The sequence below is a fragment of the Neodiprion pinetum genome, chromosome 7 (assembly GCF_021155775.2).
Source record: "Neodiprion pinetum isolate iyNeoPine1 chromosome 7, iyNeoPine1.2, whole genome shotgun sequence".
Classification (NCBI taxonomy): Eukaryota; Metazoa; Arthropoda; class Insecta; order Hymenoptera; family Diprionidae; genus Neodiprion; species Neodiprion pinetum.
In genome coordinates this window covers 5,972,795-6,261,152 of record NC_060238.1, presented here as the reverse complement: position 1 = coordinate 6,261,152, position 288,358 = coordinate 5,972,795, and the positions used below count along the sequence as shown (strand labels likewise).

Sequence of the window (288,358 nt, the reverse complement as noted above, 5' to 3'; positions counted from 1 at the left end):
CTAATGAAATAGTATCTTAAAAGAAGAATTATTATTGTTTACAGTGAGGTACAATTGCGCGCCATTGAACTAGAAGAATATCAAGCCAAATTGCCGAACATTTGTTAAAAAAATGACGACTTTAAAATTCGTTAAATTTATACGCCAGTTTATGGAGATGACATGCTGGTAATATTTTTCCATATAATAATTTATATACTGCATGATTCTAGATGTCTGATACGAGGTACGTAAAACAATTTAAAAAATCCGTATCGACGATAAAAACAGAGGGTCACAGAATGTTTAAGAAAATAATAACGATAAAACTTGGAAAAATGTCACGAGCATAAGAATTTTCGTGACCACGACTTTTTAGGGATTAAGGTTTGGCAGTACAAATCGTGAGTTGATTCTAGCTACTCATACTCATATCGCACTAGGTGCGACAATTAATAATAACTAATTTTCGGTTCACGTTAGATTGCGAAAATTGTACGTTGAATATATTGTATTAATAATTGTGAATAACAATCGAACTCACTCTGAATTTGATACACAATAATGTGACTAAGTATAAGCTTAACGTTACAAAGTCTCTAGTGACTGACCGCATATAAATTCGGGATGAATAAGGGTGAAATTTGGCTATTCAGAAGAAAAGTACTTCCAATTTCAAGCCGGCGTCAACATTTCTGATAAATAACTTGACGACTATTTTTTTCCACTTTTCTCTATAAGTACCCATGAGTATTCACATCTGTATGATAACACCCGGTGAATTGGTAAATTTTCGGTATTGTCGTCTTAAAACGTTATCAACCACTCAAACGAGAAAGCTGCCGCTAATACAACTTCCCTATTGTCGAGTGAAATACTTTGGAAGTGAGTATAAGTTCGCTGCGAGGTTCAAATATAAGAGGACGTTAAGGAGGACACAAAGTTCGATCAGGGAGGTGGAGCGGTAAGGAATTAAGATGACAAAGAAGAAGGTGGGCGGGTTCGCAAGAAAATTATTGTCACAAGTTAAACAAAATTTAGTCTCGCGAGGAATAAAGTAAATTTGGTTTCGATGTGGCATTTAACCTCGAGCAAGCAGTTCGTCCCAAGGTACACAAGGCGACGAGTTCCAAGATCGTGGGTACGGAGCACCTAGGAAGGTACGCGATGTAAATAACCACATTTCTATTCTCCCTTCCAAATTTTCGTCTAATAACCAGCGGAACTTTACGTTTTACTCGGTGCCCTGGTAACGACTGAATAAAGTATGAGAATAACGCGCTTTCTCTCCCATTTTGTTTCTGGAACAAAGAACATGTTAACGCGAAATATATTGAACGGTGAAGGCTGGGTGGAAATAATGTTGTAGGATAAAATAATGACAGTAAAACGTGTGAGCATCGGGTATAAATATAAATATATGGGAGAAACATTCTATCTGGCTGAAATTTTTGGAGGAAATCAGCTCGCATTTTTGAATCCTGGCTTTGTCTTCAAATTTTCAACATTTTCGTGGGAAAATAAATATAACGTATAACGTGTGTTTTGTGTGAAAAGAAAGTCTGATGTTTCTGAAACCAAAAAACACAATTTTTTCGATATTTGCAGTCCTGTGTGTGGACAGATACGAAAAATGAACTGATTTCATTTTTTTTATTTTGTGAATGAACTGTAGACACTTTGATTAAAAAATATATATTGTTTTCATTTTTTGGTTGCAGTGTGAAAAAAGAACATTTTGAAGTTTATCCAGAATCTTTTATAGTGAAATGGAAATGTGATCGTAATTGAATGGGGATAAATATTATAGGGTTATGAAATACATGTATTCATGCAAAATATTAATATCTCTAGAATATTTATACCAATTTAATTGTGATTCCATTTTCCCCCAGACTCTGAAAATTTCAAAATACACTCTAAAATGCCCACTTCTTCACACACAAAATAAAATCAAATTTACTTTCATTCCCTTTCCACATGTAAGACTGAAAATATCAGAAAAAAAATTGTTTTTATTTTGTAGATCTTGAAAATCTGTCACAAGGTGAAATCCATTCTCGAAAAGATCAAATTCTTCACATGAAAAACAAATTAGGTCATATTTTTCACCTGACGACAGGAAGTGCTAGAATTTGAGGACAAATGTTCAGCTGATCGATAGGGAGATGAACATTGTTCGAAGTGTTTCTTGTAAACGGTTAAACTTAAGAGCCTAAGAATTTTATGGATTTTAAATTTTAAGCCTGTAAAAAGCTGTCCAAATGTTGGTGCAGATCAGCTCGTATGATATCCTTGCAGAGAGATCTCCTTTCCCAGCATCCTTCGAGCCTGTAAAGGGGAGGGGATGGATGTGAAAAAAGACATTGGAATAAGACGCCAAGGTTTTCAGAAGAGAATGGAAGGGAAGGTAAGAGAGAGAGAAAACTTGGTAAAACGAAGTTCCTCGCGTCAACTGCAAACGAAATGAAATATTCCCTATCTTTGTTACATCGGAGAGCGAAATTATTCTTCGCTGTTTGGGAACTCCATTAGTTGAGTCAACATGGCGCTTTCGTGAACTTCGCAGCATCCCAGCTCAGCCCAGCTCTTCTGAACCTATACCGAATAGGTGTATGTCCCGTACCCAAGGACCTTTCAAACCTCGTTAAAACAATGGACGGTTTCTTTCCAGAGCCATAAGTCAGCCGTGAGAGATCAGAGGTCAGACTTTACCCTTAATTTTGTACGGGATCAATTCTGTTCGCTTTGTCTGGATTATCCAAGTTTTCCGATTTCCACCAGCACAGTTGTGAAAATGATGCACAAAAATGATGACCAGGAAATATGAAACGTGAATATCGTTGGCTTTCAATAATAAGGCTGGTTTTGAATACAGATTTCTGTACCGACGTGGGGAGTGTCGATAAGATATCGGTAAAAGAATCTATATCCAGAACTGACTTTGTATTTCTACTGCTTTCCATGATAACATACACGATCGATTCTTCCAGCATCGTCTGATAAATTATTCAAGTATTCCGATTTCCACCAGCACAATTGTGAAAATGATGCACAAAAATGATGACCAGGAAATATGAAACGTGAATATCGCTGGCTTTCAATAATAAGGCCGGTTTTGAATACAGATTCCTGTACCTACTAGGGAGTGTCGGTAGGATGTCGGTAAAGGAATCTGTATTCAGACCCAGCTTTGTACTGTGACTGCTTTCCACAACAGCATGCGCAGGATCTCTTATTTCTTATTTATTTATTTCGTGTACACAAATCGCGAAATTCTTTTCAAATACCGAATTTTTGTCACGCAAAAAGAGAATTTCCAAAGAATACAGTAAAATAATACCAGAGGTAAAAAACCGAGTAAGCCAAACCCGGTAAGGGAAAAATTGTGTCTCCAACTTGACGTTGGTCTTGGCAACGAAAACTCGTTTCTGATTATATAGTCCACAAAATCGAGTGGCACACAATCAATAAATTATATCAATACCAATCAGCGAAAGGTTTTAATTCAAATTCCTGGCTTACAGAATTGAAATGAGCTTGATAAATTCATTCTAATGGAATTGCAAATTTCCAGTGGGAGAAAATATTTTCAAACTCAATTTTCACAAAATGATATCAAAATTGTTATACTGTTAAGATTCCCCTTCGCTATACCGAGGATGTTTTTTTAACACGAAGATAACTTGAAATCGTCAAGAATCCAGCTAATCGCGACAAAAACACGAAAGCACAAAAAATGGACCTGTCTTTTGCAGAACTTCCATGCACAAATTCTGCCGCTAGTGAAAATATTTCATTTCGTTAAATTGTTCTTGAAACGAAAACGATGATACATACGCTACGGAAGATGAAAACAACGTATTCATTAAAATTATTAAAAGCTGCTGTCAAGTCTCGTGAATCATTCAAAGAAAAATAATCACAAAATCGTAATCAAATTTTCTCGCCACTGTTACGTCCTTCAAAGCTTGGATTCTTTTCCCGCACTCTTACAGCGGCCTTGTAGCTTGAATCCTCTTATTATCATCACACTTATAATCACACATTCAACTCCTCAATACAAGTTCCTCTCATTTCCTGTCATCCTTCGTACGCTAATTGCATAATCGACGGATTACAAACCCGAAATAAGCTGTAATAACATCACAGCTGGTTGTGGATACGGTCATCGATAGCCGCTCGTCAAGATCGCCAATGACGTAACGCCAAAGCAGTGAAAATTGTGTATGACAAAATATGTTCTCTTGTTATTTAAAAAAATAAAAAATATTTTTATTATTACCACATTTCCGCGAACAATTTCAATGCTCGGATTGCAATCGAACGATCTTAATATACCATATATAAATTTGAAGAGGAAAAGAAAACAAGGGCAGAATAAAAAAAAAAAAAAAATACAGTCCAAAATTAATTGAGTACCGAAAAAAACCAAGTTTGTTTTCCAACGATGTAACGAGTAAACAGCTGGCTGTCAGCGTGCAGCCTTTGATTTTATTCCAGGGATAGGGGCGAATTCAATCTAGACCATTTTTTCATCGAGCACATAATCGTTTTTAACGTAAACAAGGGCGATGTTTACGGCCAGAGATTATTGGAAAATAATCAAATTGCGTCGAAACTCTGGAACGGGAAAATCAGAAAACTCAATTTGACGCCGTGGCGCATGCATATGTATAATGCATACGTTGTTAGTGGATTTATCTCGACGCCTGCACGACTCAAAATTACGAAATGCTTACAGATATGTAACAAACAGTAAAAGCACGGCTGAACTGTTGTTGATATTATTGACGCTAACTTTCTGAACTTGAAAAATACTAACAATAATAATAACAATCTAGAATCCGGCCACTATGAATTATTGTTTGAAAATTTTTACAAGTAGCATCGGATTTTAATATATTCGTTTTTGAAAAATGCAAATAATTGAATAGTTTTAAAAAATTTTGAAAATATTCTTAAAAACTCCGGTGTTACATCTGAAAACATATGAGTAACTGCCCGTAATAAACTGACTCTTCCTTTGAATTTCTTTAGCATTTTTGATACGTCACAATCTCTCAGAATTGTTTCTGATTGTTAATTAAATCGCATCGATCGATACGTCGATTTTAAAAAATCCTAGATAATTCCTGTCGATTCGAAAAATTTGAAGAAAAGATATTTCAAAAAAAAAAAAAATAGGCGAACACTGCTTGTTATAGGTGACAAATTCGCTTATACGTGTACGTATTATATACGTGCTGTCTCAACTAAATTTCACCCCAAGTCGCAAACTAATTAAATAAGCGATAGCTTTGCCTAGACACCGACTGACATTACGAGCCCAACACCTTCTACACGCCTCGAACCTACAACGAACCCTTCCTTCGCCTGCCTAGTCGCTCCTCCATCCGTTGATAGCGGCTGAAGTTGTTGCTGGGTTATTAAAACGCGCTCTTGCCACGCTGAGCTTGTTATCTCATAGCTCTTCCTTTCGGCTTGTCATGCATTACGCGTAAGCTGCTTTCACCTTCTTGCTTTGTCCCCAAAAACAGGTTGTTAACTTACATACACTCACTCACTCACTCACTCACTCTCTCTCTCTCTGTCTCTCTGTCACGCATTTTGATTCATCTTTATCTGCAACGTTGTGCAGAAATAATTGACGTGGAAAAATTCCTTCGATGAAAGAAATTTTTAGTTCCGGTTACCGCTCAGTCCTTAACTATTTTCATTTTTTACCACAATCGAAAAATATAGTTCTAGGTAGAAAATGATTAGTTCTGTAGCTGTTACCGGAAAATCTAGTATCCGTTACTATTCTTTCTCATAACGATCACTGTTATTATATTTTCTTGCAACTGTTGCGAAAATTTAATGCTTGTGCAAGAATAAATTGACGTTAAAGCCTTATTCAACTAAAAAAGTAGAGTAAACCGAACAAACTGATTTTGCATTGCAATTATCAAAAAAGGATCGACAATAGCGCAAAATGGTAACGCGTACCTCGTTTTTCGTAATTCCAACAATAGTCAAACAGTTTTTTTTTAACGACACCTGTTTTACTGAATTTTTCTAGTTACCGTAATAAATAACAACAATTTTTTCTCAGTGTTACTTGAATCGTTTTCAAATATGTTTTCAACATTCCTGACAGCTAAAGCTCCATTTTTTGACATTTCATACACTGTGAGAAAATTTCGGAGAAAAAAGAATAATAATGTATTTTTTTTTTCACGTACAAACTATTATGAGATTATTTTTTTGTTATGAATTATGCGTAAACGATACATGCGGATTGTATGAAAAACATTGCTCAAAACTAAATAACAAGATAGTCAATGATAGTTATAGTTATGAATCGAAGTTTATTCTAAAAAAAATTATTAGTGTAACGACTGCAGATATAATCAAGGCTTAAAATATTCACTCGATATTAAAACTTCGAGCAAACTTTTCTAATTGATTGTTGTTGTTTCAACTTGCGAACTTTCAGTATCCACATCATTTATCACTTCGGATGTCCGTCTGGGGTTAATTTTCCCCGGGAGTCGATAAAATTCACTGTACCTCCTTCGGCGGATTTTCGGTTCGCTGGTTACCGGGATTGTAAAAAATGAGAACCTCACTTATGATTGAATTAATGCCAGACGGAACGTGAACAAGATCGACAGAAGTTCAGATGCCTACTCGTCAAAGCATTCTGTAGGCACAAAGAGCGGCATTCGTTTTCCATGGATTTCCAAATTACTTGCCTTTAGCAATTTCTTGCCGGCTAATTGGCTCAGTTAAAGGCTTGGACTTCTGAACTGGCACGTCAATAAATCTGAAGTCCATGCTGTACCTTTGAGAAATGAAAAAAACGCCAATTCTGAGTGGATATTATTCGCAACTGCCCTGGGAATAATCGGCCCCTGTTTGCATGATAGCAAACTACGGAAAGAAACCGCAGAAAATATTCCCTGATAATCTGTGAACCAATGTTTTGTTTAAACAATGAATTGATAACTTTTGCGCATGACAATTGTTCAAATTTAATTTTCATATCGTCTTTATTGTGGTTGATTTTTTTCCGATTTTTATCTTGTCATAAAATATTCAATATTGTCGACGAGACTCACTTTTGGTTCAGAATGTACAGCCAATACATCCTTAAATAAAAATGTAACGTTAATTGAACAGGTGAAGTAAAAGGAGCATAGAGAGTGGATTCCTAACGAGTAAAAATTGTGTCGTCTGCTAGACATTCATTGCGCATGCGCTATGAATCGAGATCGGCTGCTTGTCAGGGTGACCAACCACCGGAAATTTGAAATTTATCCGTGACAGTTTACCGCGTGGTATTTAACCTCAAAAATTTAGACAATTCGACTTTAACTGCCTTTGGGCTGATTGTCGTGTATCGATGTCAAATTTTCGATGGTTGGTCAGCCTGACAAACGATTTCCGTTTACAGCGCAGGCGCGATGAACTCTAGCAGACGACGGTGTGTTTACTCGTTCGGAATACACTCTGTACGTGATGCGTAACGAAATTGACGAGTGTTGTGTATATAAAGTGGAATTTTCTGACTAATTGGAAACAATCCGCACAGAATATGCGGATGGGAACCAATATGTGTGCAAAAATTACTCATTGTTCCCATAGGATACGAACATCGATTTTTATATCGATTAGGTACTGGAGATTCATTAGCATGAAGTTAGTAACGGTACCGTAACAATGGATGTTTAGGAGTAAATCATTGCTTCGCACTGAGAAACATTTCACTTGTTACAGTAACTAGAAAAATTGAGTAAAGAAGGTATCGTTAACAAAATTGTATGAATATTGTTGGAATTACGAAAAACGAGGTTCGCGTAAACATTTTGCGATATTGTCGATCCTTTTTTGGTTATTGCAACACAAAATTAGTTTCTTCGGCTTACTCTATTTTTTCCAGTTAAACAAGACTGTAACGTCAATTTATTCCTGCATAAGCATTAAATTTTCGCAACAGTTGCAGGAAAATATAGCAACAGTGATCGTAATGAGAAATAATAGTAACGGATACTAGACTTTCCGGTAACAGCTAGAAAACTAATTTTCATTGTCTACCTAGAACTGTATTTTTCGATTATGTTAAAAAATGAAAATAGTTGAGGACTGAGCAATAACCGTAACTAAAATATTCTCTCAGTGCATGATAAACAAAAAATGCTCATATTTTTAAAAACCAACTCCCCGAAAGTCATTCAGATATTTCGCAGTAATTATTTTTGCCCTGGCGTTTCGTTACGTTGACGTTACTAACTTCAGCCCGGTAGAGATTTCTGACTGTGAGAACGAAGAGAAAAAAAAATAAATAAATAAATAAAGTCACGTTACTCCGCTCATGACTAAGAGCATAAAATGAAAATCTCTGTGACCGGAACCGCGAAAGAATTTCGCGCGCTTTCGATAGAAGATAAGGAGTAAAATAAAGGTTTGATCTCCATCAACCTACTTGGCTAGCGTCTTATTCTTAAAACAGACAATGGGGGATCCGGGCAGTGTGGCCAACGCGATAAACCTGACTCCAAATATGTCCGCGACAGTTGAGGTCTGCTGCCAGAAAAGCTGGGAACAACGGGTGAATGCATCTTTTGTTAGAAGCTAGCTCACTGGATTTTCCAGACAAAAGGGATCCACGAATCACGATATGCTATTCCGAGTAACCGTGTTCACCGCCGATTTCGAGGAGTATCGAAGAATTGAGGATAAACGGCCGGACCAGTGGAATTAAAAGTTGAGAGAAGAGAGAAAACTGTTTGAAAAACATCCAGTAACGTTACTTGTGCTAATAGTCAACACGATAGTGAAACAATAAAACGCGTGCTATACGTAAAATGTAAAAGTATTTGAAAAAATTCAAACAACACGAGATAAGATGTCAGTAATTTGAGATACGATTGTGTAATTCGAACTTGCGAAATAATTGAATTTCAGTGTTTATAATCCGATGCTGTAACGTTTAGAATAAACGGTAAGTAAATCAGAATCTGATCCAAAATACTAGAGTCTGATAATTTTTTACAAGATAATAACAAGGTAAATTAGAATTATCCAGATTGAGATAAGATTGTTTAAGCGCAAGTCCATCCATTTAAGATGAAAGACAGTATCTCGTGCAGTTATCTCTATAAACGATAAGATTGTTCTCACTTCTATCTAGATAATCGAAAGAACGACGATTGAAAAGATAAATTCGTGATACTTTGAAAAAAAAAAAAACAATTTTGAATGAAGAATTGTATTTTTTTTTAATATACTGTACACAGACGCAGATAATTTATGTGGAATATATCGCAAATATTTTTCAGAAATTTTTTAGGATCCGATAAACCAGCAAACCGAGTCCAAAAAATCAGAATAGTATAAAAAACGCGAGAGCTTAAGCATGTTGAATTTTTGAATAACGAAACGATTTCTCAAACTAAATTGTTATCGAAATTTGTGTTGTTCGAATGAGCACAGATTCATTTTCATTGCACGTAAGGATTCATTCTCAAGGCGTTTTTCTATTTTCGTATTTACGAAAATCATGATAATTTTCATTGAAGACTTCAAATCGATTTAGAATTTTTTTTAAAATGATCGTGCTATCGTCAGGAATTGTGCTCCGACCAGCTAAGACTAAATAAATATCACAAGGAGTTTTGTTTCATTTATTTCGGTGCGAGACGAGTTTTGAGGTTATATTTTGCATATCGTTCAACCATCAATTCATGTGACAAGTCATCATTCGAATCATGAATTCTGCAACAAAAGAGCGATGCACCGTCAAAATTTGAACCCTTATCGTTCGTTTGTTTATCTAATATAGAAGAAAAGTGAGTTTCCTCGGTCGGTAAGGACAGGACTACTGCATGACCTTAAAACCGAGTAACCTCCAACAGTCCCGCAGTGGCTTTTCCTCTCCTGAGTTTCTCGGGAAGTTTCACGTCCGACATGCATTGTCCTCGTCGCTCGCAGATTCCGCGTCCTTCCGTCATCGCGCAATTAGGCAAAGTGTCCAGATCGGCGAGGCAACGTTCTACTTCACTCCGCATAGCACAGAGATACCAGCTGTACATACGTTGACGGAATTGCTGACGTCCTTCGAGTCAGCTTCGACGTCCGTGAAAGGGTTCCATTATGCGGAAGTTACCGCCGTGCCATTTCCGGTTCTCATCCCAAAGCTCCCAATTCCCTGCCTCTCTGTCCGCAAGCTCGCCTGAGAATTGCAAGACCATTCCTGCAGTTTACCGATATTCGAATTTTCTAGACGAAGGAGTGAATTTTATTTGCGATACCCGAATTTGGATCCGTATGATTTTTCTCTAATCGCGTTTCGAATTTTCTGACAGACTCGCTGTTGGGAAATATTTTGTTACCCCTGCCGTTTTATCGAAACGGAAGCGTAGAGATTCGTATAATTTTGTTCTTGGATTTCATTGGTTTGTCTTAAAAAATTAGCCAAAAAACTTTTTTTAAAAACAGCCCTCACACTAGGCGACCTCCTCAACGACCAATTCTCTGCAACGTGTGTAACAAAAAAATATTTTAAATAGAAATATGGAAAGTTGATGTAACAAGAATCCGCAGCTGCATCTTTCGGTAAATCATAACCCTTTGGCTGCCGGAAATATTTAGCATAATCTGGATTTTAGGTGTCTACATAATTTTCAAAAAAACCAACGTTCCGATGTCTGTATTACAATATCACCTTTTAATTCAGGTACTATTCTACATTTTAGGGAAGTGATCTTACATCTTTTCAAAATGGCGACAAACCAGCGGAAGTTGAATTTCAACGAACATTTTCATGCGAATGATATACTCAATGCTGTACGAATTTCTTTTGGCAATTTAAAAGAACACCACATTTGCCTTCAATCATAACCTGAAGAGATTTTCACAGTCACTTTAATACAGCCGCGTAAAATAAGATCAAGAGATTTTGAAATCCAGTATTCATTACATAGTCAGATGAAGCTTGTATGATGTATAAAAAAAAAACTGTACCATACGGCGAATTCAAGTCATGCAAATGGTCATTCGGAGGACTTCGAACTCGCATGAATGGGATCTTTGAGTTTTCAAAGTCGTTTCAACGTTCTGAAGTGACATGAATAGTCAATCCGCGGGTTGTCGAACCCATCCAATACCTATAGTGCATTCCCATAGTGAAATGGCCCTTACAGTTGTCATAAGGCAGCCCAAATTTTTAAAAAATCACGACGTACATTCGATTATACGTGGTAAAAAACTGAAAATTCAAAAACTATATTTATGTGTACCAAGCTTTGAACCGAGTTCCGAAATAATCATTTAACGACTCTTCAAGATTTATAACGTTAGAATTCTACTTTTTTCGATCAGGAAAAATTTCCACTTACTGTCAACTTTTTTACCGCAAGAGAAAAATACGTATCCTTTTTGGGAACAAGGTGAAAATAATTTTTTTTTTTTTTTTAAGTGTAACCAGAATTTATAATGCAAACATTTTCTTCCATTATTTTTTTTTTTTTTTTGTAATTGAACATATGTACCTTATTCTTCAATTACAAGTATTGCAGACTGATAAAATTGTTACTTGCATTACATTTATATTCTTGTGTAATTTTAACATTATTTCAAACTGTTACCATTGATTTGATCGCAATAACAAAAAAAGGCAGATATCGAGGGCGTGCAATTTGTCACGATTGCATGTGAATTTTTTTTTTTCAGATTGTAGCACCAACTACCAATAAAACCTCGCAGTTGCAGATTTTTTCGAGCATTTTTCCTCTCACAATAAAATACATACTGAAAACACAGAAGAGCGGCAATTTTAAATTCTCAAAAACCTGAAGATTTGTTTTATCCAATTTTTCAAATGTTGAAGTACGTTTTAAGATCTATAGAAGTCTCGGTACAGAAACCTCCAAATACATAAAGATAAAATACACAGAAATCTAAGTTTACTATTATATTCATCTCCATTTCGAAGAATCTACCGCTTGACCTTTCAGAGCATTTCGAAATTCCGTTTGACACCGATTTTTACATTTTTGAAACTCCGGAATTATGGCCGTTCCATTTTATGTTCATTATAAATTTTTAATTTCCACCCTGTTTATACCTCGTTCCCGTTGACTGAAAAAAAGACAGACGAAAAAAAAAAAAAAAAAAAAATGCTGCATGCTCGGAAACGTTCGTTCAAATTCCAGTCACAATTGCTATTTGTCAACGTCTCTCCACGTGCCTACTCAGAGAGTTCCACCTCCCGGCCTCTCGCCCCTGCAATATCAGGGTGAAACCAGCAGGCAGCCAGCAACTGTCAGTCGAGGCTACCGGCAAACTCGGCCGTTACCTTGGTATTAGGTACACAAATCCAACCCGTTGTACAAAGCTGCGCGCTTTCCCTAGCGGATCAATTTTCCGAAAGCCACAACCCTCCACTTTTCCCTCCCTCCCTCCGCCTTCATCGGCCCAAGGCACTTTCGCCGCGTCTCGCTTTTGACAAATAGCTATTTTGTACAACCATGGTTGTTGTACCTACACCCCCATTGTGCGATTTACGCGATGTACACGCCAGGGTGATTTGAAAATATCGACATTTCCTTCTTTTTTTTTTCACATTTACGCATTCAATTGTTTCGTAAGATGCCTGCTCAAATACAACACTGAGAAACATTGAGTAAAACAGGTATCGTTAAAAAACTTGTTTGAATATTGTTGGAATAACGAAAAACGAGGTACGCCTAACCATTTTGCGCTGTTTGATGGTGTGATGGTTTTATTATTATCTTTCCCGTAGCAACATTGGGAAACATCGATACAAAAGTATACAAATTCAAGCTATATACAGAGTCTCAAATCCGAAAACTTAGCCTGGTTCTATATTTAGTGTAAAGAGGAGCACAGAATAATGACAGAGAACTACAACGACATAGACAAGAGTAGAAATATAGAGATAGAAGGATACAAAAATTGGAAGAGTGAAAGGACGGCAAAGAAAATGTCAGAAAAAATAGAAGAAAGTGGAAACATAGAAACGTGGGAAGCAGGAAGTAGAAAAACCTAGATGAAAAATCACCATCAAGAGCGAGTCTCTTCTGTCCGGAAGAGATGCTGATGGAGTGCACGTTTAAAACAGCAAGCGTCGAGATAGACCTGAGTTCGGTAGGTAAGGTAGTCTCGTAGCATGGTAGCAATTGTTTGTTGATTGTCGATCCTTGTTTGGTTATTGCAACGCAAAATAAGTTTGTGAGGTTTAATCTACTTTTTTAGTTAAACGGGGCTTTAACGTCAATTTATTCTTGCACAAGCGTTAAACTTTCGCAACAGTTGCAAGAAAATATAGCAACAGCGATCGTAATGAGAAAGAATAGTTAACGGATAGTAGACTTTCCGGTAACAGTTAGAAAAACTAATTTTCATTTTCTACCTAGAACTATATTTTTCGATTGTGGTAAAAAAAAAATGAAAATAGTTAAGGACCGAGCGGTAACCGAAATTAAAAATTTCTCTCAATGTGCGGTAACGATTTTTTACCCAAGCCATATCACACCATAGATGTTCGAGGTTTATTCTACGTCAGTTTCTCGGTCGAAACGCGCAGCTTGTCCGAAGTTGTTGGATAAGAGCGAGACTGAATCTCGTGAGATTTTCCTAGGCAACGTGGGTACTCAGCCCCATGATTAATATTATTTCACGCCCATTTGGTCTAGGCTCGTGACGCAATCAAAATCGACTTTGGGCGATGTGGTGGATACCGGCTATGGATGCATGGATACGGAATACGGATACGTTGCGTTTACTTAGTACCAGCTTACGCACTCGACGCGCATGCGCAAACAGACGTGTGCCCTACACCACGGCTAATATACGTACACCACGTGTTGTATAAACACTCGAGGCTTCGAATCGAGAGCTTCTAATGAGCCCGGTATATAACAATGCTGTTGCAGTCGGACGGAACAAGTGTTGCTTTAACCTCGCACGAATTCATCATAGTCACGAGGTGACAAATTGATCTCGTTTCGTGGTTCCTCACACTTGTGAGAGTCGAATAATACCGTGACGACTCCTTTTAATTATTCTCGGACGATTTTATAAAGTGCCTGTCGATTTAAACGATACATTCTAAACTAGACAAGGTTTTGTTTTAATCGAAAATTAGTCAAAAGATGAGAAGTCTGTGGAGTTTATTAGTAACGAAAAGAGAAAGGCCGCCTGCGGAAATAAAACTGCGGAATCGACTCGGGAACCGATTTCGATAGCGATAAACAAAATTAAAAATTTAAGTAACACAGGACGAACAACGAATAAACGGCGGTTTGATAGAAAAAGACTAGTTATAGACGCATTGGGATGAAAAAAAAATAACGTTACGATGAGTATTAGATGCACAAATGGCGTATTTCAATCTTGCGAAGAATGGGCGAACGGCTGAATGATTTTAAACGATTATCAATATTTACAATTTTATTTCTACAATTATACACCCCTGATTTATTTATTTGTTGTACCTGTTGTTTTACCAAGACCCTTTGTACTAACTAACCAACTAAGTGAAAATATTACACCAAACTTGTGATTACACTCGATTCGTTTACTTTTTCCCTTCCTTATTTTTATCACCGTATTTTAGCACTTCCTGTTTCAATGCGTGACAGATATATAAATTTACTTCAGATAGATATAATAAAATGATTTCAGCAAATTAAATCTCACTGAAAGATTACGAATTTTTTAAACGCAATTGCAAAATCCATCGCATATATTATATCGTAATGTGTGTTTATAAAATTATTCCAATTCGATTTTTCGAAAAAATAAAAAAAAATGCAGAATTAAACCGTGTTTACGATTCTAAAATGAAATATTGAATATATTCATGTGATACGATTTTTTATAGAGCTAGATTCACGGATAAAAATATTTATCGAAGTAATTTCTTAGCATTTTGTGCGTTAAATTCGCGTCAAACGCACCGAGACACTGTAGGTATAACGCATTCGAAAAAGTCGATCGTATTCATGCGGCGATTTAATTCAAAGCCGGTAAATAACGCGTTTAAAAATTGAATGGAAAATCTCTAGGGCGCATAAATAGCTAAAAAAAAGCCTCTAACTTACCGCGGAATTGAGCTTGCAGGTATCGTTCAATAATCACCCCGAGTCCATACACTGACAAAAAATGGATCGAGTCCAACACGATAGTCGCTTTAATATTCGTGGCTTCGATTATTAATTGTATCGATGAATGAAAAACATTCAAAATTTTTTGAATCCACATCTCTTTGTGCTTCAAGTTATTACAGTAAATATTCGTTTCGACCGAACATTCTATAGTTCCCATTGTCGGTGCGTTTGTTAAAAAATTGGTTTTTTGCCCTGAAACAGAAAATAATACGATCGGTTGAACGAGTGTTTCTGTATATTTCAGATATATTTCATAAATACTTACGCCAAGATTCTTCACCATCATTACACACTCCGCGATTTTTATCCCCGTGAATTACCCGCCAGCTTGGAAACGCGACGCTTTCTCTCAGAACCAAAAACTATCAAGTCGACGCGCAACGAGCGCGGTCAAATTGAAGCTTGAAAACTTAGTTGTTGGTAAAAATAAAAATTGATCGAAGAGCTGCAGACTTAATACATCGAAAGTTCTTTACTTTTTCATATACCGTTTACGAAATCGCTAGGCAAAAAGCGCGATCGTTCGATTCGCATTATCAGGGTGGCGACAATTTTACTAAAGTATAATTGCTCGACTTTTCCTTCACTTTTCCGGTAAAAAAATTCCGAATTCCTTGACATTTTTCTTCGAAACTTGAATATTATTGAGCAGCTTTTACGACCTCACAGCTCCAGAGGTTGTGCACCTTGAATATATTAACTTGGATCTAAAAAACACGTGTAAGCATTGCTTCGTTTGAGACGAATAATTAGAAATTGAACGATTCCATTTCCGATGGTCGGTTTAACTGAATTTATGAAGCATAGTTCAAGATTGATAACGATTTTTATGAAAAAAAAAGTACGTTTCTCCATTTGGTCGATCATATCTCCCTGACTTTTCCCGGTTTTAAAGGTCTCTCACCACGCTGCTCGATCACTAGATCACTCGATCACTCGATTCAACTGGCTCACTCGAATCGAAACTCAGATCACTCGGGTCACCGGATCATCCATTTTTGGGCCACTGGATCACTCGATCACTCGATTAGTCCCGGAGGCAACGTCAAAAATTTGCGGGTCATTTCCGCAAGCTTCATCTTTTTTAAGTTATATGTGTAACATATAATATTAATACGAACGTCTGTCAAATCACCCTCACGGCGGGAGGTTGCGACAGGGTTACAATTATAGCAAAATAGATTTAAAAAAATAAACGTATTGCCGAATACGCGAAATTTATCGTAGGCATTAATTGAAACATAAGAAGTTTAGAGAATATCGACGGTTGCGTAGAATAACCGGCTATCTCGAGTTAAGTTAAGAAACCGGCTATTTCGCGTTTGAAATTTTTTGGCGGTAAATTAAGTTGATAGCACTGTCAGGCTGAATACGAAATTCGCCAGCACCTCACAAAATTCATACAAGCTCCGTTTTGTGAATGCAGGTATTTACACATTTAATGTCACTATCAATTTAACGTCATTATGCCGAAACGATAATCTTTAATTTCATCTCAACATACGCCTGATGCTTTATACTTTCATCTCTGCTTTATAATTCTGTGGATAAACACATAATACCTACATTCACAAAACGGAGCTTGTATGAATTTTGTGAGGCGCTGACGAATTTTGTATTCAGCCCGACAGTGCTACCAATTTAATTTGCGGCCAAAAAATTTCAAACGCGAAATAGCCGGTTTTTGAACTTAACTCGAGATAGCCGGTTATTCTACGCAACCGTCGATATTCTCTAAGCTTTTTACGTTTCAATTAATGCCTACGATAAGTTTCGCGTATTCCGCCATGCATTTTTTTCCTCATTTTCTGCAGTAAGCGTCGTGTACCACCCCTCGTCGTGGGGGCGCGTTGGAAGACGTTCGTGCTACTCTGTTGTATGTAACACGGATAACTCGGACAAAAAAAATTAAGCTCGCTAAAATTGGCAAACGAAATCTGTCGTTACCTCCCGGACTTGATCACTCGATCACTCGATCACTGGGATCACCTTGGACACCTTAACCACTGGATGGAGTCGATTACCGGATCCCACCGATCCCTCGATCACTGGATCATTGGATCATTTGCAGGATGGCGCCGATTGTGCTCAAATAAAATTCCCTGACTTTTCCCGTAAAAAAATTCAGAACTCCCTGACGTTTTCCCACGAAACTTGAATATTGTTGAACAGCTTTTACGATCTTACAGCTCCGGAAGTTGTACAATGTACATCTTGAATATATTAATTTGGATCTAAAAAACGTAAATAATATTACTTCGTCTCACACGAACAATTAGAAATTGTACCATTCTATTTCCGGCAGTTAGCTTGGCTGAATTTACAAAACACGGCTGAAGTTTGAAAACAATTTATAGAAAAGTGCGTTCTTTCCCATGGTTCCTCATAATTCCTCGACTTTTCCCGATGGACAAAATTCTCCGACTACTCCCGGTTTTCCCGGTTTGTCGCCACCCTGATTATTAATAATCGCGCAAAAGGCGCGTCCGATTCCCGTGATTAATTCACACGCGCAAAAGGGCGCGACCGATTTACCTGTAAAAATACCTTAAATATCTAGGACTTGTCGCAAAATTCTGCAGAAAGCCAATCCGCATCCGCGTCTTTTCGAATCCGACGCGTCGCGATGCGGATTGTTCTTCCGAGATGCGGGTCAAGTCCGGGAGGGAGGTTGGAGGGCATGCATTATTGTGTGGCGTGACGGTCGGCGTTCCTCTTCGACGCGAAGTCTTCGAGCTCAGCATCTCGCCATCCAGCGTACCACGGAACGCGATGGATGGTCCAGAGATGCGTTTTGCCCATTCGGACGATCACAGAAATCAATCGAATGGAATAACGATCGGTGATGACTGAATAATTGAATTAAACAACAATGGAAAAATGGTCGCGGAGTGACAAGCAATGGAAAATTCTATCTCGTTGATATTCAAACGCTTACAAACGGTCGAGAGACTCGAATACCGATTCTTTTGGGAAAAAAATTTCCGTGATCGTTCGACGCTGTGGATTAGAAAAGTTAGCAACATCGCGGTACGTCGCGACCTTCCTACCCTTGCCTGTTTCCCAACGAAACCACCCAACGGAAAAGAGAGACGCACACACACACAAGCACAAACCTCGCGACGGATCCCAAAACGTTCGCCTACCTACCCGGTTACCTATATTCGATCTAAACGATTCTCCATTTTTTCCAACACACGTCGTTCTTCGTCATTCGCGCCGTGGTCACTGACTTACATTTTCGTTGTTTACCTGTCGGGAGCAAAATGTTTTTGTATCGTAGTCTGCCTACTCAGAATACAGTATCGCGGTTGTTTTCCGCCAACCCTAATATCATATCTATCATTTTAGCAAATGTTGGCAGACTATCGGTACATCAACCTTTTGTAAAAGTGATTAAAAACATCCTGTATGCCAATTAGCATTTTTCTAATCGAGCTAAAAAAAAAAGCATTTGATCGATACTTGTTGAATGTAAGAATATTGAAAATGACGTATAATATAAGATTTGCAATTTAATTACGTTACGTTATGTCAGACTTTGGAATTTTATCGATACAACAATAATGTGAATATTTGAATACGTTAAAGCCTCAGGTGAAACCACCGCTTAAACGACATCGTCGGTAAATTGAAACGTAGATTATTACATCAGTTGCGAAACACAATTCGATCTCGCGAGTGCCGAGTAAGCGATGGTTACCTGTCGCGATGCTCATTCCACTTTCAGCAACGTGTAAAATTTCTAACTTCAAGTAAGCTACGGTTAATTAAATTGCGAAACGAAAATTATTCGACCAAAAGTCAAGCACGTTGCGATCGCGAACGAGCCTATCCATGCAGCTAAGAAATCCAAGATTTGTGTAACAATTGTTACCGCCACGCCACGTGACAGGGGAATCCCAGGGAAATACCCGTAACCTAAATACGTGCAAACTCACCGACGTTGCCGAGTAATGGAGAAGTTGCTCGGATGTCTCTGCTTAAATCTGAAAAAGCAAAAAGGAGGCCCGAATTAATTTATGTATAAAGCTGCATTGTCAGTTCTCGAATTAACTATCATCGTTGTTTACAGATTACGCAAGGGCTAAAATTATGCTATTAAAATGAGTATTCTTACCTCCTTTAGGTTGCTCCACACTTGAAATGTAGTAATTCGTGTAGCATCTCGCAATCAGGTTGAATGGTGAAGCGTCGCACTTTTTACACTGCGATAAGAATATAACAGAATATTACTCATTGAACATACTTGGATCAGATTTCATGTCCCTGCAAACTGTGTGTGACAAAGTAATAATAATTTTTTTTTCACAACAATAGAAAGTTAATTAAATAGACACAAGTATCGAATATATATGCGTAAGGCCTGTGAACAGCTACCACTATTTACGACCAAAAGCGACAATGTAATCAAGAATCATATTTATTACGTACCTTCCAGTTTTATTCACTGTAGGGTATGGTCTAGTTTTCACCTTATCTCCAGATATCAATCGATCGAGCCGACTCTTTCGGATCGTTGCTAAATTTGGTCAATCACACTGAAATGTAGTCGTCCCTGTAGTCAGTTAAGAGATAAAGTTTTATTAGTATTCCATATTCCAAACAAATACACGCGCTATTGAAAATTAGCGATCATTTTTACAAAACATTATCAAAGATCGAACACCGATAAAGTTTAACCGAAAGACAAACCTCCGAAGTGACGAACATGTAACTACACAGCTACACATGCGTGAATAATAACACTTCGGTATTCGGCTAACGAACCGATAATTTATTTTTATACAAAAAGAATGACGCCTAAGTGAACCACTCACTGATAATCACGTCACAATTGCATTACGAACTCATTGTCAAACGAAGCTCACCTTCCGCAAGGCCCGTTTTTTTCAGAATATCAGAAAGAAAACCGCAACGGAATATTATCGGAGTATTTTCTTATCACACAACGCTTCCGACGAGTCAAGTCTGCCCGAGAGAAATTTCAATATGTTGTTAGCCTGTTCGGCAAGCTTCGGAAAGCTAAAATCTAAAAATCTGCAGCGTGATAATTAAACTTGATTCCACTTTTCGCGTCGTAGCTGCTTGCCTAAAAGGACTGATTGTGAGTTGAAGTTGCCAACGATGCAGCTACGCATTCACCGAAGGTCGGCCGGACAAACAATAACAAACGACACGCGACGCCGAGAGTCGAGAATTGAATTCGCCACGACCTGAAGTTGCACGTTGGAACGAAAAAGGAGGCCCGGATTAATTTAGCATATTGGCTTTTCAGTTATCAAATCAATTGTTACCGTTGTCTAGTTTAATATTCACGCATTGCACGCTGCAACAAAAGTTCGGCTTCAAATGTACGACATCGAATTATCAATCAATAATAATTAAAGTGAGTATCGTTACCTGGAATCTGGGCTGCTCCACACTTTTACATGTAGTAGTTCTCGAAGAATCTCAGGTTTACAGGAAGTTGCACAAAACAATTAACACTCGGGACACGAAATTCACCTTAAATTACGTAATACAACGTAACAGAAATCGTTGAGCTTATACACTTGGCCCGTTTTTGTACACGTCACGTAGTACGAGAATAATTTTCGGTACCTACATGCGTTCGAAGCCAGTTTCGGTCGAACACTGAATTTCGAATAAGAAGCACCGATTGTCAATCGACATTTCGAGCGTGTTTACATCGCTGCGTCCTTCGAGACTCGCGTCAATGTTACGATCGGCTTCAATGGATCGTAAACTTTCGCACGTACGCACAAATTTGTTTTCTTTTCAAACAGTGAGGTGGTTGCGAGTTGTATTAAACGATTTAAAGTAACCTGCATGCCTAGAAATTGAATCTTTTCTTCTTCTTTTTATTCGATAATTCGGTCACCGCCGACTCGGCAACCACTCGACCTCTTCGTTTGTTTCTCGCAGGCTGGCCAACCCGGTCATTAGTTTTAACCTGTGAAAGACCGTAAAATGATTGCATCGACAAAGACGACGATTATATTTTGACAATGAATGCCCCGTAAATAAAATTGAAACATAATCGTCGTTGTTGTCGTCGATGCAATAATTTTACGATCTTTCACAGTTCGAAATTAAAAATGGGTCGGCCAAACTGCGAGAAACAAATGAAGAACTTGAGTGATGCCGAGTCGGTGATGACCGACTGCAAACTTTCAAGATATTCTCTCGGTATATAAACTAATAATTCGATCCGTTTAGCGGAATAAAAATTACTTTACACCAAACTCGAAGGATGTATAAAACTTTTAAATACTGCAAATGTGTGAGGAATTGTGTGTTTCGTCGATTGTCTAAACGCAGTGACGTTGAAGGAAAGATGGTGAAAAAATTTTCTACGCTACAATAATAAAAAGAAAAGAAAGATTCCTTTCGCAATGTGGTAATAATTCGATTGAATACTGTATTCGGTTTATTCCTGCCACATGAAATTTCAACTGCAGATTAATATCGTTCGTTCACTGCAAAGTTAGTTTACAATCAACAATCGGCAGGGTGAAAAAATAAAAATTTTGAAATCTGCCTCGATATAGTTTTCTTCGTTGAATCGAAAATTATTATTTCAATTCTGTGTAAAATTAATTATCTTATGAACTGTCTGAACGAGTTTAATAAAAATTTTAGTGCATTTAAATTTGGTTCAGTGATTAATTTTGTGTGTTCAGAGAAATCACAGTGAAATCAATCAGCGATGAGAGATGGAGAATGTCAGCTGATGGCAGAGTGATCTTCAAGGTATGTACATATATATTTTTTTTTTTTATTTAACAAATAGGTGTTCAAATTCAGAATTATAATTCATCAATAAATGTATAAAGTTTTGCGGAAAAATGAACAATCAAATAAAAAGAGTTGTGAGTGAAATTTGTGGCAAAAAAAATGTGTTCTCTAGCAAGTACACTGAGAGAAATTTTTAGTTGGCAAGAGTCCGATTTCCTGGGCGACGTGATTTGACGATTGATTCTGATGTATTTCGACGATAAAAATCGAAAACAAAGAATAAAAATTTTCATTGTTCATTTATCGATAATTTTTGGGCATTATTATTATTCAGATTTTAGTTTCTCATCTTCTTTATTGTGGTTGATATTTTTCCGATCCTTATCTCATTACGAAGTGTTCTCAATACTGTCGACGAGACTCACTTTTAATTCAGGACGCATAACCGGTACATCCTTAACCCAATTCCGGCCTTACACCGATTGTAGAAAAAAGAGTCTTGTTACAGTGAACAAGATTCATTTACCGTCAACAGATCATACACTTGAATACGGCGAAATGAATATTTAGTTGTAGATAAGAAATCGCGCATTTTTATACACATCATTGCACGAAATGAAGATTTGTTATATAATAAATCTTCATTTGGGATAACGTGGTGTGAAATTTCTTACAATTGGTGCTGATTTTTTGGTAAGTGACGAAGAAAATTTTTTAACGATTCTCGCTTTATCTGCAACGATTTTTTAGTATGTTTTCAATAACAACAATTACGAAAAAAGGATCGACGATAGCGCACAATGTTTACGCGTACCTCGTTTTTCGTAATTCCAACAATAGTCAAAAAAGTTTTCTTCTAACGATACCTGTTTTACTGATTTCTTCTAGTTACTGTAACAAATGAAATATTTCTCAGTGTGAACGAATCGGAAACCTTCGCATTTCACTCGCGGTATAAAAGTTGAAAAAGTGTCGTCGGTCAGCCGGGGCGTCTGGGCGCTGATTAAAAGTTATTGCATTAAAAAGATAAGTCAGCTCTCGGCTTCAGGGTGTTAGAAAACTGAGCTTTAGCATGGCTTTATTTAATGAGAACTTCCGCACGGATGACGGTGGAACGTTTAGCGGAGCGACCGATTAAGGATTGATAAGATTATACGTACCCACCATTCTCTCTCTCTCTATCTCTTTCCCTCTCTCTCTCTCTCTCGCATTATTCCTACTCCATTATTTCACCTCCGCTTATCTTTTCCTCACCCTTGAAAACCCGAAGCTGGACTTATTGTTAGAATCCGTGCTTCGTAGTAATTCATAATACTACACTCTCTCCTTCTCTCTATCTCTCTCTCTTTCTCTCCCCCCCCCCCCCCCCCCCCCTCCCTCGCTCCTCTCACCTGATATAATTCGCAGCAGCTGCCGCACGAGTGGAATCTTTTTAATTTTCCCGAGTGGAGTTTTCCTCGAGACTAATTTTGAATAAGCATTTTTTCCTTCTTTTCCTTATTCTCCTTCTTTTTCTTCTTGTTCTTCTTCTTCTTCCTCTTATTATTGTTATTATTAATATTGCTATTATTTTCGAAATGCTGATATTGTACCTCAGTTAAGATTCAGGTATGATTAATTGTCAGATCGGTTGTATCGGTCGAAACATAAATTTTATCTACATATTTAATAATGAAATTACTAGGATCTTCGATGGTTTTGAAAGAATTGATCCGTGGATCGATCTGAAATCAGTTCACCGAGAATCAATTCGCTCAAAAATCAACTTTCATCGCAACTTAATCTAAAATATCGTTGAAATTCAAAATTTCTAAATGTTTTTGACAATGTTTCGGTACATCTATGTTCCACATTCAAATGTTTTAATCAATGAGGAAATAAATCACAATTCTCAAACCAATTATTATATTTTTCACAAAGTTTTGCAAGTATGTGAAACATTCGGAGTTTTTTATTGAATTTTAATGATTCTGCTTTGAAAATAAAATACGATCAGAATATCGATTCTCGGTATTCCGCGTAGTACGAAATATAAAAATACCACAATCTTTCGTATCAAAATATGAGATTTCGACAATGTAGACTACTTTTATTGTACACGTATTCACTCATTTGCAAAAATTTTTCAGAAGTTTCAGTCTTAGCGTTAAAACTCGTTAAGAATTATACACACGGAATCAAATATACCCGATCTCAAGTAAAAAATCGACGTTTCATTGACCTTCGTGTGGATCTTTATCTTTTGTTTGGGCGAATTGAAAAACGCACGCGGTATCTTTACATACAAAGTCTGAATTGCTAAACTGAAAAAAATGGTTCGGGATGTACAATAATACCGTTATTATTAGCCAGTTATAGGTATAATCGTAAAAACACATTTCCACGCAGGAAATGCAATGGCTCTTTTGGAAAACTCCGATTGCTGCAAAGTTCATACAAATATGACTAGCGAAGTAATTCTAATCCAACAATCATTTAGTTGGTTAAGGCGGAACAGTTTTGTCCATGTGAGACTACTGAGATTTTACGAACCACACTCAATCGTTTGGCAAGCTTAGCCATTCTAAATAACTGGAAATGTATCGTTTCGGTGAGACAGCCGTACCAACATAGCTTGCGAGACTACACTGTTATTGTTAAAACAGCTGATTCTTACGGGTCTAGAAATTTTTGACTTTGGGTTCGTGACGGTTGGTCAGCCTGGCAAACAACTGCTCTCGGATTGTAGCGCATGCGCATTAAAATGCAGCAATTCGCACTGGATAAAACTCGTCATCTCTCCGTCTGTTCGTTTGTATAAAAGCTCATAGCTGCAGAACTATCGAACGGATTTTATTTCTCGTTTTTTCTGTGAACAGCCACAACGTCTGTACATATTTCAGACCTTATTTCTTTCCAACCAGATTAATAATTTTGGAGATCACACGATTAATACGCAAAAAATGCTGGAACAAACTGAAAATTTAGACATTTACCAGTTCATGTTACAATCCCATTCTCTTAGTTTAAACGTTCAGTGACGAGTGAAGTGGGCCCCAGTCGCAGGTCGGATCGTCGTTGATATTCACCCTCTGCGATCCGAAATTGATAATCTTTTAGGATGGGTAAAATGCGATAAATCAGTCTGAACTCGTCGGCCGAACGACGGCCTTGCCGGAAGTAAATAAACTCTCCGTTTGTTCCGGCGGCGCGATCCTTTCCTTTTCGATCCCATCCGATCGTCAGCCGCGTTTCTACGCTGGGTAAACACATTCGGAAATAAGTGAGACCATCATCACCGTCAATAGCATCGTAATCGCCGGCCAAGTATCGTTTGAACTCGAATTATTACGCAGTTTAACTTTGTGACGTTTGAGTAATTACTATGGCATAAAATAGACCGTGGAACAAAAATTCGCAGTATATAATAGTCGAAGATAGTGTGCAGAAAAACAGATTATTCATTTATTTATAGCTATCGACAATCTATGCAATAACATTTATTATAGAATAGAAAATTGATTACTCTACGCAACGTAGGCCAACAAACTTGACTTAATAGTTCAATATTGAATAGGAATATACAGTACACAGTGCATGCAATGAATATAAGATTCGAGTCAAAATTGTCATGAAGAAAACTAAGAGAGAATAAAATGAGGATATTGGACAGTATTATTAAAAGGTATATGAAAATGTCAAGCGGTTCGGAGAAGATATAAATTGGAGTGGTCCTTGCGTGGGGTAAAAAAAAAAAAAAAAAAATTCATGACGGATCCTGTCAAATCGGTTCCAAATGGTGAAAAAAAAATCCATAATTTTTTCATCGTTCAAAAATATGCTCATTGTGAAAACGGAAATTTCCAAATAATAAGAAAGTTCCTGAAAAGTTCACGTGTATTCCGAAAAATCAACGAATTCATTTCGCATGGCAAAAACGAAATTACTAGCATTTTGTTTTTTATTTTGTGTACCTCTCTGTCAACGAGATATTTAGCAAAATCCACAGTTAAAATTTTTAACTGACTATATCTTGAAAAGTATGAAGTACAGAAAAAAAGCTCCATAAAAAAGTGATAGGAAATTAAATTTCCTAGAAGAACAGCTTCTGTCATTTTCATCGTCCGACGCACCGTTTACGAGATGTTGATACGGAACTAAAAATTTCTCTCAGTGTAATATTCTTCGTTTGTTAATCATCAAATACCTTTAATCATTATCGCGATTCGCTCAGTCCTGTCCTCCGTCACTAATTCGTCACAATTAAAAATGAAACACTTTTAAATTCAAGCAACTATCTCGAAAAAAAAATATTTCCAATCTGTCAATCACCTTCGGAATTATGAAATACAATCCATCGCAGCGAATGGATTGCAACGAGGATATTCTACGCTTTGGCTCTCGCTTCTCCTCTTATCTTATTTATGCTTACCGAGATCTATATAATTAATGCGGGGATAGTGCAAAGTGTCACGCGACAGCTGCACGCTAATGCTTCAATTAAGTGCGGAGCTGTGAATTTCAACGCGCTCTTCCCTAGCTGCTAATACTTTTATCACGTATTTCATGAATATGCATATCGGCTGGGTGCTGCCAATTTTTCCAAATTACTCTCAAGGTGGTGCCTTTCCTCGCATTTCAAACAGAAGCAGTTTCGTAGACGGTTTTATATAAAAACAAAGAAGTAATAATAAAAAAAAAAAAAAAAAGTGGCAGACAAAAACGTCACGTCCGAGACTATTTGAGAGATTTGAAATTCTAAGAATGAAGTAATAATCTCAATATTGTTTCACAAATTTGACTGAATAAAGTGAAAATAATATGAAGACGTGTAAACCAGAAAAAACTGATCTGGAATGTTCCTTTTATTCCCAATTAACGGAACCTGATTTCCTAGTGATAATGAATGTAAACTTAGAATCATCATATCTATAGATATATAATAATTCTGAGTTTTGTAGTTCGGAATTCTTTATTTTATTCGGATACTTTGGTTGAAAAATGCTTTTCTCAAAACAAGGTATAATAAATCGAAGGTATTTGTTGCTGAGAGTTGAGAGTTGCTGAAAAATTAGTAAATTACCTATAGCATTGAAATTGAACATTGTCTGCAGAGGAAAGATTTAGCAAAACAGCAGAATTTACTACGCGATTCGACAATTATCGATCAAATTTATGCGATGGAAATTTGTGAAGGATTTCTCCCTCTGGAATCCCTAACTGCTATGCCGTAGTGCAGGAGTGAAGTGGTATGTTCGAGCTTAATGAAACCTAGACGTTCCTCGACAGCTGCAATACCCCCCAATCCAATTAATTCCACAACTGAAATCAAGTTAACGGAGCCCGCATCACGAGTCATTTTTTTTTTTTTTTTTTTTTTGCAATTAGGCTGTGTCTTATTAAAAAAGAGAAGATTCGAACCGAAGCAGCATTTGAAACTTCTGTGCGATTTATTATATTTTGACTATTACACCAATGCAAAATGGAATTGTGTCAGCAATTTTTTCGTCATTTAAATTGAGAAGAACTTATAATTTTTGTAATTATACAGTCCTTAACTATGATCATTTTTTTAACAAAATAGAGAAATATATTCAAACTGGGTGAGAAGAAAATATAAAAAAACTTGGTTCTTTAGCTGTATTGAGAAAATCTAGTTCGTGTCGATATTTTTTCTTATCACAATTTCATGTTGCTGCGATAATCCACTGAGAAAAATTTCTTTTGTTGTAATAAATAGAAAAATTCAGCAAAACAGGTGTCCTTAAAAGTACCAATATGACATCGGATTTTAAAAATTCAAGATGCCGGACCCAATATGGCGGACAAAAATTTTAAATTCGATCGAATCCACGAAAAAAACTCTGTCCAGAAGTTTTTGGGGTCACTGATTATGAATCTGAAATCAGATTTCGAAAATTCAGTACGACGAATCCAATCAGCGACCCCGAAAATCCCTACATACAGTTTTTTGACCGGATTCGATGAAATTTGAATTTTTCATCCGCCATGTTGGATGCGCGATCTTGACTGATGGAAATTTCCTTTCAGTTTCGTAATAAGTGACCCCAAAAATCATAAAATGGCTTCTTGTCACAAAAGTTGACTCGGTACAATAACGTGTGACTCGAATGGTTAACCTCTGCAATATAAAATCACACATTTCGTATTGCAGCGTTAATTTGTGCAGCATCACGAGAATGAGAAATCGGCAATCAACCTGTGAAATGTCGTTGTCGTTCGTTCGAGTGTCCTAACGAACTCATCAATTACGCGATTCAGCTCAACCAAAGAAACTCCGGATTATATGGATGTGATTTTTTTCCCTCCCGAATTCCAATTTTTTTTATTTATTTCTTAATTTTTTTTTTTTGTAATTCCTTTCTCTCTCTCTCTCTCTCTCTCTCTCTTCTCTCTCGATTCGTCAATATTGACCGAACCCGTGATTTCGACGACTTTTTGAAGACTGAAAGTGCTCAGGATGAAACACTGTTTACGGATTCTCGACGAACTGTACGAGAGGGCGAGTCAATACATGCTTGACTACTAATTAAAGCTGATCGAGTGAAATTTATTTCACGTCAAATAGAGAAAATATTTCAGGATCAAGATGTGGACTTTTTTTTTAATATTGTACCATCGACGAGAAGTGAGATTCCTTTTTTTTTTAGAAATACAATTTTCCGGATACGTGTTTTAGTTGGAAAATTTTTTTTCCATCTTTATAAATAATTGATTGTAAGTCAAATTGGCGATGACCTTTCTCTAAATGACAACGACATGTATTCTTCAATAAAATGAACGAAGGGCTTTTGAATTGATCTAGTTTAAGATTTCCGCATCTCAAAAGAACGGACTTTGGTTACGTCAGCCTTTTTTTTTTTATTCTCGTTCGATTAACGAGCTGCATTATTTTCCTATTTATTTTTCTAAGCCCGATGCAGAGGCCGTTTGTTTTCTCTCTCTCTTTCTCTTCATTATTGCCAAAGGAACCAATTGTTTTGGAACTAATCATCACTGATTCACGGAATGTTGGTGCACCTGAATTTAGATCTTCCTAAAATTTTTTTCAAGACTTTACATCGACCTAAAAAGAACATTAAAAAGAAAATACCGCTATTGTAAAATATTCCAATGAAAGGGTAAGAAATTCTGTATGATTTTCTTCTTAAAATAATGCTTCCAAACGTACAACTTGCAGAAATATGTTTTTTCAGTTTTGCAAAAATCGCAATTTTCTACCTAGAACTATATTTTGCGATTGTCGTAAAAAATGAAAACAGTTAAAGACTGAGCTATAATCGGAACTAAAAATTTCTCTCACAATCAGTGCACCATTAAAAAAAATATTCAAAGATGTTTAGTATAAACGCATTTATTGTTTATATGAATCTCATTTCCGTTTACATAAGACTTAGAAAAAACTATCCGGAATTTTGAAGCGGCAATATCAAACAATCGCATAAATCTGTTTTATATGATATAATTTAAAAAAAAAAAAAAAAACAGCTGATTTCGCTCCAACTTCCCTTGGGTGTAATAGTTATTAAAAACGGCCAACAAACTATTGTTTACGCGATGGCAGGTGAATAGGGAAAAGAAACAGCGAAATGAAGTAATCGCAGCCTTTCCGATCGCGCCCAACGCGGCCTGCCAGACTTACTTCGTCGAATTCAATGCGAAGGAACTCTCGGGAGGCTCGTTTTCCATGGAAAAGAAAATAACAAGACAGGGGGCCGGAAATCGTCCTGGTTAGGCAGCATCCTTCCGTTCATTTCCATCATCCCTTCCGCGTTCTTCCCGTTTCTTCCACCGCGGTATTCGCCTTGCCTCGTCTCCATCCTGCGATCCTTCATCGTCATTTTATCATCTCGTCTTGCCTTGGTTCGTTCAAAGTACCCAATTAGCCTTTCTACTCATTCCTTTCTTGTTTCCGGCATTATTACGCCTTGACAACCGTAAATTTATCTTACAACTTATAACGCCGGTGTCTGACGGTATAACCGATAAGCAGCGACGGTCCGTGCGCCAATTTTAATCACCGAAGAGACTTCAATTACCTCTCCTATACATCCACCCCTTGTTCACCGGTCAAAAATTATCTTACCTTATCCTACAGGACTGCAAAACGATTCTTGGCTCTTTGCCAACTTTTCGTGAATTCTCTCCTACGGGGCAATGGAATTATACGATGTATAATTGCTGACGGATAAATTATCGAATTAGTTGCTGACGAGTACGACTTACGTTGCAAGATCTTTTAATTGAGAAAGACGAGGCGAGTAGCACGTTCTTCAAATATCCTATTTCGATGTGCAAAGAAACGTTGCATTCGCAACTCAGCATTTACTGTATAAAAATTGGTGACACTTAATTGTTGCAAATCGAATTTTCGCGCGTTTTTAAGATTGGTTGAATAGGAGTAGAACGCTGGAATCGGGTAGGAATGTGGATCAGGAGCGGTACGATAAAATTAGATAGGAATGTGGAACGGAAATAGAAGGATCGAATTCGGTAAGAATGTGAAACAGAAGTGAATCGATGGAATTGGGTGAGGATATGGAAGAGAAGTGAAACAACGGAATTAAATCGGAATGCGGATCAGGAGCGGAATGATGAAATTAGATAGGAATGTGGAACAGAAGTAGAAGGATCGAATTCTGTAGGAATGTGAATCAAAAGTGAAACAACGGAATTGAATCGGAATACGGAACAGGAGAGGAACGATGGAATCGGGTAAAAATGTGGAACAGAAGCGGAACAACGGAATTAAATCGGAATGCTGAATAGGAACGGGAGAATGAAATTAGATAGGAATGTGTAACAGAAGAAGAATGATCGAATTGTGTAGGAATGTGAAGCAGAAGTGGAACGATGGAATTGGTTATGGACGTGAAGAATAAGTGAAACACCGGAATTGAATCGAAATGCGGAATGGAATAGGAACGATGAAATTAGGTCATAAAATTGCGAGGTGTGTTATAACAAGTTTACATCAATTTGATGTCGACTCAGTCATTACCCTCAATATTATTAGTCCTCGACAGTTAATTCGCCATTATCGTGTAAAAAGTAAAACAAACTTGATTAACAACAAAATTACCGGTCTGTGAATAGAATATAGCAGTGTTAGGTATTTCGTCCAAAGAGCCTGTCATTATATAACTCGAATGCAATTCGAATTCGATGCAGTGTAATTTTCCAAATGCAACAGACTATAATAGGTAATTACAGTCATTGCATCAAATGATAGTGCAGCATCGGTGTTTCGCAAGCTAACGTACTCAATAATCCTTGATGGTATTTCAGAGACCAATCGAACGTTAACATTAACGTATAATTGTAGTTCATGACCGGATCTTATTACCGTATTAAAAACGGCAGGTTAAAGATGAATAAATCAAAATGACGAATAATCCTGTCCGACCTAAACGAGTGATTCCAATTCGTCGTTTTTACTTGGATGACGCGAAGATGGAGCAACGAAGCACATGAATCTAGGCACACTTGTGGACAAAGAATCTCAGACGGCTAATTTTTTCCACTAGACAGTTATGTTGGCAACAGTTCTAAACCTGCAGCGCCACAGTCGGCCGAGCGTGAAATAATCTCAATCACAATAAACGTAACATAACCCATGACTGTCGAATCTAACCTTAGAATACCGCGGAGATAATGACTTGTTGGATTGACACGTCAATTCTAAGGTTAGATTCGACGGTCATGGGTCATGTTACGTTTATTGAGATTGAGTTTGTTTCGCGCTCGGCCGACTGTGGCGCTGTAGGTTTCTCAGTGTTGCCAACACAACTGTCCAGTGTAAAATATTAACCGTCTGAGATTCGTTATCCCCAAGTATACAGTCGGCCGGCACAATCAATTTATCACTGCAGTCTCGAATGTGACTCCCCTGAATATTTCCGTCGTAGGAATAAACATGAGGGTAAATTGAATGTTTGCCGATGGGCGAGATCCACCGACCAAGATTACAGCTACCTATATACTTTAAATGCCGCCCATGCTCGAGGATAAATATTTTACTCGAAGGGCAAATATCAATCTGACATGCGAACGAGATGTCATGAGATTAGCTGATGAGCGATGTTCGCGGGGTCGTTCGTCGATGGCAAGTGAGGTTCGGGATGAGGATGGGTGGGATCGGCTCTGCCTGAGGGATTCGCCAAGGGCTTCGGGATGGGAGAAGGAAAATAAGGGAGAGACGGATGGCGCCACCCTGCGGCGAAGGGTGAGTCGTAGGGAATAAAAAGAGAGAGAGAGAGAGAGAGAGAGAGAGAGAGAGAGCATGCGAGTTAATGCGGGCAACGCGAGTGACGCGGCGGAGTCGCGGATAGCAATCAATGCGCGTTGTTTGCTGGGCGGCCATATTTGCCCCCTTCAATCATCCGTGCACGGTATGCCTCTAACGAAGTGTTTAAACAAATAATTCACTCAATAATTCCCCGGCTGTAAACCTCCGGTCGCCCGGTCATCGATGTGGTCTATGTGCACATGTCCGTTCGATATTTAGTTGACATGCAGGCATTGAAGAGAGGAAAGAAAAAAGAAAAGAAAAAAAAAAAACCGGAAATCGCAACGTCGGCAATAAAGGAGGTTTTTCTTATCCATTCTCATCCGAAAGCGATAAAAAGGATCTGTTTATTACAAAACAGACTTTGAAAGGTGGGCAGGTAAATTTGTTTTGTGTAATTTTCAAACTCTATCATTTTTGTACAACAAACTTCGATTTACTAGCGACGAATGAAAAAAAAAAAAAAAATCAATAACGAATGAAATTCTTTTTATCGATTCTCCTCTGAAAGCGATAAAAACGACCTCTTTATCGCAAAACAGATTTTGAAAAGCGTGCAGGATAATTTGTTCCATGTAATTTTCAACCTCCATTATTTTTGTATGATAAACTTCGAGTTACTCGAAACGACAAAAAAAAGGGGGGGGGGGGGGGGGGGGGATTGGAAATTGCAAAACAGGTAACAAACGAAGTTTTTTTTTTTTGTATCGATTGTTTACAAAAAGGGCAGTTTTATTTATACCTTCTATCTTGAATAATCGTAATATATCCCTTGACACTTTGAAACCACGTAAAAATTGTTTATTACTTCGCAAGCGTCATGCTTTTTATTTCTATAACTGTTTAATGAGATTTGAAAAAAAAAAAAAAAATAAAAAACAACTCCGTAAGGGTGCTCACTTTATTATTTATTTACTATTTTAAAATTCACGGGGTAATTACAGATTTGCAATTCAGTGCCAGTAGAAGTAATAAGTTTCACAGAAGTATTAAAGAACGCAGTCGATGTAAACGTTGCATGTATCGGTAAATTCGAGTACACTCGTACAACGATGTTGCTGTAATGAAAGAGGATCATTAACTGCGTCAGGAAAACGGTGTAAATTTAATTACCGACGATTGCGGTTACATAATTTGCAATTAGTGTCACTGCAACATTTTATTATCATTATCGTACGTTGGTTTAAAAAAAATTTTCACGCGTGCACTGACAGATATGTATAAGTTTACTAGAAATTTGCTAATGCGAAGCCGCGTTATGTTCGCAGCAATTTAAGAGGTAACAACATTCTAACGGCCGAAAAAACGCCCAACTTTGACGATTTATTTTGAGAGTATAAGAAAAGGAAGAGGATTTATTTTCAGAGGGTTTGTTTAATATATATTGAAGTTTGAAAAAAAATTTTTATATACAATTTCATGCAAAATGGTGGCGACAGATCCGATTTTTAAAATCGCCTTTTTTTAAAACTCTTTCATTAGATGACGGATTTTTCGTAAAGTATAAGACTTAGAACTGAAAACCAAAAAATTTGATAAACCGCATACTATTGCGTATAGAATCATACAAGAGTTTTCTTTTCAATCAAATTTTTTATAAATGTTACACTTTTGAAAAAACGAATCGATTTCGAACCTTTTGAAAAAATATGTTCACTATAGGATCAACTGGATATTGTTTTTATGGCCATAAAATATTGTTTAGGCCAAAAAAAAAACCGAATTTTCCAAAATCCTATCTCTCAAAGTCTCGAAAATTATTTGGACGTGCCAATGTATATTTAATTATATGTGCCAATATTCATTTTAACCGTTATTTCGTTTCTTTCCAATAAGTTTGAAAAAATAGATAAATTTGTAAACGTGGAGCTTATCATTTTATTTTGTTGAAAATAATGACCGACATGTTGGCCTTGTTGTGCTCTTTGGAATTCGTATAATCAACAAATCATATAATTGGAATAGTGGGGTAAAATTGGCAATCGTGAAATCAGATTTCAGAAATCGATCTCCAAATTTTGTAGCTCACATACCAATAAACAAACCCAAATGACTCAGACATATTTTTATAGGAAATTGAACACTCTACAAAAAATGTCTTTTATCATTATTTGATAAATTGATTCGTTCCAAAGTTATTCAAGCTCAAAGTTCAATTTATAGTAAAGTCAACTCTTTTTTTTTTCTAGTTTACGGCAAAATGATAAAACTTGTTGATAATATCATTTCATAATACCTTTTCAAACATTGTAGTTTAAAATTTTCCATATCATATATCAAAACGAAAATTTTTAAATGGCATTAAAATTGGTTTGTGAGTTACAAAATTCTAGAAAAACCAAAAAAAAAAAATAAATAAAAAATCATTTCCTGTGCTACTCAAATGGAAAATAGAAATCCACGACGAGCGACCTCTAAATAATAATATTAAGAGCTCCCATTTTGACATGCATCTTTTTTCTTCACCCCATCGAAAGTGTTTCAGAGGGGAATTTGAAAGAAAAAATAGTCTGTTTTTTTTAATCAGTCTAATGTATATATACAACAAATGAAATTTGTCCGCTTCAATTTACATACTAGCGAATCATCGTCGTTTGTACACGTCACTAAAATCGGCGCTCACGTGACGCTGATCTCGACGTAAACTTCCGGCGGAAATATATTGCACAAGAATTAATCGGATTAGGTATGAACAATTTTGCGTGATTAACAATCGTCAAGATGGACTCGTAAATCTCGCGCCCGTTCTAAACGTTTGACAGTCGCTGTACAGTTACAGTTAGCGCGAATCAAAATGCCATGCAATAACGCTTGTTTTCGCAACCAGTCCGCGAGATTTGCACCGGCTGAAAGTTCCGGGCACGAGTATATTCTGATTAATTGCTAAGCGATGCGCGTATAGCGGCGTCCTCTAACTGTGTTACATGGCATTTAATTGCGAGCGCTGATTACAACTTCAAATTTACACGCCAAATTTGTCTTACAAATTATCGTAAACCGCTTGACGCATTCCGAATATTATCAGTCACGTTTCGAGGTAACTAATATATGAAAAAACAATTTTTTTCAGACAAGGTTTGCTTTTGTGGAAATGGTTATGAAGAAAAATCACCTATTTATAATTAATGAAACTTCAGTTTCACATTTCATTCACAAGTAATATTTAATAATCGACCACAAATGTAAAATAATTGATAAACAAAGTTTAAAAATGAATATTTTTCTTACGGATTTTTTCGTATCAAAACCCGAACATAATCTCCCATCATGTTCTCATTAAACTGCACCTGATAACGTTAACAAAGATAAAGTCGATCACATCTTGGTAAAAACGTTTTTCTTTTTTTTTTTCTAAATAGGCACCCATATCAGTCATGAAACAAAAACTTCGAGCCTCATTCATCAACATAAAAAAGAACAAAAACGAATCGTATAAGTTCAAAATAAAGGTTTTGGTTATCACTCGATGTATAAAATCGAAATTTATTTGTCCTGGTAGAAACTCGTAAGCAAAAAAACATTCCGTCTCTGTACGATTAAAAAACTCGAGGCATTCATTGACCGCCTGATTCTCGCAGCAAAACATCAGGATCAAGTATTTACAGTGATAAATTTTCGATCGTTAGTAAATAACTGCTTCGATATTTCAGTTCAAATCCGTATAGTTCGAAGTTCGAATCGGCGGAAAGCTCGGCACAACTTCGTCACAGCGTGTGTGTGTTTCTATGTGTGTAGTTACGTGGGTACGCAGTCATTTTGGATTAGCAACGCAGCGTGAGGTGAGCCAAGGCGTAAGCTCTCCGCAAGCTGACAGAGCGCACGGCTGAACCTGTTACGGATAGGTTAGAAATGCCCGCAGAGAGTCACGCGAAGAGCGAGCGTGTATCTTCGCCGAGTTTTCGAAGCACGGAGATCATCGTCAGGTGAGGCAGCCTCGGGTCCTTAGTTATCCTCATTACTCGTGTAAACGCACACAGTGTACGCAGAGCGTCGAGCTTTCTGCAAGCACACTGGCTCACTCGTTTTTCGATAACCAGTCACGTCGTTAATCTTCCTACTCCGAGTAGCAAGGTGTCCTTAAATCCAATGAAATTCCTCATTTCGAAAACAATTTTTGTATCGCTTTTCAACGCAATACAACGAATTCTTAATTTCTTTAGAAATTTCTTTGGTATTTCAGTTGATTTTTTTTCTAATGCGGCAAAATTTTTTAAAAAATTTCAAAGATTTTAGGAATGCTTCTTACGTCTTTCAGAGTAGATTTGTCTTATTAGATCCTTGTTCGAATGTATCGGGGCGATGCACAGAGTGTAATTTTAACAGAGTGTAAAAGGGTAGAAAATTCATTCCGCGAAAGATTTCTCATTCAATATTTTTAGCATAGCATACGTATTTTTTCTGCAATTATCTACTTGCAAATGATCAAAGATTGTTATAAGATTTTTTCAATACATTCATTTTGAAAATAAAAAAAAAAATAGATCACTTTTTAGAACTATGACAAAAACCGATCCGTTGTTTTCCAAATCAAATTTATGATATCTAACTCCCAGATGAGAATTTGGGCAAAATACATTTAAAAAAAAAAGCAATCTGTAAAAATTTCAGGTGAATCGGTCAGAAACTCTAGGAGAAAATCTTGCGCGCAAATTTGCAGAATCAAAACTGAAGAAAAATGCATTTAGATGGTGAAATTCTCAAATTCCACCCCGACAAAATTTTTTATGCCCAAAATCAGTAAGGGTCCATTCAGAGGAGGGATGAAACTGTACAAAAATGCAAGAAATCGATTTTTTGACCGCAAATTTCCCCATAATTTGAACTTGTTTATCCTTATATTTTGGAAACGAATAAATCGCTTCTTAGTTTCAACAATACTTCACAAATTTCAGCAAAGTGTTTAATTTGTTTCGGAGCACAATGTGAAAAATATTTATCAAAGTCAATTAAATTTCTTCAAACGAACACTGAGAAAAATTTCATTCGTTACAGTGACTAGAAAAATTGAGTAAAACAGGTATCGTTAAAAAAAACTGTTTGAATATTGTTGGAATTACGAAAAACGAGGTACGCGTAACCATTTTGCGCTATCGTCGATCCTTTTTTGGTAATTGCAACGCAGAATCAGTTTGTTCGGTTTACTCCACTTTTTTAGTCAAACAAGGCTTTAACGTCAATTTATTCTTGCACGAGCATTAAATTTTCGCAACAGTTGCAAGAAAATCTAGCAACATTGATCGTAATGAGAAAGAATAGCAACGAATACTAGACTTTCCGGTAACAGCTAGAAAACTAATTTTCATTTTCTACCTAGAACTATATTTTTCGATTGTGGTAAAAAATGAAAATATTTGATGACTGAGCGGTAATCGGAACTAAATATTTCTCTCAGCGAAGAAGATTTTCTTCTAGTTGCGTTTAGTGCGGTTATCTGATTTCACTTTGTTTCCGTTTTTCACCTGCATTCTTCTCGGTGGATCTGCCATAGAAACGAAAATCAGCGTGCATAACGGAAGAAAATCTGGATCGGTTGACTTCGCGTTGTGCATAAAAGGGAGGGGGGCACTTCCGGTAGAACGATGCCGCGGTTTTGCTAAGAGAACCGACTCTGATTACACGCAAAATTAGAGAGGCAGCCGTTGCGAGCATCGAACCAAGCCTAGAGCTCAGAAGACTGCGGCTTCCACCACTCGGCTATAAACTGACGAGAACGATGACTGAGCCACCTGCTCAACTAGGCACGCCAAATTGCGAGGGCGGATCAGCCTACAGATGCAAGTCGACGTGCAGAACGATCCGTTCGGAAAGCGGTAGGCAATCACTGGATCAGCGATTCATTTGGAAACGGGAAACATCGACGAACGCGATCTTCTTTTCCTCGATTGTCTGATCAAGGATTTTGAGAAACTCGATTCGGCCGATCGAAATTCCAATTGCCTCGGAATTGGCCGTGCTCTTAACGCTACTCTGCGTTGCTTACGTGCGATAAGGGGATGCATCGTTCATTCAACGATAATCGTTAACACGGCTCGGATAAATGTGTATTCAAAATTAAAAAATATGTACGTATAATATAGACCTGAAAAACTGATGTGTGGAAAAAAGAAACTTCATTTTTTGATTCCAAACGTCGTTAGGAATGAAAATGATTTGAGTAAAGAATGCGTGTTTATACACTGAGAAAAAATTCATTTGTTACAGTAACTAGAAAAATTCAGTAAAACAGGTATCGTTAAAAAATCTGTTTGAATATTGTTGGAATTACGAAAAACGAGGCACGCGTAAACATTTTGCGCTATTGTCGATCCTTTTTTGGTAATTGCAACGCAAAAATCAGTTTGTGAGGTTAACTCTACTTTTTTAGTTAAACAAGTAACTTTAACGTCAATTTATTCTTGCACAAGCATTAAAATATAGCAACAGTCATCGTAATGAGAAACAATAGTAACGGATACTGTAGTTTCCGGTAACAGCTAGAAAACTAATTTTCATTTTCTACCTAGAACTATATTTTTCGATTGTGGTAAAAAATGAAAATAGTTGAGGACTGAGCGGTAGCCGGAAATTAAAATTTCTCTCATTGTACATATTAATCCGGGACTTATGATTCGTTAAAAACAATCGGAAAGGTAAACGATTTTTTATAAACAAGTAATTACTAATTTACGAAAAATATTTGTTTCCTATATTTTGACCAAGAAACATCTTCAAACTATGAATGTGATATGCATATCCAGAAATTGCGAGAAACTATGGGATGTTTGTTTTTTTTTTCTGTTTTTTTAACGCGAAAAGTCTCTCCATTTTAGGTGACAGTGAGCGAGGTGTGAAACATATTAGCTACAAAGCATTGTGCGTGGAATGTCCGTCGCTGAATAGCAAAATAGCACCCTTCGGAATCCTTCGGGATCCTTGAACAGCTGTTCCGAATGGAAGGAAGTAGGGAATTAAATTATTCAGAACGAGACGCGCGTGACAGTAGCGAAAATCTAATGGGACTCTATTGGAAAAGTGAGTTGTTCGAGGAAGGGAATTTTTCACGTCTGGCACTTGACTACGTTCCGCTCTTCGATCCCTTTGTGAGAAAAAAAAAAAACGTAAATAAATAAACAATAATAAGAATCGATTGAAAGAATATATTATATATATATATTATTTATAAGCATTTGCAACATTCACAGCTGTGAGTTTATTTTCCGTATCAATTATAATTTCTCGATGGCTGAAGCGTTGGGGATAAAAATTCTATCGAAGTAACGCAAGGGAACAAAAGTACGAGCAAGAATTCAAGTGTAAAATTATGCGAAACGTCTGCCGTTTGCAGAAATCGGTGTAATTTGTGCGTTCGCCTTCGACGATGGGACAATTTGTCACGTTGATCGATTCCTCGTTCGCATTACCGAAAGAATATTGTAACGACGATTAATGCTGAGCGCAAAAACAATACAACAATATTCTCAAACTTTCACAAGGTTCGGTTTTTCGAAACTTTTTTTTTCACCCCGGTTTTAACGCTTCGAAAAAGATAAATCCGCTCTCTGGAGCTTTTTATATGAAACCCACTCGTCTCGATAATACCCTTAGAATGCGGAACCGAGGCGGCTGAATTATACTGGATGTGTATTAAAACATACTTCGAAAAATTTTTACCGCAGAAATTAAAAGCTCGTGAATAAATCCCTGCCGCATCACTCGCCGTATTCTGTCACCCTTGATACGGAGATAAAAATTGTTCGTCAGTAAAAACAGTTTTTTCAAATCCCTCCATTCCACCTGAAGCAAAAATGTGTTTATAGTAAAGAAATTGTTGTTCGATTTCACGGGATTAAATTCAAAAAAAGCTTATATTGAAAGAATTTCTTTGACTTGAGAACAAAACGTTGTCAGATTCAACAAAGTAGATTGTCGTTTTGCTGAAACAAAAATTCCACTTTTTTAAGTTGATTAAAGAAGGGAAAGAAAAAAGTATTTCCAATTAATTTTGAATTTCCAACGAGTATATAAAGTGTCAAAAATTTCTTTAGTTGAAACAAATTTTGCGCGAATTGATTGAATTTTTCTCCGAGAGTAGATTTTCCCGCGTCATTCAATCCCTCGCGTTTTATATATTGTTTAAAAACCGAGCCAGAGAGCTGCATTCGAAAATCAGGGTTTAGAAATTTTTAAAACGTTTTCACTAGTTTATATCGTACCGATATTTCGAGTGAATCGTTTCGACGCTGATTCAATTTTATGTTTCGTTCAAAGGATTTAATTTGTTTTATATATCCTAGCTTTGACAACGAGGCGCGTTGATTTACGTTTCTAATTTTTTCAAAGTTATGCAGCTTGTTCGAGAGGAATACAATATATACGTACATCGAACAATGAATCGCCATGTACCCTGGGCAATTCCGGGGCGCTAGAATGTCTGGAAATGCTAACAAGCGACCCCGATAACCAGACTAATCTAATTATACCGTATAACACCGGAACAATGCAGCGGGGTTTCGCGCTTTAAGCGTCGCGACGCTTTGCGCCGTACAACCAGACGCTGCTTAACCCAGCTTGAATCGTTCGTGTTCGGGTTTTATTCGACGTCAACTCTGAGGTTGGGAGAATTTCGAGTCTTCGTCGCGTTTGAAACACGATCGAACAATTGGAAAAAGCCTTCGTTTTCGTATCTTTTGAAATAGCTTAAAATTTCTCACTCAGAACTGATGTGCAGGAAAGATTATGCGCTGAGAAAAAATTTCATTTCTTACAGTAACTAGAAAAATTTAGTAAAACAGGTACCGTTAAAAAAACTGTTTGAATATTGTTGGAATTACGAAAAACGAAGTACGCGTAACCATTTTGCGCTATTGTCGATCCTTTTTTGGTTATTGCAACGCAAAATCAGTGTGTGAGGTTTAATCTACTTTTTTAGCTAAACAAGGCTTTAACGTCAATTTATTCTTGCACTAGCATTAAATTTTCGCAAGTAATTTCAATTCACTGATTTTCTCACACGTCTGAGCATCTGTTGTTTTCGATCACTCGTATTTAAGCTATAATTTTAGAGAAATATTTTTCCACTTTTTTTGTAGAACAATTCTCCTGTAGAATTCATGCAAAATTATTTCTGATGTGAACCTCGAATCCCATTCTACAGACAAATATTCTTCGGAACAATTCTCCTGTAGAATAATCCATGCAGAATTATTTCTGATATGAATCTGGAATTCGATCCAGTAGTGAAATATTCTATAGAACGATTCTCCAGTAGAATAATTCATGCAGAATTATTTCTGACGTAAATCTCAAGTTTCATTCCATAGATAAAATATTCTGTAGAAAAATACCCCTGCAGAATAATTCATGCTGGATTATTTTTTATGCGAATCTCGAATTCTCTTCTGTATGAAAATATTTCTGCAGGAAGGAATTTTGTAGAACACATTCTGTAGAATATTTGTGCTGTAGAACGGATTTCTGTAGAATCGATCCTCCTCAGAATCTCGAATTCTTTTCCGTGGAAAAATATTCTGTAGAAACGAGCCTGTACAAACATAGTCCGTTCTGCAGAAGATTTTCTCTGTAGAATTTATTTCTGTAGAACCGAACATCATTCGCTAGAAAGTGCAGCGAACCTTTCCCTTAAGTATCATTGCATCAACGGCAATTCTCACGCGATTTCAGACCACTGAGAGACAGAGAGACAGAGAGAGAGATAGAGAGAGAGAGAGAGAGAGAGAGAGAGAGAAGACCATCGGCGACTGGTCACGTGTCGTGGAATGACTGATCGATGCATCGACGATTTCCAATCAAGGAACGATCCTGGAGTCCCGTGGATCCAGACCAGATGAGGTGACTCATCGCCCGAGGGTCCTGCTGCGATTTGGGATCAACGTGGAGAGCCAACGACGCGTATCCGTGGAAAAAGGATCCCGGCATGCATTGTTCGTCACGCGTGCCGCGCCCCCGAGAACCGAACAAAGCGAATCGACTCGGGGAGGATTTCAAGGGCTGCAGGGACCTGAAACACCGAGTGACTCAACTTTCCACGCAATTTATGAGCTCCACCCTCGGCTGATGCGATTAATGCGAAAATGCAACGAGGCCAAGAGTTGGGCGCACTTTCATGGCTGCTTTTCACCCTCGAAAAACTCCCTTAAATTAGAAGATCCGGAGGGTTGAAGGGAAGGGACGAATCGTTGGGAATCGAACTTGGTGAGTCGGATTTTATACTCTACGAATATTGAGAAATTTGTTTCTCATTTCGATCTAAAAAGATGCTGAAGACATTTTTTGAACACGAAGGTATTTTTTCGTGGTCAAAAACGGGTCTCAAGACAGACATTTATTCAGCATCGTTTTGACGACTTCCAGTTTTTTGCTCTCGGTGAATTTGTCATTAATCTCTGGTTATCGCAGCATCGAATCAGACCGTTTATTTGACTACATTTGTTTTCAGTCAAATAAGTTTATAACATCAATTTATTCTTGTGGCATAACATTGAATGACTGTTACAATAGTAAGAAAAAAAAGAAGAAAAAAATACATATATCAAACACGTGCTAGATTTTCTGATCACAGCTGCGAAACTAATTTTTATTTATTACCAACAACTGTATTTTTCGGTGATGGTAAAAAATTAGAGGGCTTAAGAAATCCATACAGCAACAGCAGCTGTTCAAGATCTAAAGATCCAGTTAACGAAAAATATTTGCGAGAAGGGTTTTGCGAACTGCTATCTATGATCGCACGTTGCGTACAAACGTTTAGATGTCAGACGTTTTTTCGATAGGATTTCGAACCTGTGTGAAGAAAATGCGGAATTCGAATACATCTCGCAACTTATCCATTCCTGGTATCGCATATCTTAAAGAGAAATTGAATTTGGAGCTTTTGGAAGTGAAAATTGTAAGCGAAAAAAACGTTAATTTCCAAGGCTGTTCAGATGTTATCGAATTAACGAAATGAGCTGATTAAAACGGCTTCTCAGGCATATCTTCCAAAGCTCAGATTTTCACAGAGGCTTGATCTTTCAACAGAGAAATATAATCAGAATCAAATCGACCCAATCACCGCCAAATGTGAAATTTGGCACCTGAAATCGAACATCGGTTGACATATCTGAAAAATTTTTTGTCAGTAATCATTTGTCAATGATTATTATTAATCATCTGATATGTATAATTGCAGTTATTAAATTTAGAGTCGTCTAATCTCCAGCGGTTCGTTGCAAACTTCGAACAAAGTTTTTATACTAGGTAAATTAGGTCGTGATTAAAATTCTGTTCACGGGATGAAATCATCAGGTTAATTCAGACGACGGAGAGGAAATCAATTTTCGGAATATTTCCACGAGATTGTTTCGCATTTTCCTTGGAAATGTTTTGACTTCGTTTCGACACTCCGTTTGGGCGAATTCACTCTGGACTTGGCTCAATTAACCGGCTGACAGGTGTCACTGAAAAGCGACAAGTGTCAGTTAGTTCGAAGGTGTACCGACGCTTTGCGTATACGTTACAAGTTTACAGGTCTAACTTTCGTTTTACGGCGTACTTGCCCCCCAGACCTCCAAATTGCAAGAGCAAACCTCTACGGATAAGCTTCACTCAACTGTGTGTAAATAATTCACGGTCAACTTACGGAACCGAGAGAAATTCAGACACAAACTTGCTTGTTCCTGGATTTTGCGACCCGCCTATTTTATATACATTTTTTGGTATATTTCGAGAAATTGTCATCATATTTTTCTGGCGGTTTTTTGCTATTTCTGATAGGTTTTCAAGACTCGAGAGTAATTATTGCGATATGATGTAAATTATTATTGTTGGAAACAAATTGATTGAATAAAATCGTGAAAATTGAAGGAATAAGTCATTTTTAAGAAACTTGTCCCTCCGTACATGTACATGTCAAGCATAAATTATTACAAGTTTTTTGGCATTGCTGATTACGAGTCTGAAATCAGATTTTGAAAACTCAAGATGGTGGATCAAGTATGGCGGCTAAAAATTTCAAATTCAATCGAAACTAAAAAAAAAAAAACTCTGTTCAAGGGTTTTTGGGGTATCTGATTACAAATCTGGATCAGATTTTGAAAATTCAGTATGGCAGTTCCAATCATCGACCCCAAAAACCCTTGTATATAGTTTTTTAACCGTATTCGATGAAATCTGAAATTTTTGTCCACCATATTGGATCCACTACCTTGAATTTTTAGGATGTGATATCAGATTCGTAATCAGCGACCCAAAAAACTGCATAACATAAAGTTTTATCAAAATCAAACAACTTTTTGAATTTATTTACGCGATGAAATCGATCGGTCATCCTGTATATTTAATTTATACGAATTTGAAATTCTTTTGAATTTTGATTAATTGACATTTTCGAAGTATCGATCAATTGCAAGTCTCTTTCGTCAGAATATCACAAAAAATTTCACTTATACTGATCCAATCATCATTGTAGCCAAGTATTTCCTATTCCATAAATCTCAAAAATTTGTACTTTGTACGAAGTTACGTTAAAGTGATTATCAATCGGTAAGTCTGTTTTACCGATATTTGTTCTCCTGAGTGGTAGGCAACCCAACATACTCCGGTTTTCACTCGTAAACACCCTGTACAGCATTATACTCGTCGTGTATTTCATGGTCGAGGAAAAAAAAGAAGGAAATCCAGTTCTTAACGACGTTTTGAATCAACGTCCACCATATTGGATCCGCCATTTTGGATCTTAAAATTTTCAGTTCAGATTCGTAATCAGTGACCCCTGAAAGTTCACGAGTGCAAAATTTCAACTGAATCGAATGTAAGGAAAAATATATGCACGAAAAGGTTTATCCACACTTTAAGACCCAAAAGATCTAGCATCTTGAATCGTTCTGCAGACGGTTGAAATGCGGAAAGCAGGGCGACAGATTTTGAAGCGACGGCCTTAACCCGAGGATAAAATGGCATTCAAGTGGCAGCTGTAGACACAGCTGGTTGTAATTAGAAATTGATGTAATTCGGCCAACACCAGACTGCTAATTTCGAGGGTAAAGTAGCGAGATCCGTGACTCCGAAGCTCATCAGTGACGCAGCCTCGTCGCTAAACCGTCGCGACATCCGAAGAAATCGAGATTGCTGGATTTCGTTGTGACCCTACAGGGTAGAATTTCAAATACCCTTCCAGAATCCGCATTAGAGTGAAGGAATTAATTCCCATCATTTGAAATTTCTTCAACGTTGTAAAGGTTTTCGTTCTATTAGAAGAAATATTACGACAAGAAAACAATAATTATTAACAATACAAGAAAATTTATGGATTGAATTGAATTTTGAATTAATTTTCCTTTTACAATTAAATAATCGAGGTCAAGAATCTTGTCATCGTTTGAGGATACAAGATTCTAACTACAAAGAAAATTGTTGTGAACAACCAATTTATAGACGTAAAATCAGTCGATTTTTTTGTTTTATTAATAATTCTGAGTTAATTTCTTTGTTTACAAGTAGACTGTATATATTTTATTTTTGTTTGATGAGTCAATAAATCAGAGATGTATAATTTGTATGAATGAAATTGTAACTGTAAATTATTTTTTAAAATCATTCATTTATCTTTTCATTCGTACACAAGATTAAAATACTACTTTTTTATATGTAAACGTCAATTTTCAAAATTTGATTCTACAATTTTTTGTGGCCTCTTCTCAAACAATGACAATTTTTTTACTCAGCTTTTATTCGTTTTTATTGTTGAAGAAGCAGGTTACGCAGTTTCTGGTGAAAATGGTGAAAGTTCGAAAGAGTTTCAATTAATGCAGACTCAAAATTCCAAACGGTTTTCAAATTCGGAAGTGTTGATAATGACTTGATATTAGACCAATTGTTTTTATCAACTGCAAATTTGATCGATTCGAAATTTTAATTAAAACTAGCGCATATCACTTTGAAATAAAATATCGTCCATGCCGAAAAAGAAGGAAATCTTAATACCGAGAATGCAAATTTATTAGCCGATAAAAATGTGTACCTACAACAGAATTTGCTGATTAATATTTCTCTCTCCGCAGTCTATCTGAAAACGTGACGCGTATTGTAATAAGAATCGGGCATATTTAATGCGCGATGACGAGGCTGACACGCGAGAATTACAATTATTCGTACCTTGGGAATTCTTAATTACTATATTAAATACGCATATTGTAATAATAATAGACGCCTCAACGTCGCCGGGCGAAACAATAGCTGAGTTACTACAGCGTGTAGCCAAACCGCTGGGAATATTATCAAGCTTGTTTTCGTCACGATGAGAGGGACTGTAGTTGATTATCGTTATTGATAGCACCAATTTATGCACCCTTTCGCGGTTCAATGTGCCAAAGGAACCTCAATCCTTCAGCCCTTGGCACTCGGGAGCTTCGACTGGATCTCAACCTTCCACCGACCTCCTACCGACTGTCTCTATTCATCCGTTTGGCCTAGAACCCGTCAATTTTACTCTCTATTTATGAGTAACTCCGGGAAATATGTTTTTTATGATCGTGTCGGATGTGAGAAACCAACTGCCGGAACATCTCGGCTTTTCGTCCCAAAATGTGTTTGCGCAAAATCGATGAAAGCTAACGACGTCAGCCGCGAAGATTTTTTTTGTTTTTTCCATGCATTTTAACGGCAGACAGAATTTCAGTTTAATATCGAAGCATAAATTGTTTTCATGTACATTTTTATCGTAGTACAGATGTGTAAGAGAAAGAGAGAGAAATTTATCCAATTTTAAACTTTGTAAACGGAATATCGAGGCAAAATGATAATATTTAACTTGTTCGATATTAATACCGGGAAATGAAACCTCGATGAATTAATCCTCTTATTTTTGTCTATTTATAGGGATAATATATTTATATGCTTAACGGTGAGGCAACATTTTCACTTTATAAATATAAAAACGTGCGTAAATATCTTTACAACTACGAGCCAAGCTTGGAGTGTTGGAACAAATTTTATTCTGATATTAAAAAAAGTTGTCACCTGGTAATGCTTGTAGCTACGTTTTTATACCTTTCTATGTAAACGTCAAGAGTGCTCGATATACTGACAAATTTTTGACTAGATTCTCTGTAACGTGTGATAATTATATACAAATACCAAAAGTGTAAACAGTAGCGAAATACCGAAATGCCTTTTCATTCGTCGTGATAAGAACGGTTGTTTGAAAATTACTTTCCCATTTAAAGAAAGAGACATATCAGATTTTCAAGCAAATTCTGAGAGAAATTGTTGCCTCGAGGTGTTTTTCGTTTCACAAGTTTCAAAACATAATTAACAGAAATTATGATCAAAAGCTTAGATATTGATGCTTTGTGTCAAATCGCGTACAAATATTTAAAAAATTTTCTAAATTTGTTGGGTTTTACTTTACAATGTTTTATTTTGTTAACGGAATTATTAATTTTTTTTTTTTTTTTTTTAGAAGCTATATTTAAGTAAATAAATTCTGGTTGTACGCACCAAATAATAACCAAAATCTTGATCAATTACTTGTAAAGTTTGATTTGATCTTTTTTGACACCGGTCAATACGAATTTTGAGTCTGGGTTCATAATGTTCAAATTTTGATTTCTTCCACGCAACTAACGAAAGAAAAAAAAAACAGTTCCATTTGATAAAGCTTGCTTTTGCAGAAATCAGAACAATATTTCGGTTTTTGAGATAAAATTATCTATTTTCTCAAACATTTGTTGTAAATGCCAACTAAACAAACTTCAGTTTCGCATTTAAATTATTGAATAAAAGTGATTGTTATTTACAAGAAGTGTTTGAGAAAATAGGTAATTTTTTTATTTTTAATATGTAATATCGTTCTGGTTTCTACAAAAGCAAACTTTATCAAATGAAAGGTTTTTTCTTTCATTAGTTACGTGAATGAAACGAACATTTGACCTCTGGAACTCAGACCGAAAATTCGTATTGACCGGGTCTAATTAGGTTATGTGCAGACTCTGTTGAAGTTGGTGTAACTAGAGTCTCCATAAAGCTCAGAAAATGGGGAAAAAAGTTTCGATATCAAGCCCACGAGTGTCAGAGGGGTAAGAAATCTGAAAATCGTGATTCCAGACGAGTCCGCGATTTTTCACTGCAGACGTTGCCGCGCAGGATTGAACGAAGGATCGGAGGTGGACACCGCACAGCGCGGTTCGCATGCCAATGAGCGATACGCGTACGTCGAAAGCACGAATTCATTTTCCGATCCCGTCGGAATCCATACATCGCGTATTAGGCACTGTCAGAAACAGCGGACAAAGGTTACGCTCGCCTGGCTTATCGCCGATATTATGGAACAGCATAATTTCGCGTTACCCACACATGGTTCCTACCAACGAAACAAGGTACACTGATGCATCGCTGAATGGAAGCGTGCATGTACACTCGGGGACAATGAATCTCAGACGGCTGATTTCTTCCGCTAGACAGTTATGTTGGCAACACTTCTAAACCTGCAGCGCCACAGTCGGCCGAGCGCGAAACAAACTCAATGACAATAAACGTAACATAACCCATGATCGTCGAATCTAACCTTAGAATTGACGTGTCAATCCAACAAGTCATTATCCCCTCGGTATTTTAAGGTTAGATTCGACGGTCATGGGTTATGTTACGTTTATTGAGATTGAGTTTGTTTCGCGCTCGGCCAACTGTGGCGCTGTAGGCTTAGAAGTGTTGCCAACATAACTGTCTAGTGGAAAAAATTAGCCGTGTCAGATTCGTTGTCCCCAAGTCTACCTGACCATAAGCATCGCCGATGGAAGTTCGCACGATGTTTGGAACAGGTCGAGAATGGCTCTTGATATCATCCCCGGGTATAATATAAAGGGTTATTCGATTTACGGCACCGATACGATGCTTCGAATGAATCCCGCCACAGGTTGCAACTCGAGACCCTACGATTGATCCGCTTCCGCATCCAATATTTCCGCGTATTAACCCTGTTCAAAGTTTGATGCGATCGAACACTCGATGCGTGCGGCTTTGATCGATCTATGGAACCCGGTATTGTTTCTATTACCTACATCCGCAGCTGACTGTTGGTGTATCGATATGCATGGTTGGCAGTGCGTGTGATAAAAACGTGCAAGAATTTACGTTGAGGGAAATTTTTTTTTTACTGATGCATCGATTTTTTTTTGTTTTTTGGTGATCAAGCTTAAATAATGTGTATCATTGGTTGACATTCTATTCAATTCAACCTTTTTTGTAATAAGAGTAAAAATGTTTCCTATTTCTTGTGTGAAATGGTTCGTTATTTTTTGAAAATCGACTTTCAGTCCCACAGTTCTGGCTACCAAAACTGTACATTTTTCCAAATTCATTTCCCGCGTCACTTCAGGAAACTTTTAATTAGCGCAAATCCATAAAAATAGGACTTCGGTTTGGGGTTTTGAATATTCTCCAATCGATTACGCCCGAATAACTAGACAAGGACTCTCACCGCTAGACCGACGATCTCTCAAAATTTGGGAAACTTTTTCGTACGTATACTCGAAGCGCTTCAACTGTCTCAACAACTTGTGGATGGAATATTCGGATACCAGCTCGGTGAAAATGAAAACTTGTGGAACGTTTTGGTAACTTTTATAGGTACAGTTTGCACAGTGTTATTGCTCTTGCTTGTGTGATTATTACGTGTTCTTACCCCAACGTTTGGTATACAATAAACTTGGAAAAAAACTCCATTTCCACCCTGTTCAATGCTACAGCAGATCTTCGTGTTGCGTATACCTACTTTAATATTCCTCGACAAATGCTCGTCATTTTCATAAGCCCATCATACCGTCACGCTTGAAATCAACATTCGCCCGCAGTCATGATATTACTTCAACAACCTGGGGGAGTAAAATTATTTACATAATCAAAGAGTCGGAATGACTTATTCCTCGTTTAAAATGACAATAAAAATATCAACACAAATTTCCACCCCGATTAATAATTGTAAGCACGAAAGAAACAGCAGAGATTCTTTTTTCTCTGCCACAAAGCATTCTCTTGAATTTTGGGTTGATTTAGGTATTTATTTGGCAAAGTATTACTACTGCCAATTTATTATCTCAACAATTTTATCACATTCAGAATAAAGTATCTAGATACACTCCGTTATGTGTTCGGTTAAACCGATCGTTCATCCTGTATATTTGATTTTTAATAATTTCAAATTGTTTTCAATTCTGATTAATTCACGTTTTCGGAGTATCGATTAACTGAAAGTCTCTTTCATCGGAATATCACCAAACATTTCACTTATACTGGTCAAATCATCTTATAATCAAGTATTTCCTATTCCATAAACCTCAAATATTCGTACTTTGTACGGAGTTACGTTGAAGTGATTACGAATCGGTAAGTCTGTTTTACCGATATTTGTTCTCCTCAGTGGTAGGCAACCCGACATACTTCAGTGTTCACTCAAAAACATCCTATTCAACATTATATTCGTCGCGGATTCACGGTCGAGGAAAAGAAAGAAAAAAATCCAATTTCGAGCTATTCGAATTGACTTAGGACTTAACACTGAAAGCCAACAGTTACTCGGAAACGCTAAGTATACTCTTCTTTTACAATTTTCATTACTTAAAATTTACTACCCTGGAAGTGAGACGCTTATTATTATGTACAGTAGAGCGAGGGGTCGGACAAATGTGGAACCTAAGCACCGTGTCATTTATTCCGTTGCGACGGTTTCTTTGACTTTGACTCTGACTTACTGCGAGGCGCGATATTTGACGTATTATGATTACCACACGACGCTTGCACTTCAAAAGACTGCGGTAAACTGCTGGAATAAGACTGTATTCCACGCTTTCTTGAGTATCTCTTGAGACACCCTCGGCCCGTCTTCTTCAGAAGATATCTCGGCCTCTCTTGAAGCACGAACGCACGAGTAGAAGTGCTTTTATAATATAATATTCTCAAGCAATTAAATTCGGCTGAAACGATCACACAGCCACGTAAGAGTATATTTGTACGTACCAATTCTGTATAAACATTCACTTTTTGGGACACAAATTACAGAATTTATTATTTCGAGAATATTAATTATATTTAGCTCAGATACAGTCTAATTTTTTTTTTTTTTTTTTTTCTAATTTGTTTTAAAAAATATAAAACAATATTACTACATGACTCTGCAGTGTCTTTCAGGTGATAAAATTATTTCTCTACAATTTTCAATCTCGCAATTTCGACGGAAGGACTTTATTGATTCGGCATCATTGGAAAAAAATAATTTTGGTTCGGTGACTAGAATATTTCAATCGTCAAAAACCCAGCCAGATTATCAGATTTCATTTTAACGGCCCATTTTTTATATTTTTTTAAGAATTTACTTACAGATTTTTTCCTTGTCGCGTCGGCCGTGTATCATTGGATATTTAATTTGACAACATTGATCCGATATTAATTACGATCAATAATTAATAATATAGTACTGAATCGACTCCTGAAAAAAACGAAAATCCTTTTCAATTATTCCTTAGAACATAATCATATGAAAAAATGAGGTATTCTAGAGTGAAATCGAAAAAATATAATAGATTTTAAATCATTTTAAACCGATTTCAAATGAAGCACCGACGTCTATCCTTTTATTCATAAATTTCAGTATTTGCTGCTTCTTATTTTTTAAATGATATTCATATCTCACGAATACAAAAATTTAATAAATATTTAATTTATATCTGTCTCTAAATAAAATCGATGAAAAGTATAGATTTTTCGCTAACCGACTTACCGAACGGGACATATCAGTGAAACTAAATTGTTTGATCTACTTGAAGTCTGAACTGATAATAAAACTTCATAAATCAATTAATTTTCGTCAAAAGGTGGTATTTTTCAAATAGCTCCTCGCGTCACAATTCTTGTTCAATTTTTTCAAATATTTACTACGAAACTCTTACATCGAGGAAGTTTTTTGAATCGAAAAAAATACCGCCTTTTGACGTCATTTGAAACCGGGTAAAACCCATTAGTTTTAAGGTGAGTTTAAACAACAAGTAAATGGAAAAGTGACAGAGTTTCACCGACGTGTCCCCATAAAGATCGCCCCACGCGGCAGACCCGAAAACCCTTTTTCCAAGTCGAATACCTTCGGAATCACTCGACATCGGGAACGGCCATTACTTTCGGTTAGTCTTAGGGGTTATCCTGCAGTAACCGAAATTCCGAGTGGCATTAAAATCGGCGACCCATGAGCAAAGAGGGATCCTCGGTTCGAGCGAAAATACCCACTCACGGTATAATATACGCACGGGTATGTTTAATGTGTGTACATGGTTGCAAATGATGAGCTCGAATCTGTTTCGGATCTGCCGATTTATTTGACCGTAACGAAAGCATCGGGGACTCGATGCCGTGCCCTGCTGGTCGAATGGAGAGTTCCGCATCCGCTTTCGTCACGTAATGATCATCCTCTATAATTACAACTATTTACTGTGTAAACGACCATTAGTTGTATACACAGCGTCACGGAACGCAATTTAACAATTTAATTAGCATAAATTGAACGAAATCAAAACCAACTCGTGTCGTTTAGACTATTCAATTTAATAAAAACTCATTTCGTCAGAATTTATCCTCAAGTTTTTCATAATGCACGAATTGCGTATTATCTTGTTGCGAAAAGATTTTTAGACTTTGTCAGTTTCACTTTTGGTCAATTTCACAACAGCCGCAGAATGTTAAACAAAATTGTAAATTTTTTGTTTTTCAGAATTTTTCATTTCAAACTTTATTTATCATTTCGTTACCAAGCGATATCAGTTTGAAATTTATCGCTCTTCCTTTTTCAAGATCATCGCGGAACTTGATCAAACAGAATGACAGACTCTTCCCTTTTCATAGTGATGAAAAGTATCGCGAAAAAACTGTTTATTCCCGACTCAACCATAGAGTTTACTTTTTTAACCTTAAAAACGGGACGAAAGAGGCACATTTTTCCCTAAAACGCATTTGCGGGAAATACGAACCCAATTTCACTTCCAATTTTCAAGTAAATATTGCGGCCAGAGTTGAGTCGGAAATAAAGTCCTATTGTAACACGGAAATAAAAGTCGACTTTATTCCCTTGGTATATAATTTACTATTTACTGGCTTTTTTTTTTTATGTACAATGAAACACCGCAATACGAATGGTAAGGAGCGAAAGATTTCTTTGAATAAAATCTCGACGGCGATCCTTTGCCTCCCGTGTGTATTTCATGTATCGCGTTTGTCAAAATCTTAGCTGCTACATGTATGCATAAGATCGAAAGCATGTATGGAAAAGGGTTTGTTTCGCAGGCCATCGAGGAGGTTTATATATTTTCGGGAAGCGCGGCGCGCGTTTCAATTTTGATTCGCCCTTCGCAGACCTGCATTTCGGCGGACGTTTCGTTGTTTTGATAAACAAGCCGAGATTGGACAGAAGGCGCAGCCTGCGCCAGACCCTGCGAGAATTATGTATGAGCGGTATCTTCCACTCGGCTATTTCACTCGCCTCGGGTCTGCACACTCGAGCGATGCTGCAAAGGCGCGGAGGTGAGACCGGAAGTAAGACCCAAATCCGGGCTGCTCGCGCCATCCAAACAGATGATGAAATTCGAGGAAATCGTGACTACGGTTGCTGAAGTTCTTCACGGTCATTTCAGACAGGAAATTTAATGCACGGAGAGAGAGGAATTCTTGAACCAACAAAATAGATCTTTGTCTTTGTTTAAGTCCGTTCACTTCGATTTACTATTTATCCCTTATTTTTTCCAAATACGATGACTTCGATTCAACAATTTCGATTTAGGTAGTTTGGAAAAATGATTTAGTCAACCGAATTCTTTGATTCAACAAAAGCCTCTCTTGTCACGATCGAGTGAAGTATTAAATTCGAGTGAAAATTTAAAATAAGTGCATGAATTTAGGCCAATAAAGAATTTACATCGATTAAATGCCATGTTTCTGGATGATTCATTTGCACTAATTTGTTTACGAGGTAAAAGTAGTAATAGATTTTTTGAAACGAGTAGAGAATACATTCGTCGTAAACATCGGTATACTGGTACTATAAACGGCCACTAGACGGTGAACTTTCTCGCTGCGGGAATAGCTTCAGAGATAGTTATGACACTGGGTTGTCAGCTACGAATAACGTGAGATAAATTTGTCATCAGATTTGTTACAAACTAAGAAAGCATGTTATCAAGTTTCGTGTCACTGAATTACATATTGACTCTAAATAAATAAAAAGAAAAAACCATTGATACATGTTCAACTCATATTTCTATGTATAGAAAAATAAGTTTTCAGGTTTTACCCGTTAAACATCGTGTAAATCCCACAAAAATTTGGAGTCATCAAAATTATAAATGATATCATTCGAAGACAAAACAAAACCTGAATCAAAACAAACTCAATTTTAATAGATACAACAATTTCATATTTTTGAAACCAAACGAATGAGGTGCGTACAATTAAATCTTCAGTTATTTCAATTACACATTTTCTTGATACAAAATTCACATTATTGCAAGGAACTCGCGCCGTGTTATCTTGAATAAATTGACAGTCAGCGTGATCATTGAAAGGCTTGATGATTCTCTTTTATATTAAGTTGTCACAAGTATTTTGTCGAATTAAATAAATATTGTGTTCACCGCGTTTGACTGCAGCATTTACTTGAATCATACTAATATCAATTGACTTATGAATAACCCTTGCCCTTTGTGTGCCATGATATCTAGATTGACAAATATCGTATATGTGACGTTTTTGTGAAAGAAACACTTATTCTTCAAATTACAATTCCGTACTTACGTTCGCATTAGTCTGTACAAAAGGTTGAATCGTGAAATTCCATCATCGATGTGATCAATGCCGATTGAATTTTATCATTAAGGCCTCGCTCATAAACCGTAGAAGATCCTCGGAACGCGGGAATAAGACATCGCGTTATTTCAAGCAACGGAGGCGTCGCGAGTATCCGCCAGGCGTACATGTCAAAAGCCCCTGGAAATGGGATTTCATTGGATATAAAGCGCTCGGAGAATTTTCAGATCATAGGGATGGTGGCTCGAAGTGAAGGGACTGCATTGCGAGGGGGATGTTCGACGTCGATCTATCTATGTATGCATGTATGTTTTTTGAGGAGGAAGGGTTAAAGCGGGGATCGCTAACATCCGGGAAAACTCTTCTTCTTCTTCTTCTTCTTCTTCTTCTTCTTCTTCTTCTTCTTCTTCTTTGAGCCTTGAGAAACGACGTCTCGCTGTCTGACTACTGGTAGTGTTTCCGAGTTTGAAGCTTTTGACGGGTTTTATACCCGCGAGGATTTCAGTCAAATCTGTCACGAAGATGTAGGGTTTGTTTCATCCCCTTTCTCACACCCTAAATCTGTCTTCACGGTGCGAAAGACGAATGGCGAGTGGAGGGGTAAGATGCTGCAATCCTCGAACTTGAGTTAACCCTCCCGATTTCTGTTTCCTCTGCTTCCAAAAAAATGAAATAAAATAAAAAAGAAAAATGCGCAATGTCCACATGGATATGAGATATTCCACCCTAAATTGACCTACGCGTGACTCTTAACCATCGGCGATTTATTTTGTTCTTAAGGATGGTGTAAAGCATACAAAAAAAAAAAAAACCTTTCACCGAGTTTTAGATTTTTTCTACCTCGGTTTTGGTTTTTACTGCAACCAAAAACACGAATAACCAAATTTTCAATCAACAACCCTAAGTTAGTAGCTTCAAATCTTTCTCACGAATCCTTTGTTTAAGAACGAAAATTTTGAAATCAAGATAGAAGTGAGCTAGTTTTTGGTTTAGAAGCTACAGGCGAAAAAAATTCAATTAAAAAGTGAGAAAAATGGAATTGAATATAAATTTCAAGGATACAATATCAAGAAATATTTGTCAAAAGTTATAATAATTATAATTAATATTAATGTTGATGATGCATATCCGCATTTCAATATTAATGTTGATGACGCATATCCGCATTTCAATATTAGACGGTCATTGACTGTCTTACGAGCTTCGCACCAAGAAGCGTAAGATACCAAAATGTAAACACTTACAGACATTCTTACAAATGTGCTCGAAGAGGAAGAACACTTTCTATATTCACATATACTATCACAGCACAAGAAAACAAATTTGAACTTACTGGTAATGAGAGGAATTAACGACATCAGAGTCAGGGCGGCTAGGTGGTCTAGTGGAGTAAGGCTCCGGTAAAGCATCGCTAGATACCAGGTTCGATTCCTGGCTCCGTCGTTAATTTTTCGAATTTACCAGTAGTTCAAAAATTATATACGTTTCACATAAATATATATATGGAAGTGACTTGAACAAAAAAAAATTTGCTACAGTAACTAGAAAAGTTCAGTAAAGCAGGTATCGTTAAAAAAAACTGTTTGAATATTGTTGGATTTACGAAAAACGAAGTACGCGTAAACATTTTGCGCTATTGTCGATCCTTTTTTGGTTATTGAAACGCAAAATCAGTTTGTGAGGTTTAATCTACTTTTTTAGTTAAATAAGGCTTTAACGGCAATTTATTGTTGCACAAGTATTAAATTTTCGCAGCAGTTACAAGAAAATATGGTAACAGTGATCGTAATGAGAAAGAATAGTTAACGGATACTAGACTTTCTGGTAACATCTACAAAACTAATTTCCATTTTTTACCTTGGAACTATATTTTTCGATTGTGGTGAAAAATGAAAATAGTTGAGGACTGAGCGGTAACCGGAACGAAAATTTCTCTCAGGGCATGTAAGAATATCGTGTACGTATGGGTTTTTGAGTAAAATTGAATATTCAAATATGATGAGTGTCCAATGTAAAATTCGGTCGTTTACTCTCAATTATGGTGACGTTTTTGAGAACAACCTGAATACGAAACCCTGAAAACAGTGAACATACTTCGCCTGAAACTTTTTGCGTTCGTGAACAATAGGTACGTGTCGTATATTTTGTACTGAAATGGTGAGAAAACAACCCGAAATATTAAATAATCAGTATTTCAAGTGCAAGTACCGATTTTCGTAAACTAAAAAAAATGCAAGTTCACAATTTTTCGAACGTATACTAATTCTTTTTCCAGTCGATTTCACAGTCATTTGTACAAGTATAATATCGTTATTAACTTGCATAATCAATCGAAATTTTTAAATATTACAATTAGTAAATACAATTTCCAAATGCATATCCCTCTATAAAAAAAACTGTTCAACCATCGTTGATTGAATCCCACTGCGTGTGACAAATAATTCTTATTATGCACATACTTATTTTAGCAGTCTCGTAAATTTGAAAATAACGTATAAATCTCACTGAAATAAAAAAATAAGTTCGTTAAAATCGGCTTGATCTTTTTTTTTTATCTTAGGCAGCGAAACAACCGTTTATTGAAAAATTATCTGCGAAAAAAAAAGTGAGTTAGTGCATAAACGTTGATATTCAGTGTATAATATACATATATCAGCATGTGAATTATTCATCAGCCTGCCGGTGTAAAAATGAGGATTCAGTTTTGTCCCGTGGAACTTCTTCTTCAGCGAAAATGGCGAAGGTAGGATGAACGGCGCTGATAAGACACGAATACCAGTTACGGTAATTCGATAAAAAATTCAAAGCCCGAGTTTAGCGAGTGCGGGGATATATTCGGTGGGTAAACAGAGCGAAGGGATGATGAAATTTTCTGCAAACCAGCGTGATCCCGGCACCCTGGAAGCCTGCACGAATTCTTCCTACTACCATCCTCCGAAAAGTTCGCCCCGCGGGGGATGCTATTGATTAAGAAATAAATTCGCGAGAGTTCGCTTCGGCTTCGCGTGGCAACCATAGTCGATATTTACTGGCATGGAATATTCAGCTTCGAGAGCTACAAATCCCAACCCGAAGTGCCGAGTTCTGCAAGGAGCACTGCAGAATCGCCAAGAACACCGGAAGTTCCATCGGCATGGGAACGTCCAACGTGACCGAGATTTCCTTCTGCGCCATTTACCATGGTTATGCTCTTGAAACGTAGCTATATACACGCTACGATGTATAAATTATTCATCGACAACTTATGCTCGCGAAAACCTGCGCGAGCTAAGATCTAACGGTTACTTTTTTTTCTAATCTTTTTTACTCGATCTACAAATTTAGTCGCCAATTTTGTCATCGATTTTTTTCACATTCAAATTTCTCAGTAACTTTGTTAGCTGTGTAAGAATTGGCAAGGGAAAGTGATCCGAGTATCAGGACGTCGGTCGTTAGAAGATATTAAAAATCAATTGAAGCAATGTTCGTGTAGCTGGAAAATAATCGGTCAGAGATCAACATGCTGAGAATTGGTAACAATGAAATGTTCAATTTTAATGAAATTAGCGGATTCGTATTTGCAAAAATTCTGGATTTGGCGCAAGATATAATGTATTCAAATTTTACGGGCAAATATACTTTCAGCCAAGCCATTGATCAGTCTCTTGTATGGAATTCGGTGAGTATTCAATTCGAATAATGTAATTTCCTCGTGTAGTCGAGAGACGAATAGCTGCAAGCCCGGAATCTCTTTATACTAAAAAACCGTGGTTGTAATCAGTTGGAGCGAGACGTGCAGCTACTTTCCAAGATTGCAGCTGAGTGAAGAGACCGCTAAGGTTAAATCGCATGTTAGAACGCCGCGGTAACGGCGTTTGCGAAAGCGTAATGGTATGTTCAGAACTCTGCTGACACGTCTCTCTTTGTGATCCAGAACGAGCATCGAATCTGCCGCTGTAGTGCCGCTGTATTTTCGCAGAAAAAAATTGCAGCATACGGTTGGAATTGCCGAGAATCAAACTAAGCTTCTAAACGTGAAGAGGAGGGTGCAAAGAATTCTAAATAACTCCGTGAAGTGAAATATCATAAGCCGATTTACCCAATTTGTGGGCCCTTTAATCGCAATCTGAGATTAAATGATCACTGAGAGCTTAACTATGACTGTGGTCAGGTTGTTCGATTGAAGTCACTTGAAGCCACTTGAAGTCACTTGAAGCCACTTAAAGCCATTTGGAGTCACTTGAAGTCACTTGAAGTCAGTGGAGTCTCTTGAAGTCACTTGAAATCAGTGAAATCAGTGGGGTCCTTTGAAGTCAGTCAAGAGAATGGAGTCATTCAGAGTCGTTGAAAGCAGATAAAGTCACTTTAAACCAATGATGTCACTCGAAGTCAGCTGAATCATTGAACGTAACTTAAAGTTATATGAAGTCACTTGAACTCACTTGAAGTCAGTGAAGTCAGTGAAATCAGTGGAGTCAGTTAAAGTTACTTGAAGCCAATGAAGTCATTCAAAGTCACTTGAATACAGTGAAGTCAGTGGACTCTCTTGAAATCACTTGAAGTCAGTGAAATCGGTGGAGTCACTTAAATTCATTTTAAGCCAATAAAGTCACTTAAAGGCACTTGAATCAAGTGAAGTCAGTATAATCACTTGAAGGCACTTGAAACCAATTAAATCATTTGACGTCATTTGAAGTCAGTTGAGTTAATCAACGTCACTTAAAGTCGCACGAAGTCACTAGAAATCAGTGGAGTCACTTGAACTAACTTAACGTCACATGAGGTCACACGAAGTCATTGGAAGTCAATTGACTTCACGAAGTCTTTTGAAGTCTTGCAGTAATGAAATCAGGTGTATCATCAGTCGACGCAGCGGGTAACTCCTCGATGTTCACTCATATTACAACACTCGTAGTGATCGAAAGATTCAGGTGATGTGACTAAAGCAATTTTGTACTAATCGCAGCTGTTCAAAAACTTGCAATCTAAATCCAGGTTTTGGCCTTTCTACTGGCCTCGTTTACCGCGATTGCTTCGGATCACGATCGATTTTTGGAAAATCAACCCTACATCATTCGGCTGTAACACCGTTGGACAACGACGACGACGACGGTGACGATCTTATAGCTATAATCTATAAGCCGAGGAAGATGACGCCACGGGGTGAAAGAATCCAGGAGGTCTGATCGGCTGAGTTTAATCTAGAAATCCTTCATCGAGGAGACGGGATAGGAGACGTTCACTAGGCGCTTTTCCCCCTTTCCACGGAGCCAATTTTAGCCACGGCTCTGCACGTATATGCTTCACTTATCCCGTTCATCCAACCCTCGGTGAAGGTATCTACATTACTCCTACTCGTGGCTCGACTAGGGACACAGCAACTCCCATCGCATCTTCCAGTCCTGTACAGAGCTGGTTGCAGGATATGCGCTTCATCATGCGTTTGAAGCTCGGGCTCAAGAGTGGGGGAGACTTATAGAGCTGGATCCCAATGGAACGACGATTTCCGGTGAATATCGACCAGATTTCGTCAGATGATGTATCGAAGAGACTTACAAAGGACATTCAAATCATAATATTACCGATCACAATTCAGACGGTCAACACTTAACAGTTGATGAATGATTTGTTATTCCCGACACGATATTTCAAGCAATTCTTTCAGAGTCCATCTAGATTTGTGTCTAATCGTTCTGTTCACCAAAATATCTCGAAAAGAATTAACACTTAACGAGAAATTATTCGAAGACTTTAAATCAGAAAGTCCTCGCGATATCGTTTTTTAGATGTTCATTAAATGTTTAAACAATTGGCGATGAAATTTCAATAGGAGTTTCAACCCTGAAATAATTTGAAAGATAACTGTATACATAGAAGAAATCGGTTTACGACTCTGAGGAACTGAGGAACAAAAGTTCAACACAGTTGTAACTAAATACGTCGTTACTCCATTTGAAGCTCGTGTAAAAATAGAATGATAAGTCCCTGTTTCTGATTTGTCTTTTTTGGAAAAATGCTGGAGTACGGCTTAAAGATTAGTGATATACTTTCGAGCTTTATTACGCGAATATTGAAAGTAAACGTTTTATCGACTGAGAATTTTTCGTCCTCGGTCGGTAAGTGATCCTTACAAAATCGGAAAAAATTTCGAAACAGTAATATGAATTGAGGAAACTGCGCTCATTGTATGAATTGCGAATAACTTGACTACATCGTCCGAACGAGGGTTAATAAATTCGGTCAAAAAGCGAAAAACATTTAACGATGGTTAAAATTGAGTCGGTAAATATCCGCTCAGATTGTAAAACAAAAGTGATCGTCGTGTATAGTTGCCATAACGGATTATACTGCAGCACCGTTAAAAGTTGTTGAAATGCAAAACTATGACGACACACCGAATATTTCTATCCTCTCTGCGCGAGTTCAGTCACCGGATTATTCGTGCCGGTTGTTTTATGGTAAAAAAAAAGAAGAGAAAAAAAATCGCACGCTGAGTTCTCATGGTTTGGGTTAGATATATATATAATAATTGAACAGCTGTGCCGTGAATCCTACCATATACGTATACAATATATGTAGGTACATATAAACATACATTACAAAGACACGACGTATATCATCCATATTATAGGTACATACATGCGCATATAGATGAGATCTTATTTTCGGGTGACGTTTTTGAAATTTTCCGATATTATCGACGGAGGAGACGGTGTTTTACATAAATCAGGGTGGTGAGGGAGTATATCCTACCCGTCGTTGGAAATTGGATCCCACGGCACCAGGAAATAATATAATACACGATATGATAATCCCCTTTTGGCAATTGCTAATTAATCGTTATATACGCGGATCCATTAATTCAAATAATTGCCTATAAATTGAACGTTACACATATATATTTTACGGTACTCGCCGGCAGACTGCTGCTGCTGCTGCTGCTGCTTGCACGTATTTCGTATCACATCCCTGATGACATAACTTACGCCACCTTTTCTCACCCCGTTCACGCCCATTTCCGCACCCTCAACCCTTCGCCGTTATACCGATTCTGATGGCTGAGACATCCAGTGCGGCTTGTTTATCGCTGCCATAATACATATATATTATATGTATATATGCATACATAGAATATACGAGTCGTTTTATTGTTCTGGGATAACGACGCCTCGACATGGTGGAAATATTCAGCAGACGATTAACAACCACGGAGTATATAACGCTCGATCCCACAGGGCAAAGGGGAATATGTTCAATGGCTGGGACGTTTTTTTTTTTTTTTTTGTTTATTATTCAGAAGCGGACGTCCGTAAGGTAACTCACTATATATACGATCGTGTTTCGCGTAATTACATATTGTTAGACAAACGCCAATCAGTGTCAGGCTTACCGTCGGATACTTAGTACGTACAATCTAATTTCATATTTCAATACTTCGGAAAAAATCTCAAAAAGTCATCTGAGATAAAAGATCAGCTGAAGCTGGCAATTAGTGATGATTGCTTGCGCAATCAATTGAAAAACTTTGAGCCTGCTACGTCGATGAATCTTTCCTGATTTCGACATTCTTTCCACCCTATGTGCAGAAAAGTAATCGTCTCGTTTTTTTTCTTTCAATTGTGTCATTGACCTGACGTTAACCTAGTAGAAAATACAGCGATTCGAGTTCGAAGCGTCAAATTCGAAATTTAAAGAAATGAATGTAGCACTCTACAAAGTATGTTTCATTGAGAAGATATGTTGACGCATTGATAACGTATGATGTATGTACTGTGAAGAAGACCATATTGGTAAATTAATAAATTATATTGTGCATACATATCTTTTTTGTTTTCTACAAGCCATAGATGCGATTTAATAATGAAAAATGTCACTTCCACGGCTTACCGCTTTGTGTCTCTCATACCTTGCAATTAGTATTAAGGTCATGTAGCAATCCTACCTTTACCGACCGAGTAAACTCGTGCTTTTTCTTCCTACGGGTGAGTTTGCTCGATCGGTAAAGGCTGGACTACAACATAACCTTCAAGTAAAAAGCTTAAAGCATATTTTCACGCACAATTCGTTCAAGATTCATTCAAGTGATTGAATAGCTGGACGGTATTTTCAGTAATGAAAGACATGGATTTACCTACGGGACGGATATATTTTAATAGCCATATACGAGTTTGAGTGAAAGTCGTTGAACGTCGGGTTCGTGGATATTGTAACGTAGTTTTCGTATAAGAATCTCCCTGAAAGTTTATCAGAAAAGTCTTTAAGGCTCGGGGAGAAAATAAACGATCCAGTTGATAAAGTAGAAAGAAAATTCTCGGCGATAGTCGATAGAGATATTGAGTTAAGAGTAGGTATAAGACGAGGCGAGGAGAGCGCGTCATGACGCGTCCCTCAACTTTGGCATGAACTATAAACAACGGAGAAAGCTGCTACAGTCAGCGTAACCGCGGAGAAGACAAGATAGAGAATGAATAAGAGAGGAAGGGTGGGAAATACTTAGAAAGCGAGAGGGAGGCGAAAAGAGAGAGATAGTGGGAGTGAGAGAGACAGCGCAATGCCGATAAGGGGTGGCAGGGGTGAGAGTAACACAACGGGGTGAACAACTGGGTGGAACAATGCATAAATTGGAACCGTATTCCTTTTACATCGGTGTGGAAGTTTGCTGCACCGTGGCAAACTAATGGGTCACTTTAACGCCACCATAATATATATTGGAGGTTATTATACAATCGAGCCAACCGAGAGGTTATACGAAAATTACCGCCAATCCTGCTGCAGCAGGCTGACAACCTTACGCGAATAAAAGTTCCCAGGATAATAATAATAACAATAATCATAATCGTTACGCATAAATTTCATCGCAGTTGCGAAACGTGACGGATTTTCGTGTTGTCACCAAATAACTTGGGTTTATAGTATTGTACGAATGCAGTTCAATAGTTGCAGAAAGCGACACGTTCCATCAAATATAAATATATATAGCCAAAAACATCGGATTCGCTATGTATTATACTAAAAGGGAACTAAAGAACTTGGCATGTTGAGCGCATGCGCGAACATTGTCGGATTTTCATGCAGGCTAGCCAACTCAAGTTTCGGGACGCAAATTTTTCAAGTTCAGTAAATCTTGAATAATCGATGCAGTGATTCAGGAAGTCTTGAACTGACTCACTCATTTATCAATGTGAAGAAGATTAAAAAAAAATTTATAAGTAATAAATAAAGGTTTTGGTTATTACTCGATATATGGAACCGAAATTTATTTGTCTCAATAGAAAATCAAGAAATTAAAATGTTTTTTTTTCGCGGATCTGTGATATTCGGACTCCTGGGCTATCTGAAAACTCTTGCGAAGATTGCGACTAGACCAAGTAGATAAACTATACTGTACGTGTTAATCTCATTCGCGTAGAGCCTGCAAACGTAGATTTGTGTATAGTGAAGGAATTGAGGACGATTTGGCGGAAGAGACGTATATATGAGATTTCCGAGCTCTAGGATTCTGGGTTTACGATCGGAGAGAAACGCTTCGGGAAAAGATGCTATTCTGTTTATTAGGGTAGGTTGAATGGAAATATTTCACTGGTATTAACTGTAAACCTGAGATTAGCTAGGCGTGAAAGTCGCTATTATACATTCCGAGGAGCTAATTGATTTCGTGTTCAAAGGATATTACGAATCCAAGATCAATTCCAGCCATTTCAAATTACTTTAAATGTTCCAAAGTTTCCGTCGCTCAGTGTTGTGACTTTTTGCATAATTTTGTGTAAAACACAAAGTGATTTCAAATAATTTCAACGACTTCAAGATCAGACCGGAGTTTAAGTGATGGACATATGATTTTAGTTTTGCAATATCGGCAAATGACGATCAGCGATTTAAGGAGGAGGAGGAGCATTTACTTCGTTGGATGGGTGAATACACAACTGTTTTTTATTTCGTTGTCCTTTTCCGTTTCTCGTAATTTTATCATACACTTCTCTCTGTATGTTGGTTATGAATTTCGATCAGAGTTTTAAAATTTGTACAAAATTCCGCTAGTTTAAAGATCATATCATTTTTACTTCTTATTTTCACTTGTGAATGTATGCATAACCATCCATATAATGAGGTTTAGGGTTGGCGGTTCGACTACCGCGTTTTATTTCGTATACCGGTCGCTTCTCACATTCAAAATCTTGCTAATTAGCCAGAATTATTCATGAACAGTACTTAGACAGTATTTCCTCTAAGGTTCGTGCCGACGACAATTTAATATTCACAGGATGTAATTTTTTCACGCGACATTTTTTGCATGAACACGGTGTTAACAAAGTTCCGCAATGCTTTGAAAATTGAAGTCAAACGTTGAGCACAATACAGTTATACACTTCCAAATATTGTGTTAGTTGGTATAAATGTGGTTTGATATCATCACACAAATTGTTCTTCTCGTTACTGTTCCGTTGGATCAAATGGCACTTTGTCGCAGAAAATAAAAAAGAACGAAAAAAAAAAAGAAAACTTTCTCGGTATTTGATCGCAACATTGTTTGTCAAGTCAGCAAATCCTTGCTTTACGCATACGCATGCAACGTGATTCAGTTTAATCCTACGCTGAGGATACATTGCTTTTATTATCTTGCCAACTACCCACGTCAAGTCTTCGTAACAAATTCAGTGAATATTTACCCGCCACGCATTTATCACGCAACGTGCCCAACATCATACGTCTGTGCGCATTTACCAGAGGTGAAAAAGAAAAATAAAAGAGTTTGTCAGAGATGGGTGCAGTGAAAAAAATGGCCGAATATTTTTCAAGCTTTTATCTTGAAACGGGGAGTTGTAACTTAATGTGGTAAAAATTTATCGCGGTTGAACGTATGCTTAAGCAGTACGCTATGCCCACGAACGGATGATACACATGGCGTTGCCAACTTTCATGGTACCCATGGAACTGAAACCTCATTACGCATCGACGATTGTTCATTTACCCGACTTCGCAATCTTTACCGATACTCTAATTTGGTCACATTCATTTTAGTTACGTCTCCGGAGAATAAATGGAAGTAGGAAAGAGGTGGAACTACTGCGATACAATTCTCAAGTACTTGCAAATAATTTCCATATACGTTGAATTTACTAAAGATTCATAGTATCTGCTTGAATTTACGGTATCGATGTCATTGCCTTTGGTAAGTACATGGAATTGGATCCATTAATCACAGCTTGAATATTGCTTCAAAGAGTCCGCTGGACCCCGATCGATATCTGAGTATGTGAAGCATCGAAACACTGAATCGAGCCAGCAAACAATCCCATCATCCCATCGAATGTCGTATGTGAGGAGAGCTCGTTTTCAAATCTTCTTAACTGCTTCGTACACAGAAACTTTTCAATTCTACTTACTGCACAGAGAACGAAGCGAATTTCTATCTTCACCCTGGTTATATCACCATCATTTTTTCCCTCTAAACTGATTTCGCCGGAGGATATAAAGAAGTTCAAATATCAAATAAAACCAACGATGCGTATGAAATCGAGTACTCACGGTGAAATAGAAAAGACTTTATAGACGCTGAAAGTAATCGGTTTACTGGACACGGAATACCAGTGCGTAGGAAAAATGCCAGCATTTTCGGTAGTAAGAATAATGAGCATTCAATTTTTCTTTGTCGATGCTTCTTTAAGACGTCGAAAACTCGATACAGCGATTGCTAGTGATGAATATTAGAGGTTCCGAAAAAACCCCTGTTGTATTCAGCCTTGTTTATTCCCCAGTCGAAAGCACGAGTCGGATCAGATTTTCAGTATCTAAAAATTCTTCCTCCGCGAACTGCATCGCAAGGGAAATGGTGCATGCACGCGGACCAGTTGAAGAATAGTGATCCTAAAAGGACCAACTCACTGCAGCTACACAACTGTGATTTGGAATTCTGTGTACCCGCACAGCTGTCACATTATTCGCTTGCAGAGTCGCATTTTCGTGAACTTCTGAGCTTGCACGAACTTTGTTATAAGTATCTACTGCAACGGATGAGACTCTAAAGAAAAATAACTCGCGCCAATTCAACGATAGCATATACGTACGTATATATTTTAGATTCCAGAGTCAAAAGCTCGCAGCAACATATTTCATGTTCCGCAAGTGAAACGGCACTTTTCAAAATTTCTGTAGCTTGTGAAGAAGGTTCTAACAAGGAAGTTATCCCAGGTCGATGTCTCCTTTTTGATTTCTTTTTTTTTTATGTTACAGTAGACTAAAAACTAAGCAACACTTATTTTATTTCACTTGCCATTAGACACTTTGAAGGGGTGAAACCACCTTCAAAAGTAAGACATGTCAAAGAGCGGTTTGGCATTTTTTTTTTTTCTTAATTTAGAAAATTACAGTCTTCATTTCTCATTACAAGAAAACTTTTCCTGTTGGATAGGTTGAAAAATATCATGTTTTTATGGGTAAGACTACCAAATCGTCCCTTGACACGGCTTACTTTGGATGGTGGTTTCACCCCCTTAAAGTTTTTAATTGCGGAAAAAAAAAAAAAATACATTTCGCTTAGTTCTTAGTCTGCTATAACATATTTCGAAAGAAATCAAATCGGAAAGATCGACCTGGGATAACTTCCTTGCGACTGCTGTTACAGGTCGAATAAACTGATTTCGTAAGAGCTTTTTGTTCCAGTCGTATCAACGTGTAATTAAGGTTTGACTATTTGGACGACTATAACCACTTGCCAATGACTGTAACCGTTGGAATATTTTTTCCACTCATGCTTCATCCGGCAAAAAATTTGTGTTCTTTGCAATTCAACGATTTCGATTACTCCGTCAATACCTTGCCAGTCGGACGGCATCCCCTTATAAAGTAGCCGAAAGCGAAATATGAAGCACTTGGGATGAAAATGATACAAACCCAATTTGTGCAGTGAAATACCAACACTCAAGAATTGCACTTGTACATCGAGCAACTGTAACCGCGAACTTTCTGCGTTATGTGCTTTCACTTCCATGCATGGGCTTGGCTGGCTGGCAGACATAAGTGGCCGTCGAATATGTACGCGGACGTTAGATTCCCCTTGTGAAATACCCTGAAAGCCCCCTGTGAAGTGGCTTATTCGAAGGAGCAGCGATTATTTGGTTGGTCAGCGTGTATACAGGTATGTAAATCTATACTCACGTATACATATATGGGGCATTCCACGTTCATTCGACTAGGGTCTGACCCTCACCCTCTTGGATTTGGTCCGCGATTTTTCATATCGTTCTTCTAACTCTAAAACGTATTGCAATTTTTTCACATTTTTGCTACTTGCCTCGGCGCTCCCGGAACTACTGAACAATTCTTTTTTTACAATGATTAAGATATTTTTGAATATCATGAAAAAAATTACTCAAGTTCTGTGGCAAAAGTCAAATTAATTATAACATAAAAAAATTTTAACGAATTTATACATTTTTTTTGTCGTTTGGATTTTTCTTGAGATTTAGGGTTCAATAGATATTTTGTGTAGTTCCTAATACAACAACAATATATACATTTCATTTATTGTTAGAGTTTTGAAACAACCAGAAACATTTTTTTTTTTCTCCCAGTCACTTCGATTTTTCAATTTTGTAATTTAATCAAGATTTACAAATTATTGTTGTATTAGGGAAGATGTGTCAAAACCTGAAAATCTAAGTAATCTAAATCAATGATTAATTCGTTGAAAATTTAATGAAAAAATCACCGTTTCGCCTGCCCAATTTAATTCTGGTTGGAATATTTTTGGTCTTGGACAGAGAATTTGTGTAATATTTTTCACAATTTTCAAAACTGTCGCAATCATCGTCAAAATATCGTTCAAGGAGCTCTGGAGAGATCGGGAAAGGTAGGAAAAATCGGAAAATATTGGGATAATTCTTAGAGCTAGAACAATATACAAAATCACAGACAAAATCCAAGAGGGTGAGTTTCAAACCCTATTCGAATTGACGTGGAATGCCCCATACATAAATATATCATCTTACGTATCTTGTGACCCAGCAAAATTAGCTGCATGTACGAACAAGTTCACAACAATTCAGGCTCGAGCACGGCGAGCCAAGCCGAGCTGAGGATTTATTACATTGATGATGTTACGATACAAACAAACCTCTGAACCCCGAAAAACCTCGAGGGATCTTCTATTGCGGACGTGTAACGAAAATTTAATATTATCCTAGAATTGACGATCCGTAAAATCTGACTCTATGGATTTAGTGCCGAGTAGCAAAGGCGTCCGATGAATAAACCTCGTACCATTGAATGATCTCATTTCATTCGAATACACTGTACGTATCCTCATGTGGTTAGGAGGTCCAGACGCGATGAATACCACGTCTTTCAATCAGAAAACGACCTTTGCGTCGATGTTTGTACGCGGGGACGAGGAAGATTTGAATTTACAGATAAGGTCCATATCTTTGCCTACATCTTGGCTCATGGAGATCACAAACTTAAGGCTCGAGGTATAGTAACGAAATGCGATTCGACAAGGCTTTAGTTTCCATTCACAGTCTGTGGTTCTTGGAAATTGTGGGTTCTGGAGTTGTGGTCATGGTTATCACATAGCCACAGTAACAGTCAAGTTGTAAGGTTTGCTTTCATGGTGTTTTGCTACCAAACGGCAGCTTGGTTCATATTGGCGCAGTGATCCCCAAGTTTTCTTTTTCACTCGCCAGAAACATGGCTGTATGTCACGTAAAATGAAATTACAGTAATAACCATGAGCATAACGTCTGTTTCTTTTAATTTTACCAGACCCCAAGAACGGAGAAACTGTACACTGTGACTAGCGAAACAATTGCTAGAAAAGTGTGTATATTTCACTCGAAAAATCAACATAGCATTTGGATTGAGAACATGCAGCGTTTGTCGGGTATTAATTACTGTGCGGCATGGTCACCATCGTCACTAATCAGTTTATGACCCGAGTCGCTGATGCGTCTGAACGTAGTACCGACCCATGCAAATATCAAGAGAATATGCAAATGGAGAATGCAAATTTACTACATAGGAAAAGTTTCGCCGAGTCAAATCTGACGTCAACCAGTGATCCCCGGGCCATTAGACATCACGGCTTTGATCAAACTAGGCCAAGCTATGACGATAAATCACGGTCACAATCAGTCGATCCTGAATGCTAACGATTGAATTTAAACTGTCCTCGTTATTCAGGCAGAGTTCATTCGTTACGCCAGCGAACGGAAAAAGTACCAGCGTATTCAGATGAAGGACGTGAAACCGATTATTGAACATCTGATTCAAGTGTGACTCGCCAAGGACAAGAGTGGCAAAAGCTCGCTAAGAATTTCAGCACTTTCATACATGGAAGCATCGTCTTTAAAAGAGTGTATGACTATCGTACCGGTAGTACCAGCAACTGGGTTGAAAACTTTGGTGTCATGTACAGACAGAACCAAGACAGGATATGAAGGAATTACCATTCTGGATTATGCACGGATCAACTACTAATTATGACATTCGTTTTTATCCACGTAATAAAGTCTGTTGTTTTCACACATGGAAGAAATGGCCAAAACATTGGTCCAAGATCATATTCTGAAATTAGTTGATGATACAGTTATTTGTAAACTGTCAGTTCAAGATATATGAATAGATTCGGTCTAATTATCAGTAGTCGTACAATGACAATTTATTACCAGCATGGACGAGTCGACTGATCGATAAACTTTCCGAAATTTCTCCAATCAGCTAGAATAGCAAGGATTTCGGTGAGCTATGCGATGTCAAATAATGTAGGGTGAAAGATTGTAACAGGTGCTCTTTAATCGTTGATACATAACGCAAGTCTATTAAATTGACATGACGTGTATAAAATTTATGACATCCGTCACGGTTGGTACACTAAAATGGACTACCGACACATTCTCGTTGGTCGAATCTGGAACTATGAAGAGTGAAAAAGACTTGCTTTCTGGATCCTTGATAGCTGCGCGACAAACTCCCGAGAGATTAATCGGGAACAATGGGGTCGTAGCGATCATTACTCGATACCATATGTAGCGGGCTCACTGATGGCGATTAGATATATTGCGCTAGGTAAAACCATTCAATTTGGCCAACGGTTCTGGAAGTCCGACGATGTCGGGAACGGTGTAATGCGATGTGGGAAAACTTTATGATTCCGAGATACTCGCCACACGATACAATATAACGAAGTAACTTTTTCCCAGTTTCAGTTACGTCTCCCGAGGATATTTTCATCGATTTGGACGTCTTTAGATGCTGATAAAGAAAACGTGCGAGACTTCTCAACTTTCATTCATCCATAGTATAAGAAAGTTGCTATGGTAGGGGAAAATCAGCTGCCGTCGGTAATTGAGGATCTTTTTACCTCGCACAATGTGATGATTTTAAGCAACTTTATTGACTATTTAGGTCTTCAGCTATCTTCGCGTGTACAAATTTATACATGTTCGGAGGCCTGAAAAAGAGGCGAAAAGTATTACCTCACCCGGGTGATGCAGTGTTAAAATACGTGCGTACCATTAATATGGATTTCATGAGCCCGCAGGTATACCAGACATAACCGCGGCGAAATCCCATTTGTTTTATGAATCAGGAAATTAGGCGTTAACGTACCATTTTTCTCCGAAATGTTGCTTATTTATTTTTTATTCCAAACAATTTTTATTCCTCAGCCTACAGCCTCACTTCACCCTCTACATATACCCTGTCATATCCGCGTTACTTTCGGATGCTTGGATTTACAAATGTATGGAGATTTGATTTCCTGGTTCATTTCGCGCAGGCTTGTATTATGCCTGCCTGCCACCCGTTCAACGTGCATTCTCAAAAAACGGTGTGAGGAAATGGCGAAATTCTCCTTTCTTGGAAGTCTGCAAGATTGATTCCATCGTTACTCGATCATTAAAGCCAACGTGTTACCGTCAAAATTTAAGCGTTGCTATTATGAGTTCTAATCTGATTATTTTACAATTGTAGCATGTCTTCTCAAGTTTTGTCACATTTAATCAATGTCAGAATAAAATGTAACAATGAATTATTTTATTAGTGATGGCCGAGGGGTTGATCGCAATGCAAAAATGACGTACTCTGATTACAATTACAAAGATCACAAATTGATAGCAATGATTACAGGGATTACAGAAAGTCGGCAAAGATTGCAACTAGACTAAAAAAGATTACATCCGATTACAAGGATTACAAGAACTACAAAAAATTTATAACATTGCGATGATTACAAAAGATTACAGAGCTTACAGGAAAATTACAAAGAATACGATATGATTGCAAGAGGGTACAAACGATTACGAAGATTACAAAGATTACAAAAAATTACAAAGATTGCCGAAGATTACTTAGAAATTGCAAAAATACAACAGAGCGTACACAAGATAACAAAGAATACATGAGATTACAGTAGCTTGTGTACACCGGATTACAACAGTGATTAACCCGTCGGTGAAGGCCAACTCTGAACTTCAAAAGTCAATTGGGAATTTCAATTGTTATCGACATTGAATAAAATCTAACATCTTGTGATGTCAATTTCTAAAAACGTCAAAGAATGTGTGTCTTTTTGCTTACAATGTATCGTGTTTTCGAATAACATTCTCTGGGATTCACAAAGAATATTTCCATATTCCTCGATGAGTATAATTAAAAGTGTGTAGTTTTTATTTGGCGTTACCGTATCGAATTTCAGAACAATAATGATCGAAAGAAAACCTCAGAAGGCGAGGAAAAAGAAATACTTTGTAGTAATAACGCGATGAGAGAATTTGTGTGTACGAAAGGAAATTTTTCTCTAGTTACAGTAAGAGTAGAAAAATGTTCACGAACACGAAAACGAAAACCTACACAATTATAAAACCAAGCGCGATGTAAGTAAAATCAATTGGAGTTCTTGGAGACGTGAATCGTTTAAATTTGAACGAGGCGAGTTGGATGCATAGAGTATTTCATTTGTATTGTTATTTTAAAGTAACATGGAAGGTACTGCGAATTTGAAAAGTAGAGTCAACCCTTTGAAACGATTCTATAACTTCAATGCATTGACTCGCGTGCGGGGATGCGAAAATTCTCAGCCTGGCAGATAAAACCTACTTTCCCCTCTTATCGATTTCCTGTCATTTCACCGGTGCTTTTCTTCTCTCTTCTTTTTTTTTTTGTCCGTTCTTCCTTTTCTTTTTTTCATACCTATCAGGGTGCTTATCGGGTATTTGATTTCCCCGCCAGTTTAAGGGATCGTTGAGTGCTACTGCAATGAGTAGGGTTGCTGAAATCGAAATCATATTCTTCAAATCTTTTATGCGTATTGAACCAGGTTATGCAGTGATCGCGTTTCAGGGAAACGACTCTTTTCAGATCGAACCAACAAGTATGGCTATAATTTCTACACATAAACGTCTACTTCCGATGTGTCTTAATACGAAAACCCAAAGCTCGCGTGAAACGTCACGTGATTTGAAAAATGTACGCTTACCATTTTTTCAATTCCCTCTTAATTATGTCCCGGATCAGTCACGGCTTGAGACACGTCCGCATCCTCCGTCACAAAAGTTCTCAAGGACACCGTGAACGGTCCGCAGGAATTTCAGTCCCAAAGTTTATTGTGCTTTCGACGAAGGAATGCATTCAACTATACGGGCAGCAATTTCACCCCAGCTGCTTACGAAAGAGAGGGATTCGGCTGGCCGGACCTTCTCAAGTCTTGAGTTTTCCAGCCACAGTCCACTCTACCAGATTGCTCGTTGTAAGATTTATATATACGCCGAGCCAGAAGGCCCGGAAACCCGGCATTCCTTAATACAGCCGAGTGATACTCCCCGGTCTCAATGGCTGATGTATAAATAATTTGACACGAATGGTCATGCTTTTGGTGGGGTGAAAAAAAGAAATGTTGATAATTTGGTCGCAGGATTATTGCTGCAGGTGAAAGAGTTCCCGCCGAATGACTAGAGAGATGTTCGTACTTTGGATGAGGAATTCAACATGTATCAAAACTGTACTCAAAGTCCAGATGGACAATATGAAGCGAGTATACCTACACCTGTTTTCATATTTTTTTACGAATTAATCACTATGCAAAAAATTGTGTACGCTGATTACAATTACAAAGGTTACAAGTTGATTACAGATATTACAGGAATTACTGCAAATGATTGACAAATATTACACAAGTGAAGAAAATTACAAATGATTACAAAGATTACATAGATTTCAGGAAGATTGCCAACATCGAGATTAAAATGAGATTACATAGATTGCAACGATAACGTGGAGATTACAACGAAATTTCAAATATTATACTGACAACAACGATGTGATTACAAGAAGATTACTTTGGATAAGTTTACACCGTGAAAGCGTGGATTTCAAAGGTAGGGAGAAAAATACGAAGTCACAAGGAGTAGACGGATTAGGAAACAATTACAAAGATATAATTGCACAAATTACAAAACTCGTATGAGTGATTAAACAGATTACAGAGATTGCAAGGAGATTGCTAACAATAAGATTATAACGAGATTAGATAGATTACAAAAATGACGTGAGGATTACAACGAAATGGCAAATATTACGCTGATTACAAAACGATCCCAAGGATGTGATTACATAAACTACAAAGATCACGGGGATTACATGAACGTCGCATATAATATTACAACAAGAATACATGGATTACAAAGATAACGAGAAGAAGACGAGGTCACAAAAATTAAACTAATTGGGAAACAATTACAAAGATGTAATTGTACAAATTACAAAGCTCACGTAACTGATTGCAAAGATTACAGTGATTATCAGGAGATTGCTAAAAATACATTGAGATTACATACAGTACAGAGAGATTTCAAGGATTTTCTGGGATTGAAAAGATCGAAAGCAATTACGATTATCACAAGGATTTCAAGGATTACAAAGATATCATGAAATATACAGAGAGATTGCAAACGATTACAAGGATTATGTATGATTACAAGAGGAACAAAAGTTATTAGGGATAATAAAGGTTGTGTATACTAGACTTCAATGGTAATTGATCTCTCGATTATTTAAATCAATACTTATAACTGAATATTCGGCTATTAATAGAACTTTATTTTTTGAAACCCGAGTCCTGAACAGCTTTCGCAAATCAAATTCCAAGTATAGACAAGGCGTGTAAGCGACAGCTTGAATCCTTATTCGGCTTTCATCAATTCGAGCAGACAATTCCGCGACTCGGCAGTTGAAAATATCATGGTTATTACGACGGAATTATTATTTCACGCCAGGTTACTCGACGTGAAAAATTTTGTGCAGAAGGCGGAAAAGCGAGGTTGAAACTTTTATGATTTTTGGACATACTTCACGTTCGATCCCTGCAGATTCGATTTCTCCTCACGTAATGTCCCTCCTTCAGTCACCGCGGACCAAGTTATTGCGGGTAATAAAAATTTCCTCGGGGCTGGGGAGGGGGAGGATTTACAGAGGTACTCCATCCGTAAAGTGAACAAGTACATATCATATCTACTGCAGCACTGCGTGTATTCCGTTCTTCGTCGTTCTTTCTACCCACGTTTTACGCCCACCTCAACTCGTTTCATACTCAGCCAATTAATGCGCGGAAAGAAACCGCAGTGAAATTTAATAAAACTTTATAATAATTGGAGCAAAAATTCGCCCCAAGGTTTTTATTTTTTACATCTATTTCTACGAATACGTATGATTCTAAAAGGGTTTTTCTATTTGTCTTTCTATTTTAATTATCTAAATTAATTTCTATTAGTAACCCCATTCTATCAGCGAATATACGAATTCAAAATAACATACGTATTTAATACAAAATTTTAAAAAGTAGGCGATTTATGCCGATTATTAGGAGGAATGTGTAGGTGTGAAAAAGTGGAACTTGATTTTGTACAGTCTTATTCCTCGAGATCGAATATTGTGTTTCATTAAAAATTCACAACTTTAATCGATATATCAGAAAATTTATGTGGTACGATATTTAAAAAAATGGAAAAATATATAAAACGATTATTTCCTTTTCAATGACAAAAGTTAGAAGCGAAGAAAACAACCAATAACATGAAAGGAAACTTTTCTTGAACTTGATGCGATCAGTTAATTTTACTGTTATTTTACCGTTTTACACGCGCGATGCAAAGACCTTTCCAATTAATGCGAATGTTTGAGCGAAAACGCTAGGAGAACGATTTATTGGCCAAATATTTGGAGAACACTGAATTTCGTCGTATGTTAACCCAAACCCTCGAGTAAACGTCGAAGGGTCACGCAAAAGAGGGGAAGCTTTACCAAATTCCAATTGCCCTGCGGTGTCGCGCCCCAAATGAAAGAGCGACACGATTCGAAACAATTAATTTCACAGGGTTCGGGCCTGCAATTCGAACCGCGATGTTGCGCCGAAAATTAATCCGACAATTTATCAGCCACCAGGCGTCAAAAATTATATCTATACTCACCAATTCAGGCCTTCTGTATTCATTCAATTCATTGGTCGTTGAACGGACGAGGAGAATATAAAAGTAACTCGCATTGGACATTCCAACTTTAAGCCCCGATTGGTACATCCACTTTTAAATTCGCTTCTGTCACATAATCTGGCTCTCCTTATACCTTGGAATTCACAAATTACCGAATACTGTTAAGGATTCGAAGCGTTAACGTTCACTTCCATTTTCACTTATCTCACTGATAGAAATTTTTAGTTCCGGTTACCGCTCAGTCCTTAACTATTTTCATTTTTTACCACAATCGAAAAATATAGTTCTAGGTAGAAAATGAAAATTAGTTTTATAGCTGTTACCGGAAAATCTAGTATCCGTTACTATTCTTTCTCATTACGATCACTGTTGCTATATTTTCTTGCAACTGTTGCGAAAATTTAATGCTCGTGCAAGAATAAATTGACGTTAAAGCCTTGTTTAACTAAAAACGTAGAGTAAACCGAAGAAACTGATTTTGCGTCGCAATAACCAAAAAAGGATCGACAATAGCGCAAAATGCTTACGCGTACCTCCGTTTCGTAATTCCAACAATATTCGAGCAGTTTTTTTTTTAACGATACCTGTTTTACTGAATTTTTCTAGTTACTACAACAAATGAAATTTTTTCGGTGCTGGATTAATTCAATCACTTCGTTGTAATTTTTCACACAGCATGTCTCGCTCATTTCTACGTGTAACGAACACCATTTCAACTCTCAAAGTACCAAAACTGGTAGCCATCTTTGATGATCAATCAGCCGATTCTAGTTCTCCACGTAACTGATTGGCCTGTTTTTGAACTTATCATCAAACCGTCTGTACAGGTTCACACCCAATTATTTCCACTGCAGATTCATGACAGTTTAAAGACTTTCCCCAAGACTTCACAAACCGGAAACCTGAAGTTCGCTGTTATAGTTCAATTCGATGTTTGAACGAATCGTTCATTTGTGAAACCGATTGAATTGAATCAGTAAATCGTCAACATTTCCCTTGCGTACCGTTAATCATCGATCGTACAAATGTGTCTCAAATTCACAACCGTTTGAAGTAACAAATTGCGTATGAAATTCCACAGATAAATTGACCACTTGCTCTTCAGATTATGACGATCAACTAAATTCCCATAATATGGAAATTCATGGAACCACCTAACGTGATTTCGGTTATCAAAATTTGATTAATACTTTTTTGCCTGAAACTATAAAACTATAAGATCAGAGTGACGATTTATAAACAAAATAGGTCAGAATATAAACATCGCAAATGAGCCAACTGAATTTGGTGAGCTTTTATAAAATTATTTGACGGAGGAAACATATAATAGATATTGTATAATTCTCCAATGAATTTCGGCCGTGGTGTAGAGATAAAATATAAAAATGTAATTCGGTTAGCGCATGCTTGAATATTCAATGAAATTTTATGACACGTACTAGGTTTTGTAACAAGAATTAGTTACCGCGCAAAAGAGAAGAGTAGAAAAGAAATAAAAAAAAAATAAATAAAAAGCAAAGTGGGCAATCTCAATTTAAAATAAGGTTTCATAGAGGTAGCTCTTAATGAGCTTTTCGTTCCCGAAGACAAAAGTTGGGTAAAAGAAGTTAAACCTTAACACGACAGGAGTTATTTTAATGAAAGCTAACAAAGGATTTGCATATTGGTCCTTAGTTTAGGGAAATATTCCTCACGAAATCTTCGTTCCAAACTTTGTGGGAAAAAAAAAAATCAATAAAAAAAAATGTTGAATTTAAAAGAGTAATATTTAAGGGATCGTCTCAGTGTGACACTCCGAAAAATCACTTATTTTCGCGAATTTTTTTTTTAATGTTCACATAAACTAATCGGTCCGGTTTTTTTTTCATAAATAAATACGTTTATGAAGAATACAAAATGATTTTTTTAAAGTTTATTTATTGAGTGCATCATTGTTGTATAAATTGTTGTAATTTCACGTGAAAAAAAAGGTGCTGCACGGTTTCCACGATGACGGCCGCAATTTTGATCTGAAAAAAAAATTTCAAAAAGATTATTGATCTGTAGGAAAGTCGCTATCGCGCTATGGAGGGTTTTTTTTTTTTTTTCAAATTTGACAAAATGGCGGCGGTTTGAACAAAAAGTGTCGAATGTGGCCCTTTTTTCGACAGTGTTTCGTAAAAAAAATAGGAAGTTTTCAAAAAAAAAAAAAAAGCTTCCATAGCGCGATAAAGAATGACGTTTAAAATATTCTCCTGAAATTGGAACTAGATATCTTTAAAACTCTTCCTTTGAGAGTGGAAACCGTTTTGAAAAACACCATTCTGAGAAAAACGCGTTTAAAGATTGAAGTTGGAAAAGTTTATATAAATCGTTTACTTACGATCAATCGGCGATGCCAGGTCTTGATTTTTTTCTTGGGGGCTTCTCTCGTACGTCTATCCGTGGTGGATGTCAAAAATGAACTGAAATGCTTGGACAGTTTATTCTGCAAGGTTATAGAACCTAAGCACCTTAGTACTCGCGCAGGTAGAAAACCCGTTCCCTTTCTACAAGAAACGCTGTAGCGACCGTAATAATTTGAATTTCGATTTAAAAATTTGAGAGAATGTTTAGAACAGTGTATACTATACGATAATGCAAAAAAAAAAAAACAATTTTTTGAAAATTTCACACTGAGACGATCCCTTAATTTTATATTATACTTTCCGGTAGATACAAAAAATTATTTCTTTTCAAATTTATTTTCAACTTCAGATGGTCAAGAGGTCAAGTCTGACTATTTGAAAAACGACTGCAGGTTATCAATGAAAAAATTGTAGGTACTATTTGAGCCTTGAGTAAATCATCAACGAATGCTGTTTCAAATCATCGATATCTCGAGTCATTATTACGGAACCAACGCGACGTTTCCCTCGAATTTAAATAATGAAAATTCTTTGGCAGATAAGGCGATAAGGTTCGCAAACAGGTTCGCAGGCTCTGTTTGATTGAAAGAATCCAGTAAGAGAAGCGAGGAGAACCTGGAGAAAGTTACGACGCGGATGTTGCGGGCATTCGTAGCAAGTAGAGAAGTTTGGAAATCGATTCTAATCCATGTAGGTCTTCCATTTGCTATAGACACAAAGTTAGTGGGGAAGGATAGACGGGAAAAGAAGGGGATATGTATATATATATAGATGCGTGCAGTGTAAGTTTCACCCCTGCTGCAGGAATGAAACTATTGAACAAGCAGTAGTCATGGTATCGAAATTCAATATATCCGTTTCAGTCGTGGCCGGTATTTTAGACACCGCGAGGCTTTACGATGGAAAACCAGGACGCGTTGGACTTTTTTGAGCGATGAGTCGATTGGTAAGCAGATTTGGAAATCACGGTGTTCGCTAAATTTTATTCAATTTATCGGCTATCATCGGAGAACTCAAATTTACGGACGCTGTAATCGGCCGAATTTCCATTCAAGACTGATTTAATTGATCGTATGAATTGTACCCTCCGGGATCAACGTTTTTGAACAATAGAATGCTGGAACGATTATCAACACGATGGTGTAATTAATTTATACAATATATTGTACGATACATTTCCTTTACTCTGGAGTTATACGAGAACTGTCAAAAACAACCAAAGTCCCGCTCATAAACATTATATCATACCGTGTAATGAGAATTCCTGAATATTGTTGAAATCGCTTTTCTAACAGTTTTCTGAATGATATTATTTTGGTTAATTCTAAGCTCCAATGCGCCTTACTCGTTGATTCTCCAATGACCAAATGAAATTTTGGTGCAATACACGTTCTTCGAAAATTTTCTGTCTTTTTTCCTTTTTAGCCTATGTAAAGTTACATTCACATTGTTAAAGGTCACTTTAGAAAGTGGGGCGATAATTAACATATTAATATTGACATTGAGCTTGTCGTTTTCAATTTTTATTCATTTATTTATTTATTTTTTTCTTTATTTTAATTTATTTACTGAATTAAAATTCTTGCCTGTGTACCAAACAGATAAAATGAGGCGATAATATTCCTTCATACTTAACATATTAATATTGTTGCTGAGTTTATCGTTATCATAAATAATCTCTTTTCATTTTGTTTAAATAAATTTTATTTCGTGCTTGACAATATGATACTTTACGTATTAAAAATGAAATTAGGACACTGTAACGATACTCAATTAGAGATAGTCTGGAGACTGTAATAATACTTGTATCGTACGAATGTGCAGGCAGAGGGTTACCAGCGAGCCTGTTATCTGGAATATTACCACGGACACAGTTAAATTAACCACAAAGCGTTACCCTAATTATGATATGATGTTCACCGGTTGTCCATATAATTAGAGACCGGAATCTCCCCACCGGACATTTGCTTGTTCGTAATTTCCCGTCGCTGCAGGCGAACTTACAATTATATTAAAAACCTATTGGAACATGTCCTCGTGACGTCAGAGCTTGTCGACGCCATTTTATCACCAGATAACCTAAGTTTTTAATTTGAATAGAAACGAACCGTAATATTTCAGGTTCAAACCTATTCATGTCCCATAATTTAATGAAAAACGTAATCAATAATTACGTTTCTTGTTACGTTATCTGTCCTACCATCCACACACGAAAAACACGGTCAACTGTCAGTTTGGTTGCATTAGTTTGATTCGACGCCATTTTATCATCAGATAACCTAAGTTTTTAATTTGAATAGAAACGCATCGTAATTTTTGAGGTTCAAACCTACTCATGTCCCATAAATTAATGAAAAACGTAATCAATAATTGCGTTTCTTGTTACGTTATATGTTGTACCATCCACACACGAAAAAACACGGTCAGCTGTCAGTCTGGTTGCATTCGTATGATTTCTTTCCACCAGATGACGCGTCGCAAAGTGACAATATCAATATCCGCAATCTTCTTAACATCGCTATCATTATTGCTGGATTTTCTGATGACTTGAGTTCTTCTAGTTCACTTCAATCACTGTTCCAACTATGATTCCATGGAAATTTTATACTGAATTATGTGCAGGAACATCGTTACAGTGACGAATGGTGTAAAGTTTTAGTTTTATGTCAAGTACTTTTTTTCGAAAACATTTTAGAACTGTTCGTATGTATCAGGAATTTTATTATAGCAACAATCGAATCTTAGGATTATCGAATTATTGCGAGGAGGCGTCGGAGGCTTTTATTTTATATCGTTCATGCAGAATTCTCAACTTTAACATGTTTTGCCATAAAATGTATAAAATCATTGATTTAGTGTAGTATTCCACGAAAAGTAAACCACGTTTCAAATTCCTTCATCACTTGTCTGGCTTTCCTAATAATTCCATGTGTTCGCTGCTCTGTTCGGAATAAAAATTTCTACATTACAAATTAAGATATTGAATAAATTATCGCCGAATTTTGTGGTGAGATAAAATCTTTTAAACACATTTCCGGGAGTCAGAGAAAAGTTATCACCGAGTTTTCTTCACAGTATTATTCAAATTTATAGTCGAATTCGACCGTGAAGAATATTTTTGAATTGTATACATAAAGTTGACGTATTGCGATAAGAAAAATCATAAATTACGGTACTTGCAATGTCTCTAAATAGATAATTACCGAATAAACTTTCAAAGTATTTGATCTCTGATTACTTTACGCTAAATCCGTCTATGAAGATGCAATTTTTTAATTCCGTAAGCCTGCCATCATTCAACTCATTGTTCGCAATGCATCTCATAGCGTATTCACGACGCATAACCCATTCCGAGACTTCAGTTTCTAAAGTTGCGTACACGACGTCAGATAAATCTGGACCGAAAATTAAAGCAAAAGTTCTGCATCTAAACTTCAAAAGCCGAGTCTCAACTTTGAACAAAAAATTTAATTTCCCTGTAGAAATACACACGGGTTTTGCATTCTAATCGAATCGAGCGACTAGTTTTTAGTTTTTTATTTTTTCGCAAAAAAAATTTGGTCAATCGATCGAGTTACATTTTTTCAAAAGATAACAGACAGGCTTGAAGGGATCAAACATTGAATAAGCAGTCGTTTAATGAGAATTTCGATTCATTCGAACCACAAACAAATCAAGTCATAGCATTTGCACAACGCGCTGTTTTATCGGTTTTTAAAAATATTCTTTTGTATAGAATATACGTGCCTGTTGAGTTATAGATGTAAATGGACCTGAATAGTAGAAATTTATAATACTAGGACCAAGTAACCCAAACAAAAATGACCGATGACAAAAATAAAAATTTATGTAATATTTTGAAAATACGAAACGTGTCCGTTTTTATTCGTCAAGAATTATCAACTGACATAATGAAAAAAAAAAATTGATTTTCAACCAATTTGCATTGTCAGAGTGACGAGCGAGTTATTTATTGCAGGTAAAAAATGCTCCTGGCAAAATTTATCGATTGAAATTTGTTGGGCATGACTTAAACGGATCCATTATCTGTGCATCATGCTGTTGGAGCATGTAATTAGTAATCCGTGCGAATACCCGCGGCGATGCGAGTTTAAACCCCTGCCGAGATGAACACGATGGTCTTGACAGAAAACTGACGTATATACGGTTTAATCAATGGGCGGATAATGAAAGATTGTTATTAGTTTAGCATATGTGCAGTAGACTCGAGAACGGATATCAATTTTTTTTTTTATTTTTCTTTTTTTTTTTTTTCATCCTTTGTTACCGAAAATATATGTACTGACGCGTATTGAGTTTGATTTATTCTTAGTAGAAAACAGAAAGCTTGTTTTAAAACATAATTAGAGTACAGAAGAATTTCGCAACGGAAATTGCAAACTTTGTGGTATAAAAGAAAGGAGAGTAACCGAAATGCAAGAAATTCTCTGTGAATCGGTAAGATCAGATTTTTAATGATTTATCCTGTTGATCAAATCGCGTAATTGAACAGAATTGCGTAAAGGCATTCAAGTCTATAGAAACTATCAACCGATGCGATATTAGTAGATAATATTATTGAAATATATACGCCAATTTCAAGATTTTGAGAAACGAACCCGAATCGAATTTGATGATTTGTTATCGAGTCATAAATTTCCAAAATTCACCTACTTTTTCAATCATCCAATTATAAGATGGAAACAATTATATCATTATGAACTGAATTTTGTTTTCGGTAAAAAATAGCTCAGCTTTTCTTGATTCTCTTGAATTCATTTATTCGGAAGTGCCGTTTTTAGGGCATTTTTTTTCAATTATCAACAAAAGCACAGCCTTTTTTATTTCTCGTTTTAACTTCATACATTGTATTCGAGAATGCTATTCTTTTAGATAATTTTCGTTCAACAAAAAATAACGCTTATTACCTTTTGATTCTCCTTTTCAATTTATTCATTCGAAAGTGCCATTTTTAACTAATTTCTTTCAATAAAAAATTAGACTTACATGATTTTTGCATTCTCCTCTTGATTCATACATTCGAGAGTGCCATTCTTTTTTTAGGTCATTTTCTGTCAATAAAAAATGGCACTTGCAGCTTTTTTTTGATTCCCCTCTTCGATTCATTAATTCAAAAGTGCCATTTCTTATGTCATGTCTTTCAATGAAAAATGGCACTTACAGTGTTTTTTGATTCTACTTTTCAATTTATTCATTCTAAAGTGCCATTTTTTAACTAATTTCTTTCAATAAAAAATTGAGCTCACATTGTTTTTTCATTCTCCTCTTGATTCATACATTCGAGAGTGTCATTTTTTTTTAGGTAATTTTCTGTCAATAAAAAATGACACTTGCAGCGTTTTTTTGATTCTCCTCTTCGATTCATTCGTTCAAAAGTGCCATTTCTTAGTTAATTTCTTTCGATCAAAAATGGCACAACTTTTTTTGATTCTAAAGTGCCGTTTTTTTTTTTACGTCATCTTATTTAATAAAAAATCGCTCCCCCAGCGTTCTTTTTTTATTCTTCCCTTCACTTCCTCTCTGCTGTCCGAAGTTTCTGAGATTTCATCAAGAGGCTGCATCGAACAACATTCGTAATTATCGAGGCTAAGTTTATCACGACGCGTTATTGCGGTGAAAATTTCCGCTCACCTTCGCGATGGAATTAAACGTTCCGATTAATTCTGAGCCTGAACCAAGAAACGCCCCAGCTGTTTGCCGCAAGCGTCCGACCGACTAGCGGAAACCACGAGATGCCTTTCCTCAGCAGCAGGACTGGACACTCGCTTCACCGTCCCTCGAAAACTCCTTTCCCCCGACAAAACCGCCGAGTCGAGTAATTAAACGGGCGGTGAGATGATACAACACACTTCGAGCCCCAACCGCACCTCTACGTACAAGTTGTGCATCTACATATGGGGCATTCCACACCAAATCAGTGAATTTTCAATGTTTTTTCTTTTTTTTTTCCTTCATACATTCGTATTTAATCAACAAATTTTCGAACCCATCTCAAAAACTCGACAATTGATTCTTGTGAACCAAGAAGGAAAAAGTCCCGTTTTCGAATTGACACATATTCACTCAAGTTTCACAGTGGAAGGAAGTTTTTGTTTTTTTTTGGCTTTGTTTTCATATCTGTTCCAAATCTATTACAATACATATTCTATTCGTGATATTTTAAAATTGTTATCTTAACTAGTGAATGAATGGTGTCGAATGAAATCAAGTCAAATCTCTGATACTGAAAAATTTCGGATCTCCAGGTGCGTTAATATTTTCCTGCATAACGATTGAAGTGAAGATCGAACTGCATTACAAGAGTTTTGAAAAGCTGAATAATCGTGCGAATAATAATTCAACTATCGTCAATTTCTACGCATGGATTATGAATATACTCGTAAGAAAAGTGAAAGAAAGATGAAAAGAAAAAATTGCTTTAAAATTTATCCGAAATCTCAAGCTCGAGCAGTTGTTGATTTTTATTTTCATTTCACGGTTTTATTTTCTGACATTCCAAATAAGCGCTGTGTTCAATTTCACGAAAATTGGAACCGTCAAGTCTTTCTCCCCGTTGGCGTTATTACTTCACGCACATTAATTGTGTACACATGTCGTGTAAAACAATGGCAGTTATACGTCGATCGGTCACGGTGCGTTGACTTTTAGTCGCGGCGGCTGAACGGGACGATTGTTATTATTATCATTCGAGCATTCACACAACCCCCTGTTACTGGTCTCTTTTCTTTTTCTTTTTTTTTTTTTCTTGTTTATTATTTCCCTTTTACTCTCATTCTTCTTTCCATTGTACCGTGTTTTCCGCCGCTTTTATATTCAGCCGGAAGTTTCGACGCATTCAAGAACGAATACGTACAAAGAGAAAGAGATTTGAAAATAATAAAAAAAAAAAATTAGATATATGAATTTGTTCGAGTATACAGGAAATATGAGAAATTCCGCACGCTTTTTTTTTTATAATGATGGAAATGAATCTCAACCAATTCAAATACCGCAAATCAAGATATGAATAATTTAAGAACAGGTTCTATAAATAGAATGTTTAAAACAATCAAGCTCTTTTGTTTTTTATTCGATTTCAATGTTTTTCGGATTATTTATTTATTTATTTTTATTTTTTTTTTCACCCTACGAGATCTTTGGATATTGTCTTGAAACGATTTCACAAATATACTCATCTCAGGGGCGAATGGAAATAGATTTTTGTACGTACGGGTACGAAACATGTCGATTAATATTTATCTATTTTCATGCGTTAAAAAAATACTGTAATGCAAAATTTCTCGAATAAATTTTTTTTAATATTCGAAAAATAATTCTGGCAAATTCTTCGCTATTTTCTAACGAAGACGAATGAAATTTTTATGAATATAAAAACCCCATTGCTATAATTTTTATTTTTTTTTATTTTTTTTTATTTTCCCGTCTCACTTTTACTACTTCCGCTAATTGTAGATCAATATCTAGTGGCAGTAGAAGTCATAAAAAACGAAATTAAGGAGCTTGCCAGAACAAAAATGGGCCTTTTAGTGGTTTTTGTTTACTTAAAAACGCATTTCATCCTTCGATACTTAATATCAAGATTTCTTGATTTTTTCACACGCCCTGTTGACTATTTCGAACAACTCGACGAACGAATTTTACGACATTCTTCTACGGTTAAAAAATATGAAATTCTAAAACAGCGAATATTTTTTCGGAATTATTTCTCCACCCGGGAAATCATTTCTTATCAAACACTGTGTATATGAAAAAAAAAAGTAAAGATAAAATAAAATAAAAATCAACGGCTTTGTAGCATATTTGTAATCGTGGGGCTGAAATTTCACTCGCAGTTACCAATTTGATCGGCTGTTCTTTGATTTTTTTGAGACTTTCAAAAACGGAATTGCGCAATTATCCGTGATCAGAGCGCGTGGCTGAAACAATTTGAACTCTGCTTTACGAGACCCCTGAAACGAAATCGAATTCCACCGTCGTCGGTGGGGCGGCAAGTAAAGACGCGTGGCCGTTTCCTTGACGTAATTTGACGCCGACGTCTCGCCTTCCTGACGTGTGGCGCCTGCCGTTTGAAAAGGAGACGCCTGACGTCGCCGATGAATCGATGCTTTACCCCTCGTTTCGCTTTTGTGCCTGCCAGGATGACCCGAGACATCGACTTCTTAAAATATACTTATACGCTCCACGAGACTGATCCGGATCCCACGAAATAATTGGACAACTTTCGAATTATGTTGTCGACAGGATGAAATTTCCGGTGTTGAGAAAAGGAATCAATAATTTAATGAAAAAATTTGGGACTGTATATTTTCCGGATTTAATTAATAATCTTCATTGCTTCATTCTTTTTTTTTTTCTTACATCTCGGAATGTTACAAATGAGTTCGATTGAGATGCATAAATATATAATTTATTACAGTGCTTAATTATCTCAGGATTTTCATATAAATTGATTTACATAAATTCTGTACAGATCTAGGCTTTGAATTCTCTGGGATTATGAATAATTTGAGTTTATTGTCCTCGTGACAGGGCGGATTAAATTCTGTTGTTTTTTTTTTTTTCTTTTTTTTTAAGTAAAAACAATCAACCATCATGTGTGAAAAAGTTTTATTCATATGACATCTATAACAATACGTGTCATTATTCAACTTGTAAAACTGTGAGTTCAAAATTATTCTAGTATCTTATCTACTCAACAATCTCAATTCGGTAATAACTTAATCTTCATTTCTATTCGTCTGTAATCGAATTTTGTGACACTGTCAGTCTGTAAATCTTTGTAACTATAATTCCCAAAAAAAAAAAAAAAAAAAACGACTTGACCAAAAATACAGCAATCATACGAATCTTCGATTTTACCCGTGAAAAATCTCTGCTATATATTCATCCGAAGAAAAAAGCTCTGGTCAGCTTTTCGCACGCAAGGATGATCAAACTTCTGTGCTTTGATCGTGTCTTCGAAGAAATTAACCGTTCGTTAGAAATCGTAGTCATTGATTGGTTTTGCGATTTGTTTTTTTTTTTTTTTATTTTCTCTTCAATACGTAAATATAATTTGCAGATTGAGGATCGACTCGAAAATATTATCATTTGAAGATAAAATTGTCAAATCATCAGTTTGTTTGGACAAAAGTTCGAAACCGATTTACAATACAAGTCGTCGATCCAACACAAAATTGCATAAAGATTTTTTTTTTTTTTTTTTTTCGAAAACCGGCGATAATCAGGTCAAAAAAATTAACTACATAAACGATAAAACGGCATGGACGCGTGTCGAAAAAAGTTTGTGTTAAGGTATCATGTATCAGGTTACGTAGTGCGGTAATAATTTCATATTCATTACCCGATTGACGTAGAGCTGGATGTACCAGGAAAAAAAAAATAAAAAAAAAATAGGAAACGTAGAAAAAAACTAAAACATATTTCATCGACGGTATTTTAGTTCCCTACCTTGATGAGAGGAGCCCCTGTGGTTTAATTTCAATCAGCAGAGATTATTTTTTAAATCCCATTAAAAATTTATCGGTTTTAACGAAGTTAGACAGCGTACAGAGTTTTTTTTTCACTTTCACCCACCCGTTCTGCACAAATTCTACTATGTTTTATTTTATTTTTCTTCATCTCTCTCTCTCTCTCTCTGTCACCCTCTTTCTCCTTCTCTCTCTTTTTCTATTTCGCACACGCATTTCATGCAGCTGCATTCCGTAGTTAGGCACAAATATCCTCACCCCTGTCCGAGGCATAATTTCGGCTTGCAAGAAGCGTGACGACGACGTGACAGTGACGAAAAACAAACAATTTTTTTCATCGTTACCCGCCCCTGAATACATCGTTTTTTTATAATACTTTACCCTCTCTTTTTCGAGTTTCGAATTCGCAGGAATGACGGATGATTTGGTTTTTTATTTATTTTTCTTTATTTTCCACAAACCGGCAAGGCATAAGTTATATCGCGAAAAAACAGTTATAACTGCATATTGGCAGTTGGATCCTGCATGTACATGGAATCCCATTTCAATCCACCCTCCAGTTCCACTAAATTGAGGCGCGTTCATGGTAGAAAATTAATCGCCAAGGCGTACATATGGAATGTTCACAGTACTGTAAGCATCGTCGAGTAATGCACTATACATATGTATGTACATCGCTGCGTAAAGTTGATTAAAATCATACATACGTACGTAATACAGTTATTTACGATCATCTTGGGGGACTGCAAGCTCATCCAATACAGAAATACTGCAAATATACCAAAACAAAAGGTGCTGAGAATCATCACTAACGCATCACGGTACGTGCCTAACCTTATAATCCAATGAGATGTCTGGATAAACTGTGTAAGAGAGGAAATAAAAAATACAAACAATCTAACTAAAAAACCGATGGACAGAAATAACGAAGTGAGAAGATTGATACGTTTTAAATCCTTATATCGCGTACACTTAAAATGAACGCCATCCAACCCTTGACGGAAATAATTTAGAGTTCATTTAATGGAATGTCTCAACACATCACGTAACTCAACAATGTCCGCCAGGACAGATTGTAAAACGAAGTATATGTTGGGAGAAAAAAAATATGTATATAAAAGTTTACGATGATCTTTCACGATACGCAAGGAAAAAGCGACGTTCGGAAAAAAAACCAGAGCCAAAAAAAAAGAAAAAAAGAAACAAGTTAAACTCCGAGCTACCTTTGAATAAATTGATACCCTTTGTTAGGAGCAAGGTTAATATCGTATATCTATCAAAGCATCAAGGTTAATTAGCGTTAAATTAGTATTGTTTTATCGGCTCGTCCAGATCGCACTGGCGCAATTATTCCGGGGCGTTGGGATGGGGATGCAGAAATGAAAAATGGAGCCGACTACTTCGCGCTGGAATATAACCTGGCTGAATTTATTAACTGGATTAAAAAAATATACATTAAATAGATCACGTGTCATTCGACGTGGATTCATCAGCATCGTCATGCCGAATAGAATTCTCTCTGGCAATTGTTCCACACCGTTTAAACACGATTATCTACACCAGGCGATAATTATCAGACCTGGTAATTGAAAAGCTTTGAAAAATTTCTATCTTCAATTAGTTTTAAAATATTTTTTCGCCATAATCGAAGAATATCGTTCTGGGTAAAAAATTGAAGTTAGTTGAAGATATTTTCTCAACTATGTATTGCGTCAATTTGATGTTCTGCTTGAACAGTGAACTGACGATAAGTTAATATGAACGTTTATTCTTTGATACTGTGTTATTTTTCATGAACACGCAAGCCTCGGGCTGTAGTTTTTGTTAATCAGAGGCGAAATTGATTGATTTCATCAATTCAATTTCATCAATTTTGCCCCTATTGAGGGAATAAATAAATACGTGAATATTATATCTATCCAGGGTTCATTATTTTTCATCGTAATTAGAAATCGAGGATTTCATGGTCAATATTATATTTCATTGTTTGTTTGCTCGTTAAGATCGATTACAATCGTGCAATACGATATATATTTGTCAGTAATTGTACTTGGGAAATAATTTTCCAGTATATACGTGACCTGAAATTATAACTAACGAGTAGTCTTCTCTGAAATCCAAGCTGAGCTGAGATGGGAGAATTTCGTTCTGTAAAAGTGGAATTATACATATAACAATGCGCAAGAGATAAATGCTTCAGATTACATTTACAATCTGTTCTGTAAGAATTGTTATTATTTTAACCGGATGATCCGCTTTCTCACGAGAGACGCCAGCTAGTTTTCCTCATTACAATACCGACGGCTCGAGAAATTAGATATTGTGCATCTGACTTATGCAGGCTTCAGGCGACCCTTCGAAAGCTCCCCCCTCCTGCATTCCCAGCTTCGTTATTACAACTCCCCACAAATTTCGCCAGCATTCGTCTGGTCGTGACAAATATGATATACAGGGTGTTTCCAAGTAAACGTCGCGGTTTGTTGGGTTGCCTACCACCGAGGGGGAAAAATATCGGTAAAACAGACCTACCGACCGTAACGATATTACGTAAAAATGAAGAGGTAATTTAAAGTTACGCGTTTCAAGCAAAATAATACGTATCGAAACGCTTCGGAAATATTGCAAACGCTTGATTCCAAAGTTCGCAACCAATATCATCGACGAGAAGACGTCGAGGCGAGAATTCATAGTCAGCCTAAATTCCTTGTATTAGATTTAATATCTTTGTGATTTGTCCATACTCGAATTTTAATAACGTAAATGTGAACTCGTACCTATAGCTCTTAATTTGGTAAAGAAAAAAACGTTACAAGTGAAATCAATAAATTAAATATTTTCTGTTAGTAGGTTAGTTTAGCTAGTGAATTAACGAAGGATTTTTGAAAAAATTGAAATTTGAAATCTTGGTATAGATTTGGGTAGACTTTAAATCATGTATTGCTGTGTAAAACGAGTTGTGATCGAAGATAAAAAAATGCTTCGTTCATTCACTACCTAAGCTCATCTACTAACAGAGAATATTTGGTTTTTTGATTTCAGATGAAGCTACCAGGAGTTATCGCGTGCTCCGCGGAAATACTGGTTCTCCGAAAACTAGTTGGAACGACTGAATTATCAACATATTTCGATAAAAATTTTATAAAACATAGGTCAAACATTTTCCTCTCACATACCTTTCGTATTTTAATCAAATAATTATTTTATTATATTACAAATAGGTTTTAGAAAAGATGGATTTTAAACAAATTCATGACCCACGTAACCCCTCAAATATTTATAATATTCAATTTAAGCTTTACTGCAATTTAACGTCAACAATTTAGAGTTATTTATGTAATTTAGCGTCTGATTTTTGTATAGGTATATTTTAACTAAAGTATCAGTGCGAGTGAATGATTTTTTTTCAGTCAAATTTCAATCGATCCACCCTTTCACAAATTGTTTTTTCGAACTGTTCAAACGTTCATTTAATAAACGTACACCCCACCGTTAAAACCTTCATCGCATAACTTGGCAATACCGGCAGTTCCAGCTCACTCGCAAGCAATATACTTTAAACGCGCCACGTACCGGTAACTCGGTAGGTCTGTATTACCGATATTCGTTCTCCTCGGTGGTAGGCAACCCAGCATACCGCGGCGTTCACTTGGAATCAACCTGTATAATAATCCGAATCGCTGCAGGCCTGTCGTAAACAATACGGTCAAAGCCGACGATCCTGGGATTAGTTTGTCCAATCAGGACAGGGCCGAAATGTATTTGCATAAATATACAGTCGCTTTCTTTCTCGTTGATACGATATCGACTAAACGCTGCGCCGGATATATTGATTCAGTTTCCCCGATCAATGATCCTCGTGCAGCAGACCAGCCGTGTGATTATCTTAATTGTGCTTTGCAGCATCCCTAATTCTCCCCCCTCCCCCACCCCCCCTCCGCCCTATCTCTCCATCTCTATCTCTTTCTCGCCAAACCTCGTCACGTCCGCTACCCCCATTATTGTTATCATTATTATTCCCACCTTCATAGAGCGGCTGACCCTTAACCCTGATAACTACGTTTCTTGACGCTGAGTTACGCGATGGTTTTAATGACAGCCCGAAGCACCGTCCCGATATGCGTTCCACGCTTCACGCTATTATACAAACCGTGTAGTAATAACGGTAGTTTTTTTTTTTTTTTTTTTTGGGTCTCAGCGTAACCGGCTTCGATATTTATACCCGACGGTGACAATTATTTTTTCACGGTAAAACAAACTGGGCGTTCAGATTAGAATGATAACAATACTCGTTAGTGACAATCAGTCGACGATCATGAGCATTAAAATCGATTATTTTTTAAATTATAAGCAGACTCGAACGAGTGATGTGAATATTTTAACTCGAGGATAATAAATAAAGCGTTCAATCGCTGTAAATTTAACATCTAGATGAACTGTTATTTTTTTTTTTTTTTTCTTAATACTCGCGTGGCAAAGCTTGCCAAATTAGTTTTGTACTGGGAAAAACAACGGCCGAGCTCCTCGTGTTTTGGCTTAAAACGCCAATCACTGTCAGCCACCAGAATTAACAACCATTCCATAATTGACAATGGAAAAATTATTGGCTCTGTTGGAAGCTTTTTGTAAGTAAAAACCAGCGTAGTGAATTACATCACGATCGTTTCATTATAAGATTGATTATAACAATTCACCAGCTCTACTCAATCGAACGATATACTATACGTATACAATAACGACATTGATATTTACTCAAATTTCTTAATGTACTTGAAAGTCAACTTAATAATTAAAAACAAAATCATTCGTTTAATCATTTCAACACCTCACTTTCGGCAAGATATCATTCATTGATTACACATCTACCGTACTTTGTAACAGAATTATCGAAATGCTTATTCAAATTTCAATACAGACCCTGAAATTTCGAAGTTAGATAATTCTACGTTTGAACATTAGGGATCATAAGCTGTCTGGGAATAGGATATGTTCACTATCGAGGCCGTTCATATCCGTATAACGTTTGACTTGAACTTTGAAACAAAGGTGCGAAATTCACCTCCAATGCATCAACTCGTGACGTCAAATTTAAGCTGTAATTCGCGAGTAAAGGCGTAATGAAAAAACGTAATCATACCCACGACTCTCCCCGATATGATAAATCATTGAACTGTTTTCCGTACACAGATTACGCAGGTATTCACTGTGTACGAAACGAAACACTCGTGAAGATAACAACTGCACCGTTCGGTTCACTCCGGATCCCCAACCAATTGCCGACAATTATACCTTGGAGAGTTCTCGGGAAAAGGGGGGGAGTACCGATACCTACCCTTGTGCAGGGGCGGGAGGGAGAGGCTAGACATGATCCGGTTGGAGCAACACTCGAATTCACCCCGACCAGAATTTTCTATTATCAAATTTAAGTCTTCGTACCACTCACAGCGCGGTATTGCTTACCTTTAATTTCGCGACACGATTAACAGGCCTGAATTGCGTCAAGGATAAAAGGATCCTAAAGTATAAGCGAGGAGACACTTTCTCATCCTTGAGGTTGAATTAAGCTCGGGAAAAAATTAGCCACGCGCCGTTTAAAATTTAATTTTTCACCATTTTTCCTAGGATTTGTAAAACACGATTTCAGCATTCGAAGAATGAAATAAATCTGCCGCTTATCTAATTACAGACGAGTTTAAAATTAGATTTCTCACCATTTTTCCTACGATTTCAAAGCCATGATTTCAGATTTCGAGGACTGAAATAAATCTGCCGTTTATCTGATTACAGACGAGTTTGAAATTTGATTTCTGACTATTTTTCCTAGGATTTCAAAGCCACGATTTCAGTTTTCGATGACTGAAATACATAAATCTGACGCTTATCTAATTACCGACGAGTTTAAAGTTTGATTTCTCACCATTTTTCCTACGATTTCAAAGCCACGATTTCAGTTTTCGATGACTGAAATACATGAATCTGCCGCTTATCTAATTACAGACGAGTATGAAATTTGATTTCTCACCATTTTTCCTACGATTTCAAAGCCACGATTTCAGTTTTCGATGACTGAAATACATAAATCTGCCCCGTATCTAATTACAGACGAGTTTAAAATTAGATTTCCCACCATTTTTCCTACGATTTCAAAGCCATGATTTCAGATTTCGAGGACTGAAATAAATCTGCCGTTTATCTAATTACAGACGAGTTTGAAATTTGATTTCTGACTATTTTTCCTAGGATTTCAAAGCCACGATTTCAGCTTTCGAGCACTGAAATAGATCTGCCGTTTATCTTATTATAGACGAGTGAATTAATTTTGGCGATACGTAACTATGAATTCTGTAGTTAACTCGTGGTCTTGTAGCCTGGAAATGCTTAACAGAGAGATATAAACCCAATATATTTAAATAGAAAGTTCGCGTCTAGAAGCGAATAAATTTCGTTCCATCTAATCGGGAGTAAGCTGATCCTTCACTTATCCGCAGTTCTATACACGTTCAAGTACGTAGAGGGAATTCAGATCTTGGAAACTGAGTTTCAAGGAGATGAGGGCTTCTCTCCTTTAGATAACAAAGCTGATTCGGGATAATTCCTGCGATCCCGATAAATCCTAGAATTTATTGGATACTGATTCGAAACTGGAAATACTGCAGGGCTCGCTATGCTGTTGTTTAAATTAAGGGCGGATTGCGAATAAATTCGCTCAAGATATTTTACCTGATATTAGGGTACAAAAAATAATTTCAACATATTTATTTCACATGTTCACCTGGAGGTTATTTAACGCAATTGTTTATCTTCCGTCATTCGTGAACGAATAGAGTTGAAAAAACGCGTTCTCTTAGGATGAATGTATCGTTTACGTATCAACCCGTAAAATATTTCTTCAGTATTTTCGTGTAGATTGATCTTTCATTCAAATAAATCGCGTTGAAAAGAATTTTTTTTTTTTTTTTTATCTTCAGGATTCATGTCGTTTTTGCAAACATGTTTGAGAAAAAGTTGTAAGAGACTGAGAATTCAATTAATATCTGCCAGCATTCGTATCTGAATTGTCGCGCAATGTTGATTTCAAAATGAATCGCTTCCATCCTTGAAACATGTAATTCACAAATGAGGAATAACAGAAATCGACTTTCAGCGAGTACTTAGATTTTATTCATTCGCAAATATTAAAAATCATTTTTCAACAGATATTCTTGACATTTTTCATTTGTTTTTCTCCCTTGAAAGTTTCCCACCTGCGGCATCTACGGTGCATAAAATATCTCAGAATATTCAATCAACGATATCTCGTTCCATAAACTATAAATAATTTGTTTCTTCCTCTAACTTTACACTGTCATTGCTTTTCCAAAATACCTGAATGATGAATTTCCAGTTCTTAAAAAGTAAAATTTCGTCCTGCTCCCCCCCCCCCTGAAAACTTCGCAGATTCGACGCCGTAATGTCAAACAATTAATGTAGAATCGAAATCGAAAATAAACGCCAAAAGAAATTTTAATTAAATGTTCACCGTTCGCCAAATAATCAATCAAGTTTCAATATTTGTTCCTAGTGCTACTAAAAGTCATCGACCCCGTAGTTGTCCAAAATTTTACCACTACGTATGTCTCACTTGAGCGATATATAATTTGTTTCTTCTTCTAACTTTGCACCGTCATTGCTTTACGAAAATACCTGAATTGTGAATTTTCAGTTTTTAAGAAATAAAATTAGTCTCGCCTCCCACCCCACCCCCCCCCCCCCCCCCCCCCCCCCCCTTTTTAAAAAATATCCCGTGATGTCAAATAATTAATATACAGAATCGAACTCGCATTTTATTTCGTACCCGCAGAAAACAAGTTGACCGGAAGTTTAATCGTGAGATATCGACGAATGTTATTGCACGTATAATTTATGGGTTATTTGCAGATAAGCGAATCGGTTATGCGTAATCCATAACAAACGTGACCGAGGTGCGAGTAACGTCGAAACGTCGGATCTAGAAAAGTTGATTCAGAGTGTCCGCAGTGCGCGGGGCCGACTGAGGAGCGGGATATATCATGTATACGGGAAGCCACTCGGGAAGACAAACGTTTTTATTACGAAAAATCGGGAAGCGAAACGAAATCTAGGGCCGGACGCCTGCGCCGCAAAAGAGAAGAGGGGGGTTCGTCGGCGACGCCGCCGTCGACGGGGGGGGGGGGGGGGGCGTGGAGGAGGGTGGTGGTGGTGCCGGGCGTCAGTCGCTACGCGGACGCCGTTCTGAAATTTTCGAAGCGTCGCGACGCCCTTCGACGGACGGGGCGACGGCGCATCCCACCGTCGCATATCAGTGAAAATACAAACGTACAAAAATACCAAATCTCGAAAATCATAAATCCAAAGCCCCCGTTCGTCCAAAGATTCCGCGCAACTGCGAATCTCAAAGTGTTCGAGTGTGTGTAGTTGGAAATTTTTTTTTTTCCCTCCCTCGATGCGTGCGAACTTTTGACATTTGATAACCCGTGGGTCGGAACATGGCGAGAGGTGAAAACTTGGCTAAACAGTGCACAGTTGGATTATTATAAAAAAAAAATTAAAAAAAAAAAAAGAAGCAATTGTAAACCGGGTGGTAGTTTTGTGAAAAAAAAAATTAAAGTTTCGCTTCTGAAAAATGATCGGTTAGAATTTTTTTTTCTTTTTTTTTTATTTTTTTTATTTTTTTTTTTTTGTTTCGTTTTTTATTCTTATTAAATTTGTAATTTCATTTTAAATTAAACTTGTAAAATTTATCAGTGATTGTTTTTGTGAACGCGTAGGTACGTAAATTACTTGTTCCGTGAAGTGAACGGCAGTTTTTAAACATATGATAATTAAAGTAAGGTGAATGAGAAAGTTGGACATCGAATCTAACCCCCCCCCCCCCCCCCCCCCGCCGGTTTTTACCTCGAGGATAATAATGAGGTTCGTGCAGTTTTCCGGTAATCAGCCGTCTTCTTATAATTAATACTTTAAATATCATCCCTCCGCCCCTCAGGCGATTATTTATACCCTGTAGCTCTTTATCATCGGTAATCTTCAAACTCTACAGGGGTGCCAAGTTTTTTCATTAAATCAGTATCGCGGGGTGCCAATTAGCCCGTCTCGCAACGCGACGCGGCCCCGTGAAAAACTGTGTTAATATAAGTAGGTGAAAGACTATCGCCGAGAGAAATTTTTAGTTCCGGTTACCGCTCAGTATTTAACTATTTTCAGTTTTTTACCACGATCGAAAAATATCGTTCTAGGTAGAAAATGAAAACTAGTTTTTTAGCCGTTACCGGAAAGTCTAGTATCCGTTACTATTCTTTCTCATTACGATCACTGCTGCTATATTTTCTTGCAAACGTTGCGAAAATTTAATGCTTGTGCAAGAATAAATTGACGTTAAAGCCTTGTTTAAGTAAAAATGTAGAGCAAACCTCACAAACTGATTTTGCGTTGCAATAACCAAAAAAGGATCGACGATAGCGCAAAATGTTTAGGCGTACCTCGTTTTTCGTTATTCCAACAATATTCAAACAGTTTTTTTTTTCAAGGATACCTGTTTCACTCAATTTTTCTAGTTACCGCAACAAATGAAATTTTTCTCATCGTACGGAAGTCGTTCGGACTTCATCTCGTGTACCAAAAAAATCCTCGACTTCGTCCGAATGAATTCGTTCTTCCGGTATCGAATATTCAACGCGATTATAACCGTTGTTTCAAAGTTTCCCCAAACTCGACTTACTGTCTGCTGCTATCTCGTCACGCCTCGTCACCCTGCAGCTGTTTCTGCATGAACGAATGAACCTCTTGCAGCTGACCCTTCCGGCCTACGCATTTGAACAAGGTTCGATGACTTCGGGTGTATACGTGTAATGATCACACGCATCAATTTCCGGAACATGAATTTTTTATTCTTCCGACACGGAAATGCAACTACATAATTATCGGAGGATCGGAGTTTGATGAATTTTTCAATCGCTGATTTTCGCGCAACTTTTAAAAATGTTTTATGCATATTTTGTGTTTTGTTTTTTTTACTCCTTTGTTACGGTATAGCCTATTTACTTGTGGAGCTAAGGTAATTTTTTGATCTTTCGGTAATTTGCTGAACTAAATGGTTGAAAAATTTCAAAGTAGTGATTTAACGCAGTTTTATACGTTCCCTTTATTTATTTATTTATTTATTTATTTTTTTTGTTTTTTCATTTCTTTTTTTCTCAGGCATTATACGCGTGGATAAAACGAGAGAATGGAACAAAACTTTTCGGAGATTAATTTTAACCCCTTAAACTTTACGAGTTTAATTAAAATAAACCGCATCAAAGGATTATTGGATTAATATACTTGATATAAATTTTTAACACAATTCGGTGTTAATGAAAGGTCAAAATTTTGATACCACTTTCTTTTTAATTGTTGATGAACTTGATTTATACACAACATAGACACCGTGTTGTAAAATAAAATGTCAGGGTTAACAATTATTGTAAAAATAAATCCCTAAATATGCGCATTAGTGCCGTTCAGAAATGGGTCTTCTTTTGAATGTTGCTCTTCTACGGGATTTTTGCACTCTTTCACTAAAAAATAGCTCACGTGAAAGGACTGGAGGAAAAATTTTTGCGACCCCCTCAGCAACGTTGAAATTTCGAAAAAAGCCTGTTTTCGGGAATTTTAAAATTGAGATATCCTTAAATCCTCTGGCGGTTACGTTTTGTGTGAGGAAACAAAAGTTTCCGTCAAATCTGAGACACGTGTGATTTTTTTTTCAGTGCACAAGGCTCATTTTTAAGTGAAAATATTTTTAAAAAACCAATAAACGTCAGGTTATAAGGATTTTACTCAAGTCTTGATAAAAAATTGAATAATAATTTGACGAGACAGTGATTAGTATTAGCTCACATTCTTCCGGTTTCGCGTGAGCTCTTGTTCACTATAAACCAAGAAGAGAAATAAAGAACAGTGAAATATTTCAACATTTGAAAGTAAAAAAAAAATTAGTTTTTCCAAATTTCGGATTCGGACACAGATTTTTCGGTATTGAAAAAAAAAAAATTGCACGCATCTGAAGTTTTACAAAAACTTTTGTTTCGTTGTACAAAACATAAGCCATCGAAAGATTTGAGGATATCTTTATTTTGAAATTCTCGAAAAAGGCTATTTTCGAAATTTCAACGTCGTTGAGCCAGTAGTGAAAAATTTTTTCAGCCAAGCTCTTTCGCGCAGGCTTTTTTTTATTGAAAAAGTGCAGGAATCTCGGAGAAGAGTGAAATCTACAAAAAGAAACTACAATTGTCAAAAAAGATACCGATCTTACCGACTGTACAATTAATAGAAATAATCAATTAAGAAACGACTCGTCGCATCTAATATCCGTAAAAATATTCGATCTCTGTGACTTTTGCTCCGCCTAATTAATAAAAATCGTTATTTCGTACCACGCAGTTGGTAATGAAATTTTCTTTTTAACCTTTATTCGCGTGCTAGCTTTTCTTCTAGTTTCAGGAAGAATAGTTTTCATAAGTTACTGATCGTCAACTACGAATTATAACAACTGTGGCCGACTTGCGCTTCTTGGCACACAGCCGAATCAAATTTCTACTCAGGTCAAGTCGGTAACAATTTAACACTTTGATTACAGCTGCAGCTCGAAGGCGATTTTATTCTTCAGATTTTCAAAATCGAATATTTCTCAAGGGTGTTTGTCGCTCTTGGAGAATTTTGCAATATGTATTTAGTTTCAAACTATACAACCATCGTTATTTTACAGTAACAATTGAGGTTCGATTTCGAATCGTTTTCTAGTTTCTTGCAAAATAATACTTCGGAAGAAAATCGACGTGAAAGGCATTGCGCGATAAGGGGAGTGGAATATACTTTGAAGGTATGGAAACCAGTTTGAAAAGTATTCTGTGCTGTTTTTAATTTTTCAAACAATTACATTCACAAAGTTACCCTTCACCTTAAATACGAATAACTTTATACAAATAAATTTTTGCATCATTTCAGTCAGTGTAATTATTATGATATCACAATATTCTATGACTGTAATGAACAATACAAGTAAAATACAATCGGCATAATTCGGTTGATGTGTGATGTGTTTTCAATGTTTGAAAAATACAACACCGAGTAGAATAGTTTTCTCTCTACGGTTATGAATCGATTTTTATTACTTTTCGTCCTCGTATTAATTTATAATCCCTTCTTTTTCGATTGAAATAATTTTTATTCTCTTGCATATAGCCAAGCGAACGAATCAGGCGTACGATTTCGGCCGAGATTAAAAGTACACAGGATGCGAATCGTCGAACCAATACGTGAAACGATTACTCCCGCATCGTCAATCGGTCACGTATACACAGTTTTATCTATTTATTCGTAGATTTCGAATATCAGATATCGGGCGCAGAGTAAAAATACCTGCAATAGCAATCTAAAAAAAAAAGAAAAAAAAAAACTGACACAGGTTTTTAGGACTTACAAAATCGTTACAATTACAAAGTGATTAAAAATCGAATTTAACTTCACATATTTTATTTGCTTCTGTTTGATTCGCCTCATTTGTATTCCATGTTGTTTTTTTTTTATTCTTTTTTTTGTTTTTTACTTTGCCCAGTGCGGATTGAAAAGATCGTAAAACGCTGAGGGGCAGAGATAAAAAAGTGCCGTGCTGCTACTCAACTGCAGGCATGAACCGACCGTTTATTACGCGAATTGCAAATTGGGTGGACAGCGAAATTGTATCTGTCGACATTTAGATTTTTGCTAAAATTTTTTGTAAAACAATAATAGTTTTATTTTTGTCACTTTCGTAACGTCAAATTCCTCCACAACCATCGATTGTCTTTCTCCAATATTTTTTCCCATTGTTTCAAGAGTATTCTGAAGGAAATTTCGATTTTGGTAAAAGCAAATTTTTAGCATTCTAATGCGCGGTGAATTATAGATAACTAATTGAATGATTTGTTTCGTGGCGTCATCGTGAAATAATTTAAAAATACCTTGTCATTTGTTGAAAATAATTCCAAACTTCATTTCATGACAGTGAAAGTGTTTTTTTTTATATTTTTTACATCGATTGTCGTCCGCTTATTCGTATAATATTTTACCGTCGGAGATTCAATATGATTGTACATAGTAATTTTTTCAAGTCACGAAATCGTTTTGTTTAACAATTGCAAATTTAATATTCATTGCTAAAATTGGGAAATCATGCCAGAGAAATAGGCCTGAAAAAGTGTCTGACCGAAGTTCAACTAATCGCAGCCGTGCAGCTGAAATTATTATTTTTCTGCAAGTATATGAAAAATCAAACTCAATGATCGTTGCTTAATTTTCTGATCGTCATTTCTATTCTATCATGTTGAATCAGCTAACCGCGAAATATTTTCATCAGAAAATTAACATGTGTAGAATGTCAGATGATTTCCGATATCAATAACGATGCGCAAACATATAATTTGCAATGTCAATAAGAATTAAGCCGGCACGTCTATATTATTTTTTTGAACGTTTTTTTTTTTTTTATATGTTTTAATTTTTTTGTAGGATTCATCATTATACATCCGTTCAATTGATTTATTTGTCTCTGATGGTACATAAATTCATAAAACTTATTCGAGGCGCGTTATGTGTAAAATTTTATACGCATGAATTCACTTTCATGAAAATTATGAACCCCGAAAATCGATTTCTTACGATTTCTCGATAATGACGTGATGTTTTTTTTCCGTTTTTTAAACAATTGAATACTACTCACTATAAATGAAGGATAAATTCCACTGTGTTTAACCCTCAAAGATCGCATCCCTTATTCTTCGGGGATAAAACCGCGGGGTCATTTTCATCCCTTAAACCGTAGAATCAGTGTTTCAAAAAATACGTATATAAAATTTGTTTATCTACTTAGAATATATAGGAGATGGAAAGTTAGTAACGTTAACGCAACGAAACATCGTGGAAAAAATCATTATTCTACAATTTTAGAACGACTTTCAAGGAGCTGTCTTTTGAATATATGAACATATCTTCTTTGTCATCATCTACCAGCTGAATTTTGGAAAATCCTGAAGATCCAAGTAACGATTTTTTCTGAACGTGCATCGTTATTCCAACAATATTCAAACAGTTTTTTGTAACGATACCTGTTTTACTGAATTTTTCTACTTACCGTAACAAATGAAATTTTTCTCCGTGCATGATTACAGAGTGCTTTAAGCTTTAAAAAATCGAATGGAGTTACGAAACTGGCAATATTTCTCATCGGAATCCTTTGACTCGTCGGAACGTCGAGGTTTTTAATTTTATTCCACGCTACGCGTTCCGCCGTTTAATTTCCTCCACCTTATACCTTGACAATCATTAAAACAATGCGCTATTCGCTTCGTATCGATTACAGGAAGGTATCAACGATGTTGTTAAAAAAGATGAACGGTATTTCGCTAAAACGGTTATATATGATTGGTTAACTGTGATTGAGAGACGTGGAAAAAATACGAATCCCGATTCTGCGGTGTATTAGACTTTTTTTTAACATTATGGTCTCTGCTCGATTTTGAATTGAGTCGTTTTGGTTGACTTATTTCTTTACTCGTTAGCGGTCGGATTGACAGTGAATAAAAATTTAGTGCGCTAACAGAGTAACAGAGAAAATTCTAAATGTAGCTAAGAACTATCAGTTTTTGGTTATAATCATGCAATGAGAAAAATTTCATTTGCTCTAGTAACTAGAAAAATTGAGTAAAACAGGTATCGTTAAAAAAAACTGATCGAATACTGCTGGAATTAGGAAAAACGAGACTAATATTCTCATGCATACAATTTGTGAACTCTAGTAATATATCTAGTATAATTATAAAAACTAAGGCGGGTGAGTCGCGTCGAAAAATGTTTAAAGCAAAAATATCACGGAGCAAAAGTTTTTTAAGTACAGTTGTTGAAGTTAATCGCCTTTATTATGATATGAAAACTATGCTTTCAATATGCAGAAAGTAATCGGCTTACATGAAACGGTCGATTTAAACTAAAGAAGCTCATCCTTACTTCCGAATAAGGGTATGAGGACATTTTTCATACATTTTATAACCATTTTACAAACGACGGTAATTGTGATTGAACTTTGATTGATCGGAAGCGGCAAAGAAAATACATAAATCACAGGCGATTTATACGGACAGTTTGCCGCGGTAGAGAATAAATTGTCATCAATTCAAATCAAGCGGATTTGAAAAATGGTTCAAGAATATGCGGAATATTTTCAAATTTTTTAATACAGTTAAGCTCTTCCATCAGTTACATAAAATCCGAGTTCACTTAGATTTTTAATTATCAAAGGAATATAATTCTTTCGACAAAATTGCTTAACCGAAACTTTTTCCGTACCTTACGAATCTTCGTCACAAGTTTTCGTATCTCCACTTGTAATTTAATTTATTAATACTGTTTTACGCTCTGTATACAAAATCTCTGAATACACATCAGCGAAAGTTTCCTGATACGAGTAAATAGTCCCATTGATGATGATCCCTATTAATTAGAGAGTGTGTGACCTTAACTGGAGTGAGGGTTGAAATTTAACACCCAGAATTTAAATCCTCTGTAATCATATCGGAATCCATCACTCCGAACGAACGTCAAATTCCATATTGGTTAAAATCCAGACTGGAACCGTAACATTGAAAGTTTCTCATCGTCAGCCAAATTCTCCCAAAAAGCTACTCAAATTTTTTTTTTTTTTTTTCGTCAACGACTGAAATTAGTCAGTATCTTAAACTTTCACACTAGGTGAAATTTCATTTGTTACAGTTATTAGATAATTTTAGTAAAATGGGTAGACTTTCCGGCGACAGCTAGAAAACTAGTTTTCATTTTCTACCTAGAACAATATTTTTCAATCGTGGTAAAAAATGAAAATAGTTAAGGACCGAGCGGTAACCGGAACTAAAAATTTCTCTCACAATCAGTTTGGTAATTCGGCCGTTATCGGCTCCGTAAGTTGTCTTTGTGTCCCGTTGTAAGGTCGGATAGCGAAAATGCATGCGCACCGCGGTGATATGTGCCGGAATATTAATTCCGTCTCGTCGGATAAACGCGCCCTGCATCCAGGCACGTGCTCAACTGCACCCCGAGGCAACGAGGCTTTTGAATTCATTTTTCCCAGAGCTCTGCAGCTGCAGCGTTGCATCCTCCGCTCGGTTGAATAAGAGTCATTAATTACTTAGTTCGCTTTCCGTGCTGCTGGTGGGATGCGACCTACCTGGAGGGCCGGCATCGTGATATTTTGAAAAGCTAAACGAGACAACCGAAACCTCAACTGCAGGGAGACATTGCAATAATTAATTATCGCTCCGCGGAATTTAAATGACACGGTAAGTTGAGAGATTTTTTTTTTTTTCTTCTTCGCACACCTAATTTATCGATCGCAATTCATGCCGAGAAAATGATCAACGTCGGAAAGATTTTTATTCTCAAATAAATAAAAATTATCGAAGGTGAAAATGATCGCGTTGTTTTTTTTTTGTTTTTTTTTCTCTATTTCTTTCACCCTCAGCATTTTGTCAAAATATTTTTTTTTGCACGATTCGATTGTGTTCGGAAACTTTTTCAGAGTTTTGCTCAGTTTGCGAGAGGAAAATTGAGACGATACCGTTGATCTAGTTTTGTTTTTCAAGATAGGCTTAAATTTCGCACAAAAGTTTTTTTCCGATGAGCGATGAATCTTATTCACTGCGAAATTACGTGCATATAAATATATTCCGTGAAGAAAAACAGAGAGTGAAAATTGATGCGTGATAATTTTATTGTTGATTGAAACAACGGGTTTGCAGACGGCGTAACTCGATATTATTCACAAAGTACGTACAGAAATCAGCTGGAATTTTTCTTCGCACAGTTATTTTTAATCTCAAGGTACGGGAATAAATTTCATGACAAAATTATCGATATTTTTACGATTCTGATGAATTTTTTTTATAGCAAAATGAAAATTTTTCCCATCTTTTTACAGCCATGATAAGTTGACCCGATCGATTTTAGAAGCAAAAGTTTTTACACCGTTCCCGAGACACCGATAAGTGAGAAAGTCAGGGTGGACGATAACCGTCCATTTTGGCCAGCGAATGTTTGAGTTCCTCGTCAAATCCTATGAGAATTTAAAAATAACAAAACAGCGTTAATCACTGAGAAAAGTTTCATTCGTTACAGTAACAAGAAAAATTCAGTAAAACAGGTGTCGTTGAAAAAACTGTTCGAATATTGTTGGAATTACGAAAAACGAGGTACGCCTAACCATTTTGCGATATTGTCGATCCTTTTTTGGTAATTACAACGCAAAATCAGTTTCTGAGGTTTACTCTACTTTTTTAGTTAAACAAGGCTTTAACGTCAATTTATTCTTGCGCAAGCATTAAATTTTCGCAACGGTTGCAAGAAAATATAGCAACAGTGATCGTAATGAGAATGAATAGTAACGGATACTAGACTTTCCGGTAACAGCTAGAAAACTAATTTTCATTTTCTACCCAGAAATATATTTTTCGATCGTGGCAAAAAATGAAAATAGTTAAGGACTGAACGGTAACCGGAACCAAAAATTTCTCTCAGTGATGGTAGATATTAATTTATGAAATTGTTGAATGTTTCCGCTGTGTGTTGTATTATTATTATTATTATTATTATTGTTATTATTATTATTATTATATGTATGCCAGAGGCTTAAGATGAAACAATTCGCCCCGCGAACTGAAGCATCAACTTCAAGATGAACGGGTTGATAATAATCGTGTCTACGTATTATAGGTACATGTATATGTATAATTATACACGCACAGATGCATATATATACAAAACACACTCACACATCACGCATCGCAATTACTTAGGTATATCGCGTAATAATTATTCTTGACTCCGTTGTAACGAGCAACTAGCACGATGGTGTTATATTCTTGAGGACGGAGTGACGGGTTTCAGGAACCGGGCTTTTCTCAAGGGGGAGGGAGAGAGAGAGAGAGAGAGAGAGAGAGAGAGAGGGCTGGCTTTATACGTGCCATACTCATGCCGTCATTGCTTCTGGGGCTGTGTTTCCCCCGCTTAATTTCGGAGAGACTGACGCTGATGAAGCGATAAAAGGGAAAATAGAGAAAATGAATGAAACGAGAAACGAAAGAAGAGTGAAAAGAATGAAGAAAAAATAAAAAAAAAGTGCGCGAATTAGCCTGCTTGCAACGCTCAAAGCATTTGTACCTAGTAAGGTGATTCGGGAAAAAAGTAATTTGCTGTTTTCGACCATTGCATCAGGTGATAAGTTTGTTCGGGTTCAAAGACAAAAGATTCTGTAAAAATATGAGCGTTCTACGTTACGTGGAAGATCGAGCTTATTAGATTTTTCACTTTTATAGATTTTTTTTTAATTTGTGACGTACCTGTCGAGAATTGAATAATTTTTTTTTAAATTGCTTATCAATTTGTGTGAGAAAAAAATCAACACTTGTAATATCAAGTCTTCGGTTGATGTTTGAGAATCGTATCCAACGACTTTTTCTATATTAAATCAATCTCATAAAATAGTTATAATTTAATATGAACTTTTAATTTAGGCTCTTGATCTTTGGGTGAAGTATAAATGTCGGAAAATGTTTTTTTATGAGTTCAAAAAAATGTGAAGAAGAAGTGAAGAAAAAAACAGATCAAATCAGCGCGATCTTCCACTTAAAATAGAACGCTCATCTTTTTTCACAGAACCTTTCTTGCAACCTGAACAAACTTTTAAGAGGGTGTCATGGCGGAAAAGGGCAATTTTTTTTTCTGAAACACCCTTACGTACACTGAGAAAAATTTCATTTGTTACAGTAACTAGAAAATTTCAGTAAAACAGGTATCGTTAAAAAAAACTGTTTGAATATTGTTGGAATTACAAAAAACGAGGTACGCCTAACCATTTTGCGATATTGTCGATCCTTTTTTGGTAATTGCAACGCAGAATCAGTTTCTGAGGTTCACTCTACTTTTTTAGCTAAACAAGGCTTTAGCGTCAATTTATTCTTGCACAAGCATTAAAATATAGCAACAGTGATCGTAATGAGAAAGAATAGTAACGGATACTAGACTTTCCGGTAACAGCTAGAACACTAATTTTCATTTTCTACCTAGAACTATATTTTTCGATTATGGTAAAAACTGAAAATAATTAAAGACTGAGCGGTAACCGGAACTAAAAATTTCTCTCAGTGTGTATCTACTATTGACAAGTAAATAGTAATTATTTACATATTTGGTTATATCTATTCAAAATATTTATGCAATAGGCATGTGAATATGTACTATCACTGCAAATATTTATACGCAGGCAGTGTTGTTGTTATTCATCGTCGCGAAATTATCGGTTCGTATCAACAGCCGAGTTTACTTGGCGGAACTTTCGTTTGTGTTAACATCCATGCAGATGTAAATCCGCATTTCGAAGCTTTCGGCTAGTGCCGAGGGATTAACTTTGCCCATGAATCAACGTATCGGGCTTTCGCATCTCTGGGTTATACCTACACCTGTCAAATATAACGACTGAAGCTTACGTGCCTTAACAATAGGTTTCTGATGAATTACACAATGGAAAAATCTGTTAGTATTCTCGTGGCTTTCGCTTCAAAGGAACGAATCGCAAAAGGAATAGCAATGCTTTTGAATCGTTTTTGTGAAAGTTTTTATCGCGATAAAAAATTCCTGCGATTCTTCCGGACTTTTTACTGTTCGTACAATCGTACGACAGATTTTGCCACAGCTTGGTCAATCTTTTGAAAATTGAAACTCTCGATCGAAATATTTCAGTAGAAATTTACACAGATGAAAATTTTGGAGAAATTAAATGTAAGATGTGACTTCAAAATTCGACCAAATTTCATGTTTTTTGGAAACGACTGTATTCCCGTACTTTTCAAGTTAATAACGTGCAATGCGAAACAACCTGCACCGTCTATCAACGTTTAATTACAACTCACGCTTGAAGAGCATAATTTGATGTTCAGAATCTACGACGCGAATGCTTCGTGTATCCAACACGGTAGGTCCAATTCCGGTAAAGCAGCATAGTTTTTAATTGGCGGTCTGGTTGGCTGGCAGAACGTCATTGATTTTACGACGCGAATAAAAAAAAAAAAAAAAAGGAGATAGTAAAAAAACCGGGTACTTACCACTCCGGATACAGAGAGAAAATCAAAGAAAAACCGGGCGAGGAGGAAAAAAAGAAAATGCGACGTTCGCCACAAGCGGAACAGAGTTGGCCGAGCAAAACGTAAAACTTTTGACGTCACAACGGGAACGTCGAGCTTATTCATGAGTGAAATATTTTTACCAAGCAGTCGTATCAACGACACGACGTATATATATGTGGTGTAGATGATACGCATACAGGGTTCGATTCGTCGATGCGTTATGCTTGCAGAGGGTGTGAAAAAAGATGTGCCGCCATTTTGTCAGGGCATTTTCCGGCTCTAGGTTGGCAAATAACCAATTTTTGAAAAGTCATGACGAGGAAATGCATGACAGATTCAAATTGCGACTAAAGTGAAGCTTCGTATTCTACGTGCCGAAATCTGAGAAAAAAAAAGTAAGGTTAAATTGTATTTCCGGTGATTTTTTGATTTCGGTTTTATTAGAAGTATAGAAATTTAGTATAACTTAGCAGGTCGTTTTTCTACATTGATTTCAATCGATGATCATCGGGAAAAAATGGAGCTTAATATTGTCTTTCCCAAAGTAGCCGGGTATTGATGCGACCGTTGGTATACGAACAAGAAGAAATCTTGTATTTGGAACAAGCTGAGAAATTAGTCGAAGGGCATGAAATCATCCAAATCGGAAACTTAAGAATTTCTATTTACAGCAATGCGAAAATAGTTCACTGGAAAGCACAATTTCCACAAGCTTGCACATGTTTTCGGCTACTAGACACTACGTCGTAAAAGTATCGATCGAACCCAAGTTGTAGCTGACTAACTGCACTGTAAAAAAATTAAGTCAAAACAAAAAAAAAAAAAATTCGGTTCAGACTTCTAAAGAATATTTTCTGACTTAAATCCAATACCATCTGACTTTCAAGTTCTGACTCGAATACGAAAATTGTTTTAGAGTAATCCACACCGTCAACTTTTTGCAATGCGCCGTCACTGGATAATGTATTTTTCACATTTGTGTATACCGAGTAAACGGACCGACATTCAGACCGCAGACGTTGCACAGTTTTCCGTAATTTTCGTGACCAAAAGTGGTTGCCTTTAACGATAGCCGTGGAGAGAAGGTCATTATCACTCGCGTTTCGGTCAGCACGACGCCGCGACGGTGCAAAAGGGTCGCAAGGGACGAGAAAGGGAAGAAGCTGGTGAAAAGGAGGCAGCGCTAAGCCCGGGACTATGAGGAGCATGTTCGTCGCCCAAAACTCACCTCTGTCAAACTCATTTGGACGGGGAATTCTCAGTCGTTGAACATCAGCGAGCGGACAGTAGATTGTTGATCGGCAACCGGGGAGGATGAGGAGAAGAGAAATATCAGCACTCAAAGCCGTTGGCAGAATCGCCTGTCTGCTGGTTTGCGAAAAACATCATGAACGGGTTGATCTTGATCCGAGGAACGGGACTCATACCGATCCGCAATCATGAAGTGGAAGGCAGCAGAGTCAGCTACTGTGTCCAAACGTACCGATCGGTGGGCAAAGATGGTTAGAACGAATCGAAGTAGGATGTGAAGGCGAAAGAAGTGAAAGAGGAGGACTCTGCTATTCATTATAAGACACATGCAACACCTAAAGTTTTGATCGATCGACTACCTACGATCGAAAATTTAAGTCGTCACTTGTATTGACAATGAGGTCTTTAGGGCTGAATGAATCATTGAGAGTTACTTCGAGATCCAAAGAAATGTTGTGCTATGGTAGTTTTTATAAGAACTTGGTAAGTATTGCTGATTTCATACTTCAGCTTTTGTTGGAGCTTAATCGATCAAAACTTCTGGTAGGATAATGATACAGACCTGATAGTTGCGATCAATCAAGTTTCATAGGCGACTCAAACAGTTACCAATATTAAGTTACAGGAATAAACGAATAAGTCAATAAGTTGAGGTTTACCGTCTTATGGTCATCAGGTTCTAATGATTCATCGAAGACTGCTGATATGAAACTCAGTATCAGTGACGATTTGAGTTTTTCATCGTACTTGATCGATCGAAACTTAAGGTACATGTAAAGGTAGACGAATCGGTACACTTTGTCTGTTGAAAATCTACTATAATATTACTTTTCATTGATCAGAAACTGGACTTGTAAATGATCATCTTTTGCCGGATTTGGTTCAAATACTAGAAAATTGCACGTGGTGATTTATGTTAACTGAGACGAGGTTTGTCAACTTCAATTTATGTGCCCTCTTAACGAATCTGTACAACGCATGGTTAGTGACTAACCATGATCAACCATCGTCACAAAAGTTCCGACGATAAAGTAGGATTCGGTTTAATTTTGAAAGGAGAATGAATCGGCCATGAAAATGACTCTGCAGAACAGTGCGTTCAATTAGTGAACCCTACCATGACGTCTGACGGAAGTTACACGGTTGGTTGTGGGAAGAACCACGAATCGGTCACGTTTCCTGTCCAATCAGCTGCCCCCAGCCCCTCGAATCGAGCGATAGTCCCCTTCCCCGATGCCCGGGTGACCCGAGAGGATATGTGGGTATGTTTATCCCTTTTGGCCACGAGACAATTACCCAAACGATCCACTGGGAGCGGGGTGTAACGACTAATTTTGGCGCGTCGATATGAATTGATCGCTAATGGACCATCCCGCGCTGGTCTGACGGTACGTTGTAGCTTCCAGAGTTGAAAAATCGCTCGGTAGTCAGAATGATCGTGATTAGTTTCACGCTCTACGGACACGAATGGTTGGGGTGTGTCCCATGGACAATTCGCTTACGTGACGTACTCCGCGTTAATTGGCACGTCACCTGCGTAAACGTTAACTTAAAGGTTAAATCGGGAATTAACGGAAAAAAGAATCGCCCAGGGTGGCTAATCCGGTTTCCGCACCCATCGATCAAGTTTAATTATTACTCACTGCTTCGGTAATTAACTCTAGTGGTTCAGGTTACAAGTTATTAGAACCAATTCACGTCCGATTTCCAATCTTCATAATTAGACAGTCGAAGCTTATTCGACTCAGCGTGAGTTGCCATGGGTATGCGATTCATAATCTACTGAATTGATTATCGAATGGTATGTAACGTGAACTATTCGGTAACGTAGTCATGACAACGCGGTGTTTCAGTCACTTGAAAATTTCCATGCAAGTAACGAGCCTCTAAATTGGACTTTGCACTTTGTCATCTCAACGCCAATTTATACATCGGAGTTGGTACTCGGTTCGAACCCTCAGCTGTACTTGCTTGGGTTATGAGAACAATTGGAATGATTTGCGGACAAGGTCAAGATGTTATTTGCGTAGAGAAATCATACCTTCCTCCAACTGTGGGATAGTGGACATTAACAAGTTTGATCTGAGACTGAGAAACTCCGTGTCGACGTGGAAAAACATGAACTTAAAGCAAGAAATGATCACCGCCATTTAAACATTTCCTTACCACTTCATAAACTAGACTAGATTGCTGAAGGATAATGAAAGCATTGCCTTGGGAATTGAAGTGCTCTTTTTGGAACAGTAAAGCGAGTATTACAAAGACGAGTAAAAAGATCTAAAGAAACTTTACCGTTTCGTGGTGTTCCGAAAATTGAGGACAACCAAATCATGTTCAAGAACATAGTGAAGTGATGAATGGTTTTAATTCTTTTCACCTCAATCACACGGTCTTCCTGTCGACTTGAACGCGAAAATTTATCAACAATTAATACAGTGAACACATTCTTGTAAGAAATATCCAGCCATTTTTCTTCCGATGCTCCGTTTATCCCCAACTTTTGTCGTCTCACTTATAAACCCCATTTCCGAGGCTGCTATGGAGGGATTGCCGTTGAAATTTCAGTAACACTAAAGTTGAAACGAATCCCTGATAATGGCGACCCTTCAATCCACACCGGTACTTTACGGTTAGACTGGCTATAGCGCCAATAAGATGTTGGGTTTAAAGACCCGGCTTCCGTAGTATTGAAGGTACGGTGATTTCTGTTTAGAGTACGATTAACATTCTGACAGAAAATTAGTCAGTCTTTAGGAGGTAGAGGAAAGTAACTTAACCTAATCATTCATTTTAAATTAATCATCTCATCAGACCTTTGCCGTTTCGTTGAATTACTCACAGAGGTTACAAAGACCAGTTTCCATATCTTTAATCCCAACGAATTGAATGTTTGACACTTATACTTTTGGATCACAACATCGGAGACCAAGAATGAAAATCTATTCAATAAAACTATCAAATGGATAAAGAGAAGGTATCGTTAGAACAGTGTAAACTTTTTCGGAACATTTCAATGACAGTATCAAGGCTCAGGCATTACTTTATGTATTGACTGGCAGGGAACCACGTCCGATGTCGAGTTGTCGAGAATGATGCTACTGCCCCTGTAGTAACATTAAACGGCGCGTGCTTCCTCCTCCTGGGAGCAGAATAGCTGAGGCTCGATAGTGTTTCACCCCTTCTAACCCCCCAGACCGACATCTGTCTTCACACCCAGGAAAAACCACAGAAAATCCTAAAGAGGTTGGGTTAGCACAGACTTTATGTCGTGGACACCTCTATTTGTTCTCATTGCGGTACGTTAGTCTTTATTTGTCTTCCGCATTGTCTGTTTACACGTTACAAGTACGAGGAAGGGTTTCAACGAACAGGAATCAGTCAAAAGATAATAATTTTAAATTCACTCGCAATAAAACCGAAGTAATTAACCTGTGCTTCGAATGATAATGATAATAATAATGCGAACGAAGTGAGTTGTTTGGTTAAAGTTTTACTTTGGGTACGAAAATTGAACTGGTGGAAGTGTTGAACAGCGGTATTTTAACCGTAAGAATGAATCAAATTTTTTACACCTGCTCGTAGCAAGTATATTCAAAATCGAGATAGTCGGCGCGGAAGATTTATCACTTTATGTTCATATATTCCTGTGAAAACTGAGCTGTACGAACTGTGATCGTACTGCCTGGGAACATTCATCCAAAAGTATAACCAGTAGATGGTCATCCATAAGAATCATAATGGACGCGAAAACTCCCAGTCACAGTGATAAGTCATAAACGGATGATGAAGTACTTACGCTGTAAGTGATTCAAAAGGTGAAACTACGTATCGTTTTTGTGCGGAATTGGAATTGTTCTCAAAATCATAAATTCAGCCAACTGTCATCGCGAAAGGTCACCTTGCATGAACTTATTTGAATTTGGTAAAAGAAGACGATCTTTTCACGTCAAAATTGTTGAACTGACTAATACCATAGGTCTTCGATCAAAAAATGGCATGGGATTTTTTATACCGTTTTTTTTTATAAATTTTTACACACTGAGACCAGGAAAAATACTCAAAAAGTTCCATCACGTCGGGTTTTTTTTTTTTTTTTGAACTCGTGTTTGCAGCTTCATTTAGAGTGAAACTCCCGTTCAACTTCAAATCTGGCATGCTATTCTTGGTTTTGAAAATGCTATGCAAAAGTGACTTCTTACTTTCATTTACCACGTATTAAAGTGATATTTAAGAATAAATACAAACAGGGAAACAGAAAACGAAAAGTGGAAGTATGTTCGGAGAAGTATCAAAGAGAAATGCAAAAGGTTTCATAGGCAAAAAGAATGAACACGGAATGTTAAGTGCATTTCATGAAAAAAATTGTTCGTTTAATGTTATAAGAAACATTGTTGAGTTCATTGTAATGACATGGTGGTTTGTTCATTATTGTTACGCTTTTTTTTCATGCAAACACCTTGTATTTTGAAAAAATACCGTATTTGATGGAGGGAAATGAAAGTCATTTTTGGATTCAGCACACTCAAAAACTTCAATATTTACCAAAAACATCCCATGCAGCTGAAATAAAATATTTTTGTGCAAGCATGTGTAATAAATAGTGCCAGGGAAATCCAATTCGAATGGACTAGTTCCGCTATTCCTTTGGGTATTGCCAATTTAGAAAGAGATGAACAATTCTCGGGCTCAAATGAACAGCCACGGATAAATCGACCGAGGTGTTCAAGGTGGTGAGAACCACCCGGTGCAACCCTGCAATCGTGCAGTTGATTCGAAATTGGATATTATGGTGCTGACGATGATATGAAATGTAGTCTGCGAATGTCGATGTTCTTTTCTAACATTACTCATCGACAGTATTGCGTAAGACGAGGAGTGTTGTTGTCTAGATGAAGGTATGTAACTATTCTCGTGCGAATTCATCTAGTTGCAGTAAACGGTAGGAAATGGATTTCCATAAAATCGTATCTATGAAAGATTAGATTAGATCCTCTTGTTTGCGTCTCGATCTGATCAGTTGAAATTGGCACCTTGACTACATTCATCATGTTGAAACTGACCCCGGTCTACCCTACATGTAAAAGCAGTGACTTCTGGGTAATTATGTGTGTACTAACCCCCCACTTGCATCTTTGATTTCTCTCAGGCGGTTTAAAGCTTTTCTCATGGTTGCATCGAGGGATGGGAAATCCTTTTAAATTTATACTCAAGGTTTTCTGTTACGTCGGAAGATTTCACTGACCGTTGCAATCGCTGGAAACGATCATTCTGGATGTGAAATAATTGATGATTCAGCGATATTTGAGCCACGTGTAGGTTTCTGAGTGATAAAACCTGATTGTGAGTCTCGTTTGCGAGTTTCTGAGCCCAAGAAACTGTCCAGGCGTAAAAAATCTACAAACCAATCGGACTGATTTTGAACAGAAATTCATTAAAAACCATTTTATCAGTTATGGTGACCGCATGAATTTTCTACCTGTCGATGCAGCGAATAATTACGTTGCACAGGAAATTTTATACCGTACTCGGAATGCATGGAACGAGATTTTGGCTGTTGAAATAAATTTGTTTTCAGCCGTCTCGTTCAGTTTCAGGATTGAATTGAGAATCAAGAATACAATCTACTCTTCAACTTAACATGGTAATTTCTTAACCGACGAATTTGGGGTTGTTAACTTCACATGTATCCGTAATTAATTTTCATCTTTATTTCATTCATTCGAATCCATTACTATTAATACATACTCACGGTTAATTATTTTATCCACGCTACTTTGATTCATTTTATCTCTTTTCCAGATTCTAAGTGGAAAATATAAACCCCCTCTGCTTGGTGGAAAGGTTTACAGCTTCGTTAATTAACTGTGCTAATTATGATGTGTAGGTAATTGACTGTGTCTAGAGAAAATAAGACGTTTAATTACGCGACTGGCTTTCCTCGGGTTCATTTTGTTTGAAACGTTGAACACTGTCGCAATTTTTGTTTTTTATGCCAAAAAAAAAAAAAAAAATCAAAGGTGACTAGATTACAGGAAATCGATTTTTAAATGCATTTATTACAGGGCTGTGAAACACGATATAAAAAGCGATAGAAAAAAAGAGGCAAACCGGATAAACTGGGTATAAATAATGTGAATTGAATACAGTACGAAGGATTTAGGAAATATTTTCATAGCATGATGTACATGCAACAATTAAAATCTTGTTACGTTGAGTGTTTTCACAACGGTTTGAAACCATTAACGCAGAACATGATTGCAAAATTATTTGTCAGGGTTTTGAAATATAGTTTTGATGCGTTTAAAATATAGTTGAAAAACTTTTCCGTTCAACTACTTTGGATACGTTACGTTAAAGTTTGATTTCATCATATATGAAGTATCAAAAACCGTTTTTGGAGTAATACCAGTTTATCAAATTCGAACAATTTTCTAAAATTAGAGACGTATTTCTAACGTATTGATTACTCTGGCCAAGTGTCGTTTGTAAATGTTGTTAAAAGTGATTATTTATGTATTAAAATTTTTCCATCCTGATAATCCTCGGTACGCGCCAACGCGATAATAAATCATCAGATATTTTCTCATTGTCGAGAAATTTCCTGCATATGCATACACGCTGCGCGTTTAAATAATTTCCTTTTGTTTTTCAAACATACGATTAAATTCCACGAGTTTCCGGACGGGGGAGCACCTCTCGCTTGAGCATCCACATGTGGCAGATAAATCATAAAAGGGGTGAGGCTTATTACCAGTTACAGGACAGCTGGCTCATTTACCTCGGAGCTGTTTTTGCACCCAGAGTTACACCCACATACAGGGCATTCCGTGCCAACTCTCCGAGCCCGTGACCCCAACCAATTTACATTTACTATCATATAAATACTAATTTTTCTTGAAGACGCTTGTCCGTTATTATTATTTTTTGGAAAAAAAAATAACGTTTTCCAGATAGTTTAAATAACGAATCGACATACAAAAATATAAAAAAAATTAATCATTCTTCAAATTAATTCCTGGTTTTCGGAGGAAGGCTGATCGTAAAGAAAAGTATTAGAAAAATCTAAATTGGACGGTGTCACGAGCTCGCTGAATTGGCATGGAATGCCCCATGTGCATTAATACGTTCCAGAGTCTGGTAAAGTGAGGCTGTTTCGCAAATACATATACATACATATATATATATATATATGATTTTTTTTTTCCTCCTCATTTTTTACCCTTCGCTCTTCCCATTCCCTCCAGCAGGTTTTTTGCCAAATTTATCACCCGACGAGGGTATAACGACGAAGAAGAGAAAGAGGGGAGGGGAGGGGGTTTGGGGGGGGGGGGGGGGGGAGAAATTTTTTGAACGCCGTTCTCTCGCGCTCTGAGAATAATGGTGGTTTCGTGCGCAATGAGGCGGGAGCTCACGGCGCCGATGCTTTTTCGGGAAAACAAGGCTCGTTAATTCATGAGCAAGAGTCACGGGGCGAATCCTCCCCCTCCCCCTTTTCATCCCCCGCGGGATGAGGGTGGACGGTGGGTGACCTCTCCTTCTCGGATTTAGAATCCCGGCCGCGGTTCCGTGTCTTTCGCGGCGGGTGGATGAAAGAGATTAGATCGAGGTCCGCTCTGCCGGGCATGGGCAGCCAGAAAACCGAGCGCGGACTCGGAAGGGTTGGGCAGGGATTTATCCAGCGTATTATAGGCGCCGCCCAACCCATAATCCTCGTATATATACGAGACGGCGACGAAACTTTTCCACGATTTGACTCTTTCCCTTTCTACTTCTACCCTCTGTACTTCGTTTCTCTTTCTTCGTCGGTGGTCGTCCTTCGAGAGGACCTTCTCAAGGATGTCCCGGGAGGGAGGGATAGACGCAATCGAAGAGATATCCTGCGACTGGGTATGAAAGTAAAAAAAAAAAATAGAGAGGACAACGAAAGGCGGGCTTTCCTTTCGATGTAATGTATGGAATGTACAGTCGGGGGGAATATTTAGTTGGAACTAAAACCTAACTATGGGCAAGGGTTTTAACCCTTTGGAAACCCCATTTTGTAAATGCACCATTTTTTCATCTGCAATAGAAATTAAATGTTTTATAGTTTTAAATTGTGCTTTTCTATGCGTCTGCCAATAAGAATTTACGGTTTGCAAATGTCAAATTCATCGCGTATCGTAAATATTTGATCATAGAAGTTGAAAAACTTAAACATTTGACCACTGCGGACGGTATCGCAAAAATAAAAAGAAAAAAGAAAAACTATTTCTTTGCATGAAAATGTTGTTTTTCAAGCATGGTTGCTATAAGAACAAGACGAAGATATAAAGAAACAAAATAATCCATGGCGAAAAGTTTTTCGATAAATGAGCACAGTTTTTTATTGACTTAGAGGAATCTTCTTTTTTTGACCAACGAAAAAGTACATGTAATGTGAAAAACGAACTAAATAAGTATCGACAAGTTCCCAACTTTATATAATTAATAATCATGACCTTCAACTTTTGGTAAAATTTCAGTCGACCCAAACAAATAAATGGCTTTACGTTTAGTTTTTTATCATAGATAATATTTGTTCCCGTTTTACACCAATAACATCAACGCCAGAACGTGTGTGGGGTCCATGGGGACCCCGACGAAGTTTATCGACTTATGACTGCGTAACGAATGGCGAAAAAAGCGAGCCAACGTGAATGGTAGTTTTATTGAAAAGCTTCCGGAAGGTACCTAAAATGTCAACATCGGAAAACATTTTTTGTAGCACTGGCGGGAAAAATAAAAGTTCCGGGGTCTCAACTGAAACTGTTCGCGTCAAATCTGATTGAAAAAAAGTCCCTGTGACCCAAATAAGAATTTTGAAACACGGAATTGTTGAAAAAAAAAAAAAACGTTCCAGAAATCACATTATTCGTACTCTACTCTTTCTTCTATTTCTCTCTTTTATTTCAAATAAAAAATCTTTTCAAAATTTGTCTGATTCTGAAATATGTTACAAACACCTAATTTATCTGACTGAGACAGTTTTTTTCTTAGGCTCGTCTGTTGTTGAGAAATAAAAACAAAAAAAAAAAGAAGAAAAAATGTCATTGTGTGTGTACAGTTACGTAATCGTTGTAATTGATAGACGATAAATTCACGATTCGGTAAAAAAACATTGTTTATATACAAAAATGTAAACTCAAACGATTTGTACAGAAAAATTCGCACACGGAAAAAAATTAGTATATTGGCAAAAAATCATGTATTAATGCGCTTTCTCTGTTAATGTAAAAATTCAGTAATAACAAAAAATTTTCCCCGTACCACGAGAACTTTTTCAGTTATATGTGTAATGCGATTAAAGGTTCAGTGACAGTTTTTGAAACCTTTGCTTTAACCTTTTTTCGTCTCGTGACTTTTTTGACCAGACTGTACGTCCCACATGCCCTCAAGACGTGTACCTATATATTTACATACGTATGAATTTATGTATATATTATATACACGTAAGGGAAAAAAGAGGTTTTGTAATACACTTTTGAGTTTTAAACAATGGGATATACAGAGTCTCGCGGTATTACGGGAGCCGAAAATAATTCCAACGGTTTCAGAGAAGAGCCGAGCGACCCTTGCCCTCCGGGGAGTCGAGGAAATGGGAGCTCTACGCTGTACGTGCTTGCAGGGTGATGTTGCGAACCCCCCTCGTCGCCATGGAAAAACGACGTTGGCCGAGAGAAAAGAAACCGCAAAAAGTGTAATGGCAGATATGCGCGCATAGCGGGGTTCGGAATCGAAGTTTTCCAAGTAGCCAGAAGTTTGTCCCTGCAGACTATGAGACTTAAAAGTTAGCGACGTTATTTTAATGATTTGTGTTTCGGAAAATCCCGATATTTTGTAATTTTAGGAATCTCTGAAATGCAGTTAATTATAACAAGGCAAAAGTAACTCGTGTTTTCAATATTAGGCCAATTCAAAGTCACTAAAAAACTTGCAAAATAGTGATTTTTTTTTTTTTTAGCCCCATGTTTCCTTACGCTAACGTTACTAACTTTAGCCTCATTGCAGACTGCTGGAGATCTGAAAAATCCGTCTTTTCAATCGGGTGTCTGATGTTTCGAACTTGCGTGAATCGATTCTTAAAGCTCAGAATCAAATCGTCGATTATAAAAAATTATGAAAGACTTACCAAGATCATCAGTTTGTTATCTCCCTCCGATTTCATTGCAACTTATATATGTTGTAGAATACTAAAATCTAACCATTACATTTTTTTTTTTTTATTTATCAGCGGAAAACCGGTTTGAAAGGGTGGAAATACCGCTCAAAGGGGTGGTTTCTAAGTTTCGGACAAAGGCGCTTATTGTATTTATATGAAACCAACGCTGATATGTTTCATTCATCAATAGAAACCGGCCTAGAAATAATTTAAGTGAAAAATAGAAGTTTTGAACATTTTTTCGGAATTTTTAAACCGTTCAAACAATGTTTCAGTTGACCAAAAATACTAAAGGTGTTGAAAAAGAAATGGAAAAAGTTGGTCTATCATCGGCCTGGTCTCAAAATGTTTGGAACTGAATATAAAGTATCTGAGAATTTTTTGAGGATATTAAAAAAAGTTCTTAAATAATTGCTTAGTTTGATAAAAATGTAAAAAAATTCAGGGTACTCTATCTTGGAATTCGAACAATCGCGGGAAAATTTTTGAACAGAGTCAAAAACAATAAGGTTCAGAGGCTGGTTGCATTCGCATGAAATTCTTCATACACAATCCTTTCGTTGTAAAGAGCAAATTTTTTATTACATTGATTTTTTACGTTGATTTTCAAGTGAACTGATTCTCGAGAAAACCGTTTTTATATTTAAGATCGAGCCAGGAATCCATTTCTTCCGAATACTCTAGCATCCCCAATCATTTCTAGACGAACACTGAGAGAAATTTTTAGTTCCGGTTACCGCTCAGTCCTTAACCATTTCCATTTTTTACCACAATCGAAAAATATAGTTCTAGGTAGAAAATGAAAATTAGTTTTCTAGTCGTTACCGGAAAGTCTAGTATCCGTTACTATTCTTTCTCATTACGATCACTGCTACTATATTTTCTTGTGACTGTTGCGAAAATTTAATGCTTGTGCAAGAATGAATTGACCTCAAAGCTTTATTTAACTAAAAAAGTAGAGTAAATCTCGCAAACTAATTTTGCGTTGCAATAACCCAAAAAGGATCGACAATAGCGCAAAACGGTTACGCGTACCTCATTTTTCGTTATTCCAACAATATTCAAACATTTTTTTTCACGACACCTGTTTTACTGAATTTTTTTAGTTACTGTAACAAACGAAAGTCTCGTCATTGTGAGTGAAAGAGACGACAATACGAAGTAATTCTGCAGGGCGAGTGGGTTTCTATAATCCCGTGGGCCAACCGAGCGCATGGTTTTAATGGTCACGGGACCGGATGAGATATCCCGCCATTATTCTCGGCACTATTTAGCCAAGTGACGACCGTCTTAGGGGTGGAAAAAATCGAACGAGGCGATGAAAAAGGCGAATCCTGGTCTCACCCTGGTCTCGGGACGCGGCGGACACTGGACAGTGACAAAGTGAACCGGACTCGGGACTATTAATCTCCGAGGTAAAGAGAGACGGCTGATTGTGAACCTGCAACCCTTGGCCCGGTGGTCGCGTCAATGTCTCAGTCTCGTCATCTACACGTCCGGCGTAATTTCATTTTCCCCTTCGTCCCCGTTATTCCCCAAGGAAGATTAGTGCTTGTGGCTTGATTACTACGTACCACGGGGAAAAATTCACAACCACAATAATTAATATTATAATATATTTTTATTGTATATTGTGTGTTTGATTACGTGCCAACCGGGACGCGGGATTAGCGAGTCGGAGAATTCCAATTATCCAGCATCGTGTCCTGAAATGATTAACTGGGTTCAGGTGGGATAACAGTACATTATGTAACAAGGGAATAAAGTCGAATTTTATTCCCGTGTTACATATAAGACTTTATTTTTAACTCAACTCTAGCCGCAATATTTATTTCAAAATTGGGACTTTTATATTAGGCTCGTATTTCACGCTTGTTTGGATTGGCGGGAAATATGATCTCATATTTCCCGCAAATACCTTTTAGAGAATAATATGCCACTATTGTCCCGCCTTTGAGGTCAAAATAGTCAACTTTATGTTCGAGCAGGGAATAAAATTTTGATCTTTTCTCATTTGCAAAATTTTGACGTCGACAATTACTGCTGTTAATTATTGATAGAAAAAGTTAAAATGGTTTTTTTTCATCACCATTGTACATATGGGTGGTTAAATTTTGGTTATTGTATTGAAATATTTTGCAAATGTATCATATTTTATTGATGAATGATGGCATGTATTGTGACATAATCTTCCGTTTATCATCACGACCAGATTGTGATCAAATCTTGCATTCAGAGAATACACCAGAATTCTTACTTCAACAATGTCCTTTTTACTCGTCCTGAAATTGATCAGTGAATTTGTGCCAAATGGTTAAAAAATCAATTATACACATGATGATACTCGTTTGAAAGTCTACATCGTAATGTACCAGAAATTTCGATCGATATTCATAATGATTCTAATAATATAAGGTCTCGAAAAATGAATGAGAAGCTTGAAAAGTTCTTTAAAAGCACGACACGTTGAACTGAGTCAGGTTAAATATTGTGCTGACCAATGATTTTCCCTCGCCATTCTTGATTCGCTTCAGGATTTTTTATACGGTTCTCCAATCGCAGAAAACACTCGTCATATTTTTTTTTTTTAAATATTTTTTCATCCGTTGCAACCGTCAATTTTTGATAATTATTCAGACCCAATTCAAAATCGAACTTTTTCAATAAATTGAAATGAACTCTCTAAAATTTGCGAAATCTCAACGGCAACTCTTTCTTATTGAAAATGACGACTGTTTTTTCTTTCCTCTTTTACTCTAGAATCTTATCATAAACTTCAGCGAAGGTGCGGAAGCTCGTTAAACTAAATTTAACTGATCCTGAGGGACTACCAACTCGCGATTAATTATATTTGGTCCAACTCGATTCAAGGAACGAAACACTCGTCTGATAAACCAAGTTTTCAATTAGTCCAAGCGCGCTAGATATTCACCTCAGACTACGCGGGTCCTGCATGGATTTCCATGAAACTTTTCGCAATCTCTTCGAAATCGAATTAGAATCAAAGTTTATCACTTGAGAAAACCTGATTCTTATTCATTCAAAATTTGTATTCGTGACTTTTTTTCGATTTCAAAACAAAAGCATGTGTTCTCAGGTGATAAACTTTGCTTGTATTTGTATTACAAAGTGATTTCGACTGACTGCATTCAATTCCTTTTGCGATTCACGTAAACCGATATTTCGACGTTTAATTTGTAGTTGTAGAATGGCATGTATACGTACATATATTATGAGGCATTCCCCGTAAAAATTTGCAACTCATGTACCTCACCCTCTTTAATTTTAATAATTTTTTAGTATCATGTATCAACCGACCCAAAAGGGTCTCGGTATTTTTTCAGATATTTTTTACCCACCAGTGAACTTTAAAACAAAAATTAAAAACCAGTTCCGAGAACGCTATTTACAAAAATATGAAAATATTTACACTGTTTTGAGATTTAAAATATGATTTTCAAGCATGACACGATACTGGGATTTCAATATTTACTATTCTCTTCGCAAGTTATTAGTTTCTTTCCATATCGGAATTGTTTCTGCTTTTTTTATTTTTCATATGTCTCGATCTACGTAGACTGCAGAATCACATTATTTTCATGATTTCGCGATCTATTTAGATCAGGGAATAGAAAGTAAAAATTAAAAAATAAAAAAAACTCCAATCCCAACATGGAAAAACTAAAAACTTACTAGAGGTGAGTCAGATTTTTAAAAATGGCGTTTTCGAAATTGGTTTTTCAATTTTTTTAAAATTTCACTAGTGGCTACAAAAATCTGAAAAAAATTTCGAGACCACTTTGGGTCAGTTGCAGCATCGTGTTAAACAACTTTCAAAATCGAAGGGGGTGAGGTATATATATGGGGCATTCCACGTCAAATTTGTAACCTATGTACATTGTATACGGGCCATTCCACGTCAAATTTGTAATCCATGTACTTCACCCCCGTACATACATATATATGCGGCATTCCCTATATAACATAATGTGTATGAGCCAATTATTAAGCGGGCATAATTTTTCTGTGCGAAATTGTTCATGAAATGTACGGGAGGGATGGAAACGATCCAGTTTAGTTCCGTCCCTTTCGCGAAGTATCAAACGAGTCCTTAAGATCAGCCGTCAAAGTACGTACGGTAATTATTTTTAGATGTAACGAGGGTCCCGAAAAGCCTCCTTGCTGAGGCTTTCGTCCCTCACGATTTGCAGTTCACCCGCAGCTTACGTTACATCCCGAACTCTTCCCTAAGGAATTTCCCATTCAGCCGAAGTGTACTATCCAAAGTGAGGAAACTGACAAAGCGGCACGTGTTTCCTTTGGAGCTCTGCAGGATGTGCCTGACGCTAACCGACCACTAGAATATTATTCCATTTTACAGATAATACCGAGCATCTTGTGCATGACGAATATTTATGACGAATCAATCAATTTTTTTTAAAAAACTGAAAACAAGAAGTTACGATTTCTAGAGAATTGAAGTTGAAGTTTTTAACATCGTCGTTGACGTTTCTACTGATTACAGACCAAACGTGAAATATTTGAAAATTTTCAGAAGCTCGTAAGATTCCACTCACTTTGTAAAACAAATCATTCAAATTCGTAAAATTCCTTCCACAGTAACGAACTGATTGGAATTTGACGATTTGAAAGAACGATATTTCCGGACTGAAATTTGAACAACTGTCTTTCAGTCGATGAAAATTTTGTCTTAGAAATTTACGAAATATGAGTTCGTTTGAATATGTCACAGAAAAGCATATATTTCATTTTCAGATGATTCGGAAGTTTGCTTCGTAGACGCCTGCACGGTTCCGTATCGATCCAGCCTTCCACAGATGCTGCAATCACGGTGAGATGGATTTCGTAATGATAATTTTGAGACTTGTCAAAATTTACAATCACTCCAAAATTGCGAGAAATTATCCGTAACACGTATACCAGACGGAATATATTCGCGGCATCGCGTTTTTGGCCCAGGCGAAGTCGGGTTACATTATTTGAAAACCCATTAGACGTAGAACCAATTAATATTGATCCGTACGAAAATCGACTCGAGTGCGCCTGTCCTTGCAAGAAGCGATGGTCGCTGGCTCTGCAATTTCGAGGCAAATTGCCAAGCGAGCGTTTCTGTCAAAGGCGAATTTCCCAGCTTTTAGAAAGCGGACCATCGCATCTTCCTTGCCAAAATGAACCTCGAAGCGATGTTATGACTAGGTATAATAATTGGGCTACGGTTTCAGTTTCCTGAGATAATTTAAATATCGATATGCAAGTCACTGAATCACTGACGAAATTTTTGGAAGGGATCGAACCGCGTGGTAACAGTTATTACTTTTGTTGTTAAGGCCGCAAAAACTGCAACAATAAATAATCCAGAACTCAACTTTGGTTATCAAGATATGATACAGGTTTTCAATTTTAATCATCTTTGGTGATATGAGAAAATTATTGGTTTCGATCGAGACTCACTTTTTATAATATCCGAAGAACGGGTTTTAGAGAAATGTCGATCCGTCCGACAAACTCAATGGAAGAATTTGATACTTGCAGGATTTTCCGATCAAATGATGGGCGTTGAAAATTTCACCTTGCCATTGGTAAAAAAAAAATGTGATCATTTTTGAAGCAAAATTAGAATAACATGAATGAGATCGAAAGCTTTTCCTGAATGGACTTGATATTGCAGACGAGTCAAACGAATCTGTTGAATACAGCTTGTAATGTTTGTTTTCTACCAAACGACAGACATAATAAACAAATTTCTTTTCTTGCCCGAAATTGAGCAGTAATTATTTTTATTAATTTCAAGTTTAACCAGTTGTAAACATAACATGGAAAACCAACTTCAGATATGTGAGCAAAATTATTCATCCATCCGTTCAACAATCCGACACTTATTCAAGGTATAAATTATCGATGAAAAAGGTGTATCCGTTTAAAACTGTGCTTCTAAATTGTCTTTCTTCGTAAAAATTGTCTCTCTCTCTCTCAGCATTTATTGACCGAAGTTTTCTTAACATTCTAACTCAGCTGTTATCTTTACGCTGTGCATCTCATGAGCGGACGGTGTTAAAAGCTTGGCGATGTGTTCGTTGCAGCCTGATGAACTCCGGTCAGAGGTTTCGGTGATCCATGGATCGATATCCGTCGTATACGTAGATTATTGGTTCCCACTGCCGGTCCACTGTGAGGATCTCGTGTTCCGTTGTCGACTTGTCCGAGAGAGGGAGTGTTTTCAATAAAACCGGTGTAATTGGCATAGGTCACGTGACGGATACTAGGAGACAATTTCCTTTTAGTCATGGGTCCGACTCTAGGCGGGAATACATGAATCATTACAAGCTGCTTCTAAACGTTGAAGATTTGAAGCAACGGGCAGGCTTATAACGCGTGGAATTAGAGCGTCGAGTTAATATGATAAAAAATATGAAGCTGGGTCTAAAAAATGAAAACAAATCGTCTTGAATCGACAAGAAGTCTCATAAGGCAGCAACAGCTTACGGTAAATCAGTCGCCGAATGGAGAAAAAAAGGCTCCGAAAGAAAGTGGCAGACACAATTTTCTTCGGTACATGACGCTGGACGTTTTCACGGTCACTTCAGCAGCATGCAGAAAATGGTTTAGCGTAGAGGGTATAGGTATAAGACAAGGGTTGGCAGGGTCGAGTTCGACTCAAATGTGTTTGCCCGTTCTTAGAATCGTTCAATTATGTAGACACGGGACTCTGAGTCAGCTGTTCTTGATGAGGAACAATAAAACAGGAGCTTTTATGAGATTAGTTGAGCTGAAACTGAGATGCAGTGTCAATTAAGAAAATATACAGCGCTGCGTTTACTTAACATGAGTATTTTCCGCAGTGGTAAAAGCCTTTCGTTTGAACTAACTCGTGTCCAAAATTTAGTAAACCATTACAAACAAAATATACTTTAATTTTGATAAGCCAAATCCTTGAAAGTCTTTTTTAAATTCCCCAATAACGATGATTTTTTTTAGCCTGAAGTTTCGTCACGTTAACGTTAGTAACTAACTTCAGCTTGATTATAACGTCAGAAATTTTTCGTTTCATTTCACTGGCTTGCAACAATTTTGTCCCAATGAATGAAAGATCCTGACGAATTGAATCTTTGATTGAAAAAAGAAAGAAAAAAATGTCTGTTTCTACAAAACGTCTTACTTCTAAATTTGAACACGTTTTCAGAACAGTAGAAAAACTGAGTGAAATACTGACACGAATATTTGAAAGTTCGTACACGTGCCATCAAGTTTTCGCAAAGTATTAACGAGTGAAATATAAAAATATGAATATAAATATAAAAGTCAATTTTCTCTTTCTTTCAATTTATTACGTGATCAATACCATTTTCACCGATGCTTATTCTTTTACAATCGTCGTAAAACTTTCATTGAAACATCTGTTGAAGTAAAGTGGAAATTTTTGACGAAGAGAAAACAAATTTTCGGTCATTATGCGACTGGCGTTATAAATATAAATCGTCAATAAAACCGCGTCGTCGAAATAACTTTATCCGACGAAAGAATAACGCGTCTTGAATATTTGACAACATCAACACAAAATTGTCCCTGGATTTTATAAATATTATGATAATACGGTGATTAATTTTAATTTTGATTTTTAGTATACAGTTTATGTATAAAATTTTCTCGAAAATGATTACACAGTTGATTAAGTAACGATTCTGATATGATGAAATTATATTTTACCATTTTCTAACCGACATATTAAATACGTTGTATATTTTCACAATTTCCCTGTGGCAGATTACGTTTTTCTATCCGATTAACCGATTCTCACTCTAATAAGCTTTCAACCAATGGTCAATTCTCAAAAGCTCAAAGAAATTGCTTGCGCGGAAATACGAAAGACAAACAACGACTGAACACAATTTTTTAGTCTGACAAATTTATATTCTCTTGATATTTAGTTTAGTAGTCTGTTATGAAAACTATTTTCACACTGAATGAATCAATTTTCTGTAATTCAATTTGTAGTAGATTTATACTAAATATCTTGCTATGAAAGCTTTTTTTTTTTAATCTTCGTATTTCGTTTTAACGAAAAACTGTCGAAAAAATAAAATAAATGCAATATTTTTTTTTTAAACCACTGGCATTTTGTCAATTTTTGTAAAAAAAAAAAAACTGGCTATAACGATGAGTAAACTTTTCACAAATATCGTTTCAGATAATATTCACCTTGAGGACTCTTTTTTTTTTTTTTTTAAAGACATTTTCGACAGTTAAAAAAAAAAAATAAATAAATAAAACAGATCGTCTAGAAATATATTTTCTGTTCCTTGTGAATGTTTTGATTTGACATGTGAAAAAAAAATATCAAAAATCAGGTATTTTTCGACCCGTTAAACCGGGACGATTCCTTAATGGAATATCCCGAACGAGCAATTTCACCGGATCCTCGATCATATCGCGTTTGAAAAGTGTTCATTTCTTTTTCCTTCCTTATTTCCATTCGGGCAAGTTATACGAACGAATGGGAACATTTCCTGAAAGATGAATATCGGATCCTTGGAGGTCCGTCGGTCCCTCGAAATATGGCGTGCAATATACCAGCAGCGTTTCCTCCCCCGGCTTGGCTGAAACCCCTTCATCCCCCTGCTTCTCGAGGCGCTGGGGGATTTAGCCGGAGCTGGAATGCCCTCCGCGGCTTTCCGAGCAGCTCGCGCTATCGTTCCCGAGGGAATCTCCCGAGTCGGCACCCCCACTCGATTCCAGGGTAGAACCATTTAAGCGTTTAATAGTATGCGACCCCAGATTCTCATTCCGGGGTTCGTTGATCTGAGTTACCGAGGCAATACGAAACGGTTCTATTGTTTTCCATCCAGCTACAAGGCGCGATACGCGTCGCAAATACGCCCGTCGTCGTCTGCAGCGACGCTCTTATTCTTTCACCCCTTGGAAAAATCCAATGGTTTTGGGGTTCGTTTTACGCCAACGGTTCAATTGAACAACAAATCATTCGTTCGCCTTATCGCTTCCGCTGGTATTACTACTTGAGATAAACTGATGCTGCTCGGGTAAAAATTCTATTCATTTTCCATTTTCTATTTCGTATTATTCATTTGTTATCGAGAATTTTCTTTTTTTTAATTTTTTTTCTCCCCCTATTTGTTTTCATCGATAAATTTCACGAGATAGCTGGCGAATTCACGTTATGTATGTCGTGCCTTTTCGTACAGTTTCGATGCATCTTCGTGGGCCGTGCGATATTATTGAGTGATCAAAGACAAACGGGATTTAAAAACTCGAAATTCTACTAGAAATTTTCGTGAGGTAAAAGGATTATACAATGCTGAGAAATAAAATTGGAATAAAACGTGACCAAAGTTTGAATCACGAGATAAACATACTGTATATGGGGAATTGAAATTCTTAGGAGATTCTTGTTCACGTGGTGCCGTCGTATACGAGCAAAACGTGCCGAATACCAAATTCTGACTAAGCTGAAAAGATTCTCTCTGAATAATCGGACGACAGTCATTTCTTCGCAATTTTTCCTTCGAAACGCAGATGTGAAGTTTCGACGATATTTCATAAGCTTTTTTTTTTTAAATACTAAAAGCTTTGATTTTCTGTAATTATTAGAATGAGTCCGTTTTCTTCCTTATGACAACAAAATAGAATAGATTTTCACGTGAATTATTAGAAGTGTTCGAGTAATAAATTTACGCTCTTAAATACGACTGCAGATACAGAATTTTGCTATAAAATATTCTTACAAAGAATAATAAGAAAAGTTAATATAATTGTGTGAATACCGTTTCAATCACACTTCAAAGACATTATCCGACGCTGACGCTTCCAGATGTTTATACAATTTATTTTTATACCAGAGGAATCTGTTTTTAAGTAGAAAATTTTTCAATGAATCGTCATGTCTACGCTCATCGATTGATTATGAAATTACTGAATCGCTTTTTGGGCAACGAATAAACCTCAAAATTCCAAAAATCACTCCAATTCGACGACCTAAGTTTTTTCATATCATCTCTACAGCTCCAGAAGAATATTATCCTCTGATAAGGAAATTTGAAAGTAAAAATATGACGAGAGTAAAATTTCTTTAATATTCTGTCATAAGTTGGCGTTAAATTGGTACCCAAAAGTGGTGGGAACGCAGGGCATATTTGCATTGTCGTTAGATCAGAACGATGGAAAGTAGAGTTTTTGCTTTTGGGTTGTCAGCACCGAAGTCAGTTTCGTATAATAAGCAAAAAGCTCCAATTCAACAGTCTACAAACTTTGTGAGCCGTCCTGCTGACCTCCCTCAAGATTAGTTTGACTATACATTTAATTATTCACATACCATCCCGACTTCTCTAGCCAGCTCAATTTAATCTACGAGGTTCAGGCTTCGCTTGATTATCCGTCCCTCTACTCCTCGGGTACCGCGTACTTATGGGTATGGGACCAGAGGCGAAGCGTCATAGAAATTGTTAGTGACGAGGGGAAACGATCGGAAGGGTTCTCATCCCCTGTATGATACAGACATGCACAGTGCCCTCGAAGGTATGCCACTTCCCATGGCTGGCATTTTTCCATACATAATCCCTCGAAAGGTTATCCAACAATTCGATATTGCGTTTGAGGAATGCGTGCATCACATGCCTCATTTGGCAGGGATAGATTGGGGTCTAGGAACCCGGTGTCCGGGCGAGAAAATGCGAGCCGAGAGTGGGTGGAAGGTAGACGAAGAGGAAGAGGAAGAGAAGATAATGAAATACGAGGGATTTTATTTGCCAAGAGTGAAGTTCTCTGTCCCAAGCATACATGAAGTACAGACCTCAAATTTGCGGAACAACTACGTAAACGTACGTTAAGATTGTAAGGAGATGGTAATAAAATTAAGCACACAAAGTTAACTCGGTAGAAAAAAATGGAGCTTCGTGACGTGAGAGATAATTCTAGTGTCTAGTGTAAACTTTAGGTAGAATGTATCTTTAAAACTATTTTGCACTAGCTTGTGAATCGTTTGGTGTCATTCGTTTTCGTTGAATCATGAACACTTTAGAAGACGGTGATATTGCCATTTCATTAACTGACCTCGTCATCTATGGACAGAAAATATATGATCTGCAGACAGGTGTTTTTAGTGCCTTCATAAAAGCTTGGTGGAGGTCAATAAAGGTTGAAATAGTTTCGGGACTAATTTGCTAAAGTCATTTACCGGGCAGAAGTCCGAAGTCCAACTGTGCAAATTTTTTTCAAAGCAGACTTGACGGATTATTCAAGTTAATCGAATCTAGTGTCAGGTCAGCCTTGGGATAGCATAAAATGGACACATTCCGGCAGGTCGGGAACATTCATAGTCTAATGTTGGGTGGTTTTGGAGTGTGATCACAAGCAGCTTAAATGAATCTGATGGAAATACGTCGAGTATGGGTCCAAAGTGGTTGTTAATCAAATCCAGTGCCAGGTCAACCTTGGGATAACATGAAATGAACACATTCCTGCAGGTTAGGAACATTCATGTCTTATGTCAGACTGTTTTGAACTGTGATCATAAGCAACTTCAATGAATCCGATGGTGATATTTCGAGTACAGATCTGAAGAGGTTGTTTCATGGTCTGAGGCACTTTAACTTGCGTTCAAATTTTGTACCCAAATAGTTCTGCTGAAGCAATTAGACGACGAAAAAATTGTTGCAAACTGATTACGAAACTTGTCGCGGTGAAGGGAGTTTTCGCAACCTTTCGCGAGCATCGAGAGCTGTCGGGTTTGCGTGGGATGAGGTATTGCTGCAGGCGCACGTCCACCGTTCTCATGGGGCTCAAGCTCAAGTACCGAACTCTTCCCAGTTGTGCCAAATTTTCTAACCTCCTTTCATTAATGCAACGGTTGAGTTTCGACAGCTCGTTATAATTTTGCGGACGATCGTTGTTCTGTACATTAAATTATTCAGCGTTGTTCTTCGCGCGTTTTCGAGTCATTTCTCGGCTGCAACAAACCACCGCCATTCCATACAGCCGGCAGTAAAACGAGCATAATTTTGTCATTCTCTCCGGTTCTTCTCTTATCTCATTTCGTGCCTTATCTTAACGGCCTCATAAGTTGAATAAACGCGGAAGCCCTTGAGCTCTACGCAATTCTAGCGTTAAGGGAAAAATTTACCGAGGTCCTATAAAGAGGCAATTCATTCGGGACTAAAACTTTCTCTCAAAATAGATGCGGGGATCTGAGAAGTATCTGTCTAACTGACCTTGCATGTTCGATAACACCTGATGAAATTTCATTTCAAAGTAGTTTGTTTTGCATTTCATCTGAGAAATATAGATTACTTGCAGTAGATTAACGCGTACCAACCAAAGTTTGGACCCATCCACTTCTCTTAATGGCAAGTCCACGCGGGTTTGAGGTGAACATAGATGATTAGAGAAACTGTGCGGACCCTTATCTTACCAATTGTAGACACAAGTTGTGCCTAAACAGGTTTCCGAGAATTTTGGAAACTTGCGTCGTTTAAACAGCGACCTTCAACCAAGTTGTTACGGACCCATGGTGTCCATGCTCGAAGGATTGGGGGGTGTGTGACAAACGCCCAAGGGACTTGGGATTACTTTTGACGGTATGCTTATTATTTCGGTTTTGTTATTCGATTCATTTTTCTTCATTCTTTTTTATTTTTTACTTTAACGTCAGGATGTGTTCAAAGTTCCGTGAGTAATCTCACAGATTGATGCACAGCTGGGCCAACCAACCTCGCCGCTTCTCCCGTCGCCCCATTTTTATCCTACCCAACTTTGGCTCGAGCACGTTCCGCCCCGAAACCACCCTTGAGAATACGGCTAATTACCGCGAGAACTTGTACCTATACCCGTCTAGGTAAATGCTGTGCGAGTAACTTGAGCAAAGAGAACGACGACTGGAGGGGCGGATTATATTCTCAACTCTAATTGCCACGGCACGGCGCTTTCGAGTCGCCATTCAAAATTTTGAAAAAAAAACTAAATACTTTTCTCAGGTACTTTTCACGACTGATATCGACGAATGGAAAAAACCTTGCTTTTCGGGTTCTCATTTGGTGAATGATTATTATAATCAACCCAAGCTTCTCGGTAGTAGATACTTTTGAACAAATCTATCAGACAGAAAAATGATCAGCAAGCTTTTCTGACATGAAAAATGTGCTACTTATACAAGATGCGTGTGCATTGACATCATTAAAATTAAAGTCTTTATATGAAAAAAATATAACGAAAACATGCATTGGAAAATTCATTATTGACGGTATAAAACAGCTGCGATGTGTTTGTATTTTTCGCTGAAATATTTTTTTGTAAGAACATAATTTTCTCGCTGCTAACAATTTTGTCGTGAGATGAGATCAGGCAAACGGCTTTGAAAAATTAACGTTATCACGTTACCCCCCTCATTTGTAGCTAACGAGTCCGAAATAAGAAGAATTCGAGTGTAGTCCATCTTCGACGGGCGTATAAAATACTAACTAAATGGAATGGAATTCATTTTTTGTACCTCGGCTCTACATAATTGATGAAAAGCCCAGTGAGCTTGATTTGTTCTAAACTTGAGACGAGAAATTCCACCATCAGAGTTCCAACCAGAAATTAGATGACGTGCATAGTTATATTCGAGGAGGAAATTTGGACAGCCATGGCTGGGCTTCTCCACTTTGCATAATCTCTCTGTGTACACACATACATAAGCTAGTATATGCAGTGACACGTGCCAACCAAAACCTCGGAAGTCTGTAATAATTTTTGAAGAGAGCGACGTGTACGCATCAGAACGAAGGCTTGCCAGCTTTTCCCACTCACCCTCATTTAAGCAGAGGGTCCTTTTTACCAGCAAGATAGGCATTCATGGAAAACACGGGGGTGTTTTTGAATGCCCGAGGTTTTATAACTGGTCCATATAAATAGGAAGAGAAAGAGAGAAAACTTCCAATGCAGGGTGCGCGCAACACATTTATATTACACGGGTTCCGCATGCAGCTTGCGCGTGAAAGCTTTCGAAGAAAATAAAAGGGACATGAAACGAAGTCGATTTCTGTACAGCGGGCGAAGTGCATGCAGTAACACACGGCTCACTGCTTTGTGAATGTGTTTTTTTTTCAGACTGAACGTGGTCCTGTTACGCGCGCGTTGCATTAACACAGATGAATGACTATCGTGCGAGTGCGTCGATTGCCTCTAAGCATTCAGTCGGACCCATAGAAATGGAAATGTTTCTATGGAATCTCAGCTACGGCATATGGCGCGACTCGTTCCAAACGAAAAGTTCATATGAGCACGAGTGTATTAACCATCAGAATCGTGCTAATTACCTGCGGACCACCCTCCAGGCTGATGGAGCTCGTTGCGTGATTTCACAGTCTGTCTCGACTGTACGAAAAAGAAATTACTCCAACATAACATTTTTTGAGGTGCAGATGTGGCCTACAAGCGTAGCTGGTATTGTGAATTACACAACTTGACACAGTATCGAGCTTGAATTGAATCGACAGCAAAGTTGTCAGTAGATACTAGCCTGTATCAAGTTCCCATAATGCGAAACACCACAATTTCAGCAGCAGGGTGTTTATTAACGGGTTTTCCAGTAAGTTTCTAAAACTGTAGTGCATCCATATCTTTCCGATATTATCTAGATGCTTCATCTTTAGTTGTTCGAAAATGATTATAGCTATTCTGACTTCAATCGAACGGTAGTCAAAGGATGAACAGCCTTTGAGTTATACACCTCCGACTTGAACTGCTTTTGAACTTCGTAACTATTGAAACAACTAAATTAACCAACGAATGGTGAACCCACTGTGAATGGATACATTCGTAAGTAACATATATATATAAGCCAGAACTGACAGTCATCAATATAATGGGCATGATATGGTCTTCAGTTTCTCAATTGAACCCTGGATCTCGAGTTCCCAAAACTGCGATTAATCTCTGGATTGCATTTTCTGGTTGAATTTTATTCTACAGAAGAAATTTTACTTCACTTTTACTATAATCGTGATTCATGTGCGGAGTATAAAATTGTGGATGTGAAACTTGTTTCTTTACGTGACCTTCGGAGCGCAAACTTTGAGCGATCATACTTACAGAAACTAGCCACCGCATAAGTCAAGTCGAGAAAGTTGTTCAGGAGCTGTCAGTCAATTCTACACTGTACGCCCTTCCTTACAGGGCAAAGTTTTAAACGCACTGGATGTGTTCCTTACCTACATAGCCAGAGAAGTGCAGAGTGGATGGGACAATTTAGTTTTTCCATGTAGCGCTGTCTCCCTGGGCAAGAACATTCCTCCAGTGTCAGAATATTTCGTGTTCAACGAATGTAACGTTATTAACGTAGCCAAGAGAAAGAAGCTTCAGGCAAACACACTACTGAAGAAAACGAAGGGAGTAGGTAGAACGAGATGACGAGAATACGGGGTAAAAAAGTTTCTTGAGATCTCTTCTGTCATAGGAAAGGTAAACTTTTGATATATCCACGCATTGAGTCTACCGGAGTGGTGCCAACTTGACAAACGCCAAATGTGATCAGTCGCGGACTAAGACGATCCTCGGATAAAGGACGAGGAAAACTTTTCTATTGTCAAAGAATACGTATTTCCGCCTTGTAAATTCACCCCCCTTAACGGAGACGAGCGCAAAGTGTATTTTAGAAGTTGAAAAAATTGTGACCTCGTCAACAACAAGATACCGCATGGTTAGTGCTCGTTACACTGTTCCAGTATCACAGAAAGTGGCCATCGAAAATTTGCTGTCACGTAAACAAAAATATCAATTTGTCGTTATAAAGATGAGGATTATTTTTTTTCATGAATACAATATTGCAAAAAGTTTATACGAAGAGTGGATTGAGGTACGCAAGCTGTATATTATCACCATCGGACGTTGGATAGAATCGATTGCAACCATTTTTTAAACGGTTCCATCCATTCCTCAAGTGTACCGATTACAATCGCCCCCAAGATCAATGTAATAACTGTTGTTCGGAAGCTCGTGCGTCACTAAAACCGACTATGGACCATTCCAATTTACCCTCCGTTTACCACGATACGCATTGAAGACATTCCGCGGATGCTGCAAAGCCACAATCTGCTTGTTTCCTGTCTTGATTGACGATTATACTCGAGGAAGAGCAGGATGCAAACCAATGTATCGAGTGCACAGACGGCTCTAGAACGATCAGAAGCGGTGAGAACAGTGTACACCAGATAATCCTAGATTCGGAATGGATTAGAGGTACACAACATCCCCATGATTCATGCTCAGTTTGCGGTCTCGGACTGACCTGGAAGTTTCTGTATGCCTCTGCTCACAGTTAACGTCGCTCTGGGCATTCAGCTTTAATTAAGCAAGGAAATTTAAAAGGTTACGATGTCCTCCACGCTCGGCGTCACCACTGATATCCTTCCTCTCGTATGAAGAAAGGAGAAATGTTAAGGTCCACTTCCAACTGGTTTATGTTTGCAGTCGCGACCGCTGGACGCTATTCTGCAGATATTATTCTCCAGCTACGTTTCGCAGGTCACGTGGCAACACTACCAGGAATAATGGTGATGGTCGGGTCGTGGTGTGATCATTAGAAGCAGCAGCTTATGGTCCAATCCACGGTGGCTTTTTGTATATAGCGTAGAAAAATTCATTAGAAAAAATCACCACCGAGATTGAGAAATTTCGGATACTCACAATTAGTGTTTTATGAATTGCTTGAGAAGAAGCTTGAAAGGATTTCTTTGATAAGTCTAAGAAGAGAAGTCTTGCGCGAGAATATTTTTATCCGTCACCTTGGATATTTCTGTAATGATTGTGAATCTTCAATACAAGAGGCATAAGGACGCTCCTCTGAAAAATGGACATTCATTCTCACAAAGATACTCACGGTGAAATTTCATGCCAAATGTGACAGCTCCGACCTTTGCCACGTTCTATTCACTTTCCTCTTTCGTTTTCATTCACTGTCTTGTCATACTTTCATGTCAATTCTGATTTTTCAAGCATACGATATCACCCGTGCAATGTATTAATTGCATCCAGCTGCAAAAATTTGGCAACGTACAAAATCGCAAATGCCAACATTCGGACACCGCACCGTTGAATAAAAAAATTGAACACAAAAGAATATGTCGCCGGATCGTTCCGGCGTGACGTATATATTTTGATCGCACGTTGTCACGCGTCGTTAACCAAATTCGCGATGCGGGAACGGAGAGTCGGTGTATGGCAAATGTTTACGCACCAGAAACTCAATCGACGTATCATAGCCGTACATTTTCGACACGTGGAATTCCTAGCTGGGATGGGGTTGTATGAAAAAAGTCGAATACAGAATCGTGGTTTATGTATCAACTACAGCGCACCCTTCAGTGTCACGGGGGGTATAAATTGCACGCGGAGCGACCCAAGCCGAGCCTGGATTTTCTGGTCGAAAACGGATCACCGTATTTTGATAACGCGGAAGGCAAAGGGATCCCTTCGATTACTTCTTGTCCCACGGGTCTGCGGTGACGCAACCCCCACAGTCGCACCTCGTATTTATCATCCCCCATCGGACGAGGATCCTTGAAACTCAAGTATTGGGGAAAATCGCTCGTTCGCAACCATATGCGAGACCAGAAACTCTGAAAATGGAGTGGCTCTCTCATGTGAGTTTCGGCGTGCAGAGTGTCTCGCATTAATGAGCTTGAAAAATTGCCCTGACCACTCGTCCAGTACTCCAGTCATCAGAAAACCTCTCGCTATTCACGCACCACTGGATGCGACTGGGCTGGTCTGTTTTGAATCGATAAACCAGCCAAATTGGCATCTGCCAGTCGAAGTGCTCGGACACTGCAGTCCGGTGCCTGAACAAACAACGGAAGCCGTCTGACACCTCAATATCCCGGCAGATGTGACCACCTGACATTGATTGCATAAAACGTCGGTGTTTCAACGATAATGTCTCGGTGCTCATACAAACAGTTTTCAAAATTTATTCTCACAAAGAAGGTATTCCAGGTCGATCTCTTCGATTTCATTTTTTTTTTTTAACTGCCATTAAACACTTTAAGAGGTTGAAACCATCCTCCAAAGTAAGCCGTGTCACAAAATTGTTAAATTGCCCCTTGACATGCTTTACTTTGGAGGGTAGTTTCACCCCTTTAAAGTGTTTAATAACAATAAAAAAAAAAAAACGTGTCGCTCAGTTTTTAGTCTACCATAAGATATTAGAAAAGAAGTCCAACTGGAGAGATCGAGCTGGGATACCTTCCTTGTCAGTGTCTCATCTTTGGTACTTTACGTGCGATATAACACGGATGAATGTATTTTCCACTGTTATTTACTGACATGAAATTTATGCTGTAACTATCCATGAATGGATGAATCCGAAATACCTTGGTAATATTATCGACGCACCGTTCACAGAGCATCGAAATGTCGACAAGCTGATTAGGGATGTAGTGAAAGTGATTAGTGGAACACGAAGCAAGTTATAACTCTTTGATCGACATTGATGTACGGTGTTGTACACGATGCTCGTTCGGTGGACTCGGCCTTGTAACAATGGAGCGAAACTGACGTTGAAACTTGGGCAACAGCATCCGGTGAGTGTAAACTTGACTCTGCTGGATAGTGATTGATAGGGTGTTATAGTCATCAACGATACCCATACACGAATGATTTGGAAGGTGAGTGAGATAACTGCAGTTTGATAACTTCAACGGAGACACGCTGAACATCTCAGAAACTTGACAGTTTCGAACTTGAGGTGCCAAGCCTCTGTACAATTATATCATAATTAGAAACTGTTTGTTACATTTCTGAAAACTGAAATGAATACGACGTATTATGATGCTGAGTTTGACGTGTAAATGGGATTATCAGCGGAGTTTCGCAGTTTTGTTACAATCCGATTGCATTAAGAGAAAGCTCGAGTCTATTTCGATAAAAAATGAATATATATCCGAAGCGATGCAACGTAACGGATTGTTCCTTTGGGATTCGATGATTTTCATGACTTCGTTAGATCCTGTTACTCATAAATCATCGAATCCCAAAGGAACAATCTATCACGTAGCATCGTTTCAGAGATGTACTCATTTCCCGTAAAACTTGACTGGAGCTTCCTCTTAAGTGTCCCTTCAACTTGGTCTTGGCATAGATATTGCAATACGATATTCCTCGCGAAATTAAAAAATCGTATCCAAAGTACAGAATGTTGTATTTCATCGGGAGAAATCATGCAAGGGACTTCAGGATTCCAGACTTGTATCGGTGTTCTTGTTTCATACCTGTTTTCTTCTTGCCACGATACGAATCCTCTTTTATGAGTACCTACATAATGTAATATTATATTTCACCCTTGATCACGGTAGCAAAATCTTAACAGCCTTTTACGACAGAGGTTGGCACTCGTTTCTATAGATATACACGGGACTCTGGCCACGCACCTTCGCGAACGATATTGGGGTTTCGCGGACCCTTTACGAGGCCACTCAATATGTGTGGACACACCCTTCCAGGTCGTAACTTTTTCCGGACCTTTTAGGTCGCCGCGGCTCCTTTTCGAGCGGATTGCAAAATTTCACGGAATCCCCACGAAAGCTTTGCTAGTGAAAAGTAGCGACTTTTGCCCGCAGTAGCCAACATTTGGCGGTTGGATCGTTCCGCAGGAATGCAAGGGAAGGCCGGCAGTGCTCTCTATGTTACACTAATTTCGTACTACCTACACTTTGTCTAAATAACAGAACGCGAATATTGCTACGAAGTTGCAGTGCGACTCTGACCAAACATTCAGCGCTAACTACTTTAACGAGTTTCAAGTTACATTATCATACTTCCGCCTGTACGATGTTAAAAATTTATACCGGTTAGCCACATATTGGTTTCGTGAAAATTGAATTCCGTAGATGTTAACCACTACGTGATGCATGTCGATAAAAAGAAATTAATTTTTTTTCACATAAAGTAGTTTAGAAACTTTCCAATCAATCTCCATTTTTTTTTGCTTCTTAGGTAAATTTCGAAAATTCTATATTTTAACAGTCGTTATTATCGTAAGTTTGTCATCCATATCTGCGAAGTGAAATTATTCTTGTAAATTCGTGTATCATGAACGGATCTACCCAATCGAATTGAGTGAATGCTGCGGTAAAGTTGTTAGCACTTCAGCGGCTTCTAAAATTATATTTATAAACCTCGTGAAGAATATTGACGTTTGCATTACGACAGGTTGGGCGGTATCAGCTTCACTGATTTTCACATCTCGTTTCAGGGGTAGAATGTATTTTCTGAATTGAGGTGATAACGGTTTGATATATATATAATATCCGTGCCAATAAGCCGTTGATGTATTTTCATCGATCTTGGAATTCTTCCTCTCGCTCAGTTACGTTTTTAAACGAACTTCCCGAAGCTCAACTGTCAATATCGTTTATCAAATAGGGATGACACTGAGACGCCAATGATCACATTGCGCGAGACGATACGTCAGATTTTAAACACATTCGATATCTGATTTTCTGTATAATGACACATTATCGATAATATCTTGTATTTTTGTTTTGATGCATACGAAATAGACCGAAGCTTTGGGTGAAAAGATTGAATCAATTAAATTTGAGGGTGTAGAAACAAACTTTTTTTGCTTTCTTGAATTTTTTATTAAGTTCTTCTTATACCTAATTAATTCGTAAAAACCATCGCTTGAGCTTTCATTTTGAGCACCACAATCAGCAATAAATCAGATTCAAGTGTGCGACATCATGAACAAGAACTTATTTCAGCCATACTTCTTAACCTTCAGGATAGCTAAAATTCCGAAAATAACTACAGTTAGAAATGACTGATCAAAGTGAAAATTTCGTAGATTACCGATTTGCTTTATGGGTTGAAGATCTCTTACGATTAGAATCCAAAGACGTTTCACGATAGCTGTCCCATAAACATAAATTGACTTGCAAAAATTTCATTCAAAGCTGAGCATCCCACTGTGACTAAAAGGGTTAAAACGTCTGTGATCGCGAAATAATAAGCACTCCAACTACGATGGTAGAGTAATTTTATCGGCATGGTTCATTCGACCGCGGAAGTACAATACAATATCGTCAATTGCTACCATTGAGCTTTTTCCCATTGTGTGTTTTGCCAAAGACCGATCGGTGTTAATTGCAACATTGCCGTAAGTGCTGGACCTCAATTGCGGGCTTCGAAGGGTTCGGAATAGCAACGCGTGGTTGCGGTGTAAAGGGATCGCTGCAATGCCTCTGGGTATTTTCCTCGTCGCGAAGTGAAACCGTAGGCGAAAAATGAGACATCGTTTAGTCGATTATACACGCGAGGATAGTGGTAGTTTTTTTTTTTTCTCTCCTTCTCACCCCGCAATTAACACCAATCATCCGAATGTCCAGGCGTAATTTCGCGGATCCAGGTCCCTGGCTTCGCAAAAACGGGGTTAATGACCGGGCTGCTTTGGACGTAATAGATTTCCAAAATAGACGCCCTGGACTCGAGGAAGCGGAGAGTTATTAGCCGGTGTAATAGCGGTGCAGCAACCGGCCGCTTATCTCAAAAAACAATAGCTTTTCACCGCCCGTTGGGGCGTCAGATCATTACCCTTATTTCGTTGGAATAAAATTATGGATGATGAAGGTTGGAGCGGAACTGACGTACGATCCTGCGCCTCGTTTCGCGCAGTATAGGCATATCCATCCTACTTTAAGGAGGCTTAACTCACGCGAAATATGCTGCGTGTAATTTTTCAGACTTCAAATGGAAACTGATATTCATCACACCGTCAAACATTTTTCAATCAAAAAACGAAAACAGCAAAATAAATAAATGTACATATGTACAATAAAAGAAGGACAGAACAGTTCAAGCAACATGTTTATGCTGCCTCAGTGTCAGTCTACGATACATATCGTCAAAGTTTACAGATATTAAAAGAGAAAGGAATGGATGTTACATATAAAATTACGAACAACACTCATGAAATGCTCACTTCTCTAAAGACTATCACTCCTACTCTTGATTGAAGCAATACTGTTCAGCAGATAAATTCTAAAGACTGTCATAAAGTGTACATAGGACAATCCTCTTGGCATTTTAACAATAGAATTTCAGTTCATCATTTGAAAATTAAAAACCATCGTCAAACCTGTTAATTATATTTATAAGCCATCCATCGATTTATCGATAATCACCAACGAATCCTGAATCTTCAATTCCTCCTGAAATCGCAAACCAACATCATGTCCTCGGGTTGATAAAAAATTTTGAATAATCTAAGTACATCCTAGTCTTTATTAGACTTGTTCGTAGAAATGATTTCCCGAGGTAACAAATTTACTTTCATGCGTCAAAAAGAAAAAAAAAAAAAATAGTTTACACTGACTTTTTCGTACATTATATTTTCTTATCAATTCGAATTGAATTGGAACCAAATATAGAGTTAACAAGGTGATCGATTTAGGTCTTATTAAATTACTAGAACTGGAAAATTGTCCGGGAAAACTGGATCTTAGGTCCTGAAAATCCTTGAAATTTCTTAAAATTTGTATTTCAAAAATTTACGGCCAGTTTGTACGAAATTTTCCGGCAAACCACCAAGTCTCACGATTACGAAATTGTATACACCTAAATCTAACGCAAGTTGAAACTAGTAGCCGACCATCACCGCATTCATCCAATCTATAGTTATATACAATTCATGCCTATAACCCAGAAGCGGAGGGTCTTAGGCGATCGCAGCGCCATCTGTGACCGAGAAAAACGGGGACCGTCTCTGTGACAAAAGATTCCGCTCACTTCCAATACCTAGTACGTGTTCGAGAGGCGTTATTCCAACTGGCGCACGTCGGCGGTAGGAACCCTGTTTTACCGACTAGCGCGCCCGCAAGTTTGAGGCTGATTTATGGCCGCGAGAACGTCCGACACGCCTAGATAGCGGCGTAGCGGCGCTGCGCGGATCTCGATCCGGGTCTTCGCGTGTCGGACGGCGCCGTTGTCCCAGGCGACGCCCTCCGTCGCCGTCGCCGCTCCTGGATTCTGGGGATCCTTGCGGCCCGGGACGACCCCGGTTATAAATTAGTTCTTCTCGGTCCGGCGGCCGCGTGTCGGTCGAGTCTGCTACGCGATTAAGCGCTAGAATTCCGACGAATTTCATTGACCTTACCGTCCGCGTCGCTTTTCACCGCTGCCCTTCGCGCAGAGGAGCGATTTATGTACCTTCGTATCCCTTTTCCAGGATCGGAATCGCCCAACCCCAAATCCGTTGCTGCACGGCTTATCTCAAGCCGAAAGTCTTATCGTTACCGTTCGCCAGTGAGGATTTCCGACCTTTTTGCAACCGCAGTCTCCAGCCTTTTCGATGCTCCAGACTTCTCTGCTGACCATCGATCTACCGCGACGGTTATATTATCAAGTATCTCTGATCCCGTATCCTCCGTCTCGAGAAACCGCTAGAAATTTACGTCGATAAATTAGGGATCTTCGACTATTCTTTTATCTCTCATCGCGAATCGCTCGTCAAACGAAACGTGATGCGGTTGTTTCGTGTTTTGGTAGTTTCGGGATGAAGAGTTCGGCGATTTGTTTATTATTTTACGACGTTTTGCATATATTACGACTTTTCCTATTATCGTATTTGTAATAGAAGTTAACAAACACGGCCCGATTATTTTCATTCCTACATTTAAACTAACAAATGCGAATCAATTATTTTGAAACAAATATATTGCCAACGAAAAAATAGGATCCGATTATTCGGAGAGTCTCTATTTTAGGTACGTTTATGAAAAGGAAAAAAAAAAAGAAAACTTCACCCAGGAACTCTCCGATTGTGGTGAAGTTTCGAAAAGAAGATTTTTACTGACATGTTGAGCTTAAAGATTGCGGGACAGATTTTTTTCACAAGGTCGTCAGTTTTCAGGTCGCATGATACCAAAATAATGAATCAAATTTCAATAGTATCGATCCACCAAAAGGCCTTTTTTTACCAAGATTCTGCACCGACAAAAATACTTGCGACTTCACGAAATATTACGAATAATTATCTTGATACATTTGAATATCGCTAATAAAAATAAATTTCATTAATATAAATATAAAAATATTTTCTGACGATCTAACGAGAGTATAGAACAAACGTTTATTGAATTCCAACGTATTTTTCTGTTAATATAGAGTTATTCGATACGGTTGACTGGGTAACGTATTTCGGAAATTCTATATGTTAAATAAATTTTATTCGTTTTTTATGGCACTATTTTTGGATATGAACGGATATTGCGATCAAACCCAATCCTTTAGATGTGTGTAAATTTTTTGCAACCTTATCCAATTAGTCGTTGAACGTTTCTAATTGCGAAGGAATTGACAAATGAATTTGTCAGCCGACATTTTGGCCTTTTGACGAAAGCTTCTTAAAGAGCGAAATAATTTTTTGTCGAATAAATGTACAATTTCAAAAACTCCTTACGTCGCAGGAGAAAATAAGAGAACCAAAGTCAAATGGTATAATTAGACCACATACTCATTATATTGTTAGTAATACATCTTCAAGATCAGACTTTTTCTGTACTCATTTTCAGGAGAGCGGTTACTAACATCTGTAAAACTTGAATTACGATCTCCATCTAATTTGTGTCTCGACAATGCTGTTTGTTTTTCCGAATCCGAAAGAATATTACGTTCACGTTCGTTAATTCTCGTTATCAAAATCCTGATAGGTTATCCAATACGATATTTATCACAATCATCGCAAGGAATTTTATAAACTAAATCAGGACCCTTTTCCTTTGGATCTCTATCCTCTCATTTCTACCGTATTCATACCATAATTCCTAAAAACACATTTCATAAAAAATCTACTTGAAGCGCATCTCTTTTACTCTTGATGTGAGGGAGCCTCGTCAAAGCTTCAAATGTTGGAATATTACCTTCATTATTCCAGACAATGCTTGACTCATACTAAGGTTTGTTACAAAAAAATCTAGACGTGATTCAAAAAATCTAATAGCTGATTGTTAGCTAACAATACCTGACGTTTATATTTTTAACATGGAACATGCCGTTTGACAATGCATGATACAGGTTTTGGTATCAATCTGTTATTTCGAAACGGTTATGTTTTACAACAGATACGTCGAGGAAACTGATCTCACCATCAGTCTTAGTATCTGACGTGAATTGACGTCTATTATGACACCCATTAAAGACGGTAAAGATGAAATCTACGTGTCTAGCCGGGATTACGAGGTATCTATAAAAGAACGCAGGCTGAAAACTTGACGACTGTAAAGACCGTGATTCTAATTCTTCGTTTTGAATCGATGGTGCGATTGAATTATGAAACATTCATGCGTTTATGCTTAAAGAAAAAGTTTCGTAATCATCAATGCTGAATTATAATAAAGAACGTAGAGAAAAATTGTGGTGAAAGCTCCAACGTTACACTTGTGTAAATAGTATAGTCCATTTTCAAGGGGGGTAATTCTGGAATTAGTATCCAAAATTTAGAGTCGGAGGTAATAGTATTAAGCCGTTCTTGACATTCGTTAACTTTAAATTGTGACTACGTTGGGAATTTCTATCCACCAGATAATTGGAAATTTGAGAAAAAGAAGAGAAAGGAATAATGTTGAAAATACTTTATTTGTTTATTCAATTGAGAGAGAAACCACACTCAGAGAGTTTACAATTTTGTAGCTGTTTCGTCAAATGCCGCAATTCAAATCAAAACACCAATCTGCGTTGGCCGCGTGACGAAGATGATTATTAATATTTTCCAACGCCTTGTAATTCCTCTCTGCTTCGGACCTCGCTTCTGCGAACAGGATATTATACGATATTTCCTTCCATTTGATGGAGGGTGGTGGCTTGAAATGCGACATCGCTGTAATTTTCCATAATAATCTACGCAAACTGGTGTTTGCATACTCATACTGTCGGCGAGTTATTAAACAAGAGCCTCCAGGGCTAAAATTTAAATATTCTCCAGAGAATTTCACAATAACATGAGCTTGTTATTACAGCTGCGTTGATTTTATACCGTCAAAGATTCTTCCGAATATCAGAAATTCTTTAAAGCAAGTCCATCAGCATGTAACGTCATGGAAATTTCAGAGGTGATACAGTGAACTGTGAAGTGAAATTTTGAAAAATAATTAAGCGAAGCTGAATGAATCGTTCGTTGATAATTTGAGTGAAAATTGTGAATTCTTATTTCAGTGTATAGATGTTTATTGGATTTATTTCAATATATGATCGTTATAGAATATTAATGCATGCGAAGCTCGTTGAATCGTTGTCGATAACGTTGTCCTCTCAAGGTGTCTACCAGCTGTAATATTGGCTCTCGAAATGACGAGAAAAACAAGCCGGATAACAGTAGTTTTTTTTTTTTTTTTTTTTTTTTTGCGATACTTTTCATCACCGTGAAAAGGAAAGAGTCGGTCGATCTGTCCGACAATGTTCCGCGATGACCTCCAAAACGGCCCAGTGAAAAATCTGAAACTGATAAAACTTGGCAGCCAAATGAAAAAGTTTTGAAAGAAAACTTAGAAAAGAGAAAAAAGTTTCCTAAAAACGTAACATTTATAAATTTAAACAAAAAAAAATATTTATTAGTTGTGAAAAATATAATTGTTCGTTGAGAAAAGGTAATAAGTAGGAAAAAGTACATGTTTGTCGATACAACATAGAAAATGAATTTATTTTCGGTCGAACCGGAAGTTGAAATGAAACGGGACATGGTAAGTTTTCATTACCATTATTTGATTGTAAAATCCTACAAGTTTAAAATTTTCAGGAGCTTGTCGGACAGACTGACAGACCGGCATCCAAACTGAAATTTGTCTAAAAACATGTTCCTCGGCTTCTAGAGTTTCGAAAACGTGAAGATTCGTCGAAATAAGAAGAAGTGATTTTCGACCGTAACCAACACTCTTCTCAAATCACGAAAAGTAATGAACAGTAAAATATACCTGTATCATCATCGATTTCGAGCAGCTTTAAGTGTATCGTTCTAAGCATACAAAAAACCTCACAGACTGCAGAGGAGTTTTCATCCCCGAAGCAGTATAAGAGTGCAGTGCGTGTGGAGGCGCCAACAGAGAGACGTCTACTCGAGATTCCGGGAGTCTCGTCTCGTCGAGTCGTTCCGCCGCGCGCCGTTCAGAAAAGGCGAGTAAAAATTCTATAGCAAACAAACTCCGTGCAGAGAAGTTCCTAACAACGCGACGCGACGGTCCCATTCTCCTCTCGGTGTATTACGTACATGCCTACGCCGTCCTCCCCCCCCCCTACTCCATGGCCATCCTCATCCCCACTATCCCGAAACGCGCGCGTGTTTGAACCGCGGAACGCCGTGGCTCTGCCCTATTTGTCCAAAAGGCTGTATCACCAAGTGCGGAAAACTCCCTGGCGTACAAAGAAGGAGCGGGGTGGCCGACGACGGGCTGCGGTGCCGGCAGGGGCACGACGCGACGCCGCCCGTGGTGTTCCTGGATCGATCTCTAACGCCACCGTCGCGGCGCCGTGGCCGTCAACCGTCAGCTAACGAACCTGCCTCCGCGTTTCCCGACGGGCTTTCAAACGAGGGCTGGCTGGCTATGTGACGCACATAGAGTAGACCTGATATCGGGATGTCGGACTGTGCTTGGATGGTCCGTGTAGTTCAAGCCATTCGCATGACGTGGACAGCTTTCGTATCTGCTCGATACGAGAATCAACCATTCACTCGAAAAAATAATGAATTTAACGGTTTGGAATATAAGCTGTGAATCTAAGGGTATCGAACGAGCCTAAAGGTTTTTTTAAGCCAACAATAATCGATGTGGTAGCTAAAAGCCTTGGGTACGAAGATTGGATCATGACCATCGTGAAAGGTGATGTAGTACTGTTGTACAAAGACTACTACTATCTAAAATAGTGTGGTTTAATTACAAAATGGTCTTTTTTGTTGTGGTTTCAAAAGCACTCCGACCTCATTCCTAAATACCCTTTCCAGTAGTACGTACTATCAAAGATGCTGTGACTTTATTCTGAGACAGCTTTTCTAATAGTATCTGCCATAAAAAATACTGCAACCTTCTTTCGAGATACCTTTTCTCCTGTAGTACGTACTGTGAAAGACTCTAGACACCCTTTCTGGTAGTACTTAGAATCAAAAATGATGTGGCCTCGTTCAAACATATTTTTTCTCGTAGAATCTACTATCGAAAACGCTGTGACCTCATTCCAGAATACTTTTATCAGACGTATCTGGGACACGGCCTGATATAAACTTATTCCAACATGCTTTTTTCAATGGTACCTACCATCGAAAAAGCTGTGACCTCATTCCAACGTACGTTTTCAAGTAGGATCTACTGTCAACAACATTGCGACCTCATTCCAAAAACCTTTTTAGTAGTATTACTTAGACTGCTATGATAAATATTGTGACCTTATACCAAGACAACCATTTCTCATCGTTGAAAGTCATTGTGAACCGTTGGAAATCATGAGGATGAAGTTAGTAACGTTACTGTAACAATGTATGTTTAGAAGAAATCGTTACTTGGCACTTTTAGGATCGTCTGAAATTTGATAAACCATGATAAACAAAACATACTCATATTAAAGTCATTCAGAAATCACAATTTTTCCCTGATCTTTTATCACGTTAACGTTACTAACCTTAGCCTAGTTGGAAATCGTTGTATGTAATTAGGCTCGCACTAAGCCCCGAATGATTTCAATGCACTAACATCGATGATAAGCGTTTACTACAGATTTTTCTATGTGCTTTTTTTGCTATGTACTTTCTATGTGCTTTTCCTTGACTTTTTCTTTAGGTATTGATTTCCATTTCTTAACGCTTGAGGTAATTTTTAATGATTCACAGTATGTTGTTGCAATTTCCCGTGATTTTCTCTGTTCCGAAAATCACTAAAAATCATTGACAATGCTAGAAAACCATTTGGAGACTATGGTGATCATCGGGCGTACCGAAAATTAGCAAGAATCATATGATAAGATGAAAATCAACAGAAATCACTCAAAACAATTGTTAATGAAGTCAAATCATTTGTCCAATTTCCATAAGTCACTGGCCTCTTGCTGTAGCCCTACGTCTTCTTTCGTCAACGAACCAACCTTCTTTCTCCGATTCCAAAACACGTCTTTTGATTTCGAGTAAAAGGTTCCCAAAAAATGCCTGAAGGACGACGAATGCAAAATAAAAGACGTCTTTCTCTTTCTCTTTCTCCTTCTTGAACATGATTTTTATTCAAAGTTTCAAAGACGAAGGTTTTCTTTAACCGCACATTTCGTGACACTGATATAGACATAACGTGATATTGTTGCCCAAGTTCGTTGAATGCACATCATTGCGCATAGATTTTGTCAGTCGATTTACGCCAGAAAAACTGTGTAAATGGATATTATCCGATTTTGTTCTCATTCATAGACAAAATCCCACCACGTTACAGTTCCTGGTATAATATCAAACTCTCGTGAATATTCGACAATTGGAAACAGTGAATTACAAAGATATCAGACAGTTCCTAATCACGCTCGCTTATTTCTTAGATGACCGATTCGTACGTGAATAAAGATTCAAGGAGTTGGAGTCTGTTCGCTACGAAATTTTTGAGTATCAGACAAACGAGCCTTCCAGAAGACCCAACCGTCCACCGAAGAAGTCTATGAGATGTCCTTTTCCACTATGTATTTCAAATACGTAGCTCCGCTTAAAGGTCTGTGACTTGACTCAAAAACATATGTGGCATTATCTTTATCTTCGAACGCAAGTCGACTCACAAAGACGTTTAAAAAGAACGTCTTACGCCCAACTTTTTGACGTCAGCTAGATGGTTCATATCTAAACCAGGAGCTTCTGACATATTTGCATGCCTGAAATGGAACCGCATGAGGTCTCAGAAGTCTTTGGGAGACTTTTTTTATGTCTCGTCTGAATTTCCATTCTGTTCAACTCGACACCGTGAATACAAAGCGTTTTTTTTTCCTCCACACTATTTTACACCCGAAACCAGAAGTAACCGTAGCTTGGACTTAGATCGCACATGGAAAGCATTTGCGTATATCGACTTTCACACACCTGTAGCCACTGAATCCTGAAAGCATGTATTTTCGCATGCGATAGACGTGAACAGACGTGTCGAGAGGAAAACCGTGCTCAGGTATGTATAACCCGGCAAAGTGCGTCCGATCTAGAGAATCTTGATCCCGGGACGACGGTTTCCCGCGGGGAAATATCTTGCGGCCCCCTTGTAAGAATTTACCATTTCTGTGTGTCAGCCCGGAGTTTCGGCGCGATCATTTTAGCGAGAATACTGCATATATACGTCAAAACGAAATTGAAACGGAGGTAGAACGAGGAAAAAAGCCGTTGAATAACCGCCTGTTTTGTCGTTGCACAAAACTGACGACTACAATTTCATTTCCCGGCATTCTATGTTGCAGACTGTTTAGTAGAAGTCCGGATCATCAAACAGTGAATTTGCACTCTTGATTTCACGTTGTAGGTACTTGGATTTTCTCCAAGCTTAGTGAAGTGATTTCGTTGGAAAAAAAAACTAATCAGCACGTGTTTGGTGATCTTATCTGTCCAGAGGCTCGTTTTAATTTCGAAATTTTGTTCATTTGTTGAATATTTTGACGTCATGATGACCTCATTAGGTGAACTAATTCTTTCACGAGTTTTCATTACAATCTAACTTTGAGCAATGGTGATATGATGAATCGTAAATACATTAATGGTGCCTATCTTCGTCTCGAGAAGTATCGAAATGATTACTAGAAAATATTTCTAGGTTATTCTTAGTACATATTGAGGAATGTGGATCAACAAATTGACTCTGAGCCATGAACTAACTAATTCGTGCTGTTCCATTTCTCTGTGCCTGAGACTCAAAATCAAATTTGTAATCTTGAGGTATAGGATGGTGCTGTTTGAACGTCTGTGAATTGAAGACTAACACAAAAAAAAATAAATAAATAAACAGCCAAACCATGAACAATCAGTATTTACGGAGTCCCTATGAATGCACACACGCATGAAATAAGGGTCTGTTTACATGAGCGGCAAAATTTGCAGTCTTGGGGGATATGAGAAAAACGTGACATCATCCCTGTAAAGTTTACACAGCCAAATTCCCAGATAGCGTAAGATATCTCGGGATTATTCTGTAAATATTAAATGTATGCTATTTGAATATCATACACCCAAAATATACAGTCAGAGTATGTTGAACGTCCGCTGAAATATGGTTCAAATGATACTCTTGTGGATATTCTGATGTTCTCAAAATATACTGTGAATATTCGAATCGCATATGCATGATATCGGACAAGAAGCATTTTCGCATACACGTAATACACATGTCGAATGAATTTGTTATACGTACCCATAAAGTTCTTCGTCGTATATTTCGTGAATGTAGGTAAATCGGCACGATTTCAGTACCTACCATGTTTTATGCCATTCTGAAATATAATATTACGAAAATATCTGGTATTATCCGTGTTGAGCTATCACAAATTTTTACACACGGTAATTCCGTGACTAAATTTACTGCAGTAATATCGAATCTATTTCTGATTTCAATTTCTACCTACGCAAAAATTTCACTCCGCTTCTGACGTTGCAAATATTTCTGCGCAGCTTCTCCGTTCGAATCTAACAAAAAGTTATGGGTACATAAATGTTTTATCGAGCAGAATTAAGCTTCATAAAAAAGCAATTAACGAGCTTAGAAGAAGGGAGCGTTGTATATAAATTCACCCTTGCGTGTAACGTACCTCAAAATGATGGTGTATATAATCATATTAGAGTAAATTTAAAAGATGAAAAAACCCGAATTTCACATTAAATCAGTAATGAAATTAACGGGCTAAGTCGATTTGAATCGCTGCTCTGATAATCCCGCTGAATCACAACAGCGCGCTATCCGCCGCAGAGGAAAAAAATTAGGCCACGGTTTTTGCACGAGGGTCCGAAACCCGTTCCTGAATCTAGCGGCGTTTAGTTTTTGCACAATCCCCGATCAAGATCAGCATTCAATTATCCTATTTCCACCGCATCCATCTTATGCAGTGGTGTTTAGCGTTTCCTATGGAAATAAAAGAGGCATTATGCATTCGCTGAAGGTGTGCTGAAATGTTTTTTATATCTTATAGTTTTATACTACAGAATTCCAGTAAAATGGGTGTCGTTACAATACCGAGCTCAAAGTGTGCATACAAGTAGATTGCCGAAAAAGAAGGTAAATTTCAGAAATTTATACAACTCAACAATTAATTAGATATTCAATTTAATAAGGGTTTTTTTATATTTAATAAAAGTAAGATCAAGCATATTAAACATATTTTTTGTGCTAGAATCAATCTGTAGCTACTGATAATAAAGTCAAGAAGTTTCCTCGGCGGCATGTATAACGGTGCTCACAATATCTACAAAAGAGCTGAGCCGATTTACTTCAGAGATAGTGTTCTTTTATAGTTTATTCTTTTTCCATGATCTCCTTTTTTTAATTGTCATGTTTTCTTCTTAATTAACCAAGAAAATTGCACGGACATCATTTTGTTGAAAAAAATCAGGCGTACCAAAGAAAATTAATTATCCGAGAATATTGTCTGTACCGTTCACTTTTCCTACTATTTACTCGTATAGTTGAATTCCAAAATCATTATAATTTTGAGTAAAACATTTTCTCGTTATTACAACATTAAATATGTTTGTTCAATTTACCACTACTAATTTATTGTAGCACCAACATCAAATTATCACAATTATAGTTTCAACAAAATACAGTACGAGTGTCCATAAACAGTGAAAATCGTGAGGCGTACAAGATTTTCTAATTGAACTGCCAATAATGATTGTAGATTTACTGCACGTTTACTGTATTAAACAATTGTCAATTAACGAAATCTGTTTGCAAATTTACAAATTCGGTGTAGCGACGTAAATTACTACGTATTTGTTTTAAATTTACAATAAAAATTTTTGATTGTACTAAAATTTATAAGAATAACACAGAAAGGTAATTCGAATTTACTAAATTGTTGAATAAATTTATTGTATTTGTAAATAGAAGAAACAGTAAATGTACGGTGGATTCACTGTTCGCTGTCCTAATAAAACTTCCAACACTGTGGGGAAATTCCATACAGAAATGTTCAACACTTGTTTTTTATTCCCTACTAACTACATTTTTCGGTTACAGTAGATCTCGAAGCTAGTCAAGTACCGCGTCGTAACCAGTAGGTACTAGAAATTTCTCTCGGTACATGCGGGCGCAGACGTTTGTAGCCCGCACCTCGTAGATATATTACGATTTTCTTTTTTATCCTCTCTTTTCTCTGCAGAAATGGGTGAAAACAAGGAAAATTCACCTCTTGAGCAGACAATCCTCTCGCCTGATTGGGGGCCGCTCCACCCGGGTACCAACTGCTGTGTCAGCCACCTCCCGACACCCTCCTACTCGCCGTTCTCTCTTCTACACGACCTCTTCCTTTTCTGGTTCCTCCTCTTCCTCCCCTTCGTTCCCTGACGCCTCCCATTCGCCCCGTTTTCGTCGGGCTGCTTCTACGTGCTTGAATTGCTATTTGCAAAAGACTCTGGTGCTCTGCGTGGAATATTCCGCAAAAGCAAACCTCGTCTTCCGCCGTCACGTCACTGCCATGCCAGTTGAGGCGGTGCGGCGGCTTGGCTAGAAAAAATTTTTCCCAACCCCTCGGCTCTTTGAAAGGCAAATATTTGTTGGCCTCATTCTGCAGCGTTTACTCGATGAAGAAAATAATTAGAACGAAAACACTAGAGCAAAAAATAAATAAATAAAAATTATCATCAACACCCAAGTTTTTCACCGCCAGTGCAGCGAATGTTAAGAAGAACAAATATTCAAGAAGCGTGGAAATCTTTCCAAATATACGATAGACTGAATATCGTATAAGTAAGGTGTTAATTTTAGCACGTATTCGATGTAGAATGAAAAGGTGTCGAAGCTTGGTACAACATTATTATACCGCTAATTATTGTTAAAGGATATTGGACAATTCTTAGAATAACAGTATGATCATAATACGACATGGATAAATATCGATCCTTTTTAAGCAAAAGTGTACTCGATTAAAATCGAGTTTTTCCCCCGGTAGCTTATGATCGAAAAACGAGACGCGCAATGCAAACCTCAATATACAGGACGTTTCTAAGCAAACGCTGTAGTTTGTTGGGTTGCCTGTAACTAAGGGGAAACAAATATCGATAATACAGATCTGCCGAGTTATCCACTGAGTTAACGGTAGGTCTGTATTACCGATATTTGTTCCCCTCAATAGTAGGCAATCCAACATACTGCGACATTAACTTAGAAACACTTTGTATTTCACAGTTTAGTACCTGACATACTAAAGGACAAAGTATACGAAACCGAAGCTTCCGGTTGTACGAATTCTATCCAATATTTTCATAAGTATCATCGCCATTTGAAACTTTATATTTTCACAAGAATTTTCTGGTTTCATCAACGGTTACCTTCACGTTCGATGAAAAATATTAAGCTTTTGTTGATTTATTTGTTCACTATAGTGCCAAATGTCAGCCACATAACTTGTATCATATCCGTGTCATTTGAGATGCTCGAGGGAGTCTGAGGCATGCATTCAGATGAATATTCCAGTTCAGCAGCTACGATACTCTCCCAACCACTAGAGGCCAAAAACTTGGACAAACGGATCTCGTTGATAAGAATTCCGGCACTTCTGGTAACAGAATTTCAGTCGACTAAATTTCAGGAACCTAAATAAAATCTCGTTTTTTCAATTCATTTTAACTTACATACGTGTTCTAGAAAAGGAAATTCCTTGAAGACTGCCTCATACACTGCTTGAAGGTAAATGTGCTTCATTACTTTCAATAAGTTGATGAATTTTCGTTCACAGAAAGTGAAAACTCAGACAGAAGTGATGGCTGCTAAACAGTAAAAATATTCTTGAACTATTCGTCATAAAACTTGAGTGAAACGAAATGTTCTCAACAAAATACTCGTGTAGATAAACAGAGATACGTTTTCTCAGTACGTTGCTTCAGAATATCATTTAGGAACTAAATTATTACGACTTTGAACAAAACCTGCTAGAAATATAATATCTCTCACGATTCAGTATATTCAAAATTTTATGCACCGAGTGAACACCGCACGGTGAGCGAGAAATGTGTCATTTGGACACAACGGGATGCTCAAATATTCATTCTCACGATGCGCCCGGGACACTCAGCGTGTCGCCTAACATGGTTGCATATCCCACGTATTTTCGGAATCACCGTGCACATGGAAGGCTTAACGTGACAGCCCAACGTTGGAGAGGATGAGAGGTGGTCAGCCAGCCATCGCTCAGACTTTCATCAAATTTTCGACGGGTCGACGAACATCTTGCTAATATTCCGCAGGGCTGACCGGAGTCTGCAGGCAGAAGCATCAGCAGCAGCTACCAGCTTGGATCGATTTCCAGCGTCCGTTCGCCATTTCGGAACCCTCTTAATTCCGTTAAGCGATAACTCGACTAATTATTCCGTGCCCGCCTGTCGGTCTACCTCGACCTAGGTCATATCCCCCTCGCTTACACATATATATCCGGACGCCATCTATAACGATAACGCGGTGTATGACGTACGTCCGGGTATTGGTACCTCATGTATACTCTGCAAGTTATAAGGTATTGGGACCATGTTCCAATTATTGATCTTTTTTGGTTGTATCTGTTCGATCTTTAGTTCTAAAATTACCAAAAAATAAATTTGTAGTGTCTAACTCTTAAGTAATTGGTTTTAGTCATCGAAAAATTTGCGGTTTGTGTTGTCAATTTATAATTTTGGAAAACAAGCGAGTCCATAATTGGGTCTAAACATGTCAATAACTCGTACACTCACCTTACGTACAATGCTTTACGCGTAGTGCGATTAGTCCTGCGGTTAAAGGAGCATGTAATTCATTAATTACAGTTATTTCAACAACTTCAACTACGTCTGATAGTCCTCAGTTGGACTAAAGGTTGGACACCCCTTTGTGAGAAACCGAAACAGTATTTCTCATGAATGTTATATTTTCTGAAGAGACTAGAGCCTTACGAAATTTAATTGGATAACAACCAGCTAATTTTGCTGAAAAGTGAACATATCAAGTGATGACATACCCAAATACTGCCCATGAATTGATTGCGTGATACATGGTTGTCGATGTTTAAACAGTAACCGTCGATTACAAATTTTTCGAAATCTCCCGAATTTATATTTAATACGTTAAGTATCATTAGTTTTCTCGACATACTTGTACTCTTAAAGCGCTTCGAGAAGTTATTTAATTGTTTCACTATAATAAACTGGGGAGTAAAAATGATACTATTCCAACATTGTCTAACTGTCATATGCATTAAAACCAGATCAATAAGCATCGAAAGTGACGATAGATGAAACCATCAATCGAGTAGGTATAACACTTACTCTTGCCAAGACTACTGGATCGTGGAATTAGAGGAACTTGACTATTCGAGTCGAGTGGTCGTGGATTAAACAGTCGGTGAACTCTGCTGTTGGATCTGAATAGCGAGTTCCGAGATTTTCGCTGGCTTTCAGCATTCGAAGAAAACCGATACCGCGTGCGGATTACAGTTATTGACAAGGGACTTCTTTCACAGAATGTTAGACTATTGCAAATCGTGTATTCAGTTATATTCTCATGAACAATATCTCGTTATTACCACCAGAGCTGCTGGTGACATAAAACTCATCTCGATGTTTGATCACCAACCGCAATGGTGAACTGGTTTGGCATTTCCGTGTTTAACTGCAAGTAGCACACCAGTTCAGCGTTAGCATGTCGGCAATAAATCACAATTGTTGTTCATATAATTCTATCTTATACCATTCGAGGATTGCAGCAAGAACTACGATGAAGGTATCAGGGATTAAAACAGGCGCATTAAGCTCGAAGAATTTCATTCAAGGTAAGCGCAGAGGACGTTATCCTAGCTTCCCTTCTAACTAGAGTTGGATGGGTTTTGATAACGTCGTCGTGTCCATGGTACATGCCAGCGACGGTCGTAAACGCAGCAGATGCTGTGCGCGTTTTAAATTCCGAAGGAGGGTAAATGGGTCCTTCCCTCGTTAATAACGCACCTTGGTAACACCGGTGCTGCTTCCCTTGTGACCGGGATGAAAGGTTTCGAAAGTTGGGTCGCCAATTTGCTGTAATTGGATTTGCGAAGTGGAGTCAGAGACAAATAGAACTCTGCGACTTCCCTTTCCTTCGAAACTCTCCACTTCGCTGCGTTCTTCCTTCTCTGCGTTACGCGCTTCGGGCAACGTGCCCTAATATTACCTACACCGATTCATCCCCGCGCTTTTGATGCAAAACGTCAAAACTCGACTGGTGCGAATTATCACGTGATCGTATTACTCGTCAATATGAATTGTGTCAGCAGTTTTTGGATGAAGGTCATTATACTTTCATGAACTGGCTATATTGTTCAACAATGACACTTTACTTTTCAATATGGAAAAGTACGGTCAAGATAAAATAAACTCGTCAGCATTTCGGTTGAAATTCTTAATATCAAGTCCTGAACTTAAATTATAATTATCAACGAAAAATGTTATTCGTGAGTCAATTTTCATACAATACAATACAAAATGTCCGTAAATAATTACTGACACTTATGTTCAGGCATTGTACATATCTGCACATTGAGAGTAGTCAAGTGACTTTGGCTTATCCAAAACCTCCGGGTGTACCGGGTACATTTAGCTGACGCGATCAATAACCAAAATTTGTTAAAAATAAGAAGTTCAAAGGGTAAAATCAATAAAGCAAATAAGCATGTGAAGTACATTAATACATTCATCAATACATCCAGATTATTTATTTCGAAGAACTATACATTTCTCTTATGTCACATCATGTCTTGCCAATCTAGTAAAAAAGAGTTTCACGATTGAAACAAGCAAGTCAAAAGTTAGACTGAAAATACGAAAAAAGAGGCGTGAATATAGCCGTATGAAATTAATGTCTGATTTATTTTTTACGTAAAGAAAATCGTGAAAATCAATTCCACTGAAGTTTCTCTTCTCTAGTTTTGAACAGTTCTACCAAAGTTGGGACACGGTACGGCTTTAAGTGTGGTTGAGGCCACAAATGGATCACGGCGCTAAGGTCTGCTGTTATAGTCTGACCTCCGAGGGTTGACTGGAGATCCACTTTTGGTGATGAAATGTTAAGAAGATGGATCCTTGGAAAGCGCAGAGCCGACTTTAGTTCTCTAAACTAGAATATTCAAGAAACTTATGAAGACACTGATCTGTCATTTTTATGGATATTTTTATAGTATTGTACACTCATATCAAAATTTAAAACCACTTTGATGGTGATCGTGATTTGACTTTTCCTGGGAAGGACTTATATCTTCATCATGCGTGTTTATATTCACTATCTTCATATATGATTGGCAATAATTTTCTACTTATGGAGAACAATTACCATGTTTGAAAACATCACATATTTCATTGGTTAGTGCCCATGTTTTTTTTTTTTTTGTTACCAACTTCTTTCAGTTACGAATATTCAATCCCATTCGTAGTTCTACATTCTTTGACGTTCTCAACAAATAAGTACTCAATAATTGCAATTTTCATTGCGATCATTTCGAGAATGATCGAAAACATTTTGAAATTTGAAGACTCTTAAACTGAACGATTGAAACAGCCCAGCATTGAACAGTATCATTCAGAACACGTTGCACGGACAATTATGGAACGATTCTGAAGAAATCTTTTTCCAACTGTCGGCATCTTGTCCTTCTTTCACAGCAGCCAGAACCTTAACATTAATGCCAAATATGACGTGCATTGTCATGTGAAAACGAGAAAGCTTGGTATACTTGCACCACGACTACAACAATGGTTAAGCGACTGGAATAAACGGTTCAATTCGACCTTTGAATATCGGCTGCTGGTTGTTATTAAGTGGTCCAAAAACCCGGTCAGTCACACCGTGAATGTCGGATCCGGGATGAAAACTTGGAAAAGAGGTAGACGGGGGTGCAAAGTACATTAATGGTGATCGAGAGCCACCGTTTAACGGTCTCTCATTTGCTCGGGCCTGCTGATCGTCCTGCGTCCTGACATATGCAAGGGGATGAATCGAAGAACCAATGCGACCGTCCCATGCCCCGGAAATCCGGGGCACAAGGTGCGGGCGGGAAATTCAATTCGCTAAATTGGGATTGAAAATCTCCGGATGAATTTATTACCGTCCGTTCGACGCGCACGTTTCGGTTCCCGAAAGTCGGGGCAGAGTTTTTGTCAGATTTTTCCCTCTTCCTTCGGCTCCTCTCGTTGTGTTTTTAGGCCCGAAATGGCGGCGAGAGAAGGTTGAATATCGAAAAAACCGAGTCGAGGGGAAAAAAGTGAAGTGGATGATATGTATACTGGCCTGTTCGTTCGTTGCCCCGCGATCATCTCTCCGGTCAGATTTATGGCCGTGTTACCAGTCATTTAACAAAAAAAGTAAAAAAAGTGCGTGACAACCACACGGCGTAATTTATGGGATTAAAAAATTTCGCTCGGAACAATTCAACCAATGAAAAACACCACGGATGGATATACGTGTATGCATGCTATCCCTTCCTCCCTGTCTATCCGTTTGCACTTCTGCAATTGGCACCCGTCCAAAGGTGTGACATGCGTCAACGTGTTTTCTAGTTATATAACGGAACTCTGCACATGCTATAATGAAATTGCAACAACACACAAGCGAACCTGGTAATAGGTGGGAACAGAGTATTATTTAATCCTTCAAACGCGGTAACAGAGTAATTGGAATGGTCTTTTTAACGATCGATGCATTACTTGTTGTCACGTTGTTGTCATGTTCTTCAGCCTTATTTAGACCGTTCGATCATTTGGTTTTGAATAGATATTGTGTCAGCCTGATGTGCTTTACACGGTTACTGTGTCCTTGTTACAGTTGAAGTATCGGAAAATTTTATAAGTATCTCAAAAGCAAAGACGGTTCTGTATTTCCCCTAAATACGTCGTACGATCACACAAAAGTGCGACGCCACTTCCATTCCCAGAAATTCTTGATGTCCTTGTGATTATTGAAGATCTGAATAACTTTTAGGAATGCACTTACCTTGTATTCACAGTTTCCGTTCGTAATTTATTCACTTTAAATCGATAAATTAACTTACACCCTACGGAAATGGGTATAACCGCTCATTTCTTACAACTCGGTAACTGGATTATGAACGGTAAAACTTTTTTGCTAATAAACAGTTTCAGCAGTTAATATCAATGTCACAGGAAAAGATTAACGCTCCATGCGGCAGCAGAGGGGGAAGTTTTATAGTCTACCTACAGTGTAGCAATTACCAATTAAGAGGAAGCACCAGTGAGTTTTTAATCAGAAACTGCTTGAAATATTATTTCTTAGAAATTTGCTTTGAGCAAAGCTTCCGCGGCGAAGCTTGAAACGAGTTTCAAAACCGTAAGATTTTGAAATGGTAAAAGTGAAAACAATCACGAGCCACTAATTTTTATTTCATAAGTAATAAAAATACAGAGAGATACTAACCGGTGAAAAACTGAAACAAAAGTTCATCCAAGTCGTGATATGGATATCAGAGATGAAGCGTATGAGCGGAATTGAAATTCAATGAAAATAGATGCAATTTATAAACTATCTTCTGTCCTCTTTAAGAGAGAAGGTACAAGACAAAGTATAAAAATACCTTGTGCGTTTAATGGTGAAATGAAAGTGTCATTTTTTTCCACCTTCCTTTTCCGCCTCGAACTTTGTTTTCCATGTCAAAAAATTTCAGCTAAGGGTATATATATATATCGATCTGTATTCTCGCCCCCTTTGTCTGAAACTACACAGGCGATTTAACTCTTCTAGAATGAAATTCGAAGCGATGCGAGATACGAATTATTGAGATGGGGGAGCTGTAAGTGCGTACATGGTCGAGGACGGGATGGAAGATGGCGTAGGAAGAAAAGGGGTTGAGAGAAGACAAGAGAGAGGATTTGATATACGACAGCGATTTTAGGCCTGACCTCCATTTTGAATGGTCGTTCGTAAATTTTCTAAAGGAATCGAAATGCACGGATACATAACTTTCGGTATCCATAATACAGCTTTACCTACAGTCGTCGGTGTCTGCATACAGGAGAAGGAGAAAAGTATGAGAACGTTATGAATGATCCGCTCGTACGAAGTGAATTATTAAATCTTATTGCATAAACACGTAAGTATATCACTCCATGCAGAGAAAACTTTATGTTATCTTTAAAATAGCATTAAATCAGCTTACCATTAATAATGACATATCCCTTGGCCGTAATTACATTAATGTAGCGTGAATTGTATTGAAATGATAATTTTTCTAACAATTAAATTAATTACACCACGATTGCAAACTTTATAAAACGATTTTAATGTACAGATCTAATTTTGCAATTGCAACAGAATCTTTCGGATTGCATTACGGTAACAAACCTTGCCGTAGAGCGAATCGAGATATTTGTATTTCATGTAAAATTTACTCACTAGCTGTAATGCAATTTTGGTTATCGGAACTAAACATTTTTCTTGGTTTGATTCAAGTGAATTCAGCAAGCTGGACGCTTCTGTACCTAGCATGGCCTTTCCCTGCATGCCGATCACCACTTCTGCCGTGTACAACGTTACACCACACCGCACTGGCGGAAACTGCCCGGCGGCAATGCTAATTAGCTAAAATATCATTCTATTCCTATCTCGGTATCAGGTATGTACATACATGTAATGAATACAGCACGACTAGGTCGAATATCTGCCTCTTGTACTCTCCAGATACCGATAATTCCAACTCTGACTATTCCAGTATTGACACTGCAGACACACATTGGCCTGTTAGGAAACAGCAAACAACCAATTTTCACCATTGCCGGAGTGCCCCAGTCAGTGCTGTGACTTGATCATTCAATTCCTGGAGCAAAGCGGAAGCATTACATCATCATCTCACTCAGCTCTCCGATTGGGTTTTGAAACTATAGATAACAATGAATATTATATTATGGACATACTGTTATCAGTTGCTAGGAAATAAGTAGCATAAGACTTGTACCATATCGATGTATGAGTAGTTCATGAGAATCACTATCAAATATGTAACTCTTGATTGATTTTATGAATAAAATGAAATTTTGACCTGAAAACCTTGCGTTTGTCTCTGAAAAAGTATCATGTTTGTGGGGAAAAAGGGGTCTGAAAATTCATTCGCGACAAAATGTGTTCAGCCTGAGAAAACCAAAGAAATGAATTCTGAAGCTATTCGCGTTTGGTTTTTGCCAATATTTTGGCCAGTTTTGAGTAATGGCAAGACATGCCTTCTACACAACAACGACCTAATTTGGAGAAGTAAAATCATTGCGATTGATCGCGAATGACTGAATTTTCTTTCAAAATCGAAGAGATCTTATAGTAATTTTTGGAATTTGAATCCACATTGTTTCAATAATACTTTTTGGGGTCCTGTGATTATGATTAAATGTACGATGCGGCTGCGTATAATTCGTGTGGAAAAAAATTTGGGGTCATGAGAATGAAGACAAAAGGAGCTATCTTCTGTCAATTAATGTAACGTTTGAGTGAAGCTGTAGAAAAAAAGATGGTGGTATTTTTGGATGAATTCTATTGATGTCTTCATGACAGGTAGAGACGATTGTGATAGGTTTCAGGTAGCTCAGTAATCGGATAGAAACACATCGCATAATAATAAGGTAATACATTTGAGTAGCCTTAAGTATCTGACGTGGCATTCAATTATACTACACGTATACAAAGAGTCACGCTGCTTCCGGCAATCAGATTCTTTCCTAAAACTATGAGACTTGCATAGAGGAAGGAAATTTCTTTGGACACATGTAATCGACATCGCAAGAATTGAGACGACCAGTGAATACATTATTGTCTGTTCCTGTACTACCTCCTGGGTTCATATGTTCTCCGGGTATTAGGGCAGCTTTACGCTGCGGGTCTGCCGAATCAACTGATTTGAGGAACCAGAAACAATGAGGCGGGCGTTTTTATGCTCTTTCAGATGCACAGGTATGTAGGATGACACGTGCGATCAACATCGCAAGCCAGCAATCAACCATTAAGTCGGTTGATACATGTTTCCTTGCAACTTATTACATTCAGATATTCTCCTGAAACCAGAAGCAGTTGATAACTGGAATTACTTTGATTCGCTTCAATCCCAATATACATAGCATATAGTGAGCCCTAAAACAAGCAGGTATGCTTTAAGTCACACAACGTCGATATCACATGCAGTCAATCAATGTGTCCCTGTATTTAGAACAGCTCCTCGGTTTTTCTGCGCTCCTGATACTCGGAGCATGCATGCCTTCAGTCATACAGCGTCGCCATCACATGCAGTCGATCAATCAATCAATGCGTCCCTGTTTTTAGAAGAGCTCCTCGGTTCTCCTGTGCTCCTGATACCAGGAGTCATTTTCGCTGAAATTTCTCCGACTCGCTTAGGTCTGAGAGAAAATGGCGGGAAAATTTTGAGATCTCATGCCCTCTCACTCAAGCAGGCATGCCTTCAGTCACACAGCGTCGATATCACATGCAGTCAATCAATGTGTCCCTGTGTTTAGAAGAGCTCCTCGGTTTTTCTGTGCTCCTGATACTCGGAGCATGCACGCCTTCAGTCATACAGCGTCGCCATCACATGCAGTCGATCAATCATTCAATGTGTCCCTGTTTTTAGAAGAGCTCCTCGGTTCTCCTGTGCTCCTGATACCAAGAGTCATTCTCGCTGAAACTTCTCCGATTCGCTTAGGTCTAACACAAAGTGGCGGGAAAATTAGTGATCACATGCCCTCTCAATCAAGTAGGCATGCTTTCAGTCACACAGCGTTAACATCACATGCAGTCGGTCAATGTGTCCCTGTGTTTAGAAGAGCTCCTAGGTTTTTCTGCGCTCCTGATACTCGGAGCATGCATGCCTTCAGTCATACAGCGTCGCCATCACATGCAGTCGATCAATCAATCAATGTGTCCCTGTTTTTGGAAGAGCTCCTCGGTTCTCCTGTGCTCCTGATACCAGGAGTCATTTTCGCTGAAATTTCTCCGATTCGCTTAGGTCTAAGAGAAAATAGCGGGAAAAATTTTGAGATCTCATGCCCTCTCACTCAAGCAGGCGTGCCTTCAGTCACACAGCGTCGATATCACATGCAGTCAATCAATGTGTCCCTGTGTTTAGAAGAGCTCCTCGGTTTTTCTGCGCTCCTGATACTCGGAGCATGCATGCCTTCAGTCATACAGCGTCGCCATCACATGGAGTCGATCAATCAATCAATGTGTCTCTGTTTTTAGAAAAGCTCCTCGGTTCTCCTGTGCTCCTGATACCAGGAGTCATTTTCGCTGAAATTTCTCCGATTCGCTTAGGTCTAAGAGAAAATGGCGGAAAAATTTTGAGATTTCATGCCCTCTCAATCAAGCAGGCATGCCTTCAGTCACACAGCGTCGATATCACATGCAGTCAATCAATGTGTCCCTGTGTTTAGAAGAGCTCCTCGGTTTTTCTGCGCTCCTGATACTCAGAGCATGCATGCCTTCAGTCATACAGCGTCGCCATCACATGCAGTCGATTAATCAATCAATGTGTCCCTGTTTTCAGAAGAGCTCCTCGGTTCTCCTGTGCTCCTGATACCAGGAGTCATTTTCGCTGAAATTTCTCCGATTCGCTTAGGTCTAAGAGAAAATGGCGGGAAAATTAGCGATCACATGCCCTCTCAATCAAGCAGGCATGCCTTCAGTCACACAGCGTCGATATCACATGCAGTCAATCAATGTGTCCCTGTGTTTAGGGGAGCTCCTCGGTTTTTCTGCGCTCCTGATACTCGGAGCATGCATGCCTTCAGTCATACAGCGTCGACATCACATGCAGTCGATCAATCAATCAATGTGTCCCTGTTTTTAGAAGAGCTCCTCGGTTCTCCTGTGCTCCTGATACCAGGAGTCATTTTCGCTGAAATTTCTCCGATTCGCTTAGGTCTAAGAGAAAATAGCGGGGAAAATTTTGAGATCTCATGCCCTCTCACTCAAGCAGGCATGCCTTCAGTCACACAGCGTCGATATCACATGCAGTCAATCAATGTGTCCCTGTGTTTAGAAGTGCTCCTCGGTTTTTCTGCGCTCCTGATACTCGGAGCATGCATGCCTTCAGTCATACAGCGTCGCCATCACATGCAGTCGATCAATCAATCGATGTGTCTCTGTTTTTAGAAGAGCTCCTCGGTTCTCCTGTGCTCCTGATACCAGGAGTCATTTTCGCTGAAATTTCTCCGATTCGCTTAGGTCGAAGAGAAAATGGCGGAAAAAATTTTGAGATCTCATGCCCTCTCACTCAAGCAGGCATGCCTTCAGTCACACAGCGTCGATATCACATGCAGTCAATCAATGTGTCCCTGTGTTTAGAAGAGCTCCTCGGTTTTTCTGCGCTCCTGATACTCGAAGCATGCATGCCTTCAGTCATACAGCGTCGCCATCACATGCAGTCGATCAATCAATCAATGTGTCTCTGTTTTTAGAAAAGCTCCTCGGTTCTCCTGTGCTCCTGATACCAGGAGTCATTTTCGCTGAAATTTCTCCGATTCGCTAAGGTCTAAGAGAAAATGGCGGGAAAATTTTGAGATCTCATGCCCTCTCAATCAAGCAGGCATGCCTTTAGTCACACAGCGTCGATATCACATGCAGTCAATCAATGTGTCCCTGTGTTTAGAAGAGCTCCTCGGTTTTTCTGCGCTCCTGATACTCAGAGCATGCATGCCTTCAGTCATACAGCGTCGCCATCACATGCAGTCGATCAATCAATCAATGTGTCCCTGTTTTAAGAAGAGCTCCTCGGTTCTCCTGTGCTCCTGATACCGGGAGTCATTTTCGCTGAAATTTCTCCGATTCGCTTAGGTCTAAGAGGAAATGGCGGGAAAATTAGCGATCACATGCCCTCTCAATCAAGCAGGAATGCCTTCAGTCACACAGCGTCGATATCACATGCAGTCAATCAATGTGTCCCTGTATTTAGAAGAGCTCCTCGGTTTTTCTGCGCTCCTGATACTCGGAGCATGCATGCCTTCAGTCATACAGCGTCGCCATCACATGCAGTCGATCAATCAATCAATGTGTCCCTGTTTTCAGAAGAGCTCCTCGGTTCTCCTGTGCTCCTGATACCAGGAGTCATTTTCGCTGAAATTTCTCCGATTCGCTCAGGTCTAAGAGAAAATGGCGGGAAAATTAGCGATCACATGCCCTCTCAATCAAGCAGGCATGCCTTCAGTCACACAGCGTCGATATCACATGCAGTCAATCAATGTGTCTCTGTGTTTAGGAGAGCTCCTCGGTTTTTCTGCGCTCCTGATACTCGGAGCATGCATGCCTTCAGTCATACAGCGTCGACATCACATGCAGTCGATCAATCAATCAATGTGTCCCTGTTTTTAGAAGAGCTCCTCGGTTCTCCTGTGCTCCTGATACCAAGAGTCATTCTCGCTGAAACTTCTCCGATTCGCTTAGGTCTAACACAAAGTGGCGGGAAAATTAGCGATCACATGCCCCCTCAATCAAGTAGGCATGCTTTCAGTCACACAGCGTCGATATCACATGCAGTCAATCAATGTGTCCCTGTGTTTAGAAGAGCTCCTCGGTTTTTCTGCGCTCCTGATACTCGGAGCATGCATGCCTTCAGTCATACAGCGTCGCCATCACATGCAGTCGATCAATCAATCAATGTGTCTCTGTTTTTAGAAGAGCTCCTCGGTTCTCCTGTGCTCCTGATACCAGAAGTCATTTTCGCTGGAATTTCTCCGATTCGCTTAGGTCTAAGAGAAAATGGCGGGAAAATTTTGAGATCTCATGCCCTCTAAATCAAGCAGGCATGCCTTTAGTCACACAGCGTCGATATCACATGCAGTCAATCAATGTGTCCCTGTGTTTAGAAGAGCTCCTCGGTTTTTCTGCGCTCCTGATACTCGGAACATGCATGCCTTCAGTCATACAGCGTCGCCATCACATGCAGTCGATCAATCAATCAATGTGTCTCTGTTTTCAGAAGTGCTCCTCGGTTTTCCTGTGCTCCTGATACCAAGAGTCATTCTCGCTGAAACTTTTCCGATTCGCTTAGGTCTAACACAAAGTGGCGGGAAAATTAGCGATCACATGCCCTCTCAATCAAGTAGGCATGCTTTCAGTCACACAGCGTTAACATCACATGCAGTCAATCAATGTGTCCCTGTGTTTAGAAGAGCTCCTCGGTTTTTCTGCGCTCCTGATACTCGGAGCATGCATGCCTTCAGTCATACAGCGTCGCCATCACATGCAGTCGATCAATCAATCAATGTGTCTCTGTTTTTAGAAGAGCTCCTCGGTTCTCCTGTGCTCCTGATACCAGGAGTCATTTTCGCTGAAATTTCTCCGATTCGCTTAGGTCTAAGAGAAAATGGCGGGAAAATTTTGAGATCTCATGCCCTCTCAATCAAGCAGGCATGCCTTTAGTCACACAGCGTCGATATCACATGCAGTCAATCAATGTGTCCCTGTGTTTAGAAGAGCTCCTCGGTTTTTCTGCGCTCCTGATACTCGGAGCATGCATGCCTTCAGTCATGCAGCGTCGCCATCACATGCAGTCGATCAATCAATCAATGTGTCTCTGTTTTTAGAAGAGCTCCTCGGTTCTCCTGTGCTCCTGATACCAAGAGTCATTCTCGCTGAAACTTTTCCGATTCGCTTAGGTCTAACACAAAGTGGCGGGAAAATTAGCGATCACATGCCCTCTCAATCAAGTAGGCATGCTTTCAGTCACACAGCGTTAACATCACATGCAGTCAATCAATGTGTCCCTGTGTTGAGAAGAGCTCCTCGGTTTTTCTGCGCTCCTGATACTCGGAGCATGCATGCCTTCAGTCATACAGCGTCGCCATCACATGCAGTCGATCAATCAATCAATGTGTCCCTGTTTTCAGAAGAGCTCCTCGGTTCTCCTGTGCTCCTGATACCAGGAGTCATTTTCGCTGAAATTTCTCCGATTCGCTTAGGTCTAAGAGAAAATGGCGGGAAAATTAGCGATCACATGCCCTCTCAATCAAGCAGGCATGCCTTCAGTCACACAGCGTCGATATCACATGCAGTCAATCAATGTGTCCCTGTGTTTAGAAGAGCTCCTCGGTTTTTTTGCGCTCCTGATACTCGGAGCATGCATGCCTTCAGTCATACAGCGTCGCCATCACATGCAGTCGATCAATCAATCAATGTGTCTCTGTTTTCAGAAGAGCTCCTCGGTTCTCCTGTGCTCCTGATACCAAGAGTCATTCTTGCTGAAACTTTTCCGATTCGCTTAGGTCTAACACAAAGTGGCGGGAAAATTAGCGATCACATGCCCTCTCAATCAAGTAGGCATGCTTTTAGTCACACAGCGTTAACATCACATGCAGTCAATCGATGTGTCCCTGTGTTTAGAAGAGCTCCTCGGTTTTTCTGCGCTCCTGATACTCGGAGCATGCATGCCTTCAGTCATACAGCGTCGCCATCACATGCAGTCGATCAATCGATCAATGTGTCCCTGTTTTCAGAAGAGCTCCTCGGTTCTCCTGTGCTCCTGATACCAGGAGTCATTTTCGCTGAAATTTCTCCGATTCGCTTAGGTCTAAGAGAAAATGGCGGGAAAATTAGCGATCACATGCCCTCTCAATCAAGCAGGCATGCCTTCAGTCACACAGCGTCGATATCACATGCAGTCAATCAATGTGTCCCTGTGTTTAGAAGAGCTCCTCGGTTTTTCTGCGCTCCTGATACTCGGAGCATGCATGCCTTCAGTCATACAGCGTCGACATCACATGCAGTCGATCAATCAATCAATGTGTCCCTGTTTTTAGAAGAGCTCCTCGGTTCTCCTGTGCTCCTGATACCAGGAGTCATTTTCGCTGAAATTTCTCCGATTCGCTTAGGTCTAAGAGAAAATGGCGGGAAAAATTTTGAGATCTCATGCCCTCTCACTCAAGCAGGCATGCCTTTAGTCACACAGCGTCGATATCACATGCAGTCAATCAATGTGTCCCTGTGTTTAGAAGAGCTCCTCGGTTTTTCTGCGCTCCTGATACTCGAAGCATGCATGCCTTCAGTCATACAGCGTCGCCATCACATGCAGTCGATTAATCAATCAATGTGTCTCTGTTTTTAGAAGAGCTCCTCGGTTCTCCTGTGCTCCTGATACCAAGAGTCATTCTCGCTGAAACTTTTCCGATTCGCTTAGGTCTAACACAAAGAGGCGGGAAAATTAGCGATCACATGCCCTCTCAATCAAGTAGGCATGCTTTCAGTCACACAGCGTTAACATCACATGCAGTCAATCAATGTGTCCCTGTGTTTAGAAGAGCTCCTCGGTTTTTCCGCGCTCCTGATACTCGGAGCATGCATGCCTTCAGTCATACAGCGTCGCCATCACATGCAGTCGATCAATCAATCAATGTGTCTCTGTTTTTAGAAGAGCTCCTCGGTTCTCCTGTGCTCCTGATACCAGGAGTCATTTTCGCTGAAATTCCTCCGATTCGCTTAGGTCTAAGAGAAAATGGCGGGAAAATTTTGAGATCTCATGCCCTCTCAATCAAGCAGGCATGCCTTTAGTCACACAGCGTCGATATCACATGCAGTCAATCAATGTGTCCCTGTGTTTAGAAGAGCTCCTCGGTTTTTCTGCGCTCCTGATACTCGGAGCATGCATGCCTTCAGTCATACAGCGTCGCCATCACATGCAGTCGATCAATCAATCAATGTGTCTCTGTTTTTAGAAGAGCTCCTCGGTTCTCCTGTGCTCCTGATACCAAGAGTCATTCTCGCTGAAACTTTTCCGATTCGCTTAGGTCTAACACAAAGTGGCGGGAAAATTAGCGATCACATGCCCTCTCAATCAAGTAGGCATGCTTTCAGTCACACAGCGTTAACATCACATGCAGTCAATCAATGTGTCCCTGTGTTTAGAAGAGCTCCTCGGTTTTTCTGCGCTCCTGATACTCGGAGCATGCATGCCTTCAGTCATACAGCGTCGCCATCACATGCAGTCGATCAATCAATCAATGTGTCTCTGTTTTTAGAAGAGCTCCTCGTTTCTCCTGTGCTTCTGATACCAGGAGTCATTTTCGCTGAAATTTCTCCGATTCGCTCAGGTCTAAGAGAAAATGGCGGGAAAATTTTGAGATCTCATGCCCTCTCAATCAAGCAGGCATGCCTTTAGTCACACAGCGTCGATATCACATGCAGTCAATCAATGTGTCCCTGTGTTTAGAAGAGCTCCTCGGTTTTTCTGCGCTCCTGATACTCGGAGCATGCATGCCTTCAGTCATACAGCGTCGCCATCACATGCAGTCGATCAATCAATCAATGTGTCTCTGTTTTTAGAAGAGCTCCTCGGTTCTCCTGTGCTCCTGATACCAAGAGTCATTCTCGCTGAAACTTTTCCGATTCGCTTAGGTCTAACACAAAGTGGCGGGAAAATTAGCGATCACATGCCCTCTCAATCAAGTAGGCATGCTTTCAGTCACACAGCGTTAACATCACATGCAGTCAATCAATGTGTCCCTGTGTTTAGAAGAGCTCCTCGGTTTTTCTGCGCTCCTGATACTCGGAGCATGCATGCCTTCAGTCATACAGCGTCGCCATCACATGCAGTCGATCAATCAATCAATGTGTCTCTGTTTTTAGAAGAGCTCCTCGTTTCTCCTGTGCTTCTGATACCAGGAGTCATTTTCGCTGAAATTTCTCCGATTCGCTCAGGTCTAAGAGAAAATGGCGGGAAAATTTTGAGATCTCATGCCCTCTCAATCAAGCAGGCATGCCTTTAGTCACACAGCGTCGATATCACATGCAGTCAATCAATGTGTCCCTGTGTTTAGAAGAGCTCCTCGGTTTTTCTGCGCTCCTGATACTCGGAGCATGCATGCCTTCAGTCATACAGCGTCGCCATCACATGCAGTCGATCAATCAATCAATGTGTCTCTGTTTTTAGAAGAGCTCCTCGGTTCTCCTGTGCTCCTGATACCAAGAGTCATTCTCGCTGAAACTTTTCCGATTCGCTTAGGTCTAACACAAAGTGGCGGGAAAATTAGCGATCACATGCCCTCTCAATCAAGTAGGCATGCTTTCAGTCACACAGCGTTAACATCACATGCAGTCAATCAATGTGTCCCTGTGTTTAGAAGAGCTCCTCGGTTTTTCTGCGCTCCTGATACTCGGAGCATGCATGCCTTCAGTCATACAGCGTCGCCATCACATGCAGTCGATCAATCAATCAATGTGTCTCTGTTTTTAGAAGAGCTCCTTGTTTCTCCTGTGCTTCTGATACCAGGAGTCATTTTCGCTGAAATTTCTCCGATTCGCTCAGGTCTAAGAGAAAATGGCGGGAAAATTTTGAGATCTCATGCCCTCTCAATCAAGCAGGCATGCCTTTAGTCACACAGCGTCGATATCACATGCAGTCAATCAATGTGTCCCTGTGTTTAGAAGAGCTCCTCGGTTTTTCTGCGCTCCTGATACTCGGAGCATGCATGCCTTCAGTCATACAGCGTCGCCATCACATGCAGTCGATTAATCAATCAATGTGTCCCTGTTTTTAGAAGAGCTCCTCGGTTCTCCTGTGCTCCTGATACCAGAAGTCATTTTCGCTGAAATTTCTTCGATTCGCTTAGGTCTAAGAGAAAATGGCGGGAAAATTAGCGATCACATGCCCTCTCAATCAAGCAGGAATGCCCTCAGTCACACAGCGTCGATATCACATGCAGTCAATCAATGTGTCCCTGTATTTAGAAGAGCTCCTCGGTTTTTCTGCGCTCCTGATACTCGGAGCATGCATGCCTTCAGTCATACAGCGTCGCCATCACATGCAGTCGATCAATCAATCAATGTGTCCCTGTTTTCAGAAGAGCTCCTCGGTTCTCCTGTGCTCCTGATACCAGGAGTCATTTTCGCTGAAATTTCTCTGATTCGCTTAGGTCTAAGAGAAAATGGCGCGAAAATAAGCGAACACATGCCCTTTTAGGCAAGCATGCGTGCCTTCAGTCATACAGCGTCTGCATCACATGCAGTCAATCAATCAGTGTCCGTTTTTAGTCGACCTCTTCGGCTCAGATGCATTTTCGATACCAGGAGCAGTCCCACGCTGTAATTTCTTCAATTCACATATCGTTTCCTTCAATTCAGAAGTATAGTCATACCTAGAATTACTGTCAACTTGTTTGATGTTTCTCCATTAATTTTCCAAGGTTGTGGACCACTATTCATTATATTTATACCGACTGCAAATCGACCTAATTTTGAGAGACAGTTCGATTGTTTCCAGTCCAGATTTGCTGTGAGAAACAGATGGAAAGCGACAGGTGAAAATTATGGCATCAATACCAGGTTCTGAATGAGTTGGGAATGAAAAATTATAATCCACCTTGTTTCAGTTCTAGTTTATTCAAATACCTTAATTTTAGTACAAGTGTTGTGGTGTCAGTGTACTGTAGAATATTACATTTACATATAGTATTGAAATGAAATCAAATTAGGGACACAAAAAATGATCTATCATTACACACGAAATGTGATGAATACACAAGATAAAAGTAGTCTAATATACATCATCATAACAGAACAGGAAAAATGTCATTCGAGATATTTTTAATTGTACTTTGTAAGTGCAGTTTAAGATCAAGCTTGTGTACAGGAGCAATGCACCCCAACAGTGTACGTCATATATATGATATTGTATCATCACAATTTTTTGTAAACTCGATCATAACAAATAAATAAACTGTTTTTATATTTTTTTTTTTTTTCGTTTTGTATTTTTACAGTGGTTGATCATATGACTTTCTGAATGTCGTTTCGCTTTCCTAGGGTCCAAATAGTCTGAAAAAGGTCAATTCAATTCATTTGGAGACAGAAAATTATTGTCTTCAAAAATCACCTAAAAAATCAACGCTTTGGCTTGTGGGTGAACATTTTGACGATTTTAAAAATTCTGGAATTAATTCATTGATGTACGATATCAACGTAATTTTGCAAGATGAAGTGATTGTGCACAGTCGGAATACGTTGCGACCAACGGAGGAAGAGTTACGGTCGAAAAACTGAAAATTTTCTTCGTAATTTCTGCGACGGAAGATGCTGCGATTAAAACTCAAAGGTAGAAATTTCATTTCAGAAACTTATTACACTCATTTTTAGAACTCGAAAATATGAGAAATCGAAATAGAAACCATGAAGTAGACTATGACAAATTGTATCAAGTATTGCTACTATTGAAGTATATTTATTGAAGTATTGTTCTAAACTATTTACCCATAACCAAGTTTATATCAAGTTTAGATATCAAAGTATAAATGCAGTGCAAGCTTGAATTTCTGCCCGATGGAAAATGTCGTTATTAAAACCGTCATGTACCGTAAACATGATTCAGTTTTGTACAATTCAATATACGTACAAAGGTGAGTGTAGTTTTATATCTGTATAGTGACTCACCCTTATTTTGCAAGTGCACATTTCAAATCCCATAACTATCATAATTTATTAGCCGAGCAACTGAATTTTTTCGTTTAAAAATATCAGCCCTGGTCATTACGCATGCATTGCAATAAAAATTAATACATCACATCCTGGGCTCAGGTTATTGATATTTATTCCGTGAATCCGCAGCGACTAAAATTTAATTACTGATGAGGCCAAAATAGTTTTGAACATATGATACGAGGGTCAATGCTGATGTACACAATTTATTCCGGATCAATGCGTGAACGAAATAAAACACCCTTCATAAAATATAAAACACGGACCACAGGCTCGTCGCGATCAACGGCTAATATAATCGTATAAATCATATCATCGTAATCCACTTTGAAATTTTGTTCAATGTTGTGTAATTTCGGAGGATTGTGTGGATTAATTTTTTTTTTTCTGTTCAATACTCTAAATGTAAAATATTTTTATGCAAAGATTCATTATAATGTTTTTGTTCGAATTATAAGTTGATTGTGAAGATTTCGAGGTTTCGAGATATTCGAATTTTTTACGACGATAGAAGAGCTTTTGCAGAAGATTAGTGTGTCATCCCTTTGTGAGAAGACTTAATTCGAGAGGAAATGATCTGGTTGTATAACCGACTGGTATACATTGCTATTAATGAAGGTTCATGCATATGATAAATGGGTAAGTACATTAAAAATGCAAATCTCCTAGGTTCGAGTAGCTTAAGTTGAGAGAGGTTGGAATTTACTCTAACTGCGGTTTACATTCGGATATCTTGAGGTTTTTCACAGCGATATAGTAATTATTTTTAAATAAGTAAATGTCAACTGATGTCAGTTGTCGAATTAAAATTTCGAAATTGAATCGAATGCCATGTAAACAATGTACATATTAAGTATCGTTAAAAGAGGTCAGATATAACAATTAGAAGATAGAATTTAGCAATCCCAACTGGGGTGCTCGTGAATGTTCCAATTAGCGTGGATTCGAAAGAGAACAGAACCCGCCAATTTTAATTAGGCGCCGATGAATATGCTGATCAGTGTAGAATTAGACGAAAATAGTACTCATCATTTTCTCACAGGTTACAAGCGGTGTATATAATGTATATGCTAATTCAAACGCGCTCTGAGACGACTTGAACTTAAAATACACATATTTCGTCAAGATAATTATTACACAGAACTCTGCATCATACGAATTAATCAAAGCTATTCAGAATATTTATCGTAATCGCTAAATTCGTGTGTAGCATTTTTTTTTTCAATGTTTATAAATACATTCCTTACAATGATCAATATATTCTATTGATATTCCAACGACTTGTGTCTTGAAGCTACTTTCCATTTTTTTTTTTTTTTAGGTTTCTTCACATTCAATAATTTTATAAACTGTATTTTTATATACTTGAAAATTAGTTGGTGTGACCCTTTCATCGTGTCGTTATTATGCAAATTGAATTGCTAATGACAGAATGGGCGGTCATCGGCTATAGTTGTTTGCTAGAGTGACCAACCGTCATAAATTCAGTGTTCAACACAACTACCAGCGACTGTTGTCAAAATTTTTAAGGTTACGTTCACGACGGTTTGTTGCCCTGACAAATAACTGCTCTTGGATTTCGGTGCATGCGCATTAAACTATAAACTATGTGCATAAACTATATATATAACCAACTAAACTATATATATATATATATATATTTAACTATAATATAATTTTAGTCATATTATATATAAAACATGAGCCGTCCTTAAGTTTAAGATTCATTCGTTCATTCATTCCACGAGTCAATTCTTTAAAAGGATGTAAATTGTTAAAATTGTAAATAATTGTCTTTTCATCGGTGCACTTCACTCTTCGATTTCACTTATTTATTTTGTTTCTTCCTTTTAAATAGTCTAGCTTTAATTTTCATATTGTTTTCAGAATGTTTACTTTTTGGGTTTTCAAATGTCTGTCTAGATGCCTAGATGGTAATATTGCTGTTTGTACCACGTTAATCGATCTCCGGTATCCGATGTTCTATTACCAAGACTGGAACTTCCGTACCTTGTCCTTCAAGAGAGTCATTGGCCAAGAGACCCGCTTGTTATGAAGATCAGTTGAAGTTGGTGAAGAAACTCATCACGTCTCCCACTCCATGGGTCAAACTCTCGTCAGCTCTCGTTGTGACCATTTGGCGGGTATATTCGAATCGTTAGACGATCTAAATGCGAAAGAGAATGTCCATTAATTTGATAAACCTTATTTGAAGAAAATATTTCTAAACTTTAAAGTAGGTACGCGAACAATTCATCCCTCCGTCTTTATCATCCCCCGTCCACCGCATCTCGAACGCCACTTCTGCCCGCGGCGCCTCGCCTTATCCACTTGCCTGAGGGTTTAGTACCCTCTAAACTACAATATAACCCGGGAAATTATAGGATAGCTTTCTGCCTGTAGTATGCCGCCTGCTGGGTGCTGGCTGTTGGCTGTTGGCTGCTGCCGTGGCTGCTAGTAGCGACTTAATAAGCTGATAGGGTAGCTTCTGGGCAGGGAGCAGTTCCCTCTCTTCTCTCGCTCGAACTCTCTCGGGCCCCGTTTCTACGCCCTACCCCCTCCCTTACACATTCCGTTACAGCTATGCAGAAACCTCCACCTCCACATCCTGACCTAGTCTGACCTCAGGTTATACGTAACTGCATCCGCCCGGGAGGGAGATACCTACCTACTTCCGGGCGTTATTGTCGTCCGACATGAAGTAATCAGCCGCCTATATATATATACATGTGTGTGTGTGTGTGTGTGTGTGTGTGCCTTTCGACTTACGGCTCACCTTTCGCGTTTAGGAATATGCATGCATGCAAGTATGTGCATGCCGATAGTCCTGTCAAAATAGGTCAGAGTTGAAAATATTCGGGACGTGAGTGCATTTTTGTGTTTAGGGGTATTCGAACCTCAGAAACTGAAATTTGAAGTCGTTTTTGAGATGCGTATACGGGGTTTCGAAGAAACAGCAGAACTTTAGGTGTTTTACGTTTGCCTCAAAAACTGATATCGACAGATGAAAAATGACTTTACCATCGTGTTGAGCGAAATATTTTACATCAAATTGAGGTCTAATATGTTCGAAACGGAGTCGAATTAACAAATTGAAAAAAAAAGAAATTCTAATTATCGACGGCATGTGGGGAATTTTGGTAATATGAAATAAACAAAGGAATATAGGAAGAAAACGAGTGAGTTTGCTCGGTCGGTAAATGTAGGAGTATTACATAACCTTAAAACTTTTTTTTATCCACCATCGACAAGCAGCCTTAGGGTAGAAAAGTTGTGAACAGATATTAATACGCAGAGAAATAAGCACAATGTAATCGAGATTATTCTGCATCGCTTAAAGATCTGCGAGATCAAAAAATTTCATCCGAATGTACAGTTGCGATGGCAATTGGCAATGAACGTGCCTCGTGAAATTGTTCAATCACTATACTAGTGTTTCACCCGCACGCCGTTGGATCGAAGGGAAAAATAAAACCCGGGCAGATGCGCTGAAACCTCTCGGGAATGACATCCGATGATTTAGAATTCCACCCATTGTTCGCAATTGAGCTTCAAGCGTGCTTTTTCACAACTGTTTGCAAAAAATTCGCGGTGATACGTATATAAATAAACCATCGTGCTCCAAAAACGGTTCTTTTCACGGTCTGATGATTATTATTAACGTATTCTGAAAATGGTTAGCTTCATTCGATTATTATACCTGCGCGCAGCTGTGAGTGTAGGTTGTTGGAATTTAATTCCCTTCTTGCCAAGTTGCGGAACGAATAACTGACAGTTGCGAAAGAAATATATACCATAATCAACCGGAATATACATATAAATACACGTTCTATTCATGCGATGTATATATAAACCTATATACGTACCGTATTCGGCATAATTCGGGCATAAAAAGCTGCAGTAAAGAAGAAAAAATGAAGGAAAGAGAAAAAAAAAAAATAAAAAAAACCAAGAAAAAAGTTTTTCGCGCCTGATTGTAAATAATTTTGTTAGTTCGCCAACTTCTCGCGAGGTTGTTGCCGAAATTTTGTGAAATATAACTCCCCCTGCAGAGCAGTTTTCACCGCCTCTCCTTCTTCCTTCTACCTTTCTCCATTTTCTCCTTTCTCCGTGTCTGGGCGACGTTGTATTCCTCATATTTTCTGTAACAAAAGTTTTTACATTTGAATACAAAGTTTCGTCCCTCCGCGCCTTTCGGCTTTTCGGCCATCTGTGGCAAAGGGCCGGAAAATGTGAAAACAAATACGCCGCATTAAGAGACGCGAACCGTCATTCCTTTGCTCAAGCTCCGTTGAGTGCTAAACTTCGTTCCGCTCGACTGCCGCTGCTTACTTATGTATAAATGTCATCGTAATTTTATGCCAAAGTTTTTATTTTATCCCGCAATAATTTTTCCTCAACAAGCACGAATTCTAGAAACGGATACGATCGATAATCTCTTTCACATCCTATTTATTACTACCGAAGCTTTGACACGCAACATTAATATGAAAATGTTGAACAAAACTGTCCAAATACTTTTTTTTTCACGTGAAAATAACGCCAAGTAATTTATTCTTGCAAGAAATATTACTTCAATAGCAGAAACACATTTCTTGGTATTATTGTTGCGTGGAATAAAACATTTTTAAATATTTTCACTCGGTATTACAGTTTTTTTTTTTTTCTTTTGCCCGAGTAATGCGTAATGGTGGGCAAGAGTTGAATAAATTAAATTTTACTCGGTCGGTAAAGGCTGACTTTAGCATCCTCTTAAATATTAATGATTCGAGCACAAGACATAAGTCGCAGTATGTTAATTCATATCTTGACCATTGTAATAAACTCTTCAGGGTCTGCTTTGTTCGGTGATCGATATAAAATTCTATACGAATTTTATGGGGAAGTTCATATTTTAATTGAACTCTGAACAGTTTGAAAAAAAAACTTTTGAAAAATATTCCACTATTAAGAAATTCCTGGTGAATCCGATTACAGAATGCGATTTATTTTGTTCAGAACGGAACAAAGTACAAAAAATTGCGTTCTGCTTTTACGCTTTTCTAAATTGTTTTGAACATCAGTGTGAAATTTCTTATCTAAACTTTATCAAGAAGGCTTAATTGCTAGTTGTTGAAAATTCACACAGAGGTGTGACTGAGCGATTATATTTCAAACGGATTTATCCGACACGGTATTGTTTTGTACGATATTTCTTCATTCACATTATTTATTCTACGCGTATGTAAATCAGATGAAATTATATCAGATCCATTTGGATTTTATTTAAACGGAATTATTTAACAGATACAATATTCTCCATAGAGTTATTTAATGCGGATGTAGATAAATATACTAAAATCCACCGGTTATCCATTGTCAGCATGAAAAAATATTCGTTCATTAGAATATTTATAAGCGAATCATTTGCCAAGCACAAAAGTAGGTAAATTCACCCGAGAAATTCTCTCTGAAATTGCTTCAAAGTTCAAAGTGTATTCCAAGTTCAGAATTCAACCTTAAATAAATCTGTCGTTTCATTCGTTCCGTTTAATTAAGATTTCCGATTGGTTGGAAATGTAACTCGTAGTAGTACAAATTACGAAAAACCGACCAGATTACAATTAACAGCAACCGTTTGAACCTGTTTTGCTGGTCGTAGTTATAAACAAAAATGTACCGACTGATTGTACAGTCAATGATTAAACTTTATAATTTAACGAGAGGATTTTTGTTGTTTCACTTCTGAAATATGTTATCATGAGAACTGTTCAATTACCTTTATTTTATAACAACAATTGTTTGATATTTATCCAAGAAGTCAATTTTCTATTCTTTACATCTCATGAAAAAAAAAAACAGAACAACACGGAGCAACTGTTATAATCAATCTGAATGAGCCTCTTTCACAGACTTCTATCCGCTCTTTTTTCTCCTGCAGACACTCGAGGCTAACTGACGGAGACTTTTCTAAAGTTGAAGTATTCTTGAGTATTTTTCACCGCTTATACGTAGCGACAACGAAAACGCGAGTTTCTCGTAAGTTTCAGAGTTATGGTGGAAGAAGACGCGACGTCTATATGAAATTGCGACTAGTAAATCTCTTCGCGTGATATTCCGCAGTGGCATCACAGTCTCACAGTTCTTCTTTCAACGTTACCATTCTTCAATCAAATAAACACGCCCCACTTAGTCATTTCGAAAACGGATCTTGATCTGAACAGTTATAAGTACGCGCACTGCTTAGCAATTTTTTACACCCACCTCTAATCGTATTTATATTACTATTTATATTACTTTTTTTAAGTGGGACATAGATTAGAACACATAGGTAAAAAAAATCTGGTGCTTTAAAATGAAATGATTTCACCGTATAAATTAACTCGACAAAATGATTTAAGTTATATTCACCTCTGAAGAGTAGTAACAAAAACACTCTGACAAATAATTGCTTGGAATCTTGGTTCGCCTTCCATTATTTACATCTTTCCATAAACGTTTCTTTTATGATTAAATAACGACTCCTACCAGAGCAGGAATGAATTCAAATTCAGCTGAAACGTTAAAGAGCGCGCTGTCGATAATACAGATCTCAACCTTACCTGCGTTGATGACTCACACCTCGCGATGGATGACTTGGAAATTTTTCTCCCCCACAGTAAGTGAAACATAGATTAAAGCTCGTGCGTAGAAAAATTTAATGCAGTATAACGAAATCATTTCACCTAAGAAATTAACTTGACACAATGATTTGAATGATATTAACCTGTAAAAAGTAATAACAAAATAACTTTCCCATTATTTAGATATTTCTAAAACGATTCTTATGTAATTGCAAAATGACTCCTACGAAATCAGAAATGAAGTCAAATCCAGCGAAAACGTTAAAGAGTGCGCTATCGATAATGCAGATTTCTACTCTATCCGCACTGATAACTCACACCTTGCGACGGACTTCGTGAATTGTTGAAATCTGTAAACTCAGCAAAATACCCGAGTAACAATAGAGCGAGCTGGATTTGAAATGGATGGATTACGAGCCAGTTTGCTGGCCGTGCACTTGCACCAATCCGTTGCAATGCTGCACTATACCTACTTTGGCCAAATGCAAGCGTGTTGACACAGATTCCTCTTTCCCAAAAAGCACCTGCCTCGCGCAGCGTATTACCCGGGATTATGTTCAGGTTTTTTTGCCTATAGCATAATAGCCATGAATTTTTACACTATCTGCTCACACTTTTGGAGTTAACTTGCCGCGATTTATTGAACTCGACTAGTGAATTGTCGTCAAATTGATGCAACGGTTGCAGATTTTAAACACCGTCAGTTTCACACTCTAAAATCGGTTATGATACCTTGAAGAAAAATTTTCAGCAAATTTGAAACATAATCAAGACCCTTGATCAAGAACTTTTCATCCGATGATACATAGAAAAATTCTTTGTTATTCTTGCATTAATTTCACGACTGTTGAAGAATCTTTCCAACTATATTCGAACACAGTTTCAAAAGATTTCTAAAAACTTTGATAAATTTGTAAAAAGTTTTGTTGCAAATTGTGATTATTTCTCATTATATTCTGCCCAGTGAACACATGACCTCCATATGACGTCATAGATAGGTCACATAGAGATCATCGAATTTTTACATAGATATGACATAAAAATGACTTTATTGATGACTCTGATATGATGTCATGTAGTATGACATCATTATGACATAGTACTGACCTAAAATTTGACTTTTATATGACGTCATGATTGTGACTTAAATATTAGGTAAATATTATGTCTTATCCCTGTCATATGTGTGACGTCACATCAAAGTCATAAATTTATATATTATTTACGTAAGAAATAAATCATACATTTACATAAATTACAAGTCATATTCTGACGTCAAAAGAATTTCATAATACCGTCATATGCTTACGTAAGAAACAACTCATATTTTTACGTGAAAATTGATCAGCTTCCGGTCTTTCTTTTACATACGAGTGACATAATACTAATGTCACGACGGTATAAAAAAAAACCATCAACGATACTTTTCTATTTATGTTCTATGTTGTATCATGTATTGATTTAATAATTCGTAAGTGGAATTTCATATGACATTTCTTAATTTTTACTTTTATATTTAGTGCTCAAATTTAACTTACCGCAAATTCTCTTTAAATGCAAACATTAAAAATATTAGGATATTGTCATAAATAAAATATATAAACTAATTTCAAAATCAATTATTATATTGTAATAGAGGTACAGTAACAAAATAATCACTATTTATAAATGAAAAATATAAACATTTTGACTTTACCAGGTCTGTTGTAACAGTTGTATTATTATAAGCATTCTTAAATACTTTTTATCGCTATGACATCAGAGTTATGTCATCGAGACGTCAGGTAAGTTATAATCTTGTCAGCCAGACGTTACAATTTTGTAAGCATTGGACGCAACTTTATATCACTATTTTACCTCAAACTTAAGTCATCTTGACGTCAGCTAAATAACAAGTACGTCAGCCGGACGTCATATTTTTGTAAGCTTCCGGTACCGACTTTACTTCTCTATGACATCAGAGTTATGTCATTTTGACGCCAGTCAAGTCATAATGATGTCAATTGGAGGTCATATTTACGTCATTTATCTTACGTAAGATTCTTACGTCAGGAAGTGGGAAATTATGAGTCATATGTGACTCATATATGACTCACATCTTACGTAAATCATGACGTGACATGACGTCATTCTGACATCAGTTTGACATAATTGTGTTCACTGGGTGATTACATTCATGTTATTCAAACACTTTTTCAGGTATCAACGCACATGTATTAGAGTTTAGCAATAATTTTCGGGATGTTCAGGAACTTTCTTTAAAATTCGTAATTTTTTCCCACATATATCTTATTGTTAGCTGAAATTACCCTCCAAGATCTCTGACCTTGCCAATTTGAAACGCTCCACTAAATTCACCATAAATTTTAATCCTTTGATTGACAAAATGTAATTTATACAGTGTATCAATTTCGCGGTGGTCAGAGGTTGGATAAAGTAGCATCAAAGCCAACTTTGCCTGTTACATATTTTATGAGAAATTCATTTGTGAAAATTGGTTCTTCAACCACCTGCGGAGCTATTTAAATTTTCAGGCCATGTCTCAATTATCATAGAAGATCAAAAAATCCTCTTTGGCTGATATTTGAACTCCATGATTAATTATTCCATTATCAGTTACTTGCCTCACCTTTGTACGATACAGAGTTCGTAGAAAGTGATAGTACGTTGTTTTTTTTCATCCCTTTTTTCAAATCAGTGCACACAATGCGGTAAAAAACGTGGATTTGAATCAATATCAAACCACGTAATTATTATTCTTTTTTTTTTATTAAATATTGACCACAATGATTTGATGATTTTTCTAAGCGAATCAACCCCCGAAAAATATCTTGTACTCGTAGCTATTACAATAATCTTTCAGAATAACAGACCAATTTTCATCTATCATCGTTAAAAATTGATCAGTATTCTTAGAAAGCAAAAATTGCATAGGTTGGAATTAAAGGTGACATATCGATATAAAATATAGGTTCAAATTTTATTCAGGATCGACACTTTTTTCCTCTGAATTATCGATTCTCTGAGAATCATCAATGGAGCAAGTGAAATAAATCGATTCCTTTTTCTGCTCAGCTTCACTAATTATTTAGTTTCCAGGAACGAACGATGTAACATCGATTATCAAAGAATCGATAATTATTTTTACCAAATAACAGATGTTTTTAATCGATTATGCTTTCAAACACTAAAAATCGTCATATCGATTTTTCCCGACCGAATCGACGTTTCATTTCCACTTTGTTTCACCTTCTATTTTGCCTTACAGATATTTCTGGTGAGCAGACTTTTCTTTTTCACCAAATCGTTAATTTTTGCACATCTGTTCACGTTAGCTTTTTTTTTTCTTTTTTTTTTTTTTACTGCTACAGCTGTGTTAATTCATCCCAAACGAATCGCGTGATTCACATTGAAAAAAAAAAGTCGTTATCGTTCGCGAGGAACGTTTCGTAGAATCGAAACGAATACACGCGAGAGAAAAATTTACCTGGAAAAACGGTGTTCATTTTGGGAAAACGTGTCACATTTGCAAGGAAAATTTCCAACGACGCAGACCTTCGAAATCGATGCGCCACCGTCAACTCGGCGAGAGTCTCTCGTTTGCGGCAGCGGCAGGGTCTTAAAGCATAATATTATAAAAGTGGCGCAGAGCCGTTGTGTTGACAGTATCATGAATAATTCATTTCCCGACAAGAGGAGCGATTGACGGACGAAGAAAGAAGCGCCTTGGTGGTCGTGGTCGTGGTTCACGGCAGATAGAACAGAGGGATGGTAACGCTGGATGCGAGATTATATGACACTGTTCGAGCTTTGTCATTTGGTACACAGTTACGGGAGACAAAAGAGAATAAGCTGAGAATTCTCGAAACGGTCCGAGATAAGGAATAAGAAAAATAAAGACATTCAATGGAAATGTCCGGTGTAGGCGTGAAACTGAATTATTTTAAAGACGATTCTGTAATTAGTTTTTCGCGTGCAGGGGTGCAAAATTTAAATAGATCAGAAAATAGAAGATTTACGCAACCCGCTTATAGAAACATTTTACAGTATTAAACCCTTTCGGACACGCAATTCAGTTTTTTTTTCTTTTTTTCCTTTGTTTTTGCACGCAAGTGCAATTACACGATTACTACGTATTTTTCAACGCTGGATGCAAATCGAATGTCAAAAATTTAATACAATTCAAAACAAGCCCTAAAATGGGTTGAAAACGGGATGAATTATCAACATTATTTTAGACGGTGTTCTTAAATTAGATTTACATATAAATATTTATTTTGAGACAGTACAATTTTAAGCGGAGAATAAGTTTCCTAAGGAGGGTGAAAACTATCCCTATGGACTGAATTTTTGTCAACGAATGAATTCCGAGCATTTTTACTATACGTTTATTATCAAATTTCTTCGTTAACGAATTACATTTACAAATTTACATGTTTTTTTCTTCTTTCTTCTTTTACGTTTGTTTATTTACAACAATTATTACAAATAATTATGGATTCACAAAAAATCTCGATCATCCCAAAGGTTTACTATTTTTTTATTTTTTTTTTTTTTGTTACCTGACAATGCAAAAGAACTTAGTATATTACATGGAATATAAAAAAATGATCAAAAACAAATAAAAAAAAAGGTTGCCACTATAGTGGCTTCTGTGATTTGAAGGGTTCAATATGTAGCAAGCCCCGAAGTATGGAAAAGAAAGATGACAGATAGAAATATAGGTACTGCAGAAAAGTAAAAATGTAGAAAAGTCAAATCAGTGTCGAAAATTAAAATATAAAATCGTTAGATATTCTTATTCATTGTGACAATTGTGAAGTTTGGATTCCCTGACTTTTAACCTTTCTATATTTCACCTTTTTATTCTATGTATTACGAATTTCCACGGAATAGATTTTCACATTTTTAAAAGTTTGTTATTACGTCCCGTCTATGTTCTGATCCTTCGACATTTTTACCCAAGCAACTGTATAACAGCTTCGTGGCGTTCCCGCATGCAAAAGAACTGTGAACGATATAAAAATTATTCCATAAATTATGCAAAATTCCTGGTACCCGGCTCGAGTTCGATCGATAAAGCAGATTAGAAGAAAACCATGTCCATTCCTGCAGTCTGTTCTACGAAAATCCCTCGGGGATCTCGTGCTACTTTTGCCATAAAAAGGAAAAGAAATGGAAACTCAAATATTCCTCAGACTATTATTCACTTCAAATATAGCCAATTCACCGTGAGGTGCCAAGATTTGGTAAAAATCGTACGAATTGCAAGACACAAAAAATTATGGCTCCTTATTTTCAACGCGTACCAAATATTGGAACAATTTTTATGGTAAAGAAAAGCCCGTTACGTCAGACTTTCGAATAATTGTATAAATATAAAATGGAAACGATCATTGCTCATTTCACAGTTCACCGAAACGCTCAGCTTTCAACAACGTCGTAAATTAAGGTGAATTTTCTCAACCGTAGGACATTTGACAACGTTACCGTGTGATCTTGTTGTTTCGTTCACATTTTTCCAGTGCCGATATGTCCGAGTCTCTACACAGCTTGATGGAATGTTTTTCTCGACTATTGGTATCCTTCCATGTTAATATATATTATATACCATATACCATAATATATATACCATAAATGGTAGCAGTGATCTGACGCCATTTTTAATCAGACCGTGAAACCAAATTTTGTACCTACATTTGTAACAATATTCATTGAAATAATCGATAGTTGAATAAACACCAATTAATTACATGAATTTAATCACCGATGTTGTTATTTCACCCACAAATTCTAACAATCTTTATCGAAATATCCAAAATCATTTGAAGTAATGAAAAGTTTTCCAATTAATGATCTAAATCTCATTGGACTTGGTGAACTGGCGATTTTTAGACAAGTTCCTTTTCGAAATCATGGGGCTCATTTTTTTGTTCACCCATAACATCGGATTTCCATTTAATTCTAAGTCCGACTTCCGTACTAAAAGTTTAAGGGCGTGTGTCGGCAAGTTGAAAGTGATAAGCAAAACTAAAAATTTCGCAATTTAAAACGTTCCAATCTTGTATAACCGAGATCACTTGACATCGCAAAATTGTGGATGATTTTAATGACGTGTTTGCGATTTAGAAGAATTCTGCAGATGCTTCATGTGATCCGGGAAATCGATAACCAAAATTGAAGATTAACACTTTGTTGTTTGTACATGTTTCACACTTCTTCCAGCCTTCCTGTAGAGAAAAAATCGATGCCTCATGGGTCATTTTTAGTTTCAGATCCTGCTGGTCTTGGATGGCTCCAGTAATTCGTAAGTCTCTTTTCAATGATCCGTTACCGACCGAATTTTCCAAGATTAACGAATAAATCAATTATTATCGAAAGAAAGTGAAAAAAAATATATCACATATAATCAGTTTCGATATTTATAAGTAGACGTAGCCACAAATTGTGATTTCAGAAATTCTCAGGCAACCGATATCATGAGATTATGCGGTAGAATTTTAATTATACAATTGTATTAGATCTTGATATCCGTGGAACTGTTATAAGCACAATTTCGCGATGAATTCCAATTCCAACTTTAAATGAACCAGACAAACTCTGACTAAAACTGCCTGGCATTCTTTTTGTGTGAAGAATAAAACGCGACAGCAGCGGGTTCTGTGCAATTTCACCACAAACTCGGTAGCTAATGTGCTTGAACAAGGCCCACAGGGAATTTTGTACGCCCCCAAGTTCAATATCTCCGCAATTATCCGCATCAACGACTGCAAAGCGTATCAAGAATATCCCCCTCGCGATTCTCTGTCAACACCACAAAAATAATCGATTTCAATTAGCTCTCCCGCAATTATGAAGTGTTCTCTGTTTTTCGATTTCATATTACGCTATTCCTCATAGGGCTTGTCTTGAATTTACCATATTCTCTACACAAGAGAAAAATTTAATTTGTCACAGTAACTAGAAAAATTGATTAAATCAGGAATCGTTAAAAAAACTGTTTGAATATTGTTGGGATTACGAAAAACGAGGTACGCCTAAACATTTTGCGCTATCGTCGATCCTTTTTTGGTTATTGCAACGCAAAATCAGTTTCTGCGGTTTACTCTACGTTTTCAGTTAAACAAGGCTTAAACGTCAATTTATTCTTGCACAAGCATTAAATTTTCGCAACAGTTGCAAGAAAATATAGCAACAGTCATCGTTATGAGAAAGAATAGTAACGGATACTAGACTTTCCGGTAACAGCTAGAGAACTAATTTTCATTTTCTACCTAGAACTATATTTTTCGATCGTGGTAAAAAATGAAAATATTTAAGGACTGAGCGGTAACCGGAACTAAAAATTTCTCTTAGTGCAATAGTTCAGCCTCGATACTTGGCAAGATGAATATTCAACCGTTTGAAAGGGTTATTATTGGTTTTAGAATCGCTACCAATAACACAGGTCTGCAAAAAATATCTTATTTCAGTTGCATGGGATGTTTTTGGTGAACGTTACCTTTTTTACAATATGCTGAATCCAAAAATGACTTCCATTTCCCTTCATCACGTACAGTATTTTTGCAAAATACGAAATGTTTGCATAAAAAAAAAGCATAACAATACTGAAAAAGAACCACCATTTCATTACAACGAACTAGACAATATTTCTTAGAAAATTGAACAAACAATTTCTTCGTGAAATGTACTTGACATTCCAAGTTCATTATTTTTGCCCTGTGAAACCTTTTCCACTTCTCTTCAATACTTTTCCGAACATGCTTCCACTTTTCATTTTCTGTTTCCCTGTTTGTATTTATTCCTGAGTCTCACTTTAATACATATTAAATGAAAGTAAGAAATCATTTTTGCATAAGATTTTCAGAGTCAAAAATAGGACACCAGATCTCAAGTTGAGCGGGAGTTTCACGCAAGAAGAAACCTGACGTGATGGAATTTTTTTGGGTATCTTTCCCGCTTTCAGTGATTAAAAATCTACTACGAAACGGTATAAAAAATCTGTGCAGTTTTTTTGGTCACAGACCTCGGTATTTTCGATTGACGTTTTTCCGTACAGATGTAGGATAACAAGATGGAAAATATACTACCTTTATTATAACGTAAAATATCCCTTGAAGCGAAGCTCTTTGCATCGAATCATCGGACATGATCGATATAATCGGTTGAACGGAGATGAGAGCTGAGTAGGTTTTCAATGCGATGGAGATAAGTAGACCCGCTAAGTAAAGCAGGTCCTTCAGATGCCGAGTTGAACAAGTTACGTACCCCGCAAACTCCTCAGCCCCACTTTATCCACAACTCGGATCCGCTGTGGATCGAATTCCTCAACGAGCCGGGTTCTTCCCGAGGACAAAGTTACCTCGCTCATATTTCAATCGCAGAAATATTGAAATCAACATCAAAGAAACCGTTGAGATCCTACCAGCGATGTTTCCGAAACCGAACTTGAGCTGCAGAGATCGCTTTTGCCAAGACCCTTCAGATATCTGTGAACTTGAAATCTTCTGGAGTTCTTCCTGGAAGCCTCACGTAACGCCACGCCCTCGACTTGGAACACATTTCGGTCAACGACAAACTATCGATTCAATTTTACGCATAATCGTGACTGTGATAAAGTCAGAGTTGTGCAAGCATTGAAACTAATCTTTTGGAAACTAAATGACTGATGCTCCAAGTTTGCGTTCCGGCAGGAAGGAAGTGTAGACACTGTAACATTTTGGGGTGTGGATTAATGTTCCGAATGGTAAAACTAATCGGGAACGACATTAGAACTCCAAAATCTCGAAAGCTTGAAATTCCGAATAGAACGAACTTCCGAACGGTTTTGATCGTTTGAAATTTTAACCTGCACCCTTTTCCTTTTCTCGGATTGTATTGAAAACTTTTGAACACGTTCGTTTCGAATTCAGTAAATCGTATCTTTCACAGCTAGCTTACAAAACTACGTCATTCTCATCATCATTGTTGTTAATCCAACCGGTAAAACAATAAAAATTCTACTGACCACTGGAGCATAATTGGGTTTTGGGAACCTTGGGATTATGACCAGTACCTTGCCAACTTCATCTTTCATCAACCAATCGATACCAGTTTTCTCCAGTGAACAGTTTTCGTTGGAAGTTAGGATAAAGCTTACATGCAAACTAATAAGGTATACCATCCTCGGTTGTACCGACAATAAATATTGCCTCCTGATAAACAAATGAATCTCAAACCGGACTTCGGGTTCTTTGAGTAGATACGCGGGTGTGTGAATCGAATCGTGGCCGGTTTGGTGTAGCATGACAGAAGAAGGGTGGCCCGAGGGCGACAGAGAAGGGGTTGAAGGGCGGGAAGGAAGATCCAGAGAGCCGGAATACTAAGACCCAGAGCGTGTTTCATTATAGCAAGTTTGGCCTCAAAGCAGCCGGCCTGGAAGGTTGGGAAAGGTTGGGAAGAGCAACACACATAGTAACACTGCCCGGGGCACCCACAGGCGCTCAAATTGCTAAGCTCCTTTCCAGCCTTCATGGCATCCGCAAACTAGGCGAAACCACCGCCCACATCCTTGTGCCTTGTGCCCCTTAATGCATCGTCGATCTTCCGTCTTTAGCGAAGCACCTACGTTGGTATCTCTGCTTGCCGGCTTGTAAACTTTTCGTCTTCGAACAGTCGAGGTTACGATCGTAAAATACTACGGTGTTACAAGCGTACCGATTCACCACTTTGCTCTTGGTGCCTGAACTCTACTGGAAACTAACTAGGGACGTACTTACTTCCGCGACTATTACCCACCTCGGTCTTATGGCTTCACGGTGCGAAGCGCATCGCGCTGATTGCGAGTGCAGCGAACGTTTGAAATCGACGGATAAACCCGAGGTCGTCACAACGACCCTTTAACCGCGTCTATCGTATCGCCTACACGGGAGAAAACTGGTCTCGGTATCCATTTGGGATCGAAAGTTTCGACGTAGAGTTTATACGGTTCGTCATTTTCCATGTCAGGAATTGTTTTCATCGTATTATTCTGGCGTTGCTTCGAGTATCGATGCAGAACTACTACTATTATACGTCTTCAAGTCGGTATAAATATACCCCGAGTTAGATGTAGAGATGTGACAGGATTTCCACAAGGATGGATCGCTCCATTTCCCGAACAGCGAAACCTTTCTCACGGGTATCAACAGGATATTCGTAATGCTCGTGTGGGTGAGCCGAAGGAAATATCGAAAAGTATTGAAATGTTTAGCCGATATTGTTGCCGGCACTCCACAGTGAATAACCTGCTTACCGATATTTCAATATCTATTTGCGGGATAAACTCTGCAATTTGAGGGCTGTTTGAGCAAAGAAATACAAACCGTTTGGTACACTGTGAGATATGGTGATGTTGAGAATTAAGAAAATTGACTGGAAAAACAATTTGTATGGCCAGTTTTAAAATTCACTATCAAATATAACTGGTAGAAATTGATACGAAATTATTATGTAGTCTACAGATGTCCACACTGCATTTTTTTTTTTTTTTTTTACAGTGTATTGTCTCAGAGTTGTTGTTATCGTTATGTAGGTATGAATAAAAACACCGATAACATTTTCAACTGTTTTACCAGGACACCGTTTCATGGAAAATATACGATTCACAGCTCTTGAACCTTTCATGATTCATGGGTTTCAGACATCAAGAATAAACACACGTTAGAAAAGCTCGAGAAGCTAATTTTTCCAAGACAGTTTAGCGTTTATCGTTCAACTCACATCGAACACGAAAGCATGTTTCACGTAAAGACCCTTCGGTTATTTCATAACAATTAATCCGTGCAGAGTGAAAAGCTCAGACATTTATAAGAAATATATCGTCTCAGTTGCAGAACAAAAGGTACATTAAAATGAGCCAGAATTGTGTTAAGTCTCAATCTTAATTCATGATTTGACTTACCACGGTGACATTTTCAATGGAATATTTTGACCTCGTACGAAGGTTGGAGGCAATTTTGAATTGCATATTTTTCTTCCACTGTAGGTGAAAGTGATGGGTTGGAAAGTTGACCTCATCAGCCGTGGGATAGTTTGCAGACTTTTGCTAAATCGAGAATCGAATTACGCTTCGATTCACTTCTTCCTTAGAAACAATCCCGGAGCGAGTTGGTTTCACCGCTTAAAGAAGTAGGTCAAGGATTCCCGGTCCGGTATAGGATCGCATCAGGATTACATTCGAATGTATCTATCAACGTCACCTGAGTACCCGAGGATCGCAACGCGTCGCGACGTTGAAAATAGTTAAAACTTGAGGTCCCGGGTTGCTCCTGGTTCGGGATTCGGGAATAAATCATGAAACGGCTGCCTGCCAGTGTCTGCCATGCAGATAAATCGGGGAGGGTGAGCGCTTCTGATTCGGCATCAGGGCTGTTTGCGTTTCAGTTGAAGCTTATGGCGGAGCTTCCCGTTCCAGTCGCGCCTCGAAAGCCAACCAAGATATATTACAAGGTGGCCTCAGAGTGCCAGAAGATGAATTTCCCGCTCGTTTTCTCAGGGACAAACATTTCCTGGACGCGTACTGGCAGCCAGCCTTGCCTTGCGAGTATCGAGCGAGTCGGGAGGGAAGTTAAATTGTTTGCCCGAGGGTGGAAGTTTTTCATGACTACTGCGGTGTTGTCTGCATAGCGAGCTTCCGCGAGGCTTCCATGAATTATGCGACGTGATCAGTAGGCATACGAAGTTTACACCAAATCACGGAATCCCACCGAATTTCCAAGTGGAAAAGAACTACGAAAGACTTGTTTCGCGAAAATCGTGTATTCCGAACGTACAAAATTTCAAAGAATATTTAGTGACATGTATGGGGCATCCCGTGCCAACTCAACATACTGCGAAAATTTAGATTTTTTACTTGGCTGAAACTTTGCTATCTTTTTTGCATTCTATGGAATAAGGTTCCTTGATTTTTTCAAAAATTCGCTGATTTCAAAACCATGTCCTGAAATTGTGTGTTTATCAAATGTACTTTTCGAAAATGCAATGCAACAAATTATCTAAAACTTTTTTGATGAAGTTTTTTTATTTAATTTTCAAACTTTAAGAAATCTTTTTTTTAAATTGACTGTATCGATCATCTTGTTATTTTAGATTCTCAAAAATCCTATTCCACAAGTTATCGGCCTAGTTTTATGATTCAAATTGATAGATTTTTCAAAAAGTTACAGGCATTTGTAAAAAAAAGATATAAAAATTTGAGAAAATGCATATCTCATGAACTGTTTGACGAAAAACTTTCAAAAACTTCATTAAACTTTTTTTCACAGAATGCGAAGGGATAGACAAGTTTCAGCCAAATCAAAAATATCAACTTTGGCAGTAGGTTGAACTGGCATGGAATGTCCCACATAAAATATTTTTATTTTCACTGGAACAACGTTGAAGCGTTAGGTTCTGCCGTACTAAAGATTTTTCTCTAAAGCATAAGTCTGGCAATGAGCGGTGCCACATATGCCACGAAAAAAAAAAAATGTATACCAAATTTGAAATACCGCTGTTCGAAACTTTGAGCCGTTAAAACTGTGCAGCTTCAATTCCGAATCTCGGGGATTTGAGCCGTTGGAAATATTTCCTCAATCTTACCAAGTAATCACGATCCGTCAAGACCTACGGTTCCTTTTCCTGGAACACCGGTTGTCTAAAACTTTGATCTTCGGTGCAAAAGGCCGAGCCATTTTCGTGGCGGAAATGGAGTCGACCGCTTTAAGTTGAATCGCAGGCTGGAGTGACATATCTTAGAGATAACGAGGACAGGGATATCACAGTTTGCAGGATAGAGCCAAAGTCGTACGAAAGGTCCAGGGACAAGATGGTTGAAATGAATTGTGCCGCACAGCCCGGAATCCTCGCCGGCATTGCCGGTGAAGTAGTCGCTATATTTCAAGACACGGCACGAGTTGATCCGGCGCGTTGCAATCTCACCGAAATTCTGGAGCTGGCCATCTTAATAAAGCGGACTTTACGAGGGAACAACCACGCCAACTTTTACAAGAAAGGACAAGTTTCGCGAAATTCGGACGATTATGACCATGAATATGTTATACTTGAAAAGCTCAAGCTGTCTCTCCTCAAATCTTAACTTAGAACTTGATACTCAGGTCCCTAATTTTCACTCTGTATTCATTGATTTTTTTACAAATGCGAGCAATTTTCGTATGAAATTGACTGAAAAAATTTTTCCAGTACCAAAATAACTCAAACTCCTATCGTGAAAAATGATGCAGTATTTTCAAAATAAAAATCTTTGAGGGTATGCAAACATTTACGCAGTGTTTTTTCGTATGAAGTGAGTATCCTTAAGGGAAAAATTGCCATACGTTTAAAACTGGTGATTCTTGAAAAATCGAGATAATTAATGAGTCGAAATCAAAGATGCAAAAAAATAAATAAATACCTGCCATTTATTTAACTTTTTTAATCGAGTGCGTAAAATTCAGTTTTGCGTACCGACATGAGTGCGCGAATTAGTTCATTCTCGCACTAGTGCACTCACTTCGGTACGCAAAACCGAATTTCGCGCACTCGGTTGAAAAAGAATAGATAGATTGTAGGTAATTCGATTTCCTTATCCAAATGAGTGCTGAGAATAGTACATTCCCGCGCTAGTGCAAGAATTTGATCGAAACATCTTTTCTTATAGTTCAATTAGATATTTCAATTTGAATACTAGTTTACGCACTCGTTTGGGTACGCAAAATAGAAATTTTCACGCTCATTTTTTGAAACATAGATAGATCGTAAGTAATTCGATTTGGTTACCCAAACGAGTGTGCAAAATAATAAACTCCCAGTCTAGATTGAATCAACATAGCTTTTTTTATGGAGAAACTAGATATTTCGATTTAATTCCCGCACTAGTGCAAGAATGCACTATTTTGCGCACTCATGTGGGTACGAAAAATTGAATTTCCCGCACTCGTCTCCTTTGCGCACTAGTTGCACAATCTACGAGTCTATCGTTTCGTCTTCGCCTATTTTTCTCTCCTCTCTTTCTTTCTCCGCGCTTTTCTCGCCCAGCAGACACTTTTCCCGCGGTATTTGCCGACGTCTGCAGACAGACAGATACTCGCCGGGTTTCACCCCCTTAGTAGGATGTCTTCAGCATGACCCCGATCCCAACCTCACGTTCACTGATAGATAGACAGGCGGGCAGACGAACCGAATCTGCGATGGAAGAGGCGATGCTATCAGCGAAGATCCTGAGAAGCCAGCCAATCTTCTGCACAAAGCTTCTCCGTACGCTCCGTATTCCTCGAATTGCATCCCGGTATGTATGGTGCAGCAGTTCTTCTTCCAACCAGCTCGTGAAAATGCGATAGCTTCCATAATCTCTAGTCTCATCACAGCCCTGCCCTAAGAGAAAATAAAATAAGTAGGTAGACCAGTTTCCAGCTATCTGCAGCACAGCGAAGGACTCAGTCGGTCGTCGTAGTCCAGCAGCGACCGAATTAAATCTTTATGCCTTCTTTTTCTCCGATCCTCTATTTTCTATCGCAGTCTTTACACCGCTCGCTCCATCTTTCCGGTCTTACTGATCTCGTGATTTCGTTGAGACGTAAATTTCTTACGAAATCCTCTGGATTTTTATGCAATATTTTAGCCACGAAGATGTGACTCAATTGCACACGAGATGATGACAATGATTTTCTTTAGATTTAAAGAGGCTGGTTAGCCAAGAATCAGTATAATTTTTCGCTGATTGACAACTAATTATCAAGGAGACACGTCGGTGGAACTTTTGATTTTTTCGAACTGCTTGAAATTTAAACTCGTAATAAGGCTCTATAAAACAAGTGGTTTTCACTGGTTTCATCAGAAAAGCTCCTTGCGTTACAATTCTCGTCACATAAATCTGTGAAAAAATCCATAGCTGTGGAGCATAGGGAACAAAAGTTACCATGAAAATTGCGACAAGTTACCACCTAATTATTCCAATAATTAGTAGTTGACAATTTTCACAAAAATTTAGTTCATCAAACCTCTTTTGCTCGAGTTAAAAGAAAAAAAATTGTTCCCTACCAATTAATGAAAACTAGAAATTTTCGTTCATTAGGGGATTCATCAATTTCGAATATTCGTATTAGCTAAGAAAATCTTCCTAATAATTTAAGACGAAAAATACTGGTTATAAAATAGAGGCTGATCAAATAACCGATAGATTATCTCGATTTCATTTCGCGATTACTTATTTTGTCGACATCCCGCTGATACACTTTTCTCATAAAATTTGGTACCTGGGAATAAACAGTTTTTGTAAAATTGCGCCGATAGTGACTATGTTTATTATTTGATTAAAAAACAGCAATATTACATTTCCTATTGGTAGAAATAAAATTTGCTTCAGCAAATTTACGACGAATAGTTTTACCAAAAAAAAATAAACCGTAGTAGAATATAATCCCAATAAATCTAGTGAATCTTAAATCACATTGTAGCAATTTGAAAAATCGATGTACGGATAGCTCTTCAGTTTACAACGTTGGCTTAAATTTTTCGCGAAATTTATCGTAGCTTTCGAAAACACTAAAGCGACAAATTCTCGATGCCAGACTATCTCGTAAACAAATTAAGGAAAGGGAACTAAATTCCGAGTGATAAATCTCAGTAACGCAAAAAATTCACCGTGGAATTGAGTATAATTTCGTTGATCTTCGTGGGGGATTTTTTCAACCTTCTTTCGGGTGAAGAACGTACCTAGTATTTGCGCATGGAGTGTTCAAACACGCAATGAACGTAAAATAGGGACGATCCAAGATCAAAAGGCGAATTCAGTGGTACGCTGGAAATAGAGAGGCAGCAGCAGACAGAGATAACAGCTTCAGCTGAGTCGGTTCACACGGTCTTCGCCGTCAAAGAGCGAGCGTAAAGAAATACTTACCAGGATCCAGGATCCGCCCTCGATTGAAACGGGAGCTTTTTAAACTCCGTACAAATACGAGCTCCGTTACGTTTTTGTTTTTCTTCAGTTTATTAGATGTACGATGATCCGATCGATTCAACACAGAAGAATTTATAAACTCGCAACTCCGAAAGTTGTACTTCCAGAAATTCGAACTTGGACCGTTGCGTTCGCGGAATGCTTCAGCTTTGGTATTTCGAATCGTTTACGGATTCACCGTCTTATCACTCGCGCAAGTTCGATTATCATCCTGCGCTGAGAGAAATTTTTAGTTCCGGTTACCGCTCATTCCTTAACTATTTTCATTTTTAACCACAATCGAAAAATATAGTTCTAGCTGAAAAATGAAAATTAGTTTTCTAGCTGTTACCAGAGAGTCTAGTATCCGTTACTATTCTTTCTCATTACGATCACTGTTGCTAAATTTTCTTGTAACCATTGCGAAAATTTAACGCTTGTGCAAGAATAAATTGACGTTAAAGCCTTATTTAACTAAAAAAGTAGAGTAAACCTCACTAACTGATTTTGCGTCGCTACTACCAAAAAAAGATACCGGAAAATGGTTACGCGCGCCTCATAATTTTTCATAATTCCAACAATACTCAAACAGTTTTTTTTTAACGATACCTGTTTTACTGAATTTTTCTAGTTACCGTAACAAATGAAATTTTTTTCAGTTTTCTCATGCTTCGTCTTTTCTTCGCTGATAATTATGCCTTGCCATAAATTATAGCGGTCAACACGAATATTGAATCTGGCTTCTAGATGTCAGATTTTGGTTTCTTCCATGTAACTAACAAAAGAAAAAACAGTTTCATTAGGTGTTATTTGCTCTTGTAGAAAGCAGAACGATATTTCGGATTTTAAAAAGACATTATCTATTTTCTCAAACATTTGTTGTAAATAACAAATAAATAAACTTCAGTTTCGCATTTAAATCACTTTTATTCAAAAATTTTAATGCGAATCAGAAGTTTTTCTAATTATTATTATTATGAATAGTAAGTAATTTTTCTTAATATTACTTACGTGGAAGAAACAAAAAATTGTCATCTGGAATCTAGACTCAAAATTCATGTTTATCTGTGTGATTTACCAATACAAAAAAGACGAAAGCAAACTTCATAAGTAATATATAAAGATTTTAGTTATTATTCAATATATAGAATTAAAATTTATTTATTTAAATACAAACTCGATAAAAAAAATTTTTTTTTTTTTGTTGACATGTGCTATCTCTCGTGTTAGGTAACTGAATAGAAAAAACAACAAATTCTAAATTCTAGAGGCGCGAAATGAATCTTTTTTACCAACTCTCTAGCAATATTTCATGCAGGGGTTCACCGCTGTGATAATTAAATTTCTCTCGACTTTGCTAATAAGTTATCAAACTATCAAATTTTAACCTCAACCAAGATGCGAAATTTATAATCGAACAAACTCCTTCGACGCATTGTTGTGCTTGAATTATGCGTATAAAATAGTACAAAAATGACCATCCATAATGTTAATATACCGGTTTTGTGGAGAATTTTCACACTCACCGAAAAGTTTGAGAATATTTTTGACTCATATATCCATTGTAACAAAAAAATACGCAGCAACTTTGCCTTCAATTCCACCGTATTTCAGCGCACTCTACACTTTAGAATCGCACATCGATGCTTTCCGAATATACATATACGTAGTTTGAACATTCACGGTGGGATTTATATGTAAATACGAATGAGTGTTATTAAAAACGTGGAGGGAATTAATTCAACCCTTCAACCCTGAACTCGTAACCCTACTTAGAAGTCCAACGTTCCTCCTTTCCTCTCCACTTTGCAATTACAAACCCCGCGCGCTGTTTTCCATGTAAAATTTAGTGCACGATGTTAAACCAGTGAAAAAGGATCAGGATTTGAAAAAAATCTAAACACACCGAAGAATTATTTCCGTTTAATTCTTTATCGTTGTATCGAACGCAGTAATTTTTACCTCTCTTACTTCACTGTTTCTGCAAATAAATTCACACATCACATATTTCAACTCGACATTAACTTATTATCGTACTAATTTCATTCAACTCTTAAATGTCACGCTTCAGAAGGAATTCTTTAAATGTCACAGAGACCCAATTTAGCTCCGAATCACTGAACTATAAAATATTCAGAGTCGTCATCTGGAGGATCAAAATATTGTAGTATAAAATAATCGCATTTGACTTTTAAAGTCTGCTTCGTGGCTGTTTTTTGCTATCAATTGACTCATCCTGACGAAATGATCACATATTAGTTTAAACAGTCCTATTTTTAAACCTTGATATTAAACTAACTTTGATATTTTGCATAATTAAGAATTTTCCAGTAGAGGAACCTACGGAAAAAATAAAATGAAAATTCTCGAAATTAGTATTGCATTATGGAATTTACTTGGTAACAAATCGACGAGCGTTTGATCCAATTATTTTTGATTTAGCATTCTTTGGTTTCTAAACCTTGTACCCAATAAACAACACAGTGCATCTTTTGTGCAAAGATTTTCATTCCGTTCATTTTCATTCGTTTCTGACGTTAAAATTTTTGAAATTATTTTGCGTCAGCAACAACAAAATGCCTATTTTGTTCCCTTCGGAAGGCTCTTTCATAAAAAGAGTACATTGTGTAACCAGGGTCTTTTTTTTCCAATTATCAATAAAAAAAAAAATGTTTGTCTTGAGTTAAACGTTTCTGATTTCGAACTCGTTTACTTGGCACAAAACGCCCCGTACACCAAATGCTACTGGGTGATATTCGGATCCCCAGGTGACAATCGAGGGTTAAAAACGGTAGCGCAGCGAGAATATTAGATAAGGATTAAATGGAAGAAGAGTATGATAAACGTCCCCGAAAAAAACGTAGACACAGAATTCTCCCCGCCCCCAAGAGAAAAGGGTAGAACTTTATACGTTCGCTGCGTCGGCTGTTCAAGACGACGAAAAAAAAAGTTATGCTGCTGGTGAAAAAAGAAAGTAAAAAAACTGTTTTCTCATCCTCCGCTTGAAAAGGACTAAAATTTTCGAAAAAAAGAAACAGGCATTTTTCACCGTATCTAAGGATCAGCCTCGTATTCGAAAAGATCAGACCTTCCTACAGAACAAACTCAATCGAATCATATTTTTTCGAATATTCGACAACAAATATTCAATTCAAAAAGGCGATAAAATCGATCAATATGCACTGAGAAAAAAATCGTTTGTTGTAGTAACTAGAAAAATTCAGTAAATCAGGTATCGTTAAAAAAACTGTTTGAATATTGTTAGAATTCCGAAAAACGAGGTACGCCTAACCATTTTGCGATATTGTCGATCCTTTTTTGGTAATTGCATTGCAAAATCAGTTTGTGAGGTTTACTGTACTTTTTTAGTTAAACGAGGCTTTAACGTCAATTTATTCTTGCACAAGCATTAAATTTTCGCAACAGTTGCAAGAAAATATAGCAACAGTGATCGTAATGAGAAAGAATAGTAACGGATACTAGACTTTCCGGCAACACCTACAAAACTAATTTTCATTTTCTACCTACAACTATATTTTTCGATTGTGGTAAAAAATGAAAATAGTTAAGGACTGAGCGGTAACCGAGACTAAAAATTTCGCTCAGTGTAGCTTAGTGACACCGAAATATCAAAGTTCCGCGTATCTGTGACGTATGTATAATGCGCAGATAACCAGATATCGAACGCCACGTGGCCACACATTATTTTTGCACTGATTCCGGTCCAGTTCAATACTTGGAAAAAAAATTTTCCCTCTAACGTAGAGAGAAACACACACGTACACACAGCTCGACACTTTTTTCCTCTGCTTCCTATTCTTTTTTCACAACTTTTTCTTTCCCGTTTCCTTTTTGTTTTTTTTTATTTTTTTTTTTTTTTTCTCTTCCTTCTCCTTCCAGCAGAAATTGATACCAAAATGCGAACTCGCCCGCTTCGCAGTGACTCGCCATCGGGCTGACAGCTGTGATTTATTTGGCTTCCTGCCGGCTTCCCTTTCGCCCCTCTTTACCCGGCAACCCCTGCAGATTATCGACACACCCGACGGATTCGCATATATTTCTGTGCACCAGCTCTATGGCCGTGGTGTGAGAATTTTGCGGCGACAATTGTGGTTCGGTAGGCAACTGCTGTTTGCCATTTGAAACGGCGGACCACCTGCTGGTCGCTGAGGTAAATTTTGGGACGAAATGTGCGGAGTCAAAGCCGGCCGCGAAGCTTCGCTTCGAAGGCGAAACGATGTGACTTCTCCGCGATACAAAGCTGGCGGAAAGTAGGTACGTGGGAGGTATATTAATACGTAGCGACAAAATTCTATGTGTAAAATCGTAAAAGCTCGACCGGGTTGTAATCAAGGCGCTACTGATGGAGAATGATAAAAAAGAAAAACGCAGATCTAGGTTATTTTTTCAATCTATCGACGCCATTCTGTGTATAAAATCAAGTATTGTAATGAAGACGTTTCTATTGGTGAAAAGCAAAAAAAAAAAAAAAACCCCACAGATTTGGGTTATTTTTCCCAATTATCTTTCATGGATTGTTTGAACGCGGGCTGACCCGAAAAAGCTTCTGGTTTGTTTTTTGTTTTGTGCAAAAGTGTTTCTTGAGATCTAAATTTAGACATTTTTTTTTTTTTTTTAATTTGAAATCGGATAACGAGCTATTCTAATTTGCTTGCCAAATTTCTGAAAGTCAAATTTTGTTTCGAAGAAAATTCATATCCCGGCGGAGAGTCGATAAGTTTTTGGATGGAAAATTAATTTAGGGCAGTTGAGAATCGTCAGAAAACTAGCATCGATCAGTAAAAATATTGAAAAAAAAATCACCCATCTATTAGAAGCACCTAATTTTAAATTTTCCCGCGCCTTTAATTTCCCGTTTTGGTGATAAGAATTGACCGCCCACGTCATGCGATTTAACGCTGCTGGATTTTTTTCTTTGAGTTTTTTTTTTTTTTAAGTTCAAAGTTTATACGCCAACAAGCCCACGCAGGCCTTGAAGGAGGAAATTGAGCGGCGTGTCAACGAAATTCAGTCACATTTATGCAAAACGGTGATGGAAAATTTCAACAAAAGAGTGCGTGTGTGCTGGCAAAACCGTATAACGTAACCAATATATCGTGTACTTTAGGAATCAATGAAAAATGTTCACTGAGAGAAATTTTTAGTTCCTGTTACCGCTCAGTCCTTGAATATTTGCATTTTTTACCACAATCGAAAAATATATTTCGAGGTAAAAAATGAAAATTAGTTTTCTAGCTGTTACCGGAAAGTCGAGTATCCGTTACTATTCTTTCTCATTACGATCGCTGATGCTATATTTTCTTGCAACTGTTGCGAAAATTTAATGCTCGTGCAAGAATAAATTGACGTTAAAGCCTTGTTTAGCTAAAAAAGTAGATTAAACCTCACAAACTGATTTTGCGTTGCAATTACCAAAAAAGGATCGACGATATCGCAAAATGGTTACGCGTACCTCGTTTTTCGTAATTCAAGCGATATTCAAACAGTTTTCTTAACGATACCTGTTTTACCGAATTTAACAAATGAAATTTTTCCCAGTGTACAATATCTAATTATAACCCTGTGTTTTCAATCGAAATTAACCCCTGCGTGAATTTTGTGACACCCTTTATCCAGCCAACGACTGGCGAGTTGATATCTCGGATTTTACGAGCTCGGAGCTCGGAGGCGCGCCGATTTCTTCGCCTGCAGTCAGGATCTTTGAGGGTGCGGTGACCAACCGATCCTTGGACATCCTGCGCTCCACCCCCATCCAGTATACCTACATACCTACGTTTTTCATTTTCTTTTACGACGCCTCGACGTCGCTGTTGATAATATTGCAAACGAATAGCTGTAGCTGCGGAGGCGGATACGTATAAACGAATACATTCACATCTGTACACACACACACACACACAGATATATATATATACATATATATACCTCATACGCACAAGTTTTTGCATGAAAATACCCGATGGGAGATTCGGTAGTCGAGGTATTTTTGCCGAGGAGAATATTTGAATACTCCTCACCCACGCGTTAGCTCCGACCGCCGCAAAAGCACCGGGGGTTGAAAAAACAGGGCAAGAAAAGATAAAAAAAAGAAAAAAAAAAAAAAAGAAAAAGATTTGGAATAAAAAGAAAAACAATAATGTTATGCAAATAAAATTGCGCTGCTTTGCGACGAGTGAAAATAAAACGTTTTGCAACTCCGCTTTTACATTTAACTCCTGCTGCACGCATTTTTTTTCAGCCGACGAAGACATTATACATACGCATGTGTAGGGATACGTGTATACATTTTATGCCTTGTAGAAATAAATAAACACACACACACATACACAACAGTTTTGCACACCCTCGCGGTGTATCAATCGTACTTAACTCGTCGTCGTATTTGTCTTATTTTTTATGTTATATCCCACTTTCACGTTACACCAACGTATATAAACCGTGTCAAGAAGGAGAGTGAGGGATAGAAAGAGAGGGAGAATGAAAGAAAATAATAATTTATCCGCTCTACGCGGCGAACAGTGAAGTTAAATCGGGGTGTGGTTCAAGTTCCGAATTTTAAAAGTTCCGAAAGCGCCTAATTCCGAATTATTCGTTGGCGAAACTTGATGTAAAGAAATCAAACCTTTGCGAAACAATAAAGTTTCGAATGATCGGAAACCCGACGGCTCAAAGTTCCGAAATGCATGATTCCAAGAATAAAGTTCCGACAGAGCAAAATTCTAAAAAATAATGTTTCGATTGAGTAAAATTCCGAAAATTAAAATATACGTACACAGCGTAGTTTACTCAATAAGTGGGTGTAACAAATTAGAAAAACTAGGATTCCGAACGTAAAAATATCGAAAATTCAAAACAAAGCAAGATCAACGTGGCGAAATTTCACGAAGCCATAAATTCATGGAACTGAAAATCTTTGATCATTCGGAATTTCGATGTTTAGGATTTTTATATTTTTTTCATTTTCGCACTTTCGTAACTTTGCTCTTTCAATAATTTGAGCGTCAGCTTTCGGATCATTTGAAACTTGAGTCTGATTTCTTTACTTTAAGCTTCGCCACCAAAAAATTCGAAGTTTGGTGCTTTGGAAACTTTTCGAATTCAGAATTTCAACCCGTCTCGTTGAATCGCCAGCTCCCTCAAAGCTAGCAAGTTTTCGTTTATGTGGTGAGAGAATTTTTTAGTTCCGGTTACCGCTCAGTCCTTAACTATTTTCATTTTTTACCACAATCGAAAAATATAGTTGTAGGTAGAAAATGAAAATTAGTTTTGTAGGTGTTGCCGGAAAGTCTAGTATCCGTTACTATTCTTTCTCATTACGATCACTGTTGCTATATTTTCTTGCAACTGTTGCGAAAATTTAATGCTTGTGCAAGAATAAATTGACGTTAAAGCCTTGTTCAACTAAAAAAGTAGGATAAACCTCGCAAACTGATTTTGCGTTGCAATAACCAAAAAAGGATCGACGATATCGCAAAATGGTTACGCGTACCTCGTTTCTCGTAATTCCAAAAATATTCAAACAGTTTTTTTTAACGACACCTGTTTTACTAAATTTTTCTCAGTGTGACTTGTAATCTTTGGGAAAATTTATTTTACGCTCTACACTCGAGGCGCAGGGATCGCACAAATTTGGATAAAAATGGTTTATGTACACACACATACTTACACGCATATATATACAAGGAACTCGCCGTGTGGCGTTAATAAAAATATTTCGTTTTTACATATGGATAAAACACCTACCTCAGTGGAATGGTGCCACATTTGAGAATATAAATGTACCCAAGTCGTTCTCGAAACACTTCGCGATATGGAAAAATGCTTTGAGGGGATATCCGACGAAAGAATGCCAGCGTAATACACACGGTGGGAAATTCCAGGAACAATTGTTTGAATGGCCGATGTTACGCACGTGCGTAACTGTTTCGAAGAATAACGCAAACCGTAACGAAATTGGTTTTCTTGGGTATCAAGTAGAGGATCTTAAAATAGTTGGTCCGTATTTTCTCTTTTTGCTTTTCGCTTACAATTGAGCCAAAGATACATAGCAAACCTGCCAAATTAAAAACTATAGCAATCTCTTCCAATCCACGTGTCACGGAATGTGTGAAATTCAGCTGCGAAACAGAAGGAAATATGGACAGCCACATTGTTTTAGGTTTTTCTATGGGATTTATAGATGAGTAATACTTTTTTCTTACTTTCAATTTTTATGCAAAGATCCAATAATTAATGCGATTGGATCTTAAACGGAAAACTTGAGGTTAGTGTCGGTTAACTTTTTTATTGATTGAAAATTCGTCAATTTTTTACTCTCTTATAAGAGATTTTAAATGGCGCACAAATTTTGGAGATACGTTAAGAAGTTTAGGTTTTTCCAGTCTAGCTTGACTTGTAAAATTGCGGAATTTTAATATTAAAAGTGATACATTTTTTGTCGGACTAAATAGTCTTCAAATGTAAAGACTAAAATTTTACTGTACAAGAAATCATTACATTTTTACAACCTCCGTCAAAGTGCTGATCACGAATCTTTAACCTTTGGTGAATCTTTTACCTTTAAATTATTCTTTGCTAGTTCGAATCTATTATGTACGTAATTTAGTCTATCTAACACCCAGAACGTATTAGCTAATCTCTTATAAAGATTCCAGTTTTAAAAAAATCACAAATGTTTTCCTCTTAACAGTTGTTTTGCCTTTTATCTTTTATTCGTTGTGTTTTCTCCCTTACTTTTTCCAGTCGTGAAAGTCTTTTCTGAACTAGTGTATTCCGATATTTGGTCGTTTCTATCTTATTTTTTTTGATAGATACGTGCAGACGGTACAATTACGGAAATGAAATGCTCGCAATGGTGAGTCAAATTTTTTGCGGTCTTCGCTGAATTCTAAAAGATCATATCAACTGATTGTGCGGAGTACATATGGATCTTTTTATAAATATATACCACATTGAAAGATATTGCTATGGACGTAAGTTGAAGTCTGAATTTTCTCCCTTTGTGTGCAAGATTCGCAAAAGGCACGCCGTCAGACGGTATAATAATTCACGGTTGAGTTATTGAAACGATATTGATAGATCGATAGATATATGTGTGAACCTATATGAAACGATTGCGTTTTATACATCCATATCTCGCTGTATGGAAAAATATAACCAACGTTTTCTTTCAAGACGTTACTGCCAGTGGTGATCAATAATGGATCGTGAAAGAAAAAGTGTCAAAAGTTTTATCCATCGTGATGAACGTTTGATAGTTGCATCGTAAATTTTTTCTCGTCATTTCTTCGCCAAAAAGACCTTTACTGCCTCTGTATATTTACAAAATGGTAATATGCATGTTCATGCATAACTCGAGAAGGAAAGATTAAAAAAATTCTGCACAATTTACCGTCTAACTTCTAGTTTCACGCATTCTTTTTCATCTCACGCCCCAACGGAACGGACTTCTGAACTTATCAATATTTAACACCTCGACTCTGACTGTCAGCTTGCACCCACTTCAGATTACAGTCTATTCTCTCTTTCATTCTCCCGCTCTATGTATTATTTATTGTTCTCTGCACGTACAGCATCTGCAGAATATTCATCATCGCGCAGCTTGCGAGCATATGACTAATTACATTTTTGCACCATCGCTCCATGTTTTCCAGACGATTTTCAAGTGTCTTTTTTCTTGCTATGGCAATTTTTTTCAAAGTTTCAACATGAAACTTCCACTCTATACGCTGATGTCAAGAATACGTTTTAAACATTATCACGTGCATTACTTTCTCAATTTCAATCCTGATAATGTTCGTTTGACTGTTGTTTTTACCATTAAATACCGCATGATACGGGCAATCTACAATATGACACACTTCGGAACCAATTTATACATGACGATAATTCCCCTACACTGTTCTGAAAAAGTAAGTATTAGACGGTAGTAAACTTCGCACTAGATCGAATTCGGAAATCGAAGACATCCATCATGTTCCTCCCGTCCAATCCTATCGCTCATCCCTGCCGCGGGATGAAACTGATGTCCCGTTTTTATTGCGGGCACGTTAACCGTTCGACGCTGTCAGTTAAGTCACCAGGAAAAGAGCGTTATCAGAAATTATGTGGTAAACAAGACTGCGATCAATGCCACCTTCGGGTAAACACACCGGCAGATAATGAACGCGTATCTTTTTTCACCTTATTTCTACAGTCACTGCCCTCAGAATCGCTCCTGTAGCTGAAGTTTTTGATCGATGAAACTAATTGTAAATCTAAAATGAATTTATGAAGGTAAAAAGCTAAATCAAATGCAGCATGTTTCCAAGTAAACACCGTCGGATGATGAGTTGCCTACCACTAAGGGGAACAAATATTGGTAATACAGACCACCGAGTTATCGGTAGATAGCGCGTTTCAAGTTAAATTATGCAAATTATCGAAAGCAGTTGTTTGGTTGTTTATAACACTGGTCAACAAAATTTTGTAACACAGTGCTGGCTAATTTTTAAATACCTATCTACCCTCACTGTTAAAACATATTTATTTTGATTCGATCAGGTCTAGTTTTTTGTGTTACAGCTACTGCCAGTAAAATTGAACTGGGTACAATAAATAAAAAAACATCCTGAATCATAAAAGGTAAGTCAAAACAATAAAGATTGAATTTTAGCTGTAGTAGCTGTAACGCAAAAACTAGACCTGATCGAATCAAAAACAAATATGGTTTCATAATGAGAGTAGATAGGTACTTCAAAATTAGTAAACACCTTCCTTGTTATAAAATTTTGCTAACCAGTATACTGTGATAATATATATGACCCAATTTTTGTTTAACAAAACTGTATTTTTGGATATACTAAAAAAATATAATATCACAATAAAACTATTCATATGGAAAATATTCTAACATCAATTCGATTATACTAAACCTTGCTTCTAACATAATCAGTTGAAAGTTTCTATGTTACACATGAAAAGTGAATTTTTTTTAACCAGTGTAACCTACACTGAAGCGTTCAGTGATCGCGTTCCGGCATCACGTTAAAGTGTCACTCGGTAGGTCTGTTTTACCGATATTTGTCCTCCTCAGTAATAGGCAACCCAACACACTCCGGCGTTCAGCTGGAAACACCGTGTATTCAATATTCGGCTGCAACTTTACAGTTTCGTACCGTCACAAAAGCAGCTCTTCTTTGACAATGAATCGGTAAATTAGACAAGACTTCTTGTATGGGGTGGGAAATTACCCTTGATACAATCCATCCGGGTACTTACAGGGCCGAAGTACTCCATAGCGAATGAGCGACCCCCTTGTGAAGAAGAAATATCCGCGAGGGTGAGTTGAGGCAGGACTACGTGGTGAGTACGCGGCGGGAAGGAAGTGGCCTAGTTCATTCGTTCCGTCTTGCTCTTTTTCTGGATCATATATCACAGTTCCCATTTGTAGTCCCGCAGAAGGAATTCTCATTCCGTGGAGAACGCCATTAGTCGGGCACGGAGTGCTACGTGAGAAAATTTTGTGACGAATAAGATGGTGGCCGAGGAACGAAGGCGAGGACGAGGGTGAGGTTAAGGGCGAACAGTGCGAGTCCAAGGAACTAAGAGGTCTCCGATACACGGTGGAAGCGTACTAAATCAGAAGTTATTTTCATCCTGCGAAACCCGTCGATAAAGTGCAGGTGAAGGAAAAGGCAACCGAGGACGGACAATTTACTTCCCTCTTATAGCGAGGACCATATACCAAAACGAATTCCTGTTAATGCATGAAAGCGAGAATCAGAAGGAAAAAAAAACCAGTGCCAATGGATGTGGAAAATTCGTCGCGTGAATAAAATTTTTATACGTAATCATCGCTGCTTGGATCCAGTAACAAATTCATTACACAATTTTCGAAACACCAGCGTAAATTTTCGGCATCCGAAGAGACACAAGATAAATGGAACTGTCGTAAGGAAAAGTAGAAACAAGTGCTTTCGAATAAATGGGATTGGTTTCCGTGCAAGAATCCAATAGCGATTCTTTTTATTCCTTAACGTTTCGGCACTTGATGAAGAGGTCCTCCTTGGAAGTAGTAAAAAAAAAATAAAATGAAATAACAAAAGAAACTGAAACCTTTTATCAGATATTGGTAAGGATAAATGGGATCGTGAGATAGTAACATGAATGTTCATAACGCTATACGTAAGTGCAAAGGGAATCGTGTAATATTATATCATCAAAACGTAGACATGGCTTTTATATGCCGGTTGTGGACGTATTGCTTTTTCGTCTAGACTGACACCTCGCAAAAAAAAAAAGAAGAAAACGAGCCAATGTGCATACTGTTTTTCATTCGAAAACCGAATTGGATTTTTGATAAAAGAATAAACTCTGTTCAGTCTGAATCAAAAGCTAGAAATAGAGATAGAAAAAAAAATTCAAACAATCATCTCCGGATGGATAAAAACAGATTCTTGTGAATACGGTATAAGAACAAATATTCATCAGCAATTACATTTGTGCGGAACAATTATATGCTACGGTTTAAGATTTTTTAAATATTTCTTGGACAATTTGCGGGGATCTGATCAGAATGAGACTAAGAATATCAGAATCGTGTGAAAAATAACACAGTAAATCCTTGTGATTTTACAACGTTTTCAGCATATTATCTTGATATGAATTTATTCAGATTCATTTCTATAATAATAATATACAAATAACATTGTTGGAGATTTTTGAAACGTTTTCTTTCACTTCTCCTAAGTTTTGATCAAAACGTTCAGACACAAGTATCCTTATAAAGGTAGAACCGGATGCTGTAAATATACATTTTATGACTAACCCAGACTATGCCATTGTGGTCGACCATGCAGGCCAATAAAAAAGCGTCAGTCAACATCTACATAATAAAGTTACGATTCTCAGTCGTATTAAATTTATCACACACCATGTCTCTAAGGACGCAGGGTCTGATTCTCGCTACGACGGTATTAATTCATGGCCTTGTCAGAAGTACTTATACACATCGTAACCACACAAGTTTACGTAAACAATGTTGTACAATACATCACCATTTTCTGTTCTTCTCACACATAATGATCTGGTAACGATTTATGTACACACACAGGAGATTCCAAGAGCATACGGAGTACAGACACTTGGGAGTCGTTACCCTACTGAAAAGAGCTGACAAGCACTACTGTTCACAATACGTTCCAGAGATATGATACATATACGATTCCTGTCAGCGAGTCTGTAAACCGTATTTTCTCACTGGCAACTGCGACTACGTAGAAATCTTCAACATAACTACTACCTCAGTCATTTCCGTGCAACTGAGGATAGCTCACGATGTCAAACGGTACCCAAAGTTTTGATCGATCAAGCATAACCGAAAACTCAAGTTATCACTTGTACCGAGTTAGCTTAATGGAGGTTAAATATTGTGCTGACTTGCGTATCTATATTGGTGTGTATTAGAGACAACTGGAGCTTACGGCACTTGAGCTTGATAGATCAGAATTTCAGGTACTGTACGATTTGAACCCAACAAAGTTGTACGCACTCTTGATAGTCCTGCTTCATGTTATAACTTTCTCGTTGTTGGTTATGACCCGAGCTTTTTAGCCGAGACCCTGCTAAGAATCCGACACCGAAGTAGGTACGAGATCCTCGAACAATGTGAAGACAGTCGTGAACGGGATGACGGGCCATTTGTCCTCGGATATTATGGGGGGATGGTTGGAGGGCTGAGAACTGGCACGCGACATCATTGTGCGACGGTGTATGCAATCGCGCTCCTGCCAAAGGGAAATAGAACTGCAGCCGACGCGACACGACGCCCGTTGACCAAAATGGGAAACGGGTATATGGTTGGATGGATCTGTTCGGATGAAGGGCCAGAGAGAGAGAGAGAGAGAGAGAGAGAGATAATGTGGATATAACCGAAATCTCCGACCGTGGCATCTGTCCTATAATGGTGCGTTACAAAGGCGTGGACCCCGCCATTGAACCAGGGCAATGTACAATGGCGCCACGTGTGTCGACGGTTTCCTCACGTGGGGCTGTTGTATTATACCTGTCGGCAAGGGATAGCTGCTCTTCTCACCCTAAGACGAAACTCGGTAGGTGGTGCCGCGTTGTCCGAGTAGCCATAACCGTTGTAACGAAGGAGAAGAGATATTGGAAGAGTAGAATTTAAGTAGGATGAGTGTACCATTTTTTGGTCAGCTATGCACCGTGTCTGGCCGTGAATTGGTGATTTTATGGCCACATCCATTACGTGTAAGCGAGTGAAGGAATGGTCACAAATGGCACAAGAGTGTTGAGTCGACTTTGATCTTTGTAAACCTTTGATTTCCACTCAATGTGGTGGTTAAAAGTGGTGTATTAGTTCACTGTAGAAGGTGGCCAAAGTTCAGATAACCGTCGTAACAAATGCGGGGAGACATAAAAAGTATAAAATTTAAGCAGGATCGATGCACCATTTTTGGTGGGTTAAATACCGTGTGTGACCATAAATTGAATTTTACCCTATTCCAGCGGTTTGAAATGAAACCTCGATATTTAGGCTCTTATTCGCGATTTCAGTTCCAATTTTTATTTTACTCATTTCGTTCTTCTTTGTTTTTTTATGAGAATTTCCGGAAATTAAAAATGTAATAATATGATAAAAACTGAATGTGAGACCACCTCGCAATGAAATTACCAAAAAGTTATCGATTTTCAACTGTAAAATATCGTTAATGAAATTAAGACGATCTGAAATTTGAAATAACCATCTTTTCTAAAAGTACGTCGTTACATTAAATGGTTCAATCACAGGTATTTTTGTATAATTACGTTTTGTACAATACCGTTTTCTCTACTTTCGCCCCAGGAACGATGGAAAAATTTATGAACGGAGTTGGCGAATAACGGTAGAATGTGAGAGACGGAGAAAAAAATTGATGAAAACTGATGAGATTGTGTGAAAAAAAGTGTATCCATATATAAAGAACCTGCTCCAGAGTTACAGATAATAAACCAAGGAAAATAACTTAAAAGCCAAGTTCGCGGAATATGACATATTGGAGTTCTTGGCTTGAATTTCAATGAGACAGGCTATTGAGGATATCCCCTTGAACTCGCAGTGCTAAATTTAAATTAGCGAGGTCGATTCAGCTGATTTAACCTACCGAATAACTTTTACGCTTGGCGCTAAATCTTAGCTGGAATTTCCGCCATATACAAACCGTTTATCGTGAGAGCGATATTTCATGCGCTGACTAAAGTGGAAATGGAGGGGTGAGTTGGGTTGCAGGGTAAAGTTTTACGAGGATCGACGGAAACTCTGACAGTCATTTGTTTGCGAGTCAAACCTATAAAGCGAAAAGCTAGGGGTGGTGGGCAGAAACGGCGCGTGTTCCTTTTCGGAAGGGATGAAAAAAGAAAGAGGAAAAAAGAAATTGGCCAGCACTGTATCGGGTGCCATTATCCCCTCCCCGCGCCGGTTAATCAATAAACACGATTGGTTATTTTATGGTCCACCAGAGAGAGAATTATACCGAGGAATTACTCGAAGATAGAAATTTTCTCATTTCCTTATTTCCGTATTCTTCAACCCCTCGCGGATCTTCGGCCGGCGACGCCGGCGGAACTAATTGATTCAAATTGGCATTTTTATTCCCAGTAAATAATAGCTCGGTTCGAATCCTACCAGAAAACGACGATCAGGCGAAACTCGAGTATAACAGAACTTTGTCAAAGAGCAAAGGAGGCGAAGCCAAGAGTTTGAACCGCTCGGTTTTGTCTGCCCGTTCTTCCGGATCAATGGACGGAACTCAAAGCGTTCTACGCATTGTGGCCAGAATATTGAAAAAAAATTTCAGGACTTCCTGAGAAATCACTTTAATGTTCAGTTCCAGTTTTACTCGAAATCCCATTCATAAATCTTATGTAATTTGCTCAGACGGTGTTTCTTTCGCGTCAATAACATTAATTATTTGGAATTAATCAAATTCTTATAGAATAGATAGAGCTACTTACTAATAAATTGATGAGAACTTGACTGAAAATAAGTCGTAGTTTTTTTACTTTGAATTTATTAAATACTTCGTGAAAATTCAATACCGGTTCAATTTTTTTTACATCCCTCAAATAAAAACGCTACGGTTTTCACACTGACTGCAAAAATGTGTCAAATTACTTGGTTGATGTAAAGAATAAAATTACCTGTTGGAGAAATTCCAAGTCTGAAGGCGACAAATGTTTTCACTAGTTATTTCTCCACATTGTGAACAGACAGCTTTTTGATCCAGAAAAAAACGAACAAGTGACAAATTTTTCTTTTAAAATTGCACGGATTGAAAAGTTATCTGATTATTCAAGAGAAATGTTTTGAATTTTGAACTATCAAAACCACCAATTTTCAAATTCAAAGCAAAGTAGAATAACATGACTTTGTGACATTACAACAATATTTATATTTCTATTATTTCGGGCAGAATTTAGAAATTGAAATATTGCTGCAATATTTCTGCAACTTTTTAGAAATATCGTAGCAATGTTTCTGTAATATTGCAAGCCGTGCGTATGACAAGTCGCAGCTGTAAGAAATGAGATTAAAACTGTAACATAAGCTTGGAAACTTCTACATAATACTTGGTACACCGAGACCAATTTCGCTTCAGACTGTTGATGCAAAATTCTAGTAAAATAGATTTCGTTATAGTAACGTTTTAAACATTATTGTAATCACAAAAAAATTTTTAAAAAATAACGATTCACTGTGATTGTAATTGTTAATAGTAAATTTTCTGGTCATTGCAACGTTAAATCTGATTGTTTGATTTGCGAAATTCTTTTAGTTGAACAGGGTCAGTTTAGCATCAGTTAATTTTTGCTCCTACACAAAATCATCCCAATAGCGATACATGCTAGATTTTCCGGCTACGTGAATCGAAAAAAAAATTAATCATCATTTTAGGTAAGGAAAAAAAACTGGAATTGCCGATTGATAGAAGAACCACAATATCAAATTTTCATATACGCGAAAACCTTATTCGTAGAATTTAAAAATGTGGAAAGTTCAAGTACAGAAAATTGAAAATATAGTAAGTCGAAGTAGAGGAAGACCAAATAGAGAAAGGTCAAAACATGATACATTCTAACAGCTCTACAATTTGACATTCTATGTTCTAAGCTTTCTAATCTTTCTAAATTCTATAAATTAACTTTCTCCTTTTTTAAAAACTCGATATTGTAACCCTTCAGTTTTTTTGGTCTTTCTATAATTACACTCCCACCCATCATTTTGTACCCAGAGGTACGTATTTCTCGATTCTGGTAAAAAGTGAAAACAGAATGTGAGACATTAACCACCGCTATAAATTTCTCTCGGTGTAGTTTCGCGACGAGATTCTATTCGCACAGTTTTTGTTTCGTTGGTTCGTCGAATGCGTTGAAAATTTAAGTAAAATCGAGTAAAATCCGAGCGGTCATATCGCACTCCGCCTTACTTTCACGCATTGTGGAGGCGGGCATCGGCGCTGCTGCCGTTTAGAGGCTTCGACGAGAAGAGATTTGAAAGAAAAATGAAGAAAAAGAGAAAAGTGAAATGGAATAAAAAATACACCCCGGCAATAATATTACATCACTCCTCTCAAGTGGAGTCGCAATCTCATTTTGCTTACGTCCCTCTCAGCGTCGGCAAGTCGATTCGAGGCGAGCCAAGGTTTAGGGGATGTTAGGTTAGGTTAGTCTGCCGACTGAGGGAAGCCGAGAAGCCAGGGGGAAGCTCAGATAAGCGGGCAGGAAACTTGGAGCTTTCCATGCAACTCGCGTAAGAACCGCGCGCTTCGAGCTCTAACATACAGGACGGGTTGGGTTGGACTCGTTGCTGTGCCTGGGATCTGGAATCGTGTCTTGGAGGTTTTTTTTTTTTTTTTTTTACGAAACGGCAAACCCACTGTATACAAACGAGATTTTAAACCGACGATGAGCTGCTGATAAACTGATCGAGAGGGGATGTACTCGACAGGGGGAGGGGGGATAGATCAAAGAGAATCCTCTTTTCACTCCCAGCGATTATTCCTGTTCTCAAAAACGCAGATTCTTCCCACTGAAAGCTCTTTATACGACAGCTTTTTCACCGTCGGATACTCGACGATCATTATATGAGATGCACGAAATACATCTTCGGCTTGTCATTGACTGTTCTTGTTCTCAGAGTTGAAAGGATGTATTATATCATCGGTTTGAATGGTGAAAAAAGTGGGTGAATTTTGAAAACTTATAACTCGTCAACCAATCGTTGGATTCGATTCGCGTTTGTTTCGTTCAACAGTGGGTAGTTCAAAATTCGTTCGTATATATATTTTTTTTTTTTTTTCTTCTACAGGCATGTAAGACGAATCATTGCTATGGACAATAACGTCGAGCATTTTACTCGGTGACATGTTTCTGCTGTGTCCACGATATCTCGAAAATGGCTTCTCCGTTTTACTTGAAATCAAGAAACAGTATTCCTGGATAGTTTATCCTCATAAATTTTTGTAGTCGATTTGAATTTTAATATCGAACGATTGGCATTTTGGTAAAAAAAATAAAGACGAAACTTTCGGTTCGTGGTAAAGACGATAAACAATATGAGAAAAATCTCTTTAAAATTGAAGTAAACGGGTTTCAGCCGTTTTTACGATATCGTGGAGACCTCAAAACCTGTCGATGAACGAAATTTTCAACCTTATTGTCTATAATAATGCTTCCTATCAATTTATTGTAATGAAAACAATATTCAAATGAAGCTCAATCTACGTCCATTTGAATAAGACAGACTTTATTAGAATTGAAGGATTGATTCTCAACGTACGAATTCTCAAAATTCGCCCAAATCTTCAATCGTCTCATTTGCTTGCCAAAAATAAGCGCTTTCAACATCCTTTCATCTGTTTGAGATGATATTTCATTTGGATTAGTATTGGAACATTAAATTTGATCAAATCAAGCGTGTACTTGTCAAGCAGAGGTTATACTCAGACTTAGAATCTTCCGATTGCACCACTCAATGACTTCGTAAGTCATCATATCTTGTAATTCTTGTTCTGAGACCATCGTTCAAACAGCATCGTGTCAAAATAAAACAATTCTTCGTTGATGCAAAATCTTTAAATGTAAATGCACATCTAAGTTCAATTTTATTTAAAGTTACTATTATTCAAGTGTGAAAAGAAACATCCCTGACAGGATCGAATCTGCTGAAATATAGACTACAAAATCAAAAGTAGTAACTCTGACGCCTGTTCTTCGACAGTGTTGTTAGTGTATCAGGAGAATGCCCGATGATCTATCGACTTCGCACCAGTTTCAATTTGTGATAGAACATCAGCCGTGAGATTGTATTTCCATATGAAATGATAAATTTCCTTCATAAATTGGCCGATGTAATCTAGGCGACGAATTTTCACTGACGGTGAACTCCTTCTCGGCTTTTATTCATTCGAGTAAAAGTTATGAATTTATGGTCCGTGAAGCTCGTAAATCGTCGTCATTCTGCATGTCGAGAGTGTTGGATAGTCGTGCAAGCAGAGTGGCAATAGCCTGACTCCATTTCGAGTGCCACGTAAAAACGGATTGGTTTCATGACAATTTTACATATCGACCGTACATTTTCTGGTAGGCTGCCAGCAAATTTTTTTTCGATCAACGTTCATTCAAGTCCACTTTCATTATTTTATATCAGCTATTCCGATGCAAAACTCTTGTGTTCAATAATCCAGGCTGCCAATGACGAAACAATTTAAAAATGGTTAGGGACGAATTGGCAGCTAGATTCAGCTGCGGATCATGAACTTCACATAGACAGTGACTAGAATCCAATGGAATGAACCTGAACTGGATGGTACCTCCTTCACGTATTGGTATAACATACTTATAATGTCCAACGATCTATCCCATCTTGGAATCAAACTGTTCAGTTGTTTTAAAGATTCATTGAAAGTTGTCCGACCCATCATTGCACGTGAACTTTTCACTTACGCTTCCATTGTCAAATACATTGTAATTTTTATGGTAGTACTCCGCGTCACTGAACCATTAAAACTATTATAATTACGTTCAACGAGTTACCTGATCAGTTAAAAATTGAAGAGTCATGTGTATGAAGCATAATTGTGACTTGATTACATTAACCAATCTTTGCCTCTAGTCGATCAGTAACAGAACATTGGTGTTCTGTTTCAACTCATGGAAATACAAAGCCCCGAGTATTTGATATTGCCAATTATTATCGGAATCGACAATTTTCTCAAGCTTCTTGAGCAACGTGTCCATTCTTCTAACCGAAACCATTTTTCCCAATCATTAACAATTATCACCAACTCGAGAAAAACTGAATCAACTTCGCAGACTGAGAATTTCACAAAGGAATGTCTGCCTACAGTTCCGAAACACGAAAGATAAAAATTTTATATACTCACCAATTACTGGATCTTTGTGCGATTCACCGCGTTGATTTTTTGTTCATCCTAAGAGCACTTTCCTCACGCAAGCTGCTGCTTTAACATTTTATCCTCCAAGCGGTTCCAAGGTGGCTGAAAAAAAAAACCGAATATAAGGTGAAATGGAACCAGAAGAAGATGAGCAGGCTCACTCGTGCATGTTGCAAGTAAAGCACATGCTGCGAGCCGAGAGACGCGGAGACTGCTATGAAATTCATTGACCCTGGGGTCCCTCATTCAACGGTGCGGGAAACCTTCATTCTTTAAAAAAAAAAAAGAAAAAACGCCCGCCAGACTTGATAGGCTTTTCTGCTCAACCTGACGCGAGCTACGTCTGACGCCATCCAGAATCTCCGAGTACAATGTGTCAGCTAATATTAGACTTTGGCTCGATGTTGGCCCGTCTTTGCGCTTGCATGTAAAAGTCCGGAAAAAACAGGAACGAGAAACAGAGGAAACGTCGACTTGGTCTTTCATTTTAGACCGGAGCTTGCGTAGAAAAAAAACGCTTGATCGTAGTCCTTGAAAAAACAAATTCTAAGTATGTAGATGACTGCCTGATATTTGCCAAAAATTGCCCACTATTCGCTGTCAAAAGAAACAATCAGGTCTTGAACATTTTTATAAGTTGAGATGTTGTTGGGACACTACAAGTCTGATATTTCTACTGTACGACGTTCGAAAATGTTGAAATTTTGTCAACTGGTTTCACTCACAAGAATCAGTAAAGTCATTGTCAACTTGTGACGAAACATTCGTAGATTAGGACGTCCATAGACTGGGTAACAAAATAATTTTAAATGGAACATGAAAGACCGACAGTCGAACACGAGCGAATTCCCAGATCTCAGCGTGATCCGTCAGCAGAGTTGTGGCCTTAAAAGTACTAGTTCACCCCCTCCCCAAAAAGCTTCGACCGAAAATGCTCGGAAAGCGTTAATTGAAAGTAAAGATTTATAGGCACGGCGTGGATTGGATTTTAAATAGGGCTGTCACACGCAGGGTCACGATGTTTATGTATTATAGGTGTACATATATGTACCTATGCGTATATTACATGCTCTGACACAGGAAATTTCACGTGAAACTGAAACTTATACAGGCCAAGAAATCGAATAATTCAAATTCTAATGAATTGTTCCAGATTTTTCTGATGTCGAATCCAATTTGCCCAACAGTTAATACGGTGATTTTATCGAATCTATACTTCATAATATTTTTTTAAAACTTCTTTCCATGTGCACAAGATGAATTTGTAGAAGTAACCGCACTCCCATGTGATTATCGATAAGACAATTAGATTTAGGCACGTGAAATTCAGGTCCTAGTATTTTTTTTCATCGCATAAGATAAAGAGACCATTTCGGGAGGTGAGTTTTCACTCTGAACTGATTGTGAGTCCCCTTAGTCGGTGAAATGCTTTCGCACTTAATTCTACTTTACCGAGGAAAAACAGCACGTGTCATTAATCACAGAGAGTTGTAAAAGAAGATTTAGTGTGCGGTTATCCGAACCGAGATAGACGATCGGCAGTCGGTCGCCTACAGAGATATTATGACCGGAAATAACGGCGGTCCGTCCACAGCGTAGATGTAAGCAGAGACAAAATACCGTGTTCGGGTGACGTAGAAGACAGTGCAAGGGATATACGTAGGAAGAGTATCGGGGATCAAAGCCTGGATCGTAATGACAGTGATGGCCACGTTTACCCCGTATCATATCATCAACGTCCCCGAAGAAAATCCCCTTTTCACTTTTAGGAAGATAAATTTTTTTTTCTTTTTTCTATTTCATTTATCTTTTACTCTTTTTTTGCACCCGAATCGATAAACACGTATACCGCATAAGTGCATGTTTGAGAGTGAGAGGAAAGTTTGGGGAGGCTGGTCTGTCAAAAATCGATGCTTTTTACTAGTCGTATAAAGTTGGGCAGTATTTATGACATTTTTATACTCATTTGCTATGAAGATCTCTTTGACTATATAAACTCAAGCTTTGATGTCGATGGTTCACTTAGAATCGCTTCAAAATTGTTAAATATCTGTTAGATTTGTTCGATTTCACTTTGCGATGTTCAGAAGACTATTTTTCTACAAATTCACTGAAGCTTTTTTCTTCTCGACATACAAGTACCGTTAAATAATAAATTCCACAATATTTCACCGGAAATTTACCATGATCAACAAATGACAATATTGAATTGATTATGATGAGAACAGAAAATTTGAGTCACTAACCTTTAAAGAAATACTATTTTGAACGAAATGTGCAGCCATCGGAGAATGAAATCGAAAGAATCTACATGATTTTTAACAATTTCAGAATGTCTCAAAATGGAGTGCCAATATTTGATCTTGTCTTTAAAGATTTTCGCAGTCGATGAATACGATAATTTGATAATAGATGCACTGATAGAAATTTCTAGTTGTGATTAATATATTGCAGTCCTCAATTATTTCAACTGTTTACTATAATTGAGTAACAGAATTTTGCGTGAAAAATAGAAGTGACTTTTGTAGCCGTGGCCAAAAACTCTAGTATGTCTTACCATCATTGCTGTTTATGGTCACTTGTTCTACATGCTTTTGAAACTATTACCACAAATAGTCGCTGACGGAATACGGTCAACCAAACAAACGGATTTAAGTGCTGCAATAACCAGACAATGTATTATCTTCAATTATAATAGTATCACAATGTAGTTCCAACAGCACTCGAACATTTTACTAAAATTTTTCAGTAATCATGAGAAATTAAATTATTTTCGCGTGATTATTTCCAGCTAAAATTGATACAAGGTACCGACTTTTGAGCAACTAACCTCCTTGACGACAAAACTATTCGTACATCTAACATTTCCTTCTTAATCTCTGTTCCAGAATCAGTTCATCACAGATGCCCACCCTCATCTTCGTCTAATGGCCCGTCAAACTCACCAACACCACGGCGGTGCCTTGGCAAAACGACATTCTAGAACCCGGTCGAAGAGATAGAAGGCTCAGTCAGCGAAGGGTCGTGGCGACCCGGGAATACCGACTGCCAAAACCTTGGTGCCTGCAGACGTCTGTCCGGACAACGATCGATGATAAAAGATGCTCGATTCGACGAGAGGATCGCAAAGGGTCCGGTGGTGGTGGCGAGGAGTACTTCTGGGCTCGGTACTCTGGCTGATGACGTTCGCCGAGGGCTGCCCATCGATGTGTGTATGCAAGTGGAAGGGTGGCAAGGAGTGGGTCGAGTGCGCGAAGCGTGGTCTGATCGGTCTGCCGCAGGGTGCCGGAGAGGGAACGCAGGTACTGGACCTGGCGGATAACCACCTGGTGAGCCTGCCACCGCAGTGCTTCCAGGCGCTGGGTTTGACCAACCTGCAGAGGCTCTACCTGTCCAGGTCAAAGATCAGCCACCTGGCCGAGACGGCGTTTATGGGACTGACGGGACTGGTGGAGCTAGACCTCTCTGGGAACCAGATCGGTCAGGTACCCTCGGAGACCTTTCCATCGTACGCGGGCCTCATGAGGCTCATCCTGAACGGAAACCCCATCAGGGAGGTGCGCCGTAAGGCCTTTCACCCCCTGGTCCACCTTACGGTACTAGAGATGAGCGAGTGCCGGCTCGAGGCCGTCGAGCAAAACGCCTTCTTTGGACTCGGTGCCCTTGAATGGCTCAGGCTCGACGGAAACCGGCTAACCCACGTCCCAGAGATGACGCTTCCACTCGGTGGCAGCCTCCGCGGACTCACCCTGCACAACAACCCCTGGATGTGCGACTGCAAGCTCAGACCCATGCAAGCCTGGCTGCAGCAGTCAGCGCCAGCCGCTCCACAGGAGGCTGAACCCACTTGCGAGGCCCCAACTAGGTTACACGGGAAGCAGATCAAGACCGTCAAGGTCAACGACCTAGCATGCCTGCCGAAAGTCAATGTCAAGGAACAGGTCGAGGTGTACGAGGGTGCTAATCTCACCTTGCGCTGCGATGTTCACGCTGTTCCATCCGCCAAGGTGACGTGGTGGTTCAACGGCGTGCCTTACGAACCTCAGAATGAGAACGACACCTACGCCGCTTCCGCTCCAGCGCTTACCAGGTGAGCTTGCTGTTTTTTGTTTTAGCGTTCATTTTTTGTCTATCCACCACATGTCACGTGCGTTGCAAAAAATTTTATGCGAGCTAAACGGCGAGGCCAAAAATCTTAGATCAAAACTTCAGATCGTTACAGAGCTCGTGCATCAATTTTAGAAATCTTTTTTTCTCTGGTACATTATAAGTTTTGACAATTTCAAACAATTTGTAGTTGATGTTTGTTTTTTAGTAAGGTTTAAAGTACGCTGGTAATTCAATTTTACTTCACAAGGCACTGTCCTCTTCAGAAAACATGTTATTTACGCTCAAGTGCGGGAATCCACAAATGAAAATTCAATACGGAAAACACTGTCAATTTCCTAGACTTTGAGGCGAGTTGCTAAAAAATGTATCGTTATTTTGTACGCTACTTGGCCCAAAATAAAAGGTAAGAAGTTACCCGCAATGAAATGGAAATCGCATGTCTTATGAATGGAACGGGACTTTGCGAAGTGAAAGTAGACTAATTGTGTACCATGAACCTAACGGCTACCATTTGGCTTCGATGAAAAATAACTATTTATGGTGAAGTGTCGTTTTCGATGTGCAAATTTTTAGTGCTTGCGAGAAAATTTGATACTTCCATTCTGTAAGACCCTTCCTATCTTTTGCTACATAATGGTCCCTATAAAAGGTTTCACGAATACGTAACGAAGTCACTACAATGCTAAGCTGAAGTGCTTGATCAAAATGAATGCCAATACTGAAACGGACATGCTTCTGAAAAGTGATGTAAATTATAAGACTGAACACCGTACAAACTCGCGTTTTTTTTTCTAATAATTTTTCGCTACATGAGAATTTCTTCATTCAAATTGAGTCTAGAATCAACATGAGGATAATCCCACGTAAAATCAGCGAGAGTATAAGGTACTGAATATGCAGATGTCCTTCTGGAGTTTTAGATTACTTTGCTCTTTAATTTCACGACATAATTCAAAAAATCAATTACTTTCACGTGGTTGGGCAGCAAGTGGTGTCCAAATTTAATCCTGTTGGCGTTGCCTTTTCGTAACCTACGAAATTTCTATTAGGACTAAGGAGGGTCCGCACGTCCTCCGAAAATGATGCGAAGATTCTCTTTAAAAAAAGTAACTTTTGTGTATCACTTTCAATAAGAACAAATTTACGTCAAAGTTCCATGAATTTCAGGAAGATCGTTCCCGAGTAAATTCAACTTAAAACTCATTGTGTTCGTCTAGTCCTTTGAAACTTTCACAAGTTCAAAAAAAAAATTTTTTTCTTCTATTTCCGCAGTAACTTTACGATACTCATTATAGTCAATGTGATTTTCCCGCGAACATTATCAACTGCATTTTCAGTAATCAATATTCTTTCAATAGTCTAATTATTTTTCCCTGATAAATAAATGTTTCAAGATTGCACTCAGTGAAAATTCGTAACGTTTCAAATTTCAGGTACTACTACAGGGAGCGCGGTCACACGAACAAAAGCAACACCCTGCACCTCCAAGGAGTAGAACAATCGGACGAAGGAACGTTCACCTGCGTCGCGGAGAACAGCGCTGGCTCAGCGGAGGCCAACCTCTCGCTTCGGGTGCTGATGCGCGAGCGAGGAACAATCGAGCCACCGTTCGACCAGCCAAGCACAGGCTACGTGGCTGCGGTGGCGGCTGGAGCGCTGATCGGTACGCTGTTCGCGCTTGGCTGCGTGATCGGCAGCGTGCTATTCTGCACGAAGCGTCGGCAGGACCGCAAACGGAGCGCGAAGTCGCTGGTGACGCAGGGCGGCAAGGGCATAACGCCGGTGGTAAAGGAGAGCGCTACCTTACCGCGCAAGGAGCTGAGTTTCGAGCGGCAACAGCAGGTGCTGTACGGCGAGCGGGAGCTGAGTGGCAGGAGCGGAACGCTGGAACGGCGCGAGCCAGTGGAGGGGGCATACCGAAGCCCTGCGGCAAAGTACCTCACGGAGCCTGACCTGATAAACGAAGTGCCGGAGGCTACGGAGGGCTACGGCATCTACCAGCAGCAACGGAGCGAGCGCCAAATGCTCGAGTACGACCCTCGGTACTGCCTGCAACCCGAGCTGCCGCAGATCGGGTACCTCGGCACCGACGGATACCCCGTCGACTTTGGCCTGCCGAAGATATCCTTCGCCAGCACACTCCCTCGACGCCTCCATCCCCCCCAGGGAACCGCCGCCGCTCCCCAAGCGCGCTACTCGAGGGAAGCCGAGTTCCTCGCCAGGTCGACGCCCTACGACGCCGTCATCCCGAGGAGCGACGCACGCTACACCGCCGAGGGCTATCCCTACCCACCTCACCCGCCACTCAAGCAGCTGCAGATCCCTGCCTCACCGACCACGCCAGCTGTCCTCCCGGATGTTCCGTTCATACCCTCGCCACCGGCCGCGTATCGCGGAGAACCTACGCCTATGTCGCCGCGGTCGCTTCTGGGCAAGACCGCCAGGGAAGCCGCTGCAGCTGTTGCCGCCAGGGCAGAGGGCGCTCATCGCGCACCTGAACACTCGGAAAGCCCCGACGAGGGATACGTCGGGGAAACTGTGGACGTCTGAAACGACGAGGGAACGACGGAACGGAACGGAAACGAAACGGAGCTGATTGCGAAGCGTTGAGCGGATCGCGACACTCTGCAATAAATGATAATCGTTCGTGTAGACGTGTCATGTTCGACGAGTACGATGTGAATAATATCATCGATAATCAACTTTATATATATATATATATAATATAATTGAATTTGAAGAAATAAATGAAAAAGGGGATCTCTCTAGTGTATTTTGCAGAAAAACCCCGTTTTAACAAACACGCGCACCCATGAATAGTGTATATTGCAATGAAAACGTAATTTATAAACTGTCTAGGTATAAATACATGTAAACATATGAGACAAAAGATCTGGATTTATGGAATTGGACGTTCAGTGCTCAATATATTGTATAATAATTATCATTTAAAACATCAGTGCATTTTGAGGGATGAACAATTATCAGTCGTCCGTGTAAGTGTTTTCTTTTTTTTTTTTTTTCTCAATCACTGAGACACAAATTTATTCCTCGGTTAAATAGCAATCTTTTTTTACACCGTATTCGTGTTAAAATAAAAAAATGTTAATCCCAACTGACGATGAGTGATGAATATTATGCTCAAGACAATTAGTGCGTTAGTAATCTTATATTATAGGAAATCACTTCGATGAGTGTATCTATACGAAAATTAATGGCTCAGTTCCGAGTCGTGTTAATAATATACCTGTATATCAAGATAGAAAAATTCTCATAGTGAAAATGTGTAAGATCACCGGTGATTTAACGCAGGTACCATTCCGGTAAAATGGAACCTCCGAGGTGAAAACTCAAAGAAGCTCAGTGCGTGAGAGAGTGATAATGTGATCACGAAAATTATGATATATCCACGCAATGTTTTTTGTTTTTTCATTTTCTTTGAATTCAAATACCTGAAGCAATAGACACAATTTCGGCCATGATGGCATTATAATATGCGTCGTACGTCGATTGTAAGAGAGAGTGCATGAAACGATTATAGTGTAATAGATTTTTCACGACATTTGCACGATCAGCCAATGAACAATAATAATTGAACTGATTGATTTTAATCGAGTGAGAATCCGGAGAACGTAATTTGTGTAACAGGAAAGTGAATATTGTATGTTTTCGGCATTGAACAGGAAACTGAGATATTGTGTAAAATCACAACTTTACTCGTGGAACGTGCTTCTCAGGTCTGTTTCACCGTTGATCAGTTTCTCTTCCTTGTAAGGAAGCCTCGCCTCTGTTGAACGTTACGTTACACTTCGTAGGAAAGTGAAACTGCACGACGACTTCCTGATGGGAATAAGTTTCGTCGAGAGTTACGGGCCTTGGACAAGGCGTAACTTTTTATTGGATACGCTAACGGAACGGGTGCGAAAGCTAGTGTACAAATCTATATCATCGAAAAATGTTCGGCCAGTAATAAGAAGAAAAGAAGACTGGAGGAAAGAATGAGGGGTATGAACAAGTGCAGCGAACTAAAACCTAAAAATTAACAAAGTAAAAAAGATGAAATTTTGATACATGTATCTAGAGACGAACGCCTATCCAAAGAAAGTGTTTTTTACCCTTATTATTACCCAGCCTAGTGAATTGTAAAAATGATACGTGAAAAAGCAGAGAATAAAAAAAACTCTAGCCATAATATAATAATATATCCTGTATAGCTGTGCGCAGACGAGAAATCTATTGGAAAACCTCTTTAGGTCGTATATATTATAAATAATATAAATACATAAATATATTATGTTATATACACACATAGGATCATTTGTAGACTTGACTCAATGGTAAGTTTTGACCGTGTTCTACAGGGTATAATAGGCACCGAAAAAATAAGAGTTTTATTAATGTGTGTAGGTGTGTATGATTAGTCATCGGGGATAAGGAGAAAAGGAAATTGAATAATATACGAGAGTGGGGCAAAGTCGGTTTACTTATCTAACACGATTTTGTTCGACGCCCTTGGGATGTTTGCACGATTCGAACCAACTTTCGAAGAAATTATGGTTATGTGCGGTTAGCTGCATGCTGCACACGTACCACTTGATATATATGTAGCAATGTAATAATAATTCATAACATAGAGTTTCTTTCCGACACGATTCGCTGCTAAAAAAAAAAAAAGAAGAAAATAAAAACAAACAACAACAATAAGCGAAAATTTTAGGAAAGACGGAGCGGTATAAATAATGTTGAGCCAGAGTTATACGACGAGTTCAGAACCCTTTAGGTGAAAAATTTGATGAAACTTAAAACAAATAAAAAATATTTGGATTGTAACAAATATCCCCGTGTATTCTCCACGCCCCCCTTTAAAGTAAAAATAAACTTAGCGTTGTAATAACATTTGCGTATAAATAAGCCTGTGGTAAGCGTACATAGATAATATAAAACGTAAGGATAATCATAAGTGAATTAAAATATGAGTAAGTTATTACAATGTAAGTATAAACTATACAAAAATATTCTTTTTTAAGGATGTAGGTACGTAACGGGATGATTGAAATATTCTATTGTATCACGCAAGTAAATGAAAAATACATTGTTAGAAGATAAAAACTATGGTGTTACAATTATTTAAAAAGAAAACCCCGTGCTTCGCCGCATTTTTACCATATTTCATAAAACCCGGCTGCAAGCATGAGGCAATACAGTTTAATTGTGTTTGAAAAAAAAACCATTGAAGGGAAAAACTTTTTCGAACGGTTAAGAGAAAGTCCGATTCTTGAGTTTGAAATAAATCTTATATATATCCTAACAAGACCCTCATCTGTCCTCTAATGAGTCGCGACGTTTTGTTTTACTCTGCCACGGACTTTTCTCGCCTTGATATATCTTTTTAGCTTGATTATTTCCTGTGCCCGCTTGAAACTGAACCTTCGTTAAAGAATTCAACATCGCGGAAGCTGTCTGGCATTTCATGATTCACCTTGAGAGCTCCAAGCTTATTGATACTCAAACTCAATTCATCAATTTATTTTCTTGCCTCTTTTTATGGCATCATAGTGTGTTGAGACAATTTTTAATTGTTCAAGAATATCAGTTGGCTTTGGACAGATCGAAAAAAACTTCATTACTCGAACTGCCATCGTACGCGTTTGCTTCCTGCTAAAATTTAATATTAATCTTGATTGTTTTCCTCAAAGGTTTGGAAAAATTTGTCATACCTTCAAGTTTCTGAAAATCTTTGAAAACCTATCAAACCATACGAAATCAGCAAAAAAGGAATTACGATTGATAAATTTTAACAATTCCTGGCCCGTTGTTAAAAAAAAATTCTTGGAATTAATGCGTGTATTTTTTCACGCATAATGTATGACTTGATGAAAAGTTTTCTCCTGGTTTATGCCCGAATGTACGATTTTTTCGAAAACTTTACATCAGCGATAGATTTTTAGAGTTCTTGAAAATAGAAAGATTTATTGTATAAACAATATCAAAATTCTGAGAAATCGTGATTTCTGGAATTTTTAATTTCTACCAAAACTACTTAGAAAATCTTTCGATTTCAAATTCACATACTTTAAAAGCTTTTCCGAATAAATCGGCCATGCAAATTTATAGAAAACAGTCGAACGTATACTTCCAGAAATTTATACACAGTCTTCGGATCCGATCTTTAGTCATTCGGAGGAGGGAATTTTTTCGTAAAAAAGATCACTATTAGGGTGGAATAATTGAAGGGCTCAGCTACTCAACGCGTGGGATCCCATAGATAAGCTGAGATGCAGTCCATCCTGATCCTCATGAAACAAACAACTCCGACATAAGGAACTAGGGGATCGGAAGGACTGCCCTCGGGTATACTTACATGAATCTTATCGAGCCGGCAGGGCCGGCCTTGTAAATTTTGCAGGAAGTTACACGGACGCACGTGATTCTTATGAAGAATGACGCGAGTAAGATAAATCCAACCGAACCCAACTAACTTTCAATTCGTACCCAGAACTTCATTTCTCAAATATGATAAAAAATCAAAGCAATAAAGGACTGTACACTGAGAAAAATTTCATTTGTTATAGTAACTAGAAAAATTCAGCAAAACAGATATCGTTAAGAAAATATAGTAACAGCGATCGTAATGATAAAGAATAGTAACGGATACTAGACTTTCTGGTAACAGCTGCAAAACTAATTTTCATTTTCTATCTAGAACTATATTTTTCGATTTTGGTAAAAAGTGAAAATAGTTAAGGACTGACCGGTAACCGTAACTAAAAATTTCTCTCGGTGTATAGTAATCAGGATTAGAAATTTCTCTCGGCACAGAAAACGTCCGGTATTCAAGATTTGACCTTAAAAAAAAGTTGATATTGCGAGGCAAAAGGTGATTTCAGTCTTTCGAGGTCGTTTGTAGAATTCTATTTTTTTTTTTTTTTTTCGATTTTTGGAGTAAGCCGTGAGTGTCAAACTCAATTTTCAAAACTTGAAGTGTAATAGAACGACTGCTGTTTTGAAATTAAGGGTGTAATTAGTTTTTTTTATTCATCTCCGTAACCGAGAAGTTGAGAATAATTTTGTACAATAGTTTTTTATAGTTGATACAATCGCTCATAACTTTTATTTTTAACTTTTTCTGCTAATATCAATAATAAAAAAGTTATAAACAAAAAAATATTAAAAATTCGGGGATGAAAGACTTCGAGGCAAGATTGTTAATCAATTGAAAATCTTGAAATAAATATGCTTCTCATCTTTTTTGTACAGCATTTGAGTATAAACAATTTAACGTACTGAACTTTTTCATTCGGCATGATCTTATTAATTATTCCGTGTAGTGAAGGGAGGTGGTAGGAAAAGAGAAAATATTAATAAACTTGAAAGTCAGCTAGGTTTAACTTTTGACCATAATACCGTCGTATTTTTTGTCTTTCTTTTTTATTTTGATTTACTTCTTACCGCGCATTTGAAATTCATATTTTTTGTTTCATCCATCACTTACGAAGTTCGGTAGAAACAAGAATTAGATATCATTATAGAGGTTTTTTACAGTGGATACTCAAGTTTCTGTACGTGCTTACAAAAGCTTCAAAATAGGAAACGTACATGCTCCAGGTGAAATACCAATGTTAAGGGGGCATTAAGGTTGAAAAAATCGATTTTCGGTTGTTTGGATTTTTGTACACTTACATCCCTGCTCTGTACAGGAAAATTTTTGGGGGTTGAAAAGTTTTAATTTCTATGAATCTGCATACGGCCAATTTAATATAACGAAGAGCCTTGAACTTTGAATTCATTTTTCATCACTTTCGATTACAGTTTCTGATCGAATCACGTAAAATTTTTACACACGTTGTATTTTAAAGTACTTTTTACATATTGTCACGGGATTTTTCCCAAATTCTCACCCGGGAGTGAGATATCCTAATTTTTTTGTTGTAGAACAGCTAATTTTTTGTCATGATTCTGAAAAATTATATATTTTCTTTCAAAATGAAGCTATTGAGAAAACCTGTGACAATTTGTGGGCATTTGCAAGCAGATTGTGCCAGAAAAATCAGTATGCTATGCTACAAATATTAAGTGAAAAAACCTAGCGCGCAATAAACTTTCACCTTTTTACACTCTATTAAAATTGCACTCCGCGCATCACCCTGATACATTTAAATGAGGATTTAATGAGGCAAATTCACTCTAAAAGGTCTAAGAAATGCGTACCTAAAACCTCTAAAACGTTTCAAACTTTTCCCGCGTGAGAAAAAAATTAACTGAAACACCCAGAAGTTTCCCGAAGTTTCTGTAAATGCGAGGGGCTGGTCACTCGTAAATTCGGCAGCTCAACGATTTTTAAAAGGAATCGATTTCTTGTGATTTCGACAGCGATTTCCGTGATTTCCGAATCAATGATATTACCTGCGATTTCGTGTGATTTTTGCTGATTCCAACGATTACGAGTGATTTTTCAGAAATCATTGATTTTCAGACTGTCAAAATACGAACATTGATTAATTGCTATAGATTAACAATAATCGAATTACGATTACGGATACGTAGGTATTCAATAAATAATATGTATAGGTTATTAAAGAAATTGGAATAATTATTTTATTCTCTTATAAACATTTTCACGAGTACTTAAACGTTTTTCACTTATATAATAGGAGACAAATGCTTGCTTAATTGGAAAGTGATTTCCAGTGATTTCCAAAATTGCATAATTTTTTTGGTGATTCCCCATGATTTCCTATAAATCGGGAGCAATCAGGAATCATGCGATTCGAGGGATTTCTAGCGACTTTTAGCGATTTCCTGTCTGATTTCGGATGAGATAGTTCAATGATTCCTCAAGTGACCAGCCTCTCGGTAAATGCCCCCTTAAGCAAAACCGTGCCACGATCCGTCGACAGTTTATACCCCAAGCTGCGGAGCATTAATCGTATAGGAATAATGATCCCCGTCGAGAAGAACTCACAAGAGGGATGCTGCACGTACCACGGACGAGATGAATTGGAAAAAAAGGAAAGTTCAAGAGCGAAGAACCTCCCAGAAGAAGAAGAAGAAGACGAAGAAGAAGAAGAAGAAGAAGAGGAAGAAGTTGAGGAGGTAAATATATATAAATCATGGTTTTGCGGAGCACAGACCATCCGCAGCGGGATGCGGAAAGAGAATATGCAAAATGGGTGGATGGAATACGTCCTGGTTAGCGTTGTCATGCGGTTCGCTCGGATGCGGATGGTGTGAGGGATGAGAAGTCAGTGGTGAAACGGAAGTGGTGATAGCGCGGAAATTGGTCTGCGGGGAACCAGCCGAGCCACAGGACGCTCTCTTCGCGAGTCTGCGATGCCACCTGGATGCCAACAAGAGCTTGGGGGTCCCGCTCCTGGCTATGGATTTCATGTAAATGCTTCCTGGGCTATTTCCTTGGACCGGTGGAGATGAATAGCAAATCACGAGGAGCGACTAACGCATGGCGAATCACTTCGTTCGTTGCATGAAATATGGAAGGTCTAAGATTCGGATTGATCGACGACTGTCCGATGGATTGGTTGCACTTTCAGAAAAATCTTCACTTTTTACCGGTATTTTTTTGGCGCGTGTGTTACGCAATGATGAAACGAAACGTAAGGTCGAGGAACGCAAAAAAATTGATACATCTATTTTTGAGATGCATAGAATAGAAATGGTTTCGTCCCTTTAAGGCGGTTTCCTAGATATTGAGTGTTGTAGAAAATTATCAGTTTGTTTAATGTCCTGTTGTCACTAGACTAATGGACGGAGCAGAGTGAATATAAATGCATTCTAAGGCTGACGGTTCTTGCTTTAGAACTTGAAAAAGTTTGCCAAATTATCTTGAAAATTTAGTCCTGTACGTTCGTTTAAAAGTGGAGCTCTGCAGAAAACGTTTGGCAAAACGATAACCATGTTTGTAGGCGAACGGAATATCCGAAATACAAAAACCTAGTCTTTTTAGAATCGTCAATGTATCCTCTAAGCTTACGTGGAAAAGATTTCTTCTTTTTTTTTCATCAGGTTTTTCTCAAAAACGAAACGTCGAATATTTTTAGGAGTTCTTTTCTTTTAAAGAAAATGAAAGCATTCAGATCAATTTTAATTTAAGAGCTTTATTAATGATAGTTTCAAAAACGTTTAAAAAATTTAACATTGAAATTAATGACAAAATAGCGATCTTATCCGATCAACTTGAAATTTCAAAACAATCTTTGAAACTTGTTTATCGATTCGAACTCGTGGCAAGATTTTTGAATTTCAGTACCCAAATTTTTTTACACAAATTCTTTTCACAATATTTCCTCAGGAAATGAAATTTTTTTTGTTCCTAATCATATATATTTTAATTTTTTTGTTTTTTTCAAACATCAAGTCTACAAGCTCGAACCCAAACAGGTGATGCCAACTGAAAAAAAAGTTTTCTCTCTGTAATAAGTTGGACAGTGATGTCAGGAGATGCGGCACCGCAAAAGCCCTCGAGTCCGGAATCGTTTGTTAGATTTTGTTATTAATTTCAATGAAAAAATTAAAAAATATTCTTGAAACAACAAATAATAAAGCGCTTAAACACAAATTGCTCTAACTGTTAGTGTTTTCTTTAAAAAAAATTCCGAAAAATAGGTATGACTTTCGACCGTCCATCTGTAACCCCCCCCCCCCCTCCTTTCGGAGTAAAAAAGTCCCTCTGCATTTCTCTCTCATTGTCAGCACTGAAAAAAATTTCATTTGTTACAGTAATTAGAAAAATTCGGTAAACAAGTATCGTTAAAAAAACTGTTTGAATATCGCTGGAATTACGAAAAATGAGGTACGCGTAACCATTTTGCGCTATTGTCGTTCCTTTTTTGGTAGTTTCAACGCAAAATCAGTTTGTTCGGTTTACTCTACTTTTTTAATTAAATAAGGCTTTAACGTCAATTTATTCTTGCACAAGCATTGAAATTTCGCAACAGTTGCAAGAAAATCTAGTAACAGTGATCGTAATGAGAAAGAATAGTAACGGATGCCAGACTTTCCGGTGACAGCTGGAAAACTAATTTTCATTTTCTACCTAGAACTATATTTTTCGATCGTGGTAAGAAATGAAAATATTCAAGGACCGAGCGGTGACCGGAACTAAAAATTTCTCTCAGTGAGACCACCTTCGAAGATATTACACGTCAGCTTTATTCCTCTTCATCGCCTTTCTCCTCCGTCACCTCCTCATTCGCCTCCTCATCTCAGCCCTCTTCGGCCGGCTCTCTTTCATCTCGAGAGGCGGTTGAACCAATGTTTTTGTTGGTCTCCACCGTCCGCCCCGACTCGAAGGGAGAGAGGGTGTACAGGTGCGCTTGTCGCGCCGGGCGAACTCGATGAACACTCTAAATGCATATACCGACTCTACGCCCTCCCTCACGGTCAGCCTGATAGCGTTGCATATTGCATGCGTGATTTTAGCGCCTGTCTGCGCTCCTCCCTGGCACATACCTACGCGTATCTGCTGCAGGCTGCATTGATTATCCCGAGGCCAGGGGAGGTCCCGACTTGATAGGACTCTCGGCTATACGTGTAATTATTCCGTCAGTCCGTCGACGCGCGGAATAGTTTTCGATATTTTAATCAACCCGGTAAGTTTCAGACGGACGGACAATTTATCGCAGACCTTTCGCCGCTGGCGCCGCGTCGTACGCTCGGAAAAATAGTTATTTCTTTCATTTTTTTTTTTTTTTCTGTTGGCAACGATTTTTTACCGCGAATCAATTTTCGGTTTAACACTTTGAGCCACGGATTATTGTAGTGCTGAGGAGAATTTTACAAGATATTATTCCATGGTTTCCGGGTCACTGATTGTGAATTCGAAAACAGATTTCAAAAATTCAAGATGGCGGATCCAATATGGCGGACGGAAATTTGGTATTTAATCAAATCCGGTCAAAATACTTCGTACAATGGTTTTCGGGGTCGCTAATTACAAATCTGTAATCAAATATGAAAAATTTAAGATGGCGGATCCAATATGGCGGATGTAGATGTCAGATACAATTAAATCCGGTCAAAAAATTCTATGCAGTGGTTTTCGGGGTCACTGATTACGAATCTGAAATCAGATTTTAAAAATCCAAGATCGGGCAGCAATGATTTTTGGAAACCAGAATGTGCTTGGTCGTAATTTGATAATCTGAAATAATTCTCAAAAAGCTTGTGTCAGGTATCAAAATGTTCAAGCTTAGATCCAGAAAAGGCTGGCGTTCACTTTTACGCTGTTTTGAGCTTTTTGAAGAAAAAAAAAAATCGCAAGAAAATATAAGCAATAGTCGGTCTTTCGTGAAATTTTTCAAAGGAGATTTATCGTTTCTCAAAATTAAAAAATTGCAAACAATTAAATGGTTTGGAAAATTCTGTAATCATTCTCAAAAATCTAATGTTACCAATAAGTTTTACGTAAATTTTTTCAATTTTCATGGTTTTCAAAACCGACCCAAGAATGTTGAAAATTTTTTCAGATTTTTAATTTGACTCCAAGGACGTAATGGTTTTCAATACCCTGAGTAAATAATTGACATGCAAAAATCTGAAAAAATTTCACGCGTTTTTTAGAGTCGTAACAATAATAGGTATAAAAAATCGCAGACTAAATCCAGGAGGTCTAGAGTCACACACTGGTCGATTTGGCATGTAATGCCCCATATGTAGACATCGTTTACGGTTAGCAGAAAGTTTCCCCAGTTAAGACGAAGAGCATGCTCATGCAACCTCATGATCCTTAAGGTCATGTAGTACTCCTACCTTTACCAACCGAGGAAACTCTCTCGTTTTGTTCCAATATCAAATAAACAAACGAAAGAAAACGAATTGTTTGTTTATTCTATATAGTCAGAAAAAATGGTGGTTTTGCTCGGTCGGTGAGTGTAGATGTACTACATGACCTTAAAGATCGATGTATAGGGGATTACTTGTCAAATCGACCAGAGTGTGACCCTCGATCTCTTGGATTTAATCCGTTTTCGGCCTATATTAAGTAAACAAACTAACGGAACCGTATTGTTTGTTTATTCAGTATAGGAAGAAGAAGGGTGAGTTTGCTCGGTCGGTAAGGGTAGGAGTACTACATGATCTTAAGTAGCAACGCGAAAACAGACAGCGAGAGAACGTGGATAACTCGATGACAGACAAGCTTGAGAAATGAATTTTTCCCAGAGTATGACAGGAGCCCCACACTGATTGAAATTGGACATTCTTTCAGCCGTCTGAAACGGCGTTATAGCTAGCAATCGGAAGAAAAGTGCAGTGGATGATGATTGCGGATTCAGCGCTACGTAAGCCTTGCATGATAACAAAGTTCACTCAAATTCACTCAAGCTTCTTTCCTTTTTTTTCTCATTCCTCGCCCCCTCGGGTGTTTCCAGGTGATACCAGAATCTGTCACGGTTATTTACTTCGCTCATTTTTCCACAACGGACGTCTTGGGACAGAACTAATATTTCCGATAAATATTCTAAAGCTCACGCGATCAGTTTCCAAGTTTTTCTTGGAACATCGAGAGCTTTGTTTGTACGGAGAATGATATTGTACATTATACAACGGAATTTAATACCCGCTTTGCATTTTATTCTTTACTTCGAGCCCTCATTTTCCTTTGTATCATTAAGGATTTACTCCTTTCAAATATCTAATCAGGGAGAAAAATTATTCCGAATAAAGAGACAAGCTTTCACGGTTCTGAATCCTGGAACCAAAGCTGCCTAATTCCGAGTTGAGTATAATAAGCGCGTCATTTTTCTTATAAGCTTAATCATCTTCATTGATTTAGTTACTCTGACTCCTCTAGGCTTGTTTTGGACTAAGCTTTCAACGGTACAAATATTAAATCATTAAAAATGCGAAGAAATAGAGCTTTAATACTGTTATTTTACAGAAAAACCCATATTGCTCGTCTGATTCTAACGTAGTATAGCTGATTTTATTCGTAAATCAAGTCAAATTGTAATTAACAACAACGCGTTTCTTGTTAAATCATAAGTTCAATAGCTATAAATTTATGCGATTGTTCACATCGAATTTTTTCACCGATAAACGGACTCTAGAAAGAATCTGCCTCAGAAAAATTCTAGGGAATGTCCTATTTTCAATAGAATTGAGCGAAACACACGAGTTTTTCAGTGAAAAAATACATAATAATATGATTTATTCAACGTCGGTCGTAATTCGATGTTTGCAATTGAAATTCAGTGCTGAAACGTCTTTTTCTGTGTCCCAGAAACTTTTTTGAATCAGCTCCAGTTAAACTCTTTATCTTTCATTTTGTTATATTTTTGATTTGACAGATTTTGGATCTGACTGCAGGTCCCGTACGTCCTTTAGATTTAAGTGAAATTTCAGGATTTGGGTGGAAATGACGCATGAAAGTTTTCAAGCTTCTACCGCTTCCGGTTACCGAATGGCGAATTTGTGAACTTTTCTACGAGTATTTCGCGTATTCTAAATTACAGAAGAAAGACTCCGATCCGAATGAAATTATGGAAACGCATCAAGTATTCGGTAGAGACGTGTCACGAAACTTTTCAAACTTCTACTACTACTCTCGGTTACGTATATCCTGCATTCCCGGACAAACAACCAAATCGATGCAAGTGAAATTTGAGAAGAAAATCAACGAACGACGGAAATACGACACATTTTTTTGAATTCCTCTCGACTTCCGGTTACGTAATAGCGGAAGTCAAACGTTCGAAAGAATTCGTGATCCTTAAAATTTTCCACAAACAGTCCCACAATTTCGTACACGATCCTTTGTTTTTAATTTAATGTCATGCGCTGTTAGTTGTCCGCATAAAATTCATTTCAAAACATTTCGCATGATCGTCTGATTTTTTCTTTTACCCGTCCATCCGTTTCTTCACTCATAATAAACTTGTTTCTAAGTTTTCATTTAAGTATGAATACATAATTAATTATAATCCGTAAGGCGTGAATGAGAGAATTTTATTTGATTCGATTAAAATTCATCCCTGCAACTCGGTAAATTATTCTTGTTCCGGACAAGTAAAGTTTCCAACATATACCAAGTTGTGTAAATATTTTTTCTGTGAAGCTGCTCGACCTAACCTCAATTTCTTGGTCCGAGGTACTTGGAGGACAATGATAAAGAAAAATGAGACCATTTAAGCAGAAGAACGTTAAGATCGTAAATCCACTGCCGTGTCCTATTTTTCTTTTACTTCGCGCGTTTCTCCGCCGCTTCACTTCGAACGTTTGAGTAAATTTCCGTAAATACTGGGAGGGAAAATCGAAGATCGAAGATGGCGGATTCGCTGTTCTAGATCAATTCCCGGTCCTATTCATGTAACGTGTTATCGGGCGAAGCCTCGCCGATTCGAATGAATATTTCAATTTGGAAAGAGCGCTCGGTGTTTCCTCATTTCCATTTCCGTAGGTTTCATTTTGCACTATTTTCCATCCGCAAGGCAAATGATAGCCTTTGTCCAAAGTGACAAACTACTGCTCGCATTTATTCGTACGTTATTCACCAAAGCTGTAATTTATACAACAGGATGAACGGGAGCGAAGATCTACGCCTACTGCGATTTGTTTGCATTAACAACGGGTCCGATCAATGTTGAAATTTTTCAGGGAAGAGAAAAGCGTGACACGATGACTGATAGCGAAGACGTGCGAAAAAGGCTTTGCTCTCGCATGAAACCTCATTTATTTTATCATCAATTTTATAAATAACGCGGAATAAATGATATTAGCTTTCGGCATTAGGTAAAAAATACAAAGTGTGAAACAAGCTGATCGTTTTCACTGCTTCTCACTTTTTCAACGATATCTTTCTCGAAATTATTTATAAAAATTGATTATTCTCGAAAGATTATCTACTAATACATGACTATTGGATGGGTAATTTTGTGACTACAAAACTTTCGTTACTCGCGCTATAAGCGTCACGCCACTCTGTACACTGAGAAAAGAGTCTTGTTACAATAAATAAATATATATCGTTGACTATTTTCAGGAACCATTTTTGATCTGTCAAAAAACGTGTAGAAATACGTGTGCTGTTACAAATACGATCGAAATTTTGTAGCATTTGAAGCAAGTAGAATATCAACCTCTCACTAGGATACGTCTGTTATTGAAAACATACTCAAAAATCGTTGCAGATAAAGCGAGAATTGTTTAAAATTTTTCTTTATCACTTACCAAAAAATCAGCACCAATTGTGAGAAATTTCACACCACGTTATCCCAAATGAAGATTTATTAGCAGTTGAGAAATGTTGTTTGAGGATTCGACGTTCATAAACTCGCGACCGATCGCACGATACAAACGCGTTGTTTACATTTTGCTCGCTGTTCGCAGGTCCAGCGGTCGATTTATAGTAAAAGCCAGTGCGACGGTGCAACGGTAATATTACGGAGCTGATATTACAATCTTGGGGCTCGTCCGAGCTTCTTCCGACATTCAAGTGTCGGCCCGGTGTGTTTTTGTTTACAAATACTTGATCCGGACGTGCGAAGTTATGTTTGAGGTTAGGTGCATGCGACGTAAGATTTATTTCCGACTGACACGGCGACGTTCGGCGTTCGTCTCACCGATTCGATTCAAAGGCACGGCGCGCAATGTTCGTGACACGAGAACGACGCGCGATTCTCGACAGTTTCAGAGTGAGACGGTTTGGAAAAAGTGACAGCGGCTAAATCCGTATTACCAGAGATGAGTTGGCAACAAGTACGTAGCTTGGCATCACTGATTAGAATTTTCAATAAAATAGGTGATCGATTAACTAGTAATAAATATTCATTCGATGCCAATATTTAAATAGTTTGACATCGCGTTCGATTGTTTTAAACAACAGGATAATGTTTCTAAAGAAATAGACGACTTGTTAGCTATTAACGAATCTTCATTTCGCGCAAAGAAGTGTATAAAAATGCACGATTTCGTATCTGTAACTAAATATTCATTTCGCCATATTCAAATATGCGATTTTTTGACGGTAAATAAATCCTGTTCACTGTAACAAGACTCGTTTCTCAGTGTAGACAAACAGCGCAATATATATAACTATATGGGTAATTATGACTTTATACTTTATCAATTCTCTCTTTGAAATGTTTACTATTGTTGGATATACTTATAATTAATAAGTATTCAGTTAACGCATGAGTAAAGTATATTTATATTAAACAAGATCGTGAAAAAGCGGCGCATTGTTCATTCTAAAATTTAAATCGTCGTTTCAATTTTTCCAGCCAGACTTTACTCGGAATCTCTCAGTTGACAGCAAAAATGGCCGATACATGCAGTATGTTGACATATTCTTAGATTCACAGGTAATTATATTCGATATATTTATTTCCAAAATAAGAAATCAAGCTATTCAATGGAAAGATTTGTTTAACATATTGTGACGTGGCAACGTCGCATTTAATTTAATTCGTCGGCCAAGAAACCGCGAATAACGAAAGGTTACTTTATTCAACAATCGATACGATTATTCCAGAAAATACGTATTTTTTACTGCATCACCACTTATCCATCAGTGCGATAAAAAAGTTGAACAGGGATGCGAAATTTACGTATTTTGTCCTGAATTTCCCCTTTCTTTCTTTTATTTCATACATCGGAAAATCTGCATTGAGTATAATTCCTTAAGTCAAAAACACGCGTTTTTTCAGGTTTCGTTATGCTTAATCAAATCGTGTGACAAAGGAAAAGAGTTTGGGGAAGAGGGAAAGAGGGGGAATCGTACTAGAGTCATTAATGGCCATAAACGGAGAAAAACACAAAGGCCTCGTACTTGAAAGGCTAGAATTTTCCATTCGCTTAGCATGGATTTGAATTGAAAATGCAAACGAGATGTACCTGCAATAGCTAACCGTTGACAATCATCACTTAGTTCGCAAAAATTGCGAATCACATTTCACGAATCGTGTGAAACTTAAGCCGGTAATCAATATTTAAACTTGATTTTCAATAGAAAAAATTTCCATCACTTAATTGGGGAATGAGAAAAAGAAGATAGCTGATACTTACCGAGTCTTAGTTGAAAGCCAGATGTACACTTTGTAAGAAGTCACTTCAATTTAATTTTCATATCCCCAGTAAGGTCGCGTCAAGTTTATTTTAATTGAATTCACATTGATTTAATTCAAGTCACGCAGTCATTTAAAGTCACTTTGACTCGGGTGAAGTCACTTGAATTCATTTAAAGCTGGATTAATTGTCAGACACTGAGACGAATAAATCGTGATTTGTGTAAATCGTGACTGAATCGAAAAGCAATTTACTAAATACTGACACTTTACTGGAAACTAATAATCAATTGTAAGCGTGAAGCTAATGCTGTGATAATTATTCAGATTCGTTTTAACCTCTTAATGAAATTCAATAATATCCCGACAGCATAGCAGAAAGCAAATTTTTGCCGATGTAGCTTTTGATTATCATATTTTAATTAGAAACGGCCATGTGACTGTGTAGCTTCAGATAACCTACGAACATATATACATTATAATTTAGCATACACTCAGAAAAAAGTTCTTCTGGATTTGTTTGAAAGTAAAAAATTTGATTCGAATATAAACGTACCGAAATAAATAATTTACTTTACGTGAGAAAAAAAATTCTATTTTATTCTATCGAACTCCATGATAGTCCATCAAATTTTCAAATAGATCTTTTTTGTGTTAATTCAGTATCAAATATAACATTCTGACACGAAATTAAAATGCGATATTTTGAAGTGACGATATGTCAAGTACTTTATATTGTCGTGATTTCAAGAAATGATCGGTACACTTCAATTGAATAAATGACTGATTATACTATAAACTTGATTGCAGAGACAATAGTTGATTTCATTTTGATAACAAGATATTTACAGATTGAAGAGAAAAAACATGCGAACGGGAAATGAGAGTTTGAAGAAGTAATCGAAACTTTTCTTTTGATTTTGTAGATCGATAATCAATTCCTCAAATGATAAAGTAGATTCCTATTTTTGGCGCTAATATTCAACACGAAATATTAAAGCAATCTCAGCACTCCCCAGATCGCCTGTACACATAAATCGCGTAATCGTCGCGGCTGCACATCGAAATTAATCCCATCAGAGAATCCGATCTGCGTTACAATCCATCCGAGTCTGTAATTAGGGTATTCGTATATATCTTACCCCTGACAAAGGCACGCCGTGTTCAGGTGTCGTTGTGCATATATATCTAGGTGTGTTTAACCGACAAATTCTTCTTCTGGTGTGGGCCGGGAATCTGGCCCGAATTGATTTTACTCGGGCTAACCAGAATCGCTGCTATCTGGAGGAGAATTGGGACGAAACTATTACCTCCGGAACCGAAATACGAATCACGGAGGATCGATACGATATTGCTCAGAGAAAACTATTTTCTCTCTTTCAAGAAAATCAATCTATACACGCATTTTGCAGATCAATTTTTCGCGGAGACGGTGCACTGAAAAAAACGATTCGGGATTTACAATAATACTGACGTTATTGTTTGCCAGTTATAGGTATACTCGTGAGAACATATTGCCCACACAGGAAGTACAATAGCGATTTTGAAAAAAACTCCGATTGCTGCAAAGTTCATGCAAATATGACTAGTGAAGTATTTCTAATCCAACAATCATTTAGTTGGTTAAGGCGGAACAGTTTTGTCCGTGTAAGGCTGCTGCGTTTTTGCGAACGACACTCAATCGTCTAGCAAGGTTAGCCATTCTAAATAACTGGAAATGTATCGTTTCGGTGAGACAGCCGTACCAACATAGCTTGCGAGAGTACACTGTTATTGTTAAAACAGCTACAGTAGCTGATTCTCACGCGCCTAGCTAATCGAATCATGTAGTATAGCTGGGAGAATAATGTTCCGATACAGTTGTACCACTATAGCTCGAGAAACTATACCACCTTGCTGGAACACTAACAGTAATTTGTAAACACGTGGTGACCGCGCAGTCGCTAAGCGTCGTGTGATCGGTGAAGACGCGGCATCGCTGTGCGCAAAATTTTTCGCGACGGACGATTTCGTGAAGCATGAACTTGGCGAATGGAATCTTGGCGATCTAATACCAACGTTTGAAAGTAAGTCTGTTCTCACTTGTTTCCAGTTTGCGAAAAATGACTATTTTTCCTGTATACACGCACGCCGATCGTACGTAAAAACAGGCGAACGTAGGACAGGACGATCGTCGTTTCCCTGCATGTTTACTCAGTGGCGTGAATACATATAATGTTTTGACATCGATAACGGATAGTTGACATGAATATTGGTGATTATGAAACATACTGTTTGACATTTTACTGTGATCCGAATATCTCCGGCTGACACCAAAAACTTTTTTCAATCAAATAACTAGCCGTACGAGCATAGGTAGGTTTAACGTCGTGTAACGTATCTATGTAAAATGAATTTCTAATTCAGCCAGATTCCTTGGGCTCGTAGATACTTTTGAGGATCTCTAATTTAGCTAAACGTATATTTTTACAAATAATTATCCCTACACTGACAAAACTGTCTTCTACCAAACGACGTTATATATGCTTGCTTCGAGAATAATGGCATGGCCGGTGTTCGTCTACCTCGCGTGCTAGTGTTTATAAGACAGCCGTACTGTTATGGTTGGTACATTCGTAATCCGTGATCGTGAACTCAGCTGTACCATGGTATTACTGAAATAGAGGTACTTGTCAGACTCGCGGAGCTGTTGGCTGTATGTTTGTCATGATGTGGTAGTAAGCTTACGCCAATGATATTGTGTCAGTCATATTTGCATGGCTTTGTTGCCTAGATGGCATCACGGTATCGTATTTTCGAAGTATAATATTGCTGGAACAGTAATAATTATGGCTAGAATCGATAAATTTTTCATTTCAGTGTTTTTTCGATGCTAATACCAAAACTGATCAAACAGTTGTCTCGGGATTGGAAAATGAATTCATTGAATGGAGTGAAATATATTTACGAATGTGTACAAAATCTCGATTTTTATTCAGACAAATTTAATCCAATAATACTTGTTTCAATAGTTTAATAACAATTTTTTGTGATTATTAGTATTCAAAATTAATTATCTTATTAATTTGGTTATGACTGATTTTTTTCTCATCGCGAAGTGTTCAATATTCTCACCGAGACTAACTTTCGGTTAGGAATATCCGTCCAATAATACCTTAAATTACCGTCTTTTGCTTTGACAGAATGTTCGTTGGTTTGTGTAATACTATCCTCAAATTTTACTAAAACGTTGAAATTTCAGTTGCTCAAAATTAGTGATTTTTCTCAGTGTAATGGGCTAATTTTGACTCTAGAGAGAAAGAGAGATAACGCGAGACGCGATTTGCGTTCGGGACTAGCAGCTGACTGGTGATTGCCTGATATACGCTAACTAAACACGGTTTGTGGCCGACGTTTTGCATCCACAGAGCCATCGCGCCACGCGTATAACTCGAACTAATCTGGGGTATCCTGCAGAATGGCGTGGTCCTCTAATGGAGAAAGGGAGAAACGACCGCAGAGGGATTTGCCAGATTTTGGGTTGAGGCTTCTCCGGCAGAAATCGGATCTTGAACGCTGTCAAGACGGATGGGTCGATGTACAGAGACCTGGATAGATTCTGACACGTCCGATATCCCTAGGAATTTTACGACCCACGGTGCTGAATGAGCACCCCTTGCATTGCCGGCCGCCCGCTGCAAACTCTTTTTTGTTTTCTGCTCTGCCCTGAGCACAGGGCCGGTAATGCAAGCGACAGTCATTCAGCACCGTGGGTACGTAAAATTCCTAGGGATATCGAGTGTGTCAGAATCTATCAAAGGGTGCGTTCTGATATTATCTTCCAGTGCTGTCAACAATCTTTTATTTCTTTTGCGCTGCCGAGTTCGTGAGTAGCTCTGCCTCTGTCTTAGGGAGATTTTAATGCTGCCAACTAATTTCGGAACGCACCCAAAGTCTCTGCATTGGAGATAGGGATTTATGTATATACACTTCGGGACAGTGATTATGAAACGGTTAATTTTTTGAACAAGTCGGTTACGTTGGTAATGCCGAATCAGCTCGCAGCGCCAACGCTGGCCAGACACAACATAGGCGCTATCTTTGTGAACATAACCTAACCCATGACCCTCGAATCTAACTTTGTAAATATAAAATAACCCATTTGAATCTTATATTGTTGGGTTAGATTCAACGGTTATGTTACGTTTACAAAGATCAATTCTGTTTGAAACCGTAACTGTCGAATTTGTATTTTTGGGTTAGATTCGACGGTTATGCGTTATTTAAAGAGGATAGTTCACGACCTCGTGGAATGTATGCAGAAATTTTTCTGGCTGTCATCTGGTCAGAAAGAAGAAAAAATGAAGGTGAATTGATGTTTCCGCCATAACGGGGAGAGAGGGGGAGGGGGGCTCTTCTCAGAACTAGAACCGTTTATTGTAAAAAACATATTTTACAACAGAATATGATGATACAAAACATAATACTGAATAAATTCAAAGAGAAAAAAGAAAAACGGATAGATTGCAATTGTATTTTGACTTACATTTGGATACGTACAACCGTCATCAGCGCCGTAAAATGAAAAAATTTGCATCAAAGAACAAAGAAAGGTCAATATGAGCACCGGGTCGTCGTCTACAAAGAATGGTTGAAACAACAATTACGTTGAAATCCATCAATAACGGAAAAAAACAGGCAAGATACTTACACTTTTTACACATTTAGTTGTTTTTCTTTTTAACCCGATGACATCGAGAGAAATTTCCACGTTATGGGTTATGCTGTGTTTACAAAGATTGAGCTTGTTTGGCGGTCGGCCGGTGGTGGCGCTGTGGGCGGATTACCGACAAAATGACCTGGAAAAACATGAAAATGACATAAATGAATTAATAAAAGATAACCATTAAACATGTATCCTACAAGAGGGAAGAAAATGATAAATAAGATACTGTAATAATAATTATAAACACCTTAAACGTTTTTCGTATGGGATTGTGTGTTACGGTTTCGGTTATGTGCTTGTCATACGAAGGCCGAACTTATTCTTACTTAGGATATTTCGTCGCAGGTTATTATTTACAAGTTATTTTTTCGCGGGTTATTATTTGCAGGTTATGTCGATCGTATACCGCTGTGGGCGGATTCTACATTACCGACGTAACCGACTTGTCCAAAAATTAATCCGCCTCAGAGTCACTGTCTCCAAGTGTACACGCAATGCGTGTAATGCGAGCGCGTGAAATTACCGGAATGGTGAATCGAACTCGTTTACGTTAATCGATATTTAGATTCGTTAATTTCAACACCTAGACGCATTGCAGTTCGAAGTTGTACGCTTAACCGCTGATTATATACGCGCGATAGATAATCCAGGCCACCGCAGTCGCCTTGTTGACGCCGATCCTGCAGGAGCCTAATTTGCATTTAGACACGAGCCGTGATTACTTCGCTCGGGATTTCCAAAACAGCTATATACCTACCATACTCTTTCCTCCTCATGAATTCATTTATTCGATTACCGACCTACCCGCAGAAATTTCACACACCCCTGCGGATTGTGTTATATGCATACCTAAGTCTATTTTTAAACAAAACAACCGTTTCAGAATTTGATTGACGAATTTTTTAGCAACGATCGATAAGGGAATATAACTCGAATCATTTGACGAGAAGTCTGTGAGCTTCGATTACACAGATTACGAAATTAAAAGTTACTCGATCACATTTCGAAACTGAAATATTGTACGTATGTAACATTATACTGGAATAATGTACGGAGTATTAAGATCAAGAATCGCGAGAACTCTCAATCGTTCTCATTAATGCAGGTTTCGGAATTTATCTCAACCATGAGAGGAGAAGTAATGAATAATATGATGAAAAGATCATCATTCGAATTGTGTCGTCTTTTTTTTTTTGCAATGGATTAGTAATTAATCAGTCGCAACACAATTGCTGCAAAGCGTCATTACGTTATTGATTAAGTTTAACCGTTATACACGTTATAGATGCTTTGTGTGATCCGTTTTCAGTTTCTTTTTCGGATTTCATTTCCGATAATCAGGCTATCAATTTTTACGACTTCCTCGTGTAACTTGGTGAAAAAATGTTGGAAAATTACAAAGTAAAATCGCGTACCTTAATGTATATGACGTATGGAACGGTGCATAACTTAGCCTCCTTTCGAGTCATTTGGTAATGAGAGGGGATAATTAGATGATATTTTTTCTCCTCCTTCTTATCTCAGGGCGTAAATTTAAAGCTGAATTTATTACCGAGACTTAGGCTTAATTCGTTCCTTGGGAACACCGCAATCTTTCCATCTGGACCTCATTAATTGAGGATTAATCCTATGCTATACCTAAGCACGATATACATACACGTATATATATATATGGGGCATTCCATTACATCGCGATCAAGATTCTACGCCGATGTCTCAGATTGGCTATATAATTTTTTGTATAAAAGTACACGACGAAAAACGCGTTCGCAATTTTTTCCAGAATTTTACAACCTAGCCTGTCTAAAGTATGATTTCAAGACTGGAAAAAAACCCACCTTCAAAAATTTCCAACAATTCAGAAAAGTCATAGAAAATATGACAATTTTTTTACACTTATCAGAAGATGAAGATTTCGTAACTTTAAAAGATGTATAATAAATAGAAAAAAAAATCGTTACTATTGTATTGCATTTTTGACATAGGAATGAACATAAAAGCTCATTATAATTATAGGCTTTTATGTTTATTCTTATGTTAAAAATGCAATCCAATAATAATGATTTTTAACTTGAAAAAAAAAAATTATGAAATCTCCATCTTTTAATAGGTGTCAATTTTTTTTCATATTCTACAACTTTGTTCTGAATTTTGTCAGATTTTAGAAAGTGGATTATTTTCCAGTTTTTAAATAATACTTCAGATACGCTGGGCCGAAGCTTTTCCGTAGTAAGTATAAGGACAGTTGACGCGGAAGTTTGATTCGCAGGATAATTAATTACCGATGAAAAGTATTTAAAGAAAGTCAGAATTTCCGTTTCCTTGGAGTAAAAAAAAAAAAAAAGAATTGAATAAATCAACGAAACTTTACCTCTCTCGGTGTATTAACTAGATACATAACTCTGCGCGAATTTGGAGATAAACGGGGACAAGAATGGATAGAGCAATTATGAGAGATTTCAACGTAGAGAATGTTGGTTGAAAGTCGAGGAAGAGAAGAGAGATCGTCCCGTCGTGACTTTAAGTATCAGAGTTGAAAAGGTGGCGTGGAAAAAATGTGAATGCAGGGTGAAGTGAATAAATGAGGATTGAAAATGGAATGGAAGGAAAGTCAGGCAGAAAACAGCATCTCGGATTCAGTGTTTTTCTTCATGCAGTGAGTGTTGTACAGGATATTGAGCCTTGTTACATGGACGAAGATAAGGAAATTCATCTAGATACACTGAGAAAAATTTCATTTCTTACAGTAGTTAGAAAAATTTGGTAAAACAGATATCGTTAGAAAAACTGTTTGAATATCGTTGGAATTACGAAAAACAAAGTACGCGTAACCATTTTCCGCTATTGTCGACCCTTTTTTGGTAATTGCCACGCAAAATCAGTTAGTGAGGTTTACTCTACTTTTTTATTTAAACAAGGCTTTAACGTCAATTTATTCTTGCACAAGTATTAAATTTTCGCAACAGTTGCAAGAAAATATAGCAACAGTGATCGTAATGAGAAAGAATAGTAACGGATCCTAGACTTTCCGGTAACAGCTAGCAAACTAATTTTCATTTTCTACCTATAACTGTATTTTTCGATCGTGGTACAAAATGAAAATATTTAAGTACTGAGCGGTAATCGGAACTAAAAATCTCTCTCAGTGTAAGACGAAAAATACTTACTCATACAACTTTCGGTATAAAAGATAAAATCGTATTCATTTTCATCCAGATGATAAAAAAGCTAACGATAAAATAGCGAGAAACAACGAGATATTTGATGAAATTAATTAATATGTAAAATCTAGTTTCGGCAATGAATATATATTTTTTTTTCACCAGTAGAAAAAACAATGTTCGTTCCGCTCGGTAGAATCTATTTTATCATTAATGTAGTGTAGATAATTGCGAAGATTTCCGTTAGGAAAAATATCATCATAGAATTATTTACTTTTATAGAATCACATCTTTTATAGAGCCTTAATTCGGAATGGCGTCGCCTATTTTTCGTCAAGCAGTTCATCTCATCTTTATAACGTAAAGAAGGATGAAGATGATGATCAGATTTTATCTAGATAAAGAACCCTGAAAAAATTGACTCGCACCGACTCTGTAGGATGAAAAATTATGCGAATTCATCCGACGTTATTATCTTAGAAAAATTTATTTCGACAACGTACGAAAATCGTGCGATAATTCTGGTTGTAATACCCTGCGATTTCCCCTCAATTTAGGTTGTATCCACCCTCAACCGGAGGGCGAAAGAGACGCGTGAAATTCGTCGGTGCGACAGGGAGTGACAACTCATCACACCAGGGAGATTCAGGCATATTCACCTGGAAGAAGATCCTCAAAGCTCCCCATCTAACTTTAGCTAGTAGGTATCCTTATCTCGTGGCGTTTATAATTAATGCCTAGGTATATATATATATACAGGGTACTAACCGTACACGTGGATCTGAAAGGGATGGGGCTGAGTGATTGCGGAGGACTGATCCGACGAATCCTTAATTATATACTACATACATACGTATATCGAGAAGTGTGCCGCTATAAAGCTTTCAGCTTCACAAGTTCAAGAACGGGACATCATCCAATTTCCGAACAATTCGATCTCGAATCATTTTCTATAACCTCACATAGATTTTTGGTTCGCCGTGAGAAGGAAGAGGATTCGTTAGGGTGTTACAAAGAAACAAATTTATAAAATTGTTAGAAACAATTAAAAAAAACGATTATATTTGAATTTTTTTTTTTCTTTTCCAATGCCAATTAAAATTTCGGTAGAGCAATTCAAATAGAATATCCCAGCCAAATATAAGCTCTTGGTATTGATATTTATAAGTGCCTATTTTATTTTTTTATTTTTGCATTTAAATAAGGCGCGGAAAAAAATTGGAAAATTTAAAAATTTATTATTGTCGTGAACGGTTTGACTTAGAAACTATGTGAGTAAAGATTCTTATAGGAAATTTCATGCTCTATGAAAAAGTACTGAGATAGATTTCTCCTAACTCTAACCGATTAAGAAATATGCGCCTATAAATATTGAGTCATTTTGAATATCTCTTGATTGGTTAGAGTTAGGAAAATGAAAATTGAGATACATCTCGATACTTTTGTATTAATTCACAGGGTGAACATGAGTGATTCCAAAAGATGGAAAATTTTTCAGGATCGTTTTCATTCGGGGTTGCTAAAAACGAATCCGACGACAAAATTACAAAATTCAAAATAGCAAATACAATACGGCAGACTGAAAATATTAAAATTGATCCGATTCGCTTCAAATTTGTTACCTGGCGGTTTTTGGGATCGCTAAAAATCAATCCTACGTCAAAATTTCAAAATTCAAAATAGCAGATGCAATATGGTGGACTGAAAAATATAAAAATTGATCCGATTCGGTTGAAATTTGTTATCTGGGAGTTTTTGGTGTCGCTATGAACGAACCCCACGTCAGAATTTGAAAATTCAAAATAGCAAATACAATATGGCGGACTGAAAACATAAAAATTGATCCGATTCAATTGAAATTTGTTACCCGGGGGTTCTTGGAATCGCTAAAAACGAATCCCACGTCAGAATTTCAAAATTCAAAATAGCAGATACAATATGGCGCGATTGAAAATATAAAAATTGATTCGATTCGCTTGAAATTTGTTACCCGGGGGTTTGCGGGGTTGCTCAAAACGAATCCGGCGTCAGAATTTCAAAATTCAAGATGGGGGATCTAAGATGGCGAACTGAAAATACAAAAATTATTCCTATTCGCTGATATAAAATCGGCAATTTTGAATTTACAAGATTTCTCAGGTCTGACCCGATTTTTGAAATCAGTGACCTCGAGTACCCTTATAAACGCAATTTCACCGAATTTGACTACAAGGAAAAATGTAAGCTTCAAAGGGTTAAAGGTCCTACACACTTTGCCGGTTACTGATCGGAATTATCTGGTTGACAAGTGTCTGGACGTGGAGCAAACCCGGCTAATTAGGCATGCGACATGCAATTACGACATGGAATGTGTACAGGTAGCCAGTCGCTGGCTGCGGTTGACCATTCGTCGCCGGTTGACTGTGGTCAATTTCACTTAAGCATGGTCACGGAATACGTTTGAACAATCGCATTCGAATACGAAGAGGGACAGTTTCCCCCGCAGATTTGTGTTCGAGTATATCGATTCCAAATCAAGCCAAACTCTGAAGTACTCGTGCACCGGGCTCGACGAGTCGACTTGAACTTCTTTGAAGCCAATCGTCAACAGTTTCCACTCGAGGCCTTGCGAGCTTGCACGAGTGGCCCGGCCAAAAGTTGGTTTTGAATTTCACCCCGCCTACGAAAATCATTCGGCCACGGATCCCCGGCAGCTTCCATATCTCCGTTAGCGCAGCTGCTTCCGGAACAGCAACGGTTCACAATAGAATCAGGTTCATCCTAATTGGTAACCTTGTTTTCCACTCTTCGTAATTCTATAACGAAATATCGACCAAATAATGCTGCGGCGATGCGGGTCTCTTCCTCTTTTCATTTCGATCCTCGCGTTCTTTTTGAGGCGCTACGTATAATCGAAGGACTAAAAAATTGGGTTAATTTTGGAAGTTTTTAGCTTGACGACCGATTGCTCAATTCGGTTGGGGTTTTTTTTTTTTTTTCTTTTTTTGTTTTTTGTTCAAAAGTATATAGATCGGGATCGACTCACAATTTTTTAAATTGATATCAAGTTATAGAGAGGATTGTTGTCAACAATGTTCATCAACCGTTTTGCTTGATGAAAGCTTTTTGAGAGGGGATCGGTTCTACGCGAATCAGTCTTACAGGTTCGTTTCGACAAAAGAGGATCGGTTCTGCAGAAATCTGTTCTACACGGAAAATATACTACAGAACATATTCTGCAGGCTTGTTTTGTTGCAGAAAATTTTCATGCAGCAGGAAATTCAAAATTCACATTAGAAACGATCGTGCATGAATTATTTTTCGAGATAATTCTTCTACAGTATATTTTTGTAGGATTACAAAATGCTCGTTCCATAACACACATTCAACACGCACATAAATTGAACACAAATAATTCAAATTAAATTAAATTGAATCAAAATGTACGAAATTGAAATGTAGGATTTTTACGATTCGATGATTGTTCTGAGTATGTGTCGTGTGTCAAACACAATCTGTAGAAGAATATTCTGTGCAAAAATATTTTGTAAAACAATTTTTCCTGTAGAATAAATCATGGAGGATTATTTATGATGCGAATCTCAAATTCCTTTCCGTAGAAACGAAACCACAGAATATATTCCGTTGAGCTTTTGCCCTGTAGAACTGATTTCCGTAGAATCGATCCTCTGCCTTAGAAACGAATCTTGAGAAACGAACTTGTAGAAATAATCCATGTAAAACCGATTCCTTCTCCTTTTTTTTGCGATGCCTACACAGTTACAAAAAACATAACGAATATGTCAGAAATTTGAGTAATTTTAACGTTTAAATTATCATATCAGGATTTAATTTCTAATTTTTAATTTTTTTTTCACCCAGTCATACACTAAAAAACGGTTAAATCAACCCGATAATTTTTGTGAGCCTGCTGGGAGATTTTTTTTCGCACTGTGTACGATAATTCAAAAACTGCTAAAAACCGGTTTACTTCAAATCCGAAGACCGTGGTCGTGGATAATGTTCACCCTTTGTGACGATCCACTTTTTTCCAATCATCATATTAATTAATTTTTCTCTTTTGTCGACTGAATGAAAAAAACGCCAGTTCATCGGCACTCCCAAAGCAAAAATCGCTGTTCCGCAGTAACTTTGCAGCAGCAAGTTCCAAGGTTTACAAGGTAAAGTAAAACAGCATCGAGTCTGAGCGCTGACTGCCGAGCGAGGCGAGCTAAGTTTTTAATTCAATCAACCGGCTCTTATAGTCTTTGTCTGGCGTCCAAACGGCGTCTGATTCACAAGAACGTCTTGCACCTTGCATCCTTGTCCCGGTGTACGTGCGTTAACGCAATTGTTGAACACCGGGTAACCTGTCCCCAGGGATGAGCCGCTGCTGGTTTTCTTCAAGAGTGAAATCCGTTTTCCTCCCTCCTCGCGTCTCGCCTCGTTTCCTCTGTCAGCTCGTCATCGTTTCTGCTCCGTTTCCCAAGGCCTGTAGGATTAAACGCTAATTGAATCAGAAACGCTCGCTGTTTTTTTCGCCCCCTGCACCGATTCCCCCGCCAGTGGGATTTTTACCTCCTACGTGTACAAACTCTGTTTTTCAAATACGACGTCTATTCCCCCGTGACTCTGAGCTGCTCTGCTTTGTCGCGAGCCATGATTCTCCCTTCTGAAACAGTACCTAACCCATCTATTATTCAATCCTTCCAAAAGTTCGGGCTGTTAAACTATTTAGTCGACCCGAGAATAGACCGTCGTGTCTTCTATACTCGAGACCAAGAAACGGGCACTGAGGAACGGACAACCAGAGCTTCGATCTTCTGAATATTTAATACCGTTAAACGTGCACTTAAGACGCCAGATCGATACAGTTTGCTGGATGAAAATTCGGAAACTAATGGTCGGTCGGCCTTCTTCGCGATTCTACGTATATTGGAACGACACGGCATCTAGTCGGACATGAGGAAAGAAACTCACCGAAAAAGTCACTGTGTAAAATTTGATAAAAACGGTGGAGTACGTAAGCACACAGCGAGAAAAATTTCTAGTTCCTTTTTTAGTTCCTTTAGATACTAAACTTTCTGGTAACAGCTAAAAAACTAATTTTCACTTTGTACCTGGCACCATATTTTTCAATAGTGGTAAAAAATGAAAATAGTTAACGACTCAGCGGTAACCGGAATTAAAAACTTCTCTCAGTGTATAATCACAATACGTTCAGATCAATGTTCCGATCCTTGAATAATGATGGCAAATTTGATAACAGAGTCACGCTCACAACTTTTGCAGAACAATGATCTTGGACGTTCATTGGTAACCTTCTCCGAGCTTCCCAGCCAATCATTCCAATCATTTTCTTTCCGATTATCCACAGTAACAGGCCTCAATTAACGAGTGCTATATTAATAAAGCTATAAAATTAACAACACCTGATTTAAACGCTTGTTCGTTTTAGGTAACTTCGTCTGCTCGCACCTTTTGTTCTCTGTACTCGAAAACCAAGATAACCGTTATGCCATGGGGTTTCTGCTGGCAAAGATGAAAGACGCTCGTTGTAGGCGCGATGGATGAGAAACGTAGAAGCGTCAGCCCTCGGAATCTCATTGTGTCCAAGCCTGTGACTGGCGAGTAGCTACTTCTTCTTAAATTAACTCTCTGAGCTTGTTGTAATTTTCTCGTATCTTAATTCCCTGGCTTAAGCGTCTGGGGGGAAATATTAAGCTATACATAATCCGATATTTCTTCATTACTTTTCTGCTCTGGTATTCATTCGTTCTTCCTTCACTTTTCATTGAGTAAAAGTATAAATTTTGCGGCATTTCGAATTGTTCGAGACTTCTCGAGAAAAACTTTTCGTCCCTTTGTGTATCAACGAATATTGTATTCAATATTTTTACCCACTCATTTTATCCACCGAATTTCTTTCTAGGAAACATCTGCTTTGTCTTTGACTGTATATTACACGGGTCAGCAAAAATAAAGATTCTTGATTTTTTTTTCGTAAATTTTGGTACTTCAGAACGTAAAATTCACGAATAAAATCATGATTATATTAGATTATCTCTAGTTTTTATGTTATTCTAGTATTCTAACGGGGAGAGGGGGGATGGTTTCTAATATAATCATGATTTTGTTCCTAAATTCTGCGTTCTGAAACACGAAAAATCAGGGTAAGGAAAACAATTTTTTATTTTTGATGAGCTGTGTAGTATTTTTTTTTTCTTTTTTTTTTTGATAAACTCCGGATGCTGAAAAAAAAATCGAAATTTTCATCTAAACGTTGCTTTTTTGAGTCGTATAGGAAAATGTCGATAAAATAAATAACTAAACATGAAATCTTACCAAGACCACTCAAATGTCAAGAGTAACAAAACCACTGTTGACCAGTGTTATTTTCGATATATCGTAATTTACGGTTCGACACTTTTGAAACGGCGATTGGCCCGCCATTTACTTTTCGCCATAAGTGAGAATCGATTTTAGGTACGTATTGTGACCGGTGACCTCCAGACCTCGAACTGGTCATCGTCAATTTGGCTTCGGGCTGACCACGGAAACGGAAGTCCTGTATTTACCGAGACCTCAATATTATCTATCCGTTGGTGGGACGACGCACCAGCCAACAAAAGGACAAATTGACGAAAGGACGGACGGACAAGGGGCGGGAGGGCAAATTTTCTAGAGATAATTGCTAGCGGTCTTGGAGACGCGTTGAGGGGTGCAGGGTCTGTGCAACTTCGGAGTTGAAATTGAATTTCAGCTATGTTATAAACTATTCTTTGTGTATCGTTGGATAGCAGTCTGCAATCTACGCTCAAGTTGGAAACCATCGAGTTTGCAACGCTGCCGGATCTGTAAGGTCATTTAAAATTATCTACCGTATTTATTGTATATCAACTTAGAAACTTGGAGATTCTATGAGCAAGCTACGTGACCGTAATACGCGATAGAATTATTGCTGGAAATAACAACCGATATCTTATAAATTGATTTAGCGATGAAAACTCTACGTTCCACGTATATTCAACAATTTTCTTAAATCAGCAGGCATTTGGACTACCATGACTTTGCAATGTGGCATCTTTTTACAAGGCGTTAGCAATTTGAAACACGATTTGCGTTTGTAGAAATTAAAAATTTACGTTATGTGGCGCAAAATGTGACCGACAAGCAGGCTCTGATAGCCTCAGGAAATTTTCGATTAACAGGTTTACAATTCAAAGAGTTACATAGACGAACCTACGAATAGACTTATAACGAAGGATGACGTGAATCTTGACCTTGATTTTAATTTTGTAGAAAAATCTTGGATATGCATACCAACGAATAAAACGCAGTAACTCTTTCCAATGTTTTGGTCGCAGTTGTTAACTTATTTCAAAACAACAGAGGAAAACATTTTTTCCATCAAGTTCAATCATACACAAAATGAGTGTAACAGGTTGTTAAGGGGGGGGAGGGGGATATTGTTAATTCGGTGAAAAAAAGACACTTTCTTAAACATTTTTCTACCAGATACAGTAATATATTTTAAATTAACTGATCACAGTATGGTACAGTAAAGTTTGAAGAATATTTTCTGAAAATTTCAGTGGAAAATATTGAAAACCAAGCCGTTGGCAGCAAATCTTCGGAGACGTCTCGAAAAAAAAAGTTGTTTTGCGGTGACGGTTGTAACTCGTCACCGGGTCGTCTGAAATTAAAAAATCAAATTGATTTTATTAGTTTATGAGTTTTCCCAGGTAACGCGGTCAAGTTTGTTTTTTTTTTTTTTTTTTTAATTGATTTTTCAACTTTTGGTAACACCGGAAAGTCGAAAACGCGATTTTCTCAAAAAAAAATTGGCAAATTTGTCAACGTACGATAAAAAATATTAAAATATATTCACCGAATTAACGATACTCCCCCCCCCCTTAAGTCAGACATCACAGAAAGCACGCGTAGACACGTTAGACTCATAATGATGAGTAACAAGTCGTAACTTGAGTTGTTGAACAAGATGATGAGGTGAGGTTTAATCGTCAAATTCGCACGACTCACAGAACCTCCTGTTTCTGGTGTTGTTGATCAACTGCTTGCTTATTCTCCAAAGAGAACTTTGCGTCGGACTTTTGGGTTTACGGCGATAGAAAGTGAGCCGTTGGAAAAGGTGGAGAAGAGATCAGAGATGTGTGAAGGTACGTATCGCTTCACCGGGTTCCGTCATATCACATATATCTATACTTATCCCACTTCGGAAGGCTCTCGGCACCCGGCTACCTGCCGAGTCGAAGTGAAGTAGAGGCCAAAGCTGTTTCTAGGGGACTAACATTGTGCGAGAAAAGTTTCTGCAGCGGTTGAGTCTGAAGCCACGGAAAGCTGGATACAGCCGACTGGAGCCTATAGAATATCGCTTGGCGAGACGCCAGCATAGCGAGGTTCATAGTTATTGATTATAATATCAGGTTCGCTCGTCACTCGGGAGCTTGTGTTTTCGGATCAAACCCTGATTTTCGTTCAATCTCGACGTATTCCTATCACCGCGCGTCAGATTGACGGTTCAAGATTTCTTCGCACTTCGCCGACGTGCCATATAATATACCAAAACCTCAAACCTCTGATATCTATGCGGAGATGCGGTTGCGAAGGCTGAAGATTAGTTATATGCGTTTCGAGTTTGAAGAGTCATTGTTTCTTTTTTCTTTCGTTGCCAGACACTTTGGCGAAAGAGTAACCCTTGTTACTTACACGGGGTTGAGTTGATCCCAACGATAACTTTGACGTACGATTTCAAATTCAGCGTGCTTGAATCGAGGTTGTTTATTTATGCAAGTAAAATACAAAAATGATTAGAATTTCTAAGTTTTTTCTTTGTCAAGACTAACATTGGAGTCTGTTTTTGTATTGTTAACCCTGCGCGGTCGAAAAAGTTCTGAACGTGTAAAATCGCTTTAAGAAATCTAAAAAAAATTCATCAAAAGTTGTTATATTTTATACTTTACATCGGTATTTGAGCGAAAGCGCTAGAAAAATGTGTTTCGGCACAAATTTCAACAATTAAAAAATGTGCCATACCAGAAATCACCATGGATTGTCGTCATGGACACCCTAATGTTCAATAAAAACTGGGCTTCGAGGTACGCCTAACCGTTTTGCGCTATTGTCGATCCTTTTTTGGTTATTTCAACGCAAAATCAGTTTCCGAGGTTTACTCTACTTTTTTAGTTAAATAAGGCTTTAAGGTCCATTTATTGTTGCACAAGGATTAAATTTTCGCAACAGTTGCAAGAGAATATAGTAGCAGTAATCGTAATGAGAAAGAATAGTAACGGATACTAGACTTTCTGGTAACAGCTAGAAAACTAATTTTCATTTTGTACCTAGAACTGTATTTTTCGATCGTGGTAAAAAAATGAAAATAGTTAAGGACGCCAGTCCATATTTGATACATTTTTCGTAAAACATTGATTAAAAATCGAACATTTTTCGGCCCAAGAAAGTAGAAACTTCCCTTAAATCATAGTTCTATAAGAGAGAACAAAGCCTTGATCTTCGACTGCTCGCAGCTAGCTGGTATCACAGCAACCTGAAGTCGTGGTAACCACTCTATTCGTACCAGGAAGTAGTTATCGTTTGGATGTACTTTGGCAAGACTTAATGTCCAGAAGTAACAAGTAAAACGTGATGTGCTCTCAATTTCGAGAGGATCCATTGGCTCACTGTGAGCTCAAAAGATTACGTCGATCGCGAGTCTGCACTGTTCGCGAGTACTTTTTCGCCACTGCCGCAAAATTGATTAACACCTTATCCACTCGTCCAGAGGTTGATCGATGACTGGATGGTTGTAGTCAATTAATGCGGCAGTCGAGTTAAGGTGGCTTTGGGTCCAGGTGTAACGGTTGATTTAGAGCGGCGTGTACGCCGTCAAGCCTGCAGAGCGGGTAGACAAGGGCTAATTTGCAGGAGCGCGAACCTATTTTGGCCCCATTTGAGTCCGGTGTGCAAACTGGAGTATACAGACGGCCATAATTCACAGAAGGCTACCTCCTTGGGAATCCGGTATACACAGTCTGAATAACCAGCATCCTTGATCCTTGAACCCGGCTCAAGATGATCTTCAAACTTTCGGCTCACTTGGAACTGCCAGCTGACCCGAACGCGGGTGTGCCTTTATGTTCGGGATGATCCAGATAACCACTTGAACATATAATACTTTCATTCCGTGACACGCGTACACCTTGCATAGTTGTTGCTTGATCGACGCCAACTCTGAACGCTTCAAATTTTTCATACTACGTCTAGTTTCAAATTCCTCGTTCAACATTCTCCTCGTTCCTCCAGCTCAGACGTTCAGACGTTCGGCATACCTGGATCAAGGCTGAATAACGTCGGGCATGTCACGCTAGTCGACGACCGGAAACTTTTATCATAGATATCGAACGTCGTTGTACAACGATAGAAATTCACGATTGTGGATACCATCCATTGGTTCACTATTTTATGTTTTACTGTGGTTCCAAAAAATATAGTACTGGGTACACAACGATAATGAGTTTTGTAGTTCTGACCAAAATATCTAGTTAGTCTCACAACGAAGGTATCCAAGTTTGATTTCTCCGATTTGATTTCCTTTGTAACATGTTACAGTAGACTCAAAACTAAGCACCACATATTTTTTTTTTTTTTTTTATCTGCGATTGGACACTTTAAGGGAGTGAAACCACCCTCCAAAGTAAGACATGTCAAGGGACGATTTGGCAGTTTCACCCATAAGGACATAATGTTTTTTAACCAATCTAACTGGAAACGTTTTCTCATAACGAGAAATTAAAAATATGATTTGCTCAATTCAAAAAAAAAAAGAAAAAAAAACCTGCCATATCGCCCCTTAACATTCCTAACTTTGGAGGGTGGTTTCACCCTCTTAACGTGTCCAATGGCAGATAAAAAAAAAGATATGTCTGTTAGTTATTATTCTGCTATAACATATTACAAAAGAAATCAGATCGAAGAGATCGACTTGGAATACCTTCCTTGTTGGTATACGTTTGATTACGGTAACTCGAACTACATTTTGATTACTTTCCTTCGCCAAGATGTCGGGCACAATTTGACTCATCCACTGGCTTCACCTCTCAATAGGGCCGCGTGTCATTGGCGTTAATAGCATTGTGTTTTTCAGTTCTTGAGTCAAGTCTCGCTATTAACAATAAAATCTATCACTGACACCTATAACAACAATAAATATAGTATTGCGACATTAATATTTTGTAATTCGAACGATATCCAAACCGTTACCGTAACGGATTCACTACAATATTTTCTAGTAACTTTAACTAAGATAAAGTTTTTCTCCGCATACCTTCAATCATTTTCGACCTCTCACCCTCTCGCCCCCAATATCTCGCATCATCTCTTTGCACCACGATTCTGGGCCACCGTTAGGCCGGTGATTACTGATCGTGGATGTCGATTGTCGATCGGCGTCTGGCACGCGCGCATATCGGGGTTAATATGAGCTTGCAGCTTGCAAACAATGCATAGGTTACCACCATTCGTGCAGACAGCCTGCAGCATGGTGGTTCAATCGCGTTTTGTACGGCCTCACTACCAGCATTACCACTTCGTCCAATCTGTTCATGTTCAGCTCTGAGCTTTCAACATTCACTCGAGTCCTTCGCGATGGAATATTACATGTGTGTGTGTGTGTGTGTGTGTGTGTGTGTGCGTACATTCGGTTGAAAAGAGAAGCGGCACGTATCACAGTCCACAGCACCTTTTCCAAATTACGAAATTGTATGGGACTTGCCTTCCACCAAACTTGTATTCGCGAAAAATTCTCGGAACTGTGAGTCACAGTTGAAACCTGAGTATAGAGGACCGAAAACCAAAAACCATGGTTTAACAATTATCGGTTCTACTACAATCTACGCAATAAAATATGAAAAAAACGTAAACACATAAAATGAGACACCAAGAAAAATTGAGTTTTTTGTATAATTTTTGGAACTTCGATTTTTTTTCCTTTATTTCTCCACTCTTACTTGAATTCGTTATTTTATGGTTACGGTATTAAAGGGACACTACTCGTCGCATGTCTAACAAACTTAGCCTGATAATTTTAACAAAAAAAAAAAAAAAACACGTAATGAATAACAAATAACACACAGATATATGAATAAAAAGATAAAACGATGAGTGAGGAGAAAATTGTCCGTAAAATAACATTGAGAAGAGAGAGGTTTTTTAGTCGGACAGAATAGATATGTACAGAAGACGGTGACGATGTTAACAATGAGTAAAATAAGATTGTGATTGAAGTCTTTGTGATCTCGGTCCTATATTTAGTTAAAATTTCTACCTGGCCAGGATTTACGCTTCAACTCACTATCGTCACACGTCTCATACTCTCGACCTACGTAGATCTACCAAATCTTTCGACCCAAATTCGTCTCTCTCGCTCTCTCCCTCTCTGTCTCTTCTCCTATTTCCACTGCAAATCGTCACAATAGTGTAGCACGCATTCTATTGCTGTTCTCATTTGGCATCAACACTGGAATTTACTATCGTGATTTCGTAGAATCCATGCGATTTCTTTATTTCTAGTTGGAGTGTTTTTGTTCAGAATTTCATTTAGAATGGTACTGTTGAGTCCATTTTTGCGTTTGGAATACGAGAACTTCGATATTTGGATACATATATACGTCAATGTCGAAATCGACGAATTCATCCCCTTAACAGCTGTGAGAACTGTTTACGTATAACTTTTTTCATAACCAATGAGTTCCACTAAACGAAATAGATGATCCAGTAAAAGATAAAAAAAAAAAATCATACCGGAATTTATTTCACTTTGTTCGTTTCAATATGCATACGTTCATTAGAATAACAATAGTTGCTTTGATCTCAAAAATAGAGGTTGACGTTAGCGTAGGTTGTACATAACCTCTTTGACGCGTGAGTTTGTTGGTAGTATACCTATACCTCCCTGTGCGGCCGCTCTTTATATGGCATTTCGCTATAACGGCCTTATTAATTATGGCAGTTTTTTTTCATTTACCGCCGACAACGTTTCGCTATACGGTAAAGAAAATTATTTTTATACAAGCATTTTTGTAGAGAATAGAAAGACTAAAATACTTTATGAACTAAAAACTATATTATTTTACATAAAAAAAAAAAAAAGAAATGGAACAGATCTAATTGAATTCGTACGGGCTTGCGTAAAAATAATTGATTCGTTATACGGCTTTTCGCTTTACGACGAACTTTTCGGGAACGTATCCAGTCCGTAAAAGGAGGTATGGGTGTACGTGAAAAAGAAATATCCTTACCTTCAAAACTTTGTATCAACTTGTCTAGATCCCATTTCTTTAACTTATTTTTCACCCACTCATCCATTTTTCGTTACAGTGATACAGTATATGATACAGTGTACGATATTATTTATACAACAGATCTGACACTGCTCTCTAGGCTCCGCAATTTTTAGTTCCAGTTACCGGTCGGTCCTTAACTATTTTCATTTTTTACCACAATCGAAAAATATAGTTCTAGGTAGAAAATGAAAATTAGTCTTCTAGCTGTTGCCGGAAAGTCTAGTATCCGTTGCTATTCTTTCTCATTACCATCATTGTTACTATATTTTCTCGCAACTGTTGCGAAAATTGAACGCTTGTGCTAGAATAAATTGACGTTAAAGCCTTATTTAAGTAAAAAAGTAGAGTAAACCTCAGAAACTGATTTTGCGTTGCAATTACCGGAAAAGTATCGACAACAGCGCAAAATGGTTACGCGTACCTCGTTATTCGTAATTCCAACAATATTCGAACAGTTTCTTTAACGATACCTGTTTTATTGAATTCTTCTAGTTACTATAACAAATGAAATTTTTCTCAGTGTAGTTATAGCTGGAAGGAGTAAGAAAATGACTAGCAATAGCCTGGTACATACACACGCAACGGTATTCCCCGTCCGATAATTGAAACTGTGCACCCGCTGCAACATAGAAAAGGCGTGTATTGCATGGACTAGTCGGCGGAGTTTTCCGATCGGATAAAAATAAAACAGCTCCGTCAATTCTCTCTCGATCGGATTGTGTTACGATGAGTTTCCTGGGTTCATTGCGACTCACTCAGCTCGCCACCGATCGCGGTGGCTCGGTAAAACAACCCCGTTTGTATTATATGTATGCATATACGTATACTATACCTGCAATATTCGATTTTACCCCAAAGTTTAATTGGTTCCGCACCGCTAAGCCTCCCAATGAAAAATACTACGTATGTATGTGCACAAAACGCATATGGAGAGTCGCGTTTCGCGACGTTTCGCATACGTTTTATACTGCTTTAAAAGAATATTCGATATTTCGAATAAGCAATTTACACATCTCAACCGCACGCGATATACAATCGGAGAATTTTATGTCTCGTAACAATATTTCCCGCTATCCGAACCATTTCTCGTCTACGTTTCATATCACCGCCGTAATATCGATAATATAAACTGTCACACTTCTGAACTATCCTTGAATTTGAATTCCATATATATATGTATACAAATGCAGTCGAGGATTGCGCTATTTATTATAAGATCGCTGTATACGAACTGCAATACTGAGTTTGCTATTTGAAATGCTGGATTATTGACAAAATAATGACGCTGTTATGAAAAATTAGATTTTTACCAACACATGCTTCGGAAGTTAGATTTTCGAAGCATGTGGAAAGTGCGTAAAGTTCCCCATTTCTAAACAGTGCGGTAAAACGGCGTTGGCTCATGCGCTCAACTGGAATGCTCAATTTTATACACCGAAGCTTTCTTGGCGCATGCGCACTTTTCGATAACATACCTTACTCCTTACCCACCGTCGGTAACGTCGTTGCGCTAAGTATAACCTAAAGTTTGCCCGTTTGGGTCAAGTTTCATGAATCTGAGCCCGCGCTTCTTGACCTCTTAACCGCTTGATTGAATTTTTTCAAATTGTTACATCTCATTTGTTTACTTCTCAAATCAAATCTTCCTCCACAAGTATCGCAAAAAATAACGTTTAATGGAACCGTAAGGTATCATCAATTTTACTGTGGTTTGCACGTATAATCAAAACTTTCGTCTACCCATCCACAAAAAACTGGAAGCTGTCATTTTTTAATACAACGAGTTTGAGAAAAAATTCACCCATTGATAAGAGAATAAAAAAAAAAAAAACAAAAACAAATAGACGTCTTTTATGTCGTTATAAAAATTCAATTACGGTCAGTTTAAGTCGTGAGAAATTGACCTTACAATTGAAATCAATGAAATTGACGCTACTTGAAGAATTCGCATAACTTACCCTAATAATAGCTACCAAAATAGTAAATAACAATAATAATTTACGTCCAAGTATTCATATTCTTCCGAATAGATCCGAGTACAACAAGAATAGACATTTATACCGTTCAACGAAACGATTTTACCAATTTCGCGTGATATTTCCCTTGAACGCAGCGATTCTAAGTTTGAAGATCTAAGAATTCGTCAAAACCTCGTTCGCCGACTGAAATGTTCCTGAAACGTTACGAGGCGCGAGTTTAAATTACGGACTGACGACTATCTCGGCGTGTTACCCTCGTCCAGACCGGTAATTGGAGACGACAAAGTGTTTCCTCCTGCCGGGATCCGAGGGAATTCCGATTCCCACGCGTAGCCTGCTAGCCGCCCGTAATAATAATTACAGATTATACAAATTCCTCTTCCAGTTCCAATTATAACACAATCAATTACAGGATGGGGTGAAATCAAGCGAATAAGGGGGCACACCAGGTGAATTCCAACAATATTTTATGTTAATCAGACAAGTTGCGAAGCCTACAAATCCCTCCGCTCGTCTGCACAAATATAAAGCCCTTATTTAGAGCAAGCGAAACTCGGATGTCACCTTGAATTTTCCACGTTCTTTTTGAAAATTTAATTTAAACTCGGATTAACGTGCTATTTGAAAACAGGCAAAAGTTCTAGAGGTGGTCAATATTACGTTACATTGTTTTCGTTTCGCATGAATGTACTTCTTATTTGTAAAAATGAGTCAGTGATTATCCTAGTGACGCTAAATTTCGTCAAGAAAATAAGTATGAAAATAAACTAGTCCGAAGTGATCAGGCCTAGAACGTTACCGGCAAAAAAAAAAAAAAAAAACAATTGAATCTTCAAAATAATTCTAAAATAGTGTACATTAAATTATGTGAATTAGCTGCGCAAAACAGGGTAAGAAAAACAAGTTGAAACTAATCAAGAGATTCCTCCGTTACACTGGAACGATTTATTCTCAATATTGGAAAATGTTGTAATTACTAAATTTCTCGATAACGAATTACCCGCTGGTCTCAAATACAAAACTATAAATTGTAATTGTGTGTTGAATTAGTTCTTTTTAATATTCTTCAATTTTAATCTCCAATTCGACATCTTTACCAGCAAGCTGAAAGTTTTTTTTGCGTAAGTAAAATGGTTTATTTTACACGGTCCCTGAGATTCCAATCTAAAATTGATTGTTCTACATCGAAAACAACATTGATCATATTTATTTTGCTGTAAGAATGCACGATGAAAACTCGAACGTGAAAATCAGTGTGCTTGATAATAAAAAACTTGATCAAGCTGCTCCTTCTAATCTGCAAGAGTTACGTACCTACACTGATTGTGAGAGAATTTTTTATTCCCAGTTACCGCTCAGTTCTTAACTATTTTCATTTTTTACGAAAATCGAGTAATGTAGTTCCGGGTAGAAAATGAAAATTAGTTTTCTAGCTGGTACCAGAAAGTCTAGTATCCGTTACTGTTTATTTTCTTGCAACTGTTGCGAAAATTTAACGCTCGTGTAAGAATAAATTGACGTTAAAGCCTTGATTAACTAAAAAAGTAGAGTAAACTTCACAAACTGATTTTGCGTTGCAATAACCAAAAAAAAAAAGGATCGACAATATCGCTAAATGTTTACGCGTGCCTCGTTTTTTGTAATTCCAACAATATTCAAACAGTTTTACTTAACGATACCTGTTTTACTCAATTTTTATAATTACTATAACAAATGAAGTTTTTCTCAGCGTAAAACTGCACGATTTTTACATCTTAGTACGTACTAAAAAATATAAAAATGGTAAAAAAAAATAAAAAATTCAATTTCTCACCCGAATCATTTTTAGATGATTTGCAAACCTGCTTCCATAAGCAAATGATAAAATTCGACGCTTTGCTCTCCGAGGGAACGACGCCGTCCGAATTCGACCCTTCTTTATTTGCGGCTAAGCCGTGGGCGAAGGGCAACAAGGACCGAAGTCTTTAGTGGCCTTAGAATTGGCACGAAACAGTTTCACATTCCCCTGACGTTTCGGTCCCAGCCTTCCCTTATCCCGTGATCCTATCGGCGATGCCATCGGCAGTCGGTTGTTTAGTAACCGCTGGTTCAGAAGTGATCTGATCTTATTAACCCCCCGGCGTTCGGTTAAAACCTAACGTGTAACGCCGGCCCCCACAGGACTTGTATTTATCTGCAATATTTCATCGTAAGCGGCATATGTGTAACTCCCACGGTGACTCTGATAAGGGAAAGGGTGGAACTGGTTGGAACTGGTTGGAACTGGTTGGATCTTCCCGAGTTTCTGATACCCGATAGACCCGCGGCATTAAACTGCACTTTTCTCGTTCCATTCTATCCGCTTCCCTTATACCACATGTGGGTATACACATGGATATATACCTATATGTATATCGGTTTATCTGGCTTCCACCCGAGGAACTATTACTACCAAGTGGCGAGAAACCAAATGGAAAAGTTAACCTCCTATACGGTGAACTTTGGGTGATTTTCTTACTCTTTTACCGAACTTGTATATTTTTAAACTGAGGCTTCGTATAGTTTGCTCGCCGTTATGGACTGAGAAAAGTTTCATTTGTTTTAATAGCAACGTCATAATAACTTGTATAAACGTTCTAGGAATTATAGAAAAAAATATCTAACAACCGACTTTTTAGCGTAATTATTACTGTCAAGAATAGATTTTCTGGTTACAACATTAAATTTGTTCGTTTACTAAAACTTGAAAAAAAAAACAAAAAATTATATTGTACAAGTGAACGTGATCAAAAAGACTATTGTAACACATATTAGCTTTTCTAATTACGGCTATCAAAGTAATTTACATTTTTTATCTGTTTCTTTCGGTTATAGTAAAAAAAAAAAAATAATAACGGTGATAACTACTAGAAATTTCTCTGGGTACTACAACGTGGTCAAGTTCCAGAACAGTCTCTAATTTTAGTGTTAAGTCGCGTTTGGAGAACGCTCTTCAACTATTCAAAATTTGAATAAACTTTGTTTCGGAATATTACATTTTTATCATAGTTATCTGAAGCGTGATACCTAGTTCCAAGGTAACGAGATCGTCGCTATACGGTTGGATGGATAAAGTGTCGGTAAGCGGTTGCTAAATGAAGAGAAAAAAAACTCGACTTCCGAAACCTCGATTTTACTTGCTTTTTCAATCCTGCCTTCAGACAGTATACAAAAATAATAGTAACATACTGAGAAAAATTTCATTTTCAACTTTAGCAGACGACGGGCCGTTTTGTCGTTAGAAGTTCACTCTGTGGATGATTGTGAATAAAAATATGCAGATTTGATTATCTCTTTGACAAAAATAATTATTACGGGGACGATGATGTTATGCAAAGTTATTTTCTAAGCCAGTGATATTTAGATGTATTCTCCGTTTCCTCGTTCATCTCACATCGAACCTTTCGTCGACTTTGATTCAACGATTCAACCATTACCGGAACGCGCTCAATTTAGCAATACCAATTAACGTCAGGGGGCAATTTTACGTCCATTTTCGTTTCATTAGTTATTGAAGTCATTTCCTGAACTGAGGATCCACTGTAATCAATGATACGATACCGTTTATTCCTCCCGACGAAGCAATCAGCGAACCCAGCAGCAACGATACGATCTTAAATCGTCTGAAGATCACAGTTTCTGATACAGAGGATTCTCGCTCTTTGTACATATATTTTCCCTTCTTTTTACGGCTTCTTCTCATCGCCTAGTACCTGCAAAATTTAGACTTTCGAATGGTCCCTGAAAATGTCCACCGTATTTATACATAAATCCGGCATCAACAAATACTGAAAAATCTGGGTGGGGATCAAAACTTGGAAGTATCAATATTTCTGATTGGTAGTCATTCTGATCGGTGACACTTTCGAACAATTCATCTTTCGTCATTTTATTTTCACATGTTTGAAACTTCGATGTATCGCCCATTAGAAATATTGACTCTTCCAAGTTTTGACCCTAATCCAAAAATCTGCTTGAATAATATTTTTACCGCTTTTCAATTCTCTGTGAAGAAAAAAACAAAGAAGGATGTTGTCCTCGCTCCAAGTAAACATTCGGACTTCCGTTGAATGAAACTTTACCGAAAGAGTAAAAATTTGGAAAGAGGGAAAAATCGACACGGGTAAATAAGAACCAGCTGCCCTTCTGCAATTGTCGTCGATTGAAGTTCGATGAGTTTCGCAAAGCCGTGGAGCATCCAGCCGAGTAAAAACATTATACCCAAGCCCAACTCTCGGCTCTACTCTTTTTGCTCGCTTTATTTCCCAGTTATCTTATCAGGTGTCCAGGATGACAAATGGCCCGGAGTCTTACGCGGGATTTCATTGTGAGTATCGATTTACACAAGGTAACCGGTGGGCAGGTATTCCAACTTTCTTCCACGGCTTATATATTTCTTCATTCGAAGTTGAACAAGAAATTAGTATCTCTTCATTTCCGTCCTTGCAACTTCAAATTTCTTTTTATCCATTTTCAAGAATCGTATACATATAACGCTACTGTAAACAGTCAGATAAAGAAATGGAATAAGAACCTGCAGGCTGCCCTCGTTGAATAAACGTGAAACTTTCGACTCCTTCCCTTCAAAAACTTCCGTATAAGTTGGCACACCTTACGGAATAAATTATTCAAAACGCACCGCCCGATCCTTTATCACTTTTATACTCCTGATACGTATTTCGAGATTACATTGATCGACCACTAATCAAATGTTATTTTAGAATCTGGTGTGCAAACCCCTCTGTTCCAACAACCAACGACGTACCTGTACGTACTACAGGTGACAATTTTAGTTTTTGATATTTTTTTCACGAACCAACACATCAATCCTATCATCGCTATGACAATGTATGGATTATTCACCTCCGCTACGTGTTTTTATCGATATTTTAGTTCTGTTGAGGTTCTCCATACTTTTGGTTTCAGTATAAAGTTCCTACGAATTCGTAAAATCATTCCGAGTCTTTTTTTTCCCCCTTCAAGTCAAAACTGCGATGAAATATCTATAAGCAGAAAACCAGTATCTGAAAATAAAACGATCACATCGTATAAGCATAATCAACATTTACAGAAATTTTATGGTCATGTGTGAATTCAGTAAAACTGTAATAACGACACGAAAAGTAGCACTCTTTGAATATTGCTCAAGTACTTTACACACGTTCTTTGCTTAGCTTAATTGTTTCACCTAGTTCATTCTCAGTTTAGGAAACAGTTTTGTAGAAAACTGTGTAATAACACAAAACCAACGAAAGAAAAAGAGTCTTCAATCCAATCCCCAATACATGTACCAAAAGACCCGTATCATTGGTTATTTCGATTCAATTGACGAGGTAGAGAACTGGAAAGGAATTCAGCTGAAGGAAGTTGGAGCTGATCCTTTTTCAAAATTCGGACGAGAAGTTCCCGCTGTGAACAAGACGGACCGACTGATGAAAAGTGTAATAAATGCATCCAGAGCTGAGCTTTGGCTAAAAATATTCCCAACACGTACGTGCATCGGCTCCCCTAAATAATCCAAAGCTGACTCGACGCGCTGCGGGGAGTTTGCATGGCAGGGACGAGGGATGAAAGTCGGATGGTTGATTGGGACCACCTCGTAACTTCTTGCAGGGAAAAATGATTGCGTATCCCTCTGCAGGTCCCGGCAGCTTGTTTAACTGACGTAATCAGACGTTAGGTTGGGTAAGGTTAAGCTCACCAAGGCAAAGGAGAGGATAAGGGTGAGGGTAAGGGTGAGGGTGATGGTGATTGCTTACTCTAGGTTACAGTGGGTTGTGTTCCGTGCGTTTTCACCCCTGATAAATGACTGCACTGATCAAGAGAAATGCTGAGTCGGAGTACCACACTTGTGACCACCGTGATGATAAAAGTTGCATATTCTTACTGGTTCTCAAAGGTGAGGTACCTACCTACTTACGAATGGAACACAGTGTCTACGTATTCGGGAGACGATACTTTTTTCTACATATTTTATCTTTTGAGGAGAATAATCATTTCTGAGTCTGCACGTGTTTATTATCACTTTTCTGACAGTGGACAAGGAAAAAATTGTAAACTTTCTTCTCCTTTACCCCTAAGGGCGTGATGAAAGGTGTTGTGTCCCGAATTTGTATCTTCCACTTTATTTTATTGCGGTTTTTTATTTACTTGGTTCATTACGAGAAGTCGTATTAATTTATCGTAAGATAAATTGGTGAATTGTTTAAGATGTTTCCTTTTTAGTTTTGTGAATTTCTGAAATCTCCAGATGGTTAAATCCTGGTCTTTAGTTATCTGGAATACTTATCCTTTCGGATGAACTAAAGTTGCCAGAATCTCTCTGATAAACTTTTACAACCGAGGTGGACCGACTTGAATCGAATAATGAATTCAAATAAACTTTTCCAGCGCGCTTGACGATACCAGCGACGTGAAATTCGTAAATAACTTTATTTATTATTCACAAAACGTCTCAATCTCTACAACATCTTTTAACGAATGCCTTCTCCTCCCTTTTCACAACAATCACGTGAAAAGTGCGTTGTTTATTAAACTTGAACTTATTTTCTACCAATCAAACATTTACAAATAACTCTAAATTAACTTAGAACTAATTTACAAACTACAAACCAATGAACAAGCCTTTTCTACACAATGGGTTATACCTAGTCAGGAGGCCTAAAAAGCGATTTTTCAAGGATTTTTCCTGATGAAACATGTCAACTTGTTAATATAAAAATTTATATAAATATTGGGGTAACATTGAACTTCATTCGGATATTTTTTATTTGTAAAAATAATGATTTTTAAAGCTGCCACAGCCGATCTCCGGGAGCATCTTTAAAAAAAGGTGTCCTTTGGCGAGCAAGATATCTCTGGATTGGATCATTCGACATGAAAGAACAAAAAAGATTCAGTTCATATAAGGTATTATCTGGTTTTTGATCGAAGGAATAAGCAAAATATTAATTTTTCACAAAAACTGCGGTTTCTGAAAGAAAGTCGATTTTCCATAAAAAATTTCGCCTTAATTTGTTTATTAAATGGAAAATATTTATCGGTGAGAAAAAACCTCTGATCTAGGACTGAAAAATATATTCATAAAGCTTGTGTAAAAATTTGAGACTGATCGGTTCAGCCGTTGGCGAGAAATCTTGCTCACCGACTTTGAAAACGTAGTATTGAGAAAAACGCGTTCAAAGTTTCAAAAGCACTTTTAAACGCTCCGGGGCTTCTTTGAAAATGTTCGCGTAACTTCGAGAATATTTGTCGGATCGACATGAAATTTTCTGTGCCTAAACTTGAATACGTACGTTACAAAATAAAAGTCAATTTTTGAAAAATCCTGACTAGGTATAAAATTTCGAAGGATTCTATCAATATCTGGCACAATTGGGGCACTATGTACACTGAGAGAAATTTTTCTGAATTTTTCCAGTTACTATAACAAATGAAATTTTCCTCAGTGTACCCCAATTCAATTTACTGCAAAGATTTTGGTACAGAATTCCGGTCGAACGAATAAATCTTCTCAACGAACTTGCTGCAGTCTCAGAGTGTACGGTCCCTTAAGAATTCTGGGCAGCATAAAATATACTCTCTAGTGAGGTTGACTCTCGGTCGTTACAGTTGACCAGTGCCCTTGTAATCAAAACTTTCAACGCTCCGTCATGCAAGACTGGACCATTAATCCATCAAATAAGGGATGATATAACCTGAATTCCAACCGTAAGGAACTGACGTCGGACAAAGACTTGAATAAAGGGACAATGCTGCGTTTGCTCTTATCCAGCTGTCTTTCGACGCGATTTTTTCCAGATTCTTTAAATTGATTCAGTATTTCACGAGAGTTCATCTCTGACCGTTAATTAGTCTTTTATCTCTTCCTTTTTCCTCCCACCCGCAGCTAGTCGGAGGCTGAAGGATTACCGAAGGACTTAGTACGTTACTCGGTATTACTAAGTAGGCTTTTAGTGTGGGTGGATGAGCTGTATTTTAACATCAAACAGAGTGATGCGCGTAACTCGAATAATTTGAGAACATAGTTTTAGGGTTTATTTAATTCTATAGCTTTAAAATCCAACAGTCCCAACGCCATTAAAGTCCACTGTTTATATCCTGATCAGAAACTTCTAAAATCGTGAACTTTACATGTGATTATGAATTCGAGAATATGGTTCGTTGAATCCCCTTTCCGAATATTCACTCGATTCAACTACTCGTAATTGTTTCACATACTGCTAAAACTTTCGGTATAAAGAGAAGAGGTGTAAACGACTCGCGATCTTCACTTCCCGAAAGACCTAGTTTTCCTATCGTCTAATCTAGGAGCGAGCATAGCGCTATACCGAGTGAAAACCGTTCCCAGATAACCGCGAAAGCTCGAACGAGAGCCAAATTCGAAAAGAAACAAGATATCCCAAAGTTACAAGTTGTTAGGAAGTTGGGAACAAAATTATAATATCCCCTTTAATTGAACATGTTTCTTGTACAAAGGAATCTTTCGTGTATCTCATTAAATTTGGTCAGGTATAACCTTTGAAATTTTTCCTCTCGTTCGTACAATCCATCGAGGCTTCGGTCACGTGTCCACAGAATTCCACCTACGCTGAGAGAAATTCTTAGTTCCGGTAACCGCTCAGTCTTTAACCGTTTTCATTTTTTACCACAATCGAAAAATATGGTTCTAGGTAGAAAATGAAAATTCGTTTTCAAGCTGTTACCAGAAAGTCTAGTATCCGTTACTATTCTTTCTCATTACGATCACTGTTATTATACTTTCTTGCAACTGTTGCGAAAATTTAATGCTCGTGCAAGAATAAATTGACGTTAAAGCCTTGTTCAACTAAAAAAGTAGAGTAAACCTCACAAACTGATTCTGCGTTGCAATAACCAAAAAAGGATCGACAATAGCGCAAAATGGTTACGCGTACCTCGTTTTTCGTAATTCCAACAATATTCAAACAGTTTTTTTAACGACACCTGTTTTACCGAATGTTTCTCAGTGTGGATAAAATTCACGAGTGTTGGATGAGCCGTCAGATTGAACAAAATTCTTTTTTACGAGTTAATCCTGTTTACTTTCAGACGACTCTATCCTTTGGGCTTATCTCTTTCTATATTTTATATGTATTCAGTACATACTCAGATTATAATTTGCCGTGAATAATGCCGGCGGAGGTTAATTTGGCATAATCTTACTCGGTTTTGCAGTTCAGTACACATTGCAGTCTTGGAACACTGCATGAAACTCTCGGAGGAACTCGAAGGATAATCTAACTTCAACCTCCGCAGTGAGGATAATTTAACTAATTGTCAAACGTACGTATTACAAGTCCTGCTGCAACCGCTTGCTTGCCGTGCTCGACGTGTAATGTAAAAAATCGCTCACCCCTCGGATATTTAAGGGTTATTTCAAAACCGGTAGGGAATATAGATTTCTTTACGAAGTAGTTTTTGGGACACGTAATGTTTCGAGGCTTTGAAAGCTCGCTGGAGTTACTTTGATTGAGTCAAAAAAATTTCAAGCTTGATGGTTGATTTTGTGGTGAAACGCTAATTAGTAATTGAAAAATCATTTCTAACACAACTCTATTTATATCACCGTAAAACTATGAGATCTTTAACGTGAATTAGTGAGGAAAAACATTGTCCTTAAATTACGGAAATTGTAATTTGCATTGCGTGTAACTCAGGTGATTTGTTGAAGATACTAAATACCAGTTTAGAGAAAAATCCAGCTTAAGTCGAATAATATCCACCCCTTAAAGGGTTGCACCTAGTCACGATTTTATAAAACATCGATTTTTTTTTTATAATCTCATTTTTCTTCGATCAAAAACCAGATAATACCTTACATTAGCTAAATCTTGTTCGTTACTTCGTTCTTGCACACCGAAAGACGCCTTTTTTTTAAAAGTGCCCCCGGAGGTCAGCTGTGGCTGCTTTAAAAATCATAATTTTTACAAATAAAAAATACCAGAATAAAGTCCAACGTTACCCCAATATGTATACAAATTTTTACGTTAACAAATTGAAACGTCTCTCGATGAAAAATTGCTTTCTTCGGCCTCCCGACTATATATAACACCTTAACTGATTCTCCTTATGCAAAATGGTCCAATGGCAGTATATGTATAAATTTGAGCCAGCTTATACACACATATATAGGTCAATTTCAAGTAGTCGGGGAAAAAAATAAGGCGAGGGTAAAAATCAACTTCCGAAGGGTTTATAAAAGCAATTTCGTAAATTGCCCGAAGTCAATACCCGTACGCCTTTCGGATGGGGGATACGTGTGAGGGTGCCAAGGAGCGAACGAGCCAAGGAACGTCGGCGAAAAGAAAGGAGTACCGGGGGTGGAGGGAGAGGGGGCGAAGCCGGGGATGCGAGGGAGGCGGAGAGACCCGGGAATTACGAAGAAAGAAACGGGGGAGCGAGCGGCAATAGGTAGAGAAAATAGAAAGAGCTTGTTTTTACCGCTTCTGTTCTTTCGCAGCCACTCCCATAGCGATGAGAATTTTTCCTACCGCAAGTACTCGAACTAAAAGTACCTCCGCAGTACTCTTTCAAGTTCGCAAACCCCGCGAAGCCTGCTTGCTTAAATTACTTCGTGGATGCCGCCTTGCGATCCTGATCACGTTAGACAATTTGCAGGGAAATCGATCTTCGAGTATTTCCATGACGAGTGGTGTAGATCATTTGGGGGGGGGAGGTGAAAAAAATACCATCGTTATACTGTAAGTGGAAAATCTACTCCTGGATTAGAGATCTGAGAGAATGGAAATGTCAGAAAATATTCTCGCAGTAATAATTTTTAATGAAAACACTTCGTTCGTAGAGACTGCTCAAGATGTCGCTGTTTAATCGTAAGATTGAGCACTCGCTTAATCCAGGAAGGGTGTACTTTTGAGGTTAAACAACACGCTCTTGGGCGGAGTACATTGGGTACATTTATAGCATCTAATTACCTCCTTGACAGTTAAATCTCAAAAACCGATTTGCAGAATGTTTATTTTAGCTAACAGTGTGACCAGAAGATATGAAGATCGAAGTCGAATTAACTGGAGACATTACGTAACGAAAGCTCAATGAAAGTTGAGCTTAAAAAATTGGGTATGGTTGAATTATTAAATCTTGCCCAGCTACAATGCGATACGTCCTTATACAATTATGAGGATATTCACTTATTGCAAATTATATGTTCTATTCAATTGCAATTCGAGGATTTTATATCATTAGTTGTTTTAAGTTTCTCTACCAAGCCATGAACATTGTAACATCGGTTATATCTGTGGGGCTTACTTGATGATTATATATTTGTTATTTGAATCGTTTCCGTTTAATAGTAAATAAAATAAATTAACGTCGTTCTGCTCGTGTTAAAAATGTGATTCACCTGTGTAATCTATTAATCACTAACGGTCAAAGTTATGTTTTCGAAGGCTGCCACTTGTGCACAGTTTCAATGCATATAACCGAGATTTTGTTAATTGATCGGAGCACCTGCACTAGCCTATGTGATATTATATATTCACTTCCTTAGCGGGAACCTTAATTCCAAGTTTCCGCAGCGTATACATTTAGCTGTGAAAATTACCTCTCGAACCAAATAGCAGCTCACCTAGTCGGGTCAACGAATATTTCACGACAGTTTAGATTAGAAATTAGCAGGGGTGGTTTAACGACGTGCAGATGAATTATGCACGCATCATTCTGTATTGCGTATGTAATCTAGGCTGGTCGTTAATTTCCAAGGTGTTCTTCCCACCCCTGGAATCGATAGATAATGACGAAAAAATAATCTCGGAATTATTTCTGATTTTTACCTTGACCTGAAAGGGCACCGAAATCAATTTGAAGTTGAACAAAAATTTGTTCTTTCAATTTTCGAGTAAAAAAATTAAAAACTATCGTCAAATTCATTTTGTTTGGTTAGAAGAAAAGGGAAGATTTTTACACTCTTTTGTCTTTTTTTTCTGACCAAATAAAACAAATTAAACGATATTTATCAATTTTTTTACCCGAAAATTGAGAAAAATTTGTTCAATTTCAAATCGATTTCGGCACCCTTTCCAATCAAGCTAAGAATCTGAAATAATTCATGCGCTAATCTATCCATTCCAGTGCTGTAAAGTATATCTTGGAAATTAACGATCACCCTAAATTATGTATCCACCCTTTGGATCCATATTTGAAATTTCAAGCAAGACTTTGGGGTCATAATCAAGGTGTGAAATAACGTAGGTAATTTGTATGGAATTAAAGTCGTCAGATTATGTGACAATTGCGTCTAGACTTCGAATTGGTTATAACTTAAGGCGAGAATATAGAATCAGCCTGGGTTTTAGAGAAAATTGAATTATACGAATTCACAGAACCGCTATTTTGAGAACGAGTATTACCCGTGTCACCGAGGTGACAGATTACATTATCCGGGATCAGGTAGAATCTTAAACCAAACTTAAATAAATCTTCCATTTATACAGAATCACTGGGCTGCAGATATAACTGCGCTTTTAATAGATCTTCAGAGATTGTTGAAAATTTACTGTTTTGCCAAGGCAATTTGATGCAAAAGTCGAAGTGTTAACGCGACATTACGTAGATGATGATTTACGAAAGATTTCCAAAGATACACAAATCACAATCAATAATGATATCTCAGATTTTGAGTTGAGCGGGAGTTTCACTCTTAAGGGGGGGTGTTCGTTAATTCGGTGAAAAAAAAGACACTTTTTAAAACATGTTTTTACAAGATACAGGCAATGTATTTTTAAGTAACCGATCACAGTGTTGTAGAGTAACATGTTGAGAATATTTTCTGAATATTTTGGTGGAAAATATTAAAAACTAAGCCGTTGGCAGCAAATCTCCGGAGACGTCTCGAAAAAATAGTTGTTTTGCGGTGACAGTTGTAACTCATCAATGGGTCATCTGAAATCAAAGAATCGATCTGATTTTGTTAGTTTATGAGTTTCCCCAGGTAACGTTGTCGAGTTTTTGAAAAATTGTTTTTTTTTTTTGTATTTTACAATAACTAATTTTCAGAAAACATTCGTGAAATGTTACTCTACAATACTGTGATCATTCAATTCAAAATACATTGCCTGTATCTTGTGAAAGAAATGTTATAAAAAGTGTCTTTTTTTCACCGAATTAACGGTATAAATCCCCCCACCCCCCTTAACGAAACTACAAACACGAGTTCAAGAAAAAACCTGACGCGATGGCATAAATGTCTACGACGGATATTTTTTATGTAACAGTATAAGAAACTTGTGCAATTTTTTGGTTCCAGACTTGTGTTACCATTTGCTCGAATTAAGCGCGTAAAGTTGAAAAACACGAAGCTGAAATTGTTGCGGCCTACGATGTCACGGCATGCGGCAGTGGGACATGTGGAGTAAGGTATGTAACTACTTGGAGAATGCGTGCGGTTGATGCTGCTTGCAAGTCCAACCACACGCTGGCCGTTACCACTAACGCGAAAATATCGCACGTTTCTGTTGACCGTTTAAGCTTAATAGGAGTCCAGCCTTCCTTTATGGTTCGTCTTTTAGCTTTTCTCCTATATTTCCTCCTCTAGTTTTTTGCTCACCTCTCTCCACCCATTCGGAGATCCGACTTTGGCGATTCGTGCCTCCGAATATACATATAGATTGAATATTACCGGTAGATATTATGCCTCAGTTATATAGGATTCTAAATTTATTGCTGTAATAAAATTGATTTCCTCGGTTTTTGCCAGTGGAACCCGGTAAGTTGCCGCTGCGATATTATCGATCAAATAAAGGACTCGTATATAATATAACGTATCGTGTATAGTTATAGTTATACGTCGAAGAGAGACGTATACTTCCGAGCTCTTCAACTCCTTGCCCGCGAACTCTTTTCCGTATTTCCTTTTCTCTCGTGTCTTTTTTTTTTTTCTTTTATCCACTTTCTATCCCCCCCCCCCCCCCCCCCCCCCCCCCCTAAACGACCATTCATTTTATGCTCGTTCTCCACAAAGGCAACCGCTCGGCGTATCCGTAGTTGAATTACACCGTTGACCATCCCCGGTAGCAAAGCAGTGACAAAGGTTTCTACCAGCCACCGAAGGTCTCACTGCGAACGTCCTGAGCCGTTGTGAAATTCAATACTTGGAACTCCCACTGCCTACAGCGAAGAACCCGAAATAAGAAGCGACGAAATGGAAATAACCACGTCGACGGTATCTCATCAAATTCAAGGGAATATGTTGAAAGGAAAATTAGCGTATAAAAATTCGCCGTATCAATTTCAAAAGGTATTTTTACAGCTAGTGTCGGTGGTTGAGAAAAGGTTTCCGATTCGTGTTAAAGACCTTTGAATGAACACCTGTTTTTTTTTTTTAAATTTCGATTTGACCGAGTAGTTCGGAAGATTTTACATTATGCATTATTCCTGAAGGATTTTCCCGAAGGACTCCAACTGGTCCTTGGCGAAAATGAAAAGCCATACAGGCTTAGAGAGACTGAAATTAGAACATCTTCTGAAAATCAATAAGCCACCTTTAAAGCAAATGGTGCCAGGACCAAAAAGATAACCCAAACCGCTTAAGATTTCGTGAGATTAAAACTATTGTAGACGACTATAGAGAGTGGAATACCTTGAAATAATGTAACTTCAATGCAGGGTTCACACAAGACTCTAAAACAGAATTGGGTGTGCGAAATTCGTGGTCAATCCTGACTTACATACGAGTATCTAGAAAGTACGCAGAGAAGAATGAAGTAGCAAGCATGGCGTCATTGTTTCGTTGTATCCAGAAGAATTTCGAAATACTTGGATAGCTACTTTGTTGAAGAACGAGAACTGGTCTGACTACCATTGACAGTTCTACTCAGTCTCATGGAAAAACTGGACATAACGGAGAAGGGAAGCAAAATTGGTCAATAACCTGAATGGGTGACTAGCCAACCCCACGATGAAGGCGGTGCCAAGAAGAGTCCCAATATCTGAACTACTCCGTTGCACTTTCACTATTGACAGTCCCTGGAAAAGTGTAAACAGACCGCACGTGGTCGGGTTGCACAAACGACCCTTACGGCTACTCTTCTCAGAGTGTCGCGCTCCTGCAACATGGAGGGTTCTAACCCCCCAACCTGACTGCACACACAACTGTACAAACACCAGGGTGGCCGTGATTTGGCGGACCTCGCACACAGTGCATGACCAGGCATCGCTTCGGGGAGCTCAGTATGTGAAAACAAAAATCAACGTAAATCAACGTGTTACAATGAGTACGGCTTTGGATTTCGTGAAGAGTACAAGAAAGGACTGTGCCCGAAAAGCGTACAAGGGAATTGGATTGCCTTATCAACACACGTTGGGGTAAGTGCGTTACTCCATTTTTTGGTCCTACAACGCAGACTAGTGATCACGTGTCGTATGTACGTGACGGACTTTCGAGATGTCAAATGTGTCGAGTCGTACAAGTATGATGTGCTTGCGAAGGCTGACAATGAGCAGATGTTTCCACTGAGAGAAAAATGTCATTGAAGAAACTAAATGGTATGGTCACAGACGGCGAAGATTGAATAAATATTGATTTATGTCAATTCACGATCTGTTGGTCTAATAAAATTTATTTGAAATCAACTTAACATTTTTTTGGACTAACAGATCTTGAATTGACCACATACGTAATTGTTTCAATGACTTGGTTCTCTCAGTGTGGCATTCGGCGAATCTGCCAATGTTTGATGGGTACTTTTCTTAGGCTCGAAGCTCAAGATATATTTGGGCATATTTTCGTCGTACGGATCTTCGTAAGCTCTTTTGCGAATGGCGATTCCCAGTATTTGCATCATTTTCTAATGGAGCATGGAATACCCAATGTTGACTCAAGATAATGGAGGGCTGAATAATGCTCAGAGAATATGGGTATGGAAGATATATTGAACTAAGCGTAAAGCCAGGGAACTTGTTCGAGTTCTAAAAGCCTTCGGAATGCGGGACGAATAAAAAATAACCTCTTAGTGCTTAATGCTTACCTGTTCCCTCGGTGCCTGATGCCTCTTCTTCTCCCGACGAGCCATTTAATCATATAAATGGAGGAAAAAAAAATGATGACAAATAATATACGAATCATATCAGCGGTGGCTGAAACGAGATATCCGGTTGAAAGGAACGCATCGATCCAACCCACTTCTGAGAACAATAGCGTGCTACCAGATATATCGAAAAGTCACCCTGCTCCCCAGTCTCGGTTGTAAGTAACACATGTCCGGTGTAACAAGAGAATGTTTAAACTAGGTCGGTATTCAAATGTACACGATAATCGCCCATCTAAGTGTTCCCATCTAAGGTGAGTTGCCTGAGTATTCTCGTTCCTTTCGTTGCTTTTTTTTTTTTTGGAGTGTAAGAAAATTATGTTCTAGTGCCCCGTTTTGAAGAGTATAAGCTTTGCTCGCTGAAATATAGATATAGTACATGATTCCGAAACGATAGCAGGCCTCGGGCTAGTCATTAACTAAAATTTGCAGATAACATTTTATGAGCGCTGACACAAAAGAATACGAGCCATTACATGCCATTTATCACCAAGTGACTAACCAAGAAAATCGCGCCAAAGATTTCGACGAGGATGGAACGCGCTATGAATAGCATCTTGAAAATACTCGTAAAAAGACCGTAAAAAACCTTTTGTTTCCAAAACTAACAGAAAAAGGATAAAATTTTACCTCTGTTATGATCATAATTGGATAGTTTACTTTTTTTTTTAAGCTCTGTCGCTCACGCCCGATAAAGAGTATCTTACAAGTGGTAAGATCGTATTGAAAAAATAAAAAAAAATTTATTCAGAATAACAATTACCGGTCAAAGGTGACAATTTTTCCTTTTTCGAGGGATATAAATATTTTTTCTCAGCGAATAATAACTGCAAATGAGATTTCTGTCCATATCTATTGCTTCAAAAAACGAACATGACAAAATGCTAGTTTTTCGCCCTCGAAAGATGCAAACTGTTCTTTCTTTGAACGGTTTTCCGTAAAGGACGAATGTATCTCTGCTAAACTACGTGTGGATTTTATTCGCGATAATAAAGGCAAGGATTCAGGCCTGTGTAGAAAATCACTACGCCTATATTGCCTCGAGGTTTTTGGAATGCATAGCAGGCTCCTGAAACTTGACAATTCTACGAATGAAGTAACAGCCAAGGTTTGTCTCCGGGTCTGAATTGTCATCGATCCACCCTCTCTGACGCCACACCTTCAGTCGTTGATTATAAAATCGTAACTTACACTACTTGCAAATAACAGTATGATTTCGATGCATTCGAGCAGTCTGGTAAACATGATATTTTTCAAAGACATTAAAAATGTAGATTTCCTGCAGTAACAACACAGGAATAACAATTTTCCTCCTTTGAAGATTTTGCTGATGATAAAATTACATGAAATAAAGGGACGGGTATGTTTGCGATAAATACCGTTCGTGATGTCGAGCACGAAAAATAAATACCAGACCCATCAAATAAATTACGTTTATTAGCTCAATTCTTGACTGTGTACACGATTCTCATACGGATTAGACTGGCATTTGTTTGGACTGATTCTGTGATAGAAAAATTCGCGAGTCAGGGTAGCGAAAGGAGTTAGTTCTCGTCTTTCAGTTTAACGCCGAACACCCTTCGGTAATCAAGGCGATTCGAAGACACGTTTCGTTTTTCACGTACCTCTCTAAGTGTCCAGTTATTGGATAAAGTGAAATCGCATATTTTATAACCCAATCAGCCGACTTCCACCCATTACAATAATTTTCATCTGACGTTAGATGGCGAGCAAAAGCACAAGGTGGGATAAAGTTGACTTATAATTATTTTTCTTTCCTTATCGCTTCCCGTTATATATTTCACTTCGTTAACTTCGTTTATTATTACCAACCATTCTTCGATTACTTCAAAATCAATCGCTAGCAGCTGCTGCTACTTATGCTCTCCGACGAGAAAATCAGATATTCGGCTTGTAATTCCCCTTGTGGCCGATGGCACTCACTCTCGGCGTATAATTAATTACACAATTTAATCAGCTGATACTTCTGCAAGCGAATGACGTTTTGGTACAAAAATAAATATAAAAAAGTTATATAATTTATACACCCGCTTCATTTAACGCGGTTTATAAGACAGTACAAATGAAACGAACTACTTATACTCACTTGGTTTTGAATATATCTAGAATGCTTTCAAATCGTTTTCGATTTTTGGATCAGTATTTTTATAATGAAAATACACATCAAGTGTAACCGATTTAAGGATGTATTGGCTATACATTCTCAACCAAAAGTGAGTCTCGTCGACAATATTGGATACTTTATGATAAAATAAGAATATGAAGAAAATAAACCACAACAAAGACAATACGTAAATTAAATTTGAATAATAATCGTGCCCAAAAGTTGTCAATAAACTGTTTAAACAAAACTTTGTTTAACAAATTTACAGGGAGTGTTTTTTCTTTGCGTATGAAATGAATTCGTTGATTTTTCTGAATACACGTGAATTTTTAAAAAATTTTCTCATTATTTCAAAAGTTTCGTTTCCGAAAATTTGTAAAGACTTTACGTTACTTACGAAACTATTCGTTCAATACCCCGGAAACTTTTTAATCGTATTGAACAACGTTTCTACTAAAAGGTATCCAAAATTCAGGATTTTATCTCCGTTTTTACAAAACTTTAAATTTTCGAAATCGTAAATTTAAAAAAAATGAGTAAGTTCTTTAAAAATTCATGCGTATTCAGAAAAATCCACGAATTCGTTGCACACGGCAAGAGAAACATTCTCCGCAAAATTGTTAAACAATGTTTTGTTTAAACAATTTATTTATAACTTTCAGGCACTATTATCATTCAAATTTCATATTATTATCGTGTTTATTCTGATTGATTATTTTTATTCCATCATAAAGTGTTCAATATTATCGACAAGACTCACTTCTGGTTGAGAATTTATAGCCAATAAATCCTTAAGCAGAAAATAGACGGAGGTATCCTGAAAAAATGTATTTCGCTGTTTTGCTAAGAAATTATAAACTCATCAGGAGTTCTCCGTGATTGTTCGATACACATCTTTATTCAAATCTTATAATAAAAGTGGAGAATTTACCTCCATTCGAAGGAATTTACAGAGGTATTTAGAAAAAAAAAAGAAAAGAACAGCTAGTGCCGTTTTTACAGGTTCACTTTCCATAATTGAATCTTGACTGTTAGTGCAATTTTTCGCAGAAATATATCGTCGGGAACGAAGCGATATAACAACTGGCTGAAGCACAAAAAAAGAACGTCACAAAGACGGAAACTGAAACCACTGAAATGTTTATTCAATTTCCTGAAGAACTACTGTACCAAAAGCAGCCTTCACGGGTTGAGATACATAGTCGAACCAGGCGCACACTGGATGGAACGTCTCATCTGGACAATTGTCTTCACATTCTTTCTTATATGCACCGTTGTCGTCATCTCAAAATTATCTAGTCGATTTCAGGTGATGACTCTTTCGTTTGAATTTGCGACCCATCGATTCATTCTGTTCTCAAGACGAGACTTCGCAAAATTGAAAACTGCTTCTATGGTTGCATTTAAATTTATATAAATGCATAGCTGTTATCTTCGGCAATTGTGTAGCTGACGCTGAACAGCATGGGAGAAATTCACAAAAAATTTATACACCTAGCATAGCAAATACCTTTTGCCTCAATTTCCCCAATAGGATTCTGATAGAAATGCGTTTCTTCCTCCAGACAGCTCAAACGTCTACGGTTGTTGAAACGACGCAATACCCAGTGTCAGAACTTCCATTTCCCAGCGTCACTTTGTGCCCGAGCAATCGAGTGAACTGGCAGAAAGCTCTCGAAATGGAAAAAGATATAGTCCCTGTACATGACCTGGAAGCAGTTCGAACGTACCGCGACCTGGTAACCAGACTCTCAACCCTGACCTTCGGCGACTTCGACAAGTTACAATTCCTCGAAAACCGGTCACTTGAAGTTTTCAGCGGTACATTGTTAGGTGGGTATAGAATTATCGAAAGACTGGTTATACGGGGTGTTTCCGAGTAAACAAATAAGTTGTGTGGATTTGGCGAAGCAGTTAGACCTAACTGAAGTGATTATAACGCAGTAGGTCTGTTTTACCGATATTTGATCTCCTCAGTGGTAGGCAACCCAACGTACTGCGGTGCTGACTAGGAAACAACCCTGTATAGTCAGTCTTTACCGACCGTGTAAAGTGTTACTTAAATATCTCTCACATCTAACTGTAACTTCAACATCCCTTATTACAGTTTATTCCATTTGCAGAGACTAACTGATCGTAGGCTTTCGATGAAAGTCAAAACAAGTCGCATCATCGGCTTTAATACAATAGTGAAAATTAGTGACATTTTACTCAGTCGGTAAAGACTGACTATATAGCAACCTTTTCTTGCGTCGCACGCGACACGTATTATATAATATACGCAGGTCATTTCACAGAGATGACAACGAGTTATCGGACAATCATCCCTGCTGCATGTGGTGGTCGCTAATTAATGAGTCTGGAAACGCATTTGGCCTTATTCGTGATCTATACGTGTAATTGTATTTACATGTGGATTGTTTTTGTCCTCAATTTTTAGTGCGTGACTGAAGAGACTATGACAGATGTGCTGGCTTCGACTACTTTAATCAGTTGTGACCATCTTTTGATCCGGTTGTGGCCATATTCATTATACGTGCAATACAAAGTTTTGACCATAAATGATACGGAAGATTTTTTAATCTACGTAAAAACCTATTTTGAAACTGAAATTAGACGTGCCATGTACTCAAACTTTCGCCGAAAACTTATTCAGTATCCGATTTTATCGTTAGTCTGTATTGCGTAATTGAGGAAACAAAAGACAAATTATGGAATACGGAATTTTATAAAGGTAGCCATAATTGGTACAGTGGCTAGAAACGATGCATCTGCTATACCATTTGAATTATTCGGGCGGTCTTCGAATCATCTGCAATTATAAATTAGTATTTGTTTTTACTGTTCATTCTTGAAAAAAAAAAATTGAATCAATCCTACAATAAATAAACCAATTAAAAAGACTACAGACCATAAATGACTTCGTGTAATAGTGTAATTTAAACATTGTATGAATAGAAGATTCTGAAATTTTGAATCCAACACGGAAGATGTCGGGAAAAATTCACAAAAACAGAACACAATCGACGCATGTAATGAATAAGAATCGATGTAATGTAGGTGAGAACTTGACAAACTTTCTTCAAACTGTCGCACCGACCTGCGCTGAATTTCTGAGTGACTGCTGGTGGCGTGCTTCGTACAGAAATTGCTGTGAAATATTTGAGGTACAGAGGACCGAGTACGGTTTCTGCTACTCGTTCAATTCCGAAACTGCTGATTCTGATCACGAGATGTACTCAAAGGAGCTGAGGCCAAGACGAAGTAATATGATGGGCGATTGGAGCGGCATCAGGCTTGTAGTCAGCCTAAATAAATCGTCTCAGCCTCCAAATGCAGGTGAATTCACTTATGATGTGGGAGGGAATTATTATTGATCATCCATCTCAAATTCAGTCTCAATTCTCACAGACTGATATTCGTGCTGTTGATATCTGCGTTTAGTCCAATCTAGTGGAAATATTTCTTCCAACAAATTGACTTCTTAGATGATAACTTGTTCAACCTACTCACATGTACTTTAGCTCTTGGGTTTCAAAACCTTCGTGAAAGAAACGCCTTAAAGTAAATTACTTGGTTCTAATTTCGCAATTGCATGTATAGCACGGGTATTTTTAGGCTACGGTGATTTCCTACCGCTAAATGGGTATTTCTTATTATTTTCTTCACATCTATAAGTTATTTTATCCAATGGATGAGGCCAAGATCGCTAGTGAAGAAACTTTATTTCCGATCGTCATGTCACCCGCGAAAACTAGTTTGAATAAATCATAATCTTCTAGAAGTTGGGACAAAAGTTCATGAGAGCTGTAAACTACGGCGGGAATTTATATACTTATCGTAAATATTTCTTGCAGTAATAGCGATCGTTTTGAATAGTTTGAGACTGGCAAAAAAGTTATACTCACAACCATTACCACATGAAAATCTAGTTCCTTCTATCATCAAATTTCGGGAATTGGACGCTGACACTCAGATTGTAGCAAACGGAAATATCATGGGCTTCATACATCAGTGAAGCCCGACAATAATTTCAGACAAAGCTGTAGAAGTGACGGTCTTTGTGGGCGATCCAAAGTCCTGGCCAAGCAGTGGGAGCAATTCAGCACTCGGAACGTTGTCAAGCATCGGAGTGGAATGCCCGTCTATTTATGCGACCGAGCGGATCCTTCAGCTGGACAAAACAAAACTGAGTTGCAAGCTCAGCGGCAAAATGGAATACAATCAAAACTTCTGCCTGACCATGTGTCGACGTGATTCAGCCATCAAGCAGTGCGGATGCAACCCACTTTTCCTGATGCCATCAGGTATTCAGCTTGTTCAATTTACACTACTGACGAAAGATCCAAGTACACACTTTGTCACTGACATTGTTTTCGTAGGTCCAGAACGAGCCTGCGTTTTGGATGATCTTCTGTGTCTAGCAAGAGAAAACGGTAGAGTGTTATTGAATTATTTGAAAAATCGGCTATGGTACTGGTCCGGACACTGGAACCTAGGCTTGGACATTTCACGAGTACTCGTCCCTACGTTTTTTTTCTCAGGTATATTCAACAACTATATTTTAGAAAAGAACGCCTACTTCGGTAATGATACTGTCGGGATGAACTGCAGTTGTCCTCCGGAATGCGAAGGGTACAACTACCGGTACCAAATCACGCATACAAAATTGAGAGACTCCATTGCTTTCAACACAATCTTCATCGATGTTCATTACGAGTCAGCCTCGATGTTACGGTACAGGATGGATATTGTCTACACCCAACTAGACCTGCTCGGTAAATAATTCGCGTATACAAACCACCCGAAGATTTAGATGCATGAACATTAGCAGAAAGTCGTTGTTTTCGTTACTCCTTGCAGTTCCAAGAATGTCATAATCTCGTTGGAAATAGAAAATTGTGAGCTACTGGACAAATTGTATCATCGGTTATAATAGGCACAGAGTCGTAATTTCAATTTTAATTTCACCAACGAATATTTACAACATGGTTAAAGCAGTGTAGTCAATTTAGAGTAGAGGAGAGTAGAGGCATCTTGAGTGAAAACAGAAAATGAGTCTTTAGATCGGTACTAATATTATAAATTCTATTTAGTGTCATTTGGCGGAGTCTTTGGCCTATTTTTGGGAGGTTCTATACTCAGTTTTGTGGAACTGCTGTACCACTTGACCATTGGCTTGATTGGCCATATATTTCGTAGTACAGAAACCAGTGGAAAGACAGCTGAGTGCTCCAAACGTGCTAAGAGCCAGGATGATCAAAAGCCTTCAGTACCCACAGTTTACAGGGTCCTACCACTCATGGATTATCATGTAAATCGGCGAACAAGCTTGTACAGATACTGAGGCATTTTTATACGTTCGTAAGTAATTTTAAGATATTTGAGTCAACGTGTTTCCCCCGTTTTTTGAATACACAATAGATTCGATGAATTAAGAATTCAGGTATCGAAATCGTATAATGACATTTTAATATGTTCAATCACATTGCTTTTAGTTTTGGTACGCTTACCCAAATTTATATCAGGTGTTTATACGTAGTTGTAAGCACAAGTTAAGTAGCTTTTCCTAGTAAGTATAAGACAGTCAAAGAGGCATGGAGATTATGCCAATTGTAAAGAGGCATAAAGGACCGAGTAATTGCAAGTTTTGTACTCTCATTGAGAGTACTCAACATTTGCGATCAAAGGTGGCATTAAGAGTTGACAAATCGAAGACAGAGGATCTTTGATTTTTAAGTTCCGTCAGTTAGAATTGATTTTCATTTACGTCAATACTTTAGCTTATAAGAATAGATACAAACGTTGGAATAATCCTAACAACCCAACATTTAGATAACAATTCGTTGACCGCGCAAGAAACCTCGTTCAATATGCTTCGCAGTCAGAATCATCAACAGGTAAAAAAGGTAAAAGCGATTTGATCGATTTCTATAAATGATGGAAATGCAAACACTCGCTGAACAAAGGCAGAAAAACCTTTAACCTATGCTATAATTTCCAGAGGCCAGGCAAATATTATTGACAAAGGTTTTTGACCGTTTAGGTAGTAAAAAAAACAACTCACGATGATGAGGCAAAACGTAATGCACTTATCTTGATGCTCAAATTTCTAACCACCACCATTTGAAATATTATCTAAAGGCATTCATCACCCTTCGCGTGAAGTTTTTAATCCAGGTGGCTTGCCCAACTCTGTTATGAAATTAAATTAATACAATTACAGAACGTAAAGCGGATCAGGAACTCGTTCGTGTCAAACCACACAACGAATCCCACCCTTGCCCTTTCGAACTTTCGCGAAACCCAAAAGTTAATTTTTCCAGCCTGAAAAAGTGTACGATGCAAAAATGTAATTAAATTTTCGTCAAGGTGCATTCAAACCTCTTCAATTTTTCTGTCTAGTAATCTAATAAAAATTATGGAAACCTGCAATGAAAGTCGTGATAATTCAGTTTGAAACAAATTAGGTACATCAAATTATTCAGCCATGTAGAATTATAGCTTCGAATTTTTGATTTAGAAATTTTCGCAAAGGGTGCACAACTTTTCAACCCTATTAAATTACCGGAATGCATAATTTTCATTTAAGAATATATGAAATCTGTAAAAAATTATCAAGATTAATGAATTCATGCCATACCGATAGCTATTTGATAAGGAAATATTTTATACAGAAATCTAAACATAACATGACAGAAAATATCAAATCAGTCCCTTCGACAATACACCGAATTAGTTATTAGTAGAGCCGAGATATAAGCGGGCGGTCAAATGTGTGCTAAAATCGATGTAGATAGTGTGTAAATAGCACTTTGATTCTGAACAGTGATAAACAGCAATAATGTGTTTTCAAACCATACTTGCAAGCCATAATTGTGTCGAATCAGTAAATCATGTTGGGGTATAATTATAATAATAAAAAATACGAGTAACGAACTACAAATCAATATATTCTCTAATACAATTCTTCCAATTTTTTTCGAGTAAATTATGATTCGAGCTACTTTTTTCAACCGGATCTTACATAGTTTGTCGGAATGCGCTTCTCGTTCTTACAAATAAAAATACCTGCAGCAAAAGAAAAAAATATATCCCAGAATATTCCGTCTATTCGCACGGTTTTCCTACATAAAATTCATTATTTTTATGTACCTTGTGTCTTGCCAGTACTCAAGCCAAAAGTTTCGCTCCTTGGCCTGCTTCTTTCATATCACTTAGGGATTAGGTATGCATAGAACTGAAAGCCCAAGGTTGTCTTCTCCATTTCTGCGAATTGTGTCTGAAGGTTAAAAATTCCGAATGCATTCCATCAACTTGAGTATGAGCACAACTAAGAAAGAATGGTTTTTGTCACTCATAAAAAAGAAACAATTCCGCTGTGTCGAGTAATTTTTATTTTGACGCAAAGAAAGAAAAAAACTATTACAATATCAAATACTTTACCACTTATTACTGTAACATGTATGATGATTCGTTATTCGAGTCTTGCGAAATTATTCATATCTATAAATTAATGATCAGACGTCATGCACAGGTTAAACTGATTCGAAGTATGTAAGTAGGTACGAGACAAAATTGTCAACTGTCATTGAAAACTCGACCTATCAATACATTCCATTAACCTCGTGACTATCTACACTATCTGAACGTTTGCAAGATTGCCTATCTGACCGATGAGGGTAGGTATAGCCGTATAACTGACGTTTAGCGGGTATTTCCAAATAAACGCTGGCTTATAAATATCGGGTTGCCTACCACTGAGGGGAACAAATATCGGTAATATAGTCGTACCAAGTTATCGGTAGGTAGAGCGATTAAAGTCATCGCGAGTGACCTCGAACTGCCCGTGTTGCCAAGTCGTCTCATTTTGGCCAAGCATTTGTTTCGTTACTTGTAACTCATACTGAAGCGTTCAGTGATCGCTTTCTAGAATTCCGTTAAAGTGATAATGGCTCGGTAGGCCTGTCTTACCGATATTTGAACCCCTCAGCAGTAGACAAGCTAACATAATGTGTCGTTTTCTTAGAAACACCCGGTATTTCCATCTGCTATCGGGTACGTATTTGAGCAATTTGTCTTCCTTGAGTATTTCGTATAAATAAGGATCCGACCAGAAATTTGTTACAATCTGTACCAAGTTCGATTTTTCACCCGACAGAAACTGTGTCACGCAGTTAAAACTTTTCCAAGTGGCCTAAATATATATATATATATATACTTGAGATGCTTGGAGATCATTTGTTCTTTACG

The 288,358-nt window shown here is 37.9% G+C and overlaps 2 protein-coding genes and 1 long non-coding RNA gene across 19 annotated transcripts; 2 read left to right on the top strand and 1 right to left on the bottom strand.

Moving 5' to 3' along the window:
• Window positions 1-96,579: 96,579 nt before the first annotated feature.
• LOC124223111 (leucine-rich repeat-containing protein 24) lies at window positions 96,580-225,457 on the top strand. Of its 17 annotated transcripts, none has more exons than XM_046634819.2 (6): window positions 96,580-96,846; window positions 97,119-97,263; window positions 124,738-124,813; window positions 186,469-186,506; window positions 219,478-220,679; window positions 222,133-225,457. In XM_046634819.2, exons 5-6 carry the CDS (start codon window positions 219,691-219,693, stop codon window positions 223,247-223,249), a joined length of 2,106 nt encoding a protein of 701 aa, XP_046490775.1. In that variant the 5' UTR covers window positions 96,580-96,846; window positions 97,119-97,263; window positions 124,738-124,813; window positions 186,469-186,506; window positions 219,478-219,690; the 3' UTR covers window positions 223,250-225,457. The 17 variants fall into 17 exon arrangements, with proteins under 17 accessions (XP_046490775.1, XP_068993841.1, XP_046490776.1 ...); XM_069137740.1 differs by having other exon boundaries at window positions 96,580-96,980; XM_046634820.2 differs by lacking the exon at window positions 96,580-96,846 and having other exon boundaries at window positions 97,029-97,263; window positions 186,475-186,506.
• LOC138191243 (uncharacterized) lies at window positions 216,578-236,990 on the bottom strand. The gene is made up of 2 exons (XR_011177628.1): window positions 236,882-236,990; window positions 216,578-216,691 (listed from the first exon to the last, which is right to left on the bottom strand). It is a non-coding gene; the product is annotated as an uncharacterized lncRNA (long non-coding RNA).
• A 43,195-nt stretch (window positions 236,991-280,185) lies between these two features.
• On the top strand, window positions 280,186-286,112 carry LOC124223279 (pickpocket protein 19-like). The gene is made up of 8 exons (XM_046635082.2): window positions 280,186-280,214; window positions 281,156-281,414; window positions 281,671-281,938; window positions 283,166-283,444; window positions 284,143-284,412; window positions 284,488-284,541; window positions 284,650-284,883; window positions 285,202-286,112. The coding sequence occupies exons 1-8, from the start codon at window positions 280,186-280,188 to the stop codon at window positions 285,450-285,452; spliced, it is 1,644 nt and encodes a 547-aa protein (XP_046491038.2). The 3' UTR covers window positions 285,453-286,112.
• The last annotated feature ends 2,246 nt before the right edge of the window (window positions 286,113-288,358 follow it).

Bases quoted from the DNA above. Each gene is read 5' to 3' on its own strand.
- LOC124223279 (XM_046635082.2), top strand. From the start codon at position 280,186: ATGTATTGGCTATACATTCTCAACCAAAA. The intron at 281,415-281,670 runs GTGATGACTCTT...TTCTTCCTCCAG, and splicing joins AATTATCTAGTCGATTTCAG to ACAGCTCAAACGTCTACGGT. The intron at 283,445-284,142 runs GTGAATTCACTT...CAATAATTTCAG, and splicing joins GTCTCAGCCTCCAAATGCAG to ACAAAGCTGTAGAAGTGACG.
- LOC124223111 (XM_046634819.2), top strand. From the start codon at position 219,691: ATGCTCGATTCGACGAGAGGATCGCAAAGGGTCCGGTGGTGGTGGCGA. The intron at 220,680-222,132 runs GTGAGCTTGCTG...TTCAAATTTCAG, and splicing joins TCCGCTCCAGCGCTTACCAG to GTACTACTACAGGGAGCGCG.